Below are 258,486 nucleotides of genomic sequence, written 5' to 3' on the forward strand. Positions count from 1 at the left end.
AACTATTAAGTGTAATAGGTTTACGGTCAAACTGTTAAGAATAGTTTATGCGTGAAGTAAGCGTATTTGTTTTTGGACTAAGTTATATTTGCGCTAATCCTTTAATGTTAAATTCTGTCGAAATGACAGTATGTCTCAATATAGTCGGGAAAAGGGTAGGCCAATGATGAATCAAAATTTACTCATGATAATTGACAATTTTTATAAAAACTCCATTTGAAAATCCATAATTGTGTCATAAACTAAATTTCCACAAATATTATAACAGTAGTAGAACAATGCTAGTCTTCTTTTCTGTTAAAATCTTCTATAATTTTCTTTTTTTCAAGCATTTCTTCCAGATCAGACTTCTTGCATAACTTTCTTGACATCACTTCAGCGCTGACCGTCTGTACTATCTTCTTCCTACACAAAGGCTACGAGAACATAGCCTACACACATCAATAGATAAATTGACTTTCGTTTACAATCCATGTATCATTTGCCGTAACAAAACTATAGTTAAAAAAAAATATCATTCAATCTAAATTGAAAATGGTATGAGAACCTGGATTTATTCATTGTACCTACCATCTATCTCAAGGTATTAAAAAAACAAAGAGAAAAAAATGGAACTTTAATAACACAGATATTTAACTGACTCTACCATACAACATTCAATTGCTCAACATAACTATTTCAAAACTCTTTAATCTAGATTCTAAGCTACGGCGACTTGCCAACGATCAATGCAAGATCTAATCCAAACATTCGTCTCCGATTGATATTTTAATTCTTTCGGCTCTGGTCAATTTGTCTAAAGCACTTTGAATGAACTATAAAAACGTAGCGTAGTATAACACAAGTTATTGCTCTTTGGAATCCAAAACTTACACTCTACACTCTCTACAGTGTGTTTAATCTTGCATGTTTTAAATTGTGTTCTTCATTGTTTTGTATGGCTCATGTGTGTTTCCTACTATCCATAAGGTAAAATTTATATTAACCTTTAAGCGCAGTTTAGATCTACAAAATGTTGAATAATAATTCAGTGTTCTAAATTTAATATTGTTCCTCCCGTTGTGATTGGAAGATAACTTCTAATTACATTCAATGTCACCATAATGCACCACAATGTTACCATAAAAAATAAACTGAAAATCAGTGATTCCCATGAATAATTGTCTCGTGTCTTGCAAGAAGCATGACTAATAGCTTAATGTTTGTCATAATACATTAACTTCATAGAGTGTAAGTGTTGTATCTTCCATTTGTGACAAATTCTTTATGTTCCCAAGTCCTCTATCACATGTACCCACTGATTTGGATAATATTATGGGCCTGGGTGTTGTCAAATTTAAATATCAAATAGGCAAAAAGGCAGAAGTTTGATTTTGTAAAAAAAATGCCAAAGGCGTAGAAACGTTTTTTTTTTACATATTAAAGTCCAGCTTTAAATGATCGGTATATAGTCCGAAACAGATGATATGAGAATGAAAGAATTGAATGTTGAGATGACGTGTGATGATGATAAAATGAAGATGAATAGCTTTTATCCGACTACAAAGGTTAAGAAGAAAGCAGGAAAAAACGATCAGATATAGCAAAGAGTTGGTAGTTTCGGTAATGCCTAATTATTTCTTTTATAGCGACGATACTGCATTATCTCGAACAAGTCTGTTAAGAACAAATTATTTAGCGAAGCCAGGCTCATAATATTGTAGCCCCATATAACAGTGTCTACCTTTACTAACTCGTGAAGCAAGTTGTGTGACGGTGTTCTGTGGCGCAGAATTCGGCGAGTGGTTGTCGCGCGTGGCCGTGCCGGCGCTGCGCACGCGCACACTCAGCGAGGCGCGCGCGAGGGCGCTAACCCTGCGCCAGAACATGGATGTAAGTATACCTACCTATATGTATCTTTATGAAGATGGCGATAATGTATGTTGTAATTGTAAGAATAAGTATAGGTATGCTGGACTCCTGAACGTAGGTGGGGCCCTTGAGAATATTTCAGCTAAATAGCAACATCCAGATAATGGGCTACTTATCTCCTTAGCAGGTATGGAAATGCATTGCGGACAGTGGATTTCCCAGAGTTACTTTTATCACTTGCTTAACCGTGGACTACACTCGTATAGTAGGAATGCCATAAACCCAAAATGTTTGTATCACAATATTAGAAGAGAAACAAAAAGCAACGAAATCAGACCAAACAATATACCTTATCGTAGACCCCACCTTTAAACCTGTAAAACCTGAGAACTATCCAATCATGACTCCGCAAATTTTCCACCTCGATATCAATTCAAGCCTTCTTCACTTATGGAAAGATATGGCAATTAAAAATACGTAGAGTTCCTCTACGTATTCCGATGATGCACGTCAGCTCTTAATAAATAAACAAATGATGCGGTTATATTCTTGCCAAACGGATTTATGCTAGAATGATCTTATTTCTATGAACAAAGCACTTAACGTTATTTATGCAATGAGCGTCTGTTAATGATCTCTGCATTTTCCTTCACAATTTTCATGTAGCAATTATCAGATATTTACAGGTTAATAAAATCATTTCAAAGTCCCAAGTGACAGATACGTAAGGATTGGACATTCGGGCGTGACATTTATAAGACACTAGCCAGCAACTTGCTTGTGTACCTTCGAAGACACGATTAGACTGAAGGATGTCGTCTGTTATATCTCGATGAACTGACACGGTCGTGTGTGAGTCGGACTCGCGATACTTAGGGTTTCCTTATAAATAGGAAAAAGGAAAATAATTTACGACAAAAATTGGTCACCGATTATTTATGTTCGTATCAACCGCTGCTTAACATCGATGTTTATTTTAATTACTTCTAGTTATAGCGGCAACAGTAATACCTATATCATCATCTGTCATAATTCCAACTATTTAGCCATCACAGCGCATGAGAGAAGTCATAGGTTTTCGTTTTTACCCTTTTGGTTATAAACCTCACAAATATATTTGTAGTCGTCTCTCATAAATCAACACATGACCACAACAAAAATGTATTGGCAATAGATTATTTCCTCCACTAATTTGTAATTAGTAGATATCTCAGTTGTAATAGTCGCCTACATTTCGTGTGACGGTTTCATAAATAGCCGGGTCAACCTTTGTCAATGTCGGCATATTTTTAGTTAACCCAGACTACTTAGTTTGCGAATACTTCTCACAAAAATTCCAATAGCTGAGCGCTTTGTATTTTAATTAGCACATTCGTGAGGCCGAAGCGATCGTAAAAAGCGGCTTTAGAAACGACTTCCTTCAAATTCATATTTTGTCATTTATGTATTATTTAGTTCTGACCTTATTTATAGGGTTGTTGTTGGTAACTAGATATCTGCTAAATATTTTATGAAACCTTTAAAATAAAACGCAACATAGGTGGTAAAACGTTTGAAAGTAGGGCCTTATAATGTAGCTTGTTGGTAAAACCTTTTAGTACTGAAAAATGTCGTCACATGAGATTGCAACTTGCTGTAATATTCTTATGCGATAAAAAAGACGACCTTTTTTCATGTTAAATTTTTTAGACATGTAATATACCCAATTTGGACCTCCATTCTGTTATAATTCTAGATACAAAGATAACCTCTTAAATGTAAAGGATCAATGAATTGTTTTTCAAATGTATTTATGTTTATTCTTCCAGACGGCATGGAAGAGTATGAATGTCGTATTTTTTGGTAGGTACATAAAAACATACTATGAGTAGTCGTCGAAAACACAAGTATCAACATCCATATAAATTAAAGTATTTTCATAGGTACGAGTAGATACTTAATTTTTTATACAGATAGCTGTTGCCAATTTCATTGAATAGTCCATAACATTATTGAGACAGCTCACATGATGTCACAAACATTGTTAGTTTACGAGTGTTATGAGGTGGACATCAAACATTAGCCGTAATAATATAACGTTTTATCTGAGTATAATGTGGTCTGAAACTATAACTTTTTATAAGACAATCTCTTGTTTTACTGCTTCTCTGAAGAGTGGTTTCAGTTTTGCTTTAGTATGTAAAATTGCTTCTGATGCTTCGTACATTCGTCGCTACATTCAAAACTAAAAACTTTTGTTAAAAACTTAAAGAAAAAATCGTACGAAGATTTCTTATTATTTTTTGTGACATTTCGACTAAACGGTTTCTTCTTCATTTTAATTATAATCAAAAACTATTACACCAGTTACCATAACACGGTCTTGGCGAAGAGAAAAACGCGTATCTCAATATGCTGCTTTCCTATTAGCACCTCTAAGACGTTTGTTTGTTCATTACAACAAAACAAACGTCCAATTATATAGCCATCACTAAATTATATCGTTCAACATTGGACCAATAACAATAATACTGTTAAACACCACTAATTTAATTTGGCAACCATAAATATTATTTGATCGTTTGTCTCATTGTCATCATGTCAATTAATTTTACAAAATCACCGGAGTTACACGATTAATAATGTTTTATTACATTTGTTCGGTGCTAGCGAATCTGTCCGCGACTGCCAAACAGACGCACATACATCAGTAGATACAATGAAGGTATATTATTATGCTACTAGTCTATTTTAAAATATCCGATTTAAGATCGCATCAATTATGGTAAGCGAAAGCTGTGCTCTATGAGTAAGCAATCAATAAATACATTGTGTTCCGAATCAAATACCTACGCTGTGTCGTTAGATATAAATAGATAGTCTCCTCGAAATTCGAAGTTCAGAAGGACCTATTGTAAGGAAAGAAATGGAGTCACTTACCCATCATGTCAGTTTTGCAGCATAAACAGAATTTAAATACATACAAATAACCATTACAACACGCTTCATTATAATTTACAAGCCTACTACTGGCAGTGACAGAAAATATGACATGTTATCATTCATATTCGCAGTTATTAGTTGGAGCCAACGTCATTACGTAGGAGGTCTATGTAGGCTTGAAGAGTAATTTATATGTTCATTCAGTAGTCAGTTATAACAGTCAACAAGCTGCTAAACGTAGGGAAAATATGTGGAAGCGGCGAAAACAGGAGATTTGTCGTTCTTATCGTTCCCTTGATGAATAGTTTATAGACCTATGTTCTTGTTACCAAAATACTATTCATACTGACATTCGTAGGTCAGCGACATCTAGCGAGGATTCCCTGGTATAACAACGATTGGGTTGGGCAAAGCGCCATCTATTGCGAGCTCGTGACGCTACTGAAACTTTCAGTAAACTGAAATAACGATGTTGGCGCTAGTTTAAAAAACTTTTCAGAGATGGCGTTGTTGGGCAGTAAAATCGTAGCACTCGTAGCTCTTATTTTTTTAAAGATATTGGAATGATCAATATTATTACTAATTACAAATTAGCTATACTTGGTCCTTGGCAAGGGAAATAGTATCTCCTGGTTAACTTGTTAAGGCTGTTGTAATACAGGCGTGCTTTCCCAAATCTTTGCGATGTAACTGTAATCTTAATGTCTTCTTCACTTTCCATACTACAATACTTGGTTTATCTGGATATTCATCGATATAAGAACATAATCATCCCACCCTCTGAGTATCTGGTTCCAATGACAAGTAAGCTCGGTCTGGCAAACATGTACCTGTTTCCCAGTAAAAAAACTGACTGAAAATTGCTCAGCTTTATAGGGTAACGGTATCGCTTGTTAGAAAGAAAGTATATAGAGCGCGGCGGTTCTTTTACATGTAATTTTCATTGGTTTATTGATTGTTTATTTTCAAAAAAAGCGAATACTTCTTAATATGAAATGAAATGTTACAAAACACTTCGAAGATACCTAGAAGTACAAAACAAAATAAAAATAACTCTTCATACCTACGTAGCGCATAGCTATGTGGCAATAGAAATACTGTGTTAAATCTATCGCTGGACAGGTACAAGTAAGACGACAAAGTGATTGATGTTAGTACCTAGCTTGCCTAATATATTCCTCTGAAGCGGGAACATTTCCTGACACTCCCAAGGGTTCTATTTTGAAGTGCAGTCTATTTTCGCCCGGTACATTGTTGTGGCGTGTCGAGGAGTTGACAGTCGACATAATTAGTTGCGGCTACAATTATATTTCATGTGGGAGCTAGCTTCATTTGTTTTAGGGATTAGTATTTGAAGTGATCTAATACGTGCAGCTTTATCTTATACCCTGTGATTTGCTTTAATTTAGACTCTATAATCAGGTGGCTAAATGTCAAAGCAATTTTCGTTGCGAATGAAAACTAAAAGCGATTACACTCCTATAAACGAATGAATGAAGTCCGGCAAGTATTATCGCCTTGGCGTGCACGTGCCGAGTCTTAGCACCGGTATGATCTCTCCTGTATCCTCTCATCTTACGTCAGATTCCAAAGACTGAGCTTTCTTTGGTAAATGGAAACAGTTACGAAGTCACTCTTTGACGTCTTAAATAACAACTGCATAGGTACTTGGGCATCCATCAGTCATGGATTTGTAAAATTCATGATGCGGGCTTCATACCAAATTATTTTTCCAATCCAAAAAACTAAAGTTTATCTCTCTCATAGACTGCGTAAAGGACTATTCTAGATGATGTGGTAAAGGTAGAGTGTTAATGGAACATTATAAAGCCCTTTCGATATTTAGGTACAGATCACAAGATAAGCTTTTTGGTTTAAATTAAAAATAAATACAGTGGAAAATAAACGCTCATTTATTTGGATTCACAGAGACATTTGAATGTTTTTTATTCTTACAGTGAGTTAAACAACTTTCTTTGTTGCAATGCTATCTCCCTTCCAGGAACATATTTGTCATATTTCCTTTCATAAAATATAATGAATTCTCATGCTGACAGATATGTGAGTAATTTTTCATTTTTAATATTTAACCACACAACCAGCATTAATTCTTTATGCTGAGAACTTATCTACATATATTACTCATGCAAAATTACTTCCCAAATAAAATACACAAAAAAATTACTTAAAATTTCGAACTTAGTCAACATATTCGTTTCCTTACGAGCCTCTTTAAAGAAAGCGTGTCTCCGTTATAAGGTAGGTATCCCACATGTGAGCACACGTGTGGCGGGACTCGTGTCGCCATGTCACAGATCGGCCATTTTATTTTAGTATAATGCCGCATTCCGATTGCCAGCGCTTATGTAATAATCTGTGTCTTATTAATCGTGGGGCCGTGACCGTGAATGTTCTCTTCAAGTTTTATTTAATGGTTATTAGTATTACGATAGTTTTGCTCTGATGTAGTTTTAATTATGATTATAGTTTTACTGTCTTTAAATTTTGTTTTTAATGTTGCGAAGTCAAGTGTTTTGGGATTGATATATTTTGATTTAAGAGAATTAACAGATATTTTTCAGTCTTCGAACGAAGCCTCGGACATATTCTCACACTTTTAAAAAGACGACTCCTGCACTAAGGAACTAAATCCTTGTATCACGGGGGTCTCACAAATATTCAAGACACGTGATCAAAGACACCCCGACTCAGAAAAATAATGAATTTTAAACTGGCTTCATTTCAGACTCAAGAATAACTTTGCCTTTTCTGCAAGCGATTAAAATTCACTATTCAATCAAACACTATCGATCAATAGCAGCCAGTCTAAACAATCAGTGTCTCATTACACCATGTCAGATGTATCTGGCACGCCATCTGCCGGCAGTTCTCGGAAGGCCCGGCGTGAACCACGGCCCTGAACCAGTTAGTAAAAGTGGACAGTTACGTCACGGAAAACTAACGGGAAAAGCTTGTTTGTTTGTTTTGAAACATGGGAAAGTGCTTGTGACCTGCTTACCCACTGAATAATCGTGGGTGATGTAATAAAAACTTTCTGAAAATCTTGAGTAGGTAGGTATTTTAATTCCGGTCTTAAATAATGGTAGGTACTTAAATTTTACTGGAATACATAATTTCAATTTTATTATAAACTTTAAATAAACATTTCCCTGTCTTAAGAGTAAAACTTTCAAAGTTGTAAACAGATATTAACAGTTAAATTCAGGCAATTCAAAGCAAGTTATCTGTTGTCCTGAGATGAAAATATGTGTTTCTAGTATTTAAGGCACAAAAAATAGTAAATCATGTAATGCGTCATAAAAAGGCATTTCATTTAAATTTCTTAATGTTTTCCATGCTTCACCTTTCTATAAGCTGTTGCCCTCGGGCCCACCCGCCATAAATACGATCCCATGGGAACATGAAATCGGGATACAGACTATCCTATCTGTGGACCAAGAGTCTTCAGTGGTTTATGCGAAATACACATACCTACATACAAACTTCGAAGGATTAGTAGGATTTGACGACTAATTTTTATGTAGGTATTATTTTTCATTATAATACAAACATCTCCGCCAAATAGTGCATATTATCTAAAGTCAGCTTCATCAAGTCCAACCATGAACCCAGCATTATAATTAGGTAAACTCGCGTTTCGTAACACCGTCTGACTGTGCCAAGCAGCGTAGGGATCCACATTAATCACTGGTTAATAGCATCTTGTAGAAATAGCCGAACAAATGAGATTGTTAACAGTTAAGATAAATAGGTTAGGCCTGTATCGAAGCTCAGTCTGAATATCATAAACGAGAATGTTATGATGTTGATATAAACGCCGCAGATGCATATTAAATTACTCTATTATAAATTGTGTTAATGGTTAGTCACCGATCACAGTAACTGTTTTTCGTAACTTTATATCATTTCGGTTTGATTTTATTTCGCAAATAGGATGGAAAGCTTGTGAAAAATTGGTAACAGGACAAATGATACTTAAATCTTAAACCTAGTTTGAATTTACGGTATCCAATAAAGATTTCTAATTTTAATGTAACTTAAAAAGTTTTGATTAAAAAGTTCTCTCGGACTGGTTGGCGAAAGTGGAAGACCGGGTGTTGTGTGTAACTAGAGAGAAGACTATGGCCAGTAGAGGACAGCGACAGGCTGATGTTATTGATTGATTGATGGCATATATGTGTAATTGATGCAAAAATACTACTTATAGCTCACAAAACAAACATTTTTAAACAGAAAAAAATAACTAAAATCCCTTTACAAAAGCCATATCGCGGCCAAGTCAGCATGTTGAGAATATCTCTGAATCACAAAGAGATATTTCATGCTCTGTGGGTTTAAATGCTAAGATATTTAAGAAACTAGGTCCCTAAATGCTTATAAATTTAATATCGCAGCCATATCTCAATGTCGTTGTAATATATGTCCGCTAATTTGAAATGCGCAATAAATCCATCAAAATAAAAAGTAATTCGGACAATGTTCCTCAGGCTGCAAGCCATTTATTTAAATGTGCGGCTGTTAAAAAATATGGCCCTTTAAACATGGCAAGCAAAGCAATGAGACCCAATATTTATTCAGGATGTTTATTAATAAATAAAACTGCGGTAAATATTTAGGGGATTCGGCACTCGTTCTGTCACGCTTCTCCAAAATGATTTTTAAGCCACATTTTTCAAGACTTTATCAAGCATTTTATTAGTACTTAAATGTTTAGGTAAGTCGCAAAAATGTACTCATTTCTAAATTTCGTAGTTCAAGTCATTTCAATGAAAAAGTCCTTTCGAAACTCGTCGGCCTTACTTTGTGCTTTGGTTTCTAATTTAAGTCAAGTTTCCAATACCACTTCTAGCTTATCCAAACAGTGGTACCTACATTCAAAAATAAAAACAAGTGAAAACAGATCTATCACGCCGTCAAACGATTCCTCATTCATCTTTCCAAAACATCTAAGCGCGAGCCCTAAAGCATTAATGAAGACACTCGCAATACACTTCAGACGGCGCCATTTTACCATTCCTAAATCAGGAAACGCCAGCGCTTGCCAGAGCGCATCTCTCCCATAAATCAGTTTCGGTAACAGCGCGCACATTAACAACATTCGCACATATTTGTCACGCGACTTCCCTTGTAACGTCCGAGGTGATATTAATGCGGTTCGCTAAGGGCCGCCTGAGGTATACTCACTAATTTACGAGCTTATAATTAGTTTGGAGGCGTCCCAATTCGGTGCAGCGATGGTGTGACTGCATCTTGTTGATTTAAGACACAAAAATAATATGATAATGTTTTCTCTTCTTGGTGTTGGATAAGCAACAGGATATGTTGGCTTTAATATTCCTTGAATGGTATATTTAATTGTTAATGGATAGTTATAAATTTAAGTATGTGAGCACTGTTTCTGTTGCAAACAAGACGTTCCAAAATCGAAACCAAGTAAATTAGTAACACTACTGTCGATGTTTTAAAGTATACTTTTTTAAAACGACTCCCGTACTAAGAAGTGCTCTCCATGTATCGCAGGGGCTTTACAAACATTTCAGTCATACGCGCAAACGCATGCAGACTCAGGACAAGCATTCGAGATCACACAAAAGCTTGTCCTATACGGGGACCCCCGACATGTAGCACATCGCGTATTTGGCGTGAACCTCAATCACTTGGCATTCCATGCACTCTATATTTTATTAATAGAGTATTGAAATTTGACGATATACAACAATATTAAACAAACTTATATAAATAATATGATACATTCGCGACTCAAGGTTCAAGTGACCCATTCGTCTAGCTATCAATATTGGGAGGACGGCCAACTGCTCATGTGTATTCTGTTACTTGTGAACCTGAACTACAGTCAGTCCACCGGTTATTAATAACTCATATCTTGGCCTTACACAATACTTTACGTTTTACTAATCGACAGCCTGACAGCGTTTTCATCGTGATCGTTTCTAAACAATTCGAATGGCGCCGCTGTTAACTTTTTTTGTGAGTTTACGTCGATCAAAATTTTAATTTATCGTTATGTAATTACTTATTTGCTTTTGGCTCAACTGTAAAACTATCTATAGATTGGTTATGATTCTCTCTAAATAAATAGTAGTACTTATGTATTATGGAAACAGAAGTAAAGAAGAAAGCCGCGACAATAAACCACGTGACAAATCACCTTCTGTGACCGACTGAGGTGTAGTAATTGATACTTTTAGATTCAGATTTCCATATCCCGTTATCATACCACCAATTTTCTCAAAAAAAAAAGTTGCTGAAAGCTCTCTCGATTATGTTAACAATTTTCTATTCTAGTGCGCTTTCATTTGAGTCCCCACACGACTATATTTGCAGACATTCGATTATTCTTCCCCCAACCAGTTTAAACAACTCAACCGATATTTGCTAAATATATGTATATCTAATAACACTCACACATTATTCACCTCAAATACAAAACAAATTAAATTAATTAAAATTTTCTACAGGCACACACGTCTTATAATCCCTCTTTTTGCGTCGGAAGTTAAAAATAACGATCTAGCATAACAGGTCATAGATTGACTTAATTACCTTAGATCGCAAATAAAAGCACTAATAATGATTTTGGAGAAAGGAATTTATACCCACCCACAGCCATTATATTTATAACTGTGTAAAACCAACTACACTGACACCTCCGACTTTCTGACAGGTTCCAAGAAACTGGCGGAAACAAAGGTCTCTACTTAAATCTGTCGCTACATTTATTACCGAGATAATTGTCCTGTGTACAAAGGTACTAATGTGTGCTTCAACAGTGCTGTGTGTCCTTTCGTCACGTCATAATGGAGAACAAAAGCGATGTCACGCGGCGTGTCACTGGCATGCGCCTGCGCAGCTTGAGGAAATAGATTTGCTTTTGAAGTTCCGTGGGTTGTTAATGGTTTTAAGTTATAATTACAAGTATTCAAACGAATAAATAGCGTTTACAATATCAATAAGTGTTACTATTTTATTATTAAATGCATTTTGTTATTCAAAGTTTTATTAGCCGTATTATTAAATAACGGTTTTATATTTTGATATTTACAACAAAAAATATATTTAACATATTCGAAACATTTACTGTGAGTGCAGGAGAAAATATCAATACTAAAAAAAAACTCAGTAGACACCAATGAAAAAACATTAAAGCATTTATTTAAATAATGTTTCTTAAATGTTTAAAAAGAATGCAGACTGTATTCGCTGCGATCCCATTGTGTAGAGACAATGCGTTGGCAGTGAACTCTAAAATTAGCCCGAACCTCAATACAGTTACATAAATAAATCACTTAGACGAATTACCGAACAAATTCCAGAAATAAGCACTAGAAACAGCATGGAAACCGCGCTTGGATTATCTTTTCTAGGAAACCTTAAAATACACGAACTAGATTCTGTGTCTGTCTGCATTTGTCAGCAGCGGGGCCTCTTTGAATCCTATCCAATAAGATACGATACCTACACTAAATCTCTTAATTCTATGAACTCAAAACAATGTCTCGCCGACTTTAATGAGTTCTTTCATCTCCCGTTTGATCTAATGCATTGATAAAACATTTTCATAAATATTCACAAACGAAATAATAGTGATGTAGGCTGTATGGACGCCTTCCATTGCTTCTCCACTAATAATGGAACGTTACTGACAGGTGTCAAAGTTTCCCGCCCACGATTGGGATTTTCCTAAACCCAAATATTTTAGGAACATCGTTTTCAAAACACCTTTAAATAATCAAAAGATTTTCCTGAAAAACAAAGTTACTTATTGAGACTGGGTTAATATCTTTATTCAATAAATACTTCGACAACAGTTTGACTATAAATGTCAACATAAGTTTCGCAAATGAAGAGGCCATTGATCCGTCGTTTCATTTGTATTCAACAAAACAATATGAATTATAAGAACAATAAAAATAATATCAAAGAGTGAGACAGTGTTATTGCCTCACCTCCTTACGTCTTCCGTAAACAAATGGCTGAAATCACAGAAATGAGGTTTTTATCTCGATCACTCCGCCCCAACACTTATAATTTACTGCCAAAATTACTGTAATTTTTCTCTGAAGCTGTGAGTCGTAAATCGCTTCGGGGAAAACGGTTAATGACACTATGTCCATCATAGTAACACATCGGAAAATTGTATGCGTAATAAAAAATATGATCGTTATACAAAGTGTGGCAGGCTGAACTGACTGACAGTTTTTAGTTAGCATTTTCCTTGTAGAAAAACGTCTAGAAATACTGATTGAGTTTGTTACTTACAATGTGTTAATTCATCAGTATCCAATCTTAAGTACTTGGGGGTTAAAAAACAAACTTCTAGGTAAGAACTGAAGGTTTGTGAAATTGCTTTTGTTAGCGCTAATGTGTGAAAATTGTCTTAAAATATAAAAAAAAGTAACATCAAAACATTCGCGAACAGAATTAAAATATATATATAGATATATAACCTTGTTACATGCATTGCATATTTTGTAGCATTTTAATTTACTTTCTCGTACTATTCCCATTTTTCAGAAATAAAATCCGAAAATTCTCGAATCTCCTTTCACGTTATGATTCACCATCTTTTGCCAATTGATATATGTAGTAACATACAATAATTGTCCTTTTTCATTTTATTTTTTATTATTTAATACAAAAAGCAGGTTACAGTAATATATTGTTTTTATTCCGTGTGAGTCAAAACAGTGAGTCAGTGTTACCAATAACATAAGGCAGTTTGAATGAAGTAGGTAAATTGGCACTATTTCTTGTAAAACTTAACATTTTATTATCTCCACGAGATATTTCTCAGAACATTTGAATTCCACTCACTGAGGTAAATATTTAAATCATGAAAGTTTAAAGAAAATTATTAAAACTGTTTGAAACAAATGATGCGGTCAACATGTTACCTACATGTAATTTTTATTGTGTCATTTTCGAATATGACTATTAATTTATGGGTTCTCCAGACAATGTAGAGAAATTCTGTCATAAATAATCATAATAAAACTATGTTAACAACACACAAAGAATGAATATTATCCGTTAGTACTAGTCTCAATCGACTTCAAAGAATGCGTTTACTATTTTACTTTATTCACATAAATGTGCAATTATTTCTTGCGAATCTATAAAAAGCATAATTTCTGCGGATCTGTAGATTATTATTGAACTTGATATCGGCCACAATGTCGTCTATTCTCGCCGCTCGCCACCTGACGTGTCCGCCGGAAGTGCGCGCGCGCAGGTGTCGCCTACATACAGCTTACAGCTCCGCGACGTTTCCGCTTTCTCAATGAACGTCCGACTCGTGAAGAAATTATTTTATTTTTTTAAAGCTTATGCCTAGTGTTTTCGTGAAATATTAGATGTGCAGCACAGATTATACATTTATTTTCCCATCCTGTATCTATATTTTAAACGCACTAACCGTAGTAGAAGTGTTTTGCCCAGCAGAGGGTGAAGAATACCCGTATTAGAGCTTACACAATGCTGTTGTACCCATCTCAACTATTTGCGCGCTGGAAACGGCAGAATATTATGGAGCGAAATTTTTGTAACATCTCAATTACCATATTCTTACAAATAAATATCTTTACCTTTATCTACTACTCACAATAAACGGCTGAGCAGGATTCTAAACATGAGCAAAGCCCTTTCGAACTAAACTTCAACTGCATACCTTTGACATTACCTACTGCAAAGAAATGAATATTAAATCGAAATAAAATCAAGATACACAACATAGTACACAAAACCTTCAAGTATCTCGCTTTTATTATCCCCGCATCGTCCAACCAAAATGATTTCCTCATTTTCTCCAGCTTCACGTCACACTCTCCTCGCCAAATGTCCGTCATACATTACAATATGGCAGGGCGCTGACAGGCTGCTCCCGACTCTAAGGTCTCTACGACCTCACCCGTCCGCAGACCAGCAAGGTGATGCGATCAAAGTGTAGCGATAATGGCGGCTTCCGAGAGCTGACGCTATCAATTATACTTCAATAGTCTGGACGTTAACTTTATGGATTACAATCTGGTTTTGTTTATGAATCTGTTCTATATACGTAGGTTCTATAAGTACTATTCGGATAAGTATCAAAGAAGCGTATTGGAGTAGATACGCGTGTTTTAGTCTTATTTTTATATGCTCATTACAAAACAGTTAATTTTGTAGGTAAAATTGACAATCACGCAAAAATAGGAATTTTCAGCAGGCTACAGAGGTCTCTGATACACGACCTCTTTAAGCATAAATACCGCGAGACTGTAAGATAATTTATGTGCGCTCTTATATCGGTCAAGTCACTTAGAAAATAAACTCATCGATTGTTGGAGCCTTTAATTTTTTAGTATTTTACTCTGAATAGTGACAATTACAACTTTAGTGTTTTAATTAAAAGTGAAACACTTCAAGTATCTTCTCCACAGTCTTAACATTAAATTTTATAATTTAAGCTCAATTGCAAGCAGCATTTAAATAAACTATAAAAACCACCCAACATTTATGATGACGAACAATAACTCATACATGTTTAATGTAACCGCGACGCAATACTCTAGACATGACCTAATTACATACAATGTTTTCTATTTATTTTCATAACCAACATATATTACATTCAAGGTTCCCCGTCAGAAGTTAGGTCTTACTAATGTAAACAGTTTGAGCTAATTAGATTACCTAACACATGTTGTTACATTTAACGAGACGAAAAGCTTTTTAATTAATTTTCTCGTTTGATATGCACGAAGAATAGAATCAAAGTTACTACTAGTAACTTTAGGAAGCTAATATGTGTAGGTGACTAGCTGTTTCCCGCCCGCTCAAAATCGAAAATGATCCCACGGGAACGTGGGGAAAGTATCCTATGTTAATCCTGGTTTAAAACTATGTGTAACCAAGTACCTGGGTGCCGCCACGTCTTAAAATAATTATGTACAGTGTACACCGTGTATTGCGCTGTCACGCTTCCACATCCACAATAATATTATTATGACGTGTGATTAGATCCTCTGGTGACAGACGAGCAGAAAGACTGAAAGATAACAGTCGTTACAGGGTGACATTTTACTCATCCATTGGGCAAGAAACCCCTAAAACCAATTTCTGTCTTATCTCTGTACTCTATTTCACTCTGGTCTGCTGTACAGTTCTGGCGTGATTGACGTAACAGATTCTAAACCATCGTTTTTAAAAAACTATTGTAGTATATCAATCAGTTGTTTAAAACACGCTGTCAAAGTGTCGTTGAACCCGTGACGAACCAAACTTTACAACTGTTACAAAAACAGGTTAACAACAAGCCATTTGAAATGTTTAAGTGTTGCGGTTACAGTTAAATACCCTTTCAACTATTGTTACTGCAACTTTATAACACCGCTTCCTAGACATTGTAATATTGGGCAGACATATTGTAAGAAGTTTCGAAATGTTTGTTATACGGCAGTTAATACCAGCGTAAGTACTTACAAGATATACTCTCAAGTGTAGAGCTCTATCGCGATTCTACAATTTCAATAGTCCGGTGATTGAAATCCCGCTGGTTGAATGTAAAGATGTTATAAAAAAACACTTCTTGAAACTCCAAAGTGATTGAAATTAGTAGTGAATCCAGTTGAATAGTAACGTTCTTATTGTCACTCAGCTATCTCACAGTTGCTTGGTAGGAACTGATTTGTGAACAAGGTTCTAAGAAAGCTGCATGCTACATTTGTTTAAGCTTTTCAAAAAGATGATCAGCTATACAAGCACGTATTGATAAACAAATAACTGATTTATTTCAGGTGGCATATTTGATTGGTAATCTGTGTTTTTAGATAAAAAAATACCAAGAATTGAAGTGCCCATTGTAACTATCTTTCTTTGTCAAATCCTAAAATTATATTATACTATTCTAAACAAATGTATTATGATATATAATGGTTGTTATTTATTTATTTAATTATCACACTATTCTACCATTACAGGTTACTTAACCTAATGCGGTAGCTAGGACTAAACAAAGTTCTTAGTATTTATGTGAACTAGGGTTTCAAAGATTGAATTATTATGCACATAGTTGCAGGTCTAAATTCCAGCAACTGTTTTAATATGTTTAATACGGACGAGTCGGAAGAACTGTCTTCACCTTACAGTTGAAACTGTAGGTATTAATTCCGGTAACGATTTGTTATTTCATTACAATTAATTTTAGGAAAAATCTAGTCCACATTCTAAAATAATAAAAAATGCGAACTCATTTTTATTTCGTTATCGTAGGTATATCAAGTGAAAAAATCTTCTATAATCACAGAGATGAATGGATGGTAATTTGTCAGATCCCGGGCTCGCGTCGCGTGAATCCGATCGGTCTGTACAGGAGACTAGCTGGAGTTGTGGACAGCGCTAAATGATGCTGGGTGACCCAATTTGTTAAACTGTTCGTGTAATGATCGGGGTCTGGAACTATTTAGATTTGAAAGTTTTATATAATACTAGCTGTTGCCCGCGACTTCTTCCGCGTGGTTAGAAGATATAAGTTATAATTTATACCTGCCTTCTATCTATCTTGTAGGATTCAGTCAGCGTTTGCAATGTAAGCGCAAAAATGTGTTTTTTACGACCTCACATTAGAAACCTCAAAAATTGTAGCCTATGTGTTATTCTGATGTATATAAGCTATATTGTGGTAAAGTTTCATTCAAATCCATTCAGTAGTTTTTCCGTGAAGGAGTAACAAACATCCATACATCCATACTTACAAACTTTCGCCTTTATAATAGTAGTAGGATACGCGATTTAAGGTAGTTATTCGTAACTTCGTTGTTGGGTGTCTACAATATTTTACTTTTAGTTGCACTCAGGAACGATTTGTCGTTAAGACTTAAGACTTAAGATTTGCTATAAATTATTTAGATATTTGTACTGAAAATACTTTGGGGCTATGAAAGTTGCCTCCATAACGGGTGATGTATAGACAGACGAATCTTTAAAAACTTAAAGCACTGCCATTACCTTCAGAACAGAAAGTGCATTATGTTGTGATCTAAAAATAATAATAAAAAATCTTACAATAACATTTCTAGTAATTCTTGTTGCGCGGTTTAAAATGACATTTCCTTGGAGAAGAACGGACCAAAACTCCATATAAATAAAAGTTTGTTTAGATAGCTATTGTTTAGCGGCTAAGAAATTTGAGAATAAACATACTAATAAAGAAAAAAATCTGAAAAACAATTCACTTACAATTAGTACGTAAGTCTAAAAGAGACACTTGCATATCCATATATAATGATCAGCTGCTAGTACCATTTATAAATACACGAACTCATAATAAAACCCTAAAAATAAGTGCGTATACTCAGAAATAGAGTACAATAAACAAATACAGGTATTAAAAGCTCGCGCTCTCTAAAACCGCTTGTTTTTAATAGTCACGTCCGTTTCGAAGCTTACATGTTTTCAGTAGCAATATAAAACAGGAAACTTTAACGATATTTATCAAGGTGAGGTTATAACAACGAATCTGTTATGAAATAAAGCTTATCGGCATTCTAGAAATAGTTCCGTTTGAGTTCGGGTGATTGCTTGCATGCGGTGTCAAGTCAGAAAGTCTATTTTACTTGTCGATGCTATAACAAATTTAACGATTTAATAGGTGTTGTGGTTTCTTAGGTTTAGGCGAATGTTAGACATTGAAATAAAACTACTTTTACGGAGGCTACCGGTGACCATGATACCTGCAAAGATGTCGAAACGTCGGAAACTAAAATCTAAAATTTAACCGCGATAAAACCCGAAAAAGTAGTTTTATTTCAATAAAAAAAAAAACAAAAAAAAAAACAATTTTTGTAAGTTTTATAATTGTGCAACAAGAAACGCTGTTGGCAGTATAATTAAAAAGAAAGGAGTCCAAAAGGGCCTGATCTCAGAGAACAAAATATTCAAAATGAAAAGATTTTGTAATTTGTTGATGAAGCTTAACGAAAGCTCTTTTCTTACTTATTCGATATTCCTCTTGGGCTACACTCCAAACCCAAGTCAGCTACTCATATCAATGATAGCGTTACCACGATGTCAACTTTCTACTAAGTTCTATCGCCGCAACAAAAATAAACGTTGGATGTGACCGCGTCCGTTTGCAGTCACCGCGAAGGTCCAGGTTTAGATTGAAAAATTAAAAATAAACAGAGTTTTGTTGACGAGGTTAACCTCAGCTGTGACAACCAGACGAACGCTTAATTACATTTGGTTTATTATCTCTCGTGTTTTTCTGCGAATGACGTGACTTGTGTACGGTCAATTTCTTACGACTTTTCTACTATTTGTGTAACACTTAACTAACGACGACCTTTCTTACGTGAACCAGTTACGTATTTAGTTTACGTAGGTTGAACATAAACTCCAGTCAAATAACTCTCTCGAACAACTTGCACTCAGACAATTACACACAACATCAGAGGCTGTACAACTCGCAGCTTCGCTGTTTTCAACTTGGAACTGTGTCATATATTTTGGCTTAAAGAATAAATTCATCTTTCTTTTGTTTATAAATAACCTGTACCGGAACAAATATACGGCACACCGTCTGAGCCGAAGGTGCGAATCGATGCGCGAGCGCCTAAAGCTCAGCCGCGAAGCGTCGCGTCGTTAGTCGCCTTGCACAGTCCGCACAGAGCACACGCGCCCACACGCGCACGCGAACCTCTCGCCGCTACGATCGCGATTACCAAACAAAAATAAACTTAGCTTTCGATATTGAACAAGTAAATATGCCCGCCGCTTGAACAAATCAAGATGTCGTTTTGTAGAATCACAGGCCGCAGTAGGGGGCTGCCGAAGCCTAATTATTTTCCGCTTTTGGCCCCTATATCACCAGCGGACGCTAAACGATGCTGCAGGATCACCGGAAAGTCTTACGGGCTGCCTTCACACCACTACATTCCAGTACTACTCACCGCCCGCTCGTCGAAGGCAAAATGTAAAATAACAAACGTATCCGGCGAACTCGGACCGCATCATTATTCACCTGAGATTAATTATGGCAACAGAAAACACGAAATCCTTCCTGACTACAGATATATATTCCCCGTACTCGACGGGTCAACGGAAGCGCAGAAAAGTTTGTTGGAACTGTTATTAGGTAAACAAGTGACCGAAGACAAGCGTTATGTGTATACAGTGCAGGAGCGGAGGTGCAGCTTGGTGTTCTCCGCGCAAATGGAAGCGGCAGTGCGAGATGGTGACGTCAGAGACGTCATGCTGGCTAAGGATTCTGATACAGTGTTAATCAAAACAAAACATGGTCGTAGTGTCTCTATGGACTTCAAGGATTTTACTGAAGATGTTGAAATGTATGAAGGTGAAGGACCTAATGCTGAGGTATTGAAACAAAGGGAAATGGAGGAGCTAGAAGAGAAAAAGAAGAAGAGAAAGCGAGCTGCTGGATTATCTTCTATGAAGAAAATATTTGAGAAAAAGGAAAAGTTGGCAGAAGTGCAAGAGTTGGAAGAAGAAAAACATCGTTTAGAGCGAAAAGCGAAAAAAGCTAAATTCGAAGAGGTGAAGCATGATGTCAAATCCTTCAGCTACAATAGCTTTGATGCTCATCATATGCGATCAAAGTCTAGTATTATTACGTGCTCCAGCGAATGGCGGGAACAAATGCATCCACTTATAGAGACGTGGGACAGCGAAACGTTTGAAAAAGATGTAACTGACGACCGTATCGCACCTAAGGCAACTAAATTACCGACGCCGGTAAAAATAACTCCGCACCACTGCGAGGCGGAAATATACGAAGTCGACCGTAACGTTGGCGAAGTGTCTGTACCTTTAGAGAATGTACCGTGTGTTAACCCATTAAAACCGATGAAAACACGTCCATCTGAAACGTTATTAAGTGCTGTCAAGGAAATATCTAACGAGCGTTTAATTGAAACGGCAGACATTATCGAAAAATTTGTGGAAAGTGATAAAGTTGATTTGCTGCCAACAATAGCAGATCTCTCAGAAGTTGTGAAAAATATCAAAAAAGGCAAAAGGGAAAAAGTGGCGAAAATATCGGGACTTACATTAGATATAAACAAAGCGAAAAAGTTTATTCCTGGTCAAGTTGTGAACACGCCACAAGGTCCTATATTTGTCCCAGGTCAAACCGTGGATACACCCACTGGACCTGTCTTTGTACCCGGCTTAAGTGTAAATACTCCTGCAGGACCAGGTTTAATTCCCGGACATGTCGTTACGAACGAAAATACAAATGAACCGTTTTTCCTCGCTGGCCAAGTACTACAGACATCAAATGGTGAAGAATTTGTTTGTGGACAAACAATTAAAAACAAGGATGATACTTACCGCTTTGCTGAAGGACAAACAGTCTTGTCCGAAGAAGGTCTTAAATTTATACCTGGAAAAATTATAAACACAGGAGCTGAAGAAGTTTTTGTGCCTGGTCAAACGCTTCTTACACCAGAGGGAGTACAATTCGTCCCTGGACAAACAATAACAGAAAATAGCGGCATTACTTTTACTCCCGGGCAAAATGCGAAGATCAACAATGAGTGGCAGTTTGTCCCTGGACAAGTTTTACATCAAGATGACGAGCTGCATTTTGTACCTGGCGCTACAATTGCCACTCCAAATGGTCTCAAGTTTGTTCCGGGTCAGACTGTGGACATTGATGGTGAAGCTCATTTTGTGCCCGGTATCACAAAAACTACCAGCAAAAATAAACTAGAGTTTGTTCCTGGTACCACTGTGGAAACAGTTGACGGGCCTAAGTTTATCGAAGGACAAATCGTTCATACTAATTGTGGAGAGAAGTTCATGCCAGGAAAAACTATTGTTCAAGCTGATGGTAACGTTGAATTTTCAGTTGCTAAATCTATTGAAGATATAACGTTTAGTGAAGGCGCCCCGGTAGGACTACCAATCGATATAAGAACATGTTCACTTTCTGAAGAATCATTGTACGTATTTGGACATATGATACAAACATCGAAAGGAATTGAATTCTACCCAGGGCCAAGAGTACCGAAATTAGACGGCAAAGTTGTGCCAGGAAGACTTGTGAAAAATGAAGCCAATGAGTCTCGCTTTGTCCCCGGAATGATGGTTGAAGGTATTTTTGTGCCAGGGCAGATAGTGTTCACAGAGAATGGAGAACAATTTGTTCCGGGTCAGGTTGTAGATACAGCTGATGGACCTAAATTTGTACCTGGGCAGGTCGTAAATACAAAGTCTGGACCTAAGTTTGTTCCTGGACAAACAATTCACACAATTGATGGGCCTCGATTTGTTCCTGGTCAAATTATTGAGACTAAAGCAGGCCCGACTTTCATCCCGGGTCAAGTAATTTCAACTGAAGATGAGGGCTCAAGGTTTGTACCTGGTCAAGTGGTTGATACAGAAGAAGGACCAAGGTTTGTACCAGGTAGAGTTATTGAAACAGATGATAACGGTGTCACTTTTGTCCCAGGACAAATAGTGCAAACACCTGAAGGATTGAAATTCGTTGCTCCTGATCTAACAGAAGGTGAAGAAGGACTTGAATTTTCGGTGCAAAGCTTTGTGGTTACGCCAGAAGAGTTAAAACTATTAAAAGTGAAGACAAATCCAAACGACACGACATCTACCAAGGGAGAATTAACTATTGATACAAATATGTTGCGTCAGTTATCGGAAGCTGGTATGTCCATAGGCAGACAAGTACCGGCTGAACTACCGGCGATTAATGTTGTGTTAAATCAAACAAGAAATGCTGAAGCTTTAAAGGCGTTCGTAACAGATTTTGGATTAAAAGATGAAGTAGCAAATCAATTAATGGACGTCATAACTTCTATAATAGAAATGAGTGCTCATTTAAAAACTGAAATACGTGAAAACCATAATGCAGGAACACCAAACGAAACCAAAAAAGGAAAAGCCAGCAAGAAACGTTTAGATATGCAAGAGCAGACTGGTTACACCGGCGGTAATGGTCAGACCGCGCATCAAGAGCATGTGAAAAACTCTATTGCTGCTGCTGTGCTAGCTGCCTTAGTCACGGCTGAACAGTTCGAGGAAGTTAACAACAACAATAGCAAGGAAAAGTATCAGATGATTTTGAAGTCTATTGATTCTATCTTAGGAAAAACTATTGACGCAGATCTTGTGTCCGCCATGTTTAGTATTCTTCAAACAGAAGAAGACAAGGAAATTCTTCGTGAAGAAATTCTTGAAAACACCTCCCAGCCGAAGGTTGAATTGATTAAAATTGCCGTCAGTAGTGCCCTGAACAAACATTCCTTATCAGAAGAAGATATCATTGAGAAATTCGGTGATTATTTGAGCAGCGAGAACGAAGTGTTGGGTCCTGCATTTAAAAACATATCAAAGTGTGACACAAATCTTCTGCACCATGTATTGGGTCGCATATCAGAGTCTATTTCATTCGTCAAAAGTGACCACGAAGTCACAGAAACATTACAAAAAGCTATCGTGTGTGCCGTCCAAGAGGCCAGTAGCAAGGAATTAGAAGAGCTTTTCCAAGACAATAACAAGGAAAATTTGAAAGAGTTGATTATTCAGTCTGTCGGTCTTGCAAAAATATTAGGAATGAGGGATGTCGCATCCAACTTGTTATCGTTTGTAAACGACGAAGATAGTTTATCTAAAATTGCAAATGACGCTACAAGTTTGAATATTTTGAAAAGACTGACTGTCATGCGGAAGCTTGCTGACAAAACACCAAACTTGCACACCGCGCTTCATAAATTAGAGACAGATCCAGGCCAAGCTCGCACAGATCCTTACCTAAGGGATTTGGTACGTGAGAGTGCTGCACTGATGATCGTTCCAGAGGAGACGCCCCTAATGACTTCCGAGGACGTTCCACTTAACTTATTAGACCCAGAGAACAGCCTGGCTATGGAAGACTTTTTATTCCAAAGAAGAAAACAGAAAGGGGCATTCTTAATCATGAAAAAAGGTTTGCAAGCGGTTGTGCCTCGCGAAGCCAGTCGCGCTGTGCTAACGGGAGAAGTTGCATACACAGTTCTCGATGAAAATGGACTCAGACACTTTGAACCCTTACACGTATTTTCTGCATTAAACCTTAGTAAACCAACAGCTCATCGTTTCTCTATGTACAGCTGCCCCATTGTCGACGACGACGATGAGGACTTGCAATCCTTTACAGGATACTGTAACATTAGTAATAACCAAAAAATAACCAGACTCGGTGGATGGTCGCGCAGATACAGCGGGGTTTTGTTAGAAAGGGAAAATACTAGAAGTCGAATGAGTAGCTTGGAAACAACGCCAAGTTACAAACGATACCCGTCTCGATCTATGTCTAGTTCTAGATCTAGGTCTAGTTGTAGCAGGAGTCCGCCTAAGGTAATTAATTGACTCGTAAGATCCCAAGCTTTACATGACAGGATGCATTGTATTTTGATATTAAAAAGTTGTATTTCATTGTTTCAGGTAGAAGACGTTGTGGTAGCATCAGCTGATTACTCAGCTGTTGCTGACGACGAAGTTTCGCTAAAAGCCGGCGATATTGTAGAGGTTCTCGACACCAAGTCAGCCCCCGGATCTAAGTAAGTACATATTTATTATTGGCATGAGCTTTGCACAACTGTGCCCTCATTGATGTATATCGTAAATAAACTTTTCGGATGTGTGTGCGATGTGAAACTGATCGTTCCCTCACTGGATACTAAACTCGGTTACCAAAATAATATTTCATTTAATAGTTTCTTCATACACTAATTCATACAACCAATCCAATGTTTATTGACATTCCATTTGTTTAATTAATTCTCGCCGTGACCTAATTAATTTCCATAATATAAGCCCTTGTAAAACGTTCATAAAATCATCATCTTGCATTTTATCATTAGGATATTCCTTGTCTCTAACATACAAAGAGTTTTTAGTTGCATTGTCTGCGTTTACTGTTCATATCCCTGTTCTGTAAATACTTTGAACACCACATTTTGGTTCTCATAAGAGCTGACAGCCAGTGAAAGTTTCACCGGCGTAACATTCGTAAGACGATACACCTAAACTCCACACGTGCAACATAACAAACACGCAGTGACAGCTCAGAGTGGTGGGATCATGTTCGCCGGCAGGAATGTATTGCGGAAAGGTATAAATGTCAAGAATGCATTTTAATAGCACCGATGCGTTCAGCATTCCTCCTGTGACTTCGATACTGCGTAAATTTAGCAGCGGGGTCGTTGCACTGCGGTTTGCGCAACGCACTATAATATATCTTAATTTACACAGTTGTTTATTTTTTATGCTCATGTTTGATACCCATTAATCTCCATTATCATTTCGACGCCATTGTATAACATTTCCCAACGTTAATCATAGAGACAGTTTGGTGCATCGAAAGATTTGGGTCAGAGTAAGCAATTCCGATCATTCCATAAATTTCCTCAATAAACAAGCCACACCGGCTGATGTAGTGTTGGAATTCTTCACAGATGTCCATTATGACGGACAGATTTATGTCCGTGCTCATGTAGATGCACACAGCTGACTAGTCAATCACGACGACAATAATGAATGGCCAAAACAAACTCATGACAAATGACACCGTTCATTATTCCTGTATCACTTTCTTCCAAACCATCACCATTTACTTCACCACCACTTCTCATCACATCACCGCCTGATAACGTAATAAAGGAATACATTGTTGATGCAGGTACAGAGGCCGCGTATATTGTTACGAGAATCATTTCTTCAAAACCAGAGGTCCCTCTCTGGACTATGTGTTTAGCGTACCGACCTACAAAATGTACTATCATTGATATTGAAGACAGAAGATCGGATCATGTTGCACTGTATATATCTCGCTTGCAATATATCGTCTTATATGTTGTATCATTTTATGTTGTGATCGACTTAATTATGTGTATTGTGATAATTATTGTACCATTACGCCGTAGGCTCTACACATCCATATTATATATTAGTGAGTTTGTTTATCATTTAGATTACACAATAAAGGTTTTAAGTTTCCTGCGTTTCTTTTCATTAAGAACACTTTAGGTAGGCTAGTACCTTGCCACTTACATGCTGTATATAAATGTGTCCGTGTGTTATTTGTCAATTCGCTTGAAATATATCTGCATTGCACACGACAAATGCCTACGCAATTGATTGGACGAGATTCTATAATGTTGTTTAATTATAACAATTTATTTTATAGCTCACTTGATGGTAAATGGTTGTCCTACTTCTAACTAACATAAATTAGACAAATGTAATGTATATTGCAATGAATAGCTTCGGCTATACTTGTAACTGTTGTATCTAGGGGTATTCGTAAATGTACACTTTATTGATAAAATTGACGAGATCGAATTCTTGACGACTGGTCAACTCGAATTATTGTTCAAAGATTAATTTGGCAACTGTAAAGAATTTTTGTACTATAAAAAGTGTGCCTAATATCTGTACAATTAGAATACCAGTAATCCGATTGTAAGATAATTATAGCACTTTATATTTATATCTTGTACTCCTATGAGAACTTGTGATAGAGTTTTATATGTAAATAAATCTAAACTTATACCGTTGATTTTATTATTACTTTTAGTTGTCATGGCAACACGCTATAGTATCGTGGTTACCTCACATTCTTATCGCGTTTTTATATGAGTATTTCGATGAGAATGAGTCATTGATTTAGAAATATTAGTATCTTCTATTATTTTCTTCAATTTTCTTTGCTCTAAGTCATAATGATTATTATAGTCATCGCAAATTGTACTACTAACTATCGTTTAAATTCTTTCCACTTGTGGTGTATATTTTTATAGAAAAACAGTTTTAGACAGTTCTGTTCAACTTCCCATGAAAAAAGCAAAAAAATTAGTTTTATTACCTGAAATATGACCATACATAATTTTATGATCTCTAGATTTGCAATACTTATTGGTGAATAATATAGTCAAATCCACACCTATTAAAAACCCATTAGTCCCTATTTCCCTGAAATCGTAATACGAATTTCCAGAAGCTATAAACCGTGCTTACTCTTGAGAGGATATGAGAATGGGGAAAAACCCCAGACGAAGCCACAGGATGGCATAAGACGAGTGATCCTGGCAGGGTGCCAAACCGTCTGCCAGTCCCGACCAGCACCTTTACCAAGAACTCTTAAACCTGGATTGTGGACGTTCTGAAAGCGAGACACCGCTACACAATACAGTCAACGTAGTAGTGCCGTTTCTCTTCCACATTAGCAATGGTATTGGTTTAAGGTCTCGTGGTACAGGCACAGGTAACATCGTCCACACTCGCATATATAGTGCTGTATGAAATACTTGCGCTAAACACATCTGTTTAATGGACTTTTTGACGTTTGTTTCTATGACGTCAACATTTGAATTAAAAAGCCAGTTACTTACGTTTTGATGTGAGAGTTATGATTGTGAGGGAAAAAAGACGTGTGGACGGTAAATTTTGAAACTAGTTTTGGGTAGCTCAAAAATATTTTTAGTTAATTTAAAGTTATTTTTGTGACAAAATAAAGAAGTTTTTTGTTAATCTCTAGAAAACCTAGATGTTTTAGAGGTTTATTTCACGGTGAAAATGAAAAGAAAGTTGTCAATGATAACGACGCAAACATAAATAAATTTTAATCCAATAAATATCTAAAGCAGTTTCCTCATTTTTTGACTCTATACTAACGTACAAAAACAAACTAGCTCAACAGACGCAGTCAGAACAAAACGTACTCGGCCTCGTTTTGAAACGTCAGTTAACCTTTTAGACTGAAAACGCATCAAAAACTTAATTAGGTGGAAACTAGAATCTGGGTTCATGTATTTCAATACTTGTTTAAAACGACTTTTAAATAGGTACATCGGTAATTAGGCATTGATGACGCTACGATGAGATAAATGCCATGGATGAATAAAAATGAAGGAGGTTAGATAATTATTATTGCTAAAGAAAAGTATTTATATCAAAGTGTAATTTTAATGTTGACATTATGAATACTTTGTTGATTGTATATCTACATGCTACGAACTTCGTAGACAATTAGAATAAAACAAAATCGTTAAGAGGATGGTTATTACTGGTACTTAAAGAGAAGATCTTTAATAATGTATAAACAATAATGCTTAAAATAGGTGAACCAATTGATTTTTTTGGGCCTAGAGTGAGTCTTACTTTCCATTGCTCAATGAACAAATGAATAAAGTCTAATAATAAATTACCCACATTATACTATAGTAATAAATAGTGTAATCATAATATTGTGCATATTCATTGAGGACAGCAGCTCAGCTCCACCAGTCGGAGTTAACCTCGATATCAACTGTGTCGTGACGTCACGCCGTTTGTGGGCCAGCTCGAAATAACTGCACACGCCAACTTAGGCTGTGCACTGTGCCTTAAATGAACACTTATAATTATACTCGTTACACGCCTGCGCCGGCCCGAAACTAAATCTTACTCATAATTTAAATAAGATATAGGACTGCTTCGTAAGTCACGCAGTGTTGTGGTGATCGAGTTTTTTTTTTTAAGATTTCGAGCTTTAGGAAGTTTTACAAATGAGTTTAACAACTAAATAGGTTATGTATGATTGGTATCGTCGATGAAATTAACGCTTGTGTGACTTCATAAGGATATATATTCATAGTTATTTATAAGAAAATTTAAGTTTCATAAAAAGGAGATTATTTAAAGAGTATATATATCTTGGTTCAGTAGGGTAATTCATTATTTGCAGACAATGTGAAAATATGAGTTCGAGAAAGGTGTACAGTATATTTTGTAAAACAATGCCAATGGATATGAAAACAAAGCCCTCCATGCAACAACAAAGATTTTTTATTAAAACAACATTTTGAATTATAACGCCAAACATTAATTAGCAATAAAATGAAAGTGATAATGAAATCTTGGACTACAACGCTCCACTTCGCCTCAATATAAAGTAATTTTCTGAGAAAGGCTTAATTAACAATTTTCATAAGGGTTATTAGCCTTTTAAGAGGTAATTAAATATAGCCCAATGTACGTCAAGGTGTGACGCTATCTTTGAATGATTGTATGAATGAATGAAATGAGTGCAACCCTTAACGAATGACGTCATGGATATTTATGAGGAATTATTGTATGAGCACTATGACATAAGTCAGGCATAAGAATGAAAGTATTAAAAAGCTGTTAATTGCAATTGCTTTTTGTTCAGTTATGGCCCTCTCCATACACCTCAGATATTCGAGTACGAAAATTGACTTAGCATACACAAAAACCTACCTTATCGCTTGAAAAGTGACTGCTTACGAGGAAAGACTATATGAGAAGTGTTATTTCATCTCTTAAGAAAATATTTAAAAATAATTATTCTGAAAATAAGTAGATACCTAAAGTTCACACGTTTATAACAATGACTCATTTATTTTTCGTATTGAAAACGAGCCTGTATTTAAAGTGCCAAGAAAGTGTAATCCACATCCCGGAGAACGATCACAAGATGCAACCCGATAGCTTCGAACCTGACAGTGAAATGTCCCACAACGCGTGACGTAGGCACCACTTTTAACTGACAGCTCTTTAAGTGACGTCACAGGCCTTGGCTGTCAGAAAATGGCTATAACTTATAATAATATACGACCTGTCTTTTCTGCCTGTATTGTGTGTCAAAAAGTTTAAATAAATCACTTTGTTTTATAACCGCCCGTTGTGGTACCTACTACTAACCTCGACACTGGGTACCGTTGACATCGCGAGGAAATTCTGTCGTAAAATATAGTCGAAAACTTACGTGTGATTAAACTACGCTGACAAAAATAACTGTTGGAGGTTCTTGTCAAACGAAAAATGCCTCGTAATTGTGTTATTTTCTGGGAAGTAAAAACATTGGCAAAGCTTTTTGAACAATACCATAAGGAACTATGCTCGTAGAAGAATAAAAAATATTTTTGTCGCCCTATGCAGCAATATCAGTCGAGAAAGCTTACCGTGGCCTCATACTGAAATTCGGTCAGGAGGCCATTAAAGAGATTTCGTTTTCAACAGGTGTGTTGTTTTGTATTACATAAATATTGACCTGCTCGTCTACCATCAAATGCAAAAGCAATATTGTTCTGGTTGTGGAAGCGAGACAGCGCTATACACGGTGTAGAGCTGCATCTCTCTCTTACACCCGCAACAATATTACTTTTAAGACGTGGCGGTAGGCCCCCTGAACTTATTAAGTGGGCATGTAAACAAGAAATTCCCCGAAGCATATTTGGCAGGTGCAGCGGATTCTTTCCCAACAATAAATATTGCTAAGTTATCTGCTCACCCGCGGCGTGAATCATCGTGCAGATTGCTGACTGTATGGAGATATTCCACGGAGGAGTGGGCTTATAGCAGAGTCATCGTTCCAGTGAAAACTATTAAGAATTTAATGTTTTGCGGAAGCTGCTAGAAAATGTTAAGGAAAAACTTGTTTTTCAAAATATTTTAATCAAAGCCAATAGTAGAGTTCACTTGAAACTAAATAAGACTCTGTATCTTGATGAGAGACAAACAATTTAGTTTTGTCAAAGGCAACCTAGTTAATTCAAGGTTTCTCGTAGTTAACCACTACGTCACCACGCTGTTAGCCGATTAGACTATATAAAATAGTGTGTATAAAGGTAGATAAGGAAAATGACCCAAAGACATATTAAACCGATACTTGCAACCATTTACCATCAGGCGTAGTAATTTTGAATCAAAATAAAACAAAATTAGAAGCTGTCATTATTACAATAAAATCGAGAAAGCTCCTCCAAAACCGAAACAATTGAATTCTACGTGTACTTTTACAGACCTACTCTACAATATCGTATACGTCCATGTGTTGTTCGTCCCCCACTATATGTTAACTAACAGCCATTTCATCCATTAACCTGGTCCCTACCCGTCCAGGAAGCGCGTCGACCCCGAGCTGGACATCAAGGCTGAACTCTTGGACGCCTCTGCTGCTAAACACAAGATCGCTGTTCGACCGAAGAAGAATCATCCGAAACGAAAGACTGTGACCTCCAAGACTGACGGTGAAGGAAGGTAAGATGATAAGTCGAAACAAATGTAATATGTAAGTGACTGCAGAAGATTATAAGGGATATATGTTTCTGCAAGAAATTTCTAGAATTACCGCCATTTTTAAGCAAGGGGTTACGCGCCATGATGTTACTGAAAGATTTCCATCATAGCTAAAGACTAGTCAATATTGCTGTATGTCGATAAAGGGTTGTGTGTAGACACAAAGTGTTAACTGACGGATTACCTACGCAATATTTACCGAAAAAAAAACAGTTACTAGGAAAACACATATTTTTCAATACCTACCTAACCTACGCCACTACACACGTCTCCACAGGGAGTCATTAGGCAACTTTCTAGCAAGTTACGAGTGACCGTGTTTTCCGTTCGCCTGTATTTTAATATAATTCGGTTTAGTTATTACATAACAATGATGTATAGCGCGCCGGCTTCAGCCTGACCTCATTACGTAGTGTTACGAAATACGCGAATTGCAAAAAAAGCTCACACAACAAGATTTCCCGACAATGCTTGTATTATTTTTCGTTTTGGTTTTGTTTATTCCCTACAGAAAACATTGATTAGGTACTGAAGTGGCGCAGGCTCTCTATCTACGTGATAGTTCTAAAATCGTTAATATCAATACATAACGAGCAATGTATTGTTTATTGTATGTCCATTGCTGGAGATGTGCTTCTTAATAAGAGTAATACAAATTGCGCATATCTGGCCTTCGATACTGCTTCTAAAAAGCAATAGCAATTTCAACTGGCCGCCTAAAACCAGCAAAACGTATTATTACGTAACAATTAATCCAATTTGGTTTTTCTTCATAGCAACAAAAATCAAACAGTTTTAGAAACAAACCAAACATACAGACATTCCTATCATCTTCTACATAACGTCTAGTCATTGACAAACTAAAAATGGGTTTCCCTCCTTACAGTTGACATAAAAATATGAATACAAGAGTAAGCACTCAAATAATATCGGGGTCAAGATCCGATCTATAGGCGATCCGTATAGATGCAGTTTTTAATAGTTTGACCCCAATAACTTGGGGATAATGTTCAGTTTGCTTTGATCATGTTTATTTCTATTCAGTCTAGATCTATCTACGTATGTTTGTGTTCTTAGTACTGGCGGTGTCTGCCTACTTAGCTGATGTAATTAATAAGTTTTATTTACAGAAACGATGGAAAGAAAATGTTAAAAAAATGGGTCAGATAGCATTAATTTGACGGTTTGAACTGAATTTTGATATAGGTATATGTAGATAGGTATGGAAAAATAACAAATCGTAATGTTTTTTATTCGTGACTTTCTTCTTTTAAGGTGATTTCCATACGACATTTAATTTGTGGTTTTTCATTGCCAGCATCGTAACCAGAGATTAGAAAAGCACCAACTTTTATCGTAGTGAGGCGACTGTAAACAAGAATAAAATACATATACTCAAACAATTAAATCAACCTGTCGCTGTTACTGTCCAATCATTTTTTAATGGTAAAAGTTCTGCAGCTTTCAGCAGTGAGACTGGCTGGTACCGCGGTCCTCTGTTGGATCAAAATCAAAAGCTTTTATTTCAAGTAGGCCGGTTTCCATGTATTTTCAAAATGTTACAGTAACAACCATAGGTGTGAGGTTCCAAAATGTAATTCCTATGGAGAAGAACCGCCTTATACGTAAGGATACAATGTCTCTAGCTAGTATCGCCACAACACCCAGTCTTCTTGGAATATTCTTCGATTCTTCGAGCAATAAACATAGCCGCGGCCTACTTGTGTTCATTCCAATTAATAGCCGGCAACAATCGCTCTCCACAATGTATTTGGCGAGATTGAAAAGACTTGTAGCAGTCGTGTAGTCATGAACGGAATGTATGTTCATTGTTGACATATATATGTTTGATTTTAAAAAGAATAATAGGTGAATTACAGAAATTGGTTTTTAAGATATGTGTGTGTGTGAGAAGGAATACAAACCTGTTGAAGTTCACATTTTTTTACTGAATTTATTTAGCGAAGACTTATAAGCACAAAAGAGTGAAGTAGATAATGTTAAGCGAAAAGGTAAATTAAAATTCAATTTTAGCCACAAAACTATAGAGTTCTTCAATTTATTTAATACCTATAAACGGTAGCTTATGTCAGTATCGTTGGTGAACCCTCCTATCTAATCCCATACCAGCCATGTCACCGATTCTCACAACTGCACTGAAGAAATATAATAAATCTATGACAATTTTTTACATGGTTATATTCATAACAACCTTAGATATCATAGAAAATAATTTGATCTTTCCCCATTTCAGTAAGTCTTGACTGATTGTACAAACGAAACAACGAACGTGAAGGTAGAATTCACATGCATGAGAACTATTATAACTTGTAATATTTTTCAGAATATAATTTGAGTTCTGAGCTATTTCTAAAATGATATCTATTGTTGTAAAATGCCTCTCAAGTTATTCGAACTCTTGGTCTCGAGTTTTATCTTGCTTTACCAAATAAACCGAGAGATCTTTATTTATATCCTCTTCTCATAATTTTAGTGTAACGTCTATATCATACCGATTACTTGGCTGATCGCCAGCCTTGGTATTCCACTTAATGTTCCATTCGATCAATTTCTTCCACGATACGTGCATTTTTGTATGCAACCATTTCTCCTCCAAACGGGATTTTTAAACATATTTTTGAACATTGATAACGTATGACGTTCTTTAAATGAAATTTTAATGGAACTCAGTTTTACATTTCTTTTCACAATCTCTGTACATGTAAACTAGTACATAATACACGTTTTATTCAGCACGTATGTAATGTCGAGTCAATAAACCTATTTGAACCCCAGCGAAGTACTCGCCTGATGTGAAACATTATCATAACAAATTCAGACATCGTCTATAAACACTAGCTTCATAAATATGTCAAAACCATAAATCTTCAAAGAAAACGGAACGTAAAATGCATTTTTGTATTGCATAAATAATCTCAGAGCTTCAATACTTCATATCAGGTCAACGAACTCAGTAATCGAGAAAAAAAACTTTTAACTACATAATCATTTCGCGGCTACGTGAGCCTCGACCAGTTACAGACGACCTGCCAACTTGTATGAAAATATCTCGCAGCGCACCTTTGTTTATACGTCAAGCGAAGAGCGAGGACTCATTTTAAAGTGGTTTTTAAGAATTGGCGTGGTCGCAGCTCTTAAAATAATCTACGGTACAAGATTAGCGTTATTAACATGGCTTCAGGCATGCACACCCACTCTTGACAGACCGTTCTGTAATATACAGTTTCACTATTGTCTGCCCCAGTTACCGTCTACCTATACGTCTAATTCGGGATCGCTGGAGAAGGCCTAATTTCATTTTTGGGCGCTTTCGCATCTTGAATGTCATGTTTATAATTGGCAGTTCCATCGTGCGCTGTCTCGCCCCAGTTTCAGTGTTTATGCTACACTGTTAAATGCATTCACAATTTCCTGATGTTGTTTTGATTTTCTATACCGTTTGTTTTTTCATTTGAATTGTTGGACTTAATACAAATGTTAGATTGTGAAATTCTTGTTGTGTTTGGAATTATAGTTGATGTTTGTGGAGTTTTATTATTTACCATCAGGTTGAAGTTTTAGCATTTTTTTTTGGCCGTAGTCTAAATTCATACGATAAAGTCTGAAACAGAATATTATATTCCTATTTCTCTCTATGATTAAACGCCTACATTTTAAATTGAACACTGTTTTAAAATTTCTTCAACAGGTTTTTTCTTCTCTTTGATGCGATATCGACAATATAATCATTGTGAAACAGCACCGCTCTAGTTATTGAAGCCACCTGTCTTATATTAGCGGCTGCTTAATCGCATCACGTTTAATGCGATTTCAAAAGACCGTTACAATAATGGCATCGTTAGCTTTTATCGTCTTGTTGAACAGATCTGCTCGTGCTTCGGTTTCTTGTGACGTAGGGCTTTAAACCATACTATTTTGTACATTTTATTGTTTGATTGCATTTTTCTCGTCTATCTCTTCATGTCAGTCCCTCATATCTGACGATTGTGGACAGCATCAGGGCAAGATTTGGCGCAGATGGTCTGCCTTCATCGGTTTCGATCCAGCGCGCCTCTCATCACCAACCTTATTAGTACTAACTCTACTATATCTTGCTCCAATTAAATATTTAACACGTCTTCAGTGGGTTAAAAGCCGTGTGTCATGAAATAGCCAGAGAATGGTTTTAAACGCAATTAAATAAAGACAATGATTCTGGAAAACCAAGCAGAGCATTTAGTTGTTTGGAATTAGGGAAAGAGGCCAGCCGCCTACGACACGAAAGTTCTAGCCAAATAAGTTTAGTGTACTTTTGTTTTACTAAAAGTTCGCTAGAATCGTCCTGACTATTCCTGTGATACGATTGTTTTTCATTTCGTTTCTGTATTTTTCCGGTTGCAGAAAATATAATAAATACCCAATTAAATTTTAAAATATTTTTTGACAACTTTCAAACTTTTACATTAACTCTTATTCAGCAAGGAAAAGATTGCAATGCTGTTTGTACTAAAGTTAAACAAAAAACTCCCATTTCCGTTACTATAATTTATCATCCCAAAGGAAATATATGAAAATATGTTTTAAAACTGGATCAATCATGTTAATTTGATCTAATTCCACTCGTACCGCAGCAACTAAGATACGAGTCCGAATAAATGTTACAGAAAATACAAATATCATAAAAGTGATTATGATCAAGGCGCCCTACTTAGTATACTAGAGCACGCCTTCCGTCTCCATTTATTAAAAATTATCGTTCACGAAGATTGATGGCACGTTCCTTTTGATGACCATTACGTGGGATCAGTGTTTGGAGGTTATTTTTCTAACCCTGCCCCATGAACTCGAAATGGGATGACGAATGTGGGTCGAATAGACCGGATTGTGATGAGTTATTTATGTACATGGAATGGTGTTTCGTAAACAGACCAGATAGTTAATTGCTTGCTTGTTTTCTTACATTCGTATTTTATTGGATGTTTGGTTTATCAGAATATCTTAAAACTGAGGGAATTGGTTCATATCCTTAAATCATTGACAGATGTACGATATATCGGTTTTCGTTTTGGTCCATCTGCTGCAGGCAATTGATCAATTGATCAAATAACAAAAAACAGAACATTGTATTAATCAAAAAAACCTCAACTAAGTAACCACTACTCAGAACATATTTCTTTATTTTTACGGGTGTGTGAATAATGTACTTAACGTCTCTGTCCCTTCAATTGGCACAATAGTTAAGCAATTGCAATAGCACTACACTAGCTAAGCATTATAAAACATTTTCTACCAAGTCGCACAAGAAAGCTGAAAGTTTCCGTTACCTAAATCTACTTACGGCTACATCATAGATAAAAACATTAAAAACGTCTACCATTCCAAAAACTAGAAATGGGACATAATATTTTGACTGGCGTGACCGTCTCAACGGACGGGCACTTCACTTTTACAAAATAAAGATTTTTTATGCTCATCATAGAGTTGTCATAAATACAAGTCGTCCAGACGTTTACATGTTTACTAGAAGTCACAGACAGTTAAGACATTTCCGGGCTTTTGACAATTACACATGCATGAAACATCTTTAGAAAATTATATAGGTGTACGCTGTGTGAAATGATAAAGAAATTCATTATAATATTATCACTCGTTATAATTTCTCATTTATTTTTTTGTACAAAAATGGCATTAAATAATAAGGTTAAAATCACGTTACATGCTTCGCTTAGTTTGAGACTAGATGGCGTTGTGTCAAAGTTGTGGTTTATTAATATATAAAAAAGTAAAGTAACTTTGTTTTAGGGAACAAACTACATTGTTTTTTTTATGTATAATTCGTTATGTCTCAAATTGCTGTAATTAGTGACATGCCATTATAAATAAATGTATGATCTACAACTAACGAAAGTTAAAAAAATTAGGAAAACCAAAATCTGTTGTTATCGGGGTTAATTTGCGATTTTCGTACCCTGTTTTCCAACCGACTGCCAAAGAAGAAGGTTTTTAATTCGTCTGAAATTTCAACATGTTTATTACCTCCAATTTCGAACCGGTTTTGATGGTTTTTTTTCCTTTGTCGAGTATAAATGCTCCCCGTGCTATAAATAGGTTTGTTAAAAAATTTCGAGTTTACGTCAGAAAATTTCATACAAAAATGTATGTGTTTTTTTACAAGCCCGTCATAAAAAAAACATACCTAGTTGCTTTATGAAACTTTCTGGGGCATGTTGACAAACTATAATCGTGGCGACCGAAATTACCTTGGGTTATGATTTAGAATTAAGAGCCACAAAATATGTTGCCTATTTAATTAATATTAAAAAAATCGCAATGTGTCATTACATTCCGATACCGGGAATCGAACCCGAGCCTCCTGGGTGAGAGCCAGGTATCCTAGCCACTAGACCATATCGGATTGTGAGCAATTAGGGAAAACATCACAGTGCTATCTGAGTTGTTTCACAAAATAAATGCGCCATTTTTTTTAAAATACTTTATTATTATTATTATTTTATTTATACACCAATTTTACAAAAAATCAACAAATTGCCAATATGTTAATAGTTTGTTGAGGAAATTAACGCTCTTGTACTTTATACCTGATGAGATTTTTTTTATGTAAAACCAATGTCACTGCCATGTTACATATTAATTTCGTTACCAGGAATCGAACTCAAGACTGCTTAGTAAAAGAGATCTCTATTATATGTTAATCCAATATAATCACATCCACATCGGATTTCAAAAACTTATACTCAGTTTAATTTGTGTCTACAAATCTGCATGTTCAATTATTTAAAATAATATTGATCGGATTCAATTGCTGTTCAGCCCTCTTCCTCTCTCGTAAATTTTGCGTGCCCGCCAGGGTCCATATTTTATCTTAACTTGTATTTTACCATCCTTGTGCTTAACATATGGAATGCAATAAATAATTGAGTATTGAGTAAATGTTTCAGACTAACGACACTTATTATCTCCATGACATGGTTAGATTGACATAAACCTCAAAAACATACATTGGGCACCAATCGGTGTATTATTAATACTACATTTTATTGAACCTCACTCTATAGTTTACAACTCTGAGATTTAACAGCCCATCTGTCATAGTATTTGGAGCAAAAGTATTGCAGTTTTAATGACGTCAGGAGCCACGAATAGTCGCGTCAGTAGCAAGGAGTTGTGTTGGTTGTGTAATGCATCATAACATTGCATCCGGCGAGCTGGTAACCTCGGGAGAGTGACGTCATTGGATAGGTCGATGTACTGTTGGCTAACTTTGTTCGATGTGGGGTGCTCTTGGTAAACGAGATGCAGTGATGTGATGGTGGATTGGATTAAATTTCACACTATTCGTATTCTCCTATGCATTTTGCCAACATTGGACAAACAACATAGAGCCCAGCTCTAGGACGCCACCACCACATCACAGAAACACTTGCATTTGTAAGATAGTAACCGCAACTATAACTGTATTACTTTACAAGTTTGTGGTGGTTTGCTCCTGAACATAACTCGTGCTTGTATTTCTAAGAATGTGTATCCAAGTTAATTATGTTTCAACTCACTAAGTAGAGTCAAAGTCAATTTTTTTATTTCAATTAGACCGTATAGTATATGGCACTTTTGAACGTCAAACAATTTATTTAAACAATATTAAAATCTAGTGTCAGTCTCCTATTGAAGCTACCGCTCGATTGGAAGTTAGATTCTCATGGAGAAGAACGAGCAAGAAACTCAATGGTTACTCTTTTTCGCAATTATTAGTTATTTAAAACCAGTTTTTTAAATTAAAAATTACCGTCTGAACTGACAGGCTAGGCTAGTTGAGGCTGATGAGTGAAGGTAAACTAATCATCATCATAGTCACTTTAATAAGCATATTTGCAGACAATGATGGATTATATAATTCATTTTTATTGCTCAATTCTTGTTAAACACATGGACCCAGTAATAAGCCAGGAAAAAAAAACTCTGACTAAATAATTTTAACACGAATGTTTATATTATTTTGTCTGTATTCCGAGAAACAAGTGACCGAGATAATAACACTATGGGACATTCACAAAAATTATGATAGAGCGAATTGGCTAAACTCCACCACCTAAGATAAATTGTCAGATATCTCAAATTATTTCGACTGTAATAGATTAATACTGCTTTATTATAATCTCTTTTATGTAACCTCCTTTGAAATATTTGAAGGCAAATTTAGTGTCCCGCGGAAAATTACTTTTAAGCAGGTTTTACATCAACCTTTATTCACATAAGTGTAACTACAAGCTAAAAACAATGTATAATAATTAAGCTATAATTTCGTTACTCGTTAATAACTCATTCAGTACCAAATAGCCTTGTGGATCATTTTTACGATCATTAATTTGATACCAAAAAATATTAATATAATAGGTTTATGCTAGGAATATTAATTTCGAAAAATAAAACATAAATAAAACCTATAAATGATAAAATGAACAAAAAAGAGGATTTATTGTCCTTCTTGCTTACAATGACAGGCTGAAAAACTATAAAAAAGTAAGTTACGCGTCAGTCTTTTGAATTCAGAACTACAATTTATACGTACTTTTTATGGCGGCAGTAAAAGTCTTAATCAAAACAATTTTTTGTTTTATTTGTTTTTAATAAGCTAAACCCACAGAATTATCCGATGGTATGTCATATCCATTTTTTTATTAAAATGTATGTAGAACACTTTTGGTTGAAGAGCAATTTTGATAATAAATTTTTAATATTATATCTAGCTTATGTTTTTTTTATCATTACTGTAAGAAAATATATTTCATAATTAAAAATCATTCATTGGAAATATTTGAAATATGGATACCCATGTTTCAAATATTTCGCTACTCTAATAGTTGTTGATTAAAATATATTAAGTCAAACTACATACCTAGTTTACACAAATCAAATTTAAATCACTTACTTATAAAATTATAACTTACAGAACGATTTAGTTTTCAAACCAAGCGATGTACACTCCATCCTAAATCACAAGCAAAGCCCGTAATATTCGTCATTGTAACTACACCATCCGAGAAATGGATAATAATTTATCTGTCAAAATAACTTTTTTATAAATCCCAACAAATGAGGCACAGATTCCGCCGATATGATCCGGCTGACATATTCATGAATTAGTATTCGCGATTAAGGTAACCTACTTCGTTCCAACACCTCTTTCCTCAAATGAGTTTAATCATTACAAAGAAAACAAAAGTAGCAAATGTTTCGAATGATTATCACTATTTTCTGACATTACAAATGTCGAGTTAAAACACGCTCGCATTTTTTAGATCGATGTAAATTCATAATAAAATTGTGGGAATATCTGTCCGTTTGTTTTAATTCGCAAGTTTCTGTAATATTTGTGTGTCGCATAACAAATGTTAAAACACCAGTTTCTGTCAGTCTGTCGGTTCGAACATTGCTGGTGTTATTTTATCTTGTTTATTCAAGGGTCTGACAATCGAATTAAGTCTATTTTTTATGTTGCTTCGGTTTGGTATGATAGCTGGCAACAAAGAACCAAATACCTATCTGTGGCATCAACATTTATTGTCAACTGAGAGGGATTAAATGCCGTCTAATTATACATTGTGTAATAGCATAATATTTCGATCATATCTTCCCGGCTTCTGAAGTTGTTTTACGTTCTATAACAATTCATTTATTTCGAACTCATGACAATCATAGTTTCACTTCATTTTCTTCGTGTTCAAACTTTCTGAAATGTAATTCATCGGGCCATGGCACCGTGTGCACAATAATCACGCTATGAAAGTTTTAGATATTCTAGACTAGGCTAACGAACCACAGGGCAATGTTCCAGTGACGCCTCGAGATTGACAGCTAAAAGCTTTCAGGGAAATTAGCCCAACTAATCATAGTTATTTTAAGATATTTTAATATGAAGAGTCTTCAAATTTTATGCTTTTATGCCTTTGAGAATTAGGGCTGCAATTAAAGTTGATTGACATTTAAATTAATCGGGGGTTAAATTTTTACTTGAAGTTAAATATATAATGTATAGGTACGAAAGGCCCGTAATGTTGGTTATGAGTATAACTTTTTCAATTCACTTCACTGAAATTACAACAATCAGGAAAACAGTACGGTTTACACCCACCGTGTCCTAGGTACTATATAAATATTAAAAGTGAGGATAATTTAAAATTCCGAAACTCCTATTTATTTCCCTATTTTTATAAGTTTCTAGAAGGAAATAATTAGTAGAAACAGGTAGCTTCCTACCTGACTATACACTGCTCAAAGACGGAAGCCAGACAATTTGTAAGATTTATAATGGGCAGTCAACGTCTACGGACTGAAATATAAATGCCACGATATTCTTAGATCAAAATAAGTAGTGTATGAACACAAACTAAATGTCAGCTAGTCGCTCCAGGTGCCTTTCCCAGAATACCTATGTTAATATAATTTATCGCGCCGAGTGGGTTTCTCGTGCTAAACGCTCATATAAATTATTTACTTCTGTGAGAAACAAACGATTTTATGACACAGGTAAACATAAATTTATAATTTAAAGATCAAACGCTGCTCTACTTTTGGTAATTTCATCTCATTTGTTTTATGTAGGAAAGTTTAAATAGAATTGTCATAAAATGAAAAATAAGGTTAATCTAGAAGGGATTATATTCGTTGCGTGTTGAAAGAAAAACTTCTTCTGTACTTTAGCAGTTGACAACCGTAATAACACAATCTAGATTTACCTACTCTTGCAAACAAATTTTACGGTACGCGCATCAACTTTCTATATACCTATACATATATACTTGAGTTACTTCTAGCTTTACTATTGAATGTAAGTGAATGAATCTCAAATTCCCCGTATAGCTCTCGTTGACCAGTTTCCCCCTGGTTCCAGATGGCTGGTGCGTGTGATCGAGGACGTGCAGGGCGGCGAGCTGCGCACGCGCCAGGGATACGTGCCGGCGCAGGTGCTGGAGGAGAAGCAGACCGCGGAGAGGGACCAGACCGCCTTGGCCGCCAGACGACAGTGAGTATGCCTTCTATACTTTCTCTACATCATCATCCTAACCTTTTCCCAACTGGATCATCAGGAATGGGTATCTGGGCTCGGCTTCTAGAATAATTAGATGTAGCGAAGAACCAGTGTTATACAAGGAGCGACTGCCTATCTGACCTCCTCAACCCAGTAACCTGCAACACGATATCCTTTAGCTAGGCTGGTTGTCAGACTTTCTAGCTTCTGACTACCCGTACCGATTGTTACGGGTTAGGTTACGTTAATTTTGAATAACAGCCGGGATCCGCAATTTAAGGTACCTTCCGAAAACCTGAGGACCACGTAATGGCATACATGATACAGTATCAAGCGTAGCTTAACCTGTCATCAACCAATTTGTGCAGTTATAGCTTATCCACGAGATCCTTTGCTCATACGCTTCCACGTAGCATTAAGAACTTAGCTTTGAGTTGAAGCCCACTCCCAAGAGGTTACAGTAAACAGAAATTTTAAAACGTCTTTCCCAGTGCCGTAACGTCTGAAAAAGCCATTTCAGTGGTGTATTTTCAAAGACTTAAGAAATATCGATTTTAAAAAGTAGAGCTTTGTTTATTTAAATCTTTTTCGCTAAAATGTGGCAGTAATTTCTTTTGGCATTCGAATTTCAATCTTCCATCCTTAAAATATTTAGCAAAAAAACAAACAGATTGTTACAAAAAATCGCATAACATTCTATTTCTCTTAAACCTAATCCGGCGACTGCAGACGTCAGTACGGTACAGAACATTGTTTTTTCGAACTTCAAAAGAATCTTCGATCGTTTGAAAGGATTTCCTCGCACAGTTTTTATCGTCATTGCCGTCAAAGCGAGAAATCAGCTTTCATGTGGACCTATAAAGATTTTATCGATGTTCTTAATTCAATGAACTCTGTAAATCTTTGTGAACATTCACAATGACCGCATTTATTTTAATTGAGTTTTGTTCTACACATTTTGCACGTAATATCATACTCATAATCCTATTGTGGTTACAACACGACTCTTTGTTATTTCAAGTGCAAAAAATAAAGTAACATAGTATTTTAAAAATAGCTGGAATTTGGTAAAACACATAGAATTGTCTCGCTGAAGGTATTATCCCAATAAAATTTACTGGATATTAAAAGTAAACCAATAAACATTTTTAGAACTCTTAGTTTTTTGTCTTTAAAATGTTATGTTTTCATTAACATATATGTTCTGGATTCAATCCTTTGTTCCGTCAACACGTTACCACGTGTAAATCATACCCGTTTAATGATCTCCACTTGGCTGTGCTACCAGTCATAAACTCCTGCTTGCGTACTATAGGTACCGCACTACCGATTACCTTAATATTTATGTGATTTTGATAGCAGAGCTTAATGTGGAACTAATCTTATATAACCGATGTAATTGTTATTGTTTTTGGACGAGTTGCAGTAATCTTGTTGCGAATATACCTGGCAGACTGTAAAATCGCTTTTAGGTTTCTCGGTAAGAACTATTTATTTTCCAATAACGTAAGAATTAGTAAGAGTTCATTTAGTATTGTGTAAAATAAATCTAACGCAAATATAAGCCATCTCAATCACAAAAAACTATTTTGATTTTGTAAAAATATTCTCAAAACTGAAATTCACTTTACCACAAAAATATCAATTAAGTCTCCCTCGTAAGCGTCACGACAGATCATTAACATCCTTCAGTTTTATCCAAACAGCATCACTTGCGCGCGTCAAACACCCGTCAACATAAACAAACGCAACGAGATGATGACTTTAAACGAAGGACTTTCAAGTTATATCAGGAATCAGGACGGGGCATTAAGTTATCAACGCCGATGTAATTTGGCGGGAGAATGTCTTCCGCGTCGGTCGTCGACAAGCTGTCCACTCTCTTTAACAATTTTATTAAATTTTGAAGCTATTTTTATATTTCGTCGCGGTATTTTTACTTTAAAGACATTTAATTAACCTGATATCAGAATCTTTATTTAGAAGTTGAATGAACAATCGTGACGTTTTATTTTGGGCTTCCTTAACTAGGTGAAGATAAAATTAAGTGGCTTAGTTATAGGCTCTACTAAATTTAGGAGTAATTTTTACTTCAATGTAGGTATTGCTAGCTACAGCCGTCTTTAAATCGTCGATGAAAAAAACAAAAACCATTTTTGACCAAAGATTGAATGAGTTTTGTCATTGCCATCGCCTGCCTGTAACACACAACGACATGTCAATTATCAATGATTAGCACCTATAGAAACAGAGCCAAATTGTTAGTGAACGATTTGACAAGCGCTGTACTCTGATATAAACAAATTGAACTAATCTCTAACAGTACTGCCGTAAAGAAGGATTAGCAGGTATTAAGATAGTTGTTTCGTAACATCTCTATAGGAATAAGCCCAAAATGACCGATTTAGACGCAGCGCCATCAAAATACAAATGCAGGAGTAACATTTAGCTTTACTTTCGTAATGAACCTTCAAAATATCAGAAAAATAATCTATAAGTACTTGCCCATGTCTCTCACATTAAAAAATAACGTTAATTCTGAATATCTCATTAATTAAATTTCTCCTTACCAGGCATTGATGGTTCCCTCTTCTTAAAAAAAATTTGCTTGATTTATATATTTAATTAATATGTCAACAGCTTTATTTCATTTAATTTTAAATTCATTAACTTGTTATTTCCCCTTGATTATTTAATAACCTCATTCCAAACCTTCTTCAGTTACCATTATCCCATTTTTATGAAAAATGGCTTCCGCATCGAAGGCGACACATATTTTGTTTGGTTTTTAAGTTCAATAAATGTTGCGCAGAAGGAAATATTGCTTGGGTTAGGAACTCAATAAAAACGTCATAAGCTTTGTATTTGAGAAATTATATTTTTTCATCTGATACAGTACGTTGCCGGAAATATAAAATAGTTTACAATCATATTCATATGGATATCCAAATCTGTACTTTATTAAATATCTCGATTGCCATCTGCGCGGCAGAAGACATCGTTATTCAAAGCCATCATTATGACATTGCCTTAATAGTCCTCTTTAGTAGTCCACTGACAGACCTAGTATTTACGCTACACTACGTCCACGAGTTTAATAGACCTATTTAAGTCCACCAAAACCCATCTCCCAGACAGTCTTCCGAATGAATCATCTCCGCGTCAACAAGGAACACAGCTATCAAGATGCGCAGTTAACGGATCATATAACTCGGTGGAAATGCACGTCTAAAACAGGTCGTAAATCACGAGAACATCCAATTATTCCCGCTTGTCTCGCTACCAGCCCATACTTGCCAGAACAATATTATTATTATAGGTATTTAGTCAAAACTGCCAACAGCCTGTCCATGTGCATTTGGCAGGATTTAGGACTTGTCTTTAGTTGCGTGGTGACAAACGACCTCTAATGAATAGTATAAATTTAAAAGAGGTAATGCATAGCAGTTGTTCCTTTTATCGCAGTCTATTAGATGTATTACACTGACAAAATAAAATACAGTAGTATGTACTTGTTAAACATTTTGTTTCACTGTGTGATCATTATGGATCTACAACATTTCATGGTAAAAGCATGTAAGAAATAAAAGGTCTTCCAATATGAAATTCGAACAGCCGAATGTAAAAATACCTCTCACTTATTTCGCTCTGTCAGAATAGTTTCTGTAATTACGAATACCATTAAAGTTTGTTGCAATCGTAATATAAAATAAACAGAGATATAACAAGCCAAGCATATTAGTATGCATGAGTTATTTGTCTGTTTTCTGCATGACTCAGAAGTACCATATATATCACAGACTTATGTTACATGTGAAATGCGGGCAAAAGTACAACCTAAAGAAGATATTACACTGAGCTATGGGTAGCATATACACAGCATACAGGTGCCTAAAAACTAAATTAATAAACCATCTAGGATTCGCATAGGTATACCCCAAAACTTAATAAAAGGGTTTGGGTTCGTTACGACAATACTTTGAATATACTTGTCCGAATAATTTGAATCTGGTATGAGTCACTCTTGTCTATTAACCTAGTGTATGAATGAGCGAATCATGACCTTCACTGTAGTACCTCTACATTCGCTGTTTCAGAAGCTCCCACGCCCTTACCTCTTGGCAAAGGAATCGCGCGTTCTTTCTCTGACTCAGCTGCTAGGAAAACACTCACTAATTTATTATAATGTTTATCATTTTAACCCTCGTTGTGACGTCATCAGCTGGAGTCGTGTGTCGATGGATTTATTGGTCTATTGATCTTGAAAACGTTCGCTTTTCATCAAGTGCACCCACTATCAACGATTTATCATATTTGCCAATTTTAGAAACGAAACACTTTTATAATGGTCTACTTTGATTACGTTTCCACCTTTAATATATTCTATTTATCCACATACTAGAATAATGAATGAGGTAACTTATAAAAATATCATAATATTTTATCCTTTGTAATTTAGAAAACTCAATTCGTATTTCATCAATTCTGTAAAAATAAAGTAAGTTGTTTATCATGGATTTGTTAGAATTATCAACACACTAGCTGTTGCCCGCGACTTCGTCCCCGTGGGTAGAAGATATAAGTTATGATTTATAGCTGCCCTGTTTTTTCCACATTTTCCATTGTATCTTCGCTCCTATTAGTCGCAGCGTGATGGTTTATAGCCTAAAGCCTTCCTCGATGAATGGTCTATTCAACACAAAATATTTTTTCAATTTGGACCAGTAGTTCCTGAGATTAGCGCGTTCAAACAAACTCTTCAGCTTTATATATTAGTATAGTATATATATAGAATATATAGATAATACATTTGACTGACCTTTGAGAAGACCGGCCGTATAATATTATGTATATTCTAAAATGCATCTTACCCCCAGGGCCGTGGTACGAGAGCTAGTGGAGACAGAGGAGGAGTTTGGGCGTGACATGCAGCAGGTGGTGTCCCGCTACATGAAGCCCATCGACAAGGCCAGCACCCCCAAGCTGGTGTTCGACAACCGAGAGCTTCTGTTCTCTAACTTCAGACAGATCTGCGAGTTCCATAATACGTAAGGATACTTGATGCTACATGATGGATATCGCAGTGAAATTTTGATTTTCACTTTCTTATTTTGCTAGCATGATTATGAACATTCATTTTTAAAGCATGTGAAATATTCCTCTGTTTAATGCTCTTGCAAGACCATATGACATGAGCTACAATATTTTAAGCTTGCTGTTATATTTTGGTCCCTCCGAAGCAAAACGAAAAAAAATAAAAAATAAATATCTACAACGACAAAGGTTGATGTTCTGTCTACTAGAAGATCTTCTCTGTTTAGTATCAGGGAAATAGTTGACTGTGGAATCATAAAATTAGGTCGGCTTACAAAATACCTTGTTACAGGGTACTGCTAGAAGGCATAAAATACTATGCCAGTGAACCGAAGATGCTTGGAAGGGCATTGCTACGAATGGAGCGTGAGTTCGACAAGCACGTCGCGTACTGCCGCGACGAGCCCAGGTCACAGCACCTGCTCGCCACCGAACCTGTCGTCAACAAATACTTCCAGGTTAGTGTTAACTAAGCAATGTTTTGAAATACCAACAATGTGTTTGTAGGATAGAAAAATATGTTTAGAGTACAAATCTTACTGTTATTAGTCCTCATCGTGTATTAGCGTCATCTGTAGTGTAGATGATAGTACTATAATGATCAAAGTTAGCGCCATCTAGAATTTTGAACATGTACTACAAGCTCGTAGCGTCCAACGCCATCTGTTGATATATTCTTAACCAGTACGACACAGTTTCCAAAGATACTCACAGTGATGATCAAAAGATGGCGTTATGTGGCTATCTGAATGAGAAGTTGAATCATTGTCATTGTTAGTTATTCATATTACTTATTATGATGTAGATAGAATTAGAAAGTTGAACAGATACGGTACTTAAATTCAATCGATAGTATGACTTTATTTTTTCAAGAATATTTTCTTTCTTGGCATGAATGTTTTCATGATGAGGTATGCTTAGTCCTTAATATAGCTGAATTACGACTCCGCCCAAACTTTTGATCTGTAACCCCCAGCACTTTGATGGCGTGAAGATAGCCGGGGCGCCAACAGGCTCGAGCGTTAGGCACAGCGCCAAGAACTAGAATAAGAGGCGAATAATAATTCCATTAAATTTATTTGAAAATCTGTTTCGATACAGGTATGATCCCCGTTGTTCTTACAGACAGTTTCCTTGTCGCGTCTTTGAATCTGACGTCACCGTTACGTAAAACAACAACATAAAAAACAGCTTTATTTGGAAGTGTATTACCAATTGACGTCATTAAAATGAAGGTCCGATTATAAAGATAGTTGCTATTGCTAGGCGCTTTGAGTAATTTCTTTACCTACTTTTCTTGCATTATCTGTGCCGATCAGTTTTGACGTTCATTTTCATATAATGACTTAAATATTTTAACAGTTTTCCTAATAGTTTAATGTTAGTTTTATTAAGTTAAATTGTATTTAAATTTAAAAGTGACAATGGATGTCGCAGACAGGGCGTGTAATTTAGAATGCGTAAAAAGGGCTCCCCCTAGGCATGAATTTGTCGGTCCTGTGAAGATAGTTCTAATGGAACCCTTGCCTGAAGACTACAGCCGTAAAGCATGTGGTTCCGGTTGTCTATCTCTGGCAAACTTGTTCATGGGAGCTGTCGTGTTTACAATATTTTTTTTTACGTTGACTTTCAAGTTAGACTACCCTGAGAACGTGCATATATTGTTGTGTACGATGGGGGTGAGTGCCTTAATTGTCTACAAGCAAATAATGTGTCATGTTATATGAAATTACTCAAACATGATTAGAGAAAAAAAAATGTATTTAGAAGTTAGTTTAAAAATAAACGCTGCAAACAATCACAGGAAAACGTCTTAATAACTTTTATAATTACCTAATACTGTACCTATTTTTCTAAGTGTAGGTATTAATAAAAAAATGCGTTTTAGAAGAATTATGCTTGCATTTCAGTTACAAAATTTAATTCCATCCAATAAATATTTGTTCCAGTTCCAGTTGTTTTTGCCCGCTGGTATAATGATGGCAAACAGTTTGTTTGGTGGTGCTGCTCAACTAAGGCCCTCAGCAAGAAAAGTGCAGCATTTTTTGTTGCAAGTATTCGCGATTCTTTGCGGCATCGGTGGTTCCGCACTCGTGTTTCTGTTTGGATCAGCAGAAAAAAAACTTACAATACATTCAATTACAGGTGATTATATTTGGTTTTACATAATACTATCAGCTGCACACGAATCCGTCCGCGTGGGCTTTAGTTAGTGTCGGTGAGAATCCCGGGATAATTTAAGGCTTTGACCGCCGCAACCTTTGTAATTCTCAGACACGGGACTATCTGTACCGAATTTCATTATAATCGGTTCAGTAGTTTTGGCGTGACAGCATGACAGACAGACAATAAAGCGTTTCTTTTGTTTAAAATGGGATAAATCAACTATTGGTCACCAAGAGGCTGTAGCAACCAGACGGCGCTTCTTGCTGCAACAACTGCTACTGCAGTGCTGCAGTCATAGGCACTTCAAATTTTAGTGCTAGGCCTTGCTGACTTATGTAGTGGACAAAAGATATCTCCATAACCTAGCATCGAACTATTAATTTCTGAATCTTTCAATCGTGAAGCACAATAAAGCAAACCTATAACTTTTTATTTCTCCTTTTTTTTCAGGTGCAGCAGGCGTTTTATTGATGGCTCTCACCAGTCTGATTGGTCCAACGGTGTTCGTCACTGATGACACCAAGTCGTTTGGGAAATTCAATAGGAATGCACATCTTGTTTTCGGCGTACCAGCGTTCTTGGTATCGACAGCCTCGTTCATGCTCGGATTGATGAAACCTAGTTTTGTTGAATGGTCAAAGACCTTAGCAGTGAAAAATTTCAATTACATTTTAATGGCATTAACAGGCATCTACTCACTATTGATGTTGAACGCTATGCAGTTGAGGTTAAGTTTGAGTGAACAATGAAAACCAATTATATTTTAACGGGTTTTATTTTTTGTTTACATATTATCCAATATTATAGAGTTAACATCCTAGCTTTGATAGTCAAGTGGTAAGACCACAGGATCGTCAAGTCAAAGGTCTTGAGTTCGCTTCAATTGAATTCCACTTCAGGTATATAATTACTAATTCTGGTTGCTCGGATGGGGTTTTATTTTATGGTAAGTATTTAATTGCAATTAAAACAACGTTTGCGACATAGCCTTAGTAACAGATATGGGGAAAACAGCCAGGCTAAAATGGAAGTGGGTTGGTTACGGCCTGATATTGGAGCCAACATAGGACGCCTAAGGAAGAACGTGGTAGTTAAGGTTGACCATGGCGGGGGGTGTGATGTTAGCCAGATACGCGGGGCGCATGTAGAACGAAATCGCGATAGATAGGGGAGGTATGATAAAAAATAGGGTACCTATTGGGTAGCTTCTGGGATCTCATTCATTGGCCTAGCCTTTTCCCAACTATGTTGGGGTCGGCTACCAGTTTAACCGGTTTCAGCTGAGTACCAGTGTTTTACAGGGAGCGACTGCCTATCTGACCTCCTCAACCCAGTTACCTGGGCAACACGATACTCCTTGGTTAGACTGGTTGTCAGACTTTTTAAGCTTCTGACTACCTGTAACGACTATCAAAGATGTAGGAATAACAGCCGGGACCCACAATTTAACGTGCCTTCCGAAACACGGAGGAACTCGCTATGACACAGATGGTCACCCATCTACGGACCAACCGCGTCAAGCATAGCTTAACCTGTGAGCGTTTCACTTATGCGGTTATAGCTTAGCCACGAGCTCCAGCTTCTGGGATCTCATATAGTCTGTTAAAAAGCGCCCAATCGTTCTCGTAAAAGTATCTACGTGTGGCATATTTTATAAGTGTTATCATATTAAAAATCAGTTTTAAAATCATCCTTATTTCCTTAATTTATGGTGCAATTCTAACAGAATGTAACCTCTTTATTCTTCACCTTCAATCAAACTACCAAAGAGCATTATCCATCTGTCAACACCAAGTGACATTACCATGTACGTTAACCTAAAAACTCGATATACAAAAATAATAATAGTATCCTGGAATCTTGATGATAATACATATAGGATAGGGTAGATAGGTACCCTTCCAATGTTCCGTGTTTTGAACCACAGGGGTAGGAGAGAAGTTGAACGTGTACGGAGCCGGCTTAGCGGGTTCCGCCTAAGTAATTCAAGTCAAATCGAAAACTCCGGTACCTTCTACTATCGAACACTGTTTTGCTCTATACTTTCGGGATTCCCAAGTCTGTTTATAGGTGCAGTTGTAATGACCACAGTCGCATATTACTTTAAAACAGGAAAGGGGCACGCAGCTATTTGCACAGTGGCAGTAAGTTTTATTAAAAATGTTTTTTTACTTCACTTAGGTTGTTACAATAATTAAATATCTTTGGGTAGTTATTTAGATAGTGTAGTATAGTCCTTACTACCGCTACTACTAAGAATACCGTTTAAGACCTTGTGTTTATTAACATTAAATCTCTCATCCTCATTCAGCCAGTTTTGGACTGGAACAATTAATCTGAACATAATAAATGCTACTCTGCTAGAATTTCAGAAGTTATTTTTAACCTCTTTTACCTGTATTGTTTAGACAGTCAATAATTATTATTACCATTTCCAAAAGCAGTGGTTAAGACATTGACCCAATCCTTATAAATAACCTTTATAATTGCATACAATGATTGTAGTTTGTTGTTGCTTTTCACTTTTCTGTGCTTTTAAATAGTTTTTGCAATGCTCAGAAAAATAGAGTTTTAACACACATTTTGCTTGAAATAATGTTCAGCCTTTTTTTTAAATACTCTTTTGGAAATCAAGACGTCATTCAAGAATGACAATTTCAAAGTACGGATTGGATTAAATTTTACGATAAAAAATCACAAAGTTTCCTAAAAATGGATGATAATAATAATATTGAGCCAGTTATTGAACCCGAGAGGCCTAAGCCGAAGCTTAAGTGTGTTTTAAAGTTCGCTTCACCTATGTCTGTGTCGATGATAGAAAACTTTGGCGATATATATATACGGGGAGCCTTGTGTGCCCTTGGCATTGGTCTCTCTCAAGTGTTCATGGGAGGTGTGCTCATCATCATCGTTATATATGGAAGACATTTTAAAGATGATCATGCGAGGTTTTGTAGTTTTGGTGTACGTACACACTTGTTCTTCTTAATAGTCCTCTTTTGACTGCACGGATAGCCGATTGGTTAAGGTCACTATGCGAATAGTGCGCGTCCGGTCGCAGGTACGACACCTATGTTCGAACTTTGTGTTATCAAATGAAATTGTGCTTTCATTCACATTCATTTGCTTTGTGGGACTCACTATGCGGGACACATTCTTATATGTAATAAAAATAAACAAAAGCTGTATTTGGATTAGCTTTACCTTACTCTTCTGCGCCAGGGTTGTCCTTCAAGCAAATTTACTTCCTTGAGATTTGTTTGTTTGTAGTTTTGACACCACCCTCAGGTTAGGGGTCCATATGTCTCTGCAACGTTTGACGTTTTAAAAGAAACGCATTTCAAAATCTGCTCTCTTTAATAGTACTCTAATTTCTGCCTGCTAACCAAACAGATTGATAAAATCTAAAATTGAAATGATAAGTTTTAAGCAAATTTTAAATGTAATTATTCCATTTTTTTTCAGTATCATTTCTTCGTTGTCGAGGCCATACTGAGCCTCAGTTATATAAATGGTTGGGCAACGCCTCTGCGGACAAGGCATAGGAGACTCGCGCATGTGGTTCTTCAAGTTTGCGGCTTTGTTTGCGCTGCATATGGAATAGTTCAAGTTACGATAAGAGAAGGAGTATCGAAAACCGTACATGGGTTATCAGGTAAATGATCATAAAAGTATAACCAGCGAAAAGAGATAAAATAGCTCTTGGGTAAGGTCCGGTTGGGTCCGAAACTAGTAGCGGGATACTGATTAATACGCGTCAGTTAACCGTTGTATCATTTAAGTATGAATCTGGCAGAGATGAAAAATGTAGACAACCTAACCTCTACTAAGCCACATGATGATTGGAAATTTGGCGATAAATTTTGGTTGTTTTTTTAATCCTTAAAGTATTCAGATTTTCATTAAAATTAGTTCGATCTTTGCCGACAAAATATCTTTGTAATGGAATTCGAAACACAAGTTACGAGTATTTACCTCTGAAAGTCTGTTTGCATTTTGTATATCGTCTCGTTGCCGTGCTATCGAAGTTTATGCAGTGACCGTGTCATAGTCGCTTAGTTTATGTCTGCGGTTAGTGCATCTCTGGCTATGTGTCATGTATATGTTCCTGCTATCCAACAAACTATCGATGAAACAACATTTAGCTTACCGTACTACAGCTTTGTGAAATGCAGTGGAATGGAATTTAGTTAGTTTAGTGTTTTCGGCAAAGAGGTTTGCCGATGTTATGGAGGTTTTAGGTTAATTGTAATGTTCCTACTGGGGAAGCAAGGACTATGGTTAAATCATGTTCTTAGACTGCATTCTTGGGAAGGTCAGGCCGCGGATTTGATCCCCGCCTGCACAGGCAGTTATGCACAAATATTAAATTAGTTCTAAGTTTTAGTGGGCACGCTATTCCTGTTTCTAAAACTCCTTGCGACGCAGTGGTTCCTTATAGCTTCGTTAAGTGAGTTGCACCAAAAAGTTTCAGTAGATCAAAATATTTTGTTGATATGACTTTTTTCTTTTCAGGAGCAATTCTGGCAGTCCTTACGGTATTAAGTTTTGTGGTTGGTCCTTTTATTCTGAAGAATGTACACAGGGCTCACACTCTTCACATAGTGTTCGGTATCCCAACTTTATTAATGTCTGGTATATGCGTTTGTTACGGTTTGTTGAAACCAGAGTTCACTGACTGGGCTGGGTTAGACCTAGTACGGATATTAATAGGTTTCGTAATGTTTTACTGCATTTTAATTGCTGTCACGACTATTATGAAGTGTTTGAAGAGGATCTAAGATTAAGCTTTTGTATTTTTTATTTTTTTTACACATGATATTATTATACATTATTATTATATTTAATCAAGTTCTCTTATTACTCTAGCTTTCTAAATATAAAATCTATTGGTATAACATTTTAATAACAAGGAAAGGTTTAGGTACATCACTTCGAATTTAACCACAAAACATATAGTCAAGTCAGACTGAATTGTGCTTTGTGGGAAAATGTGAAGTGCAAACTTCGTTATGTACAAGAATAAGAATAATAATAATTTCACTAATTAATATAATTTATTAGATAGCTATAGGTCAGATGATTATCAAAAATACCCAAGTGCCAATTACTTTCATATCAATCAGATTGATCTACATAAAACTATTTTATTACTAATTGAATAATTGTTGATGACTATCAATGATAGCCAAAAATACGTACTTTCTTACCTACGCACGTTGAAACATAACTTTTCTATGATCGAGTAAATAAGTAAATACAATGTCTTCTTTGCGAATAATAATTTACAGACGCCTTGGCATTGGTATAAAACGAATATTCACATACAATAGAAAACTCGTTTCTGTTTTGCAAAATAGTTTCATTATTTTCTTTGAATAAAGCCCTTGAGCTTCTCAGATGATAATATGATGTGGACACGCCGTAAGTAATTTAAATAATTACGCTAAGTTCGCTACAGTTTTTGTAACTAATTTTTAACGTAAATAATTTAGTTTCTTAATCCTTACTAACATTAAGTATTTTTTATTTTATAAACGCTTCTGGTGTCAACGTCATTGAAGTATCTAGCAAAAAAGGGTTAAAAGTAATGCATTGGACGCAGGGCCCGTTATCAAAGGCTGGCGATAAATCCGCTCCACAGAGTGGTCCCGTATTTTATCTTGCGAATGTCATCTGAGGCAGTTGATAATGTAATATCTACATACGTCATGTCCTACCGTTTGTGGCTCTTGAATCCGCCGATAGAATACGAATAATGTCGCAGTGGGCTCCCGGTCAAAGGTCTACACACTCCTGCTCGTAGTGTCGCATTTATCAAAAGATATGGTCGTACATCTCGAACATTAGCAATGGCAACAATACTCTATTCCAGAATGTGCGTATCGAGAGCCATTACTCTTCCCGAGTTTCCTTTATATGTTTAGATGTCATAAAGATAGGTGGTAGCGCACCGACTAGTTATCCGTGATCGCTTACCTACCTGTTCTCAATCGAATATAACGATATCGCTTTTAGTTTTTATTGTGTCCTCAGCTTTATTTATGACGTCTTTGTTTTGTTTAATTATTTTTAAAGTGTCTGGTTTTAGTGGCTTTGCGTGTGTGTAATCAAGATCGAGGGTCTCGATACTGCGTAGGTAACTAGGGAGCTATTATTTTCAATGATATACAATGTTTTGTAAGATCTGTTTATTTTAGTTTTAGACTTAAGAATAATTCGTTATAAATATACCCACATTTGTTTGCACCTTCGACTTAGTGCACTTCGATACTACGTGTATAATATCATAATAATGATTAAATTTCCATTGTTATCTGATACAATCAGAAGACAACGTTACATTAGTATCCACTAATTAGTATAGTACTAGATCCATATACCATTCATAATTTAATACAAAAAGAACATCATATTTATCTTAACAATCTGTCTATGCATGCAAGTGTAGGGTTGAGCATGACGATAAATGTTAAAATTCCAGTGAACCCCATTAAGGCTAACGGGGTGACTTCAGAATGCAAGAACAATTTGAAGAAGAATTTGTCAAAGGCGTAACAGAGGCTGATAGAAGAAGCTGCATAAGCCACGGTTCCGAAGACTATGTGGGTGACCTTCGATAGCTTCCCAGGAATCACTTTGCGGAACTCGTAAGCGTAAAGTGACGTGAGCCCGTTGATCAAACTGGCGATCGTGAATACCAAAGCAACGAGACCTGGAAACATAATTTGGTTATAAATTTGATTATAACTCCTGAGCCCATATTGACTATTGATTTTTTTATGGGACCTAATGGAAGCTATTTCACGTTAAATGGAAAAAGTATCAATATAACCTCTCTATCAAGTCGGAAATTCTGAGGTACCAAAAATTGAAGTCGCTTGAAAAAATATTAAGGGGTTTCTATGCATTTGTAAGAGAAGGACACCGCTCTACGCCGTGTATTGCGATCTCACCTTTCCACAATTATCTACGGGTTTTTTTGAAGAGGTGCTTCATGGTTTAGTAGTACATTCAACCAGTGATAATGATTTTCAAGTGTGTTAATTTAAGCAATTGTTACGTTATCTTTGAATTATATTGGCTCTTCAGATTGAAGAGAACTACTAGATCCTTCTTATATTTAGCAAGATAATATGAGTTAATCAAAAGATGATCCACTCTGATCATTAAGAGGATCTTTGTTAAAAGATACCTGAAGTAAGAGTTTTTTTTAATAATTTAACCAATTTTGTTTCTATAGTATTTCATTTTTACTCTGAAAATAATGAAGTTGAAAAGCAATAATGTTAGTTCGTTAGGCTGTTATCATAATTAAGGAAGCGTTGATCTAATCCATTTCCGGGGGAATTAATGTATATATTGAATTACCTACATATATCATATGATGCGTAATGCTAACACGAATCCAATATAAATATAGCACTTACCAAACTGTCCATGTAAAGTATCCCAATGTACGGTTTTGAATTCAATGTAGATGGCGCTCCCAGCAATAGCGAGAGTAGATCCCATGATTTGGAGAATCCAATGGATTCGCTTCTTGTGGACTAAGGTAAGATGTGCAGACCACGCGTTGTGAGGACACAGACTTAAGATCCCTTCTGCCATCAGAAATTGATACTGAAAAAAATATTACATATATGTTAGTATTTTTGGTAATCCTGATTAACTCTTGTTTTTTTTTATATTTTGCTCAAAAATATATTTAATGTTTTATTCAGTTCTGCATAACCTTCTATTGCAATAAAAAAAAAGCAATTAAATTTGGAGAATCTTATATTCAAGTTACAGTTATAAGATTTCAAAAAGAACTTACCCCTAAAATTGATAAAGCGACGTGTATATTTGGCATATAAACCGGTACTCCATCAAAGAACGTGAAGAATAGAGTTATAATACACACAAGGCCTATCAGCAGGTGTGCCAGTGAATTTGATACAGTTTTTAATGTTTGCAGGTGGTATTTTGCCGTGCCAGATTTAATTTTCGTCGGCTTTTTCGCCACCCCATTTTCAGTATCACCATTAGCAAAAGTCATGGCTATTATTAAATAAAAATAAATAATTAAGTTTTAAATTATAGAACACTGACTTCTAGTGAGAGCTCTTTAACTATGAAAAGGTTTGATTTTCAAATCACTATATATACAAATTAAAACAGAGATGTATATATAGATATCGTAACTTATCATTTTTAAGACAATGTTGACATTAAATCCAGAAAATTGCTGAACGGTAATAACATATCCTTATCTCTTATCCCTCTTAGATAAGATATACTAATATTAGAGATTGATTACCGTTAATGAGATTTCAAACTATAATTAATCGCTGATATCGAAGTATTTGATGAATAAGCGTTGAGATTTGAATAAAATTATGTAAATCGTCACAAAGTCGTGAAATATATTGTTACAAGATCAAACTTGTTGTGATTAATGTTTTTTTTATCAGTGATTGAGGCGTATTGGAAAAGGCAAGATGTTCGCATTACATGTAAGGATTTTCCTATATGGGGCCCTTGTCTGTTAGTTGAGTGATAACATTCCAGTTTTATTCCATTTTTAAAGGGATTAAGTACTTTCATTAATTTATTTAGTTTTGATTTGAATTTGTAATCAGTGTAGTGTGTCAAAAGCTGTGCAATTAAGGCGTATGGAAATAACGTGTAATTAATAATTAACTAATAATTAAATTTCACAAAAATAGCAACTTATTATTTTGGGGGTGAGTTTCTTTTGCATCTTTTTATAAAGACCTTTAGATAGATTCGTTTTAAAAGGATTAGGTGTATTTTATAAAGTTTCGTAGCTGTTGCTCGCGGGCCCGCCCGGTTTTAAATGATCCCAAGGAAACATAAAATGATAAAAGCTATCCTATGTGCTAATCCTGGTTATAAACTACCTGTGTACCAAGTTTTGTCTAAATTCGTTCATTGGTTTTTGCGCGAAAGAGATGCATAAAAACTTTCACGTCTATAATATTATTAGCAGGATCCTCATTTCATATCCATAGGAAATGTAATTTAAGACTTGGCAACGAGAGTCATAAAAATAATTTTTTGAAAGTGTTTAAACAAACACCTATTTGAAAAACTATATTAACGTTTATCTATTTCGTTAGAAAATCTATAAATAATTTGAAAAGTAACTATGTATGGTATGAATATTTTGACATATTGAAATATTTTGGTCATATTGGAGTTATTTGGAGACTGCAAGGAACGTAACGAAGAGGCTCCTTTTGAATTTTCTTATTCTTAATCTAGTATTGGAAGTGATAATGAATTGCGTCACGCTGTGCTTTATTATCCATTAACAAGTCAATGTCGTTATATACGGACTAGCACCCATGCAAAGTTGCAGAAGGGTATACATTTTTATCTTCAAATAGTTTTACCAGCTCATTTTGCAATAAACAATAAATCAAAAGAAAAAAATTATGAAGTCCTACAAATAGGAATTACTTTTTCTTAGTCTTGATTATGTTTACCTTTCATCATGCTATTAAGTACTGCCCTAGCTTAATCAGTGGGACACGATAAAACATATGACTAAACACTGGAACAACAAGAACCTCATTTTTTTGTTTTTGTACCCAAGGGTTTGAACGGAACCCTATTAATAAACTTCTGCTACTTGTCCGCATGTGAGTCACCAATCTGTATCTTATTAACCAGTAAAATCTATGAAATAGAGTAAATTAAAAATATTTAAGATGGCTTTTGCGATTTTTCGAGTTTTGAGCGAGCCGTTTTGACCGTATGACAACCGATTTAAATATTATACGTGAATGCCAACAGAGGTAGTCACTGCGTTTGACTCAAAATCCGTAATTGTTTAGTTCATACATGTTTTACGAAAGGTTTATATAATCATACAATTTCGAAGCTCGTTTGACTTACTTTTGACACTTAATTTTTGGTCATAGTACATTTTTATTTCAAGAACTTTCGAACGGATCTTTATTCGTCTCAATACTATTTACGCTTAGGTACTTTTTTCCTAATTCAAAGCTTTTTATTAATCGTACGATAAAGTATTAATCGTATACAACTTCAATTCCTAAAACATGTACGTCTTCGTCTGTCTTAATGCATTAACTTTCAAACTACTCTTTTTGTAATACAATTGAATAAAGAATAAACAATAGTTCGACTGATAGTAACTGTCGTGAGAATGATTCATTATTAAATGATGTAACGGTTTACTCACGCGTATTTATCGAGTTCGACTCGCGTTCCCGCCGCGTCTGCTCATGATTAAGGACTCCGGTTGGGTCCGAAACTAGTCGCGCACTCCCGATAAATACGCGTGAGTAAACCGTTGCATCATTTAATAATGAATAAACGCTAATCCAATAAAAATATTTTTTTTTTATAAAAAGCTCCTGGTTTTGGCCAAAGCTCACCTCAAAAATGATCCTTAAAAGATAAAGATTGCTCATAAAACCGATATCGCCATATTGATCTCTTGAAATGACGTCATAATAGATATAATGAACACTCTGATATAAAAGGCGTTGAATCGAATAAAAACAAATAGCAAATACTTACATACGAAAAAGTGTCAAACATTATGTTACAGGTACGGAATAGATAAGGAAGCATTACCAAATATTAAATAAGCCCTAACTTTATGAGCACTTTTTAGCACTGATTGACTTAAGAAATTATTAATTAATTCTTGATCAAACTGTAGGCAACCTGTAGGAAAATCTTCCTAAGGTTTCATGTCGAACGCAGCGCCGCTCAGCGTCAAATCTGTGCATTAATTACGTGGTAAGTAGTGAGCTATGTCAAGTATACTGATAATTTTTATTATGACTACGATTGCGTTCGATACTTTTTTCTCAATAACATATTAGTAATTAAGTAATTCAAGAAAACGAGGTTCTTATTTAAGCCACGTATTTTTTTGGAAATATCAGATCATGATTACCTAAAGTCTGAAACTAATAGACCGTTCCTGAGAATTAGGGGAAGGTGGGGTAAGACGGGGACCTTAAGGTATTTCATAAATAAAACCCATCTTTTTTAATTGCACAACGTAGGAACTTTTATTAATTAAATAATCAGTCTTTCTTCTTTTAATAACAATCAGTCAAAACAAAAAAAATAAGTTCTTCTCATAAAAATATAAACTTTTAAAAAATAACTGAATCACCCCATCTTACCCCACCTATAGGGTAAGATGGGGTATACCCCTGGGGTAAGATGGGGTATAGACTATTTAAGCGCCGTCATCTTCACAAACCGGGCAGATATGTTCAGCTTCGTCATCGCTGTCTTCCACTCCTGCACAGACACAATGCGCTCACTTGCCTCGAGTACGATAAGTGATACAAGTATGATAATCGGAATACAAGCCGCGACAGTATAGACATTCTGTATCTTCTTCTTCTGTGCCTTTTCGCTTTTTCGGTTTTTCAAGTTCTCTTTATTGTTATTTTTGTCATTTACTTTTTGTTTGTTACATGTGGTTTTAGTTTCTACCTATTTTAGTTTTCCTCTCATTCTTTTTTATATAGAAAAGCAGTAATAATAGCTGCTTTTCCCCTTCTTCGAACTTGTCTTGGTCTTTTTTCGGCGAATCGCGAATAAGGCATTAACTTTTTCGGGCTAACCAGATGGAATGCATCATTATCTATATAATCATTTACTGTTGCCTGCTTGAGACATGAGGTTGAAGCAGTTGGTGGAGGTGGAGAGTTTGCTAAATGATTTACGGCGGTGTAGCCATTTAAGCATCAGGAAATGACAACATTACTGTTTTTGGAACTGTACTATAAAAAAATAGTTAATGTTGAATGCAATCTCAATACAAACTGAATAACAACTCAGCGGATAAGATCGGGTACCTACCCCGTCTTGCCCCACATAAGTGTCCCATCTTTCCCAAACTGGACTTAAAAGTTGTATTGAATTTTTAGAGGTTATAAATCAAAAGAAACCGGCATGAATTAATGAGTTTACAATAGTAAAATAAATACAAATTAACAAAAAAAATATGTCACACATTATGTTTATCATACATTATAACAGTCATGCACTTTATATGCTTCAATAATTAGATAAAACCACTTCAAATTTTAAAAATGTACTTACCATGAAGAATCGTGCGCTCCTTCGAACAAACTTTTTGCGACTCTAACAAGTACTGATAAATACGACTAGATGGCGTCAAAATAACTTTTCAATTAATACTGTATTATATATTTTTGGAGGGTCCCCATCTTACCTCGCTACCCCGTCTTACCCCACCTTCCCATACCCGTGAGCAATCATGAATAATTGAGTATACCTACTAATTAAAAAGTGTATAGGTTTAAAAGATCTTAAAAGGCGTTTGCAAGGTTTTCTATAATAAAAAGCGATCGAACTTCTAAGTAGCCGACAAATTTTGCTGACAACCTATGCTGGTAGCTCAAAATCTCGTATTTTCCACGATACTAAGAGTTTCGGCTAACTATAAAAAATCCTCCCACGACAGAAGTAATAGCATCTTGAGAAGTCAACAAGCACATTCGCTAAAAGCCCAAAAAACCGCCACGAGCATATTTCCTGTACTTCCACAGATCCAGGCGGGTGATCTGAATTGTTCTCAACTGATTGATCATTCGCTGGCGAAGCGTAGGATGGACTTTGCCCACGGTAGGATAATTAGGACAAGTCAAAATAATATATTTTATCCGCTTTTTAATTGGTAATGCGGGAATCCTCTTGGACAGGGGAGAGAGCGGGTAATATCAGACTCTTATTGACTAAACTTGAACCACTGTGCTACGTCATCCCCGTTTTCGTGTCAATATATGGCAATGCGTTGTAATCCTTCATACTAACAACAGTACCCTAATCTGTGGTTGAAGTTGTGATAGAAGCCTGAACAAGATTTCTTTAAAAAAAAAAACGACTTCCCCATTAAGGAATGTAATACTGTTAGGAATGTGTACTGTGTCGCGAGGGTTTCACAAACATTCAAGTCGCATGCACACAGACATCCAGACTCAGGGCAAGCATGGCGTGGTGACTAACTTAACGTAGCTCGGCTATCCTGCTTTAGAAAAAAGTAATAACAGTTTTTCCAACTCAAAAGAATTAATTCTACAACTGAGGTAATTAAACAGATTTAAAAGTTATATAAAAATAATATTTTAGTGTCCAGAGTATTGTAAAATGAAGTTAGGTTTCTGATTACTTTCTTCAATTTTCGTTTCTGTTCATAACGAAACTAGGGATTAAAGTAATTCAAGTAAGGCTTAAATGAATGCCTTGGGAAATATGGAAACATGTTTCAGTAATCTCAGTGAAGCTATTATTAGAATTAAGTACTAGAAGTCTGGCCTAACGAAAAGTTCTAAAGTTTAAACTGTATGGTATTTGTCCGTTAATCAAATCCGTTAAAATGTGCGTACTTACGCAAATAAATAGTTAAACACATAATGTGGGAATTTGCAGCACCAATCAAAGAAATCAGTCACTCAGAAATATATCAAAAGTCAATGATGATCCTACTAAAATTATATTCGTCACACTTAACTGGTTTAGAATACTTTTATGAGTAACATCACACGTATTTTTTTAGTTAAAATTAAATATAGCGTCTGTTTTCAACGAGAATGAATACACGTCTCTTCAATAAAAATTACAAATAGTTACTGAAGTCGCGTCTGTCATTGGTCCTTATCCCCTATAGTTTATGTACCTAGTTCATAAACGCGAGGCGTCCAATTTTTGGGACTAGACATTAAAATAAATTAATTTTACTTAATTTTAGCACCTTCATACCCTCTAAAAAAACTCATATAAATTATACTGGCATTCTTTTTAACTTTTTTTAATTGGGTAATAAAAAAAGAGGTTCCAACAACATGACTTAAATATAAAGCTTTGTAACATACATTGTAACTGATAAACTATACATCTCTAAACACACATCCACGGAAACCAAATAAAAAATATTACCCGTATATAAGAAAGTTTAATAATAGTACTTAAGCTAAACTCAGTGAGGTTGTATGTCTACTGACGCGGAGAAACGAAAAATGAATAATTATGTTGAAGAGTATGCCAAATTGAAAAAGGCATTGATATGGCATGGAGCTCAGACTGAAACAATTTTATTGGTCAAAATTAACACAGCTCTGAAGCTCTCCTTTCCATTTCTCCCTTTATATCTCCACAACATCAGACATACAACCACAATAATAATTTAAATTATTTAATTACAATTAAGATTTACTTAAACATAGTGACGCATCGTTTGTATGTCGTGTGTAAGGGATTAATGCACAAGAATATGGTGAAAGCTGCAGTGAAAATTATGACACCTAAAGTAACTTCAGCACCGACCCAGTTCCTGAAGGCGTTTTTGTCAAAGCCGTAGCAGAGGCTAGTGCTGGCCGTGACGAAGGCGACCATGCCGAAGAGTATGTGACTGATTTTGGACAGAGAGGGAGGAATGAATATCCGTCTTAACGGAGTAGCGTATAGAGCGGCGACGCCTGTGACAAGGTTCACCACTGTGAACACCATGGCGACGAGACCTGAAATCAGAGATGATTTATTTGAATTTTATGTATTAAATTGTACCAAGACGGATTTAACGCTATGAGTATTCTCTATCAATCAACCAAATAGGAAAGCTATGTCTGATAAATGGGAAATTTTAAGATTTCATGCCAAGCTTACAGCTTAATTGATAGTTGTTATTCTGGGCAAAGAAAAACCCGGAGTCCTGTAAAATATAAACAGTCGTCTTTTGTAGTTTTGATTTGTGTGTCACTGGCACACAAAATAAAGTAAAACAATTGAACGAACACATAGTGCCGCGTGCACAGATGAGGTATCTGTAGGTACATCATGTTATGACAAGTTAATTCCATCATGAATGAAACCATTTCAGTCGACCAATAGATAAGATATGTCTATTTGATCATCCGGAGTCGAATCGAATGAAATGCTCAGGCTGTTTGTTGAATAAAAGATGATAATATTTTCCTCTTCATTTTCAAATTCGATTGTTAGTATACAATTTTTTTCTCTAGCCCACTGTGTCCCACTGCTGGGCAAAGGCCTCCCCCAAATCCTTCCACGACTCTCTATTCTGGGCCGCATGGAACCAGCCTGCACGGTAAGCGTTAAGGTCGTCTCGCCACCGCTTCCTAGGTCGCCCACGACCTGGGAAGCGGTCAATACAAATGAAATATATTATCATCATTGTCTTTCCCTAACTATGTTGAGGTCTGCCAGACTTTTAATATTAGACCCATAACGTCTGTCAAAGATGTGTAAATAACAGCCAGGACCGACGAAAAGCGTACCTTCCGAAATATGGATTAACTTGTTATAACGTAGATGGTTACCCATACCCTAGTTTTGCTCAACCGATTATGGTTAACAAATGCGTTCAACGATGAAAGAGCATATCTATGATTCAAGAACATATACACACCTAGTTTTCCATGCAGGGTATTGAAGTTAACATTTTTATAGAGCATGACAATGATGCTGCCAGCGATTGCCAATACTGAGCCCATCAAAGCCAAGACCCAGTGAACTCGGCGCTTGTTCACTGTGTTCAGATCTGCGGACCAGGTGTTGTACGGGCAAAGGCCAAGGAACGATTGCCCCATCAGCAGTTGGTACTGAAATGAGAAAATTAAACAAATTAAGAATAATAATGGTTAAGAGAACTTAGGTACTATGGATGTTTATCTTTATTTAAATAAGGTGTTTAATGAACTTTCCCAAATATATTTATTCTTTGGGACGAACAGTCATCAGCAAGCTTGTAAGATGCGTCTAAAGGTTTAAAGTGTGCGTTGGACGCGTAGCAATTGACGTTATTTTTTTTCTTTTTTTTTTTTTAAAACAATTCCCGCACTAAGGAATTTAATCCTTGTGTCGCGGGGCGTTTTACAAACATACTAATTACATTCACAATGACACCCAGACTCAGAACAAGCATTTGTGGATCACACAAATACTTGTCCTACGCGGGGATCGAACCCACGACACGACACGCACAGTGATTTTGGCGTAGTGACTTCAACCGCTCGGCTATCCGTGCATCAAATCATAGTACGGTGGAAAGCGTGATTGCAGCTCAATTATTTGAATATTTTTAAATTAAATCTGAAATGCATTGAATTCTCTTCATAAAGACACTGTTGTAAAAAGATAACTATAAGATTTAGCCTTTTAAAGTTTCCTTAAAAAAGTTCCTAGTAACTACTATATTATTAGTGAAAGAATAATTGGACCTTTTTTAATATATCAATTTCACTCAATCCCTATCAAACAGAAGAACTAAATTCGTACTAAAACTACAGCAAACGTCTATTCAAACAGTTAATTTCAACATATGAACATTGGCCAAATAGAAAATTCAGGAAATAATAAATGATATTCGATACTTTTCGATAAGGGCAGTTTAATCATACGGTAATGACGTCATCGTGAAAAGGGATTAAGCATTAAATTAGACACCGACTGATAATTTTTTGATACGTCTGTATATGATATCTAGCACGTAGCGATATAATCAAGATAATACTTGAATGAGAGTTAAATTGTAAATCAAAAAGGCGATATGTTTTATGTCCTGTTAATACTAAAATTATTATTTTATTGGTTTACTTAAAAAACTGGTCAAGGGCGAGTCACTGGATAAATTGAGAGTTCTGCAAAAAAGACTAAAGAAAAACGAATTAAGGGACAGAAAGACACAAACAAATTTTTGCCCTTCGGGTGCAGAACTGGGCATCTCGCAGTAAAAGACTTTATTTCAGTGTTGCGAGGGTTTTGCTACATTCAAATCCTGTACACAGAATACCTTAGATATATTTTTGTGGGGCACATAATGACGATTGATTGTGAACAATAAAAACATTTGATTGATTAGTTAATTACTCAGGCAATAACAAGAATTTGAGGATTACACAAATGCTTGTATTATGTCGAAATCGAAATCGAACCATGTTACGCTTAAATTGTTGCGTTTGATAACAAATGACAAATATATCACTCGGCTCTCCGTTAAGCGTGTTTTCTTCACTATTAAGATATATACATTACTTACAATATATATATTCCTTATCAATAGGTTGAAATTAAGAAATAAGTTAAAATATTTAATTTTACAAAAGTTAGCATATGCTACTAATTCTATTTTTTTCATTTACGGGTACCGAAACTGAAAATTGTATAACTATCACGCTATAGCCCGGTGACATATGGATGGATAAATAGCGAAACTTTTGCATCCTTGTAGAATTTTGGTTTCACCGTTTGGGTGCGGTACCCTAAAAACTAATAATTATCATTATTAGAGTTTGTAATAAATTGATTTATTTTAGTAATGTTGTTAATGATATTTTATATCAAGAATTACATTGCATTTTTTATAGCTACACAAACAAAATCTATACTTAAAGTCCATTTATTTATTTGTGTCATACGTATAATTGTTAGATTTTTTCTATCCCTTGTTTTCATTCGAGCAGCCGTTAGGACTACAACAATTACACGGCATTGAAATTTATGAGATTATGGGATACTTTAAAAAATTTAAGAACAATATAAGAATAATATTCTGCAATATGTAATAGATTTATAATAATACTAGCTATTCGCCCGCGTCGAGGTCGGTTATATCGCGTTTCCAAGAGAATTCTTCAGAAGTCCGGGATAAAAACTATCCTATGTTCTTTCTCAAGGTCAACTGTATCTCTGTACCAAATTTCATTAAAATCGGTTCAGTGGTTTTGTCGTGATGCGTAACAGACAGACAGACCGACAGAGTTACTTTCGCATTTATAATATTAGTAGGGATAAATCTGATTTGAAATAATATTCCATAAATCATTTTTATTAATATTTGACCCTTCAGTAAATATCATTGGAGTCATTCATATCAACGTTAGTACTGAGACAGAGGTCACCTATGTACAAACTCTCTCTAGTTAGTGTTGCCATTATTAGGCCGCGTCGGTGCATTTCCTTCCATCATTATCTATTTCGTGATAACTGTTGGCTCCTTCAATAGGTCAAGATCTCAACCTACTTTTTTGTGTATTGTAATTAACGCGATCGCCACTTTCTTTTCTTTTCGTTCTTTTTCTTTTTTAAATAATTTAGTCTGCAAATGGGATAGACGTCATCACATTTACATGTATTTTTTTTAAGCTAGCTGGAGTCGAAATTTCCTAGCTGGCGAACCTGAGAAGAAGCGTCGAAACAAACTGGCCAGGACCTCTGCGGTGGCCAATCAGTTATTTTCACAGATTTGGTATTGATGTTTTTTTAAAAAAAATTGCGATTTGATACTGGCCTGCAAATATTAAAATATCATTGAAAAGTATCTTTCGAAATACAGAAGGAAAGAAGATTGAAGATACTTTACCCGTGTCTCGGTAGCGATAACATGCATATTATATGCTTATTAAATGATAAATAATATCGATTACTCATAATTAATTCAGGAAGAAGATTCTTATCATATATCTGTTATATTCAAATATATCTTATAGATAGCATTGTTATACTCGTGTATTTATTAAAATTTGCAGCTACTTTATAATAGCCATTATTTTTTTCACAATGTGTACTCTAACAAAATATTCTATGTTTTACTTACCCCAGGTACACATAAGACAATATGTAAATAAATAGCCCCAGAAGTATTGGAAAAGGCATACAGCATCGGGATAGCCACAACAATGCCCATTAGTAAATGCAGGAACACATTATAAGAGGCCACAGTCGCCTTAAAGCCTTTGCTTTCAAAATTAATCGGTTTGTGTACCATTTTGAAAATTTCGTTAAAAATTAAATATATCACAGATTTTTATCACAGTCTTGGAGTAACCGATATATGTTGTCGTTATTTTTATTGTGCACTCAAACTCTCTGATCGCTCATACTGAACTGTCATATTTATATCAGCCGCTAAAATGTGTAAAGATTACGGTTTATCGGAGTATTCCGATTAAATAGGGATAGTACTGAATTTGCACGAGCGATGTAGACGGTTCCGTCCTTCTTAAAACATTTACTAAGGTACTTTAGCAGTTTAAGGTCAAAAATAGTTTATTTTACTTAAATCAAATGAAAAATACTTAAGGTAAACTTAGTACTAGTTACTTATTACTACCAAATAGTACTGAGCACAAATTCATGTTTTTTTGTACATAGGAAATAAGTTTGAACATTAACGAATACTGACAGTATGGATCTAAAAGTTTATCAATTTGCCCTTTATTCATTTTTTTAATATCCTCATCATTAGAGATACAACCTTAATGTCTAATGAATTACAAATATCATTTACTTAAGTGCAGTAATAACTCTCTTGTACGTCGTGTAGACAGGATTGATACATAATAATCCAGTGAAGATTCCAGTCAAAATAATACAGGCGAACGCTGCGTCTGCGCCGATCCAGTTCTTGAAGGTGCTCTTATCATAGCTGTAGCAAAGACTGACACCAGATGTGACGAAGGCAGCCAAACCGAAGACGAGGTGAGTGATCTTGGAGAGAAAGGGAGGGATCCATATCTTTTTAAATGCTGTGGTGTACAAAGCAGCGACGCCAGTGAAGAGGTTTACCATTGTGAATACAAGGGCGACCAGACCTGAAATCATAGTAGAGAATATTGATTAAGAACTTTATTTATGTAGGAATGCTTTGCTTAAAAATGTATAGAACATAACATGATATAGATGAACTAAAATCGTCGACAAACGAGTTCTTAGAGAAGATTCCATTAAAAAATAAATAGAATTGAAGACACAAAAGGAAATATACATACCAAATTTTCCATGCATACTGTAAAAGTTACTGCTTTTTAACACCATGATATAGAAACTGCCGACAATAACTAATATCGAGCTAAGCAAAGCCAAGATCCAGTGAGCTCGACGCTTCTCCACAGTATTAAGTTCTGTAGACCAGGAGTTGTACGGGGCAAGACCAAGAAACGATTGCCCCATCAAAAGTTGAAACTGAAAAGGAAAATGGAATTAATAAAAACCGGTTACGGACAGTGTTGCCTCAATAGTAGGCTTCGATTTTACCCCTACGGAATCCTAAAAAGTAATATCTTGAACGGAGTTTAAATATAGCATTACTTTCGTTATAGATGGGCAGTGATCATCGTGCTCTTAAGGTGTTTGCATGATGGTTATCAGCTGGGCTCCGGTCAAGGATAAGCCTATCTCTGCCTTCTGTCCTCTAAAGAAATCGCGGCTGTTCATGCGATTATTGCTCAACTTTAGTAACACTTTTGCAACAGTGGAAGCAAGTCGCCTGCAGTGCTGCACCGCACTGCACAAATAGCCCATTGTACGCGATGTGTCGTTTGGACCCCGAGTAGGACAAGCATTTTTGTGATCCACAATGTTTGTTCTGAGTCTGGGTGTTTTGGTAATGTTTTTTGCAACTCCGCGAGATCAGGATTTAATTCTTCCGTATTTTAAAAAATCTCTTAACTTGAGAAGTGTGCAAAAGTGTCATAAAAGACACGGGTGCATAAAAAAATCAAACTAAAAGTGACTGGACTTAAAATCATTATTATTTTTTATTTTTTACTAAATATGTTGACATTATCGCGTTTCGTAATTCATCAAGCTAGGTAGTGGTGATAGCAGCATTGTCAATTACATCGCATTTTTTTTTTAGATATTGAATCGTGTCATTTATGACGTAGTTGTAAGTACACGGGTTTTTCGTGATACATTTCATTACAATTCGTATTGTAACAAGGTTACATTTTATCTAAGTTATTTATCACACGTATCAAGATAAAAGCCGGCCATGTGTGAGACTGAATCGCGTTCTAAGGGTTCTGTACAATTATCTAATAGAAATCCCATCAAGTGCAGTGGGTTCCGCAGACATCATCAAAATCCCTAATTTAATATTTAGCACTTATTTAGGCTTACTACGACGAATTAAGCGGTGTATAGCGCCTTTTCTTGCACAAAGAGAATGATCTACATACTACTTCAATGATACAGTAAACAATAATATCAGTATAATATTGCATTTCTTTTTAGTCACCGGATAACTTCCCACGTGGAGCCCTTGTTGAGAATTTAATGGAAAGTATGTGACCTTAAGTCTATGGGAGCATAGTTATGAACATTACTAATTCGATCTTATTGCTTGGTATTTTTGCTATAGCTTTTACTTTTACACGTTCCATGCCAAGGCAGGCAAGTACTAGCATAGGTAACCTTTTTAATTTTACAAATATTCTCTAAAGTATCCTACGGCACTACTGACACACGGTGAATTAAAACATCGTGAGACGACCTGGATTCCAAATATTGAAATCTGAAATCGACAACCTGCTAACGGGATCAATGCTTCAACCTTCGTTGTATAGAAAGAGGTACACAGAACTACAGAACCGTGTGTACGTATATAGGATGGTATGAATATTATTATAGAAAAGGAATATTATCATAAATATCGTATAATATAATATAATATATTATAATTATGTTCAATTTGTTTGATAGTGCTAATTAAAATAATGTTTGACATTTATAACACTCACTGGGCTAATTAGAAATAATAGGTTATTTACGCTAAAATTCATCAAGGCATAAAATGTTTAATTATTATTGTAGCCTTTTGGCGGATAATGTTTTTCTGTTGCCGCTTGACAAAAAATATTTAACATAAATATTGAGGTTAAGCAACGAATGTTATGGTCAAAATTTATTGATGGGTCACATAAACAATTGAGCTAGGTACCAACAAATTATTTGTCAACGAATTGTTTTTTCTCAACCAAATTAGTACAGAATCCTAAGTGTCGCGAATCCGATTTGTACTTTACCGGTTCTTCAAAACTGTGTTGTGTATATACTATGAGGTTAGTGTGAAATCGAAACAAGTATTTAAGCATTCAAGAAACAATGTTATCATTACATTACATTACATCTCATTTTTATACATGAAAATATGAAACCAGGTAGCAAGACTTTTGAAAATTAAGAAACGATTTGTTAGATTTGGTTTCAGACAAAGGGACAGGTGTTTTACTTACCCCAGGCACCAATAATAGGATATGCAGATAAACATGGTTTGACTGATTTTCTTTAACAAAGGAGAAGGCGTAGACTAGTGGTATGGCCACAATTATTCCCGTAAGCACGTGAAGAAACACATTGTATGAGAACATAGACACTTTAAAGCTCTTGCCTTCAAAATTAAAAGGCTTTTGCACCATTTTGACTATTCAAAAATGTATCACAGATTATTATCACAGACTTTCTGCTCTCGAAATATGTTGTCTTTCTTATTGAGTGTTCTTTTCGAACGATTCCATTAAATACTCAATTTTATATCAGCCGTTTAAAAGTTGAAAGATTAGGTTTGTTTTATCAGAACAATATGATTAGCAGCATCTTATATTGTTACAAAGCCGATTACTGATGAATAGGTATAAATAAAAGAAATTTATCTGAATGTTTACTATTAATTTTAAGATTAGGAAGATGAATGCAACGCTTATTACAAATAAAATCTGTTATTGATTTGAATTTTTCATTGATTCGTAATAGACATTTAGTTAGTTTAGCATTTTTAACATTATTTTAATTTTCGTTAAGTATTTTTTTTATCTATACTCTATACTAATATATAAAGCTGAAGAGTTTGTTTGTTTGTTTGAACGCGCTAATCTCAGGAATTACTAGTCCAAATTGAAAAATTCTTTTTGTGTTGAATAGACCATTAATCGAGGAAGGCTTTATGCTATAAACCATCACACTACGACTAATAGGAGCGAAGATACAATGGAAAATGTGGAAAAGGCAGGGCAGGTATAAATCAAAACTCATATCTTCTACCCACGGGGCCGAAGTCGCGGGCAACAGCTAGTAATATAATAAAGGCAAAAGTTCATGGTCACAGGATTAGACAATTTTTATTTTTTTAGTTTTTTTTTTGGTAAACCAAATAGTTCATCTCTTAAAGAATTTGGTATAAACATTAAATCGAAGGTAGTACCGCGGAATACAGCTAGTAGAATCATTAGTAGAAAGTTGATTGTTGCGTATGCGAGCCAAATTACACTTTATTGTGATGCACTAGAGTCGATAGATAACTGCACTCCAGATGTGATCCTCCTTTATTATATTTATATATGTTCCATAATATATTTTATCAGTATATAAAACATAATAAAAATTGTCATATTAAACAATTAAGTCTGATATTCTCTTGAAATATCATTATAATGAAATAAATGGTAGATAGGTATATGAAGGTTATCTTGGTTTATTTAAAAAAAATCTTTCTATCTGTTGGTATGGGCAAGTTTTTCGAATATATTGGGTTATACAGCGAGAACCAACAATCCTGAACCAGGAGAACAATAGGTTTCTGCATATAGTTCGGTATGGTAATTTGCTTGAAGTCTTGAGAAATACGCCTTAATTAGACATAGTTCTTACATTAATGTGTGTTGCTAATAGTTTATGTCTGTATACCATTTAATGACTATCTCAGTTTCTATACAAAAACAGCTCTAAGTAAAAGGTGGCAGCGATGTATATCTCACAACCTATATGAATAAAAATTGCATGTCCATAATGAATGGTATTGAAGAAAAAGAAGGATTGTGAGAAGTGAAACAATATGCGTGATTTCCACCGCATGTCAGATGTTTGATATTATTTTTACAGCTCCAAGGAGCGTAGAATATATTTATTTAAATGTAATTTCGTCTATACGTTTCTACGAAATTCTAAAAAAACAAATGCTTTTTACAGGGATACCTACGTGATGATACAAAGGTTCTCTATTGATCTAACAGATAAAAGAAAACAACTAATAACGTTTTTTCTCCCAAAGTAACTGCATTTTAATCTGATTACAATTGAAAGTTCGCTAATTCTTAATAAACACACCACACCATCACATTCTAAGGGACTTAACTCCATTAGTTGGAACCAAAACAGTTAGCGTTAAATATGCAAACCACACTTGACCTGCATTTCAATAGCCCTTTCAAACCTTACTCAACATGAATAGGATTAATAATGAATTACGTACAATTGATTGATCTCTATGAGCGTCGAATTAAACCTGTTAACGATCCTCAATTTCATTGTGTTATAATAATATCGTAAATGCTCTAATGTTCATAATGCAATTACTATTATAAAACACAATGCCGATATAAATAATGAAATGCTTAAAACAAATGCAAATGTAGACGATTAATTAGGTTTATTCAATAATGCAATTTATTCAATTAAATTAACTTGTACTGATTAATAATTGAATACACGTTAGAGTTCTTTCATTAGCAAAATTACAATTGTATACATTTAAACGTTACATAAGTATAGCTTACAAGACTGTGAAAATAACAGGCTGAAGTTTCAGTACACTTCTAAACCACCGAGTGACAACTGGTCTGTGACAACAGACAACCGAATAATCGTGACATTTGGTATTTATGCTCAGAGTTTTTGCAGGTATTGCACCCCCCCCACATAAAACATCACATTCTTCGCAATAACAATGGATTCTATGATATGATGACTGGCCTGTTGGTCTAGTGGTGAGTGACCCTGACTGCTATACCGGAGGTCGTGGGTTCGATTCCCACCCAGAACAAATGTTTGTGTGATGAGCAAGATTATTTGTTCTGTGTCTGGGTGTAATTTATCTATAATATGTATGTATTTAGAAATATATAAGTAAGTTTATCAGTTATCTGGTTACCATAACACAAGTTCTGCTTAGCTTGGGATCAGATAACCGTGTGTGAGTTGTCCCAGGATATATTATTATTATATTATGATACAGACTAAAGACTCTCTCTTTCACAACTGCAAAGTTATTTTCGTTTTTTTTTGTTTCAGCTCTTAAGGAATCCAGTGAAAAGAGAAGATTTTTGATGACAATGGAAGTTTGACAATTGATTTTCATTATCACCGTTTCAAAATGAATTTCAATAAAAAATATGACACTTAATTGATAAATAAGTGATTTACAGAATAAATGGTCGTAGAGTTTCTTTTCTTTCCATTAACTATTTAATTCACGGTCATTCAAATCGGAACCTAAATAAACTTAGCTCTAGGTTATTTTAACATCTGCGGCTGATTTATGACCTTACTTGAATTATAACTACAGTTCTGGACTGAATTATGGACTTTTTAATATTTATTATTAGTTTTTGAGCAAGAAATGTAAACTCTCAAATAATAATAATCATTGTCACACTAACGGTACTTGTTAGAGTCTGTCAAAATAAATCAAACAAAAATAATGTCGTTACAAAATAAACTTTAATATTAGATGCTTAAGCTAAATTCAGTAAGGTTACACGTCTATTAGTGCACAAAGACCTTTTAATGGGTAATCCAAAACAAATAAATATGACCATGCAGGATAGCCTTCGTTCTGGAAAGCCTGCCAGACAGAAGTCTGAAACTTCTTTCCGCTCGACCCAAAGAGGCTTATTATCGATTCATTTAATAATGCCCCATCCGCAAGCTGATAAGCAATAATATTGGTCAAGATTAACTCAGCCTTGATATCTTTTATTCCTTTCTTTATATTTGCACAATCAACCTTAATCACGAATTAATTACGTAATTTAAATTTACTTAAGTGCAGTCATACATCTCTTGTACGTTGTGTACAAAGGATTGATACATAATAATCCAGTAAAGATTCCAGTCAAAATAATACAGCCTAATGCTGCGTCTGCGCCGATCCAGTTCTTGAAGGCGTTCTTGTCATAGCTGTAGCAGAGGCTGATACCAGATGTGAGGAAGGCAGCCACACCGAAGAGGAGGTGAGTGATCTTGGAGAGAGAGGGGGGAATGCATATCTTCTTAAATGCGTTCGTGTACAGAGCGGCGACGCCAGTGACGAGGTTCACCATTGTAAACACTAGGGCGACGAAACCTGAAATACAGAAAGTAATTGAGATTAAAATAACGTTTGAGCCTTACATTAGCTGCTTGAACAGAAATATATAATAAGATACACTTTATCCCTTGTATGAGGTCGGGAAAGCGAAGAGGATTTCAATATTATTATTGTTCACATGGGTTGCAGTGAACTTGGTCTCAATCATCGACACGTTTAGTTTGAATGCATGTTTAGTTATAAATACATATTTTTTCACAACTTGACGATACATAGTCCTATGCATGGATTTATATGCCTGTTGTGCAAGTTTGATCCTAAAGCGGGCAAAGTACCAATGTGACTATTTCAAAGTTAAATGTACTTTCAAATTTTTAAGACACCATTGACAAAATATGAAAGAAAACATCGTGGGGAAAACTGGATACCAAATATAATCTGAAATCGCTAAAGTGACCAAATGCTCACATCTGCCTCGAAGAGGCAAGTGCCCATCAGTGGAATGTATACCGACAGGTATAATTTTACTAAACAGCATTAATAACGGTAAGTGCATACAAAATACCCACCAAATTTTCCATGCATGGAGGTGAAGTTAACGGATTTGGCTTGCATGACGTAAAAACTGCCGACCATTACTAATATGGTGCTAAGTAAAGCCAAGATCCAGTGAGCTCGGCGCTTTTCAACCGTAGTAAGTTCTGTAGACCAGGAGTTGTACGGGGCGAGACCAAGGAATGATTGCCCCATCAACAGTTGGAACTGAAATGAGTAAAATATAATATTATATTATATAATAAATTACTAAGCAGTTAATAATGCTATCGGAGCAATTAAAAATCTTTGATGTGAAAAAAATAATTTTAAATATTTATACTTGAATGTTAGTCGAAAGTCAACGCACTAGTCTGCCATTAGCGAGTATCTAATTTGCTAAGTTCGTTAAGTTGTTAAGTTCGTTTGTTGATAATGTAATTTGAAAATGTAATAATAATTTATTATTATTTTAGCTTTTTACGATCATAACTTTCGTGAGGCGTATTTAATAATTGTTTATTTCATAACGTTTTACCTACATGTATTTATCGGTATTACCCGACTAATTTCGGATCCACCCGATTTCTTAGTCAAGAGCTGAGGCGGCGCGACTGCGGGGTCGCAAGTCATCTATTTTTTTATTCTAAAAAAATTACGATATTTTACGCTTGCCCTACGTAACAAATGGTATTGCATTATATTACATAATAATCTTAGCTTTTGTACGTGGTGTTGTCTGTTTGGAAATCGGGTATCGCATAATTTTATTGGACTTTTTTGTGATAATAATAAAATCAGTCCTGATTTGAGTGAAAAAATATTTTTAAATCGGTTTTTTAATTTTAAAACTCGACAGCGGCTATACAAAAAACAAATTGCCTACGCACAATCAAATTTGTATCAGTTCTGAAAACAAACCACTTCTTTTTTTGCTGTCGTATAATTTGAGTCGTTTAAATTGTTTTTTTTTATGCAAAAAAATATGAACTAAAAGTAATTATATTTTTCCAAACTCGCGGAAAATAACAAAACAGTCAATCAAGCATTAACCGTTCTAAGAACCTTTTAACAGGTCGTAAAATTATCGGGAAGTACGGATTTAAAGTCTGATTCAATTTTATATAATTATTTTTAATAGACATACTAAAAAATACTTGCTTTTATTTTATTATTACAAAAAAAATAATTGGCCGATTTTAGGTGCTGTCATTTTAAATTTTTATTTTTAAGGGTTTTTTTATTACTAGCAAATAATAAAATTTCAAAGCATAATCAAAACATATTACAATCATTTTGTAAAAGCATTCGATTACATCACTAAGGCTTATGTAATCGTTTTGTTACGTAAACTAGATACATATATTTTGACGATAATAATTACAACATAATATAATAATCTACGCCTAAATATAAACTGCCAGGGGAATCTATCAGTTCACTATTGTTTGCCAACTGTATTGTTTGAAATGATTTTATTTGCCAAAATAATAAATTTAGACTTTGCCAACTGTATTGTTTCTTTTCGACTAATTTTCTTTTGTTAAAGATCCTTTTAAACAATTTTTATCAGAACGAAGTCTGAACTAATTGCTCTAAAACATATCTTGTAGCATATTTTGAAATATTGATTAAATATAATGTCATTAAAAATAAATATTTAAACTAGTAATAATTGTAGTGACAGGAATGTACCGTTGAAAAAATTATAGAAAAAGTGCTCGAAATTTTTGTGTTTTCTGTATAGGTTTTGGGAGAAATAATAGTTCCAACAAATGTTGTTTAAGCAGTTTTATAAAGTGTTCTTCGAAGAAAAAAAAATCGACTTAATATTCGGCCAGAAAGACTGTGGCGAAACGTTAATAATAATAGGGCAAATGGTTACGGGAAAATGAAATTCGATTCAAACGTTTTTCACAATCGGTAAAGACACTATCATAATTAAACTGAAATACATTATTCATTATTTAGAATTAGAAAATACCCACACTCTTATTATACTAGCTAAAATTTATTTGCTTCTACTTACCCCAGGTATCAATAAAAGTATATGAAGGTAAATGGCGAATCCCTGATTATTTTTAACAAAGGAGAAGGCGTAAGCTATAGGTATAGCCACAATAATTCCCATGAACACATGTAGAAACACATTGTACGAGAACATAGACACTTTAAAGCTCTTGCTTTCAAAATTAAACGGTTTTTGCACCATTTTGGAATATTAATTAATTCAAATAAATCACAGGTTTTAATCACAGTTTTTTGCACTCGAAATATGTAGGCAACACTTTAATTGAGCGGTTCCTCTGATTAATTGTTCTAATTGCCCATATTTATATCAGCCTTCCAAAAGTTACATGATTATGTCTTATCGCAGCATTCTGATTAAACCTAGATAATCTTCAAACTTTTGCAGCATCCTGTGTTATTAATTTAAGCGGATTAATGATGAATGGGCAATAAATTAAAAGAATTTATCAATAAATATGAAGATATTCATCTTAGCTTATATATAACTAGTTATTGCCCGCGACTCCGTCCATGTGGACTAAGTTCACAGAGAGAGACAGATAGACGGCGTTACTTCTTCATTGATACAAAAAATGTTTCATATAAACTTTGACACCCCATTTTCCCTTTACAGGCCCTTTTTCTAGTTCAAAAGTAGCCTATGTCCTTCTTCAGGCTCTAGACCATCCGTACATGATCCATACATCCATATCAGTATAATTAGTTCAGTAGTTTTGGCTCCATAGACAGACAGAGATACTTAAAAATGTATGGAAATATGGATTTTATGCTTACATAACTCACATAAAACTAGTTCCGTAGAATAAATCTGTTAAACCATCAAATTAACCAAGTGGTTTATGAGATCTCGAGTGGAGACCGCGTCTCGGCAAACGTAGTGTAGCTAGGACGTCTTCAGTGAGATCAGAGTGATGATCTAGCAAGATGGCTAGCAGCAGCTGGATGCGAGCAGCCGAAGATAGATCTCGATGGTGAACAATTGGGACGGAATACGGCTACGGCATTGGACGAATATGGGCTGATGATGATGATAAACTATCAATTGTATGACCGGACCGATGTCTTGTCTTGTCTAACGTCGGTTTTATTTTTATCATTTGTTTTTATAACGAAAACAGCGATTCATCATCCGTGTAAATTTTAAATGCCTAGATACCACGGTTTGTTATATACAGCCTAGTGACAGACGGACGAATAGACGGACAAACGGCGGAACTTTATTAATATCTGAGCTTAGTTTTTTCCTTTTGGTACAGAACCTTAAAAAATAATAAAGATAAGGAATCGAGACTTGCTTCGTCATTATTGCGCAATATTTAATTCGAAGAAAAAAATTGTAATATCAGATTGGGGAAAAATTCTGTTATCAGCAGTCAATTAAAACAGCTTTAGTTGAACTTTATCTGGATGATTTTCGGCATTCTTCATTTTTTTTTCGCCACGATACATGAATGAATCTAATAGATTACAACATTGCTTAAAAGAAATACGATATATTAAGAAGTTTAATTAGGTACAATACAATTAATCGAGTCTTAAAAGTACGTCCGTCCCGTCTACGTTTAACAGCGCAATGATAACTCCGATATTTTCCCAAGCATTTTGATGTCAATGATGAAGCTTACTTTGGTCACTCTCATAGGGATGAAGGAGAAAGGAAACTCTTACTATATCGTGGAAAATATTATGGAAAGCGAAACAAAAAACAGTAAATACTTCCTACTAAAGTATATTGCGATCATAAGGTGATAAACCATAAAAATAACTCTTTACAATAAAAGCTGAGTGAAAGATAAGGTCGCTAAAAAGAACGTTATGCATTTTGTAGTAATTTGATTTTCTAAAGAATCCCTAATATTATATTCGTTATGCCTTCACGCCAAAAATAATTAACCGATCGACATGAAACCTTGCACACATGTTCTTGGAGAGATTAGAAGTAACATAGGGTGTTTTTACCAACTTAAAAAAAGAGAATTATGCTTATAGCGATATACAACGCGGGCGGAGCCGCGAACGACCGCTAGTAGTAATTAAATCAAAACGTTGATCTCTGTTGGTCAATAATGATGAATACTGGAAAAATAAAAGATTCCTGTGCTAAGGAATTTAATTCTTGTTTCGCAAATGGTTTTTACAAACATCTTACGAATTTAAAGTTATTTCTCATATACATAATATTTTATTTTATCATTGTAATTTGCTTCAGAGGAAGGAGTAAATTACGTGTACTTATGCACAAGCGCCTCAGAGCCGAAGCTTTGCATGCGGTACTGATATACACTGATTTTAAAACCTCACAGGCATCAGACCTCGGCTTTAGGTCTCCTCAATCCCAACTTAGAGCTTCAGGTCTAGCTAGTTTTATGAAAGTAAGCTAGGTTTTTGTAGAAGTGTGACAGCGCACTTTAGCGACGTCTCTGTTCCGCAACTGTATTGGTCTAAGACTAAAATATAGTTTATCAAAGGGTCTAGTGGTAGCCTCCGATTCAATTTTCGTTTCATTTCACTAATCTAGGGGTTTAAGTATGAATGGAGTATGAAATTATCATTTTATTTTAATAGGTAATTCGAATTGTCATAGAACCTTCATAGTATAGATTTTTTTTGTTAAAAAAATGTGGCAATTTTTTGTTTATTAATTTGATAATCTTTTTTTTATTTTGGTTAATTTGATTAGCGACTTGCAGTTGTTTAAAAAAAAGAGTAAAAGTAAAAAAAACAAAGTATTCAATAATTAGCGACATAGTTTAACAGTACTATACTACAATTTTGTATTATTTGTGTTAAATCAATAATAAAAATGGCGACATGATAAGAAGGAACGATCGAATCGTGGTAAGTGATAAAAAGTGAATTATACTACAGATTTCTCCGATCTGATCAAGAAATAACTCAGAATATGTCTACTATGCCACACTCCGTACAAAATAAGCAGTGAAACAACTCCGACTGATGAATGAATCTTCGCCATTGTTGCTCCATAGTAACACGAGATCTCATACTGCAGGAGAACTGCTTGATCTCTACAAGAACTGCAATTTGAAATGCTCCGTATTCACCAGACTTGCCTTCAATGGTCTACCTCCAATGACCTAACATTTTTAGTTCTGTGGCAAAAGCATAAATTACCATTCTTTTAGATGGCAGAATGTACCTACAGATAATGATGGTAAATATTTTGATTGAACAAGAAAGGACATTAAAATTTCCAATACAAATCTATTTTTATATTTTTAAAATGTTTTTTTTAATCCCCTATGGCATAAAGGAACTCGTTACAGTACTCTTAGTGCAAACAGTTTTAGTATCAATTATTGCAGAAGTCTATAGAGCCAAAAAGATTTAATTTTTAGGGTTCCGTACCTCAAAAGGAAAAAACGGAACCCTTATAGGATCACTTTGTTGTCCGTCTGTCCGTCCGTCTGTCCGTCCGTCCGTCCGTCCGTCTGTCAAGACCCTTTTTCTCGGGAACGCGTGGAGGTATGAAGCTGAAATTTATATCAATTACTCAGGTCTACTGTCCTTTGAAGCTGTGAAAAAATCAAACTTCTAAGCCAACGCAATCAAAAGATACAGCCGTTTATGCTGCAAATTTTCGACACTTGCAAGGGAATCAAAACCTACAGGGTGCTTCCCGTGAACTCAGAATCTTGAAATTTGGTACGAAGCAACGTCTTATAGCATAGATAAAGGAAACCATAATTTTTTCGTTATATCACATAATATATATTTTTTTAATAATTTTAAACTTACTACCTATTTCCTCATAAACGCGTAGAGGTATTAAATTGAAATTCATACCAAATACTCAGGTCTATAATACCTTAAGGCTGTAACAAAATCAAACTTCTATGTCAACGCAATCAAAAGAAACAGCAATTTAAGCTGCATATTTTGAAACTCGCAAATACTCGCAAGGGAATCAAAACCTAAAGGGTACTTCCAGTCGACTTAGAATCTTGAAATTTGGCATGAAGCAACGTTTTATAGCACACATAAAGGAAAAATTCCGAAAACCTTAAATTTTTGGTTACATTACAAAATATATAACCTTGCAGGTTTGTACGGAACCCTCGGTGCGCGAGTCCGACTCGCACTTGGCCGGTTTTTTTTCAACTGGAGCTGTGTGAGCATTATATTGATATATGGATGATGTTTCACCAAGCGAATAATTGATATCAAGTAAATTATACAGATAGAAGTAGAAAGTCCCCAATATCAACCATCTGTAATTCACTATTTTGTCCAAGAATTTTTTTTGTGTAGTATCTTATGCGTTGCTACACATCTGAAAATAGTAAATAGTTATGAAACTTGAAACTGATTAAAGACGTCAAATTATTGAAAAAATATGGCGGTCACTTTTTTACTATGCTACGTACATAGACTAATAGCCAATAATCGTTTTCAAATCAAAAGGGAAACGTCTGAAAGATTTGTAACAATTTATGTCACATTTTAGGTACCTATGAAAAAAAAAACAAACAAAAATACCACCTTTGTAAACAAACTTTAATAATAAATACTTAAACTAAACTCAGTGAGGTTACACCTATTCAAAGGAGTAATCAAAATAAATAATGATGACAGCGCAAGATGTTTTTGTAGATAAACTAGTGTATACTGAAGGAATGGATGTAAAAATGCTGATATTTTGTATCAACACTAGTTTTTTCATAGCGTAGCTGCAAACACATTCCTCCTTCCGCAGTTAGCTTTAGGGTCTCAACTGAAGCCATAAAAAATTTCATCAAATTCGGTCCAGTCGTTTGTGGGTAAAGAAGTAACTTACGCACATTGAGAAACTTTCTCCTTTCTTTCGATTTCCAAATAATTTAAAATACAACCTTGAAGACTAATTATAATTACCTAATTATAAATAATATTTACTTAAGTGCAGTCACACATCTCTTATACGTCGTGTACATAGGGTTGATACACAACAATCCAGTGAAGATTCCAGTCAAAATAATACAGGCTAAAGCTGCCTCTTCGCCGATCCAGACCTTGAAGGCATTCTTGTCATAGCTGTAGCAGAGACTGACACCGGCAGTGACGAAGGCGGCCACACCGAAGACGAGGTGAGTGATCTTGGAGAGAGAGGGGGGAATCCAAACCTTTTTCAATGGAACAGTGTACAGAGCGGCGACGCCAGTGAAGAGATTTACTATTGTAAATACAACAGCGACGAGACCTGAAATCAGAGTTGATAACTTTGATAAAAACAATCATATTGCCTTGATATTGTTGATATTCGATAAAACCTTAATCGTAAACTTACTTCAATTGTTTTGTAAAGAAAAGAGTTTGACGTTATACTTCTTTTGGCGTGTTATGAAAGAAATGATAAGAGTGAAATTTTACGCTGCGCGCTCATTAAGTTTTTATTTTTTTTTCAAACTAAAACTCAACTTGACTATGTTTGACGCGTTTGAGATTCTGTCGTTGAAGTTCTATTACGTTAATTCAACAAATATAAAACAAAAAAAAAATATACACACCGAATTTTCCATGCATGGTATTGAAATTAATGGTCTTAAAAACCATGGCGTAAAAGCTGCCGATGATAACTAATATTGAGCTAAGTAAAGCCACGATCCAGTGAGCTCGTCGCTTCTCCACTGTATTAAGTTCTGTAGACCAGGAGTTGTACGGGGCAAGACCAAGGAACGATTCACCCATCAAAAGTTGGTACTGAAAGAAAATGAAAGAACAATCAATTTTGAGCGCAAGCGTACTATGGATGAGGTACTTTAGTAATAAGGTTTAGCGTAGGCCAACTTTTGTGCATACATTTATTGGTTTATCTTGTCGTTTGGCTGAAGTCCCTTTCAACAATTTCCAGCTGCAGTATTTTAACAATAAAAAAAACCATTTTACAGAATATTATTTGTTCCAAAAATGTCAAATCAGTTGCTTGTTTGTATCTTCAAAATTCAAATAAAATCGTTTTATCTATCATTCAGTTCAATCAAAATAAAATCAAATATCAATGTACAAATATTTCGGTTTGAGTATTATTGAGTAGTCGCATAAGTGTTTTGTAAACACATGCATGCATTCTAAAAAAGTTTTATGCTTGGAAAGTCACGTTCTCTTACAAAAATAAGTCAATTCTTTGCTGTTACTTACCCCTGGTACCAATAAAAGGATATGAAGGTAAATATAGTAGGACTGATTATCTTTGACAAAGGAGAAGGCGTAGGCTATAGGTATGCCTACAATAACTCCCGTTAGCACATGAAGAAACACATTGTACGAGTACATAGACACTTTAAAGCTTTTGCTTTCAAAGTTAAAAGGTTTTTGCACCATTTTGAAAAATGAATTTATTAAAAATCAAAACAAAATTCACAGCTTCTAATCACAGTCTTTGTGCACTACAAATATGTAGTCGACACTTTAATTGAGCGGTCTTTCTGACCGATCTAATTACTAATTGCCCATTTATATCAGCCTTCTGAATTCGCTTATCGCAGAATTCTGATTAAACGTAATCTTTAAAGTTTTGCAGCATCTTGTGTTTATAATTTAGCGGATTATTCACGAATATGCATTAATACACGGATTTTTCTGTTGATAGTTAAGCAGATCTTAGCGCGTAGATAAATGCAAAACTTTAACTTTCTAAAAACTATGTAGGTAACTCATAACTAAAACCGAACTCGCCATACAGCCTAAAAAACTCGTCCATCATCAAATTACTGACCGTACAAACCTCCGCTTAACCTTGCTTTTATTTTGTTTGCGAATGAGGCACATTATTTATTTTTTAACGAAGCATCTTAATATGTTTCTCGCTAGATTCAGAGATCTTGGAGAATCTGAGAACTTGGGCGGGAAAAAAAATATGAAAAAACCCAATGCCATCCAATATTGTTTTCATCTTATTCTGCTTTGTAAATAAACTGACCATTCAGATAAAAACAGGATAACTGAAGCTTTTTGCCTTATAAATACGAAAACATTTTTTATCTAGTCAAATATTTTCTATTATTTTTTTTTCGAATATAATCTTGTGCCACGATGACAAAGTGTTTTAAGGGTTCGTAAACAAAGATTAACAAGAGATATACTGAATCGTAGTAATAAGGCAATTTATCCGTCTATCACTAGGTAACTATGATAGCTATATGGTTAAAATAAATATATCAGTTGCCGAAATTCAAATAATAGCTCAGTAATGGTAAAAATGGCTAATAGTAAAGAGATGTAAAAGATTTTTTTCAAGCCAAGAAATAGTCTTCAATTAGAAATGTTACTATTTTATTTCACACTCAAGGTATGTTTGTAACCATTAAAATAACAAAATACAAGTTTTACGTAATAAAATTTACTAATAAATACTTAACCTAAACTCAATGTCGTAAAATATCAAATAATATCCCAAAATTAAATTATGACAATTCAAAACGCTTTTATTCTAACCATTGTTGTGAAACGCTCTGCGATACAAGGAAAAAAAATACTGACGGAATCTGTCTAGGTCTCAAACGACTTAATTTCTGAAAAAATATGTGTTTTATCCGCAACCTCACTCTCTTTTATGTCGCTTATAGCTGCAAACACATTCCTCCTTTTGCAGTTGGGAAAAAAGTAGCCTATTTGTCACTCTAGGACTCAGCTGATTCCATTCTAAATTTCATAAGTTCATCCAAGTAGTTTGAATATGAAGCGGTAATTTATATTATTACTGATAGTGCGATTAACTTTATTCCTTTTGTTAGATTTCCACATCATTAAGCATACAGTCTTATTGCCTACTTACACATTATTTACTTAAAAGCAGTTACAAATCTCTTGTACGTCGTGTACAAAGGATTGATACATAATAATCCAGTAAAGATTCCAGTCAAAATAATACAGCCTAATGCTGCGTCTGCGCCGATCCAGTTCTTGAAGGCGTTCTTGTCATAGCTGTAGCAGAGACTGATAGCGGATGTGACGAAAGCAACCACACCAAAGACGAGGTGAGTGATCTTGGAGAGAGAGGGGGGAATACAAATCTTTTTTAATGGAACAGTGTATAGAGCGGCGACGCCAGTGACGAGATTCACCACTGTGAATACAAGAGCGACGAGACCTGAAATCAAAATCATAAAATTTGAAGGAAACAATCATATCGCCTTGATATTTTGAATAAATGACAAAAAAACAATCCTAAAAATACTTTTTAACAGAGTTTTTGGAATAGTATTTAGTCCGTCAGACAGGTTTCCCAAAAATATAGAACACATTTTATTATTTTAATCTTTTGAGGTTACTATCGTGTAGTTGATGTCTGTTCAAATTAATGAATAATAAACACAATGAGAAAAATATACACACCATATTTTCCATGCATAGTATTGAAGTTTAGGGTTTTAAAGACCATGGCATAGAAACTGCCGGCCATTATTAATATTGAACCAAGTAAAGCCAAGATCCAGTGACCTCGTCGCTTCTCCACTGTATTAAGTTCTATAGACCAGGAGTTGTATGGGGCTAGACCAAGGAACGATTGCCCCATCAGTAGTTGGAACTGAAATAAATGAAGTAACAACTGTTTTTTAGTCTGAAAGTGTTACTGATGATGTTTTTGATTTCGGGTAAGGTCTTAGGTTATACGGTACAAGATTTCAGATTTCTAATGAAACACTAAAAAATGTCTTGATCAAAATTCACTGGTCGGCAAAATAACTCCAAAAAGTGCATTTGGATGAAAATGAATGGAACTGCATAGTGCATGAAATGCTATTAGTCATTTTACTAGAGAGAAGACACGTTTTTCAGTATTGTTGTACTAATTAACCTTAACATTAAAAGAAAAATAAAAGGCAAGAGCAAAAAAACTTGTTCAATACTTTGTCTTTGTTTTTGATTTTCGGATGGGAAATCATGAAATGACTCATTCAGCTTTGGGTTGAGCGGAAGGGAGTGTCCGAATACTACTGACTGAAACCCACCCATGTTTCATCCTTTGCCTTTTGTGTACCTTGGCCTCGTTAACCCTTTCGGACCATCCCTCTGAATTCACCGGGTTTTACCTCATGAGCTTGATGATGGAATCTTGAAAAAACTTCTCTTTAATTGCGATTTGCAACTCTAGAAGTGTTGGTCAAGCCGGTAACCGTTGTTATTATTTTCTGGCCAGTGCACAAAAATTTCAATTTGGGTAATCGTTTTTTCGTAACTATTTTCTGTTTGTAAACTTAAATACTCATAAAAGAGGTTTGATTTCCGCTTTAACTTACCCCAGGAACCAACAACAGAATATGAAGATAAATAAAGAATGCCTGATTATTTCTAACAAATGAGAACGCGTAGGCTATAGGTATGCCCACAACTATACCCATAAGCACGTGAAGAAACACATTGTATAAGAACAAGGACACTTTAAAGCTCTTGCTTTCAAAGTTAAAAAGTTTTTGCACCATTTTGAAATAGAGATTTGCAAAAAAAAAAAATTGATCACAATCTTGTGCACTCGAAAGGTGTAGTTGTCACTTTTATTGAGCATCCTCTCTGGACGTTCGTATTAATTACCAATATTTATATAAGCCGTTTAAAAGTTAAAAAGGATGTGAAGGTAAATAAAGAATGCCTGATTGATTATTGTGTGATTGTGACTTATCAGAGTATTTTGATTAAACGTTATCTTTCAGCTTTTGCAGCATCTTGCATTATTATAATAAGCTGATTATTAACAAGGGGATGATTGAGGAAAATTGGCCAGAATAGGTCAACAAAAAAGTGTGGCTTATTTGTTGGTGTTTCAGTTACATACGGTTTTCTGAAAATAATTTGCGTATAGAAAGAAAACTAGGACTATTTTACCTTTTTTATGGAACATTTAAAAAGTAGCTTTGATACAAGCTTTTCTTGGAGTGTTTCCTAGCTCGCTCACTAAAGCTGAACTAACACTATTGCTTCCTTTTCACTCACAGTTAATAGAGAATATCTGTTTTTTGTTAATAAAGGTTTAAGCCTAGTCCATCCTTATGGGCACAATTATATTACACCTGTAAACGCATGCAGAAACTTATTGTAGGAGAACCTAGACCTCCCTCCCCTCTGGGGGGGAGCGTGAGGGGATTGGCAGGCAGTCGCCGGTGGGGGACTGGACGACATAGACTCCCAGGCCCTCTCCACTCAGGCGAGGTCGGAGTGGTCTTTTTAGTGGGTATACCGGGAACGCCGTTCACCGGGGAGTCCCACATAACCCTCTTTCGCCACCCGGCGGGAAGGGATGCGTAACAACATTTTTTCCCAGCGACAAAAAAAAGGAGTACATAGACACTTTAAAACTTTTGCTTCCAAAGTAAGAAGATTTAGTACAATTACGAAATTTACTATTACATTTTACATTTTTTATAAAGCGCACTCAGTAATTTAATATTTGTGTCGCATGGGGTTTCACAAACATTTAAGCTTTTAGAATAAAAACACCCAAACCCAAGTCATTCGTGTATCACACAAACACTTGTTCTCAATTCTCAGAGATCGAATCCACGCCACGTCACGCACAGTGCGTGGTAACCGTCAACCACTCGCCTGTCCGTGCTTAATAAAAAGTGCAATCAAATATTGTCTCAGCCTTTGTGTAGTCGAAATCTCTACTGTTCTTGACCGATTGTTTGAACATATCACCGATGTTATATCAGTCGTTACATTGTTGACAGATATCTTTTATCAAACTACGAGTATTTTGATTAAGAAGAATCCCATTGTAGTTTAGAATAAGATAATCAGTGTTTCTTCTTCAATCTTATCTGTGTCCATATGCATGTGTTATGTTTATCATTCAACACAACGACATTGTTTAACACGTACCAAAACAAATGAATATAATAAAAACATTAATACGTTCCATATGTGAAGTACCTGCTTACATATTATTATGCTACCTAATAACCCGATTGTACCCAGCAAAAGTCGAATATTTGGGAATGTTTTCCATAATGAAATGACACACGTTCAATGTAGGACCAGAGCTGTATAATAAAACGGCATCGGTCAGCACAATTAAGAGGTCCCATTTGGACCTTTGCTAATGGAATTAAATCCAATTAGATTTTAGGGTTACGAGGTGAAGTTTGCCGACGGTAAACAAATGGCTTTCTATTAAGGTCTACACCTGCTGTTTGGGTTATTTGTCCATGGATAAATGTTGCTACTCGTTTACGGTTTGACGTTTTTGCCATTAATTAGTTTTATCTTAATTGCTGCTTGTCCAATTACTTATTGGGCAAACATTCATTGACATAAATTAATTAAAGTATTTTATTTTATCACCTCATTTTAATAATCCCTATGCATATCAATTGCTATTGACGCGTTTATCAGTTTTAAGTGTTTTTGGCATGATATTGTTGTTCGATTCTTGAACCGTTGATATATATATATGGATAACAACGGTTCCATTAATAATAAATCACCGATAAATCGAAATGACCAAGTTCCAATAAGCGTGATTGATAAGTCCATACGTGACATAATAAAATTCTTATCAATATATGCTGCCATAAAATCCAGTTGAGCAATTTTGATAGAGTTCATAAAAAAGTATAAAGACTTCAGACCGAATTCACAACTTCACGAAGTTTTAGTTATGTTTTGCAAGTTTCCTACTATTCCCCTGTTAGATTACCTAGGGTCCGAACAAAGGGGTTGGATATACAAATGTAGAGCATACGTGTTAGACATACAGAGTGTTTGCTCTACATAATAAGTTGTTAGACGTGTCGCTGACGGCTGGAGTTGTGGACACATCGTTACGTAGTTCGCGAACATCGCCGGGATATCTCAATGACGCTCTCAACTTTTTCTCAACACAAACATGACTGGATAAAATCAATCAGAATCCATCTCACGAGTATCTGAGATCAAACACGCCAAGTGTTCCGAACTTGTTTGGCTTAGAGCGTGCTGGTTGCAGCATATTCGATAAAATCCATGAAAGTTCCCCTAGCGAGAACATTTTCTCTTGCTACAACGTTTCTTGCTACGTGCGGTTTTCGATCAAAGTTTTCCGTTTCATCGTCTGCAGACAAGTGGGAGTTTACGAGCGTAGGCATCTCCTTGCAAAACGCCATGTCTGGAAATACGACAATTTGTGATTTACAGACATTTTTATGCTAAATTTTGTTCGAAATTTTAGGTGACGTCGTATTCCGCTGCACAACTTCCAAATAATGTTCTGATTTGTAGCATTTGATGCGAATACTAAAATGTCGTAAACCGATATAGGATTAAGTACTATGTTTACGACTTACATTATCTTCTATATAATGTTTTCTTACTACGATACATTTAATAATATTTTTACAATGTAATATTATGTTATTTGAATACTAAAATAGGATCCCAAATAAAATGTTGTCAAAATAAATTCAGATTCCCGCGGTGATTTCTCAAGGGAACGCTTAATTTTTGCGGTTCCATTTTTGTTCTGTGTAAGAAAACAAAGCTTTATGCTCTCTGAGACGTAAGATAATTTATCTCACTACGTACGGTTGGTCCACAACACCATTTTGTGTCCACCCTTGTTGTGAACACCCATTGCAACAATAACCCTGGTGTTTGCCTTCTATTTTCGGTCATTACACGTGAGCAAACAGTTCTAAATGCACCAAGTAATTTACGATCAGAATTCCCCTGATCCAAGGCGAAAAATTCAATAACATAGAGACATTTGTTAACGCAACCGGGCCGGCTTTCATTTGGCGGTATCTCCCCTAGGCACTTAAGTTTACATTAAACTTGTCCAAGCGCGAAATTGATCTTTTAGTGAGGGGATCTCTCAACGAAAATATAAATTGCCACGCGATCCTATTGATATTACGTTCCGATGTCGAAATTTGGATGCTAAAGTATTTGCTTTTCGCTTAACTATTGTTCCAAGTGCGGCAGCGACGCAACACTAAACTGATAAGAGAAAATATTTTTAAACTCATCGCATTGAGCTTACTATCACTTCATTGGTTAGCAACCGTTTGCCCTTTTATTTTTTAGAAGAATAAAAATCTAAATTGTAAAGTTTAAATACTCTTTATGCTGTGTTTAATCATACAAATTGAAAGAAGCTTATTTAGAAGGGCCTTTCTTAAAGTACTTGACTTTCTATTGTTCTGTATTTAGGAGTAAATAAATTATTTGAGTAAGAGTCGAACATTTCGCTTTAGCGTTACATTTTTGAACATCTGATTTGTGCAATGTCTAAATAATTTATATTTTGCGTGAGCTGCTGAAATAAATTCTCACGCTTAAAATCATTACTTCGTACCAAATTCAGTTGTTTTGATACCTGCATGATATTCTTCAAAGAAATAAAAAAAAACCCTTTCGAATCAATAGTAAGAACACTTAATTGAGGCCAAGGGTCATTCATGCACCTTGTAATTCTCCATGAGACCATACAATATCTACATAATTAATAGCAAACGTAAACACGTATGGTAGGTAAGCCGCAGAATAATGAGGTTTTTAATTAAAAATCTACATCGCTATAAATAGTAGGCACATAAAATATTCCTCGAAGGATCATGTTTGAAAATTTTAAAGTAAATCTCTGATAGGATGAAGTAGGGTAGGAGATGAAATATTTCGATTTCCTTAAATATATGCAGGTACTGGGCTTTAGAGGTTAGTGATATAAAATTAATGGAAGTGGTTTCTACAACCGTTATTTATGCGACTGTCAAAAAGAAGTAACGTTTTCAGGAATCATGTATGTATGTGAATTTATATCATCATAACTTTTGAATGATTAGACCGATTTTGATTTACCTGGCTTTAGAGTCTCTAATCATTACCAGAAACTCCTATTATTAATGCAAAAATATAGACGGTACATGGTACCGAATTCAAATTTTTAAGCATATTTTCTGATTTTTTTTGATCTATCTGTTTGTTTGGGTTCTTACTATAACTCCATTATTATATGCTAGGCATGATTTTCTGAGAACCACTTCGATAGAACATAAATATTGATTTATTATTAAGTGTTTGTACTTAGTACCTAAGTCTTTGTGTGATATTGGCTGTTAACACTAAATAAATATTGATTTATGATACGATACAAGAATACCAAGAGAATGTTGTGAACTAGCTTCGCGCCTTGGATTCCCCTCTCCATTTATAGCCAGGGTCTTAGTATTACTTTATTCTGTATTTAATTAAAAACCAAGACAAAAATAATTAAGAAAACAAACAATGACTAGACGTGATAGAACTGTTTTTTTTTTTGGCTGAATATCTGATGAAGACGACATGGTCGTCCTATGTACAAAGTTCAATATTAATATTTTCTTTTCAGCTCAAAGGGATTTTACGGTATGGTCAGAGGTGTGAGTTATTAGGGTCTGTGTAGCGTGAGTAAAAGTCCTTGATCCTTAAAAATGTGAGACGGTGCTTAAAGCCAATTCCAAAAAGGTAGGAAATGCTTTGTCGGTCACTGAACCTTTCACTTCCATATAAAACCGAATGACATTGATAAAATGAAGTGAATAAACGGTTTCTGTTAGATAAGCCAAAATATGGGCTTATAATAAGTGGGTTCTGTACTTTTTATCAATTTCTCGTATTTTAAAATTGCTTATATTGCCGATTATACGATTTTCTTTTCTTTGTCTTTTAAGAATCATCTTATTAACTTGTGTCATTTTAAAATTCACTTATTTTCTACAAATATTTAAGTTTATCATATCCATGCTAAATTACATACATCAGTGAAAGCATAATTCTAAGGTAGTAACGTCTTTTGAATAATTGTACACATTTAACTAATTTACAAATATCACTCGCTGAAAATAACAGCAGAACTAAAAAAAATGCAAGGCATTTGAGACTCCGTTAGACTACAGGTTTTGCATCAAACATATAAAAAGAAGACGATAATATATATCCAACTATCAAATCGGAGAGTAATTAAATAATACTCAACTAAAGCTAAGTCCCATCCATTCGTCTCGCATCTTTGATTCGCCCCTCAAATCTGAGCAGGAGTGGGACGTAATCAAGGATTAATTTTCTACTTGGATTATTTTCAATTCACCTTCGTATGTGGACTTTAGATGTGTCTCCAATTTGAGGGACCTTTGTACCTTATAATTTCATAGTCATCGTATCTTGTGAAAAAAGTTACATAAATTTATATGAGCTTAAGAACAACGAAATGATGAATCTTGGACCTCAATTAACATTTGATGTAAAGTTTTATGTCTAAGCCTTAATTACTTCTCACGAATTAATGTTATTCCATTAATAATTAAATAACAAAATGGCGAACGAAATATAAAGCACTCAGGTTAAATGCCGCGTGTAATTTCGTTTCTAGATACTAATTAAAGCATATAGTTTCGATGTAATAAGGTTTAGTATAATACGGCTAAGGCTTGGTAATATAGCTTAGACATTTTTTAATAGTTGGGTGTAGGTAAATTAATGTTGAATTTATTTTGATGAGACATATATTTCTTCAAGTAATAAATAAAAATATCTAATTGCGTTAATGAAAAAAGATTATAAAGCGAAAATATCGTGTGACGTCACTAGCCAGTACACCTTTACCGGCAAAAGACATAACCTCTTTGAATTTGTTAAAATAAAACGTATGTATCTAATACCCCTTGGAACTTTAGCTGACAGACTAATTATTACTATTTTTTCAGCCAAACACCAAGACACCGCTCTACGTCAGAACTGCAATCATATTAGGAGGTGGCGATAGGCAAAACATTCTGAATGTTATTCATTCATTTTATAACACGTACGAGAAGATTTATGATGGCGTTAAAATAAAATACGTTTTCATCTCCCGTTTCGGCGGAAAGATGGAGAATTAGAAAAATCTACATATTATACCAGTTTTCATATTCAATGGGCATACATTATAGCGTGATGACACTTATTACGTTTGTAAAGAGAGCTGAGCCCTGAATAGACATGTTTTACTTTTTTTTGTATAATATCTTTCTAAAATAAACCCTTGATAAATGACTTGAAATCTTTTTTATCAGTACTTTAACATTTTTCGTTTCAAAATCTGGAAATCTTTGGTAAATACACTAAGCACTGAAAAGGTTAACGACACGCACAAGTTAAAATAAACTTTGTTGGTTAAAGCAATGTCAATGTGACGCTTGTTAAAAGCCTGTAAAATATAAATTAATTTAAATAGGTATCTCAAGAAGTATTCGAATTTCTAACCAAAGATGCCAAAGTGTAGAAGACAAAGATATTTGATTGTAAAGTAAGTATGTAATTTCTGACAACAGCACGAGAAGAATTAATTTCACAAAATTAAATTTAGAACATTAACAACGCTATTCGCGAAACTTTTAAATTAAATTAAGAACGCGAGTCAAATTGAATTGTTTCATCTCAGCCCACCAATCAGGTGAAGAGTGAGTATCTGTTGAATCGCGAGATTATTTTAAAATTAAATATAGAATGGAGTTTTGAGAGAGGATTAAAATATAAAAGTATTTATAGAACGTAGGTACTTTAAAACGTATGTGCGGTCTTTATTACATCTTGTACATTGCGAAATGAGATGGTAATTGAAATAACGCACCATGAAAGATTCCAGCTAGAAAATCCGTTTAAAAAAAAGTTTAGGTGTACTATTTCAGTTTGGATTAAAAAGATAATAATATACTTGTACTATAATAAAGATAAGCAAATTTACCCCAGTAAAGCTTCTAAAAAGTCCATTTTAAAAGTCGAAACCTCTGATTCTCGTATTAACGGCTTTTAAATTATTAAGTCGAGCTAAGTGAAGCTACCGGATGGGGTCCACGGTAACCAGAGGCGGATATTATGAAATTTATTGCCAGTGGAAAATAAACGGGTTTTATCGAGCTCCGACAATTTCCTATCGTCAATTTAATTTAGTAAGGAATTTACCATTAATTAGTTACCTTGTAATTGCTTTGACTCCGAGGTGTTCTGTATTAGCTTATCATTAATTTTGTGACAAAGTACAGTTTATTTTGAGTGTTTAATCTTTGTTTAGAGATCGTATCGGTGTTGATATTTTTGGTTTGATGGTTTGTGTCAACTGGTCTTAGGAAGTACGGTACTTTATTTGAATGGTATCAATTAAAGAGGAATTAATTGGTGTGTGAAATTGTTTGAAGTCGGTAAAATTTAATGTTGGTTATGATTTTATTGACGTAGTTATTTTCAATGATTTTAGTTTCTTTGGGTCTTAAAAATCTGTTTGCTGACAGTGTTCTATCATTTTTATTTCTAGAATCAAATAAAAAAGCTCAATGCATTGTAAATCAAACTATTGTCTATCAGGTACAGAAAAACAAAGCAAATAAATCTAAAAGCACAGACCATAATAATCCAAACAAAATCAATCGTATCGCCAACTAAGATCTTCATATCCCGCTCAAAGCCAAGCAATAACTAATGCCGCTTATCAAAGCAGCAATGTATAACGTGGTATCAGTAAAATACGATCTATTACTAGAAAAGCGAGATGCATTGCCGGCGGACATCCGAAAAGTATTTCCGGGCTGTCTGCTACAGAGTGCAGAACCTATGAATGCTAATGAACGCCCTATTCAAATTATTAAAAAAAGAAAATGTATTCTAAACTTTTTTGTCTATTGTGTGTTTTGTTTTTTTTGTTACTGCTGGTGACTTGAATTTAGAACGTAAAACAATGTTTTTTATTTTCTTCAAATAGGATAGATGCTGGCATAATACCATTGAATTACCAATTTGACATCTTCTGTTTTTTTTTAATTAACTAGGATTTCCGTACTTATAATAAACCTTAGCGAGAAACTGCAATTTAAAAGAAATTATAAATATCCCCGCCATTAGCTTGGATACGTTATAGAATATTCTAGATGTTTATCTGTAAAGATTGATGCATAAAAGTTCTGAGTAATCTCTGCAGTGGTACTATTTATGATGTAAATCTATTTTTTGCGATCCACGTCGGAATAGTCATTTAAAACTACTGGACCAACATTAATAGCTGACATGACTTTACAGGAATAAAATATTATGTAGAAAGATTTCTCTATAAACAACTTCATTGATATTTTCTTAAAAACCAGTGATGCTTGAATAAGTTAAAATTTTGTGCTGTGGTGGAAAAGAGACAGTGCTATACGACGCACTGTCTGCCATCTCGCTCTAACAACTGCTGTTATATGAAGTACAAAACAAACAAGAATCTAGATTTTCGAGTAATCTTTGTGTAAATTGGATTCTGTTAGTTCAAACATCCAATAGTTAGTTTTAAATAGTTTATCGAGTAGGTACGTATGGAAAGTAAGTGCAATGTATTCATAGTTACGATTCTATCCGCTCGGTCAATATTGGAGACACGCGTCTCCCGAGCGGCGAATTTGAATTGCAAACATTGCCCCTGAAACATTGAATTCAGAATATTAAAAAATACATAAGTAAGTATACGACTTTCTTTATTACGTAATACCTAGTTGTGAACATGTATGGATAGGTAATGGTTTTTTATATTGTAGTATTTATTTCTAGCCTGAAGTGGGTTGCGTAATTTAGTCTTAAAATTCCTTTACGTACTATTAAACAGTTAAGATTTCATAAACCACGCATGAAATCACATTAAGCTTTTTTCTAACGGAATTCGTTTTAAACTGTTTCCGAAGATGTTATATTTTCTCATAGTACATATAGTCCAAGCGGCTAGCATCTGATAAAGTATAAAAATTCCATATCAGAACATAAAGCTAAGTCAGTGATCTTGACTTGGACTGTTATCTAACAGGAAATAACTTACATAATCCACATCTATCTATCCGACGAAAAGTATTAACATAAAGATAAAGCCGAACTACAATTACCGCATTGTCATTTCACACAATTTGGAACATTATTTAATTGCCCATGTCACTATTGCTGCAGATAAAATGTAAGTTTTGTCGCACTAAAAGTTAGTCCTTGTATTTTCGTAGCACTCGGCTATAAAATTATAAGTTGCAGACGGGACGACAGTTGGGACTGGCTCTTGGATCTAGCTGAACGTCGGTCAGACGGAAACTTCAAAATTAATTTCGAAGTTTGATCGAAAAATGTTTTGCTCTATCGTCAAAGTGACTCGGGGACCGGAGCTATACCACTGGTGGCTTGCAGGGCTGTTCTAAACTTTGTCTTATGAGCTTTTTGTTTTAATGTGTTTGGAAAACTTACGTTAGGTCTAGACAAGTATGGGTTTGACGCATTGCCGTGATATTTCAAATTGAACATTTGTCCTGCATAATAAATGTTTTCACATCAATTGCTGACCAAAACTTGACAATGAATAATGATTTCTTATCACATCCAAAAATCTTTCGAAAATTAAAAGACATTAAAAAAAAAATATTGTTGTCATAATTCGCGAGGTTCATAAGTTCCCTGTCAAAGAACTTAAAAATACACGTCATCGAAATATAATCAAACAATACCCACTCATCTCGAGGCGAGCTATGTCATTGATGGACGGCGTAGATTTAATAGATGATTTTTCTAACATTTCAAACAATGAGGCTCGTATCATTAATCTCTGGACTACCGGTAACGGGCCGTGCCGCGGACAATGATACCTAACTACCTATCGATGCTATCGGATTAGATGGAACTAATCGATTTACTGGTCCCCGGTTGGCTTTCATTAAAACTATTGGGTCACGGTGTGATGACGATGATAAGTGTTTTGCGCCACTTAACCCATTACTGTTATGTCTCGTGTTCGGGAAGCCAAAACAAATACCAACTAATACTCTATCAATTAACCCAGCGAGATACAAATCTACGCTATTGTATGGTGCAGTTCAATTACAAGTTGTAAGTAAACTTGTTAGCCTTGGTGTTTGATTATCACACGGTGTAAAACACAAGATCAAGATAACGATACAGAATTAACAAAGGATGTGTGCATTGAATCAAGATAAGTTTAAGAAAGTCTTTTAATGTGAAACTGTCAGAATATCGCAAGAGATTTTTATTTTGTCTTTCAATATTATAAATATAATCAACTATTTTTATTCATGGCTGGGAATTTCTTTGAGTAATTAATGTAAATTAATTGATTGTTTGTTTAACCGCACTTTCGTATAGACGGTAGCTTTTATAAAGGAGATTATTATCCCCTGTCTAAATAGAATAAACTAGCAGAAGTTATCGCGAACGAAAAGCGTATAAAAGCAAACACGGTTACTTAACACGGTGCACATAAATAAAACTAAGATATTTAATTGGTAGTACCGTCCGCTCAAAGCTTGTATTGTTGCTATCAAATTGTAAATACGAGCGTTTGGTAAATTGCCACAAAGCCGACGTTTGCGGATACACGTGTGTGATGGAAATCTCTTGTCAACATTGTATTTTGGTTTGCCTTTATTGTGGTACGATTTACATACTAGTAAGTCAAACCTAAAATTACAAACGAGTACATCTGCCCGTATATAGCCAATAGAGTGACGATCGATTTTCGTCTGTTTTAAATTGATTTTAAATCTTTGTTTTGGCAGAAGTCTATTGTTATTTGTAACATTAACGAACGTATTGTAGTTAGTCAGATCAGTGAGTACGACTGTGACATATAGATACGAGTTTACAACCGGTTTAAGTGAGGCTCTCGAGATGCTCGCGCCGTGATATCTTTGCAAGAGTCGGAATGGCTCCAAGGAATTCTTTCCGATATTTAGAGGTACCAACAGCGAAGATAGTGACACGCAAGCCAACGTAGCCATCGATGTGCGCTGGATTGAATTTTAAACAAGAACATTTGCGTTTAGCACTGAGACTTATAATTAATAGACCAAGATTTACAATGCACCAAACACCAGTGGTCTCGCAAAACTAAATTCCCATTTGCGTTTGAAAATGATTGTGTTTTCTGATATTTTGTGTGCCTTGAAAATCCTCTTAGCGTTGTTTTAGTTCTAGCCGAATTAGAATAGACAAACAAACAGTTAAACACATTATGTAAAGTTAGAGCTAGTTTCACCAGCCTGGTTGCATACAAGATTATAAAGTTCAAACATGGTGCTCGGTACGTACGCTACGTACGTAGATGTTGTGCGTATGTAAGGTGCTTCACATCCGAGAGCCTACTCGTTAATCGTAGGAATACGATCAGTTGCCGTCATGCGGAAGCACATCTTTGATCTCGGCCCTAATCAATTGGTACCGATATATCGATGTTCGACAATCGAGTCAAATCGAAAACGATTCTACCCACGCACTGCCTGTCTTATTCTATTAACGAAGGATTGTGATTAAAGTTGTTTATGAAGCACCCACGCGATGTCGTTTTTATTGTTTGTTTACAATGCAATCTTATAAACGGACATTTATCAATTTGACACATAAAGCAAAGTTTCGAACAGTTTGAAAGCAATGGATTTACAAAATGAACGCAAAATTTGTGCGTTTACTTAGTTATTTATGGCATTAGTAACAATAAGGTCCTATTCATGTTTGCAGTTTCCTCACGCGCAAGTCTGTCTCAGTGACTCTACTCCATCGTAAATTGTATTTAATATTCAATACCTATGTCCTTAATTTGAAGGGAATGTTTTGAAATAATCGTAAAGCTTGTGCAAACTAGAATGATAACATATAATGAGCTTAATTAGACAAAATGCTAGCTTGTTTTTTAGACAACGACCCCTAAGTTTGTTTCGACATTTCTTTTTAGGGGGGAAATGTGTTGATGATTAAATGTCAATGAAATCAACTCCCTTTAGCCAAACTATACGATTGTCTCTCATTTCTTGGGACAGTCAGGCCCGTATTGATCGTTACGGTCTTAGCGCCCAAAGCTTAAACCTAATAACATGCAGACAAAACCGAGATAAAATCTCGGATACACAAAAAGAAAACTATTTAAATTTGTGTCGCAACAAAACGAACTTAATTAACACAAATATAGTAGCGATTCCACGCCCGAATCACGAGACTCATAAATAAACTTATAAATGTATAGTGAATACCGATGCAAAGTCAATTCGTGACCATTAATGTGAATTTGAAAGTCGAACATAACTCGAACGGTTAACCGGGGACCATTAAACACTGATATAATAATGTCGAAATTATAAAATATTGCTTTCAGTGCGCCTTGGGACTATCGGGGCATCGAGCTTACAAATTAACAATAAATATTCATGCGGCAACGATTATACACTCAATCGATACATTGTATCGATGTATCGATGTAGCCACTGTGTGTCTCGATTTCGATTTTTATAAATGTATACGTCAAAAATGAGTAATGAGTTTTGATACTTAGAAGGTATCAGTTGTTTCTGCTATTGTTGATTTAGTTCGTTAACTCATCTATTCAGAACATTGTCATGAAACAAATCCTTAAAGTTCCATCGTATCAAATATTTTTTTTAAGTCTAGTAATCTTTTGGTTTTATTTTTTTATTACATAAAAAAAATAAAAGATTAAAGAAAAAATCTTTCAATTACTGTGTTTGCACATTAACCAACGAAAGTGCACCATGCGCTAAATATTTGAATCATTTCCATATCTCTGCAATGACAAGCACCCACTAATCAATAAAGTAAAGACTACGCGATCTTCCTAAGTTAATCTCTGCTTCCGAAGCAAATGGTCACAGTGGGAGTTAACATGCTCATATTCGCTCCGAAGTACCTTTTGTTGTCCACACCAGTTTGGACAAATAAACAACAGGCGAAACTCCCGACGATCAAAGCATTTGTGAATACAGAAGCTTGTGTCACGTGACTTGTCTCTTGCTGTCTGTATAACACTAGGCTGTTTGACTGTACGACTAAGATAACTGTGGAATTTAGAGTAGGTAATTCCAATACTGATAAAATAAGCATAGTTAAGGATTTACTGAAGTGGGTTTTACCAAAATTGTTTAATAGAAGAAGGAATTATTTTTTTTAAACGTTGAGTCGTCATTATCCTGCTACGGGGTGTTTTTGTGCATGTGACTTGAATGTTAGTGAAACCCCCGCGAGACATGGATTAAATTCCTTAAAGGAGTCGCTTAAAAAAATATTACATGGTACGGGGCACAGGAACAGCCGACAGTATTAAAAAAAAATCTTAACATACAAATCTCATTAGCTGATTAAAAATTGTATGAGAGATTATATCTAAATGATTAAGTTTTGTAATAATGTGTGATGAATGGTGCTAAGTCTTACCTGAATACTAAACAACAAAAACTCTTATAAGTTCTACAGTAAGTCTCTGTAAAATCACATTCATAACCATTTAAATATTTAATAAAGCCTACGTTGCTTAAGTATCTCCAAACTCTGTTCATTAAGAGCCAAGTGAAAGTACTAGCTTAGTGAACTTTAAGTCAATAAACAGTGAATGTATGACTGATGAAGAAGACTAATGAATAATGGTGTTGAGAGCTTTACCGTTGCTGGGAATGCGGACTATTCAGTAACGACTTGTGACGTCAAATATTTTGATTAAGAATTTTGAATACGGAACATTTATTAAACTCATTTTATGGGACGGGGACTTATTTATTAAATAAAGATAGTCAAATCCCTACTAATATTATAAATGCGACAGTAACTCTGTCTGTCTGTCTGTCTGTCTGTTACGGATTCACGTCTAAACCACTGAACTGATTTTAATGAAATTTGGTACAGAGATGGAGTTGACCTTGAGAAAGAACATAGGATAGTTTTTATTCCGGACTTTTGTAGAGTTCTCTTGGAAACGCGATATTACCGACCTCAATGCGAGCGAAGCCGCGGGCGAAAAGCTAGTAGAAAATATATTTAAAATAAAACAATATAAAAGTTTTCCCTTATGGCGTAATTTGTTTTGAATTAAAAATAATAGTCGGTATGAGCTACCGGATTCCAAAGCAATTATTTGTAATGTAACATGTTGACTATTGTTTTCAAGTTGTATAAATTCTTGTATTCCAGACATTGTAACTGTTAAATACTTTTATGGTCAAAACTTACGTAGAATTTATTTTGTTCAGATTTAATCTGGACACATGAATGTTGCACAATAGTACTAACAGCTTAGTGGAGGGTTTGTTCAAACAAGTGAAGTGTGTCGCAATAATCGGCGTAATATTAGTCGCACAGTGAATAGATAGCCTTAATGATGATCTATTGTATAATCAGTTTGTTAGGTCAATCGCCAAACAGGATTGTTTGCTTTTGATCGCGTATCATGATGGCAGTGATTGGTTATGTGCAATGTAAAGGACAGAAAATATTTTTAAGACGATTTGCATGATGGTAGACAGTTGAAAAGTTCAGAGGTACGCCAATTATAATTATTTGGTCAACTACTAAATTTGTTTTACTCTAAAACACAGACTCTTGAGTAAAACTCCATACGAAAGATACAACAGAAATATACATATACATACATATAGTGCAATATTTATAATCCTATTGGACTTAGTAAAAGTGGCTTCTATAATCGAGTTTATTTCGCTAACCATTATTTTTTATCTTTATTTTTCCTGTTACCACACCATCACAAAAATTGAATCAACAAACATTCTCACGTTCAAGTCAAATTCACACGGATTACACACGCACACTTTAACCATCGTAGATTAATGTGAAGTGAAAGGTAACCGAACTTGTGACCCTAGATGGATGCTGTGTGTTCCTGACTGATTTCGTGTCGTCGGTTCTTAGTTAGAGGATCATTGTAGTCCGAAGATTGATGGTGGACTAATAGCCGGCCGACAGCTCCGGTGGCTCTTTGCCTTTAATGAATAGATTCACACCACGCTTTAGATTGAAGTATTTTTGGATTATGTAGCAACAAGTGAGGTATTTAGGGTTAAATACTTATTTGTAAATGTTCGTTGAATGATGCTTGATTTATTTGTTGTTTTGAATTCGGTACAAAATATTTTTGATTCATGAATTAAATAACGACTGACGTTGGATGTTAACACAAATTGTGAGAGGTTTTTTTACTATTTAATGTTTAATTTGAATATACGCTTGTCAACTTTTTATAAAAGATCTGAAAGGTAATGAACCAACAATAAATGAAGAAAAAAAAGTTGTTAAGTCACCCCAAGACATCAAGAAACACACCCAGTAAATCACCTCATACCACACGACAGACAGCAAATAAATAAAACCGTGTGATCTTTACTCCTTTGTAAGAAAACCTTAAAGAATTTAAATTGCAAACACACAGAGGCCGCTGTTGTGTGTCCGCAGCTATTTCAGTGAGAGTTTAGCAAACATTCAAATTGGGCTTAAGCAAACAATAAACAAATTATAACAAGCCCTCAGAGGGATACGACAAAGTTTAGAAAGGCTGTTATGATTTATTTACATATACAAATTCTGCCCTTTGATTGTCAACTGTTTTGGGATGTCAATATATAGTAGTGTAACAATGACCCTCGGGACTATCATAAAGGATGGATCAACCGTGATTTTGTAAATATGATCTTTTAAAAATATTTTAGCCACGAAAATGCTATAAAGATTTCGTAAACTTTAGACATATTCACACAAAAATAAAGTGCAAACTAATCCAGCTTAAGTTCTAAAATAAAACTATTACATGCACATAAAAATAAAACTAATAGGCTAGACTATCATCGGGCAATTTAGCGTTCAATTTGTTTAAGTTAATCGGTTGCTCGCTCTCAGTAAACTAAGGAATAAATGCGTGTTGCGTTTATACAGGCCGTTACAGTTTCAGTAATATTCCCACACTCGGGTGGTCATTATAAACAAGTTGTGTCAGCTAGATACTAAAATGATGATACAGTAATTCTGTTTCAAGTTGAGTCGAAATTAAAAATTAAAAGTTTCTTTTAATAAATCTAGTATTTACATTTAAACAATATTGAAACAAATGTAATTTTAAGTACACAACAATATTCACAACAAACTATTGCTTTCTAAGCTTTTTTTTGTTTACTCATTGGCTGTAGTCATCTCAAAATATAGCATAAGTTACCATTTGAGCATCTCTTTCAAAACTCTATGACACTATCAGGACATAGAAAAAATAAGAGTTTATCCGGTATGATTTTTAGAAGGACACCTAAAGTTATTTTGCCCTATTGACTCTTGTCCACCTCCGACAATAGTCTGTTATAAGACTAATCTATATCTTAGCCAATTCAATATTAACTTAAGAAAACACACCTCTGTACATAATTGATAACAACTGCGGACAGTAACGGCATGAATATTTTCAAGAGTAATTTCCGTATTACATTTATCAGTGTGTTCCAAATATTACAATACATCTCGATTATCGGTTTCATGTAATGTATCTATACAGGCTCACGTAGCCACGATGGCCTTGAATGAGGATCATCTTCACGAGATAATTTATCTTAAGTTGTTAACAAGAGAGGTTTTTGTATCGAGAATGTTCTATTTATCTCTTTTTTTATTGATCATGTGGTATATGCGATAATTTAATGTCGGGAGTGTTTATCTTATATTATGTAATCATTTTTACAGGTGTGTTTGTTGTATAGTTAAACGACCGTTGGACTTAGTATTGTTTTTTTATTCATGATCGCAACGCTTACCGTGTTCGTTGGTTCCATGTGGCCCAGTATAGAGAAATGTGGGAGCATTTGGGGGAAGTCTTTACCTAGGAGAGGATAAGAGAGGGATACAGTGGGGTTGATAATAAAAATATCCTTGTTCGTTACCATACTTTTTCTCCTAAAGATTTTACTCCAGACTTATATTATAAACGTATGAAATTCCTAATTAAAAGTAAATAAAAATAATCAGCTCTACAAAAAATAATACGCAATTCGTTAATTATTGTGTTACACTGACGTCATCAAATGCTAAAGCACTGATTTTCCCCAGACCTGGAACTTATCTCACGATCGATAAAAACAAAGAATTATGATATCACGTACTCTACATATACGCAATCTATATCTAATCTTCGAAGGCATGCAGTAAGATTAATATTTCGAGATACAAAGTACCGGTATTGAAATTAACATCATATAACATAAGTGTACCAAGAACAGGGCCCCTACTACCATCTAAAGCGGTGCTGATGTAATTTTGTTGAAGTAAGATCTACGCCGCGTAGAGCACTGCGCTCTCTCGCGTGTATAACTTTTTTATCCGGGGTGAAATACTAATAGACTTCAACCCAAGTCGAGGCCACAACATGGGCATATATCGGACTTCTACCAACTAAAAACCACCCAGAATTCTTCTACTGCTTAAGCCAGGGTCAAGGGATCGCTCACACATGCCCTGACTCTTGCTATTCGCCTCTAGAACTACGACAATTTTACTTCACAAGTCAGTGGTAGGCCTCCATCTAAAGACTATTAAAGCAGATTATGGTTGATGACGAAAGGAAATGTAATTTCATTTCTTCTCTTAATAACGCTATTTTATAACGGTGTACTGTAGATATTAATGTTGTCATCAGCAAACTGAATGTTGATCGCTACTCTATCTGTTTACGATTATTATTATGTACTCAATGTTCTCATTGAACCGGTACATAAGTCTAAAGTATCTATTGTGAATAAGTTTTTTTATATAATTATGTAAGTTAAAAAATTCTAAATTGAAGATTCTACCATGTACCTTTATAAGCAATAAATAATTAATAATATTATTAATCTATATCTATACTAATATATAAACCTGAAGAGTTTGTTTGTTTGAACGCGCTAATCTCAGGAACTACTGGTCCAAATTGAAAAATTCTTTTTGTGTTGAGTAGACAATTAATCGAGGAAGGCTTTATGCTATAAATCATCACGCTGCGACTAATAGGAGCGAAGATACAATGGAAATGTGAGAAAAAACAGGACGGGTATAAATCATAACTTACATCTTCTTCTACCCACGGGAACGAAGTCGCGGGCAACAGCTAGTCGATAAATATGTTTTTTGAAGATATGAGTTCGTTACATATATTTTGGAGCAAATCCAATGCTGTTTCTAATATCTAAATAGCTACAGATGGACATTGAGTAGCGAACATTCGTTCAAAATTATCGGTAAAGAAATGTGAAGAAGTAAATTTTTGATCATTTAATAAAATTTCGACAGCTGTTCAGATAAAAAACATAGAGCTACACTTTGTACCTGATACTCGTAAAATCTAAGTAATTATACGGATAAGTGGTTCAATCCCATTATTTATTTCTTAGTGAGATCTCATCAACATATTATACTGATTAAGCACGTGATTCTATGTTTTTAATCATGATGTATGTACCTCATTTCATTGATTGCCGAAAAAATATTGCGAATTCATTCCGACATCTTTGTAGGTATGGGTTTTTACATATCCTTAACTTTTTAACACGAGAATTCGATTATTACACAAATATTTGATAATTTAATGATTACGTGATATGGATATACCTAGCAGGCGTTAAACGTGTTTTTAAAGACATCATGTACGAATGCAAGTCAACAACTGTTAAAAATATGACAATTGAAAGAATATATATCTTTGTCTTATCTTCAAAAATTGTCATTGTGCTTATCAAGATTAGAGGGCTAACTGTCATTTCTCAAAGTATTGTCATTGCAGTTGTGGAAGAGAGACGAACCTGTACGCCGGGTTGTGCGTTGTCTAGTTTCCATGACTGAAATTTACTTCAAAAGAGTTCCTTTTTAATGAAATTTATTTTTACGTAATAAATTATTGCTTCTATCAATAACTGGTTGTGATGATGTATTTGAAATTTCAACTTTGAGTCGGATCCAACCTCCTTTGTTTATTTTTCAACATTACTTGTCTTATTCATAGCAATACGTATTTATCTGTCTTTGAGAAATAAAATGGATGACTGTTTTTTTACGTTTCTTTACAATTGAAGCCACGAAGAAGGTTCTATTACTTCTTGCATACAACTTATTAGAACCTATAGCTATATTCTCCGTCTTCCCTGTCCATCGTAAGTCCAGCGCCGCAGCCTCCCTTACAAAGTAACACATCATTAGAACTAATCTAAACACACGCACTAGACAGCATGCAACCGTTTCTAAAGTGATTTTAGACAAATAGTAGAGTTGGTCCCACAGTCGGGTGGCCTGTAATCGCAGTCATTACACTGTACCGGAGGGTTCTCGTGATTCTCAGGGTTGGCACGCTGGCTAAAATATAGTTTTAAAGGTAGTTGCATAATATATATTTTTAAGTTAGCGATGTCGTAACGATGACATTGTGAATACAGGTTGATGAATGGATAGATATTTTAAATTTTAAAGTAACATTTATTTATTGGAGCGAGTATTTAGAAGCATGCAACTAACTCGTTGACAAAAAGTAAATAAAACATTGAACGGATAATTCATAATTTCCTTTTCTAAAATGCTTTTACTGAGTGTTTGATATTGAGTTGTGTTTAACGTAGTTATCAACTATGTAAAACGTGGCAATATGACAAAATAACACAACAAGGCGCGAGTGCTGCTAATAAATAACTGTTAAAAAATGTGACAGCCCTAAGTGCGCTCCCTAAGTGATTTCAGTTCAACCCTGCGAGCCAACTACCGCCAATGTCATAATTCGTGTATCGCATGTCTTAGTGATTTACGTTTTTACTACTTTTTAATTGCTCCCTAAATGAAAAGTGTGGGCGTTTAACGGTTAATGGTGCTTTGTTCTGCTTTATTAAGTGTTAAGACCAGGGAAAAAGTTGATTACATTTTCAGGAAATTAGGGCAGTTTACAATGTAATACTAAGTTTTGCATTTATATGAAAGGAAACAATAGCATTTCGGAACTACATATGTGGTCAAATATTGCGATAGAAAAATGTGACTGCAGCACTAATCACTTTATTCGTAAAAATGTGAAGATTTTATATTTAAAGCACTCGGTTTTGCCAAACATTCAAGTAATATAGATCCAGACTGCACAAGCATATGTCCTCAAATGCTTGTCCTACGGGGATCGAACCCCTGTCGCATGTTGTCTTTGGCGTGGTGAACTCAACCACTCGACTATACGTCAAGACGTATAGATTTGTGTGGAAAAATATTTTATTATTTGAACCTATATTTTATTTGTCCTTCATTTGAACCTTTATTGACGAGACTTTGATAATATTACAATATGTCTACAAAAGATTATAACTATGGTAAAATAATTAGATAAAAATATCTACGTATTTTCTTATCTCAGCCCTTTTCATGTAGAATGTAATTATTCTGGTCATTTTCACTTAAAAGCATGTCAGCTAATTGAGAGGCGAACAAAGAGTATTATGTTTCTAATTTTAGACGTAAAAGGTCTTTTTAAAAAAAAAACATATTGTCTTGCCTATTTTGGGAGTATCGTGCTTCCCAGGTAACTAGGTTAAGGAGTTCAGATAAGCAGTCGCTCCTTGTAAAACACTGATACTTGGCTGCATTTGGTATTACTGGAAGCCAACATCGACATAGTTTGGAAAAGGCTAGGATGATATGATAGATAAAAAATCATCTTGGCCATTTAGGTGAGTGGGTGCTATTGTAAAATCAAGACAAGTAATAGCTTTATAAATACCAATATTTTGCTAATCAGTAGGTTGTAATTACATTAATTCCGTAATCGTTCTATATTTGAAAACAACTGAAGATCACAGTTTTTTTCTGTTTATTAATATGCTCGCTGCTACGCGTATTGATGTTACCTCTTAACGTCTTCTCAATGACCTTTACGACAACCACAGAACTGGTAGTGTGGCTTATGTCTTGATAGAAACAGCACAAGTGATATATTAGACGTCTAATATTAAATGCGCAATTTCGCCGAGATTTGACGTCATATTTTAGGCTGTACTCCCGCGTTTCAGTGCGGGACGTGCGATAAAGCGACGTAGATTGGCTTTAAAAACACTTTATGGCGTCGTGAACACACTTCAATCCGACCTGTCTTATGTCTTTATTAGTTCGTTCAACGGCTCTCGGTTAATTTCTAAAGAATCTAGGTTATACGTGCACACAGAAGTGTAGAACCTGTTTGGTTTGCTGTGAAACCTAGTGAGTTGATTAGGTTTCTTAAGAAGTTTGCTGCGTGCGGCTTCGATTATGTACTTCCATGTTGCACGTCGAAAGCTATTTCTGTTCCATATATCCTTGTTATTCGCGTTATGCCTCAGAGCTACAATGCCACGGCTTATTAACAGCTGGCTCGTCTTTTGCCATTTTAGTCGTGTGGGTAATTAAAGTTTCAAACGCTATAATTGTCTGCCTCAGGGTGTAATGTGGTTGATGATGACTGTTACGGGTTGAATGTAATTATTCATTTACATAATTTCTTGATTAATTTCGCTCGTGTATAATGATTACAAAAATGCGATTAACGTCATAAACCCGATAGGTACGTAATGTGTATTATAATAGGCAAGCATTATATTTGATTTCGATAGTAGATATATTTGTGATAATTCGGCTTGTTTGTCTAGGTTACAGGTACTTGCTACCGATAACAATTAATTGATTGTAATTACGGTTTGCCATTGATTGAGTTTCGTGTGAAACTTGTGTTTGAAGCCTAAATAAACCGGTCCTAACTCTATAAAGGTTAGATTGAATTTATTTAGGTTTTCCATTAATTAACTAACGAGTAGGTTAGGTATATTGACATGGCTTAGTAATTTGTTGACAACGTTCTGCGGTAACACGAAATTAAAGTTGACAAAACATTTTGAAATATTAATTGAAACGTTTGTAACGGTTTCTGGCGAACAAATTTCATGCCAACGTTCGTTATCAAACCACGAGAGTTTTTAATCAGCCGAAATTTTATGAAATGACGCAAATTTTGTTCAACATAAAGTGTGGTGGAATTAAGCTGTGCTAACGTTTCGTATGGACGAAATTTATAACAACATTTACAGAATACTTCCCTGGTTGAAATTTTTAATGAGTTATGGTACCTACGTTTGGGGCCCGAGACTAAAATGAATAGAGGCTGAGAATTACAAGCAAAAATTAATTAGAGGACGGCCCCTATTGAAAAGTTTGGAATTGTCGCCAACACGGCACCTGGCAATCGGGACACGAAACAAAGCTGACACAAAGCGCCGAAACGTCTTCACTCGAGAATTATTATTTTATGTTTCATTTCTTATTAGTACGAGGCACATTGAATATTAAATTGATCCTACGCAGAACACGTGTACCGGTGCCTAATATTTCTACATAATAAATCACATTACAGCGTGAGTATTTAATGTTTTTCGAATAAAAGGAATGGCAATTTCAGGTAACAACCTTTTTTATACTTACGTTACTCTTCTAGTCTTATGTCCAGTTTTACATGAGAAAGGATTGCTTAAAGCAGTACACTGATCAATATGCGCAGTAGCCACTTAGTCGCAAGCCCCTCAACATTGCTTAGGAAATTACTACGTTCAAATATCGCTACCATTAAATTGGCAAAGATAACAGGGTTTCAATGGAGCCGTGGCGAAACTAACAACTTGATAATATGATCTAAAGTAAACTATCGTTGAGGGATTTAAAGCGTAATTACTGTTTGGTTACATTGCGGTCATTGTATATTATTTACCGGTAATATTTTATTGTATACGCAATGTTAGAGTATAATTTCTTGGAGGTTCAATTTGCTCGATCGACTGATGCGAGTACCTACGACATATAGCTCGCAGCCAAGTAATGGCGTCACTAAATACGTATGAATATTCATTGTCTCAGGGATTTAGTGATATTCGATCACTGCTTTAAGGATATGAAGGGATGATACCCTGTCTATATAGCTTTTCTTTACAGCTGCGACCTGAGCACGAAACCTCTGAAAACAAATATTTTGGAAAAAAATTACTAATTGTATTTCTGTTCGTGAGTTTTTGCACGCGAATCTATTTGTGAGGTTAGCGAAGGTCTGAATTTTTACATTTAGCTGACTTATAAAACAATGTTAAAAATATTCCTAAATCACTTTTTCACGTCGACGAAGTCCTAACATTTTATTTATCTTAATGATATATCTTTGAAATTATAACATACGATAAATGATTAAATATTTAAGATACATACTAATTATTATACCAATCAATCTAAAACTGGTGGCCTTGGCATAATCTTACTAAACAGTTGATAAAAATATTGAAAAGTTTAGATGTTTATTACCCAATAATACTAATTATCTCAATTTGTTAATTCTTATTATTTCATTATAAATCTTTTGATTATGATTTTGTATAAAGGCTGAAGTTTTGATTCGATCATTGTAGTGTTTTATTGGACTTTTCGGCAATGAATGCAATTCTAACCGTTTCGATTCCTACCTGTACAACATAATTATGTAGCAAACGACAAAAAAGGTTAACTGCGAATTGGTCTTGCCAAATTGATTGGGTTTCGTACAAGTAGGCAAATATTTAAAGAAATTCGTAAAAACAATTGGCCATCCAATTTATGTCTGTTGCTTTAACTTTATTTTAAATTTTATTATTTTTAATAAAAACGTAAAAAATATTAAGGAAGCCCTGCAGCGGGACAGAACTGTTAAAGAAAATCGTGAACAAAAATATAATTTGTGAAAACTTGCAATATTGAATATTTGCAACTGCCTTGATATTACGGTTCATGGTAACAGATGGAGCTTCCGCAGGGCAAATAGCGAAACATTAGTGATAGGGGTTCGATTTAACCTTTCCAATGATGTGAATGTGCAAAATACGTAAAATCGCAAATCAACCAAATAAAAACACCTTACAATAATAATAAAGTATTAAATCAACTTCTATCGTAAGCGTTGTGATTTGTTGAATAGAGCTGGTTATATTCGAGCCAAATTTTCGTCTGTTTATCTCAAGCTAAGTATTTGAGTGAATTGCTAGGGACCGACGCCTCGAGCTCCCTTCATAATAATGGAGAAGGTACGTCGAGTACTGATCATCAAAGGGAGTTAACAATGAGTGTTTTTGACGGTCATGGCTCAATGCTCTTTGATCTAAACGTTCTTGGAGAAATGTGCCAAATATTTGAGGAGACAGAGTCCTTAGGTCAAGCCAGTGCGGACGGTTTGGGAGATGACGTCTTCACATTTCAAGCCTCTACGCTGGTCTGGATAATATTTTTACATTAATTAACGGCTTAATCGTATTCCGCTATGAATATTCCACGGGAAAAAGCTTGAGGAACGAACGTAAAAATGCTACCAGCTTCTAATTTGGCCATATTTTCATTAATTAATTTGGGACATTTATCATAATGCGTCAATTTCCACTTGTATTAACCCTACAAACGCGTACGTGCAAATAAGCACAGAACAATACGCATTGCGTGAGTTAATGACCCCTAAACTGGTTAAATCCGTTTCAAGCTCGGTTTGTTTCATTCACGATATTTTGATAATGGCGTAAATTTATGCAGCCGTACTTCGAAATCCGAGACTGCATAATGACTTGGTGTCGGGCTTGTTTTATGCTAAGTACGAGGATGAAAGAGCCTGCAAATGTATGCAGATCGCTTGCGTGGGAAGTGGCAACAAGTGGGCGAGACGTTGGTTCCGAAACGTAAAAAAAAATAGGCTTCTGGGCCTTTTTGGCAGTCGAGATTAACCACGGGTTAATTAAAACATTAAGCCTTGGAACAAGAATTCATGGAATCAAGACGACATCTGGCTGTTGTAAAAATAAATAAAGTTTAAATACGTAGCGGTTGTCTTAAATGTAAAGAGCTGCGGTTTGTAAGTTCTTAGCGCAAAAACATTAACTTATGAATCGACATTATAACAAGCTGATATAAAAAAACTTATTTTTTAAACCAAGCTTCTTTTACATTGTTTGTAATCATAGTAGGTAGTCGAAAAGACAATTCAAACGAATCTTAATTCTATGGGATCTTTTAGATGAGATCTCCAACATCAGATCAGCTCCATGTCATGTCATGATAATTCAATGTCACACAATCTACATATACTGTCAAAATTTCTGCTTCATCTGAAACCGTGTAGTAGGTCAACTTGTAATATTTGAATACAGACTGATAGAGACAGACATCAGGACAGGTATAAATGAGTAAAAGTAAAAATCTATAGCAACACCACCCCACCAGTATCAAAAAATATAATTAAGTACTCATAGTGTTTCCTTCGCAGTGATTTGGTAGTATCTATTTAAATATTAAAATTTACATTTATTACAATATCTACGCTCGTAAATGGTAAGGTAAAACGCAAATTTTAATTATTTTCTAAATTATTTTGCTTACTGAATGCTTAACATGCAATTTTAAAACTCCAAAAAAAAGGAAATCTATATTAAAATAACGTTCGTGCGCATGTTAGATGTTTATCTCAGACGTTTAAATGGTTAGGTGTTGAAAATAAAAGTATTCGACTTGAATCCGATTTGGTCACACTTTACAGCAGAGTAACAAAATGCAATAAACGTTTAAATTAAGTTCGAAAGTAATTATTGGAAGGTTTATTACCGACTTCAAAATCTAAAGTATGTACATGTAGTAGGTGATGTTTGTGGAGTGTAAAAGTATTGAATAAATATTATAAAGTGGATGTTGGAAATAAATTTGAGTAAGGTCTATATTTTTTTATAGGTCATATTGAAATAATGCCTTTGAGGGTTTTATACGGCAAGGTACAAACGGAAACCTTTCAGTAAAGCTCTTCAATATGTCCATGTAGCACTTTATTTGTCCCGTCTGTCACCAGGCTCTATGACATGAACTGCAAAAGCTAAAAGGTTACATTTTTCACAGTTGATGTAAATTTTGATAAAAAAATAAGTTTAATTAACGGTGACCATTTATATCAATCAAGCTTAGGTATGCTCCGTGTAAAATACCTTAAATTAAGAAAATAAAAATATGTTTTTTTTTAACCGATAACGACAATCATTATTAAAATTTACAGTACACAATTAATATTTCTTATGTCCTTCTTTTGTCTTTTAAACCTTTTAACATACAAAGGCGCGCGGTGGGGCGTGTCTTCGAGATCGTATCGACGACCCAGTAATTACCTGGCATACACTAAATTTTCACAAACGCCTTTTATCAGATATCCATCGTCAGTATGTTAATAGCACATATCCCGAATGCCGGCAGTTCGTAATCTTTTTTTCCGTAAGCCGTGTAGGGTGAAACATCTAATTATCGGCACAGTAATGTGATTTTAAGTGAATGCTTAAAATTTTGAATACCGTGTTTTAAAACTTTTTTAATTTTTTCCCTGCGTTAGTAATATTAGTGTTTTTAAAATTTAGCCCAAATAATGGGTCATATTTTTTTTTGCTATAATTTTTTAGGCTAATGTTATTCTCTTTCGTTTTTACAGTTTGCGTATAGTCGTTAAATATAAAATTAAATTACATGGTATGATTATAAATTGATAAAAAAAAACATTGGAAGTGGAGATATTTTTACAAACATAAAAAGCATTAAATAAAAAGATCATTTTGAAAAATGCATGTCTGTCAAAAGCCGACGACAGTTGTTTTCCCTCATTAGTGGGTGTTTTAATTGCATTGCGTGAATTCGTATTGTGCACTCACTTTATACACCAAACTGAAAGTATAATAGTTCTGTATAGTTTATGAGAGTTGTAAAAGAATATGACGTGCCTGTTATTTTACCTCCATATAAATATGAAATATAGCTGCGGATTTTCCACTTTCCATATTCCGTGGGCTCCGGATGTAGAAGTAATTTAATTTCGCTTTATTATGATGATTGCTGTGGAATACTCACTAATTACTGTGGAAAACCATTAGTACAAGCACAAACACAAGTATTAGCAAATTATTTCAACTTGCTTTTGTTTCGTGTCGCGGAACATCTAGTAATAGTAACTGTTGCGATGACTGTGCTTGGGTTAAGTGAAGATGGAGTTTTAGAGGAGGACAAAAACTATATTTTAAGTGTGGGAAATAAAATTCAGATTTATTTCATAAAAAAAACGTTTGTATTGATTGAAAAAAAAACCCGTTGTACCATGATTTTTTAAATTTTTTGGAATACACTGAACCAATAAAACAAGATTATAGCCACATTTTTACCGATGAGATAATTAAGACCGACCAAATCATGATTATTAAATCTCTTGAAATTTTCACAACAGAAACTCCCAAAGTTATTTCTTAGAAAGTCCATGACCTGCTATAATCTATTAGAAATAATTCCAATTGTTTAGAATTTTTTAGTATTTTCAAATTGCAAAAAGACAGGATTACGCCGGATTTTCAAAGCCCTTTCAAACCCCAAGAAAACAGCTTACCCCTCATTTCAGAAAACTACGGCGTTAAATGTCACACAAAAACAGACAAGCAAAACAGCTCACACACAAACACGCGGCTGAAACATGAACTCCGCATCTCCTTTACTTTAAACACGAAAAATGTCAACTCTTCCTTACGAAATGGAAGTAGTAGAAAAGTTGGCATTTCGTCGGGTGATTCATGAGGGGAACCGACGACGGGTAGATTTATGGTGCCCTCACCTGACGCGTGACGTTTATTGCACAGAATAGCCCTCGATCCGCAAAGCAACAATTTTGCTCGAGTTATGTACTGAATGTGTTACTTGTCACAATATGTTATGCACTTTTGGTCGTCAGTTGGTATGGGAGTTTATTAGCGGGTTTGAATTTGGTTTTTAGAAACTTTTGCAAATATTCACAGCACTTGTTATTGTGTTTTAGGTGAGCTAAGATTGTACGTTTACTTCGATACTAAATTAAGCGTTTTGTAAAGCTATTTACTTTTAAAATTAAAATAAATAATAAAAATACTATACACGAATACAATGACTGTCATAAACATAATTATGTATATTCTTCATAGGACACATTGTTGATTATACAAATAAAAATAAATGAATAAAAAATGTTATTGATTAGCATATGTCTAGACTAACAAATGAACTCTGTCAAGGTTTTTTTTTCACCCAACAAATACAGCAAGACTAACTTAATCAGAAATAGCAATCGAATTTCAATAAATCAATTTATTTCCAGACCGTAAACTTAATCTCGTCCAATATCACTTTATATTCAAAACAAGGAGTGCGCAGAAATATTTATTTTAAATGTAACACGAATGTATTAATGCATCTGCTCCACTCCAATAAAGTATCTTTAACATTCAACACGCATGACTATGACCACTTTATTCTGTACTGGAAACAAAAAAATGACACAGTATCAGCTATCGCGGCACTTATCACGTAATGACATTACGTGCCTTTAATGGCAAGGTGTAAAACCAGTTAAAATGTCGCGCGCAGGATTTGCTAAGTAAATTGCATCGCATCCATTGCATCCAGAGAGAGGCGTAAGTCAGCGAGCGCCCGGGGCAATGCAGTTATGACGTCATTAGCACGTTATGTGACGTCATAACTCTCCAGCTATCTTCCGCCTGTCAGCAATTACCGCGATGGATGGAGCTACACGTGGTCCAAATGTGCGTTATTATTTTATTCTATAGTTTATTTGGCAGGCAGTTGCGGCTGTCATTTACCTAAAAGCTCTATGATATACAGCGGGTTTTAGTGGGTATTACTGAAACTTTTCCTCGAATATATTTTCGAGGCATATTTATACGTGCTGATAAGCATCTTAATTGCATTCAATTACTGAGAACTTTGCAGAGCTGTAAACAAAGAAATGCAAACTGTTTACAATAGAAACGAAAAGGACGTACAAAAATCATCCATATATTCAGGTGCATTGGCCAAGTTGTAGACGTAAATGAGAATAGTTGTTTCAGACAATGGATTCATAAATCGCGTGATCCTATCTACTTGTAAAACTGCTAAAATAGAACGCGAGGCGACGTTCATTATGCGTATTTAGTTCCATTGTAATGAATGTTCTACCAAAACGGGAGGACATGAATATTGCTATAAAGAATATCTAGTTACGCTTTAGAAATGGTACAGCTGTAACGTAAACCGACATTAAAATTACAATTTGCTATTTCACTGTTGTAGAATTTATGCATTTTCTAGAATTATTCGTAATTGTTACATTCGTATTTGCTACTTCATTATATTATTTAATAGATAAAACAAAACAGCATTATTGTTTAATCACCGAAATACCGAATAAATTTTCAATGTTTGGTTATGTTCTGGTCTCAAAAAAAAAGAGAATTTAAAAACTGTCTAAGATCTACCCGTCAAGCCAATGGGCATTAAAATTTATTCTAACATTATCGGCGCTCAAATTTTGAAGATGATATATTCAAGTCACGTCAATCGAAACGTTATGTCATATCCATACATCTAAGCATTTGTATTAATGTGTTAATGACTGTAAAAATGTTATTTGACTAGGGAGGCTGAGCTGTTACAGGTCTTCAGTTAATTGAACGCCTACACTACACAAACGCTATGCTAAAGTGGCTTTAAAGGTCAACAGCAACTAAATTTCATGAAGAAATTTAATTTTAATTTGCGCTCACCGATTCGGTCTCAAATATAACATAATTTACGACTGCATGGATAGCCGAGTGGTTAAGGTCACTACGCCAAAGAAACTGAGCGCAGCGTGTCACGGGTTCGATCCCTGCATAGAACAAGATTGCTTGAACGTTTGTGAAACACCTCACGACACGACAGTCGTATTACAAAAAATTGACATTATCTTTCTTAATTTAATTTTCAAATAGAAAAAAAAAAAAAAACAACGCTGCTTGTATTTAGTAATGTCCGTTAATAATTAATTATTTCTTTTCTCTGTAGTCTATTTATTCAACTATCCCTATGCCTCCGGGGGCAACACGTGCCTGCCTCTGTGATTATCCTTTGTATCTAATGTTCTCTGAGGCGATGACCTTTCCCTTAACTGTATATTCGTGTTTACTATATTTTACCATCTCCGATAGACTTGAAAGCTTTTGTTTTTAAGGTAAGAATATATTTATATGAAAGGACGTCGCCATATCTTATGGCGCCTATCTCTCTCTAGTTATTTTATTTAAAGTAAACTTTAAATAGGTGAGACAGTAAATAGGTGATTTTCTCTTTTATTAAGCCAATCCGTACCGAAGCTTAAGCGTAGAGAGTCCGGCTCGTGAATGAAGATGATGATGTGGCAGCTTCATTGAGCCCGATGTGCTGCGGGGCCTATCCCCAAGTAATGCATGCATCTACGTGACCCAAAGATGCTTGTTTATTCAGGGTGTCTTTGTTATTGTGACTTAATGTTTTTGTGAAATCTCCCACGACGCGAGGATTAAATCAATTATTGAAAAAGTAGTTTAAAAAAAACCTCCAGCCTATCTGGTCCAGGCAGAGTACAGAGTGGAAGAAGGACAGCAGAGATTACGGTATGAAATAATTTGTTTCTAAGATTACAATTTTCACAAATTAATATAAAATAATCACAATTAAAAAAATATGATTGTATCTCTCTAAACCTGCATACCTTTTGTTATCCATCAAACATTACACATAAATACTTACAGATGAGTGGGGAATGCGTAATCATTCCATTAAAAGGCACGTTCGTAAGGATTTGGTGCCCGTTATCCTACAGGGGATCCAAAAAGAAAAAAGGTCGAGTAATTTGTCTTTAGATGGTGGATTTATGTAGGGATCACTAGTACGGAGTAGTCGCCTGAGACTGGATGCCAACGAATGAATTGTTGATCATAATCTGCTAGTATATACTGGTATTCTATAGAGGTATTGGTAGGATTACGTTTGTAATAATTCATTAAGAGGAAATGGAACTGTGTGTGTTCTGAGGTATATACTAATCGGTTTTACTGATTTTAATGAGTATTTATTTGCTTGTAGCTGTGAGTATATATGACGAGTGACAGGGATAAAAGTTCATAGGCGAGAAAAGTTTAGAGGGTTATCGAATTACAAAACACTACTATTACAGTTGTAAAGTAGAAATATACGTTGTATAACGTACCGTTTTGCTTTCAAAATCTTTACCAGAGGTAACTCTGTATTTTTCCATCAAAAACTAAGTTTCAATAATCATTATATTCCACAATCTTCGCACAAGTTCATCTAGTCTTAACTAATTAAACTGATAAACGTCCTTATAAACTTCTAAATATATCCTACTACTATTATAAAGGCGAAAGTTTGTAAGTATGGATGTATGGATGTTTGTTACTCTTTTACGTAAAAACTACTGAATGGATTTGAATGAAACTTTACCACAATATAGCTTATACATCCAAATAATACATAGGCTACAATTTTTGAGGTTTCTAATGTGAGGTCGTAAAAAAACACATTTTTTGCGCTTACATTGCAAACGCTGACTGAATCCTACAAGATAGATCAAAACAATGTACTGCAGTATTGTACAATTTAAAAAGGTCTACAAAAAAGTCCGTGATGGTATATGTTTATACCATCGACCGGCATAGCAGTCAAAGTCACCAGCAATTTGACCAACAAGCCAGTCTAATATAACGAACTGCTGTATATTGTAATCCGTTGTTACATCCAAGAAACTGTCGCACTCATAACTGTACGTTGGTTCCTGTTACATATAATCTTGGGATTAGCATTGAAACATATTTATAAATAAAACGTATGATTGCAGGATATAACCGCACTTAGTTGGTGTCACTCATCGTGATGAATGTCTGACACTTGAAGAATGTACTGGTTGTCGGTAGCTCTTGAGCGGACACGCTGCCTTATTATCCATCTGTTTATCTATTCCCGTTTTAGAGATATATCACGCGTGTACAGAATTTATTACGACTGGAGAAAATTTTAATTTGATTTCGTATGATTTTGTTTCAAGTTTTGGATGATATAATGATCAGTGCTTGAAATTGCTGTTTGGTATTAAGTGAATTCTATTAAAAGTAGTTCTTACATAATTGAGCACTCTAAGAATATTAGTGCGGGACGATTAAGAATAATTTATCAATAAATGAGACATCAACGAAGAAATAGAGATGGCGCTTTTGCCTTGGTCATACTCTGACCTTTCTGGGTATCTTAAGACCACTAACACATCAACATGAGTACTTATATTAATCTCATTAAATTAGAACACATCATTATTTTTTCGATCATTAACGAATTATCTAGTTGTCTTTAAACATTCTAAAGACTAACACCTACTTTAAGCTCTTCTACACGAAAAGCCAACCTGTCTCCAAGATTAAATTTATACCTAAATGTGCCACATTAATTTACGTCCATCTTGAGTTTTGCATCCCATGCATAGTTACGGTGGCTACATACATTGAAGTTAGTTCCCAGTTTCTCGGTCTTAGGAGGCAGCCGTCCGGCAGTGTGCACACGAGCAACTCATGCGTTCGAACTAGGCTCATTATCCCGCACGTGTAGTCCCCGCAGGGATTTATCAAATGCATTTCAATAAAGTATTGCTAATTATTTACCGAAGGGCATATCGTGATTATATTTTGATTTGTTTAGAGCAACGATCTCATTTGTCGTCTTCTTTTTTTTCATATGGCTTATAAATGTGCGAACAGTATTGAGATTTAAATTGCTGTTTATCGATTTACTGAAGAAGGTGGTTTGCAGTTAAAACTTTTTGGTATGTCATTTGTTTTTTTAAGTTGTGGGGTATAGACACGTTTAATGTTTAGTTTGATTTGTATTGAGGTATGTGTAAGTGTTACTTTCACTTCGTTTCCACTGTTTTAATCTCCAAACTCCATAAAAACCAGAAGACTACGCAAAGGAACAAAAAAGAAAACAAACAAAAAAGACTCTTTAAAAGCTATTTCATTACAAAATGTAATTGTTATGTCCATCAATTGCAAATTACACCACATAAAAATTACTTAGGGCGTGAACGCACACCACTACACGCCGGGCAATGCGTCTTTGCGTCACCTCATTACATTACTCGTCACGATTTACGTTTTCGCTGCACGCACGCTTCGATCTCGCGTGTCTGAACATGCAGACGCAGCCTTATTCCTCTTCATATTTCTTTTAGCTACTCGATACTGAGATATGAATCTAATATAGTTTTGAAGGCTGTAGATAGCGTGGGTAGCTTTGATTGATGCTTCATCAGTATTCTATTTGATGAAACAGCTTTATAAATTCTGCGTATGGCATTATTATAAATTCTATTGGTTTAATATTTCTGTAATGTATGTGTTCATTATTCATTCTAAGTGAGTTTGTTTAATTGTGTATTTATTGAAACATACAATATTGTGAAAGTAGGTACCAAGAATTAAACTCGTTTGACTTAAAAATCGCGTTAGCATTTAATATTATATCAAGCAAATATAATACAATGTTCCAAAACAGTTGAATTCAAGAAAAAACTCGCCCCGAAATCCATTTCAAAGAGACTAAAATTTTATCAGTGCTCATTGTTCGAAAAAGCCTGACGTAATATCTAAAAAGCCAGTGGTTTTACAAATAATAGCGAGACAGAAATATGGACGAAAGGCATTAATTCCACCCAAGTGAGTTCCCTCAGCAAAATTATGAGTGGCCTCAAACAACACATGAATTGTTCAGTGTAACGAAAACGTTGCTATCCCTGCGGATAACCTATACATTGTGAAGAGAGTTTCTTTTATATCTTTTGTTTTTGAGGAAATTGGCTTTATACAATCTAACAGTCTACCATCACGTCTTTTAGTAATATTATTGTAGTTGTGGGAAATGAAACAGAGTCGTCGCGTTTCGCCGTGTCGAGCTTAGCTTAGCAATAGCTCATTAAGACGTACTGATATCCTACTTTGATATAATACTCGTACATAGTACATGGATTCAAAAATATAATTCTTTCTTTGTAAACATGATTGATAAGATAAGTTTGTCGCCAGTGCATTGCAACAGAAGTTGGTCAATTTAATCTAAAAGTGCCAATTATTTTTTTGTGACATAAGACACGTATTTTTGAATACGACTAGGTTTTAATTTTCTGTTATGTCCGGGTGGTCGATGCTAGCACACTAAACCCACAGTGCGCGACGAGTTCGATTCCCGTGTGTATTAAGTGTTTATATGATGCACGAACGTTCTGAGTCTAGGTGTCTTAGTGCAATGAGTATGTGACTTGAATGTTTGTGAAACCCTTCTGCGATACAAGGATTAAATTTCTTACTGCGGAGAACGTTACACAAAATATTATATTTAATTGTGAACAGTTGTTTTGCAAATCTAATCGTCGTAACTTCTGTTGCATACCCACATACCTACATAATTATCTTATTAATATGGGTCCGTTTGTTACCATATCTAATCGTAATCCCTCTGATATTCTCACGTAAGTGCAGTTATTATAATCTTCAATAATTTCTATACTGCATATCAGAGATTATTTCATAATCATTGTAATATGGCTGCAAATGTTATCTGAAAACGTTTTCATATTTTTTTTTATCCCATTTTATGCAATATATCTTAAGATTATTTAGTATATTATTTAATAAAGGTCTTCATATAATACCATAAACGTAAAGCACAATTACTGCGCAATTCGGATAACTAATCCTTAGGTGGTGAATGCGTGGCATATGCGGTTATTAGCCTTGTAATATTTATGTGTTATAAACGGAGCCTTGCTTACGTCATACATCGCTAAAACACGACTCTGAACCCTGCCCTATGCTTTATTTAGTCGAGACCATTAAAGAAAACATCGTGAGAATACTCGTTACGAACAAAAGTACAATATTAAAATGATAGGTTAGTATTTGGCTTACGTGTGTTTTTAAGTTTTTTAAGTATCGCACATATTTTAAGGATTCCGTACACAAATGATAAAAGGAAACATTATTGTTGAGACTCTGCTGTTTTTCCGTCTGTCCGTGCCTGTAAGCCACCAGGGCCCCAATTCTATTTTACAATAGCCGATGAATGAATGAAATTTGGCTCAAAATGACAGTTTTCGTATTCTTTTAAGCATTTTTCTACACAATAACTAGAAATTCAGTGCGGGACGGTACACTCAAGGTCAATACAATTTACTTCCAATTATTGTATTGGCAAAATGCTAAAGAGAATAGGAATAATTTCAAATTTAATCTAATTGACATATAGCAGACATTCATCGGCCATTGCCAAATAGCAGAATCGGGGCCCTGTACATATGTCATGAACAGTTGAATCTTTCACAGATAAGGCAATCACGCAACGGTTGTTAATAGAATCTTTCATTGTTATACAGCAATCTTCTACACTTTTAATGAGTCGACTTAATTAAAAGTCGGATTACCTTTAATGAATAATTCCTTTTTACGTAAACAGTAGTAAAAACTTAGGCACCTAAATTGGTGAAGCAACGTAAGTACTTTGATCGTAAAGTTTCTGTTGCGAAGCTATTGACAGGATTACTATGTAAATGACTGGGTTCTACTGCTAATAACTTTCGTGTAAATAAGTTACGTTTGGGAGTAGGTAAAGCTTAAGTTATATGGGTTGTAAAATTGTATTACGAAGGGAGGATAGATGAGTAACGTGCGTCTTTGAAATAGAATTTTCATTACAACAGTTTTCATTTAAATGAAATGTTAATAACAAATTACTAGATGCATGGGAGTTTAGAATGAAAGTTGCTATTTTACTTAGGTTGTTAAACTGTTTCTAGGTGCCTATAGTTTTTAACTAACTTTAAGAAGGTGGAGGCTGATATCAATTTGGCCAGTGTTTTAACTAAGGGAGGTCCCTAGCCGATTTACCGATTAGCCGACTACTTAAAAATATCTGATCCGATTTAAGATTTTGTTTCAATTTTTATGGGACCACATAGATTCCATGAAGTTGACAGAGATTTACTCAGTTGCTTTTAGTTTACCTATAATTTTTATTCTTGACTAGCTGTCGCCCGCGACTTCGTCCACGTTGTTAGAATTTTCCTCGTTTTTTCCCCGCTCCTATTAGTCGCAGAGTGATGTTATATAGCCGATAGCCTTCCTTGATAAATGGTCTATTCAACACAAAAAGAATTTTTCAATTCGAACCAGTAGTTCCTGAGATTAGCGCGTTCAAACAAACAATCAAACAAACTCTTCAGCTTTATATATTAGTACTAGCTGTTGCCCGCGACTTCGTCCCCGTGGGTAGAAGAAATAAGTTATGATTTAGGTATACCTGCCCGGTTTTTTTTCACATTTTCCATTCTACCTTAGCTCCTATTCGTCGCAACGTGGTGGTGTATAGCCTAAAGCCTTCCTCGAAGAATGGTCTATTCAACACAAAAATAATTTTTCAATTCGAACCAGTAGTTCCTGAGATTAGCGCGTTCAAACAAACAAACAAACAATCAAACAAACTCTTCAGCTTTATATATTAGTAAGTATATATATTAGTAAGTATTAGTATAGATTTGAGCGACGAAATTTTTAATTAGGTTTCGGGTTATCTTTGTCACTCACGATAACATTGTAGCTACCAGTACATTCATTTGGACATCCTATCTTATAGAGAACTGAAACCAAAGGGGATGTAGAGAAACAAAATAAAACATTTTTCACATTTTTCGATGTAATATAAAGTAAAAACCGCGCCTGGCAATTTTACTTCTATTACTAACATAAGTACGTATCATTTCGTGACGCGACGCGTATATTATAAGGGTAAATTGGATTTCTGATTTCCGAACGTCTTAGATTAAAGCCGATCGGATTCCTGTCAAGAATGTTATATTCGACGTACCAACAAGTACGTTACGTTACGTTGACTTAGTTATCATGTGGTAGGCTTAATATATTTATAGAAGGAGCATAATTTTTATTCTGTATCAGCTGGTTTTAACGTTATAGCTGATGATTAACCCACATAAGATTTATATTGGATTAACATATTGTTAATCCAAGGTTTCAGCAGCCTCCACGCCGAATTTTATCGAAATCAGTCAAACCATTTCGGCGTGAAGATGTAACAAACATACACTATTTTAGCTTATCATCAAGGCTGATTTAATGACATATCACCATATGCACCTACTAGAAAAAGTTTACACTGCAGTGAGAATTACGTTATATTGTAGAACACTAATGAGTTGAATCCCTGAACAATAATTTACTTTAGATCATACTGTCTGTTTATTTCGTAACCATAGCAACCGCGTTGTATAAATCGTAGGAACCATTCGCAACTTGGTGTGCCACGAGAGAGTCTAGGAGTTAGCTGCCATAACTGGTATATCCGTTGGGTTCGATTCCCACCTAGGACAAATATTTGTGGGATGAGCAACATCATTTGTTCTGGGTTAGGGTGTAATTTACCCATATTATGATTTGGTTATTCTTAGTTTGAGACTATACCGTTTTTGTGCGAAATAATAATATTACTGCTTCCTTGATAACGATATTCTAATATGCCTTCGTCCTATCTTAAATCCTATTACTGAGACTCCACTGTCTGTGTGAAGCAATTGAAATTCTTTAACATATTTTTGGTGACAATTTTCAACAAATAATTAAAATGAGGCTAAAAAACTTGGTACGGCAAATAAACCCGATGGCTCCACTTTTTTTTACAAAGGAAAATCACTCTTATCTCATTTTGATTAAAATAAAGCTTGCTATAACACTTACTATACATAATAACTAAATACTCTTCAATCTAAATCCAGCGTACACAACTCAAACTGAAATTATAATTCGTAACCCCTCCACATTAAACGTGTTGTCAAAAACATAAATTATGAATGTTTCAAACGAAATTAATGATAATTAATTCGGAGATCAAGAGTCTAGTCGCTTTAGCTGGCGACAAATTACCATCTGACAAGATTAAAATAAATGCAGATGCACTTAAGTTAATTAAATCAAAGGCGAATGGAGCTAGCTTAGTCACAACTGGGAGACAGCTTAAGTATTTGATTGTAAGTATAAGTAACTAATGTTGTTTGTACCCTTATTACGAGTGGGTTGCTATGACTGGTCTTCATTTGTTTGGTTATGAGTTCGTACAGGGATGCAATAAATACTTTTTATGATAAATTGTCATGTGAGTTCTGCAATTGTTTCAAGACTTGAAGTTTTGTGTCTTGATGGCTGTAGACCTAGCCTTGATAATTAATTCGAGCAGTTTTTGGAAAAAATAAGAATTCAAGCCTCTTTTATGTATTTTTTGAAAAGTTTTATCACTTGCAGAAGCGTTTAATAAAAAAGTGTATTTAATTTTGACATCTTGAGTATGGTACACTGAAAATAACAATTTTGTAGAAGTGATTGGAAGCCATTTTTTTTCGTAATGCCTCATATTTTACAGTAAGTTATTCGTAATCAACCAGTCAAAGCAAATCATGTATTAAATTATCACATAAATATTTAACAGCGTCATGCAAACATCAACTGAGACGAATCTTTTTTGGTACTATTTAAATATTGTAAACATCATCATCGTTTGAAGTAAAACTGAAAATCTTAATTGAATAACCTATTTAATTTTTCCCTTGTTTTTTATATGTATGGAAAGCGATAAACTGAATGCTAATGCTTTAATTGCCCCATAATAAGACATTTTATACAATTACCTAATCTGAACTAGATCACTTTGGCACTCAAGAACAAATTGTACATCCAATCTCAATAAAGAGAAAAGCTAAAGAAAATAGAGGAGAATAAAACTTATGCTTGCTGTGATTTACTTGTTACAGCAAAAGAAAAAACAAGCCCTGAATTAGCTGATACAGACAATGCTAGGAATGTAGGTCAGGAAATAAATCGGTCAGCCGCTGTGATCTACACAAATAATTGAAAAGAGGTTTTATTTCAACATTCTCCCCAGCATGAATACGTACTAGCTAAAACGACGCAAACAAAATCTCTTTTACATAATAATCGATTTTAAGAAACTAAGTTTACAATGTTTACACCTAGACGAAAGGAGGTTTTAGACGAGTTAAAAGGAATTTCTGCAAGGAACATGCAAGTATGCAGATGTTAATGAAATTATTTCTGGGAAAGTAAGATCTGAGACGGGTGCAATGCCCTGAGTGCTGCCAGCAATTTGCATTTTGAATACTAATGACGGGAGCACTCACTTCGGCGACAACGCCGTGAACACTATAGAATAATAATAAAATTGCACGAAATGTAATTATTGATTAAAATGTTGCTCGTAGCTTCGCGAGAATAGTCTTCTAATAGTATTACAAGTAGCAATTATGAACGTGATGTTACTCAGCTTCATATTACTTATACACAATCCGTATTTTTCGCACAAGGGAATGGAAAAACAATAATTTAAAAAGCAATTGTATTCAAGTTTAATGTCCACGTAACAAAAAGCACATCAGTGACTGTTAGTCGTTCAACAAATTGTCCATTTTGAAATTTTCGAGTGGAACTGTCGTACAAAAACGGTTCACACTGGCGAGCAAGACGATAAGGAGTGCTTTTATTAAATTTTCTCGCATCGCCTGACTAATGTTGTCCAGCTGACGCCTATCCGACATACTTACTTTCTCTTTTTCGCTCGCTTGCTAAATTTATACGGATTGCTAAACACTGCCTTCATATTTTCCTCGACTTTACTGCTAGGGGAGCCTTGATACAATAATATAAGGCAAAATGTGTAAATAAACATTTATAGTTCATGATCTTACTTTATCCCAAAATTAAATGTATTTTTTTTTGTATACACATATTTTTATAAAGTATTGTAACTGTCTTAATCTATACGGCTTTAGTCGACAAAACCCTCCCTTAAAGTTTATTTAATCACAACATTTCCCACTTAATCAATCTAAACGAACAACGGATTAAATGGAACGTTTTAAAATTGGCTTACATTATTATCTACAATAGCGAAACGTTTGTCCTTGTTCACATTAATTAAGAATGTTCGTTTTGTGAACACTACAGTCGATGGGAAGCGCGCCGCTCGTTCGATTCCACGAAATTCATTAATTAATTTAAACATTCATGCTTAATTATCGAACTCTTCAATTAAAAATCCCTTTAAATTTGTTGCTTTATTTATTTATTCTATTATACTCGTTAAGTTAAATGCAAATATCGGAGTTTTTGCACGAAAATCTATGTTTATCGTCGGACGATCGGCGGTCGTAATGAACGAGTAATTAATGGTGTAATTATGTTTAACCGTGTTAATTAGTTATGGGCTGATTTAATGGCGATCAAACGCGTCCCTGATGTTTAATTCAATTCGACCTTGGAGTGAATTACTTAGTAATTAAGAGGTGATTGTGTATCGGTTTCGTTATAAAAAAGGTAATCTGGAATTATACTTTTAGAAAGAACAATTGGTAGAAGAAATATTATTTTACAAAAAGTAATGGAAAGGATACAACAGATAAATCAATTGATGATAGAATTGGCATGACCTTAACTAACTCTGATCACTATTCGAAAGTTTCCAAAATAAACACGAGTATTTGATTAAAAAATAATGAATTCCTTATCCTTACGTAGGCAGATACGTATCACTGAATCAGAAACTTTTAATGGTGCGACTCGTCAGCAATCTGTCTACGGGACTCTAAAGAAGGCCTCCTATCACACCGTAGCGTAATCAAACGAGCTCACGAACGTTCTCCAACAGCAAAATGCTCACTCAAACCTTAAGAAAAGCGAACTCAGCACAAAATATACTTGATTTACGATGAAAGTGGACTCACAAAAAGGCTGACTAAAATTACAAGTAGTAAAAAGAAAGGCGGGAAACAGAATTTTGTCGAATTTTCCGATTGTTAAGATTATTGTGCTGTATTTTTTTGTTCTGAAAAATATAAAGCTTAATTTGATTCTCTTAAAGGTGAATGTAGTTCATATTTAATAGTATAGTATGGAGTAAATAATACATGAGTATCGAGTTTCTTAAATTCGTTACCTAATCTTTTAATTTTAATACCATGCCCATCGTTTTAACAGGTTTCAACGGTGTGTATTTTTCTTTTGTCGCCGTCTCTAATCTGGTTATGTTATTTATGTTGATATTGTATTTTTATATTTTTTAAATTACATAACGGTGTGACACGCAGACATCTCACGTGCACGTCGTCTAGAGCTTGTTATTGAACAAACTTTCCACGTGACCACTTCCAATACTACTTAGTTATATTTCTGGAAGAAATATCCACTTGCAGTACTGATTTTTCTTCAGTTAGTTGTTGTTTATACTTAACTTCGCTGCGTTCACTTTAAGACCGCTTCGAGTTAGAGCGTTCATGATCGATTCAGGTTCGAACTCAAACGAAACTTATAGAAATATAATAAAAAAAATGTTAATGAGTGCATGTATATTCAGCAGCAGAAATCATTTAATGAAATGCGATTTATAGTGTCAATATTTATCAGATAAAAGTGGGATCCGAAACTAAATGCAATGAAATAATTTATTATGTAAATAGGATATATGTATCATCACTGTTAATGCTTTTTTTGCAAACACTGGAGTCAACATTTTCTACCTGACAACCCTAAAAGAAAGGATTCGTGTAAATTGTGCGTTTTTACCAGGTTTCAATCCTTATAGCACAAAATCAACTCCTTGAATTTGATTGGGTATTCACCTTCTGTTGCTGACCGTACAACGCTGTATAACACTTTGAGTAGGTATTTTATTTAAGTGTATTGTATTTTACAAATACATTTTCCAAAGAATTGGTTTTTCTTCTTATCTGAAACATTCTCACAAACGAATTCGCTTGCATATAAAGTGTACCGTCTGCACGGTCAGTTTGATCTGATTTTTTATTCAAATGCAATTTATGCTAGAGACGTGCCAAAGATATTGTTTACAAGAGGAAATGAAGACTGGGACTACAAGCACATTGGTTTTTCCGAGGACGTTGTATAAAATGTGTAAAAAAAGGGTAGAGAGTAAAATTAAAAAGTTGTTAATAATTATAGTAATACTGTTGTTTTCCGAGATGTGTTACCTTATGATTGTGTTTTTATGTATGTGAGTATGTTTGTTACACCTTGTTTTTCTTTGTGTTACGCTTCCAGTACAGGATTGTAATGTATTTGCAGATGTAACCGACATCCAATCGGGTGAAGCCGCGAGCAACAGCTAGTTTATGACCTCAATGCATTTTGTTCATTTTTCCTGCAAGTGGTTTCTTAATGCTGCTTCTGACATCAGGATGACGTCACATCAACTTAAAACGACACTACTACGACATTTAACCTCGAATAATCGTTGTTAATATAAATGAAGAAGTAGAATAGATGAGTTTACGAGTAAGTATTATGGATTTCGTGAGGTCATCTCACCATGGAGGCTTACAATCAAGGACTCCGGTAGGGGCCGAAACTAACGAAAACCCATTCCGGCTATATAAGTAACCATTATAAAATAAATAACTATAAAATACTTCTAAAATAAATTTTAATACACACGATAGCTTTATCTGAGCCGGAAAATGCATATTATCTGATACCAATTTTTTTTGGCGGTTTTGATTAATTGATTTGATGATAAAAGAAACATAACATATTGGTCTTGGCCCTAATTACAGTCAACAATGATATGCGAAATGATTCTGTACCAAGAGTCGTTTTCGACCTACTGATAACTTTCGCTAATGTTGACATTGATATGTTGATGTGAAAATATACTACATACATATATAAATATACTAAATACACTTTGATTATAATCAAAAGGCCGAGAATCGAAGTTTTGATGTGAATATTCAACAAGGCTAAATCCAAAATTAAAGAACTCTACGACTGTACAAAATCTTCAAACATCTCTTTTTGCATGAGGGGTTTGAAACAATAAAACATAACAGATCTATGCATCACAAGTCTCTCTCCCAAGTTGTTTTCAGACACTACACAAACATTGCTAAAAAGAAACATTCACTAATTAAATACACCTTGGTATTTAATTAGTGAATGTTTCTTTTTAGCCAAACATAAAACCGTCAACCATTCATAAGCTAACTGATATATCCTTTTTGTGACTCTACGGCTAACCTATTTGAAGTATGAACGCAGAGGGCTGAAAAATCGTTCAGTTTTCCTAAAGATTTAAGAAATATATAATCTGAAACTATCTTCTGTCTCAATAGGACACAATACCAAACGGTATAATATATAACTCTAAAATTAGTAAAATTGGCTCTTGTAAAAACACTTGAGTTAATATAATTGTTCTAATATACTGACACCGATTAAGTATTTTCAGTATTTCAAGAGTCAAATTTATATTAATGCGAACATTGTCTTTCCACATCTACTATAATACAACTTTACGAACTGGTTAAGCGAAAAAATGAAACATATGTTAATGTGCAATAGTAAAATATTATAGCTATTAGTCACAATTAAAATAATACTGTAATTACAAAATCGTTATCAAATCCTCTGATAACTGTAATCTATAAAGGACGTTCGCATTCGAAAAGTTCACATTTGTTTTACAATTACACAGTACAGGTACCCTAATGGCTCTACATTGTAATGTCACTTAGTTTTTCCACAAACAAACAACAGCAGTACATTTCAATGCCCCGTTATTCCGGACTCAGATAAAAATCTATTGACTCGCCGTCCACCACAATAGACGCTACAATTCTATTACGACACAGTATCATGTGTTATTATTAGTCCTTACAACATGCCCACATTGTTCCCCGGATGTATTTGTTGTTTTGCTACGACGTGTTCCACTTACAATATGGTGAAAAATCGTATGTTTACCGGATCTCTAGCCAAGAAACTAACAAAGGCCAGTGTTCTGTATCTACAAAAATTTACTTAATAGTATTTGGCAGAGGAAGTCTTCCAACCGAGTAGCTGGATTATAAAAATTACGGGAATAAAGTGGGCTTTTGTAAGAAAGGTCGGTTTTCTTTCAGAACTGAGTATTTTGGGATTGTTTTCCTTGAAGATATTTGAGGATTTAGGTGCAGCCGAAATTGCTGTTTAAAAATATATATACTAAATATTGTAGTGAATAATGGAATATTATTTTCGATAACAACCATTGTCATAATTAAATTTCGCAGTTCAACTGTCTCGAGACTCATTTATTATCATTGCTGATACTAACGTCCAACATATATCTGCTAACATAATTAGAAAGCAAGATAAATGTAACCCTAAAGTAACCAACATAATGTACATTTTCGCTGACTCACCCAGAAGGTCGTCTATCCTTCGTAGCCAGTTGCACAAGTCACTATGTCCCGAATGTAGCTGATTAGAGATTTGCATTTTAAACAGGTCTTCTACCACGACGTTATCTCGACCCCACGTCGCCCAGCAAACAGTTTCCAAAGAAAAATGAACGAAAAACATTTTTTGGAGAGCTTAGATGCAACCCTTTTAGACGCTCTATTAAAAAAGAAAGATTGATCTACGCTGCCTTTGTGAGCCGCCGTCTCTTCCGGCGACGGTGAAATAAGAGTACCTGTTATTTTCAAGATGTAGGTCAAAATGAAGTACAATAAAAGTAAGTTTTTTGTAACCTACTTTTCCTTTAGAATTTTGTTCTGGCATCTTCAAAGTAGGTATATAACATTTTTTGGGTTTTATATTGAAAATTGTTCCTTGATAAAGACTTTGTGTGAAGATAAAATAAGCAGAGGGATGCTAAGAATTGTTGTATAAAATGTGAGGGTTAAAAATTCTATAAAATTGCTTAGAAAAATTCTTTAAACTGACTAAAAACAAGGCAAATAATCGTTTGATGTTTTAGCTTACATCAAACGACTTCGTAATAAGCATACTTATGTCTAAATTAGCGTGTAACATTTTTCTCGCGTTTCGTTCGCCGTCCTACGCGAGTGGTATCAAAATAAAACGCCTTACGCTTTGGCACATTTCAACGGAGTTCCCTGCAGGTAGTCCTAACTTCAAAGCGGCTTACAAACGGACGCCCCTAGACAACATTCGCTAATTCACTTTGATGTCACCCCTCGCGCCCCTCTCTCCAACCCCTAACTGGTAACGAGAAAATGCGCCTTAAAACTTTAAACTCAGCGCGATATAAAATATTATTAAACGCTCGCAACAAATGCTAATATTTTTTCACAAACGAGAAATTGTTTTAAACTTCCTTGAATGGGATATTTCAAGGCGCTTGTTAAAAAAACAACAAAAATATTCAACCATTTTTTTAATAATTTGGGAAAGCAAAGTTAGAAACATCACTTTGAAGTTTGAATATCTTTTCATTTGGAAATTACTGAATTGGCTTCGTGCTATGTCAAACATTTCGTATTATTCTGATTCATTCGTGCACTTTAGCTATGAAAAAATTTTATACCGGGAAGTAAAAGATACAATAACTAGAAGTCGTAAATAATGCAAACCAACCAAACCGGACTCCTTTATGTTTGACGTGGAGTCGTCATGCCGCGTCAGCTCAAAAAAATGTTCTAATAAAGACGCTAAATTCTCGCTAAGACGACTGCACTCATTCAAAGTACACACAAAAAGCACTTCAATCAATTTAAAACAGAAAAAGAATACCCAAAAGCAATCACAATAACCAGCACAATTACTATAATGCAACAATCCAAAGAACACAAAACAATTTCGATATTAGCATAGGATACTGGACGCAGTTAATACATATTAAGCTTTCAGCAATATTGCTTTGTGAAAGGCCAGCGGTTACAACGTGCTTTCATAACGTAGATTGAAAGCGATACAAAGCGACCGCAAGAACGCTTTGTGGTATATTTTGCGTCTCCCAACTCGTTTATAACTAAACTGGCCAACAAAATCGAGTTGTTTATGTAGACGACATACTTGTGGGATGCGCTTCTCTTGAGGTTAGTTAAAAGTTAGAACGGAGTGCGGCGTATCTAGGACTTGAACTCTTGACCTCTGGAAGGAAAAGGAAGTATGAAGAAGTGTTATTTGTTTTGTAGTTTTACGCCTCCTCGTAAACCTCCTACTTTTCAAATGGCTTAAGACAGTTGCGCGAAGTAACTACACTTCAGCTGAAGACGAATAATGAGTTGTACGTAGTCGTTCTTAATGGCTGGATACTAAAACATTTTTGTTCAATAATGGTTGCTCCTGTCTTTTGTATTGTCTTACGGATCTTTTGTTTCAATATGGATAACTTACCAAGATAAATAATTTTTAAACTGTTGTGTGTGGAAAAGGGGTCCCAACTAACATCTCTCGGGGCTCAAGCCAACCTCACCTGCACGTGGTACATTCTGCTAAATAACAAACGAGGCAATGGCCACCCACCAACACGCTCAGGACCAGCGCGGTGGGTTACGGTCCAAATTCCCCCCTAATGAGTAAACGACTCCAAAACAGGCCCCAAGTCCCCGGCGACTCCGGTGGCTGTGTTAATGTGGACGGACGTGAGCATGGCCCTGGTGTCAGGGGTGCTAAGAATCTCCGGGTGAGATCGATCAACCGTCAAACGACCTCAGCAAATTGCATAACGGACTCTGATACACTTAACATCCTTACCTACAATGTAAGGACGCTGATGAAAGACGAACGGTTAGTAGAGTTAGAAAATGCTCTAAAAGATATCAACTGGGACATTGTCGGTCTATCCGAAGTTAGAAGAGTTGGCGAACATACAGAAGAACGAGAAGATGCAGTGTTTTTCCATTTCGGAGAAACTAACGGACTTCACGGTGTGGGTTTCATGGTAGCTAAGAAATGGAAAACTAATATTATAGAATTTAAAGGATACTCGGAACGTGTAGCAGTACTTAAATTTAGACTTACGCCTAGCAAGACTCTAACCCTTATTCAAGTATATGCACCAACATCTGCACACAACGATGAAGACGTGGAAGAATTCTACGATCTTGTTAACAAAGCATGTGATGAGAATAAGAGTACTTGGAACTTGGTCATAGGAGACTTTAACGCCAAGATAGGAAAGAGGCAGGCAACAGATTGTGATGATATCCTGGGTAAGTTTGGGCTAGGTGACCGTAACGAAAGAGGTGTTCGTCTGACACAGTTCGCTTTCGGTCAAAGTCTACATGTAGCCAATAGCTTATTTTTCAAAAGACCGCAACGTCGTTGGACCTGGGTTTCCCCAGATGGCTTTACAAAAAACGAAATAGACTATATTTTGACATCAGACAAACATATAATAAAAAACGTTGGTATTCTCAATAAATTTAAGTACAACTCTGATCACAGACCACTACGCGCAAAAGTTCGATTTGATTTTAAACTTTATAGATATAAGCTTTTTACAAAACAAATTAAAAGACTTGATAAAGAGACACTTATTAATAATTATGAATATTTTAATTTAGAGTTGAGAAATAATTTTAAAGAACTAAAAATTGATGAAATAGATGCGGAAGAGCAGTACAATGATATAGTCACTGGAATTTTAAAAAGTTGTAAAAATATCAAAAGCAATAAAAAACACAAGCATATACTATCCGCTCATAGTCTTTCCTTAATAAACGAAAGATCAAAGAAAGAAAAAGGTACATCCGATTTCAGAGCAAAAGACAGAGAAGTTAAAAGAAGCATCAGAAGAGATCTAAGAAACATCAACACACATTTAGTTACAACAGCACTGCAAAACCAGACATCTTTGAGAGTTTTAAAAAATGGAATTACAAAGGGCAAAACATGGATTAATAGTCTTAAAGACAAAACAGGAATGAAACATTACAATAGAGACAAAATTATGGAAATAGCTACCGAATTCTATCAATCTTTATATTCCAACCACGACCCGCCTCATTCCAACTCAGAGTACAACCTACCAGATTCCATTCCCTTGATTAGCGGTTACGAAGTAAACAGAGCACTCACCACGATGCGCTACAACAGAAGTCCTGGAGAAGATGGAATTACGACTGAAGCATTAAAACTTGGTTCGAAAACACTGTTACCCCATCTTACAAACCTGTTTAACACCATTTTAAAAACTGGAAAAGTACCTACTAAAATGTGTCATTCAAATATAATTCTTCTCCATAAAAAAGGAGATAAAAGCGAAATTGGCAACTATCGTCCAATAAGTCTGACATCACACATTTATAAAGCTTTTACTAAAGTAATATATAACCGAATAGAAAACTTATTAGATCAGCACCAGCCACCAGAACAAGCCGGATTTCGCCCTCATTTTTCAACTACAGACCACCTTCAAACCCTAAACCAAATTATCGAAAAATTTTCAGAATTTAATAAACCTTTATATTTAGCCTTTGTAGATTATACAAAGGCTTTCGATAGTCTAACTCATTCCAAAATTTTTACTGCACTAACCAATCAAAATTTAGATAAATCATATATAGACATTTTGAAAAATATTTATGCTAATAGTTCTGCTAGTTTAAAAATTAATACTCTTGGACCTTCTTTTAAAATTCAAAATGGTGTCAAACAGGGTGACCCTCTTTCCCCCAAATTATTTATTAGCACAATAGAGGAAGTATTCAAGTCACTGGCAGCCTTATGGAACACCAAAGGTATAGAAGTCGGCAATAAAAGGTTAACAAACCTTCGATTTGCCGACGACATAATACTCTTTGCCCCCACAGCTCTTGATCTACAAACAATGCTCCAAGAACTGAGCACGGCAAGCTCTGGGGTAGGCCTTTCAATGAGTCGGTCTAAGACTAAATTAATGACCAACACATTTAAACGTAGGGTAGAGGTAGATGGGCAGGAGATGCATTATGTCGATGAGTATATCTACCTGGGCCAGTTAGTCTCTTTCGAAAACAGGCAAGAGAAAGAAATCGATCGAAGAATCGAAAATGCCTGGAAAAGCTACTGGTCTATGAAGACGCTCATGAAGGGTGATCTGCCGATTTCCCTGAAGCGGAAGCTCATTGACATGTGTATCCTGCCCATCTTAACTTACAGTGCTCAGACCTGGTCGCTGACCGACTCGCAGAAATTCCGCCTTGGAGTTTGCCAAAGAGCTATGGAACGCAGCATTCTTGGTGTTAGGTTACAAGACCGAATTCCGAACACCACGCTGCGTTCCAAAACTGGGATTATAGACGTCGGCAAAAAGGCTGCCAGGCTAAAATGGGATTGGGCGGGTCATGTTAGCCGTATGGAAAGCAATCGTTGGGCCAAAGTCACCACACTATGGGAGCCACCGGATGGACGGCGTCGTCGTGGGCGACCTAGGAAGCGGTGGCGAGACGACCTTAACGCTTACCGCGCAGGCTGGTTCCATGCGGCCCAGAATAGAGAGTCGTGGAAGGATTTGGGGGAGGCCTTTGCCCAGCAGTGGGACACAGTGGGCTAGAGAAAAAAAAAAAAAAAAAAAAGTGTGGAAAACGACGAGACCACAAGCCTTGTCGTTTCATTTTTTCCCTTACGCGCTTGGATAGCTTTCGCAAATTAACGTAAATAATACAAACATTTTTTAAGCTGCGATTTTAAATTCTGACTCTTCCGATCTGTATGGCTGTCTAACGATGCTGTATGCATCGTTAGACAGCCATACAAAGATCAATAGTTGTGTAAAACTTGTTCCACTCCCACGCTATATTGGTAGCAGCTTATCTTAAAAGACAAAATGTCAAAGTTAATAGGTATAAACATTTTTCAAGATTTTTTATATAAAGTAAAAGTCCAATGCCTAATGAGTTATGTAACATCGAGTTCTTGTAGGGTTAATTAAAAATAACGAGATTTGTTTAGAAAAGCCTCTTATATATAAAACTTTTTTGTCAAAAGACTCTCATTTAACTGGTTTCAGCAGCTACTCTTTATAACAAGATTTCTTTTGTTTCGTATGTTGCTTGGTACGTAACTTTTATCAAAAAGAATTCGGTTATTAAATGAACGTCTGAATTTTATCGTTTAACCTAATCATTTTTATTTACATACGCATTTAATCGAACATGATCAAAAATAGCTAGAATTTCATTGATTGCGATGAAAAAACCCAAAATGCTATCTAAAACTAAAAACTTATAAAGGCTTGTTTTTAATCGGTAAATGTTCGCCGTGGCTATAGATTCTTTTTTATCTATTGCCAATATATGTAAACTATCGCGCGATAATGAATCGGCAGTGCTGCTATCTGCCGTGTAACATGCATGGCAATTCCAACTATTGGTTTTATGTGCATTTAAACAAACAGTTTTATCGATTTCATTTAACTTTTCAAACGTATCACACCACTGATCTTTGAAAAGTCAATGAAGGAAAAGAATACCTTTGAAAAAGTTTACCGGTCAAGTGCGAGACATACTCGCGGAACAAAGGGTTTCGACGAATAGGCTAAAGACAGCATAAATTGTAAAAAAATTGGTCACCCTTTAAATGTATGACCGTTACAATCTTTGCTTAGCATCCATTGTTATTTCTATAATTGGTTGACATAGCAGCAATAAAAATATTCTGTTTTTTTGTCAAATTTCATTTTTTTTGGCCTGGCGACAGACGGACGGATGGTCGGATAGACAGCTAGTCTCAGTAATAAATCTCTGTTTTATCCTCTTTGTACGAAACCCAAAAACCTTCCTCAGCGGCAGCGTCTTTATACTTCTCATACTAAAGTACCTAAAAATGTTTGCATCTAGTTCCACAAGATTACACAACCTTTACCAACAAGCATTACGTACCCGGCTTCTACTGGAACCAAAAGATAAAGCGACAATTAACATTGCCGGTTGTCCAGCAACGGTAACAGACAATCACGTCTGATTACAAACAGATAAATCGAAGGCTAATCAAATCAAACATTTAATAGCCCCACAGCGAGCATTAGCAATAATATTCACAATCGACCAGCAAACACATGTTTAACTTGTCGCTATTTTAATGGGTCTGTAGAACACGTAATTACGAAGGAATCTACCAGCCGTTTGTGAGTTAAAAGGGCTCTGTATGCAAATGTTAGGTGCGCAATGTGCGACTATGTTGCCAGCTATTCGCATTGTCTAGCATCCTAGTTACGACTCAATTATCTTCAGAAAGTAAGGAACACCAATTAACATCCTTTTATGCTGTCCCTACTACAGTCGGTAAAAAACGAGTTTCGCGACACTCGACAAGGTTTCATTTGCCGCTCGGGAACACTTATTTCAGTGACTCTAGACCTTTTATTTGTCACACAGAGAATACATTTAAGTTTGTTGACGGTAAAATTGTTTTTGTTTGTGGGTAAGGAGTGATGCACACTCATTTGCGAGTGTCCGAGGCTAGATTACGTTTTGACATGTCTTAACAAACGTAACCAGTTGAACGGGAGCCGGATCGATTTGTTTTATTAATTTAAAGATTACTTTGTGAATAACGAGTGTGTCCTAGCTTAGTTACTAACAGAAATAACTTGAAATTGAATCATGATAAATGGTTATTTTAAAAGGAGCGTGTGTCATTCTGCAAGTGTTTTAGAATGGTGTTTCTATATTGTGAAATAGTATCGGAATACTTGGTAGGTGGTTTGGAATAGTTGCAACTTAAATATATTTATGTAAGCATTAAAAGCAAATAAGTCAGTGACAGCATAAAAGCACAAACATTTCTACGCGGACCATAGAATGGGGGCCATAGCACAAGCGTACAGACGCGAGTAAAATTGTTATCAACATTCCTTCTCAGAACTTCTTATGTAACATCTACTATGTACTTGCTTGTACCGTGACCTAACTGTCTAAAGGAATGTGAACGTACTGTATGTTAGGAGGAATGTAAAGCTAAAAATATATTTTAATTAATATTATCGTAATAAAAACAGTAGTTTTGTTAGCTGTGGAATTCGTTACCACTTAACGAGAAATTATTACTCTCTTGTACTGTGTTATATATTATCACCTCTAAGTACTTACTAATAGATCTTAAAGTAAATAGAACATAAGAAATGAAATACAAAAATTATCTTTTGGTCATACTAATAGTACCGAAAGGTCCTACACTACTCTTACAAGTAAAGACGGCCATTAAAGGACCAGGTATTTCTATCCAACATTACACAAAATTGTTAACAACAAGCCTAAAATCGAACGAACCCATTGTTTGCGGAGGTACGGCGGCGGTGTTACCGGCAAAGCAGGTGCCAACGTGAGTCCCATTCAATATGGACCTATCGTACCATTATGGGTAATCGAGATACATTTAGAACGAGATGAGGTGTCGAATTTATTACTAATATTGCCTTGTACGTGGACTATTTGCTGTTATTGTAAGGTGAAGTGCTTTTGTAAAGAAAAAGGGGTAAGCGATGTGGGTGGGTGAGTTCTGTAGGTTTAGCTGTTTAAGACGCTATTCTTCATTTGAAAGTTTGTTTGTTTGCCGAAGGGATCATTTAAAGCCCGAACGTTATTGATGAGATATCTGGAATATTATATCTATAGAATTTAGGATACCGTTTTACCTTCAAGGTTTGACGCTTTACTATAATATTTTTAATAATGGTAGATCATCAGTTCGTAATATATCGACCTCATATTTAGCTTTCAAGTAGGCAATTCTATATTCTACAAAATGAAAAAAGCACCGAGGGTTCAGGGTAGTCAGCTAAAAAACACACTAGCTTTATGCAGCTGTAACGATTCATGAGGCAGCAGTCGGACTTACAGTTTGACAGACAGCAGCCCCTTAGTAATAGAGTTGCGATTCGTCCCTAAAATTAAAGCACAGTTTTTGCTTTCCCAACAATCTAATTACATCAATTTCTCATATTGTAATATCAAACTATTTCTCCCTCACAACTTACTACCAACAAGCACTTTCTCAACAATTTTGGTTTCACTTACCAAACTATTACATTGAAATTAGTCTCATTTGTCATAAAGTAACGTGACCTTAATGTACCACAGTTTATGGCGCGATCCCTAGGTCTGTCTATAAAACTGGAAGTATTTTAGGTCATAAAGTGTCCTCTAGACTTTCATAGAGCTGTGTTTAGGAGGGTGAATTACCTGATCGCTATCTGCGTGTGCTGAAGGTAGTTTTGACGACCATTAGTATTTTACTACTTGATCGTTTGAAGACGTGTTAATTTGAATAAGTATTGTATTAATTTCAGTATTGGTTTATTCTTTATCGATCATAGCTTTAATAGACAGCCTTAAATATTGCACAGCAGCTTAAAATTTTTCCTTTCAATTTAACGGAACCCTATTAAAAAGTCTCCGCGGTCGGACCGTTTGCCACCAGGCTGAATCTCATGAACCACGATAACTAGTGAGTTTTACTTCACAGTTTAGTTGACGCTATAGCGATAAATAATAAAAATAAAATAGAGTCGAAAGATATTTTGCAAGTCCGACACTTGACCAATTTTATTCTAAAAGCTAAATCAATGTGGGTAATGTTTCTTTCCCTTTAGGTACAGAAAATACGTAAAGCAATAGACCATCACTAAGAGTTTGGTGTATCACTGGAGCCAATACCTATGTATAAACACTGAACTAAATAATACTTACTTGACTCCTTACTTATTTTATAGCAAAGCATGATTATAATAAAAGGTTTTATGCGATAGCACTAATAGCCTAGTGGCATGACTGTTGGCCTAGTCAAAGGTCGCAGGTTCAAATCCTGGCACGCACCAAGATCTTTTCGAATTCATGCGCTATAGACGGTAAAGAAAACCATCACTCCTGATATTCTTTCAAGCATGTTTTTAGACGAGTCAGAGACTTATGGGGCTGGGTGCACATCAACCTAACAAAAAGATGAAATTAGAAGGTGACTCGGCTTCCAGATAAATTTGCAAACCCTCTTCCACTAAGACTACTGAAGATCTTAAGCTTGATCGAACCACCGTATGAATACAGTTGTGTACAATAAGCGCATAAAGTTTCGCAACTTTACTACGTAGCTTACTTCACTAACGTACATATACGTGCGGTGTGGTGTACCGCTGATGTATTTACGACGCACCCGGCCCGACGTGTTGTCTCATCCGCGTAATTTAATCGGCATTATGATGCTGACTTTGTAATTAATAACCTCCCTTACGTTCTGAAACTAATAAAACTACAGCAATAATGTAAAACATTATGTTACTCGTAGGTTTAGAACGTAAACGGGAAGTTCGAAACAAAAGTTGGTGTTGTTTTGTTTTTATGATTTTTTTTATTAAATACATGACATGTGTTCTCCATTTAAAATATATAAGGAGACTCACTTGTTTTTTTTTTAATAAAAACGTCATATTATTACTATAGATCAAGGCAGAATGAAGATGCTTATACATCGAAGTGTTTCGACTTTTGACGACCTCCGTGGTCGAGTGGCGTACGCACCGGTTTCAAGGTGTCGCTATCTCTGAGGTCCCGGGTTCGATCCCCGGTCGGGTCAATGTAAAAATTCACATTTCGACATTGTCTCGGTTCTGGGTGTTTGTGGTACCTTTGTTGTATCTGAATTCCATAACACAAGTGCTTTAGCAACTTACTTTGGGTTCAGAACAATGTATGTGATGTTGTCCGCATTTATTTAAATAAAAAAATAAAAAACCTTTCAGTAGCTACTTGCTATGATATGAGGTTTCGATGTCTCCCATGTACTCGAATGTTTGCATAAGGATATATTACAAATACCTACAGATTTAATACTTAATCGAAGAAAATAATTCAACTTAATACATAAGTAAACCTGCTTGTACATAATGTAATATTTTTCGTATCAATCCCATAAACCGTCCATACCCTCACTCAGTTTGTAGCGGTGCGGACCTTTTTATAGCGTATCAGGTAACCATGTAATATCGTGACGCAAGTCATTTCATGCCAGTAAACGTTCTTTATATTTTTCTCGATATCATATCATACCAATAACCTGCATTTCGCGAACCTCCATCAATAATTTTCCCTTGAAATATTACTCAATAATTTACGATCCCATGAAATGATAAAATGGATATTTCATGTATTCAAAAATACACATAGTTGACTTTGTCCCATAAAGGATTGATCGATAAACCGTAAAATGTTTATATACACGCTAGGTATGATGTTTGTCGGTATGTTTATAAGTTGTTCTGTGAATATTGTGGGGAAATAACTTTTGCTTAAGCTTTAAGGCTGGCCACACAACTGCGATTGTCCGATATTATGAGGTGGCACAGTTCGAGCTCAAATCCAAACGGTGAAGTAGTCAAAGTTATTCAGAATATTACACAATCATGAATTATAATTGTGAAAACACTTTATGATCATAATTTATTTTAATATTTTATATCAGCAGATATTGCCTATAAATGTTTTTTTGACTAGATGAGACAGCGTTAGACACGGTGTTCAGCGGCATTTTTCTTCGACACCCATGATCATATTATGTACTTTATTTATTTTAATTTGTTTAGGCAAACCAACTAAATACTTTAAGATGTGGATGTAGGCCCCCTGCACGCCAATTAATATTAGAATGGACAGAATGGTCCATGCAAAGCAGTTTGTGTAACGCGAAAGTGCAGTTGTAATCTTCTGCAACACATTAGAAAAAAAAAATGTCCGAGTACAAATATGAATGTATACAAAATTAAGATATCTAAGTTATCAGAATGTCACCTGGTCGTGTTGCTACCCTAAGCTGTTAAAGCGTTTATGACCGGATCATTGAGAGGTATACATTGGAATAGGAAGCTATTCATACTAGAGCTACTAAATGTTTATGTCTCTCGGGCAACTTGGTATCGTTATCTCAAATGTTCGTGTATTTGTTTTTAACGATTTTAATTCTACAATATAGGTGCTAAAATTCACATTTAGCGATGAAAATAACCCTAATATTGTGCTGTATACGTTTTGTGTATGGAGTAAATGTTTAATTTTATTTAAGTCTTTTCTTGTTTCTATATAAATGCATGCAAATCCCTGAGGATTAAATAAAAGGTTAAGCTTAATAATGCTACTTGCATAATAAAGTGGTGAAAATGATGGATGGTTTTATCTTTATTAAGGTACCTACTGCATAAAAGCTCCTGTGATGTTTATGAAAACATAATATTGTGTGTTGTTTACCTGGTGGCCATTTAGTAGCGAGATGACACTTGGTTTAAACAAGATAACATGGTATAAACTTATAGCGAAATATAAGCAAACAGTTTTACCTCTTTTCTATATTTTTTGGTTCCGCACCTAAGGGGGGAAAACGGAATCCTATTACTAAGGCTGTCACCATTTGTTTCGTAAGAACGATAATTAAAAGGTAATTTGATTAATTTACAAATTATGCGTTTTCTGTTACCGCCATAACAACAAATAATAAAAGTAGATAATAATATCGCGGTTAAGCAACTATTACTAAGACCATAATTTGATGGGTGAATAATTTCCTTCGCTAATATTTATTCTTAAGCCCGTTTGTACTGGAGCCTCAGTGTAGTGCTTCCGATTCTCTCTTGACCGATTTTTGATACATTCTATTATTACATACTGCTGATGGTTGCCAGTAACACTGGCTATCCTTAATGCAATATTTGACGCACCCAATTTATTTCCGAGACTGATTACTTAAGAGATATTACATAGCTGTAACAACTGACTTTACTTATTCAATTGTTTTTCCATTACAGGATTGACCCAATTTGACCTCGACAGGGATACCAATCCATCACAACATGAAACCTTGTTACCTAGAGGGTACAACACTTTGATGTTCATCGCTCCAATTATATAGCACTCGTATCAAAGTGACCCATAATTGGGCAGTGCATAAGGTCAACACAGCAACACAATGAACAGAAAATTCAAACGTGGAAGCTGTCGTATGACTGTCCCATTCCCCTTAACTTACACCACATGCCTATTCCCTTGCGGTCCAGTTTAGTCCTTTGTTTGTCGGCGACGCCCGCGGGCTGTCATCAAGCGTTAAACGACCACCGTTCCCCGTGTAGCCTTGTTAATTTCATGCCGTTCTGAATACGTCCTTCGGCGAGACACTCCAACAAATTTATTTTACAGCTCCAGGATAAATTACGTTGTAACTAACGTGTCTAATTGCTGGACAATTTGTTGGCGTTTTTGTGTTATGAAGTTTCGTTTTTAATTGATTGTTGGTGATGTGTGGTTTTGTTTAAAGTGTATCCACCTGTTGTTGGCGTTTGTTCCGCTTTGCCTTGTTTAGTGTAGTTGCTGTCATTTTGTAAAAGCAAAGAAACATTAATTTGTATTGGGTAGTACACTACATAAATTAATTGACAAACACCTTGTTTACAAGGGTACTTTACTCATCCGTAGCTAACCTAGTGTTTAAGTCTATGTACTAAATTATTTTTAATCCTTTCACCTTCCTACCTCCTAATTAAAATTATAATTTCTGTTAATGTGTATATATATTTACTATTCTATTCAATTACCGTTTTGTTGTAGTTACATAATTCATATTCTCATTTTCTTTAATACTTTAGATCTCCTTTGTTTTATCTAATTTTCCAATCTTCAACTCAATTGTAAACATCTTTACTAGTCAACCATTTACACATATATAGGTTTAGCCCTGTCTAGATATTTAGCTGTACTTTTTTAAGTTTCAGATAACTAAAGCATTATCAAGGATGTTAACCCGCAGAGCTGCAGCACGTGACATGGAAGACAAATTGAGAGCCACCTTAAAGGAATTGGAGTCTTCTAAAACTCTCTGTAGGCAGTTGCTACAGGAACGTGACGATAGTGAGGTTGAGGTCAAGATCATCATTGACAAAAACACCACTCTCAAGAATGAACTGGCTGAACTTCATATTGAACATGTGGACCTGCTTGACCGCCACCAACACCTGCATGAAGTTTTAGCTTCTTACCAACAGTGCAGTGAAACACACGAAGTTGCTTTAAACCGCATATCTGAACTCGAGCATGAACTTAGCAGGGCCCACAACTCAATATCACTATCAGAAAAGTTTCAGATCCGTGAACAGTCCACGAACACCCAGAGCCTTTTTGATGAGTTAGTTGGATGCTCGGCCTCAGCTGGTTGTCGTCCTGTAGTAACTATAGATCTCACTGGTGAAGATGTAATCAGGCAGTGTCCATCCTTTACAAGCCATAATAAGATAAAAAAGTACATTAAATGTAATAAATCAATTAATAAAGCCCGTAAGGCATTAAAAAAGCTAAAATACTCTAAACATAATATTATTAACTATCATAAAAAGCAAATTCACCTGGTAACTCAATTAAAATCATATACCAGTGAATTAGAACATTGTAGGGCAATGTATGATAAAGAAACTCAGCTGTTACATAGTGAGTTACAGTCTAAAGAAAATATGTTGAAAGAAATCTTTGATAAGTATGTATTTTGTCAGGAGCAGCTTAATGAACGAATGGTGGAGGCTAGTGAACTGATGGACTTGGTCACATGCAATGCAGAGAGATACGAATCATTGACTAAAAATCTCTCATGCAGCTGTGCTAATAATACAGCATGTCCGGAGTCTCTTCCATCACCGGCTTTACCTGTGGTTGCTCAGTCCTTAGATGTGAGTGACGGTCACTCTCACAGGTGGATAGTTGTTTCTGATAAGTTAGGAGTGGGATTTGGAACATTGTTCAAATATAATAACACTCACAATGTCACAAATCTTTGCTACCCAAACACTCACTTTAATAATCTTATTTCAAAAATTAAAAACATGATTCTCAACAAAAATACAAACATTGTTTTATTAGTTGGTAGTAGCTTAGGCTTGGAGAGGAGGGACATAGTTGATGGCATTGACACCTTATTAAGCTTAAATGTAGGAAAGATAATGTTGTGTGCTCTGCCATATGCAGACACATTCAGTAAAGAACAAAATAATTATGTTCACTACTTAAATTGTACATTGAATACAATAACGTGTCGTCATAGTGACAAATTAGTGTTTTTTGACACTAATAAGTTTATTAATGGGTTTCAATTAACCCAAGGTACTATGTATCTTCCTAGAAGATATAAATATTTTGTTGCTAGCTTAATAGCTTATAATATTAACTCTGTTATAGAAAATATAACACAGAATAGGTTAAGTTGTAATTTATTGTCAAGTAACAATTTAGATTGTTTAAACTTACAACGCAGACAATAGATAAGCACTCTGATAGCATTCTGCTCTATCATCAAAACATAAACCGCTTTTCTGGCAAAATTCTAGATGTTGAACTTCTAGTAGATAAGTATTCAATAGATATTCTTTGTTTTTGTGAAACTTGGTTAAAGCCAAATAAGATGAATTTTAATGTTAACAACTTTGTGATTGCCAGCGCGTTCAATAGACTTTCAGCAGAGGGGGGTGGGTCTCTTATATTATGTAAAGATTTCCTTAAATATAAGGAACGTCAAGACATCATCTCTCTCTCTATTGACCGCGTATGTGAGGTAGCATGTGCTGAGATAGAAAACCTTATTATTCTTTGTGTATACAGACCTCCTGCATCCAAATTACTGTCTTTTATTTTCATTATGGAGGAAATTTTAAATAAGTTGTGTCGTAATAATAAAGAAATACATGTTTGTGGAGATTTTAATGTTGATATTTTGACTGACTCCTCTGATAGAAATAAGCTTTTGTCTCTATTCAATTCATTTAATTTAAATCATATTTTTAATGAGCCCACTAGGGTAACGGTAACTTCCTCTACTTGCTTAGATAACGTTTTTTCGAACCGTAATATTACTCAATTTCGATTATTACCCGGTGTAAGATCAGACCATCTAGGACAAGTAGTGTCAATTAAAATTATAAATAAATTGCCTTTGAATAAAATAATTAAATTCAGACCACTTAAAAATAATGCTTTGAATTCGTTCAAAAATGATGTTGCAGATTGTAATAAAAATAATTGTTCATTTTCGGGTGTTCCAAATAAGGATTATGATAAATTGTTTCACATAATCGTGAAGTCATTTAACAAAACGTGTCCACAAAAAAACATTAAAATTAATTTCAAAAGTAAATTTAATGAGTGGGCTACTAAAGGCATTAGAATCAGCAGAGACAGGATGTACAGTCTGTATGAGGAAAAATCGTTTAATATTAATCCGAGTTTCCATAAGCATGTCAGAGATTATTCAAAAATCTTCAAAAGGGTTTGTTTAGCGGCTAAGTCAAGTCTCATTAGTAGACGGATAGGCAATTCTGATAACAAAATTAAAACCGTATGGAAGATTATCAACTCTGAAACTGGAAATACTAAACAAAGAGATACAGATCTCTTATTAAAAATCAATAATAAAAGCATTGCCAATAACATAGAAGTAGCTAACGCTTTCGAAGACTTTTTTTCAAACATCCCGATAGAGGTAACGAAATCACTCCCCTCGAGTCCCTTGAAAGCGGAGTGGCTACTTAAAAGGTCCATAGATAGAATTATTCCAAATTTTAGTTTTATTCATGTATCACCTTCTATTGTTAAAAAAGCATTTAATAAAATTAAAGTTAAGACCACAGAAGATTTATGGGGAATATCCGTCAAAGTAATAGAATCTATAATTGACACCATTGCCCCAATTCTTGCAAAAATTTTCAACGACTGTGTGGATAGTGGCACTTTTCCTGATTTAATGAAACACAGTAAAGTTATTCCTATTTTTAAATCTGGTTGCAAGAATGACCCATCTAATTATAGACCAGTTTCGGTGCTTCCAGCTGTTAGTAAAATATTTGAGAGAATGGTTCTCGACCAAATGATGTCACATTTTGATAGGCATAGAATCTTCCATGAGCGTCAATTTGGTTTCACCAAGGGAAAGTCGACGACCGACGCCGGGGCCAAGTTAGTGTCTAATATTTTAGGAGCTTGGGAGGGGTCACAGGACGCCATAGGAATTTTCTGTGACCTCTCCAAGGCTTTTGACTGCGTTGATCATAATACTCTAATCCTTAAATTAAAGTACTATGGATTACGAGGACAATCCTTACAACTGGTATTGTCATATTTATCATCTAGGCAACAAAAAGTAGGCGTAAACGGCGCAATATCTTCCGGGTCCTTAGTTAGAGTGGGCGTGCCCCAAGGTTCGATCTTAGGCCCATTTCTTTTTTTAGCGTACATAAATGACCTCCCTTTCATGATGGCCAACTCGACTGACATGATTCTGTTCGCGGATGATACCTCTCTCATTTTTAAAACTGACAGAAAATCTCTAAACGTTAGTAATTTGAATAATAGCCTTAACGTATTATCGGATTGGTTTGCAACGAATAACCTACTTCTGAACGCGGCAAAAACAAAATGCCTTAAATTCACACTCCAAAAGGCTCGGTCTCAGTCGGATTTAAATGTAATGCTAGATGGCAACAAACTCGATTTTATTAAAGAAACGGTCTTTCTTGGAATAACATTGGACGATAAGTTACAGTGGGGTGCTCACATCTCAGCACTGTCTCGTAGACTAAGTTCGGCTGCTTTTGCGGTCCGAAGAATAAGACAGCTTACTGATGTTCCCACTGCTAAGTTAGTTTATCACGCCTATTTCCACAGTATTATGTCATACGGAATTTTACTGTGGGGAGCAGCTGCCGATGTTGAATCCGTTTTCATATTACAGAAACGTGCGGTTAGAGCAGTCTACTGCATGGGTCCGCGCGAGTCATTAAGAGAAACTTTTAAAGAAATTAATATTTTAACGCTGCCGTCGGTTTATATTATGGAGAATCTCATGTTCGTTCGGAAAAACTTGCATACTTTTAGTGTAAATAGTGATTTCCATAACATAAATACGAGAAATAAAAATAAACTAGTAGTTCCAAGATTTAGGTTATCCAAAACAAACGCCAAATCTTTCCTAGGGAATTCTATTCGATTTTATAATAAATTGCCAGATACTATAACCAGTTTACCATTAAACAAATTTAAAAATACCGTTAAATCTATGCTGGTAAAGAAAGCGTACTATAAAATTAGTGATTATATAAATGATAAACGCGCGTGGACTTAGTATTATCTCTGTACATGTGGTCTCCCTGGCGGTCTACTAGATCATTATCTTATTTTCCTTGTTATCTACTATTAGTTTAGCCACAGCTCTATTCATAGAAGCTATGACATGCCTTGACATTCCTGTTAAGGATTTGATTAGGACTACATATTTAGATTATGTAAAATTATCATTAAATTATTATTGTTTTCCTTTTTTTTTTTTTTTTGTGAAATGTGCTTTGTATATGTATCAACAGTGTAAACCTCAGCAAAACTTACTTCATTGTAACGTTATTTTATTTTTCTTCTCTGGAGGTCAGTTTTTTATAGAAAATCATTAACATTTTGCTATTTGATACTTGTTTTGCTAATTTACGCTGTTCTTGCAGACATTCATTTTAATGTAAAATGCTACTGTAAAATTTTATTTTGAAAAGAGTAACTTATGGAGTTTCTTGCCGGTTCTTCTCCATAAGAATGACACTTTGGAACCGTGCAACTAGAGTCAGTAATATAACGTTTTAAAAGTGCCTGAGATACGGCCTATTTGAAATAAAAACTTTTTGATTTTGATTTTGATTTTGAGTACGGCCTAGAATATAAGCTACATTAAACTTATAGGACGAACTAATTAGGAAAGATAAAGAACCTTGATGATTAAACTTTCACTTTTTCCACTTGACTTATGTGAAATTTCCACTATAAAATCAGAGGAACAAAATTACAAACGAATTTCAAGACAATGTTAATGGCATTAATTTGCAAAATCTCAAATAAATCTACTGAGATAACTAAATTACCTAGATTTTAGTCAATTTGGCTCCCGAAGAAAGCAGTTAGTTATAATTAGAAACATTTATTACTACCAAAGGAGTCCGTTATTGGAAAATTGAACAATTTATCCGAATTTTTTCATTTGAAATGGCAGTAACTGTATGGAGACTCACGATAGCTGGACTCTCACTCATTCACTCATCTGAAGATTGCAATTCTCTTTTAAGCTAGGGTTGGCACTGGGTGTTTCCCATTTGCTATTATTTTGTGCCTCATATTTATTGCAGTACGCAGTTTCTTTTATTTTATTATTAGGTATACCAACAACATAGCATACAATGAGCATAAATCAAAACAAAATTAACATATTTTCTCGTATGCATGCCTATTATAGGTATACTCAGCAAAAGTATTTCTTTTACGAGAGCTTTTTACATTTTGAAAACGAAAGTTTGAATTCGTGGCTATTAAAATAATAAATTATGCAACTGATTCAGTCCTCGATTCAATCTAAAGATAAGAATGAATTTATTATGCTTGGTTTATTTCAAATATATAAATAGTAACTTCAAAAACGCTCTCGTTTTTATAAAGATGATTCGATGAAACAAGATATTCTTATGAACATAAATAATTGGAACTTCAGAATCATAACATATTCTAGGGATAAAAACTTAGCACTGTCATCATCAGCAAAAAAAAAAAATCAAAATCCACCGTGACGTATCTAGTAGTATTTATGAAGTATAGTCGCGAGACAACCCTGAGTCTTCAAGTACTTTATTGCTCGCTTCATTAAGCAAAAAGTATGCTGATGTTACGATCCAGGAAAACAACCAATTAATTAGTTTAAGTAATTGGTAGTATCTGGACCCGTAACTTTTCCCATTCCAAATAAATCCTTTAACTACTTGAATAATGTATGAAAGATTCTCCTCCGGAGACTTTTTAGATGGTAACTCTTGGTTATTAGTTTGTGCCAGTGATTTGTTAAAGAGTTGCTTATTTAAGAAACTGATTTTAGTTTTGAAACGAAAAATATTTTTGCAAAGGTTTGGTGAAATTTGTTTTTGAGAAGGACTCACGAACGAAGTAGATCAAGGTAACGGTGGAGGCAGTTTTTTTTGTTTTGTCATTCAATTTTTTCAATATCAGAATACCTAAGGCGGGTACGGCAACAATAAATTGGTAGTAATCAAAAATATACGTCCTAAAGTTTTTTCAAGTGCACAACTAATAATAATGAAAAAACAGCCTACATTGTGAGACAAAAATTCTGTTAACAAGAAAATGTATAACGGCGACAGAAATAGTATCAAGAATTTCTCAGAAAAACGTACAAAGAAATTTCGTCAACTATTGGATAAAGTGTGTCAGTAAAAAGTTCTATCCAAAAAGTTTTAATGATGACCCTGGGCCTTTGTGAGAAAAAGTAAATTATACCAACATGGTGTTTTTGCTTTGATTTAACGTAGTCATGTTTATTTTTGTTCTTTATATCTAAGTCTACAAAATAATTGAAGAAATGAAGTCATTGGCGTTTGTTTTTTGAGTTTGTCAGATTGCCTGACTGTGATTTATTCGAGGACAGATAATATTGTGATTTCTTTGTTCAGAAAATTATGATCCTTCAGATAAAACTTGTGCAAACTATGTTGAGTTGATGTTCTTAAATGAAGCTTATAGCATTAAGTAGGCACAGCTAACTCCTTCAAGTGAAACAGGCATAATAGCAAGCGATAGTCAAATTAAATTACAGCCACATCCAAAATCGCAGGCAAATTTAAACTGCATACGCGACTCGAAGCACGACCTCTGCAGTCGACGATTTCACGGTACAACTATTCCTCTCCCACGTTGACTTTTAACGTACGTTTGTTGCTAAGAAATTTCGCTTTAAATTCTCATTCCGTTAACAAAATGTAAACAGAAAGTTCTGGGTGAAGGCGTCAGGGGGACTACCACCTCCTTTGCAATTTAAGACTATTGCTGTAGTGAAAGCAGGATGGCGCTCTACGTGTTCTAGAGCGACGTCTCTTTTTAACACAACAATCTTATTTTAAGAGGCTGTGGTATACCCCCAGGGGTGGAAGCGCGGCCCGTTTGCACTCCTTCACTGATATAATTGAAATTTTGTTCGTTCCTCCGCTATCTGTCCCCTAATTTATGTCGTAATGGGAGTATGCTAATAAATTATCCTTTTTCGCTATTTTGTTTATTATGACGTTCTTTTCGCCCTCGTTTGTCGCCCTGAATTGAATTATCAAACTTGAAAAAGTCATGACTAGAATTGAAAATTAAAAAATGGTTCTAACAACCCGTGTTTACTTCTTTAATGAAAACAATATTAAGAAATAACTTTGCATTTGTTCGAGCAACGGGACTCTAGAAACAAACGAATATGAACTTTAAACAATAACACAAATATAAAATCACGAACATTTCGATATTATTCAGCAAGAAAGTTACTGAAAACAAATGAAACTCCAATATTGACCGATGGTGTTAGATTGTTGATTATATTAATTTAAACTTAGTGTTATGGTTGTTACACAAAAACCGTTTGATTTGGGTGCGAACTTCGGTGATGAGGGTTGATCGAATGAAGAGTATGTTTAATAATGACGAAGCGTTTATTTGACTTTGCTTCTTACTATTTTGAGGATTTTTTAATTTAATGGATATTTTTCGTATACAAGTACTTCATACTTTGACTTCTTACTGAGTTTTTAGATTTTCGTACCCAAAGAGTGAAAATGGAAACCTGTACCTAAGGCACCGCTGTCAGTCTTTCCTTCAACGAACGAATCGTGACCCATAATAACTAGACAGGTAAAATATTCACAGATATTGTATTTCTATCCTCAAATTTATTTGTCACACAACATATTTGTTTTTGGATAGCCTATTTGGAAGGAATACTTAGTGTCACAAGACTGAGTCGCCCTTAACTAGTTTTTAAGTTGCCAAACCTACCTCAAAATAGTAAAAACCAGCATTTTATCGGTAGCTATTTTGTTAAATTAATTTTCCTGTGGGAAAAATATTTTATGTTACTACTATTGTAAAAACAAATGTTTAACTTTACTTGCTCTTTAAGTTTACGTAAACAAAGATAAGGAGCTTGATATGATATAATATACTTAATGTAAAAGGTAATGCGTGTAATAACGGAGCGCATGCCACATAATAATATCAAAATTGCCCAATTTTCTGTCTCAAGTCAACCGGACCTGATTACATGTCTATCAAAAGCAAAACAGTAGCAATATATACTCAATAATTTTATTGTTATTAATATAATGATTCGTATTTCATATCGCAATTATGGCAGGGATTTTTTGTTAGAACTCAACTTTACGTAATAATTAATACGCATCTATTCAAAACAAGAAGCAGGAAAAGTGCACACTTAATGTAGAGCAAAAACGTTGAGAGCTCAAAAATATAAGCAATAATTGTACAATTTTTGCTACTGATTGCTGTGCCACTTTGACTTCGTGACACGCAATAAAGACGTCATGTCACATTTTGCCTCCAAAGAAAGTAATTAGTTTTTAAATTATCTTTTGTCGTTTACAAGGGTAGTATTAGATAACGACGTTTTAAGCCCGAGGATGTTTTAACGTCAAAAATTGTATTGTCTTTATGAAAAAAGTAATTTAAAACATTCTGGAGACAAGGGACTCGGAAATAATTGGGCTTTGTTACAAACTATGAGGCTTTGTGTTGAAAAATGTGATTGGAAAAGGAAATTAAGACAGCAGAGTTTGAAGGCATTATTAAAAAAACACTGTCTCTCAAAATATTTCTTAGTTACAGTTTTTTTGTGAAGTAAAACAATAATCGATATTTTTTATTGCAAATATGCAATGTAACATATTAAATGTCCTCAAACTCCGCTTTTGTAACAAGTGTAATGTTTACTCAACAAAAAAAATAACCATAACTCAAATAAAACGATCAAAAGTAGACTTAAACTGAACATATACCTGAGAACGAAAGTCGGCAATTAATCACAGAAAATTCCTACAGTACTTTAAATAAAACATCCATCAAAAGGAAATGAAAAATAAAGTTTATCTAACTTGATCTCCCGTGGAACTAGATTAAAGTTAAACTATTGAGAGCCAACTGAGCTAAGTTAGCACTAGGGATTAATTCTGTCATGTTTTTTTAACTCAAGCGCCCTCTACCACTAGCCTTTAAAGTCAGACAGTCGCGAGTGTGCAAAAGAGACAGCGCGCTACATATTATAGAGCGGTATCTCTCTTCCACATATGGAATAGTATTACATTAAGAGGTGATGGTAGAGTCCCGGTTGTCTCCGAGTTCGAGTTGAAATACTAAGCCTATTAACAGTTGTTCATGAAGATAAGTCCTGTTGTTACTGGACTTTAGAGCTAAGTACATTTCGCTCCATTTAATTTAGTCTTTTTTTGTAAACTCGTGTTGGAATTCTTACTTTTTGCCGTGAAAGTTTCAGGTAGCTGCTTAATAGTGTTATTTTAATCCTGAATCAAAATTAAGTAGTAATTTAAGACCTTTTGATGTTGATGTTAAGTTTCTCAAAAATTTATGCTACAAACAACTTGTAATAAATTTCACTGTACTCTACAAACTCAACCTACTGAAAACTGAGTCATAATATCATAGTTATGACAATCAAAATATACATTGAATTGCATAACATGTCAAATACTCTTCTAGTAAGGTTTCTTTTAATTCACGATTCTGTTTTCCGCAATTATCGCTGAATAATAAGCGCAAAAAAATGTAGAGTTAAGAACATCGAAATATTCGATCCAAAAAAGTCTATCAGAGGAGGTTGTATTGAAATCCAGAACCTGACTACTTGACAACAAGCCGGGTAATTGAATTTTTAGTCAATACAAGATATAGGAAGTCTATTCTACGTGTATTGGCACGTGCGGGACTCGGGACCTCGTTAGCGCGCACTTTACCATCGCCCAATTATGAACCAAGTTCAGATGACGTCGGCCATCAATTAAATCTGTACGGGAATTTGTCACGAGTGAAATGATGTAAGCCTTTTGTTAGTGCAATTGTTCAACTGCTTGTTGTTGTGCTGTTTTCGTTTAGTTCAGCTTGTTTGCTGACTCTGGGCAGTTGGCATTGAAGGATGGAGTGAGCTGGGATTTGTTGAGGATAATTTCAGTATAGATTTAACTGACTGCCTATATTTTGACAGGTTTTGACGTTTGATCGGAAAGTAATATAAAAATATACCTAATGGAATAAAAAAGCTAGTCATACATTTAAAGCATATGATATCTTTTAAGCCTTCTCCATATAAACTGTCTGGAATCTGCAAAGCTCTAAAATGTGCCAAGTATACTAAAAATTCCATTTTAACTTAGCCTAAAAATAAAGCACTCTTAGCGATTAATAAAAAACAAATGCCAACTAACAGCGCCGCGGATTTTTTGGTCCGTGAAATGTGACCGCCTTTGTACCTGCTTCCGTGGGTTGGCAAGCGTCTAAAAAATGCAAAACAAACACATGTTTGGCCTCGTTTGTCTAACAAGCTTGCGGTGAACTAGGACCAGCTTGTTACTGGCCTAACTAGATGTACCTAACTGCTAAGGTCGCGACTGGACCCGACCGCATTGCTTTGTTTTTACACCTATTTATGTAATGTGAGTCAAGATTTTGTTTGCTTTTGGGATCGTGCCAAAAATATTCACCCTCGTTTTTGCTGTTATCGCACTTGTTACAAGAACATAAAGTAAATAAACTTGCATGAAATACTGTAATATGTGATTTGTGAATGGAATTTGCAAGTGAAGCATATATTTATTTTGAATTATTAAGGAACATGTTTTCACTATTGTAATTAGTTATTGAGTTTCGTCAAATCGTTTCATAATTCATTTTCTCTATTTTAGGGCCGGCTTTTACTACTAACTGGACGCTGTGCTCATACATCTTTTGCTTTTACGGACACTTCACACACAATTTTGGAAGCTTGAAAATATGTCGGAAACATCAACACAGTGCTATACGGTACACTGAACATTTTATCAAGCCTTGCTTTTCGACAACGTCCATCATGTCATTTTCTGACCTGAACTTCCTGACAGTACCATTTGGAAGCCTGGCTGCGGTTCCTGGGCAACTGATTGCCAAAGCGTAGCGTTGAATGATTGATTGACAGTTAATCTTTCAACAAGATAAAAAATTGAAAGAGCGAACTAACATTTTAGGATTCAAAGCCAAATTCTTGCACTTGGATTGTTTCAACTATAAATTTTGGAGACCACATTTACTTTTATTCAGATATCAGTTAATGTATCAGTTAATCGTTCTATTAAGTCCATGATTAACCAAAATAAAAATAGATTTCATCAGAATTTCCTGAAAGTTTAATATTCCACGTATCATTAGTCTCGTTATACCTACCAAACAAAACACAATACAGTATACAACTAAAGTAATTTGGAATAAATTAATAATTTAACAGTTAGCCCTAACTGTTATTCTACGTGAAATATTAAATAAAACTAACTCGTTGCCCGTTTCCAGTAAAGTTAATTAAACCAGGTATAGTTACAAACTGTTTGTTCCAGGATATCTAGGTGTCAGCGCAGAGAATCTGTAATTGGATTTTGTAGAGCTAGTAAATTTAAATAAAATTGCATCGTATTAATTTGATATTCTATTTACTTAAAATCCACTGCGTTTATGAATTCTATTAACTGTGATGAGTTCAGTACAATGCACGTTGGTTAAGCTCGTTTTAAGCTGGATATTCTTTAGTGTCTGGTGCAAGGTAAAAGGAATTCACTGATTTTGTATTTTCCTTCAATTTTTCATGGTGAATGTTACCTTTTTTCTGCCTACTCTTAGCAACAGTTCGATAAAAAAGCTTACTTAGCAGTACGGTCTTTACCTTCACTTGATTTGAGAAGCAGAGAAGTTTATAGAACAATCATCTCCTATAATTATTTTCGGCTGCAAGTTTTTTTGGTAGGTTATAAGTAATGTAAGCATCTTTTGTTGTTGTAAGGAAAACTGTGCTATGACCGGCTATGATATGTTCGACTTCTACCTGACCCCCGCTACATCACACGCACTTTTACCACTCCCGTGGCCTATAAAAATCATCCATGACGGGATCATACCAAAACCTCTAGTAATATATTCAACTTCACAACATAATTATACATTTCAACTAAAACATGAAAGTAAAGTCTACAACTCTACATACACATATTTTGATTCCGCTCCGTTTATACCCTTGTACCGTACAAACTAGAATGGGATCCTCTTCGCAAGAGATACATGTCGCAAACAAGCACGTGTCGAGGATTAAGTTGTTGTGCATAATAACCACCCACTTTATACACACCCTATTTTGATTACAAGGCTTAGTTAAAATAGTAATTCCCATCAACGGGCTTAAGTATTTAGGAAACAACGGTTACTAAACTGATCAAGAAGGGGTCTACTTATATCATAACTTATTAAGTGGTGTATATCTTGTGTCTGTTTTGGTTTTGGTTACTGTTGTACTGATGTAATTTGTTAAGGGAGCAAATGATTAACCTCTTACATGATTATGAGAATAATACACTGATTAAACACAATGTGAAATTTTCAGGATGTATATTAAAGCGTCAAAATGCAAATGTGTGAAACTGTCGTCATGAGACAAATTAAAAACCCCTTTAATTTTACTACGTATTTATAACCTTACTTTAAGAAAAGGGTCAGATAAGATAGGCCAAAGAGAAATGTTCAGGGAGGGATGGAAGGAAATCAAAGAACATGCTAATGCAAGCAAAGTCTGCAAGTATTATTACATGCACGCAGATAAAAATGGAATAATTACTTCAATATTATGGATGTCCTTTAAAATACAGGGTAAGTTAATCCAATATCAATCAACGTGATGAATGCTTGGTATCGCTGGTCCGAACTAATGACGCGTTTATGTCCAGTACCCCTAATCACGGGGATATTGTGGGTTCGTGATTCTTGGAAAATATCTAATCGTCATCGTGTGAGGTCGTCAATGTTTATGGGAAACATATAGATTTTCAAATCGTTTTCAAGAAAGTTAATTTGCAATGAAGTTTCGCGGAGGCACTTAGGTTTTCTTTTACGAGTAACATCACATTTATCTTCGTATAGTAGCGTTATATTATTCGAATAAACTAAAGGTGCATGTAATGACGTTTAAAATTTGGTGTTTACAAGTTTGTTGACGATTATTTTATTATTATTTGCGATAAACAAACCAGATACATGGTATTATAATCTGTCTATACCTATCCATTTTATTCGTAAATTTACAGCAGCCATCAAAAAATAAGTCTCCTGGCCAATTTAAATATAAATTAATGCCATTAAATCGCAAACAGAATCTGAATCTACCATCGAATATATTATTACCCAATAGAATGTTGAGCAAAGGCCTGTCCCGATCAGAGGGACTGGTCGGGCCCCCGGTCGATTATTTGCCGATACAGACGACAATCAACACAAATTTGCATGTGAGCCGTATTGAATTGAGACAAGCGACCGTCACGAGCCAGCCCTGATGGGTCACGACTGGAAATACTGTGCTACTGGATGCGACACATGTTTTAAATAAGTAAAATCATTAATACTATACTTTAAAGCTATTTTTTTCGTTGATTCTTCAAATTTCCCTTAGTGGTTTATTTTTAAGTTTACTGAAACTGAGAGACTTGCACTTTCTCTAGTGACAAACGGTTTAGGAAAAATCGTGAGTAGACTTGGATTTCAAATATGAATCCCCATAACGCCGGGAACAAGCGTGGTTATCAATTCTTTACTCTGGGTAAAGAGCCTAACAGTGGGACCTAGCAGTTGAATATTCTGTCGCTGATAAGATTCAGGCGAAATTTCGTGACTGATGTTGAAAGTTTATGTCTAAGCCAAGTAAGTAATTGACATTATGAATATGACGTAATACTTCAGTGCTAGCTACTGAGGATTTTTAGGCCAGTCGAATAAAATACTGTAAAACATATCCAGTATTTTGTATCTAGATACGAATTTGCAATTCAGTAATCTACCGCCGAAGGGAAAGATAGCTAGAGAGTTTAATTTAACCGTCTGTATCACGGGTCAACTGTTCCATCCATTTCATTAACGTTACGTGTATTTTTATTGTATTTTATGAAACCATAATTAAACAGTTCGTAGCAAAAAATATACGCGTAGCAACAGCTGTGTGTTCACAGGTAATAGAAGGATTTTTTAGGATAAAATTTGTGCATTTTGAAAGTTTAAGAGTATCTATTTCAATCACTATGTATTTAAAATTTAATTTAAAAAATCACAATAGTGGCAAATTATTGTTTTGATAAAATAAAATTAATAGGTACCTTATGGTATATGGTATATATACATATATTAGGTTAAAAAAAACATGAGAAGGTTTTTTAATCACAGTTTAAATACACACAAGCATAGCTGAAACTTAAATTCGATTTTTAATTTTAAACCTTTATACTTATATCCATTCAAATGTACTTAGAAAACAGGTAATATATGTGTACACGTTCAGTAAGTACTTAAAACTTAATGTTGTTCGGAAAGTGCACACATAAACTTGTAGCACATTTCGACCTAAATTATGACTGTACCATTTTTCAAATAAGTGAAAGAAAATGTGCATTATGCGGTATACTTATCCCATGATATATGGCAGTCTTTTGTGTGGCCAGTGCAAGCTTTGTACATTCAACAAAATAGAAAAAAGAACTACCTACCGGATGAAAAGAAGTTTGGAGGAAAAATCGTATAAATATAACATAAGTCGTTGCATCTTAATATTTTTAATGCACTTTCGGGGTAATAAATAAAAGAAGTGGATTTTTTTACGAAATGGAAAATTATTTTCAATCTTAAGGGGAGTTTATTTTATAGAACAAGATTAATATTCTCTATCAAATATTTAATACCAGTATAAAAAGCAACAAAATCGAAGTAACAGCGAACGTATTCGGGCCTAGCCTTAGTCGTTATTTTCAAAATGGTCCCATAACAATTCAAAATTTAGTACAAAGTCAAATTTTGATGGGAGTTTTCCAAAAACTTCGCTCGTCTCTCTTGAAGAGGGTGCTTGGCAATAAAAAAGTTTTAATTACAGATGCCATATTTTACTGTATTATCAAAATGGCGAAAATGGATCCGTTGGTCTTGCTAGTTCATCACAATTATGAAAAGGAGACTGAGCCTTTATTGCTTGGACCATTAAATGGGTGTTTTTTTATTTCAATGGTCAAAATTTAAATATGCATAGAGCATTTTCAACATGTGAATGTTTCCATATACTGAATAGTTCTGTTTAAAGTTACGAATCGTGAGTGTTCAAACCAAATCCTAGGCAAAAAGGGTATTACAATATGTTCTTATACGAAGCTATAATTTTTTTTTCAATAACCCTTTAATTTTCTAATACTTCTATTACACAATTTTCAAACTTATCTTCATACGATCATTAGTCCATAGTACTGACCACTTGATTTAGTTGTTAGTGGTCCTAAATGCTACACAGATCGTGGGTTAGGTTTCCATCCAGGACAAATGTTTGTGTGAGCACGATAATTAATTTCAACCCGAATTTTATTTAATCAATATGCATACATCCTTATTTATATGACTACATCTATCAGTCGTCTTTTCTTGATTTGAGGCTAGATGGCGTTGTGTGAAAGTTGTTCATTATTGAATTTTATTTTAATTCAGCAGAATTGGTAAGATTGGTGGCTAAGATTTTTACAGTTATGTAGACAATGATAATGTCTTTCAATAACAGAAAAGCTACTATAAAATACATTTGTTCCTTATAACAAAACCTACATAACAGTTTGTAAATAAATTTCAATTTCAGTAAATTATTGATCTTTCTATCGTCAAAGTAAATAAAACCCGAGTTAAACTTTAACACTAAGTTTCGATTAAAAAGTCGTAAAGGATCAACATTTCAACCAATACCTTCGCAACCAATAAAATAGAAAGCTACAGTTTTCAGTAACATTTATTTAGTTGGTTTTAATCGCAGCGTTCTGTCGAAGCATGATTTGTTTCGAAACTAAACTGAAATCATATTAGAGTTGGGCAGAGTTTGCTTTGGCAGGTTTCCAGACGGTGTTAGTCACGGACAAGCGAACTGAGGCTTCTCTTATAATGGAAGTTATGTGGCCAATCCCGGTGACGTTATTTGTTTTCGACTACAGAATTCCTAAGGCAATATGTTGTAAAACAACCAATATTTATTTAAGTGCAATTTATAGGGATTGGAAACCTACGAATGTTTCTTGTAGTAAGAACTTTACGATTATAGAACAGACTCCGCTTTACACTGTCCGTCATAAGTTGTAACACGATATAATGTTTCATACATCACAAGTGCAATAGGTACGTTATGTGTATTATTCTAATATTATCATAATATTAAATAGTATCCTAAAAACTTTCGTGTGGCGGACAATTTTGACTTGCGACTTTAGCGCACTATCACATCATGTTTAAGGTCTCCAGTTGGGACCGAAACTAGTTATGACGTTTTCATTGGGCGATCCCAATAAGCGTTACTTAACCGCTCTTAAAAATCATAACACTTACTTTAATTTATCATTGTAAATGTATTTAGGTATAACAAATTCTTCTTATTTATTATGTAAGCATACAATTTTGTGCCACCAGAGACAGTTAACAACATCAGATTTAAAGTTATCACGTTTGCGTTATTCATTTGTTTTGCAGAGCCACCGCGCGCTTTATTTGCCAACATTCATGGAGCGTGTGTTGTAAACTTTTTAGAATTATAAATATTTTTGTTCTAATGTCATTTGAACAGTTTAAACGTTTTTATTTTGTGTCAGATAGCAATATTGTGTTTGTTACGTAAGTATTTCATATAGAAATATAGGTTCGAGCTCAAATAGTGTGTACGTTTCGTTGTAATTGCGAATTTTAACTGAAGTCGGTTGGTATATGTAATAAAATAGTTAACATTAAATTATCAACATTTTAACTACAAAATAATTAGTGATGCCATTCTCGAAGAGGATTCTCAACCGCCGGCAGCCAGTGGCTGACGACCTTGTCATATATATGGGATGCACGAGGCCAGAAATTACAAAACACAGAAAGGTTTGGAAGGAGGAAAGGGACTTTTGACCAAGACTTAAACCGAAGACAAGCTAGTTACCTGACGGGTAATAACTATCCCACTGTTTGGAATTGACTTTGATCCATATGGATCCAGCTGGTCCAGCTCCTAACGATTTTCTTTTAGAATGTTTAAAACTTTACAATTTACCAATGACAATTGAACTGAAAACAATTACATCGTTACATAAATCCTTTGTCCAAGCCCATTATGAGGATTTGAGGATACTTTAAAACTGATAATGTGATTACGTCACCCCTTTTACATAACGATACATTGCATATTTGTAACGTGACATTATAACGATCGTCACCTAATACTATTAATTTTGATGGCCGTATAATCTATTATATATTAATCTCGATATATCCAGCATTCACGAACGTCAGCTATACAGCCTCTACAATAAGCGATATTAAAGGGATATTGCTACTCTCACCTCGTTTGACAGGTGATTATATACAGGACGTGTTAATTGGATAACAGTTGTATGTTTCTAATATTATATCAGCCTGTAATCTTGCCATAGATGAGTAAAGACTTTTTCTCATCAAGAGATGGTTATTAACTACCAGGCTTGGTTTATACAGGGTGTTTTTTATATGGCTCTTAACTTTTTAATGATAACGTAGTGTCTATCTCTAAAAGAACATTACTACAGTTACTATTGTGGAAACGTGACAGCGCACTACACGGTGTAGAGCGGCATCTCTCTTGCACAATTGTACCAATATTACTTTAAGACGTGGTCGTTAGCCCTCTGTTATGCAAAATATGAATAAAATATTATTACCTACACTATAAATAAAACCAAATTAAAATAAATAAATTTTAATATTGTGTGACTAGTTGACTTTATTGGCCGCTATCCGCTATTTATTATAATAAATAAATACGAAAAGTGCCCGATACGAAATACGTCATTAAAACGAAATGTTTGAATATCGATATGAAACGACGCATTGAAACTAGGAACAATGCCGGGGTATAAAATATAACATTCTAATGTTATGGCTCTCCTTTCTATGGTAATAAGGGGCTCGTAAATTTTTTACGATCGCCTTCAATAAAATTTCATAGTGAAATTATGCTGCGGTTTAAACTATGCATCCGTTTTAGTGGTGACGAAAATTAAAGGATCATTGGTGTGATTGAACTTTGTGATATGTTTGAAGTTAGTAGCTTCGTGAAGGAAACTTTGTTGAAAGATCTATACCTGATTGGTTTTATTTTTGTTTGAAGATAGAGTTTTCGAACTAAAAGCTTTAATGACATGATGACATTTTTTTTATATCAGGTTCCTTTAAAACTTTACTAGGTAGGACTTTGATATAAATCATTTAGAAAATTCTTGCAAAACACATTTCTTTTCCACAAAAATATAGCTTTGTGTGTCAATATTTGTTACGTCTTACTTAGCTGCAAACGGGAGGACTGATTTCGACGGAATTTGGTATGGAGGTCGCTGGTACCTTGCTATTTTTATTCCTTCTTCTTTAAAGGAGGAGAACCTTTCTGCAGCTGTAACTGACATTCCAGCCGCTAGCAAGTAGAGATCAATAAAATACACCTTAGTCGCACATTTTTCTACTAGGTCACATGACAATGTACGGTGTTTACAGGTCACAAAGCAAAGTAAAGGGTGCAACTAGCTCAAGGACGTCCCTATGGAGATAAGGGGGTTTAGTTGTAACACAAAAACGCCTCGGACGTACACTAGCCCAGTACAAGTGGGGGCGCGAGGTTTTTGTGATGTACCATGGGATATGTTTCTGACAGTGTATACTCGTCGGCTTATAAAGACAATTTTTGCAGGAAGGCTTGAGATGCTGGTTTAGTATGTTTTTTTGTTCTGTTTCTTTTCTTATTATTTTTGGTTGTTTGTAGGTCTGCTAGTTGTATTTACTTTTATAGATAGCATCAAAAAATATTTTTGAACTGAAGCTTTTGAAAATCTTGTTTTCAAAGGTAAAATTATATTTTTAGGGGTCCTAAAAATATAATAATAGCAATTAAATTAACAGAGAACCAGTTTTGTCGCACACTTTTAGACAGTCCTATGTGCGACCGTGAACCTCACAACGAAGGTTTAATTTTTAACAACATCAGTAACATAAATGGTACTCAGGAACGTAGCATTTCTATACACCATAGTGTGATGAAAACTAATTTCTATGTACACAAGCACGATGTCTTGTTACTGTAAGCTTCTAGCATTAAAGCCGAGAACTACCTTAGTCACTACCTTAGACACGTCTGGATCATGAGATGCTGTCGACATGAAACGCAAACTGACGTCAACAAGTCTTACGTGTCAGATTAAGGCTAGGTATTCACAAGGTAAGGTTTTGTTTGTGTCTGAGCGGAGAATAGATTCCAATAAAGTTGTCTGTGAAATTGTCTGAATATAGTTATAATCTAGGCATTTTACTAATCTATTAAACCTGCCTTAAGCGACTAGATCTGGTCTATTTTATACATTAAATATATCAAAAACAATAAAATAAAGAGGTATAGACGATTAAAAAATAAAAATTGTTCCCGGAATGACTTTGCACCTAATGTCGGTAAAACAGTTTCGATGTCGGTCAAAACGTATATAACAATATAAAGTATGGAAACAAAGTAAACAGTCCTTGTCCCTTTTATAAAAAGGTAACTGACGCCTGTAAATTGCCACATAACTTAAACGTAGGAGCAACAACACATTTATTAGCGCTAACCTACATACTGGCGATGCATTTATAAATAGTAAAAAACATTATGTAGGTACGCCGTCGCTCCAATGACAATTTTATTTTAATTTAGACAGTAGGTGTTCCGATTGCAAATGTATGCAGATTATTTGCGTGGGACTCGGTCGACAGCAATCAAATTAAGCGACAGCAAAAAGACCAGTAAATGGCGTGTTAAAAACGTTACTCGCTGGTCTATTTTATACAGTTTTTGTAGCATGTGTGTTTTATTTATAGTTTGAAATTGTTTTTTATCAGGTCTCGTTTTGTTCTTTTTGGCGATATAGCTTATCTTTTAGGTTCAGATAGTGCCGCAGATAGACGGTGTGTAGCGTAGCTTACTGGCATCAACCCGTGCGGATAGACTACCAAATGTGATGGAATACTACGGTACCTTGAAGCACGTCCGCAGGGGTTGTTGAACCTATCTCGTATACTGTAGCAAACATTTTCGGAAAGTCTCTACCAATTTGTTCATAATTTTAGGAAAGAGACTGAAAGATTTCTAAAACTCTGCAATATAAATCCAAATAATTTATAAAGATTACTCTGACATAATTAATCATAAACAAGCAATTTTTGTCACAAAATCGAAACGCTGTAGCAGCTTAACAATTGTTGTCCGTGCAATAATTTAAATTGGATTATTTTACTTTCACAGCATATTTCGCGAACAACCTAATTCCGGTTATCCCCGACGACACTCAAAACAAACGAAAGTCTGATAAATGTTGCTATTAATCTTCCGCCAGACTCAACGTTCACCCTTGCGAGAAAAGGACGGAAACAATTATAATAAAAATCTAGATTTGGGTTAAGTGTACTTAGGCGGACAGTTTATACCACTTTATGCCACGGTTTTATGCAGGAACGGCAGAAATTTATTTATTTATAAATCCCTTTTATTGGATTCGCCGGACCAAGGCTCTGCGCATTTTTTCATGGAAAACCAGCACTAAAATGCGAAACTAACGGGCCATGTTTACTGTGAAGAATGAAAATTGGATCCGTTTTGAATGGTTGAAGCATAAACTAGAAAGGTTCGGGCGTTTATATTATTCGTTTATTCTGATAACATATAGAACTTTAAATGTGGAAGATATTTACATAGAATAATGCCAAAGGTCACAGTCATGTGATTCGCCTTTTCGTTTTGTTTTACTAAATCTTAAATAAAAAGATTTTATTTTGTTATAAATCAGTAATTTATGCATTTTTACTTTGATTACTCTCTGAGCTTTAAGACGTCGTTTATATTTTGCCAGGGTGCAAACACTAGCCGTTTAAACTATTTTTAAATAGTTGCACGGCAGTTGACGCTATTAAGTAATGCGACACCACCAATTACGCTTATAAAACTGAGTAGCAAGCCATGAAAAAGGTTTAAGTTTAAATAAGGCGAATGGGGTCAACGAAGAGCCCCGCAGTCGTTCCCGTACAATGGCAACAATAGTGAAATATAACTAGGACAAATTGCATGGGAACATTTTGAATGGCAACAAGTGGACTGAAACTCACTGAAATATTATTATCATATTCCGGACCCGTATTTCCCTCATCTGTTTCGTGATGTTTTTGTTTTTTGTTCTCTGCGTAACGAGCATCCTGTTCCCTGGTTAATTTGAATGCGTGTTTTGTTGCTAGAAATTTGCCTTTGGATTTTTGTCACTTTTATTTTTACGCGTGTGTAATTTTAGCCAAGGGATTTGTTATTTTTGTAGATCCCGAATCCGAGTGGTAATGTACGGTATGTATTTTTTTACTAGAATTATAGTATGTACGGAAGCCTAACATAACAAGTGGTGAGAACCGCTTTACTCGCGGAATGGAATCCTACTGAATAATGGACGAAGCACTGCTAAGCACTACCTGACCCATATTAGACTAACATGCCGCTTTAAACGGTATAAACACTTGTTCAAATGAGGAAAAATTCACTGAAAGCCTTGCATGCGGAATTAGTAATTAAATTTTTGCAGGGATTCCTAAATATTAATGAAGTTCGGCTGCACTTAATGTAATTAACTTTCATTCAATTCACAAAAGTATACAAGGCAAATTGATTCGCGTCCTTTTATCAGTTCGAGTTTTATAACTTTCAATTTTCACAATCGATAAGGGCTGAGTCCTTTTTAACGAAAGCACCAAAAGCGGCTTGCAAATTAAATTACAGAAATAAGAATACAGTAAAGTTAAACAAACTTCGCGAGCTAAGCCGAGCCTTTGAACAAAACGAGAGGGAATGGCAGCTTCAAACGTTTTATCGTGAAAACACCTAAATTAGAATTAGATCCCCACCTACAAACGAGTTCACTAATTAATTTTGTGATAATAGGTTTACCGTTTTTGTGAGTTTTTTGTTTTGTAAATTAGTTTTTTTAATGGAATTAAAACCTTAAATGATGCTTTATTTGGAACATTTTGTATTTGGAGTACTGATTGGGAATTCTAGCATATTATTTTGAAATGTATTACAAAAAAAAACACACCCATGTTCTTTTATTTGTCAGACCGAATTACATTTAAAACTTGTCATTTCGACAACGGAGCCTGTGTAATAATTTATGAAGCGACATAAGCAGACCTAGATCTAGCTACTTATCATTGTATTTTCATAAGTCTTCTTTTAGCTATTCTAAATAATGTGAACTGAATGGTCTGAATACTGTTATTATTTTGTCTTTGATAGACAGTTAGGATTTATTTCTTAATTCAGGTGTTTTTCGATCCGAGTTTCGGGATAGTCCGGGGTACGACATCCAAATTGATATTCTATGTATATTAAGCGCATTTAGCACTTACTAGATGTTTTCTCTGTATAAATAAAATATGTATTGAAAGTTACGCACTCATACTACATAGATATGAACCGCGAACTATTTGTATCCCATAATTTAAAATCTCCATTTTGATGTATTTTTATCACGTAAGCCGGGAAGCCGTCTTGCAGCCGATCTAAGTGATTCGCGCCACTTGCGTCATCAGAATTCGTCCCTCAAACACAATCTCCCTCTGATAAGGTCAGAATATCAGTCGTTCGCTCTAAATGCAAATATTACCGCACCCCGGAGAGGTGTTATAGCCTCGGTTTTGAGGTAAAAAAGGACGAAAACAGCGCTAAATGGCAAGAAAGCGCTTTTTATGCTGACGGAATTGGGTAGTTAAAGATAAAGAATGGATAGACCGGCTCCTTAGATAGTTGTTTTAGTACACTATAGGTAGGTAGGTGCGTTACATTTTGTTTTATTTATGTAAAGGGACGATTTTTTAATGTTGCCTCTTGGTGGGGCTCGTTTGATTTGATGTGGGTTGAGAACGATTTAGTTACGAGACTCTAAAAGAGGAGAAAGCTAAATCAAGACAAGTATATTTTGTGTGACTACAGCAACATTCTTCGTATTTGCCATAAAATAAAATTAAGAGTTTTGAGAAAAACAAAATGTTAAGAAACGAACAGTAAACATCTTTATGCCCAATAAACTTCAAACATTTGTAATTACATTCCACCTTTATGCAGTAACACTGTTACTGCAATATTCATTTATGATTAAAAATCTGAAGAAGGTTGAACGTTTCCGCGGTAGGAAACGAACCACCAGGGAAATGAAACTACGGAGCGCTTTTCCATTCTCTTCGATAGTTATGCAGAATTGATTTGTGTGTACATTTATATTTCTGTACGACTTTAAGGAGTACGGTAAATTTAAATTTTATGCAACATTCGTGTTCGAATGAATGTCTGAATTTTCACAGAAATGGTGTTTCGGATTTTTTGTGAAAGGAAAGTTTCGTTGATTTCTCTCAAAACGTGTAGGAATGATTTGCGTAATGCAATTTAAACTTTCCATTTATAATATGTAGCTATACTGTTTTACATAAAATAATTAATAATTAAAGTTTGGGCTCGAATTTATTTAGCAGTTCTCTCTAAATAACATGCCTACTGTTTTCTTACTGGTATAGAGACAAAGTTAAATTGAATTCACTCTTCACCATTAAATACCATAATTGAACTACTAGAAAATAAAATAAACTTTTCAGACAAACCACTTTCTGCCTCCGTTAGATACTTCGATAAAGTCGAGTGGCGAAATTAAATCATCAACGGGCGTGTGCACTTGCTAACAACAATCTACAGCATACGACCACAATGAGATCTTGTTTGCAGTTTGAGAGTGAAGTTTAGCGAGTTAGTCGCCGTATCTATCTTGCCTAGTATATGTACTATGAACTTTGAATCTCTGAGAACGTTTTCTAGCTAGGTTGTTTAGAAGGAGATTTTTCTTATCCGGTTTCAAATGTCTGCATCGTTGAATTTGTAAACTACTAAAAGAAGTGTCGTAGTCTGATAATAATATGAATGTGCATATGACATAGAAAATTCCCCGTTTTAATTACGGAGTGGCTTCTTAAAAACATATATCTTTGGGAAAGGTTAGGTCTTGCTCTTTTAAAAATTGCCTCGAACAGGCTTACTTAATATAGGAACTGAATACGGATTTTCAATGTCAGACATTGATGCTTAGATACAAAGACTTGGTCACGGAGAATTCATGGTCCCAGGATCAAATCTAGCGAAACTTGTCATGTATCGTTTATATTAACTCATGGCTACACTTTCATATAGATAAGTTTACCATAGTCTCATAAAAACTAGATACGCTTATCCCAAAATACGAAGCTGATTTCACTGGAGTCTAATCAATCAGATTGGGTTAATGCTTCCTGTTTACTTAGCTAAGCTTGCAGTGGCATATCTAGATATTGTAGAGTAATCCGATCATAAGATTATTAGCAATAATACACGTTGATATCTTGATACTAGTGGCATATTGGTATTGGATTTCGACCGTGTAGTTTGTGTGCAATGAGCTTAAGTCGAAACGTGTCCTGTCGGATAGAAGCAGCTAATTATTTTTAGTTCAACTGAAGAAAAACTAGTAGAATGCCTAATTGATGGTAAATAATTGCGATTTAAATAAGTAAGGCCAAATTATGATCAGGATTAAAGAAGTGTTTTTATTATTTTCAAACTCCAACATACATAGATCTTAATAACACCACTGTAATGGAACACGTAATAGATTAGGATATCAGAAGTATAGGTATTTTATGAATAAACCTCGATGAGAAGTTACGATTCCACAGATATACGTCTAATTATTCAGAGGCATTGCTGTCTGTTCGGACCCAAACAAAGACTGAATCTCAGAAACCATGACAGCTCAACAGTTGAAGTTTTCACAGATCATGTATATCTATTTTAAGTGAAATCCTCATGGACTTTCTCCGCCCTGGGGAAGGCAGAGAGGTGTGCCGGACTCCTACCGGCTAAAACCACCGGAGTGCTTCACCTTTCCCTTGTAACTGAGACCACGGGGACGCCATCTATTTTCACAACCTATGCTAACATTAAATATCGAATGCAATGGTTTACGGCTATCGATTTGTTGACAAATTAATCAGCTGGTACAGACCGTCAAAATTCTCAAGTTCACGAATACGACTCGCACTTGACTGCTTATTTCTACTACTTAGGTATAAATACGTGTTAGACAACTTAACTTGCCAGATAAAATGTATATCATACCTGAAAGTGGTCATAAAGTTTGATGAGATTTACTATACTAAAGTTCAATCAACAAAACTATCTTCTTGTTTCCAAGATAAACCCATTACTCCAACGTGAACAGGTCTTCATAAACAGTCGCTACTTTATTTTCAATTAAACTTGAAATATGTTACGTCCTACCTAAGCACCTGTATAAATCAGATCTGCGTACTAGGAAAGCAATGATAAATACGACTAATTCCATTTATTAGATACTAATACTAAATTGAATACGCCTTTAATAGGTCCTTAGATAAAAGGTAATATGTTTTCTAGAAGACAGCTGAGATTATTATGGTTAGAGAAATAAATTATGATTATATGCGGTAAGGTTGGTAGTACCGTTGTGTACATAAATGTACCAATTATCCTGGTTATATTATTAGAAATAATTGGCAGTGTTTTGAACTTGAGCGTGCAATGAGTTATGTGTGATTGCTGTGTGTTCTTAAAGCGGGACTGTGGCTAATGTGGGAGTGAGATACCTTGCTACGCTGTGCATAGTGGCTTCTCGCTTCCACCAATAGTAGATACGTATAGTAAGAGGTTTTGTAATTTCTTCTGTTTTAGTTCTATAAATTAGTAAGTAAAGAGTCTCTGGTACTTGCTTCTAAACAATTGTAAAATCTATTTGCGTCTATTTTTAGGTTAACGTACCAAAAAGGTAAAAACAGAACTCTATTTGAGCCCAGGATGATTCTCATTATTTGAGATCGGTAGAAAGTTGAGGCTACCTGTGAAAATTTACAGTACACTGTATAAATACGAATAGGTAATTACAAAATGTTTTTTCATGTGATCGAAGCTATTCCACGTTAAATAAAAAACCAACAAACAAAACGTTTCACTAGTCCGAAGTGAGAATCTCCTCTTAATGAACTCAGTTTAAAATAAGGATAAACATTTTTGGAACATTCATTGTCTTTGTGTCATAAAATGAATGTCACTAGACAGATTAGACAATTTATTTATTGTTTTGAAAAACAATCTTAAAAAATTGCCTCCAAGGAAGCAGAACATAAGTTTAAAAATAAAAACATTTCCTATTCAATTCTTTACATACGACGTACTTGTCTGTGAACAAAATAACAGTCTACAAATTTCCTTACAGGTTTTCAATACATCCACTTAGCTATAAGTGCGTGATTACGTAAGGATGGGAAAGCAATAAGTGTATTACTGATACAACATTGCCGGCATACGATTTTCCAACACACTGTCTACAAGTGTCGCGGTTCGATTTCCTCAATAGATTTTTACGACACGAGCGAGATGATTGGCTTATCCTGTTACTAGTATATTACGGTTTTTATTTTGGGTATTATAATAATAATAATGTCCTGTCCAATTTTCGACCACGACGGATATTATCGTGGGTCGTACTTTAGTGTGAGCGCCAACAGGGCTGCAATCTCTTTTCCCTTACTCTCATAGCACAATGAGACGGTAAACTGACACTACCAGAGAGATCAAGCGCAGGAACTACATTTTACCGCGCCTTTGAAACACGGAAACTGTGATACTTATTTCAACGCACACTACATTTGAAAAGCATGTCGATCGAACTTCGACTTGGCAGGGCTGTGAAGGCACCACTAGGCTTTACCTTAAAATGTTGGTTAATCTATACTAATATATAAAGCTGAAGAGTTTGTTTGTTTGTTTGTTTGAACGCGCTAATCTCAGGAACTACTGGTCCAAATTGAAAAATTCGTGTGTTGAGTAGACCATTCATCAAGGAAGGCTTTAGGCTATAAACCATCACGCTGCGACTAATAGGAGCGAAGATACAATGGAAAATGTGAAAAAAACAGAGCAGGTATAAATTATAACTTATATCTTCTACCCACGGGCCACGGGGACGAAGTCGCGGGCAACAGCTAGTTATAATATAAGGCGCAAAAATATACCAACTTCAAAATACTTTAAGATTCGTCTTACAAGTTTGAAAATTATGTTTGTCAAGAACTGCATATTAAGATAGAAAAATCCATTGTAATTGGTACTTCATTGTTATTTTTGTTAGTACTTAACCCTCTCAATACTACAGCTATAACTTCTTCTAATAAAGTATTCATTCAATAAGTATAGGAACTTATGAATAATAGGAGAGATTGAGTACGATCCGGTATAATCTACTAGATAGGTACTCAATACAGGAATGAACTCATACGTTAGTTGCGATAAAATAAAGATACATATAATAAATATTGATAAAGATAAAACAAAGGATACTATATTATTACTAAATCAAATTCTAAAAAGAGAATATCGAAGAAATATTGAAACATAAGACAATTGATTCGAATCCCCGATACCCTTATAGAATATTCAGGTTTTTGAATATATTTATCAGAAATATAAGCGTACGAACGATATCCGATGAAAATGGAAGGCAACGTCTTTCCCTGGGGAACTCATTAGATTGTCGCGCAAGTCGCCGGGGAGTCGACTGCCGGGTAACCGATTCATCGCTTCGATTTCAAAACGAACCGAGGAAAAATATAGGTTCGACAAATATTACTCTTTATAGATATTTTATTATTTGGAGTTATAATGTGATTATTGTTTATTTATAATCAATCATAAAGTGAAAAAAATCGTTTTCAAAACTTTAATTTGGGAACCTTAAATTATCAATGATTACAAATCAAGCATGGCGGGCAAGTGTCATTACCACAAGCGTTAATGTAGTGTAGCTAAACTGTATGGAAGTGACAAGTCAAAATCATGTATCCTGTACATTTGAGTGAATTCTGTAATAATTAGAATATTATCTACCAAATCTAATAACTTGTCAAAATGTCACTGGGCAAAAACAGTGGACAAAAATGTTCTAAAAACGATAGTTACTTCATTAGATCAACATAGTTGATAACAGGAGGCGAGACCATTGTACTTAACTAAAAATAAGCTAATCAACCCCGCGTTTAGCAGTAGCTATCTAAACATAAAATCAGCCATTTATCAAGAATCCACACCACTTAAAATTTCAAAAGCACATGATAGCAGCAATAGATCTCAAGACACACAGAAGCATGTCTACTGTTCCCAGCCAGTGTAGCCAGTGTTCTTGACAGATAGAACTTGGAAACTACAGGAACAAGTTAAATATTGAAGTTGACAAACTAAAGCCCGAGTCTCTTCGACGCTGGATCCAATTTGAGGTTAGCTTTGACTCACGCAATGTATGTTTTAATAGAATTAAGAAGAACTTTATGAATAAGATCGTCTAGTGTGTTTTGTTTATAAGACAGGAGATTATATTGTTCCGTGTTGTGTCTTGGAGTATAATTGACTATTTAATATGGTAATAAGCATGTTAGCTAAGACTTATTAGTGATGTGACACAGTGATTGTTTTGTTCGCAAACTTTTATAGTAACACGCTGAAGAAAGGAATCGATACTGGGCAAAACAGACAAATCAAAAAATACATTACAGTATCATGAGGGTTTTAACACAGTCCTGTCGTGATTCAACATGACAAACACACGAACTAACCCCAACATATGATACCAGTCATAAAAGTATTTATCTCACAATGGGAGCATATACAACATGCTTACCTATTGTCAGTTTATTTTATTGATATTACATCTAAAGTTAAGTTCAACGCGTCGTTAAGTTGCACGGCATTCACATGAGTAACATAGAAATATAACTATTTGTTCGGCACATGTGGTGGTAAATTACAATTTGTGACCGGGCGTTAACTCTACTGACAGATTTATTCTCCGTATACACGTCCTACTCTGTGTCACAGCTCATAAAGATGTCGTTACATTGAATTAATATGGCCGCGTTGAATTAATTTATACTAATAATGTCTTTGGAAAATAAAAATGGACGCGATCAAAAGTTTCTTTGAAAGATCTGTGTGGTTGTTTATTTTGAAGAAGTAGGTTAGGTATATGTTGACGTAAGTGTAAAATAAAAGAGGCAGTAAAATGTTTTATTAAAGTTTCAAAATGTTATTAAGCTTTTATGTTAGTGAATTTATTTTATAATTCTTACAAAACTCATCAAGAGAGAGCGGAATTCACTATTTTGAGGAAAATTATAAATAGGCTATAATAATGATTGGTTTACGAATTTAATTTTTATATTTTTTTACAATAGTGCTAATAAAAAAAGAGAACAAGATCTCACGGTTCTTGAGGTAGGACGCCTTAATAATAGAATTTCTATTTTACCCTTTGCGTGCGGAATCCTAAAAACAAAATACGACACAATGAAATAAAACATTGAAGTAATTCGAGGAGTTTCAAGTTCTATTTGCTTTTATTAAAGTAAACGTTACTCTAACCGCATATTAGTCTCACGACTCAGTCATAACCACCATAATATTACCTTCACCAATTACTTGCGCAGTGCAACGACAGGGCGACTTAAATAAGTAATTACAGGCAATAGCCACGCGAGCACATTTGCTAGCTGCTGTCATTAATTGTTAGGCAATTAACGGCACAACACCGCTAGGATAAGTTTTCGAATAGTAAGCAGCAAAGCAAGAACAATATTTAGGTGAAACATTCTGAAATGTCTGATTGCGAGGAGCTAGTGGTTGTGGCTAAGCTGCAACAGTACAAGTTGATCGATCACAGTTTAAGCGGCACTTGCTACGGTCGGTCGGTTGGACGGGTGATCAGATATGTCACAACGAGTTCCTATATGTTTCGGGATGCACGCTTAATTTTGGGTATCTTCTATTATACATACATCTTCGACAGTTCCTACGGGTAGTCAGAATGGAGAAAGTCTGACAGCCAGTCTTACTAAGGTATATCGTGCTGCCCAGATAAGTGGGTTGACGAAGCCAGATAGGTAGTCGTTTGTTGTAAAACACTGGTACTTAGCTTCATCCGGTTAGGGTAAAAGCCGACTCTAACTCCAACATAGTTGGGAAAAGACTAATCTTAAGATGATGAATTACTAGTCACTATATTTCAATTGACAAAAATAAAATCTTTGTTGACATTGGTGAAGTGAAATGCCGCTACACACGCGCATGGATAGGATCTAGGATCTTGCATTCACAACGGCAAAAATAAAGTCAGAGTTACTATGGATAAATATTTCATATAAATACGCTGAATCAATTTGCAGGTAAACAGATCCGCCATGTTACGAGGAAAGGTTTAATGGAATCTTAATGTGTTTCTAATATAACCTTACAAGTAATGAAGAGGTATAGAGGTTATAAAAGTTCTTGGAACAAGCCACTTAAAACTCAATTACATAGCGCATTAGAAACATAATTGTTTTTACTATTAAGTTCAGTAATAATGATTTGTAAGAAGCTCCTTTCATCTGGATTAAATTTGTCCGGGGCAATGTGAATAAGAAAATGGATCCCTGGATCCCTAGGAAATTAACTTGAGTAAGGATTTAAATTTTTCATCAAACCAACCTAATTAACTTCATAATTAAACTTGGCGATCTTGCGGAGTTTTATTCATCTATTGAGACTGCGTCAGTCGCGCTTTGATCACGTTTTATATAACTTGTCATTTATATACGGTTATGAATCGTGTTACAATTATAATTTAATTTAAATCGCAATTTTGGATTCATACCCTAATAACTACCTACTTGTTTTATCATTAATTTAAGATAAGGTAGGTACCTAAATAAATGCGAACTTGCAAGTAAGCAACGAATTGTCATTTCGTCTGTAAACGTCTTACAAAAGCAACGTTTCAAATAAATAGGAAATGAGGAGGGAGAAGTCCCTTCAAAATAAGCATTGTTAAATCTTTTTGAAGGCACCAACTTTTTGCCATTAAGTACAATTTAAGTATAGAACTTAAATGAAGTGGAAAAGTTGACCGGAAAAGATCACCGTAGGGCAAGTTCATCTCTGTGTGTGTAGCCAGCGAGTGGACTGTATTTGTGGTTGGTCCGTTGGTCCAATGGGTTCGGACCAAGCACTGGCGGGATACAAAGAAGCAGGGGTTCAACGCAGTAAAAGATAATTGTGCAGTACTTACATAGTTCTTTATTGTCCCCAGTATTTCTAGGCTTCCTAGTCTTCCTAGTCTTCCAAGGTTCCTTTCCGGATGCTCACTGGATGTGGAATGCCTAACCGCCGGGAGGGCCCTCTATTTATAGTGACTGCCGACCAATCACGGGGGCGCGTATTTGGCGCCAGCCAATCATGGCGTGCCGCGTTCCCGCGCTGGCCGGCAAGAAACCCTTCCAGAGGCTTATCCCGGCAGTTAGGCGTCCCTTACAAATGTTCTAGACCTTTTTACCCTATTTAACCCTATCCTTATACCTTTATTTACATAAAATAATGTCTTAAAATAAAGATAATTGCAAAAACCCGCACCTTAATCATGACAACAACATGGTGCTGCCCCCTGTGACAGAATCGGTAACTAAAAAGTGAATTTTATGTAGGTACTTTTAAAACTAATCTACGTGCGTCGCCACCTACCGAGAGTTAGTTACAACAAATTCTAAATAATTGCGGGTACTTATGAAACAACTCCTATCAATAATTGTTTCTAAATAAAACCTATTTCTAGGTTTTTCAGGGTTAAATAGTATATGGACAACACTTAGGTAACTAAATCTTAGTTCTTAACCATAGTCTAAGTCCCTAGCACACATCATATAGTCCTAAACATTTGCAAACAAACCTTAACATAACATAAACAATGTTTCAATATATACCTACGTACACCTATAACTGATTGCAAACGTAAACAAACTCATTAACTTTAAGAAACTTGAAACGTTAATCAAGCAAAAACTATAACATACTTAATTTAGGTGTACGTAGTTGTCATCGTCGCTAACATTCTCCCCCGCGGTGCGTAGCACCTCCTCCTCTGGATGCGACGATGCTGCTGCAGGCACGAGCACGACGACCCTTCTGGTTGGCCGGCGCAGCACTCCTCCTGATGTCCGCACGTCCAGTACTCTCGTTCTTCCATCTGGCCCGGGGTAGACTTTGATAACTTCACCTCGAGGCCACGAGTTGCGGGGTAGCGCGGCGTCGACTATCAATACGACGTCGCCTTCTTTGGGGTCGACGGTTGTTCGCCCGTCGATTTTCCGCGGCATGAGGAGCGGCAGGTACTCTTTCACCCACCGTCTCCAAAAGTGGTCGGCGAGCCTTTGCGCTGTTCTCCAGGTTGCTTTGCCGACCAGCTCGTTGTCCTCGAACTCTCCCGGCGCCATTGCTCTGCACGATCTCCCCAGCAGGAAGTGATTTGGGGTCAAACTTTCTGCATCGTTGGGGTCCATGCTGACTGGGGTGAGAGGTCTTGAGTTCACGATGTGTTCGACCTCAGTCATCAGCGTGTGGAGCACCTCTTCTGGTGGGCTCCTTTCGTTGAGCACCACCGCCAACGCCGTCTTCACGGTGCGCACGAGCCTCTCCCAGGCGCCTCCCATGTTTGGGCTGCCCGGGGGAATAAACTTCCACTTGATTCCCTTTTCAAGTGCGGCCGCCTCCAATTCTTTGTTCGTCCCGACGAAGTTCGTGCCGTTGTCGCTGAACAACGTTCTTGGAGTCCCTCTTCTTGCCGCCATCCGTCGCAGGGCCATAATCATGGAGCTGGCACTGAGAGATGGCGCCAACTCCAGGTGAACAGCCCTAGTGGTGAGGCAGGTGAACAATGCCACCCACGGCTTCTCGACTCTCCTGCCGATCGTTACTTGCATCGGCCCGAAATAGTCGACTGCCGTACAAGCGAACGGGAACTGATGATGTTGCAGCCGCTCGCTCGGCAGGTCGCCCGCCGGTGGTATGGCGGGTGTACTCTTCCTTAGTTTGCACCATTGGCAGCCGTGTGCTACTGCCTTCAATGTTGCCCTTAAACCGAGAATCCAATACTTCTGTCGGACCTCGTTCATCACGGTCGCTGTGTTACCGTGTAGAAACTTCTCATGATAGCTTCTTATGATAAGTTGCGCGATTCTCTGCCTTCCGTCCAAGATGACAGGGTTCATTTTTCTTAGTCCTCCATCGCGAAACTTCATAGTTCTACTTCGTAGCTTTATGTCTCCTTCGTCACCGATGTACACGTCTATTTTCTTCAGTTTACTTGTGTTTTCAAGGGGAGTTCTTGCCTTTGTATGAATTTCTTTAACTTCTCTTGAAATTCTCTTTGCTTCGGCGGTTGACGAGAAACTTTGAAGATAATCATCCATGTAATGATTTCTTCTTATTGCCTTCACAGCTTCAGGGTGCGTGATCTTGAAGTCTTCTGCGTTCTTATTCATCACGTTTATAGCTGTCGCAGGTGATGACGCTGCTCCAAATATTATCGACGACATCCTGTACTCTTCCGGTTTGCCTGTTCCTCTGCTTCTTCTCCAGAGGAACCCTAAACAATCCCGGTCATCTTCCTTTACTTTGACACGAAGAAACATGTCTTGTATGTCAGTCATGACTGCTACTGGGCCTTCTCTAAAGCGCAGTAGTACCCCAAATAGCGACTGCAGCAAGTCAGGTCCTGCTAGAAATGCGTCGTTGAGGCTTCTTCCTTCATACTTGGCTGCTGCGTCGAAAACAATTCTTGGCTTCCTCTTGACCGGGTGTACGACGGCGAAGTGAGGTAAGTAGAATGTTTTCCCCTTAGTGGTGGTTACGGGGGCCTTCTCTGCGTAACCATTTTCTATTAAAGTCTGGATCTGCTTCTCATAATATTCCTTGACATCTTCTTCACGATCCAGCTTCTTCTCTATGTTGACCAGGCGACGAAACGCTTGATTGTAGTTATTGGGTAGGGTCTCGCCTTCCTTCTTCCACAAGAGGCCTGCTTCGAAGTGACCGCTTGGTAGTCGCTTCGTTGTTTTCTCTAAGGTTTCCAATGCTCTTCTATCGCTGTCGTTTGATGGCAGTCGATTTTGAATCCCCAGAGACTCTAACTGAAAATGTTCCCGGACGACTTCTTCAATGTCTTTGCATTCTGACGTTGCCCTGCCGTAGTGCGTGAAGTTGACTTCGGCGTTCGATCCGGTTTCACACCCATGTAGCACCCACCCTAAGTGTGTGAGTGAGGCTACAGGTTCAGTTGGCTTGCCCTTCTTCAGTCTTCTTGTGACTATGAGTCCCCAATTGTCTTGCCCAATCAGTAACTTCGGTCGCTCTGCGTCGTAGAGCAACTGCCTTTCAATTGCCTTCAAGTGTAGGCAATTCTTTACAGTGCTCCTGTTGACCCTTTGTTCAGATAGCTTCAGATCGTCGATGGTTCTAACAGTGATAGTCTTCTTATCACTTCTGTGAACCCCCTTAATCTTCAAGTTGATCTTCTGTGAGCTATCTTTCCTTATGACCTTCCCGCCGACGGTTTCGATTGTGAGTGCTTCGCGACTTCCTGCAGCTCCAATCTTCTCGGCTATCGACGCGTCTAAGAGAGTGACGGTCGACCCTTCGTCCAACAACGCGAGCACGCGAACTTGTCCCTTGGGCCCGTAGAGTTGCACCGGAACAATCTTCAAATATGCTCTGTCTTCATCCTTGTTGTTGTGGACTGAGGCGACTTTCTCTTCTGATGCGCCTTCCTTGCTTGACTTCTGTACTTCTGGCTTGTCCGAGTGTAAGATAGTGTGATGCCATCTTCGACACTTCCTGCAGACAGGCGCTTTACAGTTGCTTCTTAAGTGCTTGAAGCGAAGACACTTGAAACAAATCTTCGCTTTCTTGATGATGTCCCATTTCTTATAAATCGACGCTTCTTTGAACTTCTTGCACTCTGTTGCAAAATGTTCCTCTTCACAAACGGGACACGACTTCTTAAACTTCTTATCTTGAGACTCTTCTTGTACACTGTGTACAGGTCTTCTTGAACTCTTCTTGTCAGATGGAACTTCAGGTGGGGCAAAGTCCCCACACATGTCGGCTTCAATATCCAGGAATTCTTCAATGAGTAAAAGTTCCTGAATGTCTTCATCTCTCCGACCCCTATGATAGGCGAACCAACGAAACTTCATGGTAGGTGGCATCTTGTCTACAATAGCCTTCAATGTTTCAGGCGAGCTGAGGTACTGAGGTTTCTTCAATGCCTTGATTGTCTCGATAGCGTTCTTGACTCGACTTGCAAACACGCAGATCTCGCCAGGACTTTCGCTCACTTTCGACAAGTTCTTCAGTTTTTCCAACTCAGCTAAAGCCAGTGCACCAGGTCTTCCAAATCTTGATTCCAATCCCTTGATTACTTCATGTGGCTTCTCAGCGGTAAACAGTAAACTCTGAACTGCTTCTTTCGCTTTCCCCTGTATGGCTCTTCTGAGGCGAGCCAGGTTCTGTGCGGCGCTGAAGGAGGCAGCCGTATCTTCATACGTCCTTCTGAACGCCAACCATTCTTCACAGGCTCCATTGAAGTAAGGAAGTTCGATGTACTTCGGCGCGATGACGTCACGCGAATTCCCGGACAGCTTGCCTATTGCTTCTGCCAGCTTCTGAATGGCGCTCTTCTTATCTTGTGACTCGACCGGCCTCTGTTCCTTGCTTGACCCGGCGCTGGTTTGGATGAACCACTGTTCCACTTCATGAGTTCGCTCGTATATTTCTTCACCAGCTCCATCTTCATCTTCCGACTCAGCGGCGACAAGCTCTAGTTGTGCTTGCGCCACCCTTAGTCGTGCTTCCGCCATTTCTTGCTCCCGTAACGCCACAGTCAATCTTGCTTGCGCTTCTGCTCTCTTCCTATGCGAAGAGCGAGCAGACATTGTGTCCCTGTCCCGGGCCGGATTCCCAGGATCAGGCTGCTGCAGAGTCCCTTCTCTCGACGACGTCCTGATTCCAACGCTTCGATTTGGATTCTGCACCGTGGTATGACTGCCTTCTCGACGTGCGGGGTTCGAATCTTCAACCTCTTTCGCGGCGGCGTGTGTCAGGGGGGCGGGGCGCACCGCCTCTGCTGACGTTGATTCCCTCCTGGTGGCGTCCTTGGACTGGGGTACGGGGGCCTGACTTCCCTTCAGGCTTGTTGTCGGCGTTCTCTTCGTGAGCGTCGACATACTTGCGATACTTGCAGTATCGCTCGGAGTGTTCATACTCCAATCCGACGACGAACTATTTCCTGCAGTCTTAGACTGCGTCGAACCCGATCTTGTAGTTGGCATCTTCGTATTATAACCCAATCCGGCTCGACAAAGGACCAAAAATGTAGCCAGCGAGTGGACTGTATTTGTGGTTGGTCCGTTGGTCCAATGGGTTCGGACCAAGCACTGGCGGGATACAAAGAAGCAGGGGTTCAACGCAGTAAAAGATAATTGTGCAGTACTTACATAGTTCTTTATTGTCCCCAGTATTTCTAGGCTTCCTAGTCTTCCTAGTCTTCCAAGGTTCCTTTCCGGATGCTCACTGGATGTGGAATGCCTAACCGCCGGGAGGGCCCTCTATTTATAGTGACTGCCGACCAATCACGGGGGCGCGTATTTGGCGCCAGCCAATCATGGCGTGCCGCGTTCCCGCGCTGGCCGGCAAGAAACCCTTCCAGAGGCTTATCCCGGCAGTTAGGCGTCCCTTACAAATGTTCTAGACCTTTTTACCCTATTTAACCCTATCCTTATACCTTTATTTACATAAAATAATGTCTTAAAATAAAGATAATTGCAAAAACCCGCACCTTAATCATGACAACAACATGGTGCTGCCCCCTGTGACAGAATCGGTAACTAAAAAGTGAATTTTATGTAGGTACTTTTAAAACTAATCTACGTGCGTCGCCACCTACCGAGAGTTAGTTACAACAAATTCTAAATAATTGCGGGTACTTATGAAACAACTCCTATCAATAATTGTTTCTAAATAAAACCTATTTCTAGGTTTTTCAGGGTTAAATAGTATATGGACAACACTTAGGTAACTAAATCTTAGTTCTTAACCATAGTCTAAGTCCCTAGCACACATCATATAGTCCTAAACATTTGCAAACAAACCTTAACATAACATAAACAATGTTTCAATATATACCTACGTACACCTATAACTGATTGCAAACGTAAACAAACTCATTAACTTTAAGAAACTTGAAACGTTAATCAAGCAAAAACTATAACATACTTAATTTAGGTGTACGTAGTTGTCATCGTCGCTAACAGTGTGAGCTATAAAAAAATGTACGGGTGAGTTGTATTTTCCTTTTTGTATAAGAAATGGTACTGCAGGCTAAATTTACTCTTGTACCTATATAATAATGAGTTGGTTTTATTTTTGATTAACGTTTTTTTTTTATAAGAAAATAATGGCTTACGTTCTTTTTGTTGATTTGAAATACGTTTTTTTTAACTAGTAGTAATAATTTATTTTAAATGGCCTCAAATGGAGTTATTTCTCAACATGTTCCGATAATCAAACAGTAGCAACATAGTTGTTTAGCAGATTCCACGGCAATCTAGAACGAAACGAATATGTTTAATTGCGGATAAATAGAGTGGACACAGTAGAACCCACAGGAGGTTTTATTTTTCTTTTGCAATCGATAAAAAAGTAGATGGTCATTTGTTTTCCTCGTTATGACTTTTTGGACATGCGAATGTGAAACAAAATTCAAAGTAGTTGACGTTCTTGTAATAAAAAAAAACGACATAAAAACTCAATTACGACCAGTGTCTCATTAAACTAAAACGCAATAGTAGTCTATGTCCCATAACATTTCAAAAACAGAACAAATATAGTGATAGCGTGCCAACCGACACATCCAATTAAACACCGCTTACGTAAATACATATCCGATGTAATAGTTATGTCAGGGGTCGTTACCCCCGTCCGCTAATTGTTAGTTCAAAGTAGGTCATCTAAAAGCCTGCACCACGATGGTTACGATACTTGGTTAATACACGAACTTTGTTGACAAGGGTCCAACGTGCAGGCCACCGAAAACCGCTTCATTAGCATATGAGTTTAAGTTTGAGATTGTACTTATATTGAAGCTTGAAGCTTATACAAAACATCCTTCTGTTAGCGAGTGTTAATTACGGCTCGGCTAATACGTGAAAACAACAATGTTAATTGGAAATTGAAACTTATTCGATTGAGAGCGTTTTTGGGACTGAAATTAACAGCAGTTGTTGTTTGAGGAAAGGAGTATTCTAATTTGGGTGCTACATTAATATTTGAATACTTACATAATTTAGGTTTGGACAAAACTCTGTTATTTAATTAGACAATTATGTGATAGCGGTATATTATAGGGAAGAATGTATCTCAATGGGCGTTTACTGGTGGGTTTTTTCCACACCATTCACCATTTATCATAACAGAATTAATGATTAACAAAGCACATGGAATACAACTGTTGAAAATCTTAGGTATTGGACTAATCTAGATGAAAACATGCGGTTGCGGTTATTGAACTGTATTTCCATCACATTTTATATTTTCGTAACACTACTTAATCATATGCTTTCAAAAATAATGTATGCTACAGCCGAATTTATCATTACAAACATACAGGCTTGTCAAAAATGCTTTTGGCAACAGCAAATATTATCTAAACTGAAAAACAAAACAAAATTATTCCAAAGCATTACACTGGAGTGTGTTTTCCCATTTCACGGCGTGTGTACAAATTCGAATCAAACTTTACGAACAATTTATAGCAGGCTGACACTCCCCTCACACCGCTTTTACGAAAAAACTATACCAGAAATTCAGGATGTACCTTTGTTTGGATTTTAGAACCAAACTGAATATAAAAATACTGAATCCGAAGTCCTAAAAGTAAAACAAAGAGTGTATGGAATTTTGTTCATATTTAAAAAGTCTACTTTTTTATTTAAAATCTACATGTTTGTAACTGTTCATTTGAAATATGTAACTGTTTAGTTACGCTAATAAATTAAGTGTCCTCCAAAACATACAAAAAAGGACCTCAAATTGACTTACAAAATCCGTAGGTTTTTACTTCCTAAAGAATTACAGAGTAGAAATTATGGGTAGGTACTCTTTATTATTTTAACCTTATTATTTTGTTCACAAAATTCAGAAAAAATAAAGACCATATTGTCATTATACAATTTTCGTTAAAAAGTTGTATACAAAACTCGTAACACTAGATATCACCCCACGGCAAGAATACTTCACCAAAACAGTTGTACATATGTCTGATCATAAATTTGTTTAAAAGATTTAGTACGGAACCCGAGAAAAAAGTTCGTAAGTACAATTTATTTGGGTTTGTATTTGTATTTTTTCCTAAAACCAGTTCCTTTCACTCAGTTCCCAGAATATAAAAACGTTTGAGGTTTTATTCTGATTGATAAGCGGATTAAAATTATAAAAGACTGAATTAAGACGTAAAAGAAATTTTACATTACAAAATAGTAGTGGGGTCATTAACCAATTAATGTAGATTTATTTTTTATGTAAAATTTAGGAGAGAACATTGTTCAAAAGTACAATAAACCAAACAAGCTATGCTCGGTCAACGCAAACTTTGCTCGAAAATTATTGGACTTTGAAATTGCCATAAATATTTTCCTAATCATGAGCAAAAACTTGGACATTACATATCGCGTGCTCCAGCGAAACTGTTCCCCAACTACAATAAACCGTTCGACTTTTATGATCTAAAATGTTCCCCAATTTAAAGTTCTATCGTGAGTCGATGTGACATTTAAAATCCTAAATCCTTGTAAGTAGCCACTTCAATTTGTAACTGACTGGCAGACAAAGTTGCGCGGGCCGGAGCAAGTCTCCTCCCTCTAGTTCCATACAAATTGATATTTACGGTAATAGCATGAGTTTTTCAACGAGAAGGCAAAGTTAGAGGATAACAGGCTCAGTTGGACACGCTCCGGAATCCAAATGGGCAAAAACGTTGAGCTGAAGAAGTGAAAAACGGATCTACAATTTTCCACGAGCGGAATTATTCAAGATCAATTTAATGTTTTACGAGTTAGCTTTTCACAGTGGGATTTTGTAAAGAATGAAAGCGGACCGGCTTCAGTGTGGATATTACATTAACAATGCCACCAACATTCTGCCGGAAGTGAGGTTTGGAGTGGTCACCTACTTAACATTTATTACGGATCGTAGCTTTTAATGATTGCGTAACGTGAAATGAATAAACATAAAATTTACCTTTGTTGTTTTCATTACGATTGTGTTCATTACCTAAATAACTTTTAGGCTATAAAAAAATGTTAATAAAATGGTCTCTTCTTACAGTTTGTACCTTCGAGTGTATAATAAAGTTCTTCCGTTACTTCATAGTTGTCATAACCCTACAAAGGAAATAATAAACACGATGACATAACAAGTATAACTCTCACACACAAACACAACAAGTCCATCCTGCACAAACACCGCGGCATACCTACAATAAACACCCTCGCTTTCATTTCTTATTCATCCACAATTGGTACCCATCTTGATATTAATAACAGCCGCAGAATACGTAACTATTAGATCCAGGTGCATGATTCTGAATAGAGGTTCGTAAATAAGCGTCCCGTCCATAGTATAGCGGGTATAGTCGGCCCAATAAGTTATGCGGCGGACCACAGTACCGGGATCCGGACGCCTGTCGAATCCAACGGGAACCAATTAGTCGCACTCGAGAATATTTATTTGCGGTTTTCTCAAACAAGTGAGCTTCGGACACTTTAACCTCGCACACACTTCGTGACTTGACTTCTTTATGTGATAGATGTAGTGGCCGTTCGCCTAAGTGATTACGATTAATGCTTCTTAGAGGTGTTCTCTTTATTTGGCGCCGCACTTATCGTGGACCCGCTCGTGTATCAAGATGTGTTGATCCTAATAAAGTTCTTTCGATTACTTTTGTCGATGGTTCGTTTTTATGGAGTGGTATGTAAGAGGCCTATAAATTGCAACTAAAAGAACCTTGTAGTGCGACTGATGCCGCAGTATGTCTTTTAGAAGAATTTATGGTCTGAAGAAAATGTTGAATTTAGAATTTTCTTCTCCTGGCCTCTGCAACCTAGCATATTAATGTAAAGTGCGCCTAAAACAAGTTCGGGGTTCAACGTCCTTCGAAGTCTAGACATTTCTCCTAAAATATAAATTATGTGTAGTTTACGTCAGGGCAACGTCTCAACTGGTGTGACGAAAGTGCTACACTAATTAAGCTGGTCAAAAATGCAAGTGAATTTTTAATGAAATGCTTTGAAACTGTTTTAACATAATTAAATAAAGTCTACATTATTTATGTGAAAAAGCAAATACATTACTTTTATTTTTTAGTTTTTCGTCAGGTTTTAATTACTTGTAGACACAAAAAAGCTTTTAAATAATATCTTACAAGACACGTACAACCCTACATCAAAGAAAAATATAGATAAATAACTACATACCTAACAGTGTAACCATATCATCCATATTTCAATACCCCAATAAATAAACAGGTAATATAATTCGATAAACGCGATCGTTTCGGCTATCTATCTAGTTTACTTGTGGCCGACTCTTAATACGAACCGTTGTTGGCAAGTACTCGCGTGTCACGCACGGCAAACACGCAACTGAATATCGTTGATCCCAACATAATACCATGATTGATCGATGTTAGCACTTACCATTAACCGTTGTATATTAAGGTGGTAGCAAAAAATGTCGCTAACTGTATTTAAGGCACGGGGAACGAGACCGAGAATTGCTAATTTTCTGGATGACAAATGGGCTCGGAATTTGAAAATAACTGGCTTTTACCTTTTTTAGTAATTTGACTATTTGTTTGTGTTTGATGAAAAGGTAGCTGGTGAAATTTTATTTGTTTCTCGTGTATGAATACACTCTTGAGATGCGATATTTCTTTATTAATACAGTACAAACTACCAGTTGCTTAAAGGTGAAACACTACCCACGTTCAATAAATTGAGATAACCTATGTGTTAATTCAAGGTGACAGCTACGTACTAAGTAGCCATTTGGCCGTAAAGAGGAAATAAATATAAACACACTCAAGAAATAAGTTTAAATGGTATGAACAAGCATTTCACGATCCTGATCTACAAAAAAAAACTGAGCCCTGACAAAGAAACTGCCGTTTGTTCGTACCCATAACTCGTCGCACAGAATAGTAATGATTACCTATAAAACTAATTGTTTTATTTTTCATCTTATTCCGAAAAATATGAATATTCTTACAGTTGATTAGTTTTCGGTTGTTCAGAATCTTCAATCTTCACTCGCGCAGCCTGTACTCGGTAAAACTCCAAAAATTATGTCCCGAACGCCGGCTTACCTATAAGGCTCTACTGATATTCTTTGGGTGCGGAATCCTTACAAGTATGTCTATCGACATTTATCGGGCTCAACCGTGAAACCCGAACTTCTGAGAAATATTACCTACCTTATTAATGAAAAGGTCACCAGAACTCATCGGAATAATTTGTAAACAACAAGTAGAAATGCTAATTTTAACCTTCAATTCTTTTTCAATTTCATTAGAAAATATTTCAAGGATATTTTAAATTATCAAATGATGTAGCAACACTGAAGCCGATAACCATGTTTCACGTGTCAATAATAATTATATTTTTATTTTCATAAGTACCTTCCACGCCTTCGCACGGTGCAGAGAAATTCAAATTCAGGAGTCAGTTTATTTACGTTTATGGTGTTCTGTTTTCAAATCCCGTTTCATGAATTGTTCCCAAAAAATATGTGGTGTTGTGGTGTTAGAGTACAGTTTGTATTTATTTGTGATCAATATTCCTACAGTCAACAAGAAAATTCTAATAAATAAATAAATAAATAAATAAATAAAATTCTGTAAGTCTTTTTTTTTTTTATTGAGGGTAGCTTAAGCTTCATTTTTTCTCGGCCCGTATTAAGAATCGTTAGTAAGTACCTAGTGATCTTGTTAATACTTTATTTTGTGTACTATTTGCGAGCAATTATTTCTGGTTTTTGGTAATAATTTTATAATCTTGGTTTATTCAAATGCTTACTCTCCTGATTGCGGCATCGCGTAAAGACAGGAAGTCGTTTTCCTAGAACATAGATAAAGTGAAAAACTTAGCTTAAGTGCTTGATGGCATTCTCTGATTTATGATTGTATGTTATGACTTACAGAAATAGAAAACAAATACCATTAAAAATAAACAATAAATATAGTTTGACCTTAATAAACTCCCACAAGCTTTACAGTAATTTGTAAGAGGTCTATATTTATATTCAGGTCACAACCTAGGTACGTGTTTAATGTTTGAGGTGCTCTTAGCATATTACCTAGGAGAACCACACTGACATGAAACACATTAAACTTGGACGTAGACCTCAACTAATTAATTTGGGAAGAAATAACAAGCAGACGGTTTACAATACGCCACGTACCTGTGTAAGGAGATTTGGGAGTTCTTGTAGCCAAAGTAAAGATACGTTGACTAGCATTAGATAATATAATAATATGTTCATAAAATACTGTTTGGTTAAAAAAAAAATATGATAGGAGCGAGTCCAATTCGCAACCAGTTAGGAAGTAAATATAGTGGTGGGCAGGAGAAGAGCTTAAAATATGTGTGGTAAGGCAAGCCACAACATGTGAATTAGGAGAAATCACGAGATAGTTTTATGGTTCAATTGTTTTTGTTATTTTATGTATATATTATTATATGTATAAAACAGTAAAAAATCACAAATATATTCGTACTTAAGCTGTAAGCAACTGTACTTCTTTCTGCTGCTTCGATACATTCTGATTAGTAATCCTGTTGCAAACCAACTTGTAAACTACGTGACAAATGCGGCTGAACAAAACGTAGCGTATCTTAAAAGAAACATTTGAACAAACATCGAAAGTTTCTTTCAATTGCGTTCGTAATCACGCAAATCTTGATTACGTATTAACCTCATTTGTTTAGCGAAAGTACGTAGAAAAGTAAACAGCTATTTTCTTACCCCGCTATTTTGTTTTAACCCAATTTAACTTTACCTATTGAAGGCTCATTTCGCGTTAACGAAGTTATCGCGTAGGGTGGAATCACGTTAGTTATTTTGTTATACCGATGTTTTAACGTAAATTGTTTTACTCGGTAAATATTAATATTTTTTTATTAAAAGTGTGCGGCCTGCAACCGTAATAGTGTGTTGATGGCTTAATGAAGTGTGCTGATCTAAACGAGTGAGTGATTGATTGGGAACGGGAAAAATGGTTCAATGAAATGATGAATGAATGAATGAAACTTTTCTAGTTTAGTATGTTTTAGCTGATATCAAAATGTGTACCGAAATATCAAGTAGTTTCACTTAATTTATCTTGCTTTTTGCAATTACTCAACGCACCAAAATTTTCAATAACAAGATTGTGTCGACTGTATAAACAAAAGAAAATACCAGTCTAACTAAAAGAAGTCTCTTACTTTTTCGAACTAAAATTATATTATAAATTTTCATAGCCGATGTATTTTTATCGACTTTTCCATTCTTCAATTTTCCCGGATTAATATAAGGCTAGATTGTTCGGACGTGCTCTCGGCAGGTTTTCAAAAAGCTTGCTTATGGTCTGAGTCGACGTTTACCGTCGGATAAATTGGTATTTATTATTATGAGTAACTTTTTTTACTACCTTAAATGTTGGCGGGAGAACCCCAAATGAGGTCCGTACTTAACCCAGCTTAAACATTTTGTGTAGATAGGATTTGTGAAAAGCGTTTATTGAGGAAAATATTTCGGGGAAATCGTTTGGCCTATGTGTGGGGCATTTGTCTTTATCTTCATAATTTCTGGTTTACGCTCATTATTTCGTTGTTTAGGTGTCTTGTTTGTGTATTTTTTTTTTCTTAATCTTGTTTACTTTTGCGTTTGTGAAACGGCTTTGGATATAACCTTTAATTTTAATGTACGTAAATAATTGCTTTTGGGCTTACCTTTTAGTATGTTTGGTTTTGTCCATGTATAAAATGAAATCTAAATACATACTTTTTTTACTTTATTAATATGGTAAAACGTTTGAAATGTCTTAAAAATAACATATTTTTGACCACATGAATTAATTATTGGGCAGTCGTTAGTAAGGGGTGGATGCCCATACAGTATGTTCGATTCTATTTCATAATTAAGACCCTTATGATTTTTTAAACGACTATACCTCTGAGGAATTTCATCCTTGTGACGCGGGCGGATATAAATTCGTGTCTCACAAAAAGTTTTGTCCTATGCGGGGATCGAACCCGCGCACTGTGGGTTTGGCATGGTAACCTCAACCACTCCTCTATCCGTGCACTGTGCAGTCAATACATTCAAGTTTGATTGTTTCTAGCGTATGTAAATTAAATGTTTTAAACCCCCATCAAATAAGAATTCAGTAAACCCGAACAACATTCAACATTTTCAAAATTATAATTGTCCATATGACTTTTCGAACAATTGTAAGTTGAAATTCCTATTTCTTAAATTTCGAAAATCCAGACTTAGATCATAAAGCCATTCAAAGACTTATACTATCAAGAATTTCTCCAAGTGCACGTTAAAGATACGAAGAACTCATTAACTTGGAACTCTATTTTAATACATTAATTGACTAAGTTTAAAGAGCAGAATGGATAAATGGATAATTAAAACACATTTAAAACTTCAGTAAAACGTAAACTTTCATTGTAATGCGCTCATAATTTCTTTTGCGCATTCTTGCAACCAAAGATTCTTAAACAATACTTAATTGTTATAGTTTCTTTCTTACCGAAGTAAATTAACAAAGTTTAAATTTCCAAAGCAAAAGGTAAGTATGTAATTATAAAGTTTTCAGCTTTGACCCAACTTTTAGTACACCTTGTAATTTAAGTAATAACTTTGCTTAGTTTGAAAAAAGTTAGTCGCTCCGTTTTAATACTTAAAATCTTAGGAGTTTTTGAACATTTGTTGTTTTTTCACGTTGGTATAAACCTTCTTAGCTTTACAAGCGAGTGTTTAAATACTTTGAGTGCTTTTGTAAAGAATTTTATGGGTATAATGTTGCTGTTCGTCTCAATGTCGAAGAAAGAACACTGTTGACTGCCAATACCAACTACTTCATCTACCGTGGTTTCATTGGTAAAGATTTCTTAAGAAATATGCTTTGTACATCTTATTTTGCGATGTCGTCTTTTCCTTCTTTTTTGGGTGTAAATAAATAAGAACTACTGTAATATAAATTTGGATGTGCTAACTTGTAAATTAATTGACTGTAAAATTGTTCTTAAAAACTATACTAAGTTACTATCTTTATGCAGTCTAGCATACAACGTTAATAAACATAGGTAAAAATAAACATACATTAAATTATTTTGATTTAACTAGGTATGCCTAGCCATATTGAACACGATATCTGACACCGTATCGCATCTGACAAGATCCGATGTCTTTGTAAACTGAAAAGGATTTTCAAAATCCAGTTATTCAAAGATCAACCCGAAACAATCTGGAAACTAAACAAAATGGTCAAGATAAGGCTACATTTAGCCGCATAGGTGCACCCATATATCGAGTGTGTCACAGGAATCCGTGTCACAGCTGAGTTATGGTCCAACCCGCTCGTATTTTGGGGTGAATTGTTAATTAAACCACACCAATATGCCACTCACAGCAGCTTAATAAAATTATAGACCCAATTTCCGATCAGATTTAAATTGTTGGTGCACGTTACGTAATTAGTTATAGCATAACAGTTAAAGTCGTTATTCGTTATAGAATTATTCAGTCTCGTTTTCAGGTGTGTATTGTTTTTGTATCGTTATAATTGTGTGGCTTCTCTTAATTAAACATTCATAAAAAAACACTTTCAATTTTTTGTGGCAATATAATTTTACATTTGATCAGTAAAATGTTTCAAAAAAGAAAACGACTTCCCCTTCTTATCCTCCGTCTTATTTCGCGGGGGCTTAACAAACATAAAAGCAAGATGCATCAAGAAGCTCAAGTTTAGGACAAGCATTTCTGGATCACACAAGCGCTTGTCCTAAGCGGGGATCGAACCTGTGACACTACACGCCCAGTTTGGCGTAGTAATCTCAACTACTAGGCTATCCAGGTAGTCAAGTTGCTTGTTGGTAAATCTTGATTGAGTCAATAGCCAAACAAATAGTAAGTACCAATTACTTCGTAAATGTCAACTGTCAATATTACTTAAGAATTCTAGACTAAAACACAAGTTAAGATAAAAACTCAGTAAAAATACGTGCCTACAGCTGAATGGCATTAAAAAACCCATTACTGCTATCACTAGGTATATTTAAAAGAACGTATTATTTAATATTTTAGTCGTTTTGCAACGGTGCAGCTGTTGCAAGTTGATTTATGTCGGAAAATGAGTGCCGAGGGTAACAATAACTTAAGGACCGAGGAATTACTTGTGGAAGGGAGAAAAATAACTGTTACTGTTGAATTTCTAACGAATATTTATTTTGTAATGGGATTTGTTTCTGGAAAGTGAAACGTTCAGTAATATTTAATTTTGAAGTAACAGGATAGGAATTGCAAGGAAAAGATAATAAAATGTTATTTTTCGTACTGAAATATTTGTATACAATGTAACTATTTGTTTAAAACTTAAGTGAGAACGCAGTGTGCCATCTCATTACAACTTTAACATTAAACGACTCCTGCAATAAGGAATTCAATCCTTGTGTGTCCCGGGGGTTATTCAAACATAGAAATCACATGCATAATGACTCCCAGACTCAGAACAAGCATTCGTGGATCACACCAATGGTTATCCTATGCAGGGATCGACCCCGTGACACGTCGCGTACAGTGGGTTTGGTGTGGTGACCTCAACCACTCGGCTATCAGTGCAGCAGTATTATACATACTGGTCCAGCTGTGTAAGTAAGACGACGTATGGGTATCCAAAACCTCTACAGCCACTACCGATTTCAAAAATGCAGTAATCATAATACTTTTATGATTAAAAATTACTCACTAGAAACAAGGACTATTCACACAAAATTCAAGTCATGAACTCAACAACGATAACCATTTATAAAATCGACAAAAGCCGAACATTAGGCTCATATCCCAAAGATTGCCGGCGGCGTAAACCGATCTAAACACCAATTATGTGTCCCAGTTATCTCATACTATTAAGTGATACTAGCTGTTGCCCGCGACTTCGTCCGCGTGGTTAGAAGATATAAGTTGGGAATTTTCGAACGGAAGTCCTCGAAGATGAATAATTTGTCTGTTTTTTACACATTTTCCATTGTATCTTCGCTCCTATTAGTCGCAGAGTGATGGTATATAGCCTAAAACCTTCCTTGAATTTGGACCAGTAGTTCCTGAGATTAGCGCGTTCAAACAAACAAACAAACTCTCCAGCTTTATATATTAGTATACATTTTGAGAGCCGAGCCAATGACTTTAGTTCGCGCGTGAACCAATCGCCCGCCATTACAAACCCTGATAACGATTGAAACTTTCTAGTTTGATATGAAACGGACCCGTGAAGTTTCGCTCATTTTACATTTTAGTTCGGTAATTTATTGGATTTTCTTCTATTACTTGAGGAAAATGTATGTTTCCCTTCTTGTATAATCAATAGAATTTCTTGAATAGCTCGATTGTAAATAATTTTTAAATAATAAAGAACACTCCAGACGAGACTTGAGTACAGGCAATTAGAAATCAGTATAATTCTGGTGAAATCTCAGAGTCGATATACTCATAAAAACTTAATGAAAACTTTGATACCTCGAACAAAATCAAATCCGGGGTAAAAACCCATTTAAAAACTCTCCAAGAAAAAAACCGCATACAAATCGGTTCACCCATTTAGGAGCTACTATCCCTGAGACGGACAAACACACTCACCCCTGTATAAAAGCCCACGCCCCTCTTGTATATTAAAAAAAAGACACCTTGTCAAGCAACCTCATCGCTACAATTTAAAAGTATGAAGTTATCAATTCAGTACCTACACGATAGGCAGTAGTTACAATTACATAACCATCCCCAATAATATCGGAAACCCTCGTAGCAATTCGCTGTTTAATCTTAGGGCTTATATAAAATTTATTAAAGGTAAGGTTTGGTGTAAAAAAAAGCGAAAGAAAAGTAGAATTCAGATTCAGAAATGAAATGAATACGGGCTTGAGGCGTTTCGTCGCCGATGAATAATTTATTTCAGAACTGGGTTTTCACGAAATTACTTGCCATCTCATTTGAGAGTGTGCCGACGTTTGCAGAATCGACTGTTAATGTTGTAAGTACGTGGTACTTTTATATTTATATTGTTTTGGGTATTTTATGATATAAGGTTTGTTTTCGAGATTATGTGTCTACTGTCTGGGCTGGTTGAGTATTACGTAACGTTCGTTATTTAACGATGTTGAGAAAGGATGAAAGTAAGATATATCGAAACACAGATGTTTATTATTGTGTACGTGTTCAATATTTTGCGTGACGATTGTCTGATTGGTTTGTCTAGCTTAGAGTGTTATTGTTTGTCTGTTATACCATTCCTCATCTCATCTGTTCTATCAAGTAAAGTTCAAAAATATCTTTGAAAGCAGAAATATTTTTGTTGGTCGAATACAAAAAAAATGAGTCGCTTTTGAATGACATGCTGACACAAAGGAGCATTCCAAATATAAAATTAATAAAAATCGGAAGAAAAAAGAAGCTTAAGTTATGATACGTTTAGAGTACTATTTAAAGTTAAACATAGGGTAAAAGCAAGTATGCGTGTGTGGAAAATGAACCATTTAATTTTAAGTATAACATAATTAAGAAATTGGCCTAATTTACCTTAAATAACATACCATCAACGTAGCCAGCCTCGTTAACTAGCTGCAACTGTGGCTTTTCCCACACAAACAGGGAAAATTAATCATAACATGAAAATGAGTTAGCATCTCCTTCAAACTTGTACGGTACCTACGGAAATAGCTGTAGACTTCTTGGAAACCGAGTTATTTAGTACAGAGGTAAAGTAAACTTTAAGTAGGCTGTTTTATTTCAATTCTTAGAAATTATCCTCTACTTGAACTTGTGTGAGGAAATTCTGGTGTTATCGAGAAGTTTTTAGTGTTAAATTAGATCGTTGAAGAGGGAAAGAAGCGTGTGTACCTACGTGTGTTTGTATTGCAAGATGTTTCCGAGCCTAAATTACAACTTTACAAGTTGTTTGGTTAAAGGTTAAGCTACACTTGATACTTTCGATCAGTGGATGAGTGACCATCTTTGTCATAACAAGTTCCGCTCAGTGGAAGGTACGTTAAATCGTGGATCCTAGCTGTTATTAGACCTGAGACGTCTGACAAACTAGTCTGACTAAGGGATATTGTGTTATCAAGGACGTCAAATAGGCTGTCGATCCTTGTAAATCAGTGGCACTTCGAGAAGAACTGGCTCACACTTCGTACTTCGTTAGAACATGGAAGGGTCTTCTAAATATATATTTGCAAATCACTTTACCCAATGCTGTCTGTTTCTCGTAGCCTCCTACCAAAATAATACTCCCTATGTAATATATTGCTCTAGAAACAGCAAAGTCACAACATACCTACATCATAATGAATACATTAAATCGATATTCATTATCATGTACGATGACATAATTAACCTTATCGCAAATAAAGATCTCTTTCAGACAACCCTCGAATGGTCTTGTGAGATAAGGATACAGTTAATACAACCTATTTTGCTGATGATCACGGCTTAAGTATTATAACTATGTTTAGTATGATGTAGGTATATGGTTTTCTATAAGGTACATTGTTTCGGTCCCTAGACAAGTTTTCCAAACAATAACACTTATCTACTGACAAGAGGAAAAGACAAGATAAAAAGCTTAAGCCACTTTTCGAAAAGAAATGTTTTCTCATAGTTAGATTATTTATGAGATATTACATCGACCTCTTTCGTTATTTAAAAAAAAAAGAAATCAAATTCTAAAATGAAACAAATTCAAATCAAAGTAATTTAAAAGCGGCCAGATATTCAACGAAGTGTTTATAACGAATCGCGTGATTGACATTCACCATTCGTCATTCTTTAATTAAAATAAGAACCGAGTTTCAATATTGGCCAGTACTCGATGAATGACAGCCACTCAAAGCCATTTCCCCGTGAAAACGATTTCCTTACAATTTGAAGAATACTGAACACGCAAAATATAGGTTGGGTTACGATGGAGAATTATGTCTCGTCCTTTTTCATTACAAAAATTGAGACATTATTTCGAATTTATTTGGTGAAAAAGAACTTCAATCAATGGTCTTTATTATGGTAAATTATCATTGTTTTTTTCCAGAATGGTATGTAGTTCTTTTTCTTTATCCAGTGAAGATTGAAAATGGCTGTCATATTTGGGAATGCTTAATACACTAGTATTAACTACTCGCCAATATAGCAATGTTTATAAAGGATAATGTTTTGTTATCTATTACCCGTCCCGCGTTCTTTTTTTTAAAGTCAAGTCTATGTTTAGTACGTCACTGTTCTGTTTCTTAGCAGTAGTTAAATCTAGGCACGTTTTCAAAGTAAAGGTAAGTAAATTAAGGCTTTATTTTATGAGCGTATCAAAGAGGTGTTTGAATGTAATTAAAGTGTGACTTAAATAAAATTTACTTTCGTTTTTCTCGTAACTCCTTGACTATTTCTTGTTAAGGTTTTGTATTATCAAGAAGTGGTGAGTTTGAAGCATTTTAAGGATTAATAAACGGTTTAGGCACAAGGATTGAGGATAGAAAATGAATTTAAATGTACATTTAACTAAATCCAAAATAGAAAAATACTCGGTTACCATAACGATGATAACATGACCAGGTACGTAATGGAATAACTATTGTCAATCGTAATAGGTTTTCTAGAAATTCTATATCAGGCACCAGAGCATAAGAAAGGTGGAATAAGGCTGAAACAATAGTACCTTTATAATTTCATCTTAACTCAGCGTTGTGAAAAGAAAATATTTATTCATAATTATCTTTCAAAAACATCGTTTACTAGCGAACCTACTCCTTTTTGAAAATCGGTTAAACAGCCCGTATAATTTCAAGAGAAGCCACTAAACAACTTGGCTTTGAAATTGCCGTACAAAGTTGTACCTTAACAGAACTAGTTTGTATTTCGATGTCACAATTACGGCAAGCAATAAAAGTTTTCTACGGAACGCTACGTGACAACGATACGTAGACGTTACGTGTGACGAATGGACAAAACCTACCCGTTAGTGATACAGGTTTACACGAGTTTCAGTTTTCAGGGCATATTATTATTGTGTATTCTCATGAAAGGCTTACTGCCTGTGTTGTATTAACTATAAATGTGTCGAGACTATTATATTTTATGTATATTTTGTATTGTGAAATTATGTATTGTAAAATGACGCTCGAGACTTTCGATTGTCTTCAAAATTATTTTTTCAGACAGTTCTGAATTTTACATTCAATGATCATAAGTTTTATTGCTTTCCGAAGTTTTCTAAGCTAATATTATTTCATGACATTAAAACATATTAAAATTTCTCTTCATTTGTTTGGTCTTTGAGCGCACATTGGACCCGTTAATAATACAATGTAATGGTGCACATGTAATGCCTTATTGTGTGAGCTCAAACATCGTCGACAATGTCATATGATGGAAGCTAGATTATTGCATGCTACATAACTACGTGAATAACTACCTTCTATGCGATTCTGATTTGTGACTTGATAATTACATTATCAGCTCAAGAGACTAGTAGATATTGCAGTCAGAAAACTGCATGAAGTTCGTGTTTTAATTCTCAAAATTAGAATGTCTTTTAACGTCAACGTCATAAAAATGTGCTTGGCAGGTAACAGCAATAGATAAAGCGGACTTAACATACAGCTGTTCCGTGTCTCCTCTGTTTCAGAAACGATTTCAAAACATAACATTTTGCAGTGTTTTAAAAAATATACTACTGCCAACCCGTCAAGTAAACGCCAACGCCAATTTATATCACACACCTTTCCCGAAAACGAGGTGTTTTAAAAAGATTTGTCATTTCTGTATAGACACCTGCGCACTCACTATGAACTCTTAAAACGAAATTGTTCTCGTTGCTAAAGCGAGATGGCGCTCTACATTTGTAGAGACGTCTTGCTTCCACGACGGAGAGTGTCGTTCTAAGATATCATAGTACAGAGTCTGTTTGTGCTGAAACCGTTCTTATAAAGGTACATGTTTTCTAACATAAAAGTGTATTGAAAACATTTTTCAGTTTGGGAAATGAAGGTATTTTAGCGCTGAAGACTTTGATATGATATTTTATGAAGCTACGGGTACATAGTTGGTTTAGGTTACGGTTAGATATTTTTCAGGATATGTTTATAGAAAACATGGAGCTTTTCTGAGAATATGTTACTTCTACTTGTATTATATTTATTATTCATTCTGTATCATTTGCATTATACTTATTATTTATTTTGTAAATGATTGATATAGTGATACTTAAAACGGCAACAGAAATACATAATTAGGGAATCTTTTTTTCGCATAGTACATAGCACTCAACATATGAGATTAACGTCATGTGGGTCTACCTGAGTTGAATCAGTTCGTTTCTTTTTGAAAACATTTTTTGTTTCGCTCACCTTTTTCTTATTGTATGGTTGACGTACTTTGTGGTGTCAAAGTTTCAGCCACTCATAATATAGTATTATGTGCTCCAAGATATCAACATTAAAGAAACAAAAACACAGACCAAATCATTGACTAGCTGTAGTGTGTATATTTATTCGAACCACTGCAGGTGTGTGTATGAACGACTCGATTGGCGAGCGTCGATGGGCAAATATTAGCATTGACATAATGACAAAACCACAGAGTCAATGGGATTGTTGGGCCTGCGGCCTGCATTGCCTGTACACAGTTACGGTACACAATACAGTGTTTTGTAAACAATAAGACATTGTTAAATTGTTTCCTAGACATGCAAATATTGATGGTTCGGTTTCTTTACCGAGTTTTCTGTTGGGACGTTGGTAACAGTCGTTTGTTTGTTTTCTATTTTTTGGGTCGGTTACTTAAGATTCAATTCTTCGGTTCGTTTAATCCCCTAAAAAACATAACGTACATAAAAATAAAAATAATGTTCGTCCTACGAGAGGATCGAACCCGCGACACGTCGCACGCAGTGGACCACTCGGCTCGGCTGTAAATGTAGATGCTATGATGTAGTAAAATTTACAGTTAATAATAATATATCGTCAATTATAGTTCAAATCCACGAATATACCATACGCAAGACCACGTTTCCACAGGGAAGTTTAAAACTGAATTGCCTTCCTTTTGTAAGTAATATGGCCGCGAAAACTAAAAATATACACATTTTGAGATACGCGAATTATCCCCGACGATATGAACTTAATAAGGTTTGCTGTAATTGCACGTCAGTGATATTCTACATCAACATTGTGTTTTTGTTACCTATTCATGATTTTTAGAACTGAAATGGACAAAAATGACTATACGTAAACATTTTCGGTGAACTTTAACCGGCCCACGAAATTCCAAATACTTTTCCTGGAAAGTTTGCTCAAAATAATGGGGCCAGCTATTAACTTCTATACTTGTTAAATGAAAAAGAAAACTTCATATAGTATTAGCGCGCATGGCCTACCTTGGTTGGCAAAACGGTCGGAAATCCGTTCGAAACGCGGAAAATATCCAAATGAATAGAAACTGTTCAGATAATAATTTCTTAGGATTAGGTATTATTGCTTTTTAAATATTTATGACTCATCAGTTCATGACTGTTGTTGATGATGAGTTTCAAATAATTCTCGTAGCAATATTTTGGAAGTTAAAAGAAACAACCAAAAATAAAGGTGTAAATAAAATTGGCAATTTCAAACTTAAATAAATGTTATTTCATAGCCACGTTAAACAGCACGAGTTATATATGAAACAAAAACGTACATACATAAATATACTATCGACTCAATCAGTCCGCAAAAAAGGAAAAAAACACGAAAGACCGAAGGTAATTATTTATTCCTATTGTCCCGTTTGATTTTATACTTTCCAACGTGCAGTAACAAGTCCAATACAAAAGATGAGCACAATGAGCGCGGGTTGAAGAGGGTTGCCCACTGGATCCTTAACGAATTGTTATTTTGATGCATTCATTCGGAAAAACAATCGGGGCTCGTGAATCGAGGGACAGAATTAAAGATTTGTTAAGGTTTACGCTGATTTGGCCTGTAGTTGAGGAAAAATATTTTTTTATTTTTCTTATACAAACATTTGACCCCGATTGTTGACTTGAATTTACTTTGAACTATGAAAACAACCTTTGTTTATTTACTCAATGCCTTGTAGGTTTCTTGTTGAGTGGGATTTCCAAATTGAATGTTTGATGGTCACGGTAAAGCTCTGTAGCAATAAAACAATTTTTGAACGAATTCCATTGCTATTTGATATTCAGAAATTACAGTTCACGAGGTTGTACAGGAGTCTTAGTCATGGGTAAAATTTATTACCTTTACCATAATCCGTTTAAATATATTTACATGAGTAAAATTTCTTTTTAGGTTACGCGACGATCATAATATAATAATATATTCCGTTCAATGTGGTAAAATATGTGTACATACATAATGTCGAAAACTAACATACGAATAAATTACTTCCGTGGGAACTATTCCAGTTTTCTTGATCCTAAGTTGTGTATGAACAAAACCTTAACTTATAACATACTTACCTAAGTTTACGCGAACTTCTGATTAATATACACTTTGTAGCAATTTTCTAAAATAATTTTAACACTATGTAAGATCTAATGCGTTAGTTTATGAATAATTCAGGCACTAGAGACTTAAGATAATTTCCGAAGACTATGTTAACCTTTAGAAAGACGAGAGCTTTTGATTTATTCATACAGGTCTTATGATAGAGTTAAAGTAGCAAAAATCTGAAAAGTTGGTCTGACTGCCGAAGTTCCATAATAATGACAAGCTTATTAAAAACTCACTCATGCTCTTTTTCGATATAATATATTAAAATTGCAATTACTTAGATTCTGTAAATCTTGGGTACTAATTTTAACATAACAGGACTGATATTTTTAAAACACAAAGATCAAAAATTAAAGAAAAATCTAAGTAAACTAAAGCTTTTCAAGACACTTACAAAACGTACTCCAAAGTTAATTTCCTCGAAAACTATTCAAACATTATAAAATATTTTTCAGCTAGAGATAAATTGTACCAATCTGTATAATAAAGTAATCGTGGGCGAGTGCTCTCCGCTGAGGTGCCAGTTAACGCCTTCAGGAGGGTTAAGTGAGGATAATTTCCCTTTGCGTGCCCACTCTTAATGACGAGCGGGAGCTACGACACTGGAAAAAGGAACTTCAGAAGTACAACTTCGAAAGACGATACTACTATGGTTAAGGCTCTTAACACCTGTTAAAATAAGACTGGTGTACTTCTGGTGGATTGAATCTGTCATACCCCAGTAATGCTATTATTTACATCTCATTTTTTCACATACGATATCACATTTTTACACTCTTAGCCTATTCATGATGAGAAACACACACTCACAAAGATACCTATTTGTAATGCAATAGGAAACTTATTGAAACTTTAATAATATTTTTATTAGTCCTATCCTTATATCTATTGTATAATACTATCTTTACTAACTGACAGGACATCATGACACATGTAATACTAGGTAATGTAGACTAGGCCCCCCGAGAGGTTAGACTCGTCTAGAGCTGATCAGACTGGAAAAATAATAATTTCAGGCACGTCGGACTTCAGGTCTTTGTTCTGATCTGTTGACATTATGGAGGAAAGCGGACTGCACTGGCATAGCTTTCAAGGCAGACTCGGTATTTAGCCAACTTCGCAATCTGGAACACAACATCTTTTTAAAATATAATACTTACTTCTCATGTTCTAAATCATTGGTTGTTAACCAACTTACCTCATTTACCTTCTGATCGTGTCTGTATTGTGGCTCGAGGGACTCAGGGAGCAACGCACCCTCCCAAAGAGGGGCAATTTAGATTTTCTTCGTCTTAAACATTTTTTTGTTTAATTAATCTTTTTTGGCTGCTAATCGTAATGCGAAAAGGGGTAATACGGTTAAAAAAACGAGTATTTATAAAATGTTTAAATATTTTTCAGTCTTTCATGCGCTGAAAAATATGTATATTGCTCGTAAGTAAAATGATTAAAAAAAACAATAATTTTTTGGGTATCGTAAAAGAAAAACAGGACAAGTTATAATCTAATTTTTTTTTTAATTAGCTACAATAACGTTACTGTTGGTTACAGTAATTGGTTTAAGACACCAGTGCTAAGTCGCACAAGTAAGAAAAAAATATTAAGTAGGAAATGATGTCATTTTGCGCGGCATTTTATTCAGAAAAATGGGATACTCTTACCCGACTACCTGAATAGCTTGTGAATTATTACGATCCTTTGGTATCTAAGCATCTGCTGTTTTGTATGGGATAAAACGAGTGATTTATCAGGTTACATAAAGTCGCTATGAAAATGTATATTAAACTATCTTTACTCCGCATTTGCCTGGAAAAAAGATTTCGTAACAGCAAATTCAATACAATTGGCAAACTGGGATACCTCTTGTAGGACTAAGATTTAATCTATGGTTTATTCGCTTTGCATATGTTTATGCATTGTTAGTCATAATTTCTAGTTTTATTAATTATTCTATCAACACGGTTATAGTAGTGGCTAAATTCAGACGTGAATAGATTTTAATATCGCGCTAATTAGTTACCCGTGAGACGTAGTCTATTTGCACTGGAGCTGGAAAATGATTTAACAGTTAGGATTTTTCCAGCACAGCTCGACACTGCTATTTTGAAAATCAATTAAATAATACTCGTTAACCTACTTTTAAATTAGAAGGCAATATGTTCCACTCATTATTTTTTCTTTTAAACTTGTTCGATCTTCGTGATTCAGCCTATGCACAAGCCTATGCCTAGTAGAGATGCTTCAAATTATGCAGTATATAAAACTTTGCTGCCGAATTTCAAGCACTCCTTGCGTTCTGTTAATATTCAAGGATTGGATTAAGGATCCTTGCATATCACTGTTTTGCTTTCATGACAGCAACAATTCTGTTACTTAAGCACTACAATATTGGACACATTCTTGCATACAACAATAACTTCTATGTAGAGGACTTAAACACCATTATTGCTCCAAATATGGCCTAAACGATTTATAAATGGTTGATCTTGAAAACTCAAATATCCGATAAGTCACACATGATTTTCATTATCTCTGGCTGAACGCTGTAATGGAATGTCCACATCGCAGCCCCGTGCGAGATATTTGCCTTAATTAAAACTTGTCCCAGTCCAGTGAAACATGGATCGACTTTTACTGGAAATGGCAATAATAGCGAATGCTTGAATGTTTTAATTGGAATATTTCGTATTACTGTACCAGTAGGATATCAATGAGATCGTGGAAAAGCCAAAATTAATAAGCCATTTTGCGGCTGAATGTCCTTAACTATAGCTCAGAACTCCTGTTCGTCGATAACATCAAGTATTGATATTTTTTTCGCCATGCAATAAAAAAGCCTTTGTTTATCGTATGTAGTTTATTATTGTTAAGTACTTAAAGTTTATTAAAAACTGTTTCTAAACTAAGTAGCAGTAACTAAGTAACTAGCGTTCCTAACTGTGCCAGTCTGCCCTTGACCACCATAATATATTTCTAACCTAAAAAATAAATCCAACAAAATTCTCTTGAACATCCAGCTCGTATATATCTTAGTTAGCCTGCTCGTGTCCAGTAGCCGAACAGTTTGTCTTACAACGGAACTCATTAAGTTACGAGCAATATCGAATCGGTGCTCCTCAGCGCGGTAATTGGCGCAATGTTCATTGCGTAATGGCTCGTCATCTCGCCAGGGTTTAGCTTCAATCGCCTTGTTATAATGGGATAATTTGGGTGAGTGTGGATATTATGTTAATGTCCTGTTTATAATTCTATTATAATATTCTCCGTAACGCATGTCAATACCTTTTAAAGACAATTTTAAGGGTAAGCTTTGACGTTTTGTTGAATTAAGAATCATCAACAACAAAAGTATTTCGTAGGTAATAGAGTTTGACCTTTACCAGTCCGATAAACACTAAGCGATATCTTCTAAACAGAGAATGTTGAATAAAAAAAATGACATTGTTTTCCATTGTGAACTTGTAACTATAAAATTACGCAATCCAAAAGTTATTTGCTTAACAGAATTGTATTGGCAAAAGCGACCAACTTTCGAAGCCAATAGGAAAAAAAATGTCCTTGTTCACACCATTGTGTTAGTATTTAGCAGTGTAACGCGAGTCCTTCAGGCCGCGAGAAATGGCACTGTTCCATTATACTGGTAAACGGGTATTAATTAGCTATTTCTAACACTTTACGTTTGTAATGGATAGATTTTTTTGATATGCTCCACTGAAATATTTCCAGCTACCCATAGAAAAAATTGATCTGAGGTTTTAGTATCCTTATGTAACCAATAATAACTTTAATTCGTGCCCTTATCATTGACTCATATCTTTATCAAAGTTCCGAACTTCAAAATAAGATCGATATTTTTTGTCATTTTTAACGCTACCTAATCCATCTATCTTTACGACAAAATTTCGTTCATTAATTATCCGGGCAGCATCAGCCTGCTTATGTTAACCCGGCAATAAATAACAAATGCACCATTAAATAGGCTTCTTGTCCAAATAAAACACACATTTGTCGAGAGTAGTCCGGCCCGGACAGAATTTATTGACGTGCACGATGGCACGGCGACATGAGCACGATTGCAGGACCGAACCGGAACTGAAGGGTGATGTGGACTTTCCGGATCCAGAATGTACGTTTCGTACGTAAATAAATGGTTTATTACGATTTATTATTCGGGAATAAAGTTACTCGACTTTCCGTGAAAATGTCTGCTCAGTTCCGCAGTGTAACCGGTGTTATTTTTGTTCGCAATGAAAATCAGAATAAATAAACAGGTCATGAGCGAGGTGAACTCGCTATACTAAGCGTCTTAAACAAATAGGCAAAATAATAACTATTTCAAAAGTAAGTGATCACCCATCAAATTCAGGCCCTGATATTGCTTAACCTGCGTTTAAAACTTTATTATTTTTTGATATTACAGTATCATCATTAGCCTAGCCTTTTCCCAACTATGTTGGGGTTGGCTACCAGTCTAACCGGTTTCAGCTAAGTTGGATATTACGGTATGTTTGTGTAGAATTTTCATTTATACATTCTGGTCTAATTGAGGAAATTCATTCACGCTTCCAAACTTCTTACTACTTTAAATGGCATCGAATTAAATTAAATAGGTACTCACCTATTTTTAAAAATTATGACATATAGTTATTACTTCACAATATTATCATGTACAGTCATGTTTTTTAGAAATAAATTTTAAAGTATATTTTATAATTCAGCTTATCATCAAAACAGGTATCAGCTTGTCTATTCTCCCCTCTAATATCTACGACTTATCCTTTAAACTAGGGGAGAAAAAGCAAAACGTATACACATCACCAACTGCAAAACGAAATCTCGATTTCAATTAATTTGAACTAAATCACAGACCTGTGTGCGTGAATTTCTTTTGTTTCGTTAATATTTCATGGGTTCGACGGGTGTGTAAGCATCGGTGACTCTGATGGCACGTGTGGATTAATGGATACCGCCTTTTTCCACTAAACTCTAGATGTTCCAGAATAGTACAAATTTAGATCAGAATTTCTAGCTGATAATGTTTAGTTCGAAACATTTTGGAAGAAATGTTTTTGCAGCTATATTAATTTAATAATAATAATATTTTTAAGTTACAAGAATATATTTTACTGTAGATTGATTTCAAAGGCAAATCATTTTTATATTTGTTTTATTAACGAAGCTCGCTGAACATGTTAAAAAAATTCAAATAAAATGAATATGTTTAAACATTAAATGAGAATCTACATTTTACCTTTCATATGTGGTTTAAAAACAAAAAGATTTATCTGTAAATAAAATTATGCAAGTGAAACATTAAATTCTAATTAAGTTTAATTGGCTTTGACTCCGGTCGTAATAGTAGTATTTTGCTAATTACAAATACCGTGTAAACCCTAATACAATAAAAGCTCGGTGTTAACAAATAACGTCGAGGTACGGGCGACATTAAGCGAGTGCGAAATATTAATTTTAATATATTCAGACTGTAAGCCCGCTTCGGCCGTGGCAGTAAATTAAGTAAGCGGAAGAAAGCTCATTTATTTTTGGGCGGATGCGGCGAAATTCACATCCGCGTTAAATACACAACCCGACGAAACGCGCACTTTCTCGTTTCAAGTGTTTTCTGTTAAAATTTAATTTCTCCACGAAATTACTGTCTTTTTGTTCATTCACTTTCTGAATTTCTGATGACGAAATTAGCTTGAAGCCTGATCATTAATTCATACGCTGAAACATGTTTAATTGAGAATTGTTATTAAATATTAATCAAAGATTTCAGCTCGGCGATGCGTAGATAAAACATACAAATTTATGGATATTACTTTTGTTAATTAATTATTTGTTCTGGGGATGGAGAGAGTACTAATCCCTGATTCAGAAATGTGGAGTTCGAAGAAAGTGGTGTTGGGATCTCCCTCGGTGGGGTGCTCCCATGCATTAACGAACAGTATCATGTCGTACCCGAAACTAAGTGAAGCCGATAGTAATCTCGGCTTCCCCAAGGTTAATTCTATTAGAGAAATTCGGAGGTTGGTAATATCCTGAGTTTAATTAAATTTTTGCGATATCCAGTTTCACGTGTGCTGTTAGCAACATGAGCTAAGGATTTTAAAATACCTTTGTACGTATCACAGTTATTTTAAAAAGACTTAATTTAGATATGTTTAGTTTAAAATGTGATTATGTAATGTATATAGTTACACGCAAACAAGTTAACCTTTTTCGTTATAATTGGGGTTCCACAAAAAGTGATTTGATACTAGTCTATGAATGATCTTATAATCAAAAATTTCGACAAAAAAAGAATTAAAAAAAAAAGAATTTTTGACTATAACACACGCCTTTGCATTCGAACCCTACTGCAAAAGCTATTATGTAGATAAACTCTCATTTTTCACAAAAAATATTGCTTCATCACTTAAGGCTTTCCATCAAAATGTCAAGAGCTAAAATTAACCTTTACAGCAGATAGACTAGCTCGAATGTCATTGACCCCATCAGACCGTAGGTCACCCTTACTTGTAGGTGCAAGCTTAGTTGTGGTACTGACATGGACACTTATGACTTACTGCTTTGAAAATTCATATTTGGATGAAAAATCTAATCTATTTTACAGGTGGTATCTATGAAAGGTACGAATTTCCATAAAAATCAAAATTCAAAAGAGACACGTCTTATATAGTGAAAAAGGGTTTCGTCACAAATGCAACCTTTTACCTGAGTTAAATTAGAATGAAATGAGTTTCTTTGTCCAATCTAACTAAACCTCATTACCGGCTAATTGTACCAAAACTTTGTCTCGAAACATCCCAAAACAACGTAACACGCAATTACAAAACAAAACGACATATCGCCAACAACAACTGTCCACATGTTGTTCTATTCATTAACCCCCCGGCTGCTGTATCGCACATCTAAAATACAACAGCGAGCCAATTAAAGTTGACCCTATGGCGTTCCGCTACTACACTCTTAATCAGGCGGCAGATACACGGTTAATTAATGTGATCCGCTTTTATTATTCTCCTCGTAAAATGGGATATTCGTCAGTATTTTAAAACGGTAAAGTGCTTCGTTAAGATTTTGAGCATTATGCTCGCGATTTATTGGCTATTAACGTGCTTGATTTGTAGTTGCAATCCTTTTCGCTTTTGAGTTAATGTTAATACGTATGGTTGCTACTGTAATTTCAACACATTCTGACCTTTTTGTTTTATAATTAGACGTAGTACATTTATCAAAGTAAATTCAAGTCACGTCAATTTAAAGAATGTTTTTTGTAATGCTATAGTAACATCTTAATATAGATAAATCTCGTGTCACAATGTTTGTACTCAATGAACTCCTAAACCACTTAACCGATTATAATAAAATTCACACACCATGTGCAGTTCGATCCAACTTGAGAGATAGGATAGTTTAAATCTCAAGTTATAGTTGCAATTTCTTCTAACCACGCGGACGAAGTCGGGGCAACAGCTAGTTTCTTTATATGTTTTTATTCTCTCAATTACAAATTTTAAAGGTCTTTTTGTACGACAAAAATAAAACTAAAACTCAGGGCTTGGTAAAAGCCATTCTTTTCTAAGAGGTAACAAAATTTTGATGTTTAATACATTATCCAAAATACAATGCTAAAATATGAAAATGACTAACAAGTAAATAAAATAAATGCAATATCACGAGACCTGTCGCCCGTCGACTTGTCACTCAAGCAAGTTGCGTGATAGTCATTGCAGTGCAAGGTGAACTGTTTATATAAGGGTTGCCGTGCGGTCCAAACGGAAAGGCCACTTATTTTCCGTCGTATTCTGAGACTTACACAATATTATAGCGTAATTAGTAGTAATCGAATTGAAAGAAATTGAGTAATTGAAAGAACAATGGGTATGCGAGGTATAGGAAAATTTTTCGGTTTATTTTATTTAGTCGACTGGATTGAATACACATACATGTCACTGTATGAGTCAATTTTTTTTTTTATTAAATAGACTTTTTATGTTGACCCATCACTATTTAGCTATTCGAGCACTCTCTTACTTACATTTCTTACGTCGATATGATAGATCTTAGCCAATCGTACAAGCGTTTTCACTGATGTTTAGCTTAGATGTATTGATCTCAAGTCAACCTTCCCGCTTGTACGAATACCACTTTGTCCTCGGGATCTGACATTTCAATGGAAAGATTTTCTAAACTGAACTTCTTTATACTAACATCAATAAGACGGCGTCAATCGACATGACGTCAATACTACCCATACAATCACAACACTTCACAACATTATTAGAAAACTTAAATCAACATATTCCGATACGTCCCCACATTGGCGGTTTAACCACGTTAACAATATTTGCTAGGGGCGACATATTACCCGTCGGCGAGGGTACGTCACTCAATCGCTGCGTTATTGCTACGTGCTCGCAATCAGAATACGGACGCAAAGCAATTCGTGCAACGCAAACTTTGTTATCAAAGTATTGATTTTTTGGGTTTCGAACTAAAAGGGTATGGCGGAACCCTATTGCTAAGGCTCGTCTTTCTGTCCAACTGACCATCGTCTGTCACCATACCGATTTTTGCCTCCATTTAATTTTCATGAAAAATACAATTACCTTTAACCGATTGAGACGTCTATGAATATGACGATGATTATTTTTTTCGACGACTAATTTAGACTAAAATATTCTGGGATAAATTTTGTTTCAGGAATTAGATATCCGTGTACTTTGTAACACTAATGTTTCGTAGTTTTTAAACTAAAAACGAAACAATTTTGTGCAGGTACATAGGTTGTAGATACCTGATATTGCTAACCAACAAAATCAAATCAAATTTTCATGACTTGGCCACTGCAAACTTACTCGAAAATTCCACAAAATACTGTACCTGTCAAATTGCATATTTATTTATATCGTTGCTACATAAAGAGACATAAAAACTTCTGATTACAAAGTAAGCTAGTAAATCTAAACCGAAGCTTACAGAGAATGCAGTAAGTAAACTAATTTATAACTTTTAATCATTCTCGACGCATAGGAGCATACATCATATAGTTGGATAGTTTTCCTGCATTCTGTAGGAACGAACTAGGTACAATTAACAACAAAATTCGGTTAGTATAATCTGAATTTGTTTTCCAGAATTTGTGTTTGCTGTTAAACTATACTTAACGAATTATTGTACTTATTTAGAAAACTACCACCACTTAAAATTACATTATTTTCAGAGGTTTTGAAAGAAAAATTGACTCCCGCAGTGAGGAATTTTATTCTTGTGTGGCTTTCTCAAAAAAATAAGTCACATGCTCAAAGACACTCAAAATCGGAGCAAGCATTTATGGATCGCACAAATTTCGCTTGTCCTATCTTGTGCCGGGATTAAACTTATGAGTAGAACAAGTCACACAAGGGTTGTTTGCGCATAGTGAGTTTGACGTGATGACCAAGATTACTCAGCGACCGTTGTGTTAACCGAGTTTTGTCGCTGACTGTACAATCAATAATGAACTTTGTGCCTTTTTCACTGGCGTGCTCACTTCGAATTAGACTTTGTATAGAGATATAAAGTATTGCTTTAACTTCAAGTTTCCAATTGCACGAGGTGCAGTACAATATTTTTCTTCCGTAGTTTAGGCGAGTTGTATTAAAAGTTTTAAATTACAGCGTTCGTGAAATATGTGTTTCACGTTTTCCGTTTTGCTGTTTGTTTTCTAACTAGGAGTCTATTCCTGGAACACGATATTTTTATTGTTTCTATTTTTGGGCTTTTGTATAGTTTTAAGAACTTTCGGGTTTCACTCTACCCTTTTATAAACTTAATGGTTCTGTCAGAAAAATATAAAAATGAATAATGTTAAACGTCAGCTGTCAAATGTCAACTGTATTAAAAATATTGTAAAATGGTTACAAAGAATTTCCCATTATTGTATAAAGTCGATGTTTGTTATGTATTCATAAGAGCCGAGTGGTATAATAACTTAGATCATACGCTAAACCCACCGTGCGCCACGTGTCGCGGGTTCTTACCCCATGTAAGGCAAGCATTTGTGTTATCCACGAATCCTATCTCTGAGTATTGGTGTCTTTGAGCCTGTGACTTGTATGTTTATGATTTAGCCTGATGACAGACGGACAGACAGCGGAGCCTTAGTAATAGAGTTCAGTTCTACTCTAGAACCTTAAAAAATAGGTTGTAAATGTTATATTTTGTAAAACGACTACACAGATTTCTTCTTTCGCAGCAATAACATTAAACCATTGAATGTAACACTCGTAGTGCTTACTTTCATTAGTACTACATGAGCCGTTCAATATTCGTAAACATAACTTCAAGTCCAAAGCTAGCTGCAGGGTTAGTTTCACTAAATACATTTCTTCCATTCAATATACATACAGAACGGAAGGCTTGCTCAACGTTCACATTCTGACTTTACGTTTATGTGCCTAAATAACAATGCAACTCCGGTGCAAGTAAACCGTTAGAAGCATAAGCTACGAAATTGGGCTAAATCCCAGTTTACTTAAGTGCGATTCCAACTCGTAACACACGGGGCACTGTGTTAAACCCGATTCAAGACTGTGTCTAGTACATACAATGTGACAAGAGTCATAGTGCGGCGTAGTTCTCTGTGCCAGTAATGGAAAACGCTCCCCATATAGCGACTACCATGCGTTATTTGAATGTGTAATCCCTATTCTCTCGCGTGCCAAGGCTTTCGTGGATTAGAAATATCAGCGGTATTATGTTCAGAAATATTTCGCAATAACCGTTATTATACGAACCTTTGTGCTTTTTCACTTGAGCGACCTTGCCTTGTTGAGCCTGATAGCTGGGAACTGATGGCCTATGAAATCTCTTGAAGTTATATGAGTGCAGCTGTGGAAGCGTGACAACACTACACGGCGTACATCGGCGTCTCTTTTCCGCAACTTTAATATTACTTTATTGTACTCAGTACTGTTGGCCGAATTTCCAAAGCTGTGTTGTTTGATTATTTTGTTTAATAGCGATGTGAGTTTGCGAGTGTTTCGAGCTACTTCAAGCAATTTGAGGCTACGAAATGTACACGCATTTTGTGATTCCACAAAAGTTTTTGGTTACTTTTTTTAATTGTTGTTTTTTATTAGTTGTGTGCTAATGCTAGTTTGTTGGATATTGAAATGAAAATTTTGTTTCTAAAGCAATTTAAAAGCTTCCCTGCATATAAATTTCGTAAAAACTTCTTAATTTATTTAAAACGTTACAACTATCTGCATTCTACTGTAATAACGTTTTTGCCTGTCATGCAAATTATTTTCAAGACAACGAGATGTAAAAAACAGCTTTCCTAAAGTTCATTGCCAATATTCACACATTAGCACCATTTCTCTAACACACACAACTCGTCACTACTACTTGGTACGTGTTATTTCACAAGCTTACGAAAAACATCAGATTATTCTAACTTCTTCACTCTGGAAGCCATCTTTATTTCCCACGGACTTATTCTTCGAAAGGTTCTTCACAATGTGTTCAGTCGTATTATAAGCTCTCTTAAGGCCAGTTTACGATGAGCGTATAACTCACATTCAGTACCTTACTTTGTGCTTTGTGAACTATGAAATTATTGCTGCATAATTTCAGCGGCAGCCTGAAACGACGCCAGGTATTATTTACTGTTTTGAAAATTTCGATTATAATATTCGAATGTTCTTTGAGTCTTTTTGTATGAATAATAGTAATAAATGGCTCTGGTATTGAAGTGTTTAGCTTTATTACAATTGAAATGAGTTTCATTGTGATGAAATTTTATTTTCTCGGCTATGTAATGTGTGATATTTAAGTTACCAAAAATGTATTTCATTGCATTAATGGAATAACCGATAATAAATAAAGAACTACAGTTAATTAAATTAAAATAAAATAAAATGATAATTATTTTTCGATTACATTTAAATTAACTGGATAAATAAAGGAACACAACTAAACCAGGGAGATCATAGACTAACAAAAATACCACAAATTCTAAAAATATCCCAGCTTCTCCAGTAAATGAATTCCCAGAAAAAGGCTAACGCCGTGATAAGCTGCTTAAGATAAGGTTGCACTTCATTTCGTGGGTGGATTTGACTGCGACCGCAAACGAAATTTGCGGAACCCGCTTATCAAGGGAATGCCTATCCACGTTAACAAATACGCAATCTACAAGAGCCCAGGGAACAATCCGGTTCATAGTAGGTACGAGCCTGATGGCGGGACGCGTAATATTTGCCGGTTGCGGATAAATTGCATCTCTCGCGTTCCTGGCTGACAACTTTAATCAACTCGATGGGAATTTGTCTTACTTGCGAGTTCAGCTCACGTTTTCGCGGATCCACTGAACAATGAGATTTGCTTTAGATAAATTCTTGCGTTGGAAACGCTAGAGCTGAATGGATGCCTTGTTTTGTTATTCTGTGTACCCACATCTGTTACACGCTGCAAGCGAGAAACTACTTTATTTTCTTAACTAGTTTAAAGAATAGCTTTTGATATAAAGTCTCTAAGTTACATTATCATTTCAGACATTAAAAAGAATCGTCTAGACATTGCTAAATTATTCAAACAAATGTTACCTGCTTAAGTACTTAATGTAAAAATCTTTATCCCTTAGTCGTTATTACCTAAAAGAGCAATTACACTTTTGCCATAAAAATATTAAAATGTCATACAATTACCCTCCGAGTTAGGGCTGAAGTTAAAACATTATAATGAAATACCAGCCCATTCTTTACGACTCCATTAAGTTGTTGGAGAAAAAATAAAGGGAGAGAGGAAATGGCAACCACTCAGCACAGTCCAGCCCTCGTCAAGATTGGACGGAGCCGCGAAAATTCTTTTCTCGATCGACTGACTTCCATGAATACTAATGTGCGGGGGAATGGGTGAAACATCACCAATACAAATGGCGGCGCAGATAATGGCGTAAAGGTGATAAGTGACTGTCGGAGAAAATTCTGTTAACATAGTATGAATCTTGCACGAAAAGCACAAAGTTCAGCACGCTTTAAGATATTCTGAAACGGAAAAGAGATTTGTAGGGAACCGCGCCAAAATACAGTATGTAAAGTAACCTAAAATAAACTAGAAGCTGTGTGGACATATGCACAGTAATCTACCTCCAAAGTAATAATTTACACAAACGGCTGCCTTTGCAAAAGCGAAATATTTCCCGGTGAGGTGGCGCGCCGTTCAGACGTGGCGAAATTTAGCTCAATTTCTATGCAGAAAATTCCATGAAAATGCACATAGGGGAAAATGTTGTTCTTATAATTGGACAGGTGCAACACCTAAGTCGTGCGTGGCATTTCTACAGCGCTGCATTAGCATATAAATAAGCGACACCCCCCTGAAAATCCGACGGCAAAGGGCGGTTTAGATGCCGAACAGTTTTTACATTTTTATAACCGGAAATCCAATTATGCAAGCAATTATCGAGTCAGTCGGATAGAAAACGAATTGTATTTTTAAAATGCGAAACGCGACTCAGGATTCAATGGTTACTTCGGAATTTGAATGTTAACCAATGTTCTTTGCTTATTTCGTTATTTAAATGGCTGTTTTGGCCCTCGGCGAGTATTATGTAAGTGGCCAGCGATGGGAAGGCAACTATTCGAGTTTGGGTACACATCGCCTCTCACACATCACTGGTGCACACATTAATCTGGTGATACATTGTATTGTACGCTTACGCCCTCACATTTAGACTGCGTTTGGGGTAAGGATCAAGCACAAGCGGTGCAACATATCAGAATTAATATGAACATTTGCGTTAAGCCTTTGCTATGATTTATAGCGACAAGTTTATTTCTTGAGCATCTTGGCTTATTGGCTAAAGCAATGACTGGAAAGAAATTATGACTGATTTTTTTTGGCCTGGACTTATTTGTACTAAATCTGTTTGGTCTCCAAAAATTCACATACTAACTTTGCATTCTCACCATTACTGCATCTCAAAACACCACAAATGAACTCTGCCAGATGCCAATCTCTCCATACCAGACCTGAACATCCAAAGTTCTTCAAATCTCTAGAATGAATGTAATTATTAATATGATGACGTCACATTCCGCTAGCCGCCATCAATCAGGCTGTGTGACTGCCGTCGCGCGCCGGTTAACCGCAACGCTGATGTAGCATGCTACCCTTCCCGACCCAGGATCGCATTGTTATATAGCATGCAATTGTGTGTGCTAATATGACTAGTTCACTAGTTATTACATAATTTCAGATGTGTCATTTGCTTCTTCAGGAATCTGTTAGTGGTTTCGTATTCTGCTTTTTGATTATCAATTGAAGGTAAGAGTATAAGAAAGTAGAGTGTTGATACAAGCATTTTAGATTGTTTGTAGAAATGCTTTTTGTGACAATAACAATTTGATAATTCAACATGACGAAAGTTTCATCTATTCTTAACGTGGCAAATTATTATATATAAACATCTGTTCTACTGTCGTCTTCACTACATCTAGTTTTGGTTTAACTTGCCTTCGAAGCTCGCGCCTTAAGCTTTTATTTCAAAACGAAAATAATTACACATAAAACCAAGACTTATGAAAGGCACAAAAGAAGAAACCAATCTTAAAAACAAAGACAGTGCCAACCTTTTAGTCTAAAACCTAAAAAGCTTTTGTACAGACGGGTCCAAAACGTGTCTAGCCGAAATGTAAGTAGTATGACGTCACACTCATCAATCAGTGGCCAGTGTGGACTGTGACGTCGACGTCGTGTGCAACCACAAGCTGATGTAACGGTCTCCGCGACTGTACCAGATGGGGTCGGAATATATGCAACTGCTGACTAATCAAAATACCTATATTGTATGTTCATATTTGTGTAGCTGGCTTTGGGTATGTAGGTTTATTGATTAAAGTTATGGCTAAGCATAAGGGTGAACTGAAATTCATCCATTAGAAAATTTTAAATGGCTTTATTTAAGGAGAAATGTGAATGAGTTTTTACTGTCAGAATTTGATAAGATTTTGTCTTAGGTGTAGTAAGACTTCGAAAAAGACCAGTGAAAGTACTGTGAGATGAAGATGGGGAACCTTTGCGCGTGAAAATTAAAAATGATGTTTACTTCACCTACAGATCTCCAACTTCTGGACGCAAACCCCTTTCTGCATAAAGAACGTAATTACATAAGAACGATTTTTAACAATACCTACATTTTCAATGTGTAAAATTCCCTAAAATACTCAAATACAATAAATGCCAACCTTAACAACTCATACGTCAATTTAAGTTATGTACCTATATTTTGTTCTGTTTGACGCTATTTTTTAACACCAATATTTGTTTTTGGCCTCTCAATGTGTTTGTTTCCACACAGCATTCTTTAATCTACGACAGATTTATAACGTGTTGAAAAATGTATGGCCGGTCAAATAAAACAAATGGCTTCCCAGCTTTTATTATGTTGACCCAAAAGGCTAATAATAAAACAACAAATTACAATAATATTGCTGTTTTGTAAAAACGTGTAATTTTGTTTATTTTTTTTTAAACCACCATAAAACAGTAGTTATATATCAGCTCGCACTATGTGTTTTGTTGAAGAAATTTTATATTTTTTCGACATCCAAAATATCCTAAAACAGCCATAAAAAGTTACAAGTGGGACAGATTTTCAAAATTGTATGATACCTAACGCCACAAATTGAGTAGTTATTTTACTTGATAAGCTATTGATTATAAAGATTCAATAATTTATGAATTATTATTCAATTTTTATGAACATAGAATACATAAAAAATACGTGCATAGTAGCCGCATCCAACGCCATGGTTAGTTCTACCATACTTCGATAGATGGCGTTATGGGTAGCATCATCTTTCAATCTCGGTTTTGACAAGTGCGAGCGCTTATGAAACTTTCTGATCACTGGACCTCTATTATAATACACTGCATTTGGCTATTTTATAAGAAGTTATAGCTCTCCTATATATTTTTAATGAGTACCTACATAGTTTACAAAACCTGTAGAAACTACCATGCTCGTCTAGTTAATTTTATGTGTTGGTAAACCAAATAAATATATAAAAATGTGGTTTCTTAGGTTTACGCGAATGTTAGACATTGAAATGAAACTAGGTACTTTTACGCATTTTATCGCGGTTTAATTTTAGATTTTAGTTCCCGACGTTTCGAAACCCTTGCAGGTATCATGGTACGGGAAGACTGATGGTCAGTCTGCCCGCGACCAATCCGTAAAAGTAGTTTCATTTCAATATATAAAAATATTCATATTTTTTGCTGTCAAATATTAATTTCAAGAATTACTTTCGAATCTTATTTAGTCAAAAAATTGACTGCCTGAATAATGTGTCATAATAGAGGCTATTAGCCGGTCTGATTTGGCTTTTTTATTTTTATACATAGGCGTTTCATCAGGTGGTGTACCTAGCTACGTGGTAATTTTTTTTTTTTGTTAAGTCACGGAAGTGCAAGCCCTGTCTCTGATTCTTTCACTCTGTCCTTGTTATAGTTTGTTGAGGTAGGTGTACAATTAGAATTTGTAATTTAATTTTTACTCTTATCTTTATAACTACCCACAAATCTGTAAATACGTAAAACAAAATACCAGTGGCAATCCAAAAAAACATTTTCCCCATCCAATACATTCAATCTTGAGAAAGTCAAGGTGAAACATTCCAAGTGGAAACGCGAACAACACACATTCGCTTATTTTTGTTATCATCGTAACTGTCAAAGGAGAAGACTCAGATAGAAAGTATCGCGACAAGGGAATTAATCATAAATCTCTTGAATCCAGAGTCTCGGCATTACATATTATCAAGTTTTTACAAGTCGCCTAAATCATCCTTATACGTTTACAGCAGTAACAAAACTTGTTCCGCCCTTATTCGTTCGTGATGTGGAACTTTTTTACTCCGGACGTACAGGGTCGCCAGGCTTGGCTTTTTGGGAACCCTGTAATTGTTTTGTTTTTTATTTTTTCTATTTGGCTTGGTCACTTGATGAATGAGTGAGAGATTATGTTAGTTATTTTTTGGTAATTTTCGTAGCCAGTAACATCATATAGATGGTGTCTTACTGTCCCAATTAAGATTTCATTCTTCTGTCACGTATACACTGACACCCATGCTTAGAACAAACGTTTTTGGATCACAAAAACGCTTTTCCTACGCGGGGATCGAAGCTACGACACGAGGTGCGCAAGCGGCTTGGCGAGATATCTTCTAATATTATTATAATCTTCGCAGTCTTTTTTGACGAATTCGTATAAATATAATAAATAAATCCAGGCATCCAAGTGATAAGGGTCTCTTAAATCTCAAAAACCGTGGTAGCCCTACCGCCAATAACTCAAGATACATTGTTAAGTTTTTTATGGCTCAAATGTTGGCGTACAAACATTATTAGTTTATGCCGTTATCGTGTCTGCTATGAATTATTGCCGTATTTTGATCAACATTGTCAAAAAAGTTATGTTTTTGCAAAAATTGGTCAAGTACTAGTTGGGCGTGGGACATTGTGGGTTCCGTACGAATAGGATAAAGATAAACAAATCGGTTAGCTGGTAAATTTTGTGGGTCAGCCAAAACAAATTTATTTGTCACCCACCATAAAATTTATGGTCATAAAAATTGTTGCATAACACAACTCGTGGCAAATGCAAACTGTCTGTCTACCGTAGTTCATAACATGCAGCCTGGTGGCGGACAGTGACGGACAACGGACCCTTGGTTATAAGGTTTCGTTTATTCCTTTGACTATGGAACCCTGAAAATGATACAGAATCGAGTTCTTATCATCGTATGCTATTTTCTTGTTTCAGGTAAATAAAAACTTTTGTAATATTGGGTAAGAAGGTTTTGTAGCAGAAATAATTTGCTAGTATTTAGTAATATTGAAGCTATAATTCTAGGCACAAAATAGACACGAAATTTCTGAAATATAGACTCCTCAGTTTCTCTTAATTAAGTCATTGAATTTAATTATGTTAACCCTATTATTCTCTGTATAATATTATTAACCAAACAACTTGTCTATTACTTAAATCCATTCATTTAATTTGAGAAGCAAAAGTTAATAGAAATAAAATAATTTTGATTTCTTGTGAGGTGTTTGAGTAATTAGCAACTTTACAATTAATTAGTAAGGAGGTATTCTTATAGCCATTAAACCTGTGTCAAGTATTCCAAAGATTAAAACTCGTTAAAGGACACTTTTGAAGTTTCATTTTAATTTCTTGACATTTTGTAGAATTATACCAAAGTAATGGACTTTGCGCGAGTCCCTCTTAATAGGCTGAAGGAACTGTAATTTACCTGAAATATGGTATTTTTGTTCAGCGGTCAGAAAGACACATTTATTCATATGCATGCAAGTGAGGGTTTGAAGCCAGACTGACACCTACTAAGGTGACTCTTTCAAAGCTAAATTCAATCTAAGATAATTATCAGTGACAACCGGCCAAGATAAAACCGCAAAGCAACCTAGAATCCAAAATAAAAGCTAAAATTACGAACCCAAGTAAGCAAGCTTGGCGATCAATGCTCATTCTTGCTGTTCCAGAAAAGACTACTCAAATGCTTAAACCTCTAGAGTAATTCGATATAGGTAGGTAATTTGAGATATCTCTTGTAAGGAAAACGACTGAAACTTTTATGTAAGAGAATCTTATTGCGTAGGTGACTGCACGTCAATTAATTTATCAATGACTTGTTCAAGTACTTCTCTCCCCTTTGTGATATAAAGAAACAAATAGTTATAAAACAAAACGTTTTTGTTCCAATCATTAGTCTTCGATAACGTATGAAAGTCAGACAACATTATTAATATTTCTTCTTTTAGTACGTATAATAATATATTCAATGTTTTCAGAATTTGAATAAACGATTTTTGAAGACCTTTTGAATTCTCTGTCTAGATTTTCTCGCTGCGAACTTTCGAAGCTTAAAACTATCTCAATTTGGTTAAACTCTTTGATGAAATCAGCGTTAATAAAATTTAACTTGTTTTGTGTTATTTACATTTAAAATTCAAATTTTGTTTAGAGTTTTATTACAACAGTTGAAATAATTTTAATTTTAATTTTGTTACTTGAATTATTACCAGTATCTACTTTTTAATTGATTGTGCCAGTGGTAGGAAAAAGATCGTGTACTCCACAGTCTTCTTCGCTAAAAAAAATACTTTAAGTGTAAGTATCCTAAGTGTTATTACATGCTGAACGGATTGAGAAAAGGGCATGTGTGGGTTTGGTCAGTAAAAGTCTGACACTTTCTTCCGCTCAACCCAAAGCGGGCGGAATCATTTGATGATTTCCTATTCGGAAAGAAAATGTAGGTAGAAGAAGGAAACAGGTACTTACTGCAAGTAGGTGCATAAACTGATAGCTTATAATATATAGTCTATACAGTCGATGTATATAACATCATTATTAGCGTTAATTTACCGTAAGTCAGGTATCGACATAAATCATCGCAATGCTAAGACGACGTTTGTAGGTCACTTATGTCCATTGGGTCATAGGTGTGTAATTTTACGATAAATTTACATTAAACAAAGTCACGTTATATCCGATGCATCAACGTTGCGAATCGTTTAACTTAAAATAATAATATGGTTGTCATTAAAATTGTCAATTACAAAGATGAGATTTGAATAATTCAATATTATTTTTGTATAACACATAAGTTTTAGAATTATGATACGTACTTACATGGTAACTATAAAAACTTGTTTATTTTAGAACATCAGTTATGTGAATTGATTGAAGTAATACACGATATTGAGACAAAATAAAAGCCCAGGAATATTTAACAACAAGTAGCGAAATGTCAAATTTTATAACAGTCGTTAAAACGAAGGCTACGTGAAGTTTACGTTGATACTAACTTTAGAGTTTAGAGAAGATAAAATTTACAATCCAATCAAATTTAGATGACATAGTTTAGAGTAAAGCCACCTCATAATCTTTAAAGGGTAGATGTATGTTAAAGAATAAATACGTTTTGACCGCATTACAAAGTTAGGGCGTGCGGATAAGAGTTTGCATGGCTCGTTTTATGGGCTTTAATTAAAGTTGATGTTACATTGTCGTATTAGTGCCTACATACCCTTTGACAGAACGACTGTTAGGATTACTCTTTGCGGAATTAAAACAATATAATTTTGCGTGTGAATTTTACTCACAAAGTGGAATGTATGCGTACGGAATATTAGGACTATGTTGTGTTTTTATTTTACTTCCGCCAAAACATTTGCGTATTTAACCTACTTTTATTAAATACTTTTTGGTGTTCATAAAGTAAAGTAAGCTAATTGAGCTTCTTTGAAATTAACGCTCTCAATCCTTATGAGGTAGACTCAGCCAATGAAAACGCTTGTCCTAGGCGTGGATCTAACCCGTGATATATCGAGCACAATAGGTTTTGCATGTTGACCTCAACCACACGGCTAACGCTGCAGTTATAGATCCTACTCAATGATCACTTTTTTTTGCATATGCATTAGACGAAAATGCTATAAAAATAAAAAGTACACACCTACGCATGCTAAGTTAAAAACCAAAAATATAAAATCTAAAATACAATAATAAACACAATCAAACCACGTAAAACAAACCTATATATTCAGTTAAACCTCAAAATATACGGACCGTGAACGGATATTCTCGGCATTTTTCTTTTCCCCGAGTTAAGCATACCAGAGCAATATAAATAGCGATGAGTACTAAATTTTTCGCGCGGCTTCGCTCGCATTGTCCTTAAGGCTTGCTCGGGATTTGCTTTATTGCTCATTCACTTTAAACAAACTGTACTCCGTTGTTACCGGGACCGAAATTGGGGCTTTTAGACGCTTCGCCCAAAAATCCAAGAAATTCATTGTGATTGGTGTAAGAAAATTCTTTCAGCTTACACACTAGATTTTTTGAAGGTGAATACAGCAGGTGAGTTATTGAACTTTGACATGACATTTGACAATTTTATAAAAAACAATTTTTATCTGAATAATACAGTAATTATTAATACTGCATCTAGATAGATAGAGGTCAAGTTTGCTTTAGTTTGTCAAGAAGGTAATTTTAAGTAATGTGTCTACTTAAAAGAGTATTTTTCTGACTTTTAAGTACCTATATTTATTGTCAGCCATAAATATAAATATATTTTCATCTGCCTGACAACCAACTCTGAAAAATATTCCACCATTTGCGTGAACATATTAAAACAGTCAGGGCCAAGGAATGTAAATGACAACATGAAAAGGACAAAGGTATCAGTAGGCCTAAAGCCGTCATATTTATTAATAAAAGCCCTCGTATAAAAGCAAAGCGTTTGAAATTATTAAAATTCCCGGGCGTAGAGATGTGCGATGTGGGGTACTGACATAGTACCAACGTACAACTCAACGCCGAACTTTCGTCAAACTATGCAAATTTTAGTTAACACTTTCAACAGACGCGCATTCCCGGTACCCCGGTATCCCTAGTACTCCTACACAACGCGGGCGCTTCGCAGCGTTTTTATCAACTACGTACTCTCGTTTCAATTTAATGAAAACATTATTTCGTTACTTTACAACACTTCCCGACGCGCGTTGAAGTTAGAATTTTAATTAGTTTTGTTTTTAAGTTCTTCGGTTGAGAGGAATGGAAAACGGGATTCTAGAACGAATACGTACAAGTATATACAATTTTAAAGCGGCTTTAATTAAGCTGTTAGGTCAATAAAGGAATACTTTCAATATCGAACAATGTTATTTAAGAAAACAAAAAATCTTTCTTCTTTATTGAATCTTTATTGGACGTCGTGTAACCGTTTGACAATTTTTCAAATTTTTTGCAAACATATTAAAAATATACAATTAAAAATTATTTAACAACCCATGAAAACAATTAGCGGTCGCGGTGTCTAGTAAAGACGTCTTCACTTTTTCACATGCCAATTTCACAGTATTCAACCCGATCGTACTTCTCTTGATGCGGCTTTATGAACAATGGATCGTCAGTCTTCGGTAGGTATCATCACAGCTATTGGCGTTGATTAAAGATTTGCTACGCTTGTTAATTAATTGATGATTTGGAGGCATCATGTGGCAATGGTTTCGTCTATTAAGCTAAGTAACACTAATAACGTTGAAAGTGAAGGGCGCTTTACGTTGTTTTGTTGCTAGTTCTTGCTCGTGGTTCCGCCCGAATATGTTTCTGTTATAACTGATTTTTGTATCTGTGTTTTGAAAGGTGTAAGTTGTTGTTGTCAGCGTATTGTTGCAATTCTTCGAAGCCTTCATTTGTGAGTTACCTACTCCGTAAAATGTGTTGTGGAGGTCATATATGCGTTTTCGGTCTGGTGTTCAAATGATTACGGTGAAAATGCACTACAAACACAACCTAGGTATCTTAGGAAGAAACTAGGCAGAGGAATTAGCGTTTTCGATTTGTATTATAGAAAGTGGGGAATGACAAGCAACTTAACGATTATTTTAAACAAAATCAGTCACCAAGAAAGTTTCATAAAAATAAATTACAGTATAAAAATACAAACATCGCTAACAAGCAAATATTTGACGAAAGATACAAGAACCCACAACTTCAACCAAAACCAATAATTATATCAATTCAAAGCAAATAAATTCAAAGCGATTGAATTCAAAAAGTAAATAAAATTTCAAGTGGGGGTTAAATAATTAATTAACATCGGTCCCGTCTACCAAGAAACTTAGTTTCTCAATATTTGTCTTCTCCTGCCGGCTTGAAGTTACATAGACGAACAATTTTACCTGTGGACCTACCACCTTAACGTTATCTTACTGCGATTGTGTGAAAGAGACGACGCGCTGTTCCGTGTAGTGCTGTCTCACTTCTATAACTGTCTTATACGACTTGTAGAGAAGGTAGTAGACCTTTAGTTCATGTTCAGTGTTCATACCTCCTTCCAAGAAAGTTATGCTTGTTCTAATAATATTGATTTAAGTCAGCTCACTATTAATGCATAACTTATACCCTTATGGACGAGTTTCTTTTAGTTTTGTACAAATATTATTGTGTGCGAGTTTATTTGGTCAGCTTGAATGTGAAAGTTATATGTGTGGTTAGTTGTTCTTAGATTTTTGAATGCATATTCTGATGTTTAGAAAATGAAGTGAAGTTTGGTAACTTGTATTGATCTGGTATTCGTACTTCATTATGTATTTTTTTATGAATTATTTTGCGTTGAATGTGTACCTTTTTGATAAAATTGTGTTATGTAGTTCCTTTACATATTTTAAGATCTAGGTTAAAGACAACGTTGCTATTTTAATTCTAATGCAAAGCATTTTTCTTTCATACTTACGAGTAAATTGCAAATACAACTTGAAGTGCGGTCTTTATTCAACGTTTTTATACTAGTCAGTAACCCATTAACGAACACCCAAGGCTGGCCTATGGTCATTGTGCGCGAATGCCATAAAGGCGCTAAAGAAAAGAAAACAATTGCAATTCTGAGTAATCATAACCAACCGCCTTGCAGTACCGCCTTGTATTCTAATGACAGATGACAAACAAGCCACATTATGTAACCCACGCGAGCGGCACCGCGCTTAGACACAGTATTTTATACGGTAGGAGCTATGCGAGCATATGGTTCGCTATAACCGTAAAATTTTATCGCTTTCGATGCTGAAATGATACACGAAACAATCTAAATTATAGCGAGCGGTGTCCCTGGCATCGGGCCAGTGTATTGGTAATGACAGACTCATCCAATTTGTAACGTTATCTGTACGAAAGGTTTGACAGTTACCTCGTCTGGACCTCAACATAGCTGACGGTACACAATATCAAATATTGTTGCGACCTTCCCTCGTACAATGTATTTTGTTGTATATGTTTTCTTACTTGTTTGCTGACAACTTGTATCTCATAGATTGTTTATTTTCGTTTCTTGATCTAGAAGGATTTCCTCTTTTCAAAAATAACAAGGTTTTTTGTGATAAATGGTATTTATAGGTATTATGATTTACTGAGTATATTATGTTTTTATTTTCTTTACCACCTTAACAAACGTGCTTTCTTTACTTTAATTACAAATCATTGTTTTAAAGTAAAAGGATAATTATGTTAAATTAATGTAATTTTCTGTTCGTAAAAACATGTTAAAAATATTTTCGTTGCTTATTTTTAAACTCATAATGTTACTCGGAACATTGAACTTCCATTATTCGTGTAATGCAACACTGAAATAAAGACCTGAGTTCAACGACCTCATTAAATAAAAACATAATTAAGACCGCAGCTTACTTCTTCTGTACGTGCTCCGATTGAATTACGATAAAATAATTTTTTAAAGTTTCCAACTTTATCTAGAAGCAGCTTAAAAGGTTTGTAGTGATTTCGCTGCGGCTTCACTATATTTCTTATAGCAAGTAGCTCTTTATTGGCAAGTGAGGCGGGCTAAGTACACTACTTTACGCCTATATTGCCTGGCCGACGTCGTCGTAAGAAAACTTGCTCCCGGCCACTGATCTCTCCTTATCAAAACACTATAGCGTAACCCTGAATGTTCTAAGCAAACAATCAATTCCACTTTTTATGGCGACACGACACTTTTTTTGTCAGAACGATGTTTTCAAAGATACGTTTATGATTTCGTTTTGCTATTTTTTGTGTTAGCCTTTTGTTTGATCGGGCCATATTTTGTTTTGTAGGCGGGCAGCCGGTAGTGAATTTCTTTTTTATTCGTATTCGGTATTACGATATTCGATAGTGGTTTTAAATCAAAACAATTTAGGTGGGAAACTTTTTGCTGTCAATAAATTATTTTTTAATAAAACTGACCTATTCCTCACCCACACTTATCGATTAACATTTAGGATGAAAAACAGTATTACAAAAAAAATAACCACCAACCCTAATTGCTAAAAATTGCCGACGATGTTTGTAAGGGTCTTAATCGCATTGTTGGAAGAGTATTATAACACTACGCCCCTACAATTTTGTATAGTGAATATGAACCACAAGCCATCAAATCTGCACTGATGATTAACCCTGAAGCTGCCATTAAAAATAGATAAAACAAAATACTGTCGGCTCTCGGTCCCTTGGGCCCCGCGCACGTGACGTCGACGCGCGCTTGCTTGCAATTCAATTACCGATCTACTATTCTGGCGTACACATATCTCCAGTAAAATCAAATAACTATGAGATATTGGCTTGAAAGCAGAAGATTTTGAAAAATAAAGTGATTTGTAGATAGTCTTAAATTTATAGTAATAGATATTTAGTAACTTTTATGTGCCTAAAGTATGTACTTATTTTGAAAGCAACTTATGGAGTGTAGGTAACAAAAAAATATAATCCACTCTATTTCTGACCATAATTTAAGAATTTATTGTAAATTACTAGTAGGAATTTTTTACTAGAATAAATTATGTAAAACCAAAAAGCTTTCAGAAGCTTTTTACTAACACTTTTGTTTTAAAAGGCATATTTAAATGAAATATATCCTAAGTAATTCAGTCTTTTATGTAAATGTATAGGTACCTATTGGAGTGGTACGGGTCACCTTGCCATACGGCGCACGATGTGTCATGGGTTCGATCCCCGTGCAGGACAAGCATTTTTGTTATCTGAGTCTAGGTGTCTTGTGCATGTGACTTAAATTTTGCTAAATCCTACACGACATAAATAATGCAATTCTAACTGCGAGAATCATTTAAAAAAGCTGATTATTATCAAAACTACAAAGTACATCTCATTTACTGTTAACAACTGAATACTTATAGATAATGTATATAAATGCAACAGAATTTAATCATTTGATGGTACATGATGTACGGAACAACAGCGAATTAATTTTGCATCCAGCAATCTGGGTGCAACGGCAGCAGCTGGTGTAACGCTGACCGATTTGATATGCACCCTTCCGTTCAGGCTCTCGGGTATTGTTGTACTCCTATATTTATATATATATATACCTATATATATATAGATCAACGTATAGTTGCATATTGATCGGATAAAGGATGGGTGACAAAATATTTCGACGTACGTGTGTGATGTAGTTAAACAGTCTACGATCATGTTCCAAATTAAGCTGCTGCATATTTTAAGAGAAGTTTTGCTTTTTCCAACATATTAAGATTAAGTAGTGATGGTTTTGAATGGGCGAAAAAACTGACTCGAAACTTTTTTAATTGAAGTACCTACATGAGAGCTTTAAAAAAAATTTAATAAAAAAAAAATGCAACAAAATCGCTACAACAAGTCTGACGTCCTAAGTTAACTAACCCAACGTAGAAAACGTAGACGAATTGAGAACATGGACTTTTGGAAGAAAGTTAATAAGAAGTAACCGTCATTTTTATAACAAGAGTTTTTCAAAAACATAACTTAATTATATAATTTCAGCGAATCATTTTAAAAATTGCAAAGATATTCTAACCTAAAAGTTTCAAGTTAAAAATGTAAATGTATTAAGTTTCATAATTAGCAATTTAAAGTCTTTTATAACGCCAGATGTTAATGAAACATTGTCTACCGTATCTCTTTGCGCATTTCGCCGGCCATTTACAGAATACAGACACCGTTTCAAAAAGAAAACGAAAAATAACGCAGCAATTAAAATTATATCCCATAATAACTCGTTATGCTAAGTGAATTGCCGGTTTCAAACAAAACGCAAATTAATTCGTGAAACCCAAACATTCCGCGTGAAATCCAACAAAATTATCACAATTAATTCAATTTGGCACAGCTATAATAAAATTAAAAACATAATACAAGCGAATGCAGTTTAATGAGGCGGCCGGTGAAATAACAATTGGATATAGTGAAAATATTTCAATTTTATTTTACATTAAGTAGAGTAAACGGGCGTGTGGTCAAAAGTTCCCAGTTATGTTGCCATTGCATACGAATCACCGTTTCCGTTAATGCAGTTAACTGTTATCGTTACATTAAAACATTTATACGCAGTAATTGTTAAAGTCCGCTCCATACTGAAAATCGGCGGTTTCGCAAACGGTCTGCGCTTTGCAAAACATTGATTAATAATTATTTATTTTATACGGCACTTCATGGTTATTATTTATCGGAAATCAATTTGCTGGTACGGGATTTTGTTGTAACAATATACCGAATTATCGAATGCATGCCTTATTAATTAATACAAATTAAAACATGTTTCACTCATATTTATAATATTATATTCACAGTACAGATAATAAATATTAAAATAAACCCATGTTATTAAAGGCTTACTCACGCTCTACGTTGCGTTTTATAATCGTGGATTTTTTTATTTATAATTAGAATTCATTGAAAAAGAGTCCTCACAAAATATATCACAAGCGATCTGTTATCCAAGTTATTTTCCATGACCAAGTCTAGTTAGACTTAAGCGTTTAGAAAACCACCCTTTATCACGTACCCACTGCAATGCAGTTGTATACAGAGACGAGTAGTGTGTACAAACTGGAAACCAAAGTTATTGTTTAAACCACACGCGACAAATTGTTCTCTCAGAATTATACTTTCAAAATTATAGCGTAAAATTTAATAAAACACTTGGAATTAGACTTTTGAAATCGCGCTAAGGAATCTTCTCCATGTATCGCGGGGGTTAACACACATTTGTTATCAAGTACTAAATAGTTTCGTAACACATATGTCTTATTGAAATGTAATAATAATTACCACCAATGCATTTTAATATTTAGTTAGGTATTGTAACGAAATAATCACGCAATCTTTAAATGTTCTTGTTCGAAATTGGACTCTCAGTAGCTAAAATTGTATATGATTACAAATAGGGTAGGAGAGCAAATTTCTGACACAGTTTATTGGGTATATCGTTTCGGCTTTTCTTTGTGCAAGAGTCATAACTGTAGTACACTTAAGCACAAGTCACCCAGACTCTAAGCTTATTAATGCTTGTCCTACGCGGAGATCGAACTTTTTTTCATAGTGATTTTTACCACTGGGTCATCCGTGCAGTCTTTTAAATATAATTAAGTATGAAGTCAGTCTGAGCACAAACTTTCACTGCCTTAATGGGCTATCATTTAATACGTTATGGTTAGAGGTTATACTCAATATCTTAATTTAATCGTAAACGATTCAAAATTAAATAAAACTATCGATAAGCTCTAGTTGAATAAAAATTCAAAGTTATTATTCGAATCGCTTCATTAATTATTCGATTCTCGATTCGATTCGATGTTATCGATTAACACCAGTGCTATTACAGTCAACAAACCTCGCTTCAAGTACCGAAAAACGAAACAAAATTGTTGTACCAATTGCATTAATTCAACTGCATAAAAATCAGCCAATTATTCAAATCGGGAGCGCCATGAACCGAAGACCGTATCGATGAATATTAATTGTTTTCAATTCGAGTAAAAAAGAGTAAAATAAAGTGAAATAACTGAATAATCGAGTAAGATTGTTTACGCAGAGACAATTGTTACGGAGCGATTGTACGCTACGATTAAAGTTGTCATTATTCAGTGTTGAATGAATAAAATATTGAATGAGCAGATTTAATTAGTATCAATAAAGTTTATGTTGACAATGGTGATACTTTTCACCTGCATTTTTTTTATTTAGGGTTCCGTTTTCAAAGAGTATAAAGATCTAATACTAAGGCTTCGCTTTCAGGCTGTACCTCACGAACTGTGAGTTTTTTAACACTTGATTTTATTTTGCCGACATAACTATTAACTATATACATAAAATCGATGTTACGAAAGCCAATTTCTCATTTCAGATCATTACCAAAAAAAGCACTTTGGTCGAAATACTCTCATGAAAACGATATCGTATTGTAGTGACTAAGTGTGTTACGTTTTCCAATTTTACTCCAGAAAAGGAGTTTAACTTTTCGTTTTAATTCCGTAAACCTCAGGTAGCACGAAACAATTTAAAAGGTAAAACCTCAACATTATTATTTTGTACCACATTTTGGTACAAATTTTTATCTGTAAATTAGATTAAAAAGTAAGATAACGTTTATAAAGTCTCAAACAGTGCTAAGTAATAAAATTATTTACTTAATGCTGTTCTTCTACAAGTATTACATGTTGTATTTACCATTTTACGTTTCGATTGTCTCATAAACAATGTTTGACCTGACCAGCGTGTTCATAAACAAAAGCACTGAGAAACTTGTTCCCAGTTGTTTTCAAAACTTACGAATGGTGTTAGCAAGTAACGTAACGTAATAAGTTACGTTACTAGTACCTATTCGTAACGTTAACTTTATAACACAGGTGATATGAAAAGTCTACAAAATTGATTATTTGTAACACTTGTATGTTATAGTTAACGAATTATTTAAGTCTCTGAAAAAGTTTTTTTTATCCTCAAGCTTCGCACAACTCCTGTTTCTACCTAACGAAGTAATACATATATGATGAAAACTAGCCCATTGACAAAAATACTTATATAAAAACATACATCTCGTATAAAATGACATAGACACAGAACAAATAATTGTGCTTCTGATATAGCAGTCAGGGTCACTAACTACTAGACTAAAAGGCCAGTCAATTGGATGAACTAAGAAAGCCTGTTTCGAAATGCCATGATATAAAAAATTTAACAGCTTTGCCCAGCAGGAAAACATTTTAGAGCAAAAGAGAAAAAAATTGGATGATACCTTTATAAATATGTTGTGAGTTATTATTGTTTCTAGCGGTATAATAAAAAATACTTATCTATTATTAAAAACATCCTCCACAGTAGGTAATCAAACAACAGAACTAATTAAGTAGCCAACATAATATCATAAAAATTTAACACCCTCCAATGACTTTCGTGCATGCAATATCCGTAAACAATAGCGAGATAATGAAGTTTTATTCCAATGAATCGATTTGGTATAAATATCCGAAACCATTATTCCGTTTGTTACAGTTGCACATTTCGTATCAATCGTGATAAAATTATCCCCTTTCAGCTTACGTTAAATGAAATTGGTCTGAAAGTGTGCATTATTGGCGATCGTTTATCAATTTGAAGCTCTTAATTTCATTGTCATAACTTTCAAAAGCAATAAAAAATCTTTTTAATTAAACTGCTCTTAGCTCTGTTTACGTACTCAATTATTTTAAGACATCCCCTTTTTTACTATTAAATGTCACAAGCGAAAGCTAACTATTACAGTTATGAAAACGTTTGTAGGTATTATGTAAAAAAAGCAAGCAATATAAACACAATAGGTTATTTAAACAGAAACAATTACTTACCTTAAACTTCACCATTGTACTTATGAAATAGTAAATTAAGTACCAACCAATAAAAACGGTATTGCATATCACAATAAAATTGTCAGAACAGTAGAATCGCAAAACGTGTACGGCGTCCACACTTTGTTGGAAAAGGCGGAATTGCTCACAAGCAAATATGCAAGTGCGGTCAAAAATAGTGTACCCTTACAATCGATGCCTGCCTTCATGGACATTCCTGAAAGGAATTCCATTTTTAACTATGCGTGAAAATTGTTTTTTACAGTGGCGCAAAGTGCGCGTTCGGCAGAATTGAAAATATCATAACCACCATCGTTTGTTGGTTCACTTTGGACTTTTATACGTTTTTTTAATTGAGCTTTCTCATCGTTACAAGACTACGTTTCAAAATGTCAGAAATCTGCCTGATTAAGCAATGCTATTTTGCTTGGATAAGTTAGGTACTTAACCGACGTCAGCAAACCACACGCAGCTGGCAGGAATATCCTGATTCGAATGTTCTCTGAGACTGGCGGGATATGAGAGCGAGCAGTGGAAGAAGAGTATAGTGGCATTTGCCCAGCAGTGGGACACTCCAGGTTCGTAACAATAACATTTTAAGTTCCCCGACCGATAGCTATTGAAATACATAGTAGTTAACCTTTATTTAACTTAAATAACTCTTAAGAACTAAATGTAAATTAACATGCACTTAACTTAAAACAGATTTTCTACATCATAATGTTTGTGAGAGTCTGAGAACCTACTGAGTGTGTTCTTCACTTAAAGACAAGTTAGGTAAATAGTTATCTTCAGGTATGCAGTTTTTGTTTTAAGTTTCACCAGCTATTATCTACTAAACTAGTGAACAAAACTAAAACCCCATATTATCTTGGAAAATTTTGGCCTGATTTTTTGTTTATTGGGCCTACGTTTGAAGCTTTTAAATTAATATTTTTTTTAATTCTGACAAATAATAAGTAGGTTGGGCTTCCGTCAAATATCCTTTTAACAATGGTCGATGTTTAAATCTAGGGAAATGATATTGGGGTTTGATTATCATGAGCGTTTCGAGCGTTTTTATCAATACAAAATCGTCAGACTTTAAAATTGTCACTTCTCTAAAAGACTGAATAAAAAATAGGCATGGTCATCAAGCTCGCCTCTTCCCTATGTAGAGCCTCTTCCAGTCAAAGATCCGTAAGGTATAGTTGATATAACAGTGATATTACTCTGAATAGACATATTAATGGCGTGGTAGGCTTGAAGTTCTATGTATGGATCTGTTCTCTGTATGCACGAGTTTAAGTTCGATACTAACGCAGTCAAGTACCGATGTGACTTTTTAAAGGTAGATGTAGCAATTTTCTTGGTTATTCTAAAAACCACGGTGAAGGAAAACGGCATTAGGAAATCTCTAATCTCTATGGAAGATACTCAAAATTTCCCCATATGAGAAGAGGTCTGTGATTATCACTAGGACATTTAAAACCTGGTATTACAATTATAAACTCATCATGTAAAAACAGAGTCAAGATTACAACTCATATCCCATTAATAACACCATATGGTGACCCTACCATCATTACTCGAAACTAGGAAACGTATTTCAAGTTACCCCAACAACATACATTCGTATACATTTGTACGTGTTTAATATATGCCTACAGTAGACTTATCACCTAAGCATTATCGTGTTTCTAACGATAATGGAACTTTCGAGTGTCTGTAACCCAACATTAATTTAACTGGTACTTCTCAGTAATGGCGTCGGTTTCGCTAATTGTACGTTAGAATAATTATATTGCGCCACACGCGTATTCATTTTAATGGATTTTGAGTGTTATATACGGTTAAATGTCACATGTACCGGTATTTAATGTAAACTAATATAAGCTAGGCAGTTTGAAGGTTTGTCTTCATGCTGGTTTCAAGGTGTCGGTATCTCTGAGGTCCCGGGTTCGATCCCCGGTCGGGTCAATGTAAAAATTCACATTTCTACTTTGTCTCGGGTCTGGGTGTTTGTGGTACCTTCGTTGTATTTAAATTCCATAACACAAGTGCTTTAGCAACTTACTTTGGGTTCAGAACAATGTATGTTATGTTGTCCGCATTTATTTATTTATTATATATTATTTAATATACGTTTTTTGGTGTATAATAGTTTTTGTTGTCTAACCATCACACGTCTTAGTCATCTATTCCATTCATAAACATCGTATGCCAGCTTCATAACACGTATTGTTGCAAACATAGAAAGTTATTGCACATCTCTTCCTATGTTTGACATATGACAAAGCAAGTCCCTTCGCAGTCGGTCCTAAGAGTTCCGTTATAATGTTTGTTACAATCCAACCATGTGTGTCAATGGGTGAGCTACATGGTCGTCAATAGCTTGCACAAATGCACATACAGGCATTCTATTGTAAGTGAAGACTTGTACAAAAGACTTAGACCGACTACGATGTAATAAAGCAATGTATGAGACAATGTTTGGCTAAAGAACCTCATGTCATATATGTATAAGGAAATATTGCCTTTAATAATTATAATAGTACCAGCCTATACGCGTCCCATACCCTTTCTCGTATGGTAATGGTTTGAGTTCTTCTAGAGCAAACAATTCTTTCATCAATAAAGTCTGTCGCTATAGACGATGATGATGATTTAGACCAAACATATTATAATGACAACACAAGTAACAGATAAAATTCACGTCTTCATCTGAATCAACATCCTTTATGCACTAATCATCTTAATCTTTCAGTAGTTTTTTCTAGAAACTTCAATTGCTCGTACAAACATATAACACATTTTCCATACATGAATGGAAATAAGTTTACCATATTTACGAAACACCTACAGTCTACACCGCTGTGCCTACGTAGAGTTAAATCTCTTTCGAAAACTTCTGGGCAACGATTCAAAACAAAAGTGATGACGCAGCGAAAATTGGCTCCACGTACAAGATGTAACATTAAATCACAACAAAAAGTTTAACGTAGAAAAATGTTTGTGTATTGTAACAAGCCTCAATAGAGCTTAGAATATGGCGTCTTCAGTGCCAATATATTGCTTTCTCGCGTGCAGTCGTTACCCACATCTGTTACCGTAACCCACTTGTTTTTGCTGCCAATGTTAAAACATTATAAAATTTTCTACTTTATCATTCCCTGGTTTATAAAGTTGGTTTACTTTGCGATATTAATTGCAGCTGTAGCATGCAATGCAACCATCGGTTATGATCGTGTTTTATAGCATGCGACTTCAGTTTTGTGGAATTAAGTTCTTGTAAAAAAACTAACAATATTTCTGCTGCATTGAAGATAAAGGCAAAATGTGGAGGAGTTCTTTGTTAGGGTTCTGTATTTAAAGGGTATGAACGTAATTCTAATACTTACACTACGGTGTCGGAACACCTGTCCGTCTGTCTGACACTAGGCTACATCTCATGAGCGGTAGTAGGTAGACAGTTGATTTTTACGGGATGATGTATGTCTATTGCCGCTATAACAACCAAAAAATTTTATCAAAATTAAGTTAAGATCAGAAAGAAAGAAAGAAAACGCTTATAAATGATTTATTCCTTAACCTAATACTGTACGCAACCTAATACGACTCTTATTATCGAGAGTCAAACTCACACATGTCCAGTTTCTTAATCTACAGACCATACTTAATAGATACCAATACAAAATAAAATATTACAACCATGATATAACAACCATGATAGAACATTTCATAACTGGTTACGAATGTTGTATATTTTTTGAAGTTTAACTGTATAAGAATTTATCTAAATTTTAAGCTAAATTATAGGGATTCACGAAGAAGTAGAACAGTAAACATCTTAACATTAACGTTGAGGAAAAATTACAAATTTATCATGGAATCACAAAATAATAACTAAATCCGAACAAAAGGAAAGAGAATTAAGTATTTGAAATAAAAGGCGATAAGGAAAAAACATAAAATGGAATAAACCGCGATGAAACATAATCTTTAAAGAATCATTATTTTGATGTCGATGAAAAAGTGTATGTACAAAAACAAATACTAAAAATGTTTACACACAATAACTTTAGTAATCGTTCAATACATCCGCGGCCCAAATCATAATAAATTGTGTGGAGGTTAAAGGATAAAGGGAGATTGACAGCGGTCTTTAACACTGGCCCGGGGCAGGCATCAACTTGTGTTTTGTGGATAAGTCTCAATTTTATCGACAGTATCCAGACGTAATAATTTTTGAGGAGTTTATACTGGGAGCTTTCCTTTCTGATTGTTAAAGACGGCAATTCGGTAAAGCTCGGACAATACGGTCGTGTTTTATTTTCGTATTTCAAAGGCCGCGATTCGCTTGTCTTTTTATAAGATAATGTTTTACTTTTGCTGATTTCTTTGCCTTCAACTTTTTTGTCGGGAAGTTACGTAGGTGTATTTTTTGTAATGTACTTTTTATTTTCTTGGGAGATTGTTTTGTTTTATTTGACGTTTCTACTAAGATTTATGTTTAGGTAAAGTTATTGCCATAAAAAATATTAGGAAAGATCTAAAAAATACTTTTGGAAATTATTAGAAGTATTTGTTCCAAAATTCAACGTTTATATAGCTTAGATATAAAAATTTTACGATAATGGATACTGAAAGAGGTCAAGAGAGAGTTTAAAATTCATATGCTGAAAACGGAAAACACCTATAAAAACCAATTTCAAAGGGTGTTGGTGTGAAAATAGGGCTTTTAATAGAGCACTCACGTCCTCGTGTGATGAAGTCCCTATCGCGTCCTAAATCTGTCCTATGCTACCTTGAGTATGTTACATAGAGCTTGTTAGTTCGTCTGTGTGTACGGAATCACAAATAATGTTGACGTTGTATCCCCGAATTTAAGGCGCTTTTAAGGAAGAGATAGGTATCAATCGCTTTTTGTACTTACACATTCACATAACTTTCCAGTTATGTGACTATATAATGTCTTCAAGCAAAAAAAAATAAATGACATGTTCATTTCGATTCACAAGTAAGATTAAGCTTTAGCATTTTTTTTACAATATATTATATCTCATCAATAAACTGATTAGGAATCGTAATCCAACAACAAAAGATTTCAATTTCCAAGAAAATCTTACATTCATTCTATAACTCGCGAATATAGAATTACCAATTTATTTTTCTAAATATGGGTTAAATGTCACGAGTCGACGTCATGGCATTTCTCAGTAAAAGCTTTTGCGACCAAAACATTAATCACGGAATCCATTATGATAACATTAACTATCTGGGTTTTGCTTATCTAAATTGCGTTATCAGTTACCGTATTCAGGTCACTTTGTTTCCCGTTCAAGCCTAAGTGAATATTTGCATGCTGCTTCCACTATGCAACGCGGTAAGTGCCTATAAAAAGCAAGTAGGTTTTGCTGATGGATTTATTGAAAATGGACACTTTTTTGTTTAAAATATAACAATGGAACACTGACCAGTGATTGGTTGTTAATTGATTCGTGAACCAAAGGTGTTCGGTTTTTTTGAAGTTGCAGCTAATAAAAAATCATTTGCGTACTTTGTAGGGTTCCGCACCTAATAGGTAATCTCTGGATTTAAGGACTCTGTGGACTCTTTTTTACCGTTGATGTGTTTATTTTGCCGCTAAAACAACATACATTGATAAACCAAAAAAATATAAGGTTGAGCCATGTCACCCGCGATATAATAAATGTCCATTTCTCACCACCGCGGCACCATAGCCTTTTTGTACGGTACCCGCAGTGTTACGAGTCCAACTCGCACTTAACGACTTTTATTATTGTTTTATACGTATAAACTAAAATTTCGACATTATAATCCAGTACTAATCATAGAAATATCCTGTTAACACATCGTCAATGAATGTCTGGCATCTAACGGAGACAGGTAAATTAATTCATTTTCTCATAGAAGTGATTAATGTCTAATATATACTTAGGCAAAGCCGTTGTTGGTCATAAAACGGGAAGTATGCAATGAAAACAAAATTTATGGGCAATTAATAAACGAGACAAATACAGAAATATTCCGTTAATGATTTTCATTTGTTCTTGTGTTTCAATTCCGCAAGTTTACATTATAATGTTGGAATGGTTAAGTATGGTTCAATTGGGAAATGTCTTGAAGGTAATCGATTTGTTAAGGTTTTCTTCGTACTTATCATATACTACATAGTTATTTAAAGGATATTATATATTATATATTATATACATACCGCATATACGCTTGTTCTTATTGCGTTTGGCGTTTCTTAGCGTTAGACGTCTTTTGTAAACACTATTTTTAGTAATAAAAAATGCTTTCTTTTTCTTAAAATGAAACAGTTCAACTTGACTTAAAGTGCTGTATATTGTGACAATCTACCAAGCTACATAAATAACGAAAAATCTGTTGCTAATGTTGACTTGAATTAATACAGAAAACAAAACTTGTGAATACCATTTAATATCTTCAAAATACTGAGAAACTGGTTATCCAGACTGAACTGAAGCCTTAAAAACAAATGACAAATGTACACTCACACATAAAATTGCTATAAAATTGTAGTACGCTCTGCCTCATCATCTTACGCAGGTAATAATCATTAAGTACTAAATCACGAAGACAACGCCGCAACTATCAAAGCTGTGACCAATTTCAACACATTTGAGGCCGCAAGCGGAATACTATTAATCATAAGTCAGCATATCCACACAGTGGTACCGCGTGTGCAATATATTACCTACGATAGTATTATAGTAAGGAGCTCCAATGTGAACAGTTGGCGTTAATGGTCGGCCCTACCCCAGGGAAATGCGCTCTTGATAATGTGAACAGTAATTTTATGTTGCAACAATAGCGATACCGTTGATTCCTTCTTTCAGATAATACGAAATTTAAATATTTAGAGATAGCTAATGGATTTTTTTGAACGATTATACCTCTAATGTAGAGCTCATTTTGAATAACAATTGTGTGTATCGTGATAGTCTTTTGTTTTTCTTTATAATACTGTTTCGAATTTACATATGTCGGATTTCTTTATAAGAAACCATTTTTAAACATGATAACTTTTGTAAATGACTCCAATTTATATCGTGTTATTTTATCATTTTAATTCAAATGAATTTTAAACAATGGAAATCTTTTCTCTATCTGTCGTGTTAAAACTTATTTACGATAATAGTTCTAACGGCACCATTATAATAAAATAATGTGAACGTAATATAATCCAGTCGTAACAATAACAATATCTCTTGATTCATATTACCTCTACACAAATATTTTTTACAGTCTAATTTAAACTTACTAGAACATTGTGATGTTAAGAGTCCTTGAGTTTTATCACCTCTTTAAAAATAATTACGCGCGTTTAAAGCAAACATTATCTGAGATTTGATCATTACTTGTGTTACCTGGGGCTGTACCGCGACGTCCTCAAGTAAGACTAATGCATTTGTGAAAAAGAGACATCGCTTTACACTTTGTAATGTGCCGTCTCGCTTCCTTCTCTGCAGCTGTCCTGCTTTAAGAGGTGATGGTACTACTGGTAGGTCCCAGAAGCTATGGTTCTATAAATATTTTCATATCAGTTCGAAAGTTCTGAAGCACTTTCGATAGCGCCGGCTCAAGTTTTAACGTGTTCTGTCTTATATTGAGCATTATCTACCCTCGCCTCGTTTGGCCTCCCTTTGAAAAATACAATGTTATAAATCATTGGGCATTAGATATATCGTAGTGTTGCAGCTCTATCGATATTTTTACAGAATGGTATTCGTAATTTACTTATCGATTATTTTTTTAACCTAAAGGAGGTAAAGATAAACGTTTATAATAATGTAATGATATCAGATATTATAGTAAATATATAATATATTACATTGAACGATAGCTTCAGGCTTTAAGAGAAAGGAAAATGTATTTTTGTAGCCTACCCTTACCAAACATGTAGCTATAAATAGCAGAAATGTCAGTAAAGACCCTAATAATGGATATAATTTGAAGATCGTTATGTATCTAGCCCATACTGACATTCCGATTTACGTATTCAGGTCAAATAGAAAACGAAGCTGCGACATTGACGAAGAAAGATACATTGAATTTTTAGGACATCCCAAAATTTTATTAAGTCCCCAGAAAAGGTCAAACAAAACTTAGCTCTTTCGTTTAACCTGAGTCATAAAATTGAACCTAACTTAAAGTTTCAAAACAAAATTTATTCGTCATCAGGGAAATAAAATAGAAGCACATTTTTGCTATCCTAACATAAATATTAAAGCCGAAATATTTCAAGTGACCTCGCAAGAAAACGAGATTTGAGAGAAAACAATTCCTAGATATTGAAATACAAAGGCGTCCTACGCAAATAATGTGAGGAATAAAAGAAGCCTAAATACATACAGATTCTCCTGAGGATTCCTTTGCTATAAACATGTATTTGCAAATCTTACCTTTTGAGATGTAAGGTGCGAAAGTGGGCACTCCCGAAACCTTTACGCATTCACAAGTTGTCGCGAGTAAGTAAATCCTTTTTGACCAGTTCTGACACAATTCCGTGTCTTCTAAAGGGTCTTGTATTAAGGTATTGAAAGGACCGATGTGACCAAAATCTCCGCACTTATTATGGATTTCTTAAATTAAGCCGTTGCTATAGAGGAAGAGAGACTATATAGGCAATAGTGTGGTGAGCCGTCTCGCTTCTACAACGATAATAGTCTTGCTATTTGAGAGCTCCAAGTATTAAGTTAAGAGACATTAACCCGATGAGAATTGTTCATTCCTACTTGATAAAAATCTCACTAAAGCCTTCTTTGTTGTTGTCATCTAATGACGCAACGTTATGCTTCGCTCAATAATTTTCTTAAAATTACATTTTTTGCTTTTCATTTCAATATTACCTCATTTCTCACCGTCCGCTAGTCCCGACACGGTCCAAAATAACTGAATAGGAGCTACAAGTGGATCATTAAAAGTCTTACAAAATGTAAACACGAATCGTAAACGGAATTAAAATTTTGCTGCTGGAATAGATGGTCTTATTTGGACTTAAGGATGCGTTTCATTTAAAATTCTTGCCTTAAGTTGGGAACTTGAATTTATGCGCAACTTATGTTATGTAATCCAAGCTCAATTTAAAATTTCGAATTTTACACGCATTTATAATGTGGTCGACGTGTACGGGGGAAGTTATCTATTCAGACATGTGTTTGGTTAAGCCCTCCGCGTTTAAAGCCTACGCATCCGTTAAACATTTAAGTAACACATGTTTAATTACTCAGCGTAGCGGGATGACCCGTGGCTTTGGGTGTTTGTCCCCTGAAGTTTGGAAGAGATTCTTGATTTTAACAGTCAAACAGTGGCGATGTTTGCGCAAACAAAATATGCAAAGCAGATGCGGGCCAGCGAGATACGGGGCTCGCTAATTATGTGGGAGCACGGCGTGCTGTGTCCGACCGTCGTCCTACATTACGAGATGGCTAATAAACATGAAAAAAATGAGGCAAATTATCAATTATAATTAGCTACACACTTCGTGGGTTGTCCTGAATAAAGCGCATTCATAAACTCGTTGAAACTGTCGTCGCTGCTATTGTTAGACAAATTTCTATGTTCAATAAAAAGGCTTATAAAAGAATCTGTTTCTCGGTCGCCGGTACTTCGTGAATGTGGACCGTAAATATTGACTACCTCTATGTTTACTTGACAAACACGGTGCATCTTACACGAGGTATTTCACAGAATTATTTCAAATCCATTGTAATTACTACTGACACCATATTTCATGTCAAATATTGTTTCAAGTCAAGAGAGGTTTATCTTTGAATGTATGAGTACGCAAACCCTTACATTTTTAAATGACTCAGTTATCTTGTAGACCTTACAACTTAACACCTAAATATCGTTTTTCTACCGGATGACGTCATGATTTATTGTCAGTAAGACGAGCTAGCAAACGAAGGTTTATCTCCCCCTCAAGTGCGATTTATATAACACCAAGATGTTTGAGATATTTCAATAAATCACAAAATGCGTGTCGAATTTCTAAAGTAAAGTCCCCTTCTGTTATTTCTTTTTGTCGGGGAGTCCAAGGGTTAGAAGGAATGTTAATCTTTAAAGCTCATTTTTAATCACGTGTCTGGAGCGTATCGAATGTTTTGTGATCGAGTAATCCTATTAGTAGAAACGATTATCGATTATGTATGTAGGGAACTTTGGAGCGTTAAGACAATGTTGTAATTTGTAAACACGTTTGTGTCTGAGTGTAAGGAGATTGATCAACGATAGTGACCGTGGGCGAACGCTAACATAACAAAGCAATGTTAAACATTTGTTTTGCTCTATAGATTATTCTGTAAGATGTCGTGTTAGTAAATATTTTACTACGATGTTACTTGGGGATAGACGTGATTTGCACTTTGAGAAAATATTATTCGTGTTGAGTGCTTTGTGGGTGATTAGAGGCTTACCAAGCTTTGCTCCAACTAATGTATTGTTATTGTCATATAACAAATTGAATTTATTCTAATCAAAGCGTGCATGAATTTGATTTTGAAATATTTACGAACGTTGTTCTAAACTATCACTGGCAACTGATAAAGAAAACCATTTATCTTTAACAGTCAACCAAAAATAAGGAAACGCGAATGTTTGGTCCTTTAAATAAGGAGTATTTAAGTACTTTACTTACCAGAAGCATACTTACTCATATTTCGATATACGTATAAGAAAATAAAAGTGACAAATGAACTACGTCCTCAATTATAATCATAAATGCCTTCGTTAGTGATAACAGTTCCCTTACATTGTTTGTCCGATAGTAATCGGTAGTCAATTGTTCCGATGACCTTCTTTCCAAGCCCTATTCAAATGTTATATTTGACACATCTGAGAGACGGTTAACGGTAAAGATAAGGCATGTTATTATTTGACACACTTTATTCCGACTCTCGTGTCGGCTTAGGCGTCGCATTATTTCATTTCAGTAGCAAATGGGGGTAAGTAATAATTTTGCAAGATAATGGAGCTATATTTTCATGCTTGTGTACTAGTGTCTTTATTTTATTGTCAAGACAATATTAAGTTCTTAATTCGTTTCCGACAGAACTTCTTTGTTGATGAGTCCCATTGTTTTGTTCTTAATTTTTGGTTATTTGATTAGTGCTAAGACATCTTAACAATACTACTAATCAGTAGGTATTACTTTGCCTAAGTAAATTCTGAATAACTAAAAACTTGGTCGTTATACTAGATATCTGCATAGCAACAATTGTGAAATCGGTTGAAGAAACAGTTGAAATGAATGCTTGTAACGACAATGAAATACCTTTTTTCGTTCGAAAACCAATTCGAAAAATCAAAAGTTAAAAAATGTTGCGGGCAGAGGGCCGTCGCGCCGCGAAGGCTGCATCGTGTGCATCGTGAATGTAATGAATACCTGTCAAGCGCGCGTGTGGGCGATCCACCGGCCCGCTCTAAGTCGAACGCAAACATTTACCCTTCGCTCAACAGTAATTGTTTAAAATTGAGCCTAACTGTGTGGGCCTCGCCTGTTGCCCGAGTCCTGCCTTGCACTCAAATACACCGTCTTTCTTTGTTCCTACACAATAAGTACCCACTAAGTGATACTCAAACGATTTACGTGGGTTACGCTATCGTAATTCGCGGATATATTATAATACCAGAGGTGTACCGTTCATGCGTTTTGTAATTAAATCTTCTGCCTCAATAAATAGAGATATCGAAAAGTTAATGGAATTAATTGGACGTTGGTTGTGAATTAAAATGGTCGCTTCGTTAATATAAAGCCTGGCATTTGTATAAAATAATCGTTGCCACGGCCACCTAATACGATAGTAAATTAGGGTGTTTCGACGCAGTGGCACGGCGGGCTTGCTGACGCGAACAGTTTTAGCTGATTTATGCCCTGCCGTTATCAGGATTACACCGTCGTCACTAAGCTCTAACTATAAAGCATTAAAACATTGTTTACCGTGAAGTTTCTACTTTAATTAATTGTCTTATGAAAACGCTTTGTTGGCAAAATATTCTCCTCGCAACAGATAGTGTCCGAAATTTAATTTAGGACAAACGCGTCGCACTCGCTTATTACGTAACTTGAATGTTTGTAACGATTGTTTCAAGCTGTGTGTGTATTGCAATATTAAACGTGTGGATACTATAAACTGTAAATGGAAACCGTTTAATGTTTACTCATCCAGGCGTTGTTCAAGATGTCTAGATAAGAATTACGAGAACGCATGGCTCGTAAATCAAGACTAGCCTTTGGATACATGTAAATAGATACACAGTGCAGAGAAGGTACGGAAGGTTTAAATGACCTCAATATAAATGTCGACCTTGACGCGGCCGACCCAATTGATGCTATAATCGACCGTTATTGCACCAATCGGGTATCTCTGAATGGGATTTGTGTCGGCGAACACACCTGCGCGGTATTACCAATATTCTGGTGAAATCATATTTCAAATACTCGAAGCTCGTTTTATTTTCAACTATAATCAAGGCTTAACAATCATTTTAAAATATCAAGTTTCTCCGTATTACAACGTTAATCAAATAATAAATTAATACGAAAACAGTTTCAATAACATTCTGTTGCAACCTATATCGGTCAGAGATCGATCGATGCCCACTCTTAGTATCAGACTGCAGATAAACAGAGCGAACGACAATAAGAAAAAATAAATCAGCCTTTTGCTTTATAAATGGAAAATAGAACATGATCGGGGGTTGGAAAAGAGCACAATGCACAACCAGTGGACCATTGCGATGGCACAAAAGAGTATTGTTCTTGCCATGTCGAATGTATCGGATAGGAACGGCAATACGTGAACTTTATTACCTCCTTTACTATAGGGAAATGATGGAAAAAGTTGGTAATGAAGTGTTTAGGTAAGTAATCAATATGTAGGTGATCATTATTTGCATCGAACTATTTCAGATGCAAACTCATCTAAACAAAAAAGACTCAAATTTATCTTTCGTTATTCAGTTTCCCTCTACCTCCACACAAGCTAACAAGCAGTGGCTTTGTACATTATAATCTTTATGATAAATTGAGTAATCAGTACCAGATCCTTGCTCAGTTCGAATCCTCGCCCCTATCCGTTGTAAGCCGCGGTCCGTGCCTCACTATGGGACGTCCTAAGCTACCGTTGCATAGCAAATGAGTTTTAAGTCTGGGTCTTCTGATCGAAAAATTTGCTGTAAAACATAACTGGCCAAGTCAAATTACGTAGGACAAGTCAAAATGCTAAATAAAAAGAAACAGTACTGACAACTCGTCCCGTGCCAATATCGTTCCCGCTTGCCCGTATTTGGGCCAAATATTTTTGCAGCAGAAATTGAAATTCGAAATTGGAATTGATCCATTTTATTTGGTAAAGGGTTGGTTTCAGATACTGTTTAAGAATAATTTAGCTGCTATTGATTTAAACAGATTTATTAGAGGTTCATACGTCTTCTATTGTTATTGCTTGATAAATCTTTTATCAGAAATATTGGGAATGTGCGTGACTAACCATCGTAGTCTAGGATTTCTTTGAAAATCAAATCATAATAAACAACTTTAGGCAACGTCCAATATTTTCAGAAATATATGACGAATTGTGTATTTTCTGAAAGTGTTGGTAAGCATGAGTCCTGTTTAGAGTCTTGGCGTTGTATAAAATCACTTCAATATATAATTGGTAACAAATTCAAAAGTATCATATTTATGTATTTTTTTGCTATTTGATTTCGTTTTCAAGTAAAATGGTTTTGGTATTGTCACATTAATTTATAACAACGTAAAAACTAAACTAAATAATTCAATGTTATTCAAATTATTATAACGTATAAATAAGTTCCTTAAAAAACAAGCAAAACGGTATTACAGTCTTGTAATGTTTAATTAACTGTAAAAGTGTACTAAAGAACTCAATGCCATTTATTTTGTTGTCAGACCAAATTAATTTCAAACTTGTGTATTTGCAAAAGGGTGTTTGGAATGATTAACGAGCCTTAGTTTTTTTGCTTGGAACGGATCGATAGGAAGGCGTACGAAACGTTTAGTGACCTGATTTTTTAAATCCTATTTTATTTACAATGAAAGTGAGTCGTTTTTTGCCTTCATTGTTTAGCAAAACAAATGAAGTATTAGGGTTCGACTGACTTGGTAAGTGAGCTAATTTACACTGCATGTAAGTTGTAGTATGTAGATAACTACAGTATTGCGTTGCCTGTTCCACTAAACGTAATAGATATGACAAACAATCTTCTTTAATAAACTAGTCCAATATCAAAATCATCTACACACAAAGCCATCACAAATTAATTAACGACAAAACGTACCAATAAATATATAGACTTCGACACAGAAATGACCTAACAAAATTTACCTAATAATTCGCTACAATCACTATGAATAATTCACAATCATTACAACATTATTTAGTCCCCAATAATGTAACTTGGCAAACGACGGGTATGTGGTTTTGTAGCGGTCGAAAATAACTAATAATGCAAGTTCGTGAAACAGAGTTACGTAGCGTGCATCATACATCATATGATTCTAATTATTGTTGCGGCCAGTCTAAATCAATTCTGTCCAGCCGCACCACTCGATTTACTGCACATTTCTATAATAAAATGGATTAACGTACACAGCACACTGTCCCGCGCGACGCAATAACTTTGACTCTTAATGGCGCATACACCACTGTTATGACACATAACTCCTGGCCGGATAGTTTTCTGTTTTTAAAACAAAAACCGATACGATTTTGTTAGTATTATTTAATAATGTCCGAAGTATTTGCTTCGGCTGAAGTAATTTGGGCGGACAAATAGACGAACGGTGACCCTACGGTCACAATTTGCCCCGGCGATGCCCCTCGGCCTTGCTTGAACTTCGGTAACATTGTTACACCGTCCCCTGCGTCCCTCGAGGCGCTGAATGTCCCTACATCTGTTCCACAAGTCCAACTATAAAACTGTAGCATAGTTTACAATCCGCAATTTCATTTTATAGATATTGCACAATAAATCTTGATGAGTAAGACTTTCATTCTGTTTCTTTGTTCTGCTGTGGTTAAGCCCGGACCTAAAGAATCCCGGACGATTGCAGTTGAAAAACTGCAGCCTCATTTTCTTCGATGCCATTGTTTTAATCTGTCTTTATTTCAATGGGGAACCTTGTTTTAATATCGTAGCTAATTGTTTTCTCCGACGCAATATCTGTATTCAGCAGTCGGTAACAATGGAGGGTGGTTTTCTAAGATTGACCAGGATTTCTCTATTTATCAGAGCAGGTGTCGTTTCCCAGTATAAAATGTTTTTCTATCGTGTTGCCCTGAAGCGGTCCGACCTCCCTCGGGGACGCAGCAAGTCGTCTTAATAGACTTAGAGACGTACCGGAGACTGCAACCCTTGGGGCTTACGTAGCCCCATACCACCCTATGCCATGCCATAAAAAAATGAGATTAGCTTCTTTTGTGAAGCTTCTACTCGTTTATCTGGAGACATTTCACGTAATTCCGCAGCTTAAACGAATCTCTTTTTAATGCTAAATGTGTCCGTTCTTTTAAATTTTCCACTTTGTTGCATTAAGTAGTGAGTAGTGTTACGTTTTAGGATTCATAAACAATATGCTAACGACGTAGCTGGGGCCATAAACAGTGGAAAACTGGGAATAACGTTTGTTGTAATGGCACAACTTCAATTTACCTAGTTTACAAACTAAACTTTGAGCTAGTTGCAAAATATCCTAAACGGAATATTTGTGTTCAAAAAGCATTAAAACCAAAGCTTGGCCGTAAAATGATAAACGTTTATGAAAGTCTCTCGGAATGTAATTACCAATATGCGAATTTCATGTTACCATTATGGCAAATCAGCACGTGCCTACGACATAAATATTCACATTATTGCGTTGCCCTAACGCTGTGCGATTTTTTTCTCAGTCGCCTGTTGTGCATTTAGATGTGAAAGGGGATTGGGGCGTAACATATCGATGCAAAGCGACGGAGGGTGACGCGCGATTCACCTACTGTTTAGCCATTATTTGCTATAATGTGGGTGAAATTTTGCTCGTTTCGTACAGCGTGCAATAATTGTCTCCGTTCTTTTATTGGGAACGCTTTTATTTATAGCGTTGTGGGGTTCGCATCGAAAGCCCGGATTATTTGGCTAACAAATTATATCGAATCTGTTAAGAATAGGACGCGCTTGTCAATAAATCAATGTGCGGATTTATTGATGAAAGCCGACAAATTTTTGCTATAGAATTTTGTGCATTCTCCCCAAAATTGATGACAATGTAAAAATAGGTCGGCTTTTGCCACGTGCTCATTTATATTAATGTGTAGTCATTATGTTTAAATACATGTTTGTTTGTCTCTAATGTTGCCGCATTTATGAAATTACGAAAACAAACGACGCCTTTGGAATAGTGTACTAAATATACTAAAAAAGAGAAGTTATGACAACTCTATACTGTCTTCAACAAAATCATGTCCTCAATAAAATAGACTCAATTTAAGGCCGAAGAAAACCTACGACTGTAAGAAAAATAAATAAAACGATCCGGAATCACTCAGTAGATTACAAACATTTCTGGCACAAATATTGTCTAGGTCAGACTGGGAGGAAAACAGCAAAATAGGAGCATATAGCAGCCACAAGGCAACCCCCGGTGATTAATGAATCCACACGGTAACAAATATGTCGCATTCGTATACGTATTCTGGCCTCACTGGCAAATGTTCGTGTCGAAAACATTATTTGTTAAATCATTGTGTTGCTGTAGTTTAAGAAATGAGTACTTGTATGAAACGTCTGGTTTAACTATGAATTTTCTAGTTTTCATTTAACAAAAATTATTTTTTTATTTGAATTAAAAGTTTAAAATAAACAATTTATTTAATAGTTTCAGAAAAGATTTAGTAGCAAATTTAAGAGAAGTTTAAAACTAGGAAACTTAATCAATTTCTGAAACACGTAGGTAAGTGGATATTTTGAACCAAAGTCAATTCATCGAAAATTAGATGATAGAATATTGTTATAATAAAACTATCAAATTTTGTGTTTACATTGGAGATTGTGTTTAGTTTAAACTTAACGACGCACATATTCTACTACGTATACTAGCCATCTCATCGTAAATTTTGATGAGCTTATAAAATATGAATATTGCTGTTATGATACTAGCCACATACATATATACATATACTTGTACATAGTTGTGATAGTTTTTCTTAATTTATTAAGTACAGTTCAAAGGTTTAAATAAATGGTAAAAATAAACTGTTTTTGCACAATTTATTGCGAATCTAGTATGAAATTGATATTTTTTGTATACATATTTACTTATGTAATACAAACCTCTATTATTGTTTATCCCGTATTTCGTTTTCAATTATTTTCTTCCACACTAAAATAAAATTCTTAAGCAGTTAAATAGCAGCTCTTTCCTCCGGGCCAACACGAACCAATAAACACTGCTATGTAGTTCAGACATTCTTGAGAATACCCAAATTGCTTAAATACCCTGCAACAATGGCGATCGTGATAAAATGTTTTTACCGATTCTTATTTACGGGCTACGATTGTTGCGAGTGTATTATGTCTCGAACTACTTTAGGTATTGGATATAACAATTACAAAGATAAACGAATATTTTATTATATTTCAATAAGGAATAAGTTATACAAAAAAGTATTTATTCTAATATTCCGAACTGACAATTGATGTGTTATATCAATTGAAAGTGAAAAGCCATAAAGATACACTTAGAAAAGAAAAAAGTTAATGTAATTCGTTTCGAAAATGGAATCACGTATCAATAGAATTTCCATTAAATTTAGCAGTCTAAGCACCTGAAGACCGAACATACTTAAACGAATCACGAATTATCTTACAATGGGTTCACAAACAATTTTAGCAAAGTAATGCCTCGTTAATACTCTTATGCATTAAAAGCCTTATATCTACTAATATGATAAATAGAGAGAACGTTTACTTAGAAATTAACAAGTGATGCGAATATGAATATGAATATGTATGCTTAGATCTGTAAAACACAATTATCGTTATACTAGCAGCTGCCTGCGATTCCGCCCGCGTTTATGTCGGTTATCGCTCTAAAGCGTAATCCTGCATCATAATCGAATAAAAATACGCTACATGTTATTCCAGAAGGGGTAAGAATCTAAGCATATGCGAGCAGGAGAAGAAAAATGTATGTTTTCTAGCCTATCCGAATGCCAAATTTCATCAAAATGTGCTCAGTAGTTTTTACGATATTACCCGCATATAGCCTGTCACCCACTGGTTGCCGAAAGGGAAAGGCTTTTGCCCACTGTAGGTTATCTTTAGTCTAGAAAAAAAAAGGTCTATACATGAAAGAGTAACAAACATCCTCACAACCTTTCGCTTTTATAATATTAGCAGGGTTCGTGTTACGTTGTGTAGGTGTATTGATTTCAGCGTTGTGCAAGTGACGGTATATGTACACGCCTACACGATACAACTTAGGTAAAGGTCGATCTCATAACTGTAAAGAAATCTCCGCTTTTCTGGAAAATGAAACCTACTACTTCAATAACATAATAAGTTAAATGTGGAGACTTAAAATTATGACGTACAGTTATTATCATTAAAACCATTAGATGGTAATGCCATTTGGTGAGAAATTTCTAATAAATGTATCCTGTCAATAAAAAATCAAACAAAAACTGTAAATTTACATCGAAAACGTACAAAACAAATCGTCGTACTAATAAAACTGTCACTGAAATCGTTTCGGCGATCCCATTTCGTCGAGAATCGTAGCTCATATTGCAATGAACGCACCATTACACACCTAAATTACAAGTCGGACATGCGATATGTCATACCGCTTTATAATGCAAATATCTCGTAAAGTCGAGGCGTATGTAAAATTAGAATGGAGATGAAGATTAAGACGCGTCGTGAAGTGATTTATTTTTGGTTGGTTTTTAAAATCACATTTCAATATGATTTCGCAAATAAAATGTTTCCCTTAATTGGTGCGGTCATCAATTTGTGACAATGTCTAGGTTTTTATTCCAATTATTTATTTTTAAAACAACGGACAGCGGATACATTGAAAATTAGTTAGGTTAAAGTAAATACAGGTTCCGTTTTGACACTTTGGATACGGATCCACAAAAGGAAGAGATTCTTTTTAACTGCGTAGTTGGTATGATTTATATTTAAAGTTACTTGAAATTGTCATACTTATTAGATGAACTACATCAGTTAGTCATAATTCACATAAAATTAACCAGACCATTTCAAATAATTTTAAAATTTGCGTTTAGAAAATGGAATCTTCCAGAAAAGCAAACTGGGTTAAAATATAAATATCCTCATACAGACATACGGTTGGTTTGACTACTATGTGATTAGTGAGGTATAAAATCGTTCCATTTCAGTTCGTATAGGTGCGGCCCTATTCATTCTATTCAAAGACTATATATGTCAATAGAAGCTGAAAATTTTGATAATTAGGTCACACATAATTATGAATTAATTGATTTCGACATTCGTATGTAATTTGGAACATTAAGCTAATTTCTCTTTTAATGACAATGGTGACGCGATGCGTTAATTGTGTTTAATTGATTCTCGCATGGTTAGTTCAATTAGTTTATAACAATCAACGACTGTATTTTATTTGATGTTTATAATGTTGCTAGGCGAAATGGTTTGAGTGGAGACTCAGTGTTTATTTATTAAAACTTACTAAACAGGTAATTGAATAAAGATAAAGAAGTTTCGTTTTCATTGTTTTTCATGAGTATAATAATTAAAACAAACAAGGATATTTGTGTGACTGAAGAATTGATTTTCTGAATTTATACTTCTTCTTGTGACTTAAATGTTCGTGAAATCGCCCGCGCTACACGGATCAAATTCGCTACTGTTGGATGTTTTTTTAGGTTGAGTTTATTTGAGACAGTTATCTCATGAATAGTTAGTTATTCAGTCAACCTCGTGTTTAACCCATCACTAGTACGTAGCGACGTTGCCTTACTTTGTAAATAAATAGAGCAACATAATGTACGCCTTATTCCACATTACCATTTAACATTCCACACTAAAATTACACCTTGGAGGTGTTAGTTAACTGACATTTAGTACTTGTTGAGTCATATCGCGGATTAAATAAAATGAAATTTGATATTATGTCGTTAAAAGGAGCTGAGCGGTGGGCCTTTAATCAGGATTGTAGATGTCGTGAGAGCGAGAGAGCGCTATACTCTCCGTATGGCTGCATCTCTCCTAAAACAGCTATAATCTGCTATGAAAAGTGTGGTAGGTCCCAATTGGTTACATGAAATTCTTATGACAGGCTAAACTAATAACATGGTCGTAAACTGGTGTCTCAATAACAAAACTGGTAATGATTTTAACTATAAATTGTTACTTTTTTTCTCTTTAACAACTCTTAAAAAAAGACCTCGTACCTAATGAGGAATTAAATCTTTATGTTGGGTTGGGTTTCATACATTCTAATCACGTGCATAAAGTCACATAGACTCGGTATAAGCGCTTTCGTAGATAAAATAAATGCTTGTCCGCCGCGGGTTTGAACCCGCGACAAGTCACACAGGGCCTTGGCGTAGTGAACTCAATACGCTAAAATATCCTTGATTATGACTGCTAAACTGATATTTTAAAATTTCATCTTACCTATAGATAATGGCACGGACGGCACCCTTGGGAAGATATGCCATAACGTTTCTGACGTTTTTAACGTCACAAACTAAAATGCTGACTCTGCAAATACATACCAAAAGTCAACTCTTAAGGCTTCCAGTTAATGACGTGAACGTTATAATTTAAATCAGTTTTTCTCACAATTAGCTGGCTTTCTGGAAATAAACCGTTCTTTATGAAGGCGTAGAAAATTCCTGGTAAAAATAGTCCAATTAATGCACCAATAAGGTCGTAATAATAAGTTAATGTGCGTCGCATGAAAATGCCTCTCTCGGAACATAAAATTGAGTGCAATATTTACAAACAGCGCTATTCTTGTATTCAGAGTACATTTTTTATTGCTCTTCCTGTACTTTTTATAGCCTGTGAATGACTTGTAGCATCTGTGGTGGATTTCAATTTCCTTTACTTACCGAACTTCCGTTAGCGATGTATTGGTGATAAAAAATTAACAACTCTTTTATTTTTCAGTTGACGTTTGATACGAAAATAACTTTTATGCTTTTCTCGTTAGATTTATGTTTGTAGTTTTGTAACGCAAAAATATATCTAGGTAGCACAATAATGTGTGGACCAGTGATTGTTTTATCTTAATAGAAATATGCATAGTAATGCCGTATAAATAATATATTTGAGATTTTTTAGACATCCTAATTCAATCTGGTGTCTAAAGGCGTAGCAAAGAATTATTTCGAGACTTCAGTAAACAACATTTCCCATAGATTGAGTTACGACAAAATTGTGTTAGATACTTAAAAGCCTTATAAAAATCTAAAACGCTATAAAGCTAATGTAGTCTAAAAGTAAAACAGCTTCCAGTTTGCTTACAAGATTATAAAAAAGCAGTAAATACAATTTATTTGTTCGCATTAAAAAATATAACATGTTCATTAAAAAAATGCTGGGAGAAATTAATTCTTGTATCTTGTTGACAAAGTCATTCGGTCCCCAAATGTGCGCCGGCGCAGTCATCAACGGAACATTCATTTTAAACATGTGGCACCAATTAAAGTTCTTTTACAGAGAGGATAATAAAGATAAGACTTGAATAATGATCTGTGGGAGAAACGTTTTACGAATGATTGCCACTTGTACAAGTGACAAACATATAAATAACAGTTTTAATAATGTATCACATATGTACACTAAGTACCGCGAAAGAGTAGAAGTCTGTGGGTAAGTAAAAGCTACAACGTAGAGCCTGCTCAGTCAAAAATGGTGGATAAGCAACCATTGTGACCTAAGTTCTTCGAATGGCTTGATAAGAGAAACATGTAAAATCAGGTTCTTCTTTAGATCTATGGAGCTACTTTGAGCGTATTTTGAAGTTTTCATTGGTCTTTATTAAGTTGTTTGCCCTATTGACAACAATGCCATGGATCAAAAAATTTGACGCACATAACAAAATCAGATGAAATCAGGTTATAGACGACGAAATATATGAAATTTGCTTAACAAATAGGTACGCAAAAACTGTATTCCTTCTATGAACTCTGTAGTTGACAGTTTTAGGTCCCAAATATGATGAATTGCGTTCTACTGCCATTTATTCAAGGAAAATTCTTATTCTATGCAAAAAAAAAACAGCTTCTAGTAGCAAATTATCGATTACAACTTGATTTGAATATCGGGACTCGCAATTGTTAACGATCAAAATTAAGTTACCGTGACTAGTGATGTTTGTAAGTCGTATTTCACGAATTGTACAATCCGACGGCGAATCGTGGTAACTAGGTAAGTGCCTCAATCGATAATCGATAAATGGTACACCAATTGAAATCGAAATTGCTTGACTGTAGGGCAGCAGGAGCTTGATCAGAAGTTAGTGATTGCTCTCCAATTGTAATGAACAAAGCAACAAAAAATTTTAAGCTCGTATTCCATACAGTGTGCGCGACTGCTCTTTATACCTATTTGTGTCGAATTCCTAGAAAAATAGGTCTGAATTCGGCTGCTACCGATATTTGTTTTATTTGTAGTTGAAAATAATTGACAGAATACTGACGGTACAGCGACTAATTCGAGTATCGTTTTATAGTCCCAAATTGACAATTTGATTGACTTTTTGCTATGACAGCGCGAGTAGAGTAGGTTCAATTGTTTGGTAACTTTAACCTAAATAAAAATATATGGATAACACTAAATTTATTTCTGTATGATTCTATGTTTCTGCTGGTTTTATTCTTTTCCTTCAAATTGTAGCCTGAACTAAGTAAAATCAAGATCTTGATAATATATTTAATGAAACCCATCTATCGTCTTTAGTTCATTCATCTTTCTCCTAATAAAACGGTGTTCATTTAGCACTAAAAATATACATCATTCAGAATAATATCACAACACATACTTTCATCTTATCAAAAATAATTATACATCAACATGCTTTCTTAAACATCACACAGTTAAGATACTGTATTATAATTCAGTTTACAAAACTACTAACATGAATTCAAAATAATACACGCACCAATGCTAATAACTTTAAATAGTAGGACACGTAATCGTAGAAAGCAAAGCCTAACAACTCCATAACAAATAAACAATAGCCATAATAATAAAATACAATAACCTGCAATGCTAATAAAAAATATTGCTCAAGCCAAGCTCTACACTTCGAATGTCATTGTAATTCTTTTAAATTACATCTTTGGTTGGTTTACCACCTTTTAAACTAAGAATTGTTAAAGGAAGATACTGTTATAAGGTCAGTAATATTCCATCTCGCTCACACGTCTTGCATTTAAAAGGTGATGGTACGCCCCCACTACAGAGGAAGAGCAAAAATCATTTTTGCATAAGCGACTCTGCGACGGGTTCAATTAAAATTGTAATTAATTGCTTTGCTCAGAGCACTGACAGGCTCACAGCGAACATCATTCACTTTTATATTTATGCGAATCCACTTGACAGGTGAGGAACGATGCTCATCTTTTTCTAATAGTCGTCCACTTCATTTGCAGCGCGTCGTGTTGCGAAGTTGAAAATAGTTGGTTTTAAATTTATTTTTTAGTTAATGTAAAAAATGTTGTTGTTGAGAATATCTCTGGAATTTATTTCACTGATGCCAGGTTTTTTGTTATTTTAATTATCAATGTGAAATTTCTATAATATAAAATAAAAAACATTTTCATCGGTAGCTGTGTATTAATTCGATGAATTCCATTTTTTATGTCAGACATTATTTTATAAAAATATATGTGTCTGATTTAAGGAATTTATTTAACAAGATTTGGAATCTCAGAGCATTTATTCTTTATATTTTTATCCGTGTCATTTCCAAGCAAACAAGAAGATATTTGTAGCAAAATATCCAATAACATTCTCAGAAATCATGTCTCGCGACTTTCAACACCGTCTCGCACTCTTTATACGCAAGAATACACTCAGTAAATACAGGAAAAGTATACGCAGTATGTAAATAGCTTACATAGCTATAAGCGAAGGCGTAATGTGTTGTGAAACTTGTCAAAGTCATAAATACTCCGCATTAGATGTGTAATATCTTGACGTAACTGTGATTGGTTAATCGCTGGGATATTCAGCAAATGTATGAAGATAACTCCACAAGTTAGCTACTTATCGAACTCGCGTGAAACTTGGCGAATTTATCTTACTTTGGCAAAGGCATGTAAACGACATTAAAGAGACGTTGGCTTCGTATCGGCAGCCCAAGAAGTATATTTTATATTTTGTTCCTTTTTAGAATAATATCGAAATAATAACTTACATATTTAGGTTACTTTGAAAGTTTGTTTATATTTGTAACATGTTTATTTTATATGAAAAAAAGTGTTGTTTACCTATACAATTAGATTTTCTTTCCAATTTCATGATCTTCGTTTTTTTTTTCTATTTATTTTCCGTACGAACTTTTTTGCCGTAATTTATCTATTTAGGCAAAAAATAAATATAACATTTAATAGAGTGTGAATATATTGTAAACAGTAACATTTATTTTGACGGAGAGTCATTTTACGAGAGCCCAGTTTCAACCTGTCATGTTATACGACAAACAACCGTGGTTACCAATGTTTATTTTGCTGCCATTTTTAATGTAAACGTGTGCACACAATTTTAATTATCTAGCTAAATGGTTTTTGACCTTAATGAAAAATATTTGCCTAACAATAAAATATGTGAACGGTAAATCATTGAACCAATATTTAAAAGTGATTTGTAAAGCAGACGTTAATTTTTCTTGAAAAGATATGGAACGGAACTCGTCTTTGAGGTTACTCCAGTTCCATTTCATTCCTCAAGTAAGATCATACTAGCAGTGTCTTACCCATTTCTCGTTTGTTGTCCCAGACAATAAGTACGTTTTTTACCACCCACAGGACCCTAGTGCTGGTCATTACTACTATCATGATCTGCCTTGAAAAACCCTCATCTGTATAATATAGTTCTTCTTTTGTTAATGCCATTCTTTTTCGTCTCTTGCCCCGCATATTCGGCATATACCCTATCCCTGCTATCTTTCGCCCATGTGTTTTTCAATCTATCGGATTTTATCGTTCAATTCCAAGATAAAGCCAAATTTACACCAAATACAGTTCAGTGGTAGGCAATTCTCTCTTAAATTCTTTAACAAGCTCCATACCGAAAGTAAATTTAAGTACGTGCTATTGTCACTATCTGTAATTTTATTCGTAATTCAATTTTTTCTGTCTTACACTCACAATTATGAACACAACACCCAGCGTGCTTTCTTGCTTTTAATTTATACTGCTGACTGATATTGAATTTTACTGTTAATAAATCCTTGGAAGCATCCAACATTTATAGTTTTGCCCTATAAATTGTTTGAGGCGTGCCATTATAAAATTAAATGATGCCTTGCAGAGAGAAAACAAATAATTTATAGGCTGAAAATAGAAAATAAGTTTTAATATGATTGTACTTATTCTACTTAATCTTTAAATTTATATTTGTATTTACGTAGATCTAATTTCGGACTTCAGAATCAAAAATAATTTCAATACAACTTTATATCTTCAAAGAAATATTGAAAAAATTGAAGAGCCGGCTTTCCACCTGTCAATTAGGTTCAGTATCTGAGAAATAAGTTTGACAACTGATATACTTTTCAAAGGGATGTTGATAAAGTGATTTCTCTGACAAATACTTCTTCCTTTTTAATTCCTTATATCTGTACATGAGGAATTAAAAAGGACAAGGACAATGATCAAGGTTAGAACAAACAGTTGTTCTGACTATATGAGGTCGCGTTGTCCACCAGAGATCTCCATGTATTCTTCGGCCACTGGAAACGACGTTTGAAAGCTCCATCCACTGACCGCCTTCATCACTACGGTACGTCAGACTGGTGAACGGCTACGACTTCTTTTCCCTTCCATGTGACCAACGACATAAGCTTGATAATAACTGTCCTTCTAAAAAAAAGCGTTCCTCGGTCAGTCCAGTCAAGCTCGACAAAAGCCTTACATTTCAAGCCACTTCTGAATCTAATGTATGTAGGGCTGTCTACAACTCTCCTACAACATACATCTTACAAGAATAAATCCATTTAAGTCAAGACAAGTTAAATAATAGAACTTACTAATGACAGTCGCAACTTGAAGTATGAGACACAAGCTGCCTGCCGACGAGTGATAAAGATGAGCAGCTTTCAGCTTACCTGCCTGCTAGCTACTGTTGAAACATGGATTAAATGTTGAGAAATTCTGAAGACATTTTGACTCTTTGTAGTTTAAGAATGTATGTGAAATGCGATAGGCTCTATCATATATGTTTTAAAGACAATGCAATGGAATTGAATCCTTGTGTTGGGATTTTTCAAACATTCAAGTCACATGCACTCTAAATATGCATTCTTGAATCACACAAAAGCGTGTTCTACGCAAATGTTAAACCCGCGACACGTCGCGCTCAGGAGGTCGCCATGGCGTCTTCAACCACTCGGTTATCCGTAAAAAAGAAATTGATTATGAAAACTTTACTTCACTATTATTATACTTTAATTATTTACATTGATGAATGAACACTAACAGTAGTAGGTCAACCTGACTGTAAAATAATATAAGGAAGCTTGCAACACATCAATAGAATATCGATTAATATGCCTTGTGGCGTGAAGAACGGTAAACCGAACTTCCATAATCTTATTCCACGTATTAACTATGAGCTTATGAAGTAAGACTGTTCGAAGTGCGGAAGCGAGAGCCCGCTATATGAAACGTAGAGCGCTATCTTGCTTACGCAAACCCAACAGTCCTAGTTAAAAGAGCTTATTGTACAGGCACAGTCGTGTTTGAAAACTAAAGTGACCTTTAACCATTAATATTAAATGCATTGCCTTCATTTATTACCCCACTGGATTTAAACTGCGCCATATTT

General features: G+C 35.1%; 8 protein-coding genes and 1 non-coding gene across 13 annotated transcripts; 2 read left to right on the forward strand and 7 right to left on the reverse strand.

Annotated features, from left to right (window-relative positions):
• Window positions 1–18,611: 18,611 nt before the first annotated feature.
• On the forward strand, window positions 18,612–48,065 carry LOC113495666. 3 transcript variants are annotated; one of them, XM_026874517.1, is made up of 6 exons: window positions 18,618–24,165; window positions 24,253–24,368; window positions 30,712–30,849; window positions 41,798–41,929; window positions 46,813–46,983; window positions 47,322–48,065. In XM_026874517.1, exons 1-6 carry the CDS (start codon window positions 19,582–19,584, stop codon window positions 47,500–47,502), a joined length of 5,322 nt encoding a protein of 1,773 aa, XP_026730318.1. In that variant the 5' UTR covers window positions 18,618–19,581; the 3' UTR covers window positions 47,503–48,065. The 3 variants fall into 3 exon arrangements, with proteins under 3 accessions (XP_026730320.1, XP_026730318.1, XP_026730319.1); XM_026874518.1 differs by lacking the exon at window positions 30,712–30,849; XM_026874519.1 differs by lacking the exons at window positions 30,712–30,849; window positions 41,798–41,929; window positions 46,813–46,983; window positions 47,322–48,065 and adding an exon at window positions 25,490–26,368 and having other exon boundaries at window positions 18,612–24,165.
• On the reverse strand, window positions 37,232–37,303 carry Trnae-cuc. The gene has a single exon. It is a non-coding gene; the product is annotated as a tRNA-Glu (tRNA).
• A 336-nt stretch (window positions 48,066–48,401) lies between the features above and the next one.
• On the forward strand, window positions 48,402–55,095 carry LOC113495891. The gene is made up of 6 exons (XM_026874887.1): window positions 48,402–48,708; window positions 48,979–49,174; window positions 49,646–49,941; window positions 51,857–52,159; window positions 52,661–52,850; window positions 53,711–55,095. Exons 1-6 carry the CDS (start codon window positions 48,454–48,456, stop codon window positions 53,974–53,976), a joined length of 1,506 nt encoding a protein of 501 aa, XP_026730688.1. The 5' UTR covers window positions 48,402–48,453; the 3' UTR covers window positions 53,977–55,095.
• A 276-nt stretch (window positions 55,096–55,371) lies between these two features.
• Window positions 55,372–57,243, reverse strand: LOC113495862. Its single transcript, XM_026874858.1, has 3 exons — window positions 57,015–57,243; window positions 56,626–56,818; window positions 55,372–55,910 (listed from the first exon to the last, which is right to left on the reverse strand). Exons 1-3 carry the CDS (start codon window positions 57,234–57,236, stop codon window positions 55,612–55,614), a joined length of 714 nt encoding a protein of 237 aa, XP_026730659.1. The 5' UTR covers window positions 57,237–57,243; the 3' UTR covers window positions 55,372–55,611.
• A 5,917-nt stretch (window positions 57,244–63,160) lies between these two features.
• LOC113495782 lies at window positions 63,161–68,097 on the reverse strand. Its single transcript, XM_026874716.1, has 3 exons — window positions 67,836–68,097; window positions 64,650–64,842; window positions 63,161–63,741 (listed from the first exon to the last, which is right to left on the reverse strand). Exons 1-3 carry the CDS (start codon window positions 68,004–68,006, stop codon window positions 63,434–63,436), a joined length of 672 nt encoding a protein of 223 aa, XP_026730517.1. The 5' UTR covers window positions 68,007–68,097; the 3' UTR covers window positions 63,161–63,433.
• LOC113495781 (probable transmembrane ascorbate ferrireductase 4) lies at window positions 68,024–78,236 on the reverse strand. 3 transcript variants are annotated; one of them, XM_026874714.1, is made up of 3 exons: window positions 77,668–78,231; window positions 75,674–75,866; window positions 68,024–68,832 (listed from the first exon to the last, which is right to left on the reverse strand). In XM_026874714.1, the coding sequence occupies exons 1-3, from the start codon at window positions 77,848–77,850 to the stop codon at window positions 68,525–68,527; spliced, it is 684 nt and encodes a 227-aa protein (XP_026730515.1). In that variant the 5' UTR covers window positions 77,851–78,231; the 3' UTR covers window positions 68,024–68,524. The 3 variants fall into 3 exon arrangements, with proteins under 3 accessions (XP_026730515.1, XP_026730514.1, XP_026730516.1); XM_026874713.1 differs by lacking the exons at window positions 75,674–75,866; window positions 77,668–78,231 and adding exons at window positions 69,010–69,202; window positions 71,257–71,634 and having other exon boundaries at window positions 68,448–68,832; XM_026874715.1 differs by lacking the exon at window positions 68,024–68,832 and adding an exon at window positions 74,497–75,140 and having other exon boundaries at window positions 77,668–78,236.
• A 3,929-nt stretch (window positions 78,237–82,165) lies between these two features.
• Window positions 82,166–84,098, reverse strand: LOC113496140. The gene is made up of 3 exons (XM_026875265.1): window positions 83,805–84,098; window positions 83,174–83,366; window positions 82,166–82,866 (listed from the first exon to the last, which is right to left on the reverse strand). Exons 1-3 carry the CDS (start codon window positions 83,985–83,987, stop codon window positions 82,559–82,561), a joined length of 684 nt encoding a protein of 227 aa, XP_026731066.1. The 5' UTR covers window positions 83,988–84,098; the 3' UTR covers window positions 82,166–82,558.
• A 1,151-nt stretch (window positions 84,099–85,249) lies between these two features.
• On the reverse strand, window positions 85,250–234,919 carry LOC113496225. Its single transcript, XM_026875388.1, has 3 exons — window positions 234,783–234,919; window positions 86,001–86,193; window positions 85,250–85,755 (listed from the first exon to the last, which is right to left on the reverse strand). The coding sequence occupies exons 2-3, from the start codon at window positions 86,179–86,181 to the stop codon at window positions 85,448–85,450; spliced, it is 489 nt and encodes a 162-aa protein (XP_026731189.1). The 5' UTR covers window positions 86,182–86,193; window positions 234,783–234,919; the 3' UTR covers window positions 85,250–85,447.
• Window positions 177,330–181,800, reverse strand: LOC113496223. The gene has a single exon (XM_026875387.1). It carries the CDS (start codon window positions 181,651–181,653, stop codon window positions 177,340–177,342), a length of 4,314 nt encoding a protein of 1,437 aa, XP_026731188.1. The 5' UTR covers window positions 181,654–181,800; the 3' UTR covers window positions 177,330–177,339.
• Window positions 234,920–258,486: the final 23,567 nt, after the last annotated feature.

The sequence above is a fragment of the Trichoplusia ni genome, chromosome 7 (assembly GCF_003590095.1).
Source record: "Trichoplusia ni isolate ovarian cell line Hi5 chromosome 7, tn1, whole genome shotgun sequence".
Classification (NCBI taxonomy): Eukaryota; Metazoa; Arthropoda; class Insecta; order Lepidoptera; family Noctuidae; genus Trichoplusia; species Trichoplusia ni.

Excerpts from the sequence above, each read along its gene's own strand:
- LOC113495666 (XM_026874517.1), top strand. The coding sequence starts at position 19,582 with ATGTCGTTTTGTAGAATCACAGGCCGCAGTAGGGGGCTGCCGAAGCCT. Across the intron at positions 24,369-30,711 it reads AAGTCAGCCCCCGGATCTAA|GAAGCGCGTCGACCCCGAGC; the intron begins GTAAGTACATAT and ends CTACCCGTCCAG. Across the intron at positions 41,930-46,812 it reads GCCTTGGCCGCCAGACGACA|GGCCGTGGTACGAGAGCTAG; the intron begins GTGAGTATGCCT and ends TCTTACCCCCAG.
- LOC113495891 (XM_026874887.1), top strand. The coding sequence starts at position 48,454 with ATGGATGTCGCAGACAGGGCGTGTAATTTAGAATGCGTAAAAAGGGCT. Across the intron at positions 48,709-48,978 it reads TATTGTTGTGTACGATGGGG|TTCCAGTTGTTTTTGCCCGC; the intron begins GTGAGTGCCTTA and ends TATTTGTTCCAG. Across the intron at positions 52,851-53,710 it reads AACCGTACATGGGTTATCAG|GAGCAATTCTGGCAGTCCTT; the intron begins GTAAATGATCAT and ends TTTTCTTTTCAG.
- LOC113495862 (XM_026874858.1), bottom strand. The coding sequence starts at position 57,236 with ATGACTTTTGCTAATGGTGATACTGAAAATGGGGTGGCGAAAAAGCCG. Across the intron at positions 56,819-57,014 it reads TCGCTTTATCAATTTTAGGG|TATCAATTTCTGATGGCAGA; the intron begins GTAAGTTCTTTT and ends TATTTTTTTCAG. Across the intron at positions 55,911-56,625 it reads TACTTTACATGGACAGTTTG|GTCTCGTTGCTTTGGTATTC; the intron begins GTAAGTGCTATA and ends TTATGTTTCCAG.
- LOC113495782 (XM_026874716.1), bottom strand. The coding sequence starts at position 68,006 with ATGGTACACAAACCGATTAATTTTGAAAGCAAAGGCTTTAAGGCGACT. Across the intron at positions 64,843-67,835 it reads TTGTCTTATGTGTACCTGGG|TACCAACTGCTGATGGGGCA; the intron begins GTAAGTAAAACA and ends TTCTCATTTCAG. Across the intron at positions 63,742-64,649 it reads TACCCTGCATGGAAAACTAG|GTCTCGTCGCCATGGTGTTC; the intron begins GTGTGTATATGT and ends CTCTGATTTCAG.
- LOC113495781 (XM_026874714.1), bottom strand. The coding sequence starts at position 77,850 with ATGGTGCAAAAACCGTTTAATTTTGAAAGCAAGAGCTTTAAAGTGTCT. Across the intron at positions 75,867-77,667 it reads TACTTTTATTGATACCTGGG|TTCCAACTGTTGATGGGGCA; the intron begins GTAAGTAGAAGC and ends TACTCATTTCAG. Across the intron at positions 68,833-75,673 it reads CTCCATGCATGGAAAATTTG|GTCTGGTCGCCCTTGTATTC; the intron begins GTGGGTATTTTG and ends CTATGATTTCAG.
- LOC113496140 (XM_026875265.1), bottom strand. The coding sequence starts at position 83,987 with ATGGTGCAAAAACCTTTTAACTTTGAAAGCAAAAGCTTTAAAGTGTCT. Across the intron at positions 83,367-83,804 it reads TCCTTTTATTGGTACCAGGG|TACCAACTTTTGATGGGTGA; the intron begins GTAAGTAACAGC and ends ATTTTCTTTCAG. Across the intron at positions 82,867-83,173 it reads TACCATGCATGGAAAATTCG|GTCTCGTCGCTGTTGTATTT; the intron begins GTGTGTATATTT and ends CTCTGATTTCAG.
- LOC113496225 (XM_026875388.1), bottom strand. The coding sequence starts at position 86,181 with ATGGGGCAATCGTTCCTTGGTCTAGCCCCATACAACTCCTGGTCTATA. Across the intron at positions 85,756-86,000 it reads TACTATGCATGGAAAATATG|GTCTCGTCGCTCTTGTATTC; the intron begins GTGTGTATATTT and ends TTTTGATTTCAG.
- LOC113496223 (XM_026875387.1), bottom strand. The coding sequence starts at position 181,653 with ATGCCAACTACAAGATCGGGTTCGACGCAGTCTAAGACTGCAGGAAAT.